Source organism: Microcaecilia unicolor, chromosome 1 (assembly GCF_901765095.1).
Source record: "Microcaecilia unicolor chromosome 1, aMicUni1.1, whole genome shotgun sequence".
NCBI classification, from domain to species: Eukaryota; Metazoa; Chordata; class Amphibia; order Gymnophiona; family Siphonopidae; genus Microcaecilia; species Microcaecilia unicolor.
In genome coordinates, this window is record NC_044031.1 from 517756539 (window position 1) to 518019799 (window position 263261).

The 263261-nt window shown below is 43.1% G+C and overlaps 3 protein-coding genes across 10 annotated transcripts; 1 reads left to right on the forward strand and 2 right to left on the reverse strand.

The window, feature by feature from the left end:
• Positions 1-4149: 4149 nt before the first annotated feature.
• Positions 4150-136341, reverse strand: UBE2W (ubiquitin conjugating enzyme E2 W). Of its 5 annotated transcripts, none has more exons than XM_030215598.1 (7): positions 136296-136341; positions 100971-101062; positions 93104-93206; positions 65121-65276; positions 37840-37915; positions 34362-34407; positions 4150-7129 (listed from the first exon to the last, which is right to left on the reverse strand). In XM_030215598.1, the coding sequence occupies exons 1-6, from the start codon at positions 136329-136331 to the stop codon at positions 34364-34366; spliced, it is 507 nt and encodes a 168-aa protein (XP_030071458.1). In that variant the 5' UTR covers positions 136332-136341; the 3' UTR covers positions 4150-7129; positions 34362-34363. The 5 variants fall into 5 exon arrangements, with proteins under 5 accessions (XP_030071458.1, XP_030071467.1, XP_030071481.1 ...); XM_030215607.1 differs by lacking the exon at positions 136296-136341 and adding an exon at positions 135832-136000; XM_030215621.1 differs by lacking the exon at positions 136296-136341 and adding an exon at positions 133518-133541.
• Positions 136342-179904: 43563 nt separating this feature from the next.
• ELOC (elongin C) lies at positions 179905-214185 on the reverse strand. 4 transcript variants are annotated; one of them, XM_030215629.1, is made up of 5 exons: positions 214012-214185; positions 209143-209206; positions 197625-197674; positions 189021-189164; positions 179905-180366 (listed from the first exon to the last, which is right to left on the reverse strand). In XM_030215629.1, the coding sequence occupies exons 3-5, from the start codon at positions 197626-197628 to the stop codon at positions 180176-180178; spliced, it is 339 nt and encodes a 112-aa protein (XP_030071489.1). In that variant the 5' UTR covers positions 197629-197674; positions 209143-209206; positions 214012-214185; the 3' UTR covers positions 179905-180175. The 4 variants fall into 4 exon arrangements, with proteins under 4 accessions (XP_030071489.1, XP_030071484.1, XP_030071496.1 ...); XM_030215624.1 differs by lacking the exon at positions 209143-209206 and having other exon boundaries at positions 214012-214184; XM_030215636.1 differs by lacking the exon at positions 209143-209206 and having other exon boundaries at positions 214083-214171.
• A 32062-nt stretch (positions 214186-246247) lies between these two features.
• TMEM70 (transmembrane protein 70) lies at positions 246248-256927 on the forward strand. Its single transcript, XM_030190173.1, has 3 exons — positions 246248-246529; positions 252421-252529; positions 255057-256927. The coding sequence occupies exons 1-3, from the start codon at positions 246302-246304 to the stop codon at positions 255515-255517; spliced, it is 798 nt and encodes a 265-aa protein (XP_030046033.1). The 5' UTR covers positions 246248-246301; the 3' UTR covers positions 255518-256927.
• The last annotated feature ends 6334 nt before the right edge of the window (positions 256928-263261 follow it).

The following is a 263261-nucleotide window of genomic DNA, read 5'->3' on the forward strand; positions in this document are numbered from 1 at the left end:
GGTGATAATGCTGTTATCCCCTGGAAAGCCTTCAGTTATGCACTGGAAAGTGATGGGGACTAGATTTGCATGTTGCCAGTTAAAGCTTTATGTGAACTCCTTGGACTGGTGACTGCTTACCCTCCACGTTGGTGCTAAGCTACGAGCTTTCCTTCACGACATAGCAGAGGAGGTGGTCTCAATCTCAGGTTTATATAAAGCACTCACCAAATTGACCAATACTAAAGACATGAGCGAGTTCAGAAGTAGATGGGAATGTGATCTTGGGAGCTACTGTGTAACATCAAAGGAATTCTGGGATTAACTTCTAACGCAGATATTAGAGAATGCTATTTTTGTACTGTACACAGGGCATATTTTATCCAGGTACAATTACATATATCTGGTTGTACACAATCACCAAAATGTGGAAAGTGTTTACTATTAGATTACACCTTATTTCATGCTTTCTGAGCCTGCCCAAAAATTAGGTGGTTTCGGATTGCTATAGTACACTATATATCTGACTTGACAGGTCAAGCTCTATTGAACTTGCCCGTCAGTCTTCTCCTGGATAAACCGGGGACTAAGAGGGATAGTACTACAGGAGATGCCCTTCTCATTCGTAAACTATGTCTAGCAGCCCAAAAATGCATTTTACAATCATGAACAGTAACTGAACTGTTCCCATATTGAAAGTGGCGGAATCAGGTTCACCAACTGCTCATTTGGGAGGCTTTGGAAGCACACAGTTCTTTTAAACATGAGAAGTGCTTCCTATTGGTTTGGGACAGTTATATTCAGCATATGACACCACAGGGTAGAAGTCTTCTTTTGAATGCTTTATAGTTTCATTAACATAGGATGCAATGGAACTCGATTTTAGACACTTTGTCCTCAGTCTTTTTTAATTTTACTCTCTTTGGGTCGTTGAATGCCGTAAGAACCCAGGCTGATGGTGACTTTGCTTTTCTTGGTTAGGGCTGGGTGGAAAGATGGAAAGGGCTATATAAAACCTGTGAAGCCTATTTGGATTGATGTTTTCTGCTGACATTGCTGGAATAAGTCATTTTTTTCTTTGCATCTTTTCCTGTTTAATTATTTGTATAGAGATATATTTACATGTTGACTAACCAATAGAACCGTTCAAACTAAAATATTTACACTTACTGATAACGAAAGGAATAAAAAGTTCATGTACTTGTGTTTCATGGCAAATAAAACATTTTATTGTTGAATGTACTCTTAATTAAAAAAAAACCAGCAAAAATATATGGCTTAAAAATATGAAAATAACCATAAGTGAGTCAACCAGGTACAAAAACTTAGACTGTGAGCCCACTAGGAACAGAGAAAGTACCTGCAAATAATCTGTAAAGTACGTACATTTAGCAGCGCTATAGAAATGATTAGTAGTAGAAGGAGTATTTCTGTAAATGTACCCAAATACTAGGGAACAATAAAAAAAGATAAAGTTAAAAAAAAAGGTTAAATTCATTGCTGTTGTATAGTTTTAAAAATTCTCAATCTTCCTTTGAAGCACATTATTCTCCTGGATCAAAGTAGTTTGAACTGCTTTAACAGAGGTTATTTCAGTAGTAACTTGTTCAAGTTTAGTACTAACTATTTGGGATTTCAAAGATTGACAAAGAGCTGAAATCTGTATGGTTGAAGTAAAAGAGCAACTACAGACGTTATGTAGAGCTTCACGTGCTAACTGGAGTCCAAAGTAATTTCAGCCAGTCGAATTAATGGCGGAATACTCACAGGCACTGTAACAGTTACCATCTCTTCTTTTTTCCAATCCACCAACAACAGGTACAGAAGACAACGTCATTCATTGGCCTGGAACACTCTTGACATCAGTGCCAATATTCCTCCAGATCTTTCACTCACTGGAGCCTGCAGGGGAGGTCTTTCCCTAGAGAATGCAGCAGAGGTCATCTTGCCTCCAGCAATTGGCACCGACTCACCCCGAGAGCTATGGCGGAGGGTGCATGGGACTGAGCAGGCTGAGTGAAGCATCACTCTTTAAGTAGGAGCCCTGCCTTTGCTTCTGTACTGTGAAAATGCCCACCTCTGTCCTCAGCTGAAAAAAAGCTATCACTATCAACAGTTGATTGCTGGAAACACATGGCAGGTTGGGTCAGGGGTGAGGGAAAACCCTTTACCTTTCTCTGCTAAACATCTAAGCGGGAGTCAAGTGACCATATGAAATAATAAATACAAAGTCTGAAAGCAATTTTTGGAAACAGCATGAGATGGCATCTAAGGCTTTGCCCTTACACCTGAAGGCAAACCTTCTCTATTTAAAGACAGAAGGCTCCTATACCCTACTGGAAAAATACCATAGCTCCAGCAACATTCAGGCTATGAGGACTAGACACAGGATTGACGTTAGTGCAAATATTCTTGGTTTTAAGCAATAAGAATGGGAAGGGTGGTGGAACAGGAAGGGAAGAGTGAGTAAACATTGCCAACTTGATTGCCTTCCTTGAGGATAGATCCTGGCGTGAACAGCAAAAATCTGTTTTGGCCAAAAAGATCACAACTTCTCGGTCCCTTCTGAATTATCAAGGTTTTAACCATCAGCAGTAATGGAAAATATTCATATAAAAGACAAGAGATGACATCCAATACTAATCTGTGTTCTGATCTTCTTCTGAAGCAGAAAGGTTATTACCTGCCTGTTCAGGGTTGATACAGATCTCAAATGTGTTCCCTGTTTTGTTCTGGCTACAAAGATAATCACTTTGGGGAGGGAAGCTAGTTGGTTCTACTAGGATGCTATCTTTTTGAGCTCAACCCTGTCAATAGCCTTGTGCAGCACCTCATTGTGTAGCAGAATCCTTATGAATTCCGACTGAGGTACTGGATTCAGTTTGGATTTGGGGAAGTTGATTATTCCTAGTAACTGCATCACTCAGTTGCTGATTTGCATAGATTTAACCTGTTCCAGACCAAATGAGCTCAACTAAATTCCCCATCTGTGTAGTTATACCATAAGTGCAAATTGTTTTGTGATCCTGAAATCCAAGTTACTCGCAGTGTAATCATCATTTTGAACCAGAACATACAGTTTCCTCTTGTTTAGAAGGGTAGTAACAGCCCAGAACAACTATCCTGAATTTTTCCTTTTTTAAAACAATTAGTTTGAGACACTTGGGTCTAGGTTATAAAAAATGTTTTCATTATTTTTAGGGACTAGGTCCTCTATCCTACACCACGCTAGATACAATGACTCTGGTTCACAAAAGGGAGATTTCCAGTCTGGTGTTTTGTGAACCAAAAACCACTCTTTTAGGAGGGTCATTTAGAGGAACTTCCAATAGTTGACACTGAATGTTGTTAAAACGAACAATTTATTTAAAAAAATCTCAATCTTCCTTCCAATGGTGAGAAATGCTCCAGAACAAAGACTAATATTCTGACTATTCCTTTTGGATCCAGACCTTAGTTTTCTCTGAATGTCAGAACGGGGCTTAAAAGAGAACATAAGTTTTGTTGCCTGGGGTGAGAAGGCTGTGGGATGTTTTTCTTGAGAAAGACTACTTCAAATGGACCACTGAAATCTTTGCAAGTGGTCCAGAGGTTACAGTGAAGTACAGAATAATCATCCTTTATAAGATCACTACTTTCTTATCGCAAAAAAGATTACCTTCACAGCATGGCAATGTGCAGTGGCAGCAGCCAAAAAAGCAAACAGGATGCTAGGAAATATTAGGAGAGGGATGCAGATAAGACCAAAAATATTATAATGACTCTGTATCACTCCATGATGCAACCTCACCTTGAGTATTATGTTCAATTCTGGTGGCTGTAACTCAAAAAAGATATAGCAGAATGACAGAAGGGATGGTATTGCTCCCATATGAGGAAAGGCTAAAGAGGTTAGGGCTCTTTAGCTTGGAAAAGAGACAGCTGAGGGGGGGATATGATTGAGGTCTTTAAAATCTTGAGTAGTGTTGAGCGGGTGAAAGTGAATTGATTTTTTACTCATTCAAAAAGTACAAAGACCATGGGACAATCAATGAAACTGCATGGAAATACTTTTAAAATAGAGGAAATATTTTTTTCCACTCAAAGAATAGTTAAGCTCTGGAACTCATTGTCGGAGGACGTGGTAATGGCAGTTAGTGTATCTGGGTTTAAAAAAATGTTTGGGCAAGTTCCTGGAGGAAAAGTCCATAGGCTGTTATTGAGATGAACATGGGGGAAGCCACTTTGGGTAGTGGCCCTGGTTAGCCTTTGTATGAAATTGGGAAATGAAAGGTCTTCAGATAGAGATCTTTTCCATGTTTATGGAGGAGTACGCCTTTCAGATACAGATTCCTCAAACTGGAAATAAGGGTCTAAGGAACCCTTAAACTCAGACTCCTATAGAACAATTCTTCACTGAAACGTCCATGGTCATGCTGACCCTGGAGCCAAATGAGAATGCAAGGCATTAAAGCGTTCTGTTTCGAATTCACTTTACTCAGCATGCCTAGCCCTAAAACAAACACAGTCCTGGACTGAGATTGATGCTGACACGATTAATCCCAAAGAGTGGGGGGAAGGGACATCCAAAGATAGATTGCTCAAGGCATCCAGCATGTTGAAATGTTTGATGATGAACCTTTAGCTCCAATATTATGTTGAGCTCCACAGTGGTGCTGTTGCTTATTTGCATCTTTAAAAATTGCAGATGAGAGCACCAAAATCAGCCTGAATGGCAGAGCTCATCATTAGATTTGGCTGCTTTGAAGTATATGGAATCCTATGCCTCTGAAGACTGACCATATATTATTAAACTTGCTATACTGTTTGGCTTATACAGGAACACAGCATAATTGCATCAGTGCTTTGAAGCCTCAACACAAGAGCTGGCACCAACTGGCACTGTTTTGGATGACACACAGCGACACAGATTTACAGTCAGGACTAGTATTTGCTGCTCACTTTATTCAGCACTTTGTTTCTATTGGCTCTATGCCCAGACTTCTGACAAAGGCATAGGCTGAAACACAGACATGTTGAGTCCACCTGTCGACAAAATCTGCTACATTTTGCTGTGCTGTCTTCAAGCAAATGCTATTTATTTTATACAATAAAACTTGTGCTGTTTCCTTGGCTCATTCTTGCTCATTGCATGTTTGTGTTGTCCCCTGTGGGATTACCTGGTTTTCTCTTTGTTTATAGCCTTGACTGAGACATTTTCAGTAAATCTCATGATGAACATTACATATCTTTTGTCTGCAACCAGAATAGAACCTTGAAGTTGCTGGCCTCCTTGGATGTGATAAGAAAAATAACCAATTTAAAACTTTTTCCTGCTCTCATAAGATGACCTGAAGTAGTAGTAAAAATAATTCAATGTAGTATCACTGAAAGAAAAGAAAAAGTGACGGGAATGGTGAAGCAATCAATCAAGAAAATAAAAAGCCTACATAACCCTTAAAAAAAACCCCCAAAAAACAAACAAAAAAACAACTAAGAGGTTTTCAGAAAAATGTTAAAATTAAGAGAAGGAGATTCCTCAAGCAGTACTGTATAGATATCTAACAGATATGACAGAGAGAAAAAAGTGAGAGGAGCCTTTTCAGAAAGCTCTAAGGTTCATGCTTGTTTGGTACTGATGCATTCATATGACCCACTTGAGATTTGTGAATCTGCTATTATTTAGAGAACAAATTCTGACTATCTCCCCCTCTCCCCACCAAAGGAAAACAAAGTGGAAACTTGATGCAGAAGTGCACTTATAGACTCAGTCGCAGAACTCTGTTTAAAGTGCATCAGTAAAATCAGCATTGGAACACAGATGTACTATAAAATAAAAGTGATATATTTATAAATATAATTGCAATATCTACAAAGATAACTGAAATATCCTAATACATTACATAACAGGAAGAACTACCCATTGGTTAAATATTACTTTAGTATTTGATTTTTAGAGGTTAAAAAAACAATTTTCATTAAAAGTTTATTTCAAATAAAGTTTGTAGAGAAGAAAAATTGCTATGGGAGTAGAGTGTATGCAGGTTAAGAAAATATACATTTACATTTTTCCTGAAGTGTAAAATAAAAGCTCCACACCTTCCTGTCAAAACATTCAACCTCTGTCATAAATGTATTTTCTTTGTTGTACAGGATTATAAGACAAGGTGATGACATAAATAATTTACAAGAAAATATTTTCCGACAAAGCTTTTCAATCAAAATATTTTGTATTTAAACATGACAGTATAACAATAAAACAAAAATGTGACTGCAAACAAACACAAAACAATAGTAAATGGATTCTTTTCAAACATAAATAAATGAACTTTTTAATAGGCAGTAGGGCTCATGCTGATGGCTAGCAGAAGTTACACTGCTTATTAGCTATCTGGCAAAAAGCTCTGAAGTACACAAATTTAGATAATCATTTCAAGACATCACCATAGCTTTTTCATGTCTTCTTGATTTGACCATGAATATCCCATATTGATCATACCTTTACTTCAGAGGTACAAAATAACTATATACATAAAGATATATTTCACCATGGGGATATGATATTCTACCTGTCTTCCAACATTACTTGAAAATCATCCACATCCCCAAAAAATAAAAATCTGACAGTATGGAAACAATTCAATAAATATGCAACGATCGAGTATTACAGTCCTTCAGCCAAACATGTTAAGTCATGCTGCTGATTTCATGATCACAGTGCATAGAATTTTAATAAAACAAGATTGGAGTGGCTTTCAAAGTAATGTTGTATCCCCTGTCCATAATCCCAGTAAGTTTTCAAAGCTCATATGACAGACCCTATCATGCATTAATAATTGTTATTGCACAATACATGGAGGTCCTGGAACTTAAAAAACAAAAAAAAGTCTTAAAATGAAAAATGGAATTATTATGACAAATTTCCTGACATCTGCATTAATACAGTATGACTAATAAAAAGCACGTCAACTGCATGGACTGAACCAGCAATCAACATGTGCCCCACAACGCACACTAGAAAAAATGCAGTAAAAAGGAAGTAGTCTTCCATGTCTTCCGGTCACTTCCAGTCAAAGGTTAAAGTTCAAAGACTGAATGATCAAAGTGCTCATTTATTCAGTAGGACTATCTTCTGCTAGTTCACAAAACTGTCATCATCAGCATGTGTCATCTTAAAGGAAAAAAAGAAAATGGATTAAAACTATTGTGAAGCTATCAAGAACAGAGGTATATTAATAAAGAACTGGACATTCAGTTTTCTGTATGTAGTGTTGTCGTAATATCAGAGGTTCCCAAACTGTGGATCAGGATCCCAAATTGGGTCACAACCTAGGTTGGCTCTCCATAGGTGCATCATTATTCTGCACCTCCAGGGGCTCACACTATTTTATATGGACACAATTATGGAGTCACAGCCACAAAAAGATTGGGAAGCACTGCTTGATACTTCAGAAGCTTTGATCATGTGTAACCATGGCTTTAAAAAAAAGTTGGAAACTTACTTATATTGCAAAAAAAAATGATTAATGATTATCCAATTGAAATCTATGTGCTTTAACTGCAGATCAGAAATTTACAAAAGAAATATTATTGGATTATTCTTCCCAATGTGCAACACTTTGCATTTGTCCACATTAAATTTCATCTGCCATTTCAATTCTCTGTCTTCCAGTTTCCTAAGGTCTTCCTGCAATTTTTCACAGTCCACATGTGTTTTGACAACTTGTGACATCTGCAAATTTAGGTAATGCTGACAACGCCCATTCACCTTCAATGGGCTTTGCCGGAATTGCCGCACGGCTTGATAAAAAAGAGGTCCCTAATCGCCTCACTTGTCATTCCAATTTCCAGATCATTTATAAATATGTTAAATAGCACTGGTCCCAGTATAGATCTCTGAGGCACTCCACTATTCACTCTCCTCCACTGAGAAAAATGGAAAATTAACCCTACCCTCTGTTTTCTGCGCCCCCAAAAGAATTTCTAATCCACAGAAGGATATTGCCTCCTATCCCATGACTTTTAATTTTCTCAGAAGTCTCTCATGAGGAACTTTGTTTAAAAGCTTGCTGAAATCTAGATACACTACATCTACTGGCTTACCTTTGTCCACATGTTTATTCATGTCTTTAAAGAAATGAAGCAAATTGGTGAGGCAAGACTTCCTTTAGCTAAACCCATGCGGACTCTGTCCCATTAAACCATGTTTGTCTGTGTGTTCCATAATTCTATTCTTTGTAATAGTTTCTACTGTTGCCTGGCACTGAAGTCTGGCATACCGGTCTGTAATTTCGCAGATCACCCTTAGAAGTGAATAGAACGATTTTTTACTCTTTCAAAAAATAAAAAGGCTAGGGGACACTCAATGAAGTTACATGGAAATACTTTTAAAAGAAACAGAAGAAAATATTTTTTCTCTCAATCAATAGTTAAGCTCTGGAACTCGTTGCTGGAGGATGTGGTAACACCGGTTAGTATGTCTGGGTTTAAAAAAAGGTTTCGAAATGTTCCTGGAGAAAAAAATCCATAGTTTGCTATTGAGACAGACATGGAGAAGCCACTGCTGGTCCTGGGATTGATAGCATGGAGTGTAGCTACTATTTAGGTTTCTGCCAGGTACTTGTGACCTTAATTGGTCACTGATGGAAACCAGATACTGGGCTAGATGGACCATTGGTCTTTCCCAATATGGCTATTCTTATGTCCACGCTACAATCTTCAGGTACTGTGAACCATTTTAATGACAGGTTACAGATCACTAACAGCAGATCAGGAATTTCTTTCAGTACCCTGGTAGTAGTGCAAGGTTAAAAAAAAAATGAAGTGAGAACTAGATCACTGCTTCACAAATAGTATCAAACGAAACAGACTTTGGGTAAGCCAAGGTAGCTGCAGTGGCTCTGATCTTAGATTTCACTTTCATGAATAAAGGGATCTTTGCTATGAGTGGAATGGGGGAATAAGCATGAAGTTGACACCAAGTTCAGGAAACTGCATGTGTATCCAGTAGATCAGAGGACACATAGAGGCAGATGCACTAAAGCTAAATGAGCCTTTAATGACCCTCCAACGAGGAAAATTTGATCCGTTGCATGCATCAAAGGGCTTTTACCGAGGAAGCCAGCAGCTAACGAAAACGGAATGGAGATGAGCAATTAGTGTGAAAACCCCATTGAAACGACATGCACTAACCTTTTCCGATTGCCTTTACGCAGGAAAAAGGCAGGAAATCTAACGAGAGGTCTGGACCTCTCGTTAGGACAGCTCTGTGCCAGGAAAAATCATTAAGTGAAAAAATAAACAAACTTTGAGCCAATCCCAGCGCATTAGCAGAGCTAAAAGCGCTGTGATTGGTCCAAAGGACGTCAGAAAACACATCAAATAAAAAAATAAAAAAAGGATCGGGAGGGGCAAGGGCGCTCATCAGGAGCGTCCTGTATGGACGGCCTTGCCCCCCCCCCGCTGCTCCCCACTTTCCGCCGCTCCCCCCCCCCCCAAAAAAGCAAAATGCTAGCTGCCCCGGTCCCCCTCCCTTCCTGTTCCTGTGTTCTGCAGAGCTAACTCCGCCTCCCGTCATTCTTTCGCCCCGTGCCCCGCCCCCGCTGCCCCCCTGAGGTCGACTACGCCGCTCCCCCCTCCACCGAGACCCCCTCCCTATTAACGACCCGAGCAGCGCCTCTCACCTCTTTCTGAAGCGCTGCACGGGCAGGAAGATCTATTGTGTTGGTTGTAGAGTCTCCATGACGTCTCTTCTTCCCTGGCCCAGGCCCCGCCTCCTTCTGACGTAGGTTTCTTACGTCAGAAGGAGGCGGGGCCTAGGCCAGGGAAGAAGAGACGTCATGGAGACTCTACAACCAACACAATAGATCTTCCTGCCCGTGCAGCGCTTCAGAAAGAGGTGAGAGGCGCTGCTCGGGTCGTTAATAGGGAGGGGGGTCTCGGTGGAGGGGGGGAGCGGCGTAGTCGACCTCAGGGGGGGCAGCGGGGGCGGGGCACGGGGCGAAAGAATGACGGGAGGCGGAGTTAGCTCTGCAGAACACAGGAACAGGAAGGGAGGGGGACCGGGGCAGCTAGCATTTTGCTTTTTCGGGGGGGGGGGGGGAGCGGCGGAAAGGGGGGAGCAGCGGGGGGGGGGGGGGGGGCAAGGCCGTCCATACAGGACACTCCTGATGAGCGCCCTTGCCCCCTCCCGATCCTTTGTTTTTGGATTTTGCTGACCGGGTAGCCACGTGTATGTGTTGTGGCTTTTTTTTTTGTTTGATTTTACGTTTGCAGCATGCGCAGAGCAGCCAGCAAAACGCTTGGCTGCTCTGCGCATGATTTAGGGGCCGATTACCGATGTGTATTGTGATTCTTTGATACATTGTACGTTTGAATACCGATCTGAGCATGTGTGACTTTTTTTTTTTGGTGCATTCTTCGTTTTTTAAAAATCGTTAGGGACTTTAACGATTTTGATTTTTTTACGTTTGGTTGCTGCATCTGCCTCATAGACAACAATAAAACAGAAGCTTTATGTTTTTGTTGTTGGCAGAGGCACCTATTTTTTTTTTTGGGGGGGGGGGGGGGCCCCAAGTCAACAATGCCTTGCTGGGTTCTTAAATCTAGAGACAACTTGTGATTTATTACTCAGCTGAGCTGCTTGGCTATTTGATATTGTAAGATCAGTTTGTATTTGGATGTGACTAGCTATGACTAAAGTTCCTAATCTTTGCTGCTTCCTGACAGAATTGGAGGACCCGATTCCTCTTTGCTCATCATACACTGCATGGTAATTTAGCTGTCCATTTACATTTCAACATTTTTACTGAACAAACAGACCATTATACAACAAGGAACACATCTAGTAAAAGTCATGTACAAGTGTGCTTATTAACCATCGTCCTTTTATCATAACCTAATACATTCTTCCTCTATACCCAAACAACCTCCCTCTCACCTTAAAGGAAGAAAATGGGTAGCTATGAAAATAGAGCAGTGAATAAAGAGTTCTTAACTGGTGAGGACAACCCAAAGCTAAAAGCAAAAGTTCCCAACAACTCTACTATATAAATGAACAATACCTCCCCTCCTATCCCCCATCCTACCCTACCACCCCTGAACAATACCATTACGAGATTATACTCTTATATCTCCCAATAGCATAATCATACCCCAATTCTCACAAATGTAATTTGTTCTAAGCAAGTGCTTTATGACGTAACGACTGAATATAACCATCCAGATAGATAAAAACAATTTTCTTCTTTTGAAGGAATGATTAGCATTTCTTAATTCCATTAACATTATATTATGTAGTTGAGTTCACCACTGCCAGGACGCTGGGGGGGCTAGTCCAATCCAGTGATGTAAAATACACTTTTCCCCATAATACATGCCTTATAAATGAATAAGCATTTACCCTTCCCCTGAAGGTGAAACGCTGTCCTTTATCTAGAAAAGTCACTTCCAAAAAAACCAATATAGGAGGGCAAATCCAAAAAGCTTGAAGGGGGTAACCTGGGAGCCCTGACACTTGAGACAGGTTGAAGAAGAAAAGACACCCTAAAGTACATAAGTATTGCCATACTGGGAAAGACCAAAGGTCCATCAAGCCCAGCATCCTGTTTCCAACAGTGGCCAATCCAGATCACATATACCTGGCAAGATCCCAAAAAAGTACAAAACATTTTATACTGCTTATCTCAGAAATAGTGGATTTTCCTCAAGTCCATTTAATAACGATCTATGGACTTTTCCTTTAGGAAGCCGTCCAAACCTTTTTTTAAACTCTGCTAAGCCAACCGCCTTTACCACATTCTCTGGTAATGAATTCCAGAGTTTAATTACATGTTGAGTGAAGAAACATTTTCTCCGATTCGTTTTAAATTTACTACATTGTAGCTTCATCGCATGCCCCCTAGTCCTAGTATTTTTTGGAAAGAGTGAACAGACGCTTCACATCTACCCATTCAACTTCACTCATTATTTTATAGACCTCTATCATATCTCCTCAGTTGTCTTTTCTCAAAGTTGAAGAGCCCTAGCCACTTCATCCTTTCCTCATAGGGAAGTTGTCCCATCCTCTATCATTTTCGTCAACCTTCTCTGTGCCTTTTCTAATTCCACTATTTCTTTTTTGAGATACGGTGACCAGAATTGCACACAGTATTCAAGATGCAGTTGCACCATGGAGCGATATAAGGGCATTATAGTGTCCTTATTTTTGTTTTACATTCCTTTCCTAATAATATCTAACATTCTACTTGCTTTCCTAGCCACCGCCACATATTGAGCAGAGGGTTTCAATGTTATCAATGATGACACTTAGATCTCTTTCCTGGTTGGTGACTCCTAATGTGGAATCTTGCATCACGTAACTATAGTTCGGGTTCCTCTTTCCCACATGCATCATTTTGCACTTGCTCACATTAAATGTCATCTGCCATTTGGATGCCCAGTCCTCCAGTCTCATAAGGTCCTCTTGCAATTTTTCACAATCCTCTTGCAATTTAACAACTTTGAATAACTTTGTGTTATTAGCAAATATAATTACCTCACTAGTTACGCCCATCTCTAGATCATTTATAAATATGTTAAAAAGCAGCGGTCCCAGCACAGAGCCCTGGGGAACCCCACTATCTACCCTTCTCCATTGAGAAAACTGACCATTTAACCCTACTCTCTGTTTTCTATCTTTTAACCAGTTTTTAATCCACAGTAGAACACTACCTCCTATCCCATGACTCTCCAATTTCCTCTGGAGTCTTTCATGATATACTTTGATAAATGTCTTTTGAAAATCCAGTATACAGTATCAACTGGCTCACCTTATCCACGTTTGTTCACCCCTTTAAGGAAATGTTCACTCCTTCAAAGAAATACCCACAATAAGCTTGTTGTTGAGTAATATAGCTTCGAAGGAGCAATCAAAATTGACATTCTTTCAGATCAGCCGCAAATGTGGTGGATGAAATGTGAGCAATCACACGTCCAAGGTCCACTAATATCTCAGCTCCCAATTCTTTTCCCCATTTATGTAAGTTATCCCCATAATCCACCTGACCATTTCGCTGAAGCAGTCGATTATGGAGCTCCGAGACTGACAATCTGTCTCCTGTAAGAGATTCAGGCCAGGTATACAGAGTCTTACTATAGTGTGATAGAAGCCCATCTTTAGGTATGGAAGTAATATAATTGTTCAGTTGCTGTGGGTTTAACAAATGAGGACTTGAGTAAGACAGGAAATCCCAGTAAGGTACCACTCACTGTTAACACATGGTGTAAATTGAGTGCCCTTTTTCCAACAGAGAAAAACTGTAGTCTCAACCTCTGGGAGAAATTCTAAATTACCCCTAAGAGGAAGACGATCAGAATTATGGGGATCCTGGTTCCACAGTCTTGCAACATCTCTCTAAAATGCCTGTAAGGGGACCAGGATCAAACCTTTTCCAATGTTTGGGAAGAGATTGAGTGGGAGCATGTAAAAGAAAGTGGAGACCAAGGGGGCCAAAAAATCATGTTCATAAGAGACTGGTGTATATTCATTTGTACTTTCCAACAAAGCTGTCAAAGAACTAGGGGATCAACTAAACGGACAAGTAAATCGTTGGCAAAATCAGCTATCTTGAAGGTAGAATGCCACAACTGAACCCCTTTGATATCCAGGTTGGACTGAATTTCTCTAATCAATGGGTCAAGTGTCAGGACAAACAGTAGAGGAGACAAGGGACAACCCTGTTGAGTGCCCCAGAAAATTGGAAAGGGGTCCGATTGTATTCCATTAACACACAATACTGCCTGAGGATTTGTATATAAGGTGTGAACTACCCTCTGAAAAAATCCTGTAATACAATAGACATCCAAAGTATCAAATAAATCCTATCGTACGTTATCAAAAGCTTTTTCAGCATCAAAGCTTACAAGTATAGATGGTATGTGACAATGGGCCACCACTTCATGAAGTCAAAATATGGCACATATTTTGAACAGTATATTGTCCTTGCACAAAATCTACTTAGGGATCTCAAACTAAATGGGGCAATACTCGGGAGAGTATGTTTGTCATATTTTTAGCTAGCAATTTGGTCTCATAGTTAATGAGGAAAATCGTCCAATATGAATATATTTTAGTGGGGGGGAGGGGGCGCTGGTGAGCCTCGAGAAGTGGGGGGGGGGGGGGGCTGGTGAGCCTCGAGAAGCATGGCAGCCTGATCTCACAGCTCCCTTCATCTCTCTACAAGAATCCTGAGTTTACCTTCTCTTAGGAGTCCTTTATCATCCTTAGCTATTAGAAATACATCTATCTCTGGCTCTTATGGCTGGTCGACATTCCAAGACAGACCTGTGCACAATTCCATTTTCATCGTTTAAACGACATAAACACGATTCTCACTCACCCACCAAGATGGCGATGGAACCGGAATCAGAAATTTCGCTAAACCTTATTATGGGAGAGCTCCTCTCTATTAAAAATCTCTTACAACACAATCAAATCTCTCTTTCAGATATAAAAGAAGAAATATCTGATATTAAAACTCATTTTACTGCGACAGAAGCTCGGACAGAAACTTTAGAAAACAAATATGAAGTCCACGAGAACCTGATCGTAAGTGTGCAAAAAAAAAAAAAACCCTAAAGAAACTGATATTTTGAAAAAAGACTTGGAAGATCTAAATAACAGATCCAGAAAAAATAATATTCGCTTAATTGGTCTGAATGAAGGATCTGAAGGTTCAGACCCAAGCGAGTACCTTGCACGACTGCTTACTAAGATTCTTGATCTTGATCCTGCTCAGCAAATTGAAACTGAACGGGCGCACAGGGTGCCATCTTTTAAGCCAGTAAACCAAAAATCTCCAAGACCAATGATTAACAAACTTTTGTGCTACTCATTAACTTTAACCATCCTGCAGAGAGCTAAATTAAAAACTCCTCTTGTTTTTGGAGGTATGAAGCTCTCCATTTTTCCAGATCTTAATAAACCTATAGTACAAAAAAGGAAAGCCATTCTCAACCTCAGAGATTGTCTGAAATATATGGGCGCTCAATATGGACTTTTCTATCCGGCCAGGATGCGGGTGACGATACACAACACGAGTCAAAACTTTGATGAGCCTGATCAACTGAGGAATTCTTTGGACTCCTTCAAAAAAATGAACCACCACCAAAGGTGTAAATCTCTTAATTCAGGTTTTTTTTGGTTACTGCTTAATCTAACATTTATTATCCCACAGTTGTTTGTGAATCTCTCATTGTTATACTTAATTTGCAATTTATTTTTTCTCTGATTTGTTGTAAACTCACAATATATTTTATGCTTGGGACAGTTGGCTGCCACGTGTCTTGACTTCTACTTCCCAGGTTACTTTTCACCTCAGCGGGTTAGCCTGCTAATATTAGTTGGTACTTTTGTGCTTGTTTTTCCAGTTTTTAATGTTGGCTTTTCTTCTCTGCTTACCATGCATCATTGTATATTTATTTACGTCCTTTCATTTGATGGTAGCTACTCTCAGTGGAAAGCTGCTCAGCTCTTTTTTTTATTAGAACCTTCTACTATAATCTCAATGAAAATGTGCTCTGTTAATGCAACCCTATAAATCGTAAAAAAAAACTTTCAGTATACTTTAAGCGTTTAAACACTGATATAATCCTTATTCAAGTAACTCATCTTAATAAATCAGACTGTATGAGATTGCAAGATAAATTTTATTCTATTGCTGGTTTCTCACCTGCTTCTCATAAACGTAATGGTGTAGCCATTTTAATCTGTAAATCCTTGCAATTTTCTGTTGAAAAACAACTCTGACATTGAAGGCAGGTGGGTAATACTTTACAAAATTCAAATCTCAGTTAACTTGTATGCTCCAAATGTTGATTCACCTATGTTTTTTCATAACATAATCTCAGAGATTATTTCATGTGGTTCTAGCAATATTGTGATAGGTGGTGATTTTAATCAAGTTCAATACCTTATCTTAGATAGAAAATCTAACTGTCCCCCTAGATCTACCAAATCTTTGGCAAAGATTCAAGATTTAAAATCTACTCTTGGATTAGGTGATCCGTGGCGCCTTTTTCACCCTAGGGAGCGTGATTACACTTTCTACTCAGGCCCACATGGTATCTATTATAGAATTATTTTCTCATTTCTTCCTCGCTTTTGTCTTTTACCAATAACGTTGAAATTCTCAGCAAAACCTTGTCTGACCATTCTCCTATATCTCTCCCTAGATGATATAATGGTCAATCACCATAAGCTATCATGGAGATTCAACTCCACAATGCTACAAGATGATAAATTTGTTCATTACAACAAAACCAAAATATTAGAGTACTTTGAATTTAACCCTATTGGAGAATACAACACTCTCACATGGAGCCAATATAAGAGGACACATTATTAGCTTTTCAGCTGGGAAAAATCGTGACCGGAAAAAGAATCAATCAGACAAAATCTCTAATATTAAAAATTTAGAAAATAGATTTCTAGTTGATAATAACCCAGCCACTCTTCTCACTTTACAAACAATGAAGTATGACCTTAATACTGCCCTCTCTAAAGAAGCTCTAGAACTGATAAATCTTCAAAGTTCTACCATATATGCAGAAAATAATAAAGCAAGTCACCTTTTAGCTCAATATCTTAAAGCTAAGCTGAATAGGACTAGAATATCTCAAATTATTGATACTACAGGTATCACACATGCTAGTGACAATGATATTGCCCAACAATTCCAAAATTATTATAAGCAACTTTAAGCTTCAGAAATCCAATTTTCCAAAGATTCCTTCCAACAGTTTGTAAAAGATTTTCAGCATCCTTTGGTCACCTCTTCTCAGAACTCTATACTGGATAAACCTCTCTCTCTACAAACAATATTGGATGCTATTAAATCTCTTCCCAAGTTGAATATTATTTACAAATCTTTAATCTCCGACGGTCATCAATCCGGTTCCTTTTTTCAATCCACTATAATTGTCATTCCAAAACCTGACAGATTCAACTAAAGTTGCCAATTATCGCTCTATTTCTTTAATTAATACAGATAACAAAAATATATGCAAAAATCCTGGCTCTATGCTTACAAAATGTTCTCCATGATATTATATATATAGATCAAAATGGTTTTACTCCTAATAGGCTTCCTAAGACTCTTCTGGAATATTCTCTCATATACAGAAAATATCAAGGACCCTTTTGATGCTGTTTCACTTGATGCAGAAAAAGCATTTGATAGAATAGAATGGCCTTATCTTTTCCATGTATTACATTGGTTCAATTTTAGCCCTCACTTCATTAAAATGGTTCAACTTCTCTATAGTAGTAATCCAGTAGCTTCAATTGTAGTAAATGGCACTCTATCTCAATTTTTTAATCTCAATAGAGGTACCAAACAGGGATGTCCATTATCTCCTCTGCTTTTTAATATTGCTTTGGAACCACTAACTCTCGCTATTAGAGCCAACTAAGTATATAAGCTCTCCATCTATGCTGATGACATACTAGTATATACTACACCAAATTCTCTCCCATCACTGTAGGAAGTAATAGATTCCTTTTCTCCACTTTCAGAATACAAAATCAACTGGACCACATCAGCAGTTATGCCTTTGAACTCCTATGTTCTAAAACATCAGCTATCACATTTACCATTCTCCTGGGAACCTAATAAAATTATATACCTTGGTATCTGGTATTCCAACTCAATTGACAAATCAATGTCTCAGATTAGGGGTCACATTGAGGGGCATAATCGAACGGGGCCAGCCATCTATAAGGGCGGCCATATCTAATGATGGCCCCGTTAAGCGGCGTAACCGACTGTATTATAGAAACAAGATGGCTGGCCATCTTTCGTTTCGATAATACAATTGGGGCCGGCCAAATCTCAACATTTGGGCCGCCCTTAGAGATTGCCGGCGTTGGTTTTCGCCGATAATGGAAACTAATGGCGGCCATCTCAAACCCGGCCAAATCCAAGCCATTTGGTCATGGAAGGAGCCAGCATTTGTAGTGCACTGGTCCCCCTGACATGCCAGGAAACCAACCGGGCACCCTAGGGAGCACTGCAGTGAACTTCACAAAATGATCCCAGGTGCATAGCTCCCTTACCTTGGGTGCTGAGCCCCCAAAACCCACTACCCACAACTGTACAACACTACCATAGCCCTTAGGGATGAAGGGGGGCACCTAGATGTGGGTACAGTGGGTTTTGAGTGGGTTTTGGAGGGCTCCCATTTACCACCACAAGTGTAACAGGTGTGGGGGGGATGGGCCTGGGTCCGCTTGCCTGAAGTGCACTGCAGTACCCACTAAAACTGCTCCAGGGACCTGCATACTGCTGTCATGGAACTGGGTATGACATTTGAGGCTGGCATAGAGGCTGCCAAAAAAATGTTTTGTAATTTTTTTGGGGGTGGGAAGGGGTTGGTGACCACTGGGGGAGTAAGGGGAGGTAACCCCCGATTCCCTCTGGAGGTCATCTGGTCAGTTTGGGCACCTTTTCAAGGCTTGGTTGTGAACAAAAAGAGACCAAATAAAGTCAGCCAAATGCTCGTCAGGGCCGGCCTTCTTTTTTCCATTATCGGCCAAGGCCAGCCATCTCTTAACCACGCCCCCCCCCGTCCCGCCTTCAGTACACTGCCGACACGCCCCCTTGAACTTTGGCTGGCCCTGCGACGGAAAGCAGTTGAAACCGGCCAAAATCAGCTTTCGATTATACCGATTTGGCCGGCTTTAGGAGAAGGCCGGCCATCTCCCGATTTGTGTCGGAAGATGGCCGCCCTTCTCCTTCGAAAATAAGCAGGATTGTCTCCTTAACCACATCGATTCTAAATACATGGTCCCCTATATATCTCACCTGGTGGGGCAAAAATGAAGCTATTAAGATGGTTCTAGCTCCCAAATTAAACTACATCTTTAGTATGACCCCCTTCCCTTTACAAACTCCTTATACAAAAGTATTGATTCCTTGTTAAACAAATTTCTGTGGAAGCAAAAACCTCCCCATATAGCTCTCAACAAACTCAAACTAGCTAAAGATAAGGGAGGTCTTAACATCTCTGATTTCAAAAAATATTGTACGGCCTTTAGATTGGTACAATCTCTGTTTTGTTTCCAAAAAGATACATCTCATGATACTCTTAGATGGCTCATTTGAAGCCTCTCTGATTCATCCTTGTCCACTTCATCTTCTCTCTTTTATGGATACATACCCTTATACTAGATCTCTCCATTTATTAAAGGCTATGGATTGTGTTATTAATGAGTTTACAACAGGTCTTAATCTTAAAACTGCTACTTTAGAAGATACGCCATTATAGTATAATTCAAGTTTTAACTCAACTACATTATCACACCATGAATATGAGTGGAAAAAGAAGGGTATATGGTCTGTCTCAATTATATTTATCTGGTAATTTGTTGTCTATGCAAGCTCTCTCTTTACTATACCACACCTTTATTATACACGCTGAGTTATGAAAATGTATCTCATCTTACATCTGCTCATTCCAAGCATCCAACTCCCTCTTTCCAACATCGTCTACATTTTTTTCCCTTTGTCACAGCATAATCTTGGGGGGGGGGGGGGGGGGGGGGGGCGAGCCTCAACAATCTACAAAAAACTACAAGAAAAGAATAATACAAATGAAACTCCAACAGAACAAGCCTGGGAATGTGAACTTGACATATCATCATCTAACTTTGATTGGTGTGCTTTCTGGACTAAAACTCTTCATCCTACAAAATCTGCAGTCATATCTCAATCCTTTTTTATTATGCATCATGCTTATTGGACCCATTCACGTTTGGCTAAGATTACCAGGAAATCAACTTACTCAAATTGCTGGTCATGTCTTGCTAATAATAGTGACTTGTCTCACATGATTTTCTACTGTAAAAATGTAAGAGCTTATTGGAATTTAATATGGTCTCATATTCCACTTACCTATGAACCTCACCATCACTTACAAAACTGTAATTCTGCGCTCTTCTCACCCTGATGCTGATCGCCCAGTTTCCGAACTGAAGCTATTTGATACGATGTTAGCCGTAGCCACTCATCTTATAATTTGTAATTGGAAAAATAACTCTAATTTATGCTTTAATGAATGGTGGAGCTATATATGCATAATCAGAAAATATGAAACCTCATTAGCCTATAAACATTATAGGGTTAAAACAGCCTCTAAGATCTGGGCTCCTCTGGATTCTTTTTGTCTTCAAACTCAAATTGAGTATCAAGGTTGAATTATGTACTTCTTACATAGTCTTCTCTTTTCCTAGATACTATACATGGTGATGCATTTGTATGTGCTGATTATTACTGAAGCCACTGTTAATTGTTATATTTTAAGTTGTGATCTCTTTTCTTTGTATTTGATAAATCTCTTAATAAAAATATGCAAACATAAAAAAAGAAAAGAATACACTTTAGTAGGATGTCTACTCGGTTTAGGCTGTGCCAAAATGTGAGCTGTCCATAGGCTATCAGTAAGCTCACTGCGAGCTCATTAAACGCTGCTGCCAAAGGGGTATAAAATTGGAGTATCAAGATGAGATTGGTTAAATATGGCAAAGTCAGCCCATTTTTGTTTTAGAAAGATATGAAACTGGGGGTCTGTGTATAATTCCATAGGAAACTCCCAGGGGACAGAAACACTAAGGTGCCAAGACAACCATAATTCCATCCACATCACAGCATGATCTGACACTTCATAAGGCCCTATTTCTGCATCTGACACTTCAGCCCAGAGATCACAAGAAGGTAAGATATAATCAATCAATTCAGGCTTCAGTATCATGGGCCCCAGAATGAGTGTAATCTTGCTCCCTTGGTCTTGTCAATCTGAGTGACATCAGAAGTCACAGACATGTCCATTGTGGGGTCAAACACCCCATTAAAATCACCCCCCCAGGATTTATTTGTACCCCACATTTTCCCACCTATTTGCAGGCTCAATGTGGCTTACATAGTACTATAGAGGCGTTTGCCAATTCAGTTGATAACAAATACAAGGTTATATTGTAGTCAAATGAGGTAGGTGTGAATTAGGGTCGAAGGGAATGAAGATTGTAAATAGTCCAGTACGATCATTGGTTGTGCTGTGTTGCTGGGTGTGGGGATTTACGTTGGATCGGTGGGATATGCCTTTTTGAAGAGGTTGGTTTTTAGTGATTTCCTGAAGTTTAGGTGGTCATGGATTATTTTCACTGCTTTTGGGAGTCCATTCCATAGTTGTGCGCTTATGTAGGAGAAGCTGGATGCGTAAGTTGTTTTGTATTTAAGTCCTTTGCAATTTGGGTAATGTAGGTTTAGGTATGATCGTGATGATCCGATTCTGTTTCTGGTTGGTAGATCTATCATGTATCCTGGGACTACGCTGTAGATAATTTTGTGGATCAAGGTGCAGATTTTGAAGATGATCCGTTCTTTGATTGGGAGCCAGTGCAGCTTTTCTCGAAGGGGTTTAGCACTTTCGAATCATGTTTTAAGATATATCAGTCTGGCTGCCGTGTTTTGGGCGGTCTGGAGGTTTTTTTTGCGAGTTGTTCTTTACATCCCGCATAGATTCTGTTGCAGTAGTCTGCATGGCTTAGGACCATTGATTGTATTAGGTTTCGAAAAGTTTCCCTCGGGGAAAAAAGGTTTTATTCATTTCAGTTTCCACAATGAGTAGCACATTTTCTTTATTACGGTGTTTACTTGGTTCTCGAGAGTAAGGTTGTGGTCGATTGTGACACCGAGTATTTTTAGGCTGTCTGAAATAGGGAGGGTGTGTCCTGGGATGTTTATGGTTGTGAGTTTGTACTTGTTACGTTGAGATGAGAGGATGAGGCAGTGTGTTTTTTCAGTGTTCAGTTTCAGTTGGAATGAGTTTGCCCGAGTCCATGATGTTCAGGCCATCATTGATTTCATTGGTTATTTCTGTCAAGGCGTGTCTGAAGGGAATGTAGATTGTAACATCATCTGCATAGATGAACAGGTTGAGGCCTCGATTGGATAAGGACTTTGCTAGTGGGATCATCAACATGTTGAAGAGTATTGGTGACAATGGTGATCCTTGAGGTACTCCGCAGGCTGCTTTCCATGGTGGTATGTTTGAATTTGATTTTACTTGGTATGTTCTGGTGGTTAGAAAGCCCTTGATCCAATTAAGTACACTTCCAACAATCCTGAAGTGGCCAAGAAGTCTTAGTAGTATATTGTGGTTTACCATGTCGAATGTGCTCGACATGTCGAATTGAAGGAGAAGTATGCTTTTACCTGTGGCTATTTCCTGCTTGAATTTGGCCAGAAGAGTGACTAGGCCAGTTTCAGTACTATGGTGGGAGCGGAATCCTGATTGTGATTCATGTAATATTGAGAACTTGTCCATGTATTCCGTAAGCTGTTTGGTCACCAAGCTCTCCATCAATTTTACTACTAGAGGGATGGATGCAACTGGGCGGTAGTTGGTGATATCGTTTGTGTTTTTCTTAGTGTCTTTTGGTATTGGGGTGAGTAGGATGAAAATGAGACCCTCAAACTCCTGGAGAGAAAGGAGAATCTGGGCATATTTTTTTTTCTTAAATCATAAACACTAGGTGCATATATGTTAGAAAAGACATATGTGTTTCTAGCCAATATCCGAGACAACATGGTTTTACCAAAGGTAAATCGTGCCAAACGAATCTCATTGAATTCTTTGACTGGGTGACCGGAGAATTGAATCATGGACGTGCTATAGACGTAATCTACTTAGATTTCAGCAAAGCTTTCGACACGGTTCCCCACAGGAGGCTCTTGAATAAACTTGACAGGCTGAAGATAGGACCCGACGTGGTGAACTGGATTAGAAACTGGTTGACAGACAGACACCAGAGGGTGGTATTTAATGGAATTCGCTCGGATGAGGGAAAGGTGAGTAGTGGAGTGCCTCAGGGATCGGTGCTGGGGCCGATTCTGTTCAATATATTTGTGAGTAACATTGCCAAAGGGTTGGAAGGTAAAGTTTGCCTTTTTGTGGATGATACTAAGATTTGTAACAGAGTGGACACCCAGGAGGGAGTGGAAAACATGAAAAAGGATCTGCAGAAGCTAGAAGAATGGTCTAAGGTTTGGCAATTAAAATTCAATGCAAAGAAATGCAAAGTGATGCACTTAGGGAGTATAAATCCACGGGAGACGTATGTGTTAGGCGGTGAGAGTCTGATAAGTACTGACGGGGAGAGGGATCTTGGGGTGATAGTATCTGAGGATCTGAAGGTGACGAAACAGTGTGACAAGACGGTGGCTGTCGCTAGAAGGTTGCTAGGATGTATAGAGAGAGGTGTGACCAGCAGAAGAAAGGAGGTGTTGATGCCCCTGTATAAGTCGTTGGTGAGGCCCCACCTGGAGTATTGTGTTCAGTTTTGGAGGCCGTATCTTGCTAAGGATGTAAAAAGAATTGAAGCGGTGTAAAGAAAAGCTACAAGAATGGTATTGGATTTGCGTTACAACACGTTTGAGGAGAGGCTTGCTGACCTGAACATGTATACCCTGGAGGAAAGGAGAAACAGGGGTGATATGATACAGATGTTCAAATTTTTGAAAGGTAGTAATCCGCAAATGAACCTTTTCCGTAGATGGGAAGGCGGTAGAACTAGAGGACATGAAATGAGATTGAAGGGGGGCAGACTCAAGAAAAAGCGGAGATTGGGTGGCAGAGCCGGTGGTGGGAGGCGGGGCAGACTTCTATGGTCTGTGGCCTGAAAATGGCAGATACAAATCAAGGTCAGGTATACACATAAAGTAGCACACATGAGTTTATCTTGTGGGCAGACTGGACCGTACAGATCTTTTTCTGCAGTCATCTACTATGTTACTATGTAAATAGAGTATATCTGTCTTCACGATCATTTATCACTCAATGGATGCTGTATACAAAATATTTGTTTCTAATACAGTCTCGGTAACAGCAACATAAACCCTGTCAACATATTGTGAAGTTAATACAAAACTGTACAAAAATGTACTCAGGACCTACAGCAAATCTATCATTCTGGTATAACTTTCAGAACTCACATAATGAGGACCATACCTAGGGAAAGGCAGCACCATAAACATACAATGGGCCCTAGACCCCTACACCAATTGGGAAATCTGAAACAAGTCAGACTACTACAGATCCTTACATAAAAACTCTATGCTAACAGAGCAACTGGTCTCTGTCACCCACAGAGAACACAGACCCTCAACCAAGTACAAACTGCATGACCATAAACTAATAGAAACATCTAGATAAAAAAAAATAGAAACCCTACTACTATTAATCATTTCTATAGCATTACTAGATATATGAAGCGCTGTACACATTATACACAAGTACTTTCTCTGACCCTAGTGGGCTCACAATCTAAGTTTTTGTAGCTGGGGCAATGAAGGGTTAAGTGACTTGCCCAGGGTCACAAGGCGGTACAGTGGGAATTGAACCCAGTTCCCCAGGATTTCAGGCTGCTACACTAACGATTGGGCTATTCCTTCACTCCTCACTGGGCTACTCCTCCACCCCACGAAACTAGACTCTTGCATGCCACACAGCACCAGAAAAACAAATATTTCCCCCTTGTATTGTAAAAATAAAAAAATAAAATAAAGATAGCAAATGTCAGGGCCAGCACTTTTGTGTGTGTGTGTGTGGGGGGGGGGGGGGGGGAGTTGCGACGAGCAATTGCTCTGGACTCCCAGGGCCCTGAAGCTGAAGGTGGCATGGCCTGTTAATGAGCTTTGTGGTTCCCTCCCAAATTTCTCCCATGGGCCCTGGCCATGTCTAACACTAGCTCTGTACATTCCAAAAAATGACATATTCCAATACTAAAAAGGAAATAAAATTCTTCTATCCTTTTCTCCCCCCCCCCCACCCCAATCCCCATTCCTTCCCTTATATCCAGCAGTCCTTCTCTATATCCTTTTCTCCCCACCCCACCCCAATCCAGCTGCTCATCTTTTTTTTTTTTTTGTTACATTTGTACCCCGCGCTTTCCCACTCATGGCAGGCTCAATGTGGCTTACATGGGGCAATGGAGGGTTAAGTGACTTGCCCAGAGTCACAAGGAGCTGCCTGTGCCTGAAGTGGGAATTGAACTCAGTTCTTCAGTTCCCCAGGACCAAAGTCCACCACCCTAACCACTAGGCCACTCCTCCACTCACTTTATTTCCCTGTCCTCTTTGGGTCCTTATTTCCTACCCACACACCTCCTTTTTGCTCTCATTCAAATCTTCCTGTCCCCTGTGGCAGCTCCCTTCCCTCTGGCTGCCACCGCATATAAGGAAGTTATTGTTTAGGATAAAAAGGAATACTATTCCACTATTGTGAGAGATATCTCTAACGTGAGTAAACTTTTTCAATTAGTAAATAAGTTGACTGATATCTCCCATATTTGTAAGACATCTCATGAGCTATTAACCTACTGCTAATCATTTAGCATATCATTTTCAAACAAAAATTAAGACTCTTTTTGAGGCATTGCACTCTCATAATGCAAATATTAATAGAACTTTTATGACCATATGCCAGTAGAAGGTTGGCCAATAGATGGGCACTGGAGTACCTTTTCTTGGGTCTCTTATGAAGAACTAGACTCTATATGCTTAAAGGTTGCAAAGTCACATTGCTATTTTGATAATTGCCCTACTTACTTAATGACATCGGCACCAAGAAAATTTAAGAAGGATCTATTTCATTGGACAGAGGATTGTTTTGATTGTGGTAACTTACCAAATGATATTTCTGAGATAGTTTTTACACCTATATTGAAAAACCCTTTAATAACTAAGGATAATGTAGCTAAATATAGATCGGTGACCTCAATACCTTTTGGAATAGGCTCCCCCTTTCCCAGAATGTTGCCCAGTTCCTAAGAAATCTAAAACCCTCCTCCCTGCACCATCGTCTCATACACACATTGAGACTCCGGAGCTCTGCCTGTCTCTTGGGCCCTGCACGTGGAACGGATAGCGTTTCAGAAAATGCTATCCTAGAGGTTCTGGATATGAGCTTTCTACCTAAGAGTCTAAATTTGGCTTCCAGAACTTCTCGCCCACATTTTCCTATGTCATTAGTACCCACATGTACCAACACAGCCGACTCCTCACCAGCACTATCTAAAAATCCTATCAAGGTGATGCGTGAGGTCCGCCACCTTCGCACCAGGCAGGAAAGTCACCAGGCGATCCTCACATCCACCAGCCACCCAGCTATCTATATGCCTAATGATCGAATCACCAACTACAACAGCTGTCCTAACCCTTCATTCCCGGGCAGCACTTTGAATTGAATTCCATTTAACCCATGGTATTAAATGATTTCATTGATGAACTGTCACTGTGTAGCTTTTTTTATAACGTTGTTGTTCTTCAGATGATGTCATCACGTTTTATGAAAGCTTGGTTTTCTACATTTATAGGATAAGCGCTGTCACGCTGAAGATATTTTGAATGATCTGTTGATGTTTTTAAAAATTTGGTTCCGGCGTCCCTGATGAAGGAATGAAATAGGGTGCTCTGTCGGATGGCTCAGAAAGCATTGACGGGTTAAAGTCATACAAATATTAAGATACGTTTGCCGCCTTTTGTTTTTCTTGCCTGGTGCCTTGACTTTGACTTGTGATTAGCTCCTTTTTTGACAGCTGTATCCAGCAGATTGAACTGTGCACTCATATACAGTTTTTTTGGGAATTTGTTTGGTAAAGTTATAACATATGAGTATTATTATTGCACTGAGTCGATGTGCTTAAAAATTATTCTTAAAAAAAAAAAAGGTGTTGGAAAATATAGAGATACATTATGATGTACAGAGCATTTAAGTGAGCTGAAGTTCAGCATTCTCACTAACAATTGGGCTCAGCTGTAAGAAAGTCTACACTGAAAGTTTCTTATTATTCCTTCACTCCTACAATGTATTAGAACTTTTTTCATTCCAAAAATAGCTGAGTGTTATTTATATTAAACTATAAAATAATATATACATTGGTATTGGGATTGATTTTAATTTGGAGTGATTTACCTTAAATAAGAACAGAAGAGTAGCCATACTGGGTCAGACCAATGGTCCATCTAGCCCAGTATCCTGTTTTCCAAACACTAGCCAAGCCAGGTCACAAGTACCTGGAAGAAACCCAAATCGTGGCAACACTCTATACTGCAAATCCCAGGGCAACCAGTTGCTTCCCATGTCTGTCTCAAGTAGACTATGGACTTTTCCTTCAGGAATTTGTCCAAACCTTTTTTAAACCCAGATACACTAACCAATGTTACCACATTCTCCAGCAAAGAGTTCCAGAGCTTAACTATTCGTTGAGTGAAAAAAATATTTCCTCTTATTTGTTTTAAAAGTATTTCCATGTAACTTCCTTGAGTGTCCCCTAGTCTCTGTATTTTTGGAACGAGTAAAAATTCAATTTACTTCTACTCGTTCTACCCCACTCAGGATTTTGTAGACCTCAATCACATCTCCCCTCATCTGTCTCTTTTCCAAGCTGAAGAGCCCTAACCTCTTTAGCCTTTCCTCATACGAGAGGCGTTCCATCCCCTTTATCATTTTAGTCGCCCTTCTTTGGGGTTTATAATTTCAACAACAACAAAAAAAAAGCTGCTGGTTTTCAGGTAAGCTGCAGCAGCAGTGGAGGAAGTTGGAGGTTGAGTGGGAGTGCAACCAGTTTCTAGTGGTCGGCAGAAAACCGACCCTCACAGTGGCTAGTTTTTTGTTCTGCTGGCCTCCTCTTCGTAAACTTGGTTAGGCTGGATGTAGTGGGGTAGATCTGGGGCAAAAGTGGACAGGCCCAGGCACAACTGTGGCTATGCCCTAACTGTTTCTTGCAATATGGGAGCCACAAATTCTACAGTTAAATCTTTCAGATACCTTGGGGTTATAATTGATTCTGCTCTGACTTTCGAGGAACAAATATCTGACGTAGTGAAAAAATCTTTTTTCCATCTTAGGAGACTTCGGTCAGTTAGGAATTCAATTAGTAAGGATTCCCTTAAAACGTTGACATCTGCTTATATTACCTCACGCTTAGACTATTGTAATATCATATATTCAGGGATCACCCAAGCTAGCTTGAAGCGATTACAAAGAATACAGAATACTGCAGCACGTATGATTTGTAGGGCCCGGAGGGATGACAGAGTAACACCTTTGCTACATCAACTGCATTGGCTTCCGGTTGAAGCAAGAGTTAAGTTTAAAGCCTTAGTTTTGACCCATAAGGCTTTTTATACACTAAATCCTGACTATCTGTCAAATCTAACTATTCCTTACACTGCCACACGAACCCTTAGATCCCTGACAGATAACAGGTTAGTGATTCCTCCTCTTGCTAGGGCTAGATGGGAATCTACACGGAATTCGGCTTTTTTCTATCTGTCTCCCTCTCTTTGGAATGGCCTTCCAAAAGAGATCAGACTTGAGAAATCTTACTTTCATTTTCGGAAACTTTTGAAAACCTTCTACTTTATCGAGTATGTAGATCAGAATTTAGAATAATGGAAGAAAGGTTATAAATGGGCATCTGTAATATATACTAAGTCAAAACTGTATTATCTGTCTGTGTATATTATATTATGTATTTAATTTAGTATCTGCGGTGTTCTCCTGTGTATTAATCATGAGTTATATTGTTTTCATCTTATGTAGCTAGTTTGTGGGTTTGCTGTGCTTTCCTGTAATGATTGGAGTTCTAATGTCTGTCTAATTTGTACTTATTGTATTGCTTCCTTTTATAAATTGTAAACCGTTCTGTCTTGCAGTAGCAATAAGATACGGTATATAAATTGATGTAAATAAAATAAATAAATAAATAAGAGAATAATGCCGAAAAGGAGAGAGATCTTGTTCTCTACAGCTCCAAAGGAGTTGCACACAGCCACGTTTTGTGCCAGGTCCAATTTAGTCACCATGGTGACCTGGCACCTGAGGTTTGTCGAGCTCTAGTCTAGGCTATAACCACTGAAGAAGTCTAAATGGTGTGGACAAAAGCATTAGAGAATGCAATCTGTCTATAGAAAAGGTTTTCCTTGTATTGTATCCAGAATCAAACCTATGAATGTTTGTAGGTTACAAGGCTGACTTCTGGAAGATCTAATAGAAGTTTTCAGGGATGAGACAACAGGCAAAGTTGTCTCATTGTCAAGGGTGACAGCTAGGTCAGGAAGTGTATGTAAGAATCCCTGAGATCCCAATATCTTTAAGAATACCCTGGAGGACAGACTACCCCAAACCTTACATTAATATGAAAAGCATGTTTGTAGGCCATAATGAGACATGTGTGTGGACTAAAATCAGTATCAAACAGTCTTGAATGTTTCTTCTATAGAGACTGAGCTGAAACAGATGTGGTTATGGCCTATGGCCCTGATATTATTGGGCTGGATATGTCCTACGGTCTAACTTCCTTATGTATAAGTGAGCAATATTAAAATTTTGGACAATGCAAAAAAAACAAACAAAACAAAAACAAAAATATGGATGCAATACATTTTTTTTCTGTCTTTCCAGAAAGATTATGACAAATATTTTGTAATTCAAAATATGTAAGTAACTTTTATTGGAATATGGCTTTAGGGACAATAGTAGAAGGAACACCAAGGTGAATATCCACCACAACCTTAGGCAGTAACTTAGGATGTGCTTGTTGTACCATTATGATGATGAAATGTACAGCTCACAGACTCAGTAAGAACCTAAAAAGCAACTTTCCAGGTCTGAAACTCTAAATTAGAAGAGGGCAGAGGCTCAGAGAGGACTTTCACCAGACGAGTTAAACCACAGTGAGGTTCCAGAACACAAAGTGACTTGATAGGAAACTTCAAATGAAGTAAAACTTGCAGTACTGTATAACTAAACAAGGGTTGCGCAATTAAGTGTCTTCCTTCTAACTAATTGAAGTGTCAACTGCATTAAGGTGTACCCCAACAGATGGTTTTGAGCCCAGACTCACATGTAGAATGTATTCAAACAGTTTTTGTATAGGAGAGGAAAGCAGTCAAGGGACCTGTCCTCACACCAGACAGCAAACCTCTTCCACATATAAATCATACAACTCTCCAATGGATTCCTCTGTAGAAGTCAAAATTACTTTAGGTACTGTATTAGAAAGACCATAATACTTCCCGCTCAAACTTTTAAGCCATGGGGTAAAGGACTGGGGTTGGGTAGTGGGAGACAAAGTTCTATGGTTCTTCATTACTAGGGGTGGTAAAATGTTCAACCTGATGTTTCCTAATGGTTAACTCCCAAACAAACTGGAAACCAAAGCAGTCTATGCCATGAGAGCTTTATGAAAATCAGAACACCTGTTCTCTTCCAATTTCTGAAGATATATTCATATCCTTTAGGGCATTTGGTGGCAATGTAGGAGTATTTTCCTGCTCTCTCACCTTTGCCAGTCTGTGGCCTGTCCATGCCGGAACCATCTTTTACCATCTAATATGGATTCTACAACCTGTGCCCAGAATACATCTGAAACCATCAGAAACCAGCTTTTCTAAAAAGGAAAATTACTGCTTGACAGACCCATGATGACTTCATCCAAAGACACGTTGTTTACTAAAAACTAGCCTCCACTTATCTCCTGGGAAGCATGGAGGAGCTTACCTCACAGAGACAGTCTCTGGGAGTATATGTGAATCAACAGGGAGGTTTGCTACCATAACTGATAAGACTTTCTTTGCTGCTATCACAAGGCCTTGAATTGTCCACCATAAATTCTGCTGGACAGAATTACACTGTTTGTGATTGGTCCATAGGTATCATCACCTGACTCAGAAAGATGCCAATGTTGGACTGAAGAGAGGGAGAGAAAGGAGAACAACAGAAGACTTGTTGGTGGATAGATTGCTCTGAAGAGTGCCAGAGAGTGAGAGAACGATTTTCAAAACACACCAGTGAACTGAATACCTTGTAACAAGCTGACAAGGTCAGCTCAGCTACAGTACTAGGCCTCACCCAAAAGACTGTGTTATCAGTATACAGAATACAGACCTTGGATTTTATTCCTGGGCTGAGAGACTCGCAGAGGATTCTGCTAGAGTCTCAAGGAGAAATCTGATTCTGCACCACTGGGAGCTGCAGTGATTTACTACCTACAGCTCCAGGGGTTTAGTTATTCTAAGGCTTTGTCTGTAAAAGACTGGTTTGTCTAAGTATTTGTGGCTCATTGTGGTATTAATAGCAGCTAAGTGTATTTGCACAAGTTATTTTAGTTGTGTAAGTTCTCAATTTCCTTATGATATCAGTGGTGTTGAGCAGGGACTGTCTCTTCATGTTCAAGTGTACAGCGCTGCGTACATCTAGTAGCGCTTTAGAAATGATAAGTAGTAGTAGTGGTGTGATTAATTATATTATCATTTATTCATATAGTTTACTTGGGATAATCTGTTCTTTACATATATATCTATCTCTTGGTGATAATCTATTTTTGTAGTATAAGTCTATTTTTGTAACCTGCTTTGCATTTTTCCATGTTTATTTTTATATTTCTAATAAATAATATAGTCCCATCTCTGGCATTGTTCCTTTCACTGGTACACAGCTAGTCAGAAGAGTCAAAGGACAAATAAGAGGTACACACATCCTCTAGAAAAATGTCCAGAATAATTGTTATTTAGTTGTTTTCTGCCAGCCCAAGTACCTCAGATTATATATTAGGAGTTTATCCTCTAATATACTTTCCTACAGCAATAAGAATCTCCCCAATTAAGGGAGAACTTATCTGGCACCAGCCTGTATTTTTAAAAATTCTTATTAAAAATTATTTACAAATCTTCATACTTAATTTAAAACATTAAAGAAGTGAAGGGAATAAAGAAACAAAATCAGAAGAAACAACAATATACAGACAAAAAGTAAAATAACATTAATTCACAATTTTAAAGGTGGTCCAAAAAAGTCTTTTAAGGATTAACAACACATAATATCAGAAAAATAACTTTGGAGTAAACTTGCAGCCATATTACAGCATTCAAATTTGTGGAGAAATACCCAAAGCCTTCATATCCTCTTTATTATTTATAAAATCTAAGACCTGTTTGTGGTCAAAAAACCAATAGGAATTACCCTTAAAAAGAACAGATAAATTACAAGGGAATTTTAATAGGCTAGTGCCAAGCGCCAGAGCTCTTGGTTTTAAAGCCAAAAACTCGTCTCTCACTTTGTTGCCTTTAATAAATCAGGAAATATACAAATACTAGTTCCCCAAAACTGCTCTTGCATATGCCTGAAGAATAAATGCAGAACCAAATTACAGTCCATCTCTAAAGCAAACAGTCATCAGAATTAACCTCTGAGTAATAACCTCAAGGAAGGATTCTAAAAAGTTTGTTAAATCCAAAGCCTTATACTCCTCAGCTCCTACATATGCTGACATCTCCTGTGCGGATAGATAAAAAGCCCACATACCAGTTCAGTAAATCTCAAAGTCTCCTTAAGATATTTCCATACGATATACAATGCTGTTAACAATGGAGATTTGGGAAAAAAATTAAAATCTCAAATTATTTCATCTCTGTTGATTTTCTAGATATTTCAATTTTCATTGTACCATGAGCTTCTCTTTAATCATCCTTATATTGGTCTCTTACACAGATGACTTCTGCTCCAAAGTAGTAACTTTAGCAGTCAGTTGTCCCAATTGTAGAGAATAGTTCACAATTATTTGAGATTTTTCATTCATTTCATCTACCAACTTGTCAGCTGAATATAAAGAAGGTTACCAGCTTGGACGGTGTCCCACAGTACCTCTAGGGTCACAACGGCTGTTTATAATTCCACCTGGGGTCCAGAAGGAAGCTTTTCCAAATGCCCACTCAACTCCCCAATTCATCCTGAAACCTCAGGCACATGATTATCCACTCTTCCTTCAGAGTCTATTGGGTAGGACTTTGTTGCAGGGGTTCCCTCAAGCATAGAAACTGGAATTTCATCCATTCCGAGATCCAGGCTCTGTGCCAAATCTTGGCAGTTTCCACTTCCAGGCAGTGGTGGAGCTGTCCTTTCAGAGCTATGGGAAACCCCTTCAATGCTGTGCTTGACCAGATCTCCCAGCATCACATTTGAGGTAGGAACAGCCAGAGAAGCTCGCTAAAGGGGTCCGGAATACCTCCAATGACGCCTAGTGAAGCGTTGGAGTTGAACCGGATTTAGAAGGAGATGTTCTGGTCTTTCCCCTTCTCTTCCCCATTTCAAGGAAAGAGTGCAGAATCGTCAGGTTAGCAGGAGAGCGCTCCAATCCTCACTGTGCAGCATTCTGATCAGCACTATTTTGGATCCTGTGCCGACCAACCTGTATTCTAAAGCAGAATGCTGACCTTCCTCGTTCTGAACTACAGCAGACCAACTTTGATTGCCTCTGATTGTTCACTAAAGAAACCACACACAAAAAAAAAAATAGTTACAATAGAACTAACTCAGGAACCATTTGTGAAGATCCAGCTGGCAACTATGTGGTCTGCCAGTTAAGTGTCTCACTTGTTTGTCTCATGTAAGGCAAACCAGGTTCACAGCCTGACAGCTTTCCCAACACAAAAATATATCCCATTGTACCCTGTTTGCCAAGATAGAACTTGACTATCTAGATCAGGATACTTAGGTATCTAACCAAACTTCTCAAAACCTTTTAGAACAGAATATTGCCCATAACTCCAGAATACTGGTCTGTAGTCTATTCCTGGAAGTAGAGCCCATTTAGGTGAGTTTGTTAACCCAGGCTAGATGCCATCTTTTAGATTAAATTGAGTTGCATTTAGAAGGATAAACCCTTTGGTATTAATATGAGGGAGTCAAAAAGACAAGGAATCTGGTAGACATATGAAGTCCTGAAGTCCTTGAATGCCTTGGCTTCATTGAGACTAAGGTTCATTCGGCACACCTCATATGGAGACAATGTGTTTGACTGTTTTAAACAGTGAATATTTCTGAAGTAATTCATTTGAGTTTTTAGTATTTTCCTTGATGATGTAAATAAAGTATTTGCCCATTTGGACTTTAGAAGGAAATAAATATTGTTTAAGTTCTGAAAATCTAATACTACAAAGTGATTTCATTTTATGATATTTCTTTTCCTTGATGTCATAGTAGACTTGGCAGCACATTTGAAATTTTTTTCATAGCTCACAAAACGTTGGGCAGACTGGATGGACTGTTCAGGTCTTTATATCTGCCATCACTTACTGCTACTATGTCACTCGATATATATATTTTTTAACTAACGAATATTCCCATTAGATGATATCTCATATGAAGATGGTAATGGGAACAGTGTGGACTGTGGAGGACGATTATTATTAACTTAATACACCGCTTTGCATAGCCAAGATTTTAAAGCGTTACAAATCTATACAAAATACAATAAAACAAACTAGTAATTAAACAAAACAGAATCAATAAAACATCTTTCTTACATTCAACTTGTAGCTTTTCTCAAATAAACCAAGTCTTCAAAGCTTTCTGAAAGGAGAAATAACCGGAAATATTACTCAACATCTTTTAGCAAGTTCCACAATGAAGATGCAGAATAACAAAATGTTCTATTCCTTATAGTAGTTAGCCAGACAAGATTTAAAGAGGGTAGTTGCATCCAGCATTTTTGAGAAGAATATAACGCATGTCGAGGCGTATTTTTCTATAGTTTACTAGAAAAACACTCTGGTACCCCTTCAAGAAAAGTCTTGTAGAGAAGGCACAATAGTTTACATGAAATCCACACCTCAACTAGTGAAAATCTGCCAGAATCTGTGTTACACTAGCAAGCTTCTTTTTCCATGGAACTAATCGAGCAGCTGTATTTGTTTTAAATCAATTGTTGTCTTTTTAGGATAGTCTGTGTCAGTCTGATACAGTGAATTGCAATCAATGTAACCTATTGGTTATCAGTGTATGAACTACCTTTATTAGATTTGGTCAAAATAGACCACAATTGCCAAATCATTTGAAAGAAATAAGAACATGCAAGAGTGCTAATCTGAGATGTAAATTGCAGGGAAGTATCACAACGAAATCCCAGAGTTAAAATTTCATCAGATAAGGAAAGTGTTTTCCCTTGTAACACTGGGCTTAACTTCAATGGCTTTTTTTTTATGAGAAAGCCACATGGCAGAAGATTCAGTGTTTATAACTAGATCATGTTTTAAAAGACAAATCATTTAAAGCACTCAACTTCAAATTAAAATCTTATATTACATCAAGTTGATCATCCTTCATAAAAAACAAAAATAGAATATCATCTGCAAAAAAAACCAAAACTCAATATTCCAACTAACTTCCTGGCTAGGGGTACTAAATATAAATTGAAAAGAACAAGTAAAAGAAGAGAACCCCAAGGTACTCCTCTCACTGATGTTTTAAAAGAGTAGATTGTATGATTCCTAAACATACTCAGAATGGTCCCAGCTGCCAGCTGATTCTGCCTTACTTTATCTATTATGGGCACAAGACCCAAAGTTCATTGGTACTGGTAGAGAGAAAAACCTGTGATTTTAGTTACGTCTAGCCTCTATGAATTCCAGGTAAGTTGACAGACTAGATTTCAGGAAATAGCTGGTGACAAACCAGATAGTGTTGTACATGGGTGTTGGAAAAAATGAACTGAGACAGCCGCTCTATAGGACCACAGAACCGCGAATGATCAAGGATGCTTTTTAAGATTTTCCCAAAAGCTCTGAAGTAACCACTGGCACTGAGCAGTGATGATGTAACTCACACATATTATAGATGAACAGGTGGTTATCCCATAACAACATAGTAGATGACGGCAGAAAAAGACCTGCACGGTCCATCCAGTCTGCCCAACAAGATAAACTCATATGTGCTACTTTATGTGTATACCTGACTCTGGGCAAGTCACTTAACCCTCCATTGCCCCTGGTACAAAATAAGTACCTGAATATATGTAAACCGCTTTGAATGTAGTTGCAAAAACCTCAGAAAGGCAGTATATCAAGTCCCATTTCCCTTTCCTGACCTTGATTTGTATCTGCCATTTTCAGGGCTCAGACCGTAGAAGTCTGCCCAGCACTAGCCCCGCCTCCCAACCACTAGCCCCGCCACCCAATCTCTGCTAAGCTTCTGAGGATCCATTCCTTCTGAATAGGATTCCATTATGTTTATCCCACGCATTTTTGAATTCTGTTACTGTTTTCATCTCCACCACCTCCCGCAGGAGGGCATTCCAAGTATCCACCACTCTCTGTGAAAAAATACTTTCTGACATTTTTCTTGAGTCTGCCCCCCTTCAATCTCATTTCATGTCCTCTAGTTCTACCGCCTTCCCATCTACGGAAAAGGTTCGTTTGCGGATTACTTCCTTTCAAATATTTGAACGTCTGTATCATATCACCCCTGTTTCTCCTTTCCTCCAGGGTATACATGTTCAGGTCAGCAAGCCTCTCCTCATACGTCTTGTAACGCAAATCCCATAGCATTCTTGTAGCTTTTCTTTGCACTGCTTCAATTCTTTTTACATCCTTAGCAAGATACAGCCTCCAAAACTGAACACAATACTCCAGGTGGGGCCTCACCAACGACTTATACAGGGGCATCAACACCTCCTTTCTTCTGCTGGTCACACCTCTCTCTATAGAGCCTAGCAACCTTCTAGCTACGACAACCGCCTTGTCACACTGTTTCGTCGCCTTCAGATCCTCAGATACTATCACCCCAAGATCCCTCTCCCCGTCAGTACTTATCAGACTCTCACCGCCTAACACATATGTCTCCCGTGGATTTCTACTCCCTAAGTGCATCACTTTGCATTGAATTTTAATTGCCAAACCTTAGACCATTCTTCTAGCTTCTGCAGATCCTTTTTCATGTTTTCCACTCCCTCCTGGGTGTCCACTCTGTTACAAATCTTAGTATCATCCGCAAAAAGGCAAACTTTAATTTCTAACCCTTCGGCAATGTCACTCACAAATATACTGAACAGAATCAGCCCCAGCACCGATCCCTGAGGCACTCCACTACTCACCTTTCCGGGCTGTATCAATGCTTCAACCCCTATGAAATAACCATATGTAGAATAAAACCACCACACCTAAAGTTCAGAAAAAATTCCTCAAAAAATTGAACAGGCCAGATGAAAATGTCTGCTAATTTAGTTGTGGACAAACTCCATAGCCCATTAGTGGCACAACAATCCCCACTTCAATTCCTAACTCAGAACCCTGCAATTAAGGCCAACAAGGTTTAACTTCAAAACAAGGGTTTACTGTAGCCTCCAATCTGTGGGATTGGGAACAAATGAAGATAATGCTATGAAACTGCAAGGAATTGTTTTAACAGTACTGTGCCAAAACCTAGAGCCTCAGAGCCTCTGGAATAGTTGTCTTATGACAATTATGGTAGTTATAACAGTGAGAATATTTTGTGGCAACCAACTCCCAGTCGAGCTGTGTGTAAACTGAATCAGGTTGCTAGTTTGAAGCGGGTTTCAGTTACAGCCAGATAATTAAGGAAAGTTCATTCATGAAAGAAAATAGAAGGGAGGAGTGGAGGAGTGGCCTAGTGGTTAGGGTGGTGGACTTTGGTCCTCGGGAACTGAGGAACTGAGTTCGATTCCCACTTCAGGCACAGGCAGCTCCTTGTGACTCTGGGCAAGTCACTTAACCCTCCATTGCCCCATGTAAGCCGCATTGAGCCTGCCATGAGTGGGAAAGCACGGGGTACAAATATAACAAAACAAAAAAAAAAAAAAAAAAGTAAAAGTTTTACAATTAACTGCCACTTGATAACAGCAACAATTTGGGACTTTCAGTTGGTCAGAACGCTTTCAGTTGGTCAGAGGCTTCTATTAAAAATCCTACATTAATACTGGAAAATAAGTATTCTCTCAGAAATGCAATAGCCAAGCCCTAAAGTGTTTTCTCCATGAAACATACATACCATGATACCACCATTTTGTTTTCTTTGGATTCTTGTTACATGTTCTTACATAAAAAGAATTATCTGGAGGCCGCCTCTGAAGGGGGAGAAAAGAAAACCACATATGAGTCAAGATTAAACAGCAGCCTAACCAATTACACATTTAAATCAACTTAAACTAACTAGTTGCATTTATTTTGTGCCCTCCCTTTGGACCGCCCTTCCTACTCAAGTTCACCAAGAGCTTTCCTATCCCAAATTTCAAACACACCTAAAAACTTACTTTTATTCAGGAAGGCATTTAGGGACCAGATGGTTCTCAGTGATTCAGTACCCTGAATTCACTGACCCGTAAGGTATAGTTTTGTTGTATCTTTTTTTTATTGCTTGTTTGTTTGTTCTTAGATGCCTTTTGCCTCTCCTCCTCTTGTGTTTACAAATGCTATATGAATGGTTCTTTCCTATCTTAATATGGAGTTTCTTTTCTATTTCTTTTTTTTCTTATTGATTTTATGTAAACTTCTCTGTGATGTTCGCAGTAAGGGAGCATATTAAATCAAAATAAACCATATCAATAAGAAAATAAGGCTCCATTTGTGTAACAATAATAGACCTATGACCTGAGTCTAATTGTTTTAAATTTCAATTAGTTTCTACATGAGAGCATTTACCCATCCCTATAAGGCAACAAATGACGGTATATAAAATGGCTTATTAGTGGTCTTTTTCACACATAAGTGAAAACCCTCCTCCCCACCTCTCCACCCACTTAAGATCAAGAACAAAGGGATGAAGAAGGGGGCAGGACTTGGCTGACAAGTTTAATCAATTATGTGTCAAAAGTGCATGTTTATAGTAAACTACAAAACAAGAACCATCTAGTGACATAAAAAGACTGAGACCAGCAGAAGAGACACTAAATACAAAAAAATATTTTAGAAATTAAGGTAGTATATAACTTTTAGTGGACATCATATAATGAAAATCAAACATCATCTTTGTGTGAAAAGTAAAGCTTTCAATTTCTCCCAAACACTCTAGAAATCTGTCTAAGTACAGTTCTGGTGGCCAGAAATTCCACTAGATTGGGCCTTGTGAGGGGGTGTATACAAACACACTGGTCCCTCTTAAGCATACTCCCAGGGCTGTCTTAAGAAGCACAGGCCTGGGAAGCTCAACCTGGAGGGTGTGGTTCAGTCAGGGGAAATAAAAGCCCAAGGACTACCAAAACACAGAGGCCCAGAGCAGGAAGAAGCAGACCTCCAGAGTACGCCCACATGATTTAAGTTTGAAAGATCAGAGTAGCCATGAGGTAGGTAAAGTTTTTACCTCACAAATTCTGTGTACACTGACTCTTCCGTAATACAGTAAGAACCAGACCTCTCTTTATCATTGAACTTTAAGTGACTTTATGTATAATCCCAATCTAACAGCCTGTGAGAGGAACAGGTTTCTGTGTGTTTTTCCTTATTCAACCACATAATTCAAGAGTTTTGTTGATTTTTAAACCAAGGTGTGGCAGTGTCTATAGAGGCAATGCTTGACTCTCTGTGAAAGGGGTGAACGAACAGGTGGATAAAGGTGAGCCGGTTGATATTGTGTATCTGGATTTTCAACGGCATTTGAAGAAGTACCTCACGAAAGATTCCAGGGGAAATTTGAAAGTCATGGGATAGGAGGTAGTGTTCTATTGTGGATTAAAAACTGGTTAAAGAATATAAAACAGAGACTAGGGGTTAACTGGTCAGTATTCTTAATGGGGGTCTGTGTTGGGACGGCTGCTTTTTAACATATTTAACATATTTATAAATGATCTAGATATGATATAACTAGGGAGGCAATTACATTTATCAACAATACAAAGTTATTCAAAGTTGTTAAATCGCAAGAGGATTGTGAAAAATTGCAAGACAACCAAACGAGACTGGGAGACTGCGCATCCAAATGGCAGATGATGTTTAATGTGAGCAAGTGCAAAGCGATGCATGTGGAAAAGAGGAACCCAAACTATAGCTACGTGATGCAAGTTTCCACGTTAGGAGCTACCGACCAGGAAAGGGATTTAGGTGTCATCACTGATGATACGTTGAAATCCTCTGCTCAGTATGTGGTGGTGGCTAGGAAAGCAAATAGAATGTTAGGTATTATTAGGAAAGGAATGGAAAATAAAAATGAGGATGTTATAATGCCTTTGTATCGCTCCATGGTGCGATCACACCCTGAATACTGTGTGCAATTCTGGTTACTGCATCTCAAAAAACATAATAGTGGAATTAGAAAAGGTACAGAGAAGGGTGACGAAAATGATAAAGGGGATGGGACAACTTCCATATGAGGAAAGGCTGAAACTGCTTGGGCTCTTCAGCTTGGAAAAAAGATGGCTGAGGGGAGATATGATAATGTATATAAAATATTGAGTGGAGTGGAACGGGTAGACGTGAATCACTTGTTTACTCTTTCCAAAAACACTAGGACTTGGGGGCAACGCAATAAAGCTACAAAATAGTAAATTTAAAATGAATTGGAGAAAAAATGTCTTCACTCAACATGTAATTAAACTCTGTTATTCGTTGCCAGGGAATGTGGTAAAAGCAGTTAACTTTTTAAAAAGATGTGGATGGTATCATAAAAGAAAAGTCCATAAGCCTTTATTAAAATGGACTTGGGAAAATCCACTTCCTATTTCTGCGATAAACAGCATAAAATGTATAGTACTGCTTTGGGATCTTGCCAGGTACTTGTGACCTGGACTGGACACTGTTGGAAACAGGATACTGGGCTTGATGGATCTTTGATCTGTCCCAGTATGGCAACACTTATGTACTTATGGCAACAGACGTTTACCCTACTGTGGCTTTGGGCCTCACCATAGTAAAAACCATACAGTTGAGCTAAAGGGAGTAGCCCTGTCCTAGAAGGATCAAAAAAACATAAGAAGATCCAAACAGGCTGTTTTTTTTTTCTTTGTTGTTTTGGTTTACAATGTGCACTAGTTGTGGGCAATGCTGCAGTTCAGCAGTGCTAGGCCACCACAGGCCAGAATAGAAAAGTTACTTTGGGTCATAGTGGAAGGGCAACAGCAGAGAACTGTGAAGGTACAATGCAAACAGTAGCAAGGTTTCCAAAAACTGCTACAGTTGCAGAGCTTCCTGGCTCAGGTGTTCTAAGCGGTAGATGTGTCCACATCTGAGGCAACCCCTCTAGCCCTGGGATGTACCAGTGACTCCGGAAGATTTTCTGGAATTATTTTTTTAATAAATTTTGAAAGGACTGTTTGAATGGCCAGTTGGCCCGACACATGGACTACTTATATAATCTATTACCTGGTGCCAAGCCACTTCCCATGATTCTAACCCTGGTGGGAGAGCCAACTACACAGAGGTCAAGGCTGCTAACTTGGAGTGGGCAGGGTGTACCCATGAAGTGTTGACAGCAGTTCAGGAAATGTGTCCTCCACTTTAGAGTCCCCCCAAGCTTCTTTGACACACTCATGGATGCAGGCTGAAGTGGCTGCAACCAGAAGGGAAGTCTGAAGCAGAAACAGTCAAGATTGTCTCTTGGAGTAGTTCCTACATGGTTTGAATCCACTCAAGAGGCAACTGGTGAAAAAGCATTCCAAACCGACACTAGAAAGCGCTTGGAAGTAGTCAACATTTTCGTCAGGCTCAATCCTTGACCGAGAGCCTCAGATGAAATAAGAAAAGCCACCTCAGAACCCCAGGAGTCATAAGTTGAAGAATGAATGCAACTGAGAACCCAAGCTGACCTGGAGATGACCCCTCTCAAGCTTTGATGGACTCAAACTTCAAGACTCTTATTTGGAAAAAAATCAGAGACACCAGATCAATTATGATCAGACAGTAACCTTAGCCTGTGTTCATGGAGATCAGTGGCAATACCCAACAGTTCAGGTCTCAATCAGAATTACAGTGGGGCAAGGCAAGCAGGAGTCTTATCCAGTTCCCCCACCTCCCAACCAGGGCGCCGGAGGGCAACTGCATCCCCCACCCGAGGGCCGCCTCGCTGGTGCCCGACAGAACCAGAGGGGAGCCCGGTGCGACATCGGAGACAAGGCGGGAGCCACTACGGGAGCGGACGCCAAGACATTCTGGGGCTCAGTTGATAGCGTTCACGACTCGGCTGTCTGCAGCGGCGGGGAGAAGCGGAGAAAAGGGAACAGCACGGCAACGGGCCGGAGCGCCCCGATCCGGATTACTGTTACAGCGGTGTGGAGCGGAGCAACAGGAGCACCCTAGTTGCCCTGATTACCTCTTGAGCAGGTTCATCTAGGCTGCTTTCCTTCCTTCTTCTATGGAATACAATTGACGGGAGCACCCTAGTAACCCGTGAGCAAACTCACCTGGGCTGCTTTTCTCTCCTCTTCTGTGGATACAGCATGAGAGAATGGTGCCCTTGAGCAGAGTCACCTAAGTTGCTTTTCTTCCTTCTTTCCGCGGAATGCAGCATGAGAGCTTTGTGGCAGGATCATCTGAATTTTACTTTTCTCTCTTCTTTCCGTGGAACGCAGCATGAGAATCTAGTGAGCAGGATCATCTGGATTTACTTTCCTCCTTCTTTCTATGGAGTGCTACCTCCTACTAGCAAATGCTAGCCAGAATTGCAGAACTCATCTAACAGGCAGTCAAATCGCACTGTACGCCCTCTCTGCCTCCAACCAGCAAAACGCTGACCAGAATTACAGGACTCTGCGCCCAGGACACCACCCTGAGCATCTGACTGTGAGTAACCTATCTATCCCAAACTGACATCAATATGAATGTAATCAAAATACTCCTAGCAATATGCTCACTTACACTGACCCACCTAACACTATCCATCCCACTTACAGAATATAATACTATACCCATCCTACAAAACCACCAAAAACTGATCAAACACTCTACACTCCATCAAACGGATACCCACCAAATCAAAGGAAAATTATCCAAACATGGTCAATACCAACAAAATGACAGGAATGATCACAACTAACATCTAACATCCAACGAACGACAACTTACACAAATCCATATAACACCAAACCTAACAGCCCAATACCAAAATATCCAAGTAGGCTACATTAATGCCAGATCTGTAGTTAACAAAACAACAACAATATCAGACTGGATCAATTCAGAAAACCTTGATCTTATCTTCCTCAGTGAAACCTGGATCCACAATCAAAAAGACCCCCATAATCCTCAAACTATGCCCTCCAGGATATAAAATCACCCACTGGACCAGATCGGAAAAGAGAGATAGAGGCATTGCACTAATATATAGAGAACAATTCACTACCGAAACCACGGCTGAGTCCATAACACCCCAACTAGAAATCGCCTCACTCAGAATCCAAAACAAATCTCTGACTGATCAGTTGAATTGCATCTTGTTCTACAGACCACCCGGCAATTGGAATGAAAGCCAACCATCTTCACGGACTTCATCTCAAACACTTGTGTTAATAACTCGAACACACTAATACTAGGCGACATAAACCTTCACCTAGAAGATCTCAACTCCGCCAATGCACGTGAATGTAAAGAATTCTTACAGTCCTGGGATCTCAAATGGCCTCAAATACAAACTACCCACACTAAGGGACACACACTGGACCTCCTAGCACACAAACTGCACACAGATCATAACCTAGCAATAACGAACATCAAATGGTCAGAAACACCTTGGACCGACCACTACAAATTGAACCTATCCCTAAACTGACGAAAGAAGGGATTAACTCGCACATCAGAACAAACAACTTGCACTACGAGAGGGCAAATAGATCCACAAATATTCTGGCAACAGATATATGACAACGGTTGGATAACAAGATCTGACTCCACACATTACCTCAATCAATGGGAGGATAGATGCAGAACCATACTAAACGAAATAGCACCTATAAAGACAAGAAAATCAAGAAGACAAAACTCAATACCTTGGTACAATGACGAATTAAAAAAACTCAAAACACAAACCAGAAAACTAGAACAACCATGGAAAAAAGCAAAAGACGAACACACACTAAATGCATGGAAACGAATACACAGAAAATACAAATATGCAATTAGACAAATCAAAAGGTCCTATTACAAACCCAAACTAGAACCGGACAACAAAGATCTCAAGAAACTATTTCAACTCGTAAATAAGCTATTAGACACCACCCCTGTCACCACATCCAACATAGACATCCCACCTGCAGACAAACTGACCACCTACCTTAAAGATAAAATAACAAAACTATGCAGCACCCTTCCTCATCATAACACCGAGATCGAAAACTTCTTCGACAACCTGGACATAATCCCGAGCGGATACCCAGCTGACCGAACCTGGACAACATTCAACTCACTCAAAACCGAATCAGTCACACAAGCGACCCATAGGTTCGCCAACACCCACTGCAAACTGGACACACGCCCCAGTCACCTACTTAAATACGCCCCCAACTGATTCATAGAAGACCTCACATCCTATCTAAACTTCATGCTACAACAAGGCTCCTTCCCTAAGGAATATAGCAACATCCTACTTACCCCAATACCTAAAGACACCAAGAAAAAAACCCAAATGATCTCATCAATTATCGACCAGTTGCGTCTATCCCTCTAGTAGTAAAATTGATGGAGAGCTTGGTAACTAAACAGCTTACGGAATATTTAGACAAGTTCTCAATACTGCACGACTCACAATCAGGATTCCGCTCCCACCATAGCACTGAAACCGTACTAGTTACTCTCCTGGCCAAATTCAAGTAGGAAATAGCTATAGGTAAAAGCATACTTCTCCAATTTGACATGTTGAGCGCATTCGACATGGTAAACCACAACATATTACTGAGACTCCTTGGCCACTTTGGGATTGATGGAAACGTACTTAACTGGATCAAGGGCTTTCTTACCACCAGAACATACCAAGTAAAATCAAACTCAAATATATCACCACCGTGGAAATCAGCCTGCGGAGTACCTCAAGGATCACCATTATCACCAATACTCTTCAACATAATTTATTTATTGCATTTGTATCCCACATTTTCCCACCTATTTGCAGGCTCAATGTGGCTTACATTATGCCGTAGTGGCGATCGCCATTATCGGAATGAGAAATACAAAGTGGTATTGCATTAAAGTTCATAAGTGACAGAGTAAATTAAGCAATCAAGTATCGAGGGTTCAGTTTTGTCCAGTTCTGGTATAAGTTTTGTTATCTGGAATTTAGGATAGATCATTGTGGTATGCCTTTTTGAACAGGTTGGTGTTTTAGTGATCAGACTGTTATGACTATTGGAAGGGGTTGGAGGAACGGGCAGGGGATAGGGAAGCCTTGTGGGGCCCTTATCCAGGTATGGGCAGCTCCTTGAAGTCACCTAGGTGCGCCAAAATTCAGTGGCAGTATCCAAATAACTAAGCAGATGCAGTTAAAACTACATTTTATGTGGTCCTTCTTGCCCAGCTGGTTACCTGGGTACCAGCATTAAATAATGATGATCCCACTGGCAAAGTCCTTGTCCAATCGAGGCCTCAACCCATTCATCTATGCAGATGACGTTACAATATACATTCCCTTCAGACAGAACTTGACAGAAATAACCAATGAAATTAATGACGGCCTTAACATCATGGACTCCTGGGCAAACTCATTCCAACTGAAACACAAACTGAACACTGAAAAAACACACTGCCTCATTCTCTCATCACAACACAACAAATACAAACCCGCAACTATAAGTGCCCCAAGACACACACTCCCTACTTCAGACAGCTTAAAAATACTTGGCTCTCGAGTGTGAGGTTGCGATCGAGTGTGACGCCAAGTAAATACCATAATAAAGAAAATGTTCTACGCAATGTGGAAACTCAAACGAATAAAACCTTTCTTCCCAAGGGAAACTTTCCGAAACCTAATACAATCAATGGTCCTAAGCCATGCAAGATTACTGTAACGGAATCTACGCGGGATGTAAAGCACAACTCACAAAAAAACTCCAGACCGCCCAAAATACAGCAGCCAGATTGATATATAGCAAAACACGATTCGAAAGTGCTAAACCCCTACGAGAAACGTTGCACTGGCTCCCAATCAAAGAACGGACCATCTTCAAAATCTGCACCTTGGTACAAACAAATCATCTACGGCATAGTACCAGGATACATGATAGACCTAATAGATCTACCAACCAGAAACAGAATCAGATCATCAAGATCATACCTAAACCTACATTATCCAAACTGTAAAGGTCTAAAATACAAAACAACTTACGCATCCAGCTTCTCCTACATAAGCGCACAACTATGAAACAGGCTCTCAAATGCTAAGAGAGCAATCCATGACCACTTACAAATCTCTCAAAACTCACCTCTTCAAAAAGGCCTATCCCACCAATCCAACATAAAATACCAGCACCCAGCAACACAGCATAACTAATGATCATACTGGACAATGTATAATCTTCACTTCTTTCGACCCCTTGATGCCTGATCCACACCTACCTCATCTGATCACAATATAACTTTGTATCTATTACCAACTGAATTGGCAACAGCCTCAATGGTACTATGTAAGCCACATTGAGCCTGCAAATAGGTGGAAAAATGTGGGGTACAAATGTAACAAATAATAAATAGATGGTGATATAGTGACTTTATTTCTCATTCCGGAAATGAACTCTCTATACCTGACTCTGTCACTTATGAACTTTAATGCAATACCACTTTGTATTTCTCATTCCGATAATGGCGATCGCCACTATGGCATAATGTAAGCCATATTAAGCCTGCAAATAGGTGAGAAAATGTGGGATACAAATGCAATAAATAAATCTTGAAGCAGTTATGTCCCCTTTCATATCAGACATTTTCTAAATTTAGATTGATTAAAACGGGAGGAGATTTTTAATCACTGATAACACTAATCTGGGGTAGTGCTGTCCAATTTGGTCAAAAGGTTTTCGATTTGATTCAGTCCTTATAGAGGCATATTTTCAAAGCACTTAGCTTTCCAAAGTTCCATAGAAACCTATGGAACTTTGGAAGGCTAAGTGCTTTGAAAATATGCCTCTAAGTCTACTATGGAAATGAGTAGATTAGATGGGTTATATTTATGTGAAGTTGTGATCTGAATATTGTGTGTACAGGCCTACTATGTAAAACTGAAAAGCTGACATACAAGACAACTACAAATTATTGACTCTCTCAACAACAAATTTCATCTTAGTCATAAGAACATAAAAATAGCCACACTGGGTCAGACCGATAGTCCATCTAGCCCAGTATCCTGCTTCCAACAGTGACCAATTCAGGTCACAAGTAACTGACAGAATCCCAAATAGCAGCAAGATTCATGCTACTCAGGGACAAGAAGTGGCTTTCCCCATGTCCTTGTTCAAATGCTGCTGACAAACTATAACTGTAATATGAACAACTCTTATAGAGAGCAGGCAGTCTTATATAATGTCAAAAGGTGAGTTAGGTCTGGTTCTAAACGTCCCATTTTTAAAGAGAAAAATCATTTCTCTACTTTGGCCAGCTTCAGACAACTGCGTCTTGCAACTATAATTTGTCCAGCAGCAGAAAAGATTCTTTCAGACAGCACAAGAGTTGCTGGCATATACAAACTTTTGTGCAAGCTGGTTCAGCAGCAGCAATTTCCCTTGCTTTTTTATGCCAGAAACTAAAATGTTACCGCCAGTTTCCAATGGATCTTCATATTTATAGCAGGCAAAATCCACACTGCATCCGATTTAAATATTGCTATCATAGTCCGATTGTGATGGAAGTCTGGCTTTCTTAGCTGCAACATTGATCTCTTCCACCTTTTCCCAGAAATTGTTTTTGTGTCTAGGCTTATCCACATTCTATATTCCAAGATCTTGAATGTGAAAGTGTAAATAAATAGTCAAAAAGTAATTAAAGAAGCTAAAAATGTTTTGCTTACATAAAGTATAGAATGCTATTTGCACTTTTTTTGTGTGTTTAGCAATCTACTCTAATTTATAGAATAGGTTACAGATAGGCACCTGTTTGGCACTTATAAACTTCAAAATGAAAAAACTATAAAAATTGACAACTTGATTTTCAAAAATGTACTTGGCATATATTCCATAGGTTGACCACTCAATTGCTCTAGAAAGGACATATAAATTGTCACCAGTTATGCTATAAAATATTTACTACTTAAAATAGCAACTGCTAGTACTCACTATATAACAACACAGCACAACAGTTTATTATTTGCTTCTCTCTCAGCATCACCAGCAGAACCACAGTATATATTGTAAGATGAACGTTTAAATAATGGAGCTAATAAAAAAAATATCTCTGGTAAATAAAGTTTTAATTTTTGGAGACAAGGTGCCACATAAGATCTCTTAGGTATTTGTCTAATTAACTAGGGACTTTTTAAGGATCTCTCTTCAAAGGCTGCTTCCCCCCCCCCCCCCTCCCGTTTCTCCATAAGGGCCTTATTTGCCCAGCATTTTTCCCCACAGACAGATAAAAAATTAAAGATTACTTTCATGCCTCTACAACAGAAAGCCTTGACAGTGTCCACAATAGGGGCCTACTACCCAGACAATGCCTGCTGATATTGACTCTCATTGCTTTGTGGCCCAAACCAGCCTTGCATGTATCCTCTAAGCACAGGGCAGTAGGATCCCAGAGCACTGCCCGTCACCTAACCACGTCCGCCAGGGTGCACCTCAGAGCAGGTTCCAAAACACTGTTGAAGGAATGGAAGAGAAGAGCATCATGGGGGAAGGCAGATGAGTTTCAGTATTATCGGAGGGAAGCATGTGAAAGTGGACGATGGGCCTTTCGCTCTGCAATAGAGTGCAGTTAGTTCGTTACTGGATTATTTCTGGGAAGGTGAACATTCTTTTAATTTATAGTTGTCCTGGGCACACTATTCAGATATGTCATCATTATTAAAAGCATTAGTTTCTCAAGATGTAAATCTAAGTTGAACAATTAGTTTGGGAGATTTTTAATTTTAATATAGATTTAGCTGAAAAAGATTCACGAATTTCATTGTTTTTAGATATACTTTTATCTTTGGGATGGAAGCAAGTTGTATCTGAACCTACTCATAGAGCAGGCCATATTTTATACTTAATTTCTCAGATGACTTTTGACAGGATTTGAAGATTAAATCACTAGTTGAACCTTTGCCATGGACTGACCATTATGTTATAAGTTTGCTGGGTCACATACATAAAAAAATGAGTTTGAAGGTGAAAGTTCCAAGAGCTGTACACATAAGTGGTACTATACATCAGAATCAATTAAATTTATTTGATTCCTGACTGAAGGATCTGAAAGAATTTACTTTGAGTTCAGCAGTAGAAAAAATGGTTTATATCATTATCGGATTGTTTGAATCGAATAGCTCCCTTGGAGGTGAGGAATTTGAGAAAACAATATGTAGATCCATAGTTTAATTCACAACTGTTTGGAATGAAACAATTATGTGAAAAGGAAAGTGATCGGAGAAAATATCCTCACTTCTATTTATTTTCAGATAATGAATTTTTAGCACTATACCGAAGTGCGATTGTCAGCAAAATATTCATATTCTGATCAGAAGATTCAAAAAGCGGTTCCAGAACCAACAGTTGTCTGTACCTAATACAAAGAATGACCTGACAGATAAAAATATCTCTAGCCAAACATATACAGGGGCCTTCAACAGGAAAGTTGAGAGTATCTTAACCTTATTTGATCAAATTTATCTCCTGGTAGATCTCATAGATGTGAAAATTTCAGACAGATGTGATTTTGCTTTAGTTACTGCTACTTAGGTAGAAAAAGTTTTTAGTAGTTTAAACAATTTGATTAATTCGTTGGATGTCTGGCCTTCATCACAAATCATTAAAACGAGGACAGTATCCTGACAGGTTTAAAGAAGTCGTAGTTAGTCAGATACACCCGTTTCTTCATCTTTATTTGGCTAAAATTCTTGAGAAAGTAGTATCAGCTTCAGGACTTTCTAGAATAATTTCACGTTATTAGATATTTTTTTAATTTGGTTTTCAACCAAAATATTCTATAGAAAATACTTTTGATTTGAGTTTGTGACAATATTGGAACAGGATTTGAAAGGAGAGTTAAATTCATTATGGTTACTTTAGACATCACTGCCACTTTTGATACAGGACATCACTATTTATTACTAGATCAATTAGTGGGAATAGATATGGGGGGAAAGTATTAGCTTGGATCAAATCATTTCTCTTAAGAGTATTTCGAGTAGAAACTTCTCATGATGTTTCAGATTGCATAAAGATAATTTTCACTGTTTCTCGAGGCTCAGCACATTACCCAGTACTGCTCAACATCTATATGTTGTCTCTGTAGGCTCCTTAGGGTGCTGGAGTTTCTTACAAGTTGTATGAAGAGGGCATACCATTTTTCTTTCCCAATACAGGAACCATCAAAAATACATTTGATTTTCTGTCTTTGTGCCTCTCATCAATTAAAAGTTGGATGCTAGCTAACAGAATGAGTTGAACATGAGGGGCATAATCGAACGCGAACGCCCATCTCCATGGGCGTCTAACTCCAAGGATGGGTCCGCGAAGGGGCGGACCAGACCATATTTTTGCAAAAGATGGGCGTCCATCTTTTGTTTCGATAATACGGTTGGTGCCGGGCAAATGCATCGGATTTGGGCGGATTTGAGCTGGGCGGTATCGGTTTTCAGCGATAATGGAAACCAAAGGTGGCCATCTCAAAAACGAACAACTCCAAGGCATTTGGTCGTGGGAGGGGCCAGGATTCGTAGTGCACTAGTCCCCCTCACATGCCAGGACACCAACCGGGCACCCTAGGGGCACTTGTAAAAATTAAAATACCTCCCAAGTCCATAGCTCCCTTACCTTGGGTGCTGAGCCCCCCAATCCCCCTCCCCACAACTCTGCACTATTACCATAGCACTTATGGCTGAAGTGGGGCACCTAGATGTAGGTACAGTGGGTTTTGGGGGCGGTTTGGAGGGCTCCCATTTACCAGCACAAGTCTAACAGGTGGGGGGGGGATGGGCCTGGGTCCACCTGCCTGAAGTCCACTGCACCCAGTAATAACTGCTCCAGGGACCTGCATACTGCTGTGATGGAGCTGGGTATGACATTTGAGGCTGGCATACAGGCTGGCAAAAAAAAAGTTTTTTAAGTCCTTTTTTTTTGGTGGGAGGGGTTTAGTGACCACTGGGGGAGTCAGGGGTGGTCATCCCCAATTCCCTCCGGTGGTCATCTGGGCAGTTGGGGCACTTTTTGGGGACTTGTTTGTGAAAAAAAAGGGTCCAAAAAAAAGTAGCCCAAATTCTCGCTTCTGCCGCCCTTCTTTTTTCCATTATCGGACGAGCGCGGCCATCTCTCCTCAGCCGATAAACACGCCCCAGTCCCGCCTTCACCACGCCTTCCAACACGCCCCCGTCAACTTTGTCCGTTCCCGCGACAGACTGCAGTTGGAGGCGCCCAAAATCGGCTTTCGATTATACCAATTTGGGCGCCCATGAAAGAAAGGCTCCCATCTCCCGATTTGGGTCGAAATATGGGCGTCTTTCTCTTTCGAAAATAAACATGCAAGTCTAAAAACACAAATTTTAATTCTTTCAGATCAGCCTATGTTTTTCCAACACAGTTTAAAATGGGAGAGACAAATATTCCTATACTGTGGGAAATAAATATCTTGGAATTATTTTAGACTGTCGTTTCAAGGTCATCTTAATGTCTTACTTTAAAAGATCTTTTCTAAGTTGAGGCTGCTAAGAAGATTAAAAAGACCATTATCGGAAGACAACTACAGGAAAGTGATACACGCATTGGTGATGCCTCTGTTTGATTATTGCAATTCTATATTAAGGTTAAAATCATTACAATTGGCACAGAATGCAATGGTTAGAATTTTGACCAGCATCTTAAGATCTGAACATATTCTGGTTTTAGAGAAATTACATTAGCTGTCAGTAAAATGGCGAATACAATTTAAGATTCTCTCATTTACAAATCTTTAAATAATGATGTTCCTATTGCATTGATGACCTGGGACTTGGAATAATTTATGACGAACTCCAGTAGCTCTAGCACCTGAACAGTCATTCGCATGGACTCCAGAGCACCCTCCTTCGAGGTGCTCTTCACTAGCCAATCGTTGAGATAAGGAAACACAATGCACTCCCAGTCTGCGTAGAGACGCTGCAACTACAGTTAGGCATTTGGTAAACACTCTGGGCGCAGACGCCAGGCCAAAAGGTAGTACACGGTACTGAAATTGCTGTGTTCCCAGCCGAAATCGAAGATACTTCTTGTGAGCTGGAAGTATCGAGATGCGTGTGTAAGCATCCTTTAAGTCCAGAGAGCATAGCCAATCGTTTTCCTGAATCATGGGAAGAAGGGTACCCAGGGAAACCATCCTGAACTTTTCTCGGACAAGAAATTTGTTCAGGGCCCTTAGGTCTAGGATGGGACGCAACCCCCCTGTTTTCTTTTGCACAAGGAAGTACCTGGAATAGAATCCTAGCCCTTCTTCCCCTGGTGGAACAGGCTCGACCGCTTGGACCTTCAGAAGGGCGGAGAGTTCCTCTGCAAGCACCTGATTGTGCTGGGAACTGTAAGAATGAGCTCCCGGTGGACAATTTGGAGGTTTGGATTCCAGATTGAGGGTGTATCCTGATCTGACTATTTGAAGAACCCAGTGGTCGGAGGTTATGAGAGGCCACCTATGATGAAAAAATATCAACCTCCCCCGGACCGGCAAGTCGTCCGGCAAGGACACTTTTACTGAGGCTATGCTGAACTGGAGCCAGTCAAAAGCTTGTCCCTTGCTTTTGCTGGGGAGCAGCAGAGGCCATGCTGAACTGGAGCCAGTCAAAAGCTCGTCCCTTGCTTTTGCTGGGGAGCAGCAGAGGCCATGCTGAACTGGAGCCAGTCAAAAGCTTGTCCCTTGCTTTTGCTGGGGAGCAGCAGAGGCCTTAGGCGCACGCTGTTGACAAGAACAAACGCGCTGGAACTCAGCCTGGACAGGCTGCTGAGAAGCAGGAGTGTACCTACGCCTAGCATAGGAATAGGGAGCACTCCTCTTCCCTCCAAAAAACCCTCCTAGATGAGGAGGTAGTAGCAGAAGACACCCGGCGGGAGAGAGAATCCATAGCATCATTGTGCTTCTTGAGCTGGTCAACCAGATCCTCTACTTTCTCACCAAAAAGGTTATCACCCCGGCAAGGAACATCCGTCATCCACTGCTGGACCAAATGATCCAGGTCAGAGACATGCAGCCATGAGAGTCTGCGCATCACTATACCTTGGGCAGCGATTCTGGATGTTACATCAAAAGTGTCGAACGTACCCCTGGCAAGGAATTTTCGACACGCCTTCTGCTGCCTGACCACCTGGCGAAAAGGCTCGGCCTGCTCCAGAGGGAGTGCATCAACCAAGCTAGACAGTTGCCTCACCGAGCTCCGCAAGTGGATGCTCGTGAAGAGCTGGTATGTCTGGATTTTGGCAGCGAGCATAGTGGCCTGATACGCCTTCCTCCCAAAAGAGTCCAAGGTTCTAGATTCTCTGCCCGGGGGCGCCAAGGCATAGTCCCTAATACTCTTTGCTCTCTTGAGAGCGGAGTCCACCACCATGGAATTGTGAGGTAGCTGAGACTTCATCAATCCAGGCTCCCCGTGGATCCGATATTGGATTCTGTCCTTTTCGGGATCACGGGATTAGACAGAGGGAACGACCAGTTTCGCATAAAGACTTCCTTCAGTACATTATGCAAAGGAGCCGTTGCAGCCTCTCTAGGTGGAGGAGGATAATCCAGGACCTCGAGCATCTCAGCCCTGGGCTCATCCTCAACCTCCATAGGGAAGGAAATAGCCGCAGCCATTTCCCGGACAAAGGAGGTAAAGGATAGACTCTCCGGTGGAGAAAGTCTCCTTTCTGGTGGAGGGGAAGGTTCACAAGGAATCCCATAGGACTCATCAGAAGAAAAGTACCTGGGATCCTCCTCTTCCTCCCACGAACGCTCATCCTCAGTATCGGACAATACATCTCTCAGAGCAGTCCGAAACTGAGCCTGCCTCGACGCCGAGGAACGACGTCCTCGATGGCAGTGCCGAGAAGTCAACGCCCGCCTGGAATCCGGTGAAGCTTCCTCCACTGACGTCGAAGGGGAGTCGACCTGGGTGGCAGCCAACACCGATGCCGCAGGTGGTACCGAGGTCGGGGACCTCACCACAGGCGAAGGGCCAGATACCGCTGCAGCAGATGGTACAGAAGGTGCAAGCACCCCCGACACCGAAGCAGACTGGCACAGTAACCCTTCCAGAAGTTCTGGAAGCAGGGCCCTGATGCGCTCATTGAGAGCTGCCGTCGGACAAGGCTGCGGGGTCGGTAAAGGAGCCGGTGGCAGAATCTGTCGAGGCTCGGGAGCAGGTACCGGGCTGCTAGACTGACGCATCAGCATCTCCTGAATAGAGGGAGAGCGATCTTCTCGGCGCCGACGCTTCTCGGGTGCTGAATCCCTCGACGCCCTGCAGCTCCCGGCATCGTGTGTCGAAGGAGAACAATGACGGTGCTTCTTCGCCTTCACTCGACGCCCGTCATCAAGACTCCTCGGTACTGATGAGGAAGACGTGGAATCCTCACGTCTCTTCGGGGCCGGATCCGATGAAGGTCGGTCCCGGGGGGCCTGCATAACAGGAGGCCTCAAGACTGGTGGAGACCCACTCGAAGCCTCACTGCTCCCAGCACGAGTTGGTCATTCCACAGTCATTACCTTCGCTTCCGACGTCGATGCGTCCCTCGATGTTGATGCCACCGACCTCGGTACCAATGTCGAAGGACCGGACCGAGCCCCAAAAAGTTTCTCTCGTTGGGCTTCGAGACGCTTGGGTTCGTGTCTTCATACGAAGACACAGACTACAAGCGGCTGGGCTATGGTCAGGCCCAAGGCACTGGATGGTCCGGTTGCACCGAGTACAACGTTTGAAGCCGTTGGGTGTCTTCGATGACATGGAAGGAAAAACTTCGGCGAAAAAGATGCAATCGTGTCTGTTAAAAGAAAAAAGGGCACAAAAAGAAGGGAACAACCCGGTCGCGTCGAAAAAGAAAGAAAACTTTAAAGAGCAAAAAATAAAGAAAACTATGGGGAATTTTTTTTTTCTAAATGGTAAATTGTACTAAACGAAAAGAAAAAACGGAAAAAGCCACAAAATGAAAAAGACTCTTTCCCCAGCATGAGAGGAGTGGGGAAAAAACTCGACCGCACCTCAACGTGGAGAAAAAAAATAACTGAGTGGGAACGCTCAAGCAACAGGCGGGAAATCGGCAGCGGTGCACGCTCGCCAGAAGATTTTTAAATATTTTGCTTGCAAAAATGACGGTTCCTGGGCCGATGCGGATGTCGACCCACATGTGAGAACAAGCAGCCTGCTTGTTCTCGGAGAAAACATGTTTCCAGCAGCTTTTCCAGAAACAAGGCAAAACTGCAGACCCCTCCAATACAGCTCAGTGCACATTGGTGCTATTGCTCTCCATTGTGCAGCCATGTGCACAACAGAAGCCTGCTACCATTATACTCCAGGCTACTTCCTTCCCAGTAACTTAAAAGCAAACGCTCCTTGTCACCCAATTTGGTATATCGATGATCACCAGTCATGTCAGTTCCCCCTCTCTTGGATCGGACTGATATAGTCGGCCCATTCACATGACAACAGCTTTCCCATCACCTCTAGGTCTAGTTTCTCTGGAAGCTATCGCTTGAAGAAAGCTGTAGCTCAGAGTCCTTCACAGTCCCTGGCAAACCTATGAAGCATACATTATTGTGCTGGTTCCTTTGGGTTTTTTTCCAGATCCTCAATTTGTTCAATCAATTTTGAAGTCTTTTGCTGGAGAACTTATTGCTGAGGCAACCAGCCTGTCATGCTCTTGGGTAGATATCCTTTGTTCCAAGTTCAGATAATTTTTCCTATTACTTCAAATGTTGGAATTATTTGAGCATATACAGTATCGATTTTCTAGGATTTCTAGATGGATGGCGAACGACTTAAGCTAAACACAGATAAAACTGTTTTGCTTTGGGTTAATGGTAAATCTTTAACTAGTTCTGTTTATTAATCTCATTTTAGAAAGCAAAACTATTTCATTTCAGAAAGCCGTCAAAAGTCTAGGTGTCTGGATTGATTCTGACTTGATTGGGGACCATCATGTTAAGAAATTAGTAACAGCTAACTTTTTAAACCTTTTTTTTTTTGTTACACTTATACCTCGCGCTTTCCCACTCATGGCAGGCTCAATGCGGCTTACATGAGGCAATGGAGGGATAAGTGACTTGCCCAGGGTCACAAGGAGCTGCCTGTGCCTGAAGTGGGAATCAAACTCAGTTCCCCAGGACCAGGGCTGTGCCAAGGGTCTCTGGCGCCCCCCCCCCCCCCCCCCCCCCCCCCCCCCGGTTTGGCACAAGATTTTAAGCACTGAACTGAGACTGAAACTGTGCTTCAGAGCACTATCAAGGATTTACAATTTGTGACATCCTTGTCATTACATTTACTCTGAGCCATCATTTTAAAGTCAATTACTTTGTTTTTTTTACAACATAGAAGTTGCTGGATCTTAAGTAGTACTAGTACTAGAACTGGAAATATGACTGTTATACTTTATGTCACACTCACAATCCATTTTATTAGTCATCAGCTTATCTTCCTTTCCTCGTGCCCTTAGTCTCCCCTTCCTTCCTCCCTGATTCTAGCTTGTTCTCTTCCCCCCCCCCCCCCCCCAACACGCAGAAATTTCCTTGCCTTGTTTTTCTTCCTCTGCCTTTCTGTTCCATCAGCTCTTATTTTCCTTTCCATCCTCCCTGATTCTAGCTTGTTCTCTCCCCCCACCCAGAAATTTCTTTACTTCCAATTTTCTTGATATCCTAGTTGGTTCCAGTTCCCCCACACAACCTGCAGCCTCAAATCATGTACTTTCTTTATGAAAGGTTTAAGGCAAAACGAAACCTTACCGATGATGTCCACCAGTCTCTCACTCTCAAAAACAAAATTAATGGAGGAGCGCTGCGGGAGCGGGCAACAGCGGATCAGCAGAGCTCTCCTCTCAGCACTACACTCCAAGACTCCAACGCGGCGGTGGGGGCGCTCGTGGCAACACCCCATCCCCAGGTCCTTTCGAGTGTCGGACTGCCTGCGAGGCTCCAGGAGCAGCGTCACGCCATGCGTCGAAGAGCTGGGGCGGAGCTAAACAGACCAATGAGCGCTGCGCATGGGAAGGCAGCAGCCAGAGCCAGCAGCGTATGCGCATATGCGCCGCGCCAACGCAAGAGAGGTTTGTTTTTATTTTTTAATTTTTAGAACACTGGCGTCTGACGGCGCCCTTGAAGATGAGGCGCCCCCCCTGCCGTGCTTACCCCGCTTACCGGGTTAGCACGGCCCTGCCCAGGACCAAAGTTCACCACCCTAACCACTAGGCCACTCCTCCACAAACTTAGATGTTTGGGAGAGGTCAGCTCTTATTTCTCAATACTCAAGCATTGATTTTCTCCAGTACTGACTGCTGAAATTCCCTCTATTTATGATTATCCTCTAAATCTCCACCTAAACTTCAGCTGCTCATTTATTATTTCATAAGACTAGATATGACATTATCACTCCTTTGTTTTTGACTTTTCATTGGCTGCCTGTCCAGGCCAGGACAAACTTTAAGGTCTTATGTCTTGTATTTAAAATAATGAATGGTCTTTGTTCAGCCTATCTTTCTGCATTTATCACAATTCAATATCCTAAAACTACCACTAAATCTCTGCATGTCAACAAACTTCAACAGCCACTTTTCTCTAGACACAGGTTGGCCGTTACTTTCAAAAGACTTTTTGGACATGCTGTAGTTCCACTTTGGAATATGTTACCTTTTGAGATCAGGACTGAAACTAATTACTTAAGGTTTAGGACATTACTGAAAGCTTGGCTTTTTTCCCATTCTTTTTTTTTTTGACTTGTAATCTTTTTTTGTAGTTAGTATTTTATGTATTAACTAGTAAAAAAGGCCCGTTTCTGACACAAATGAAACGGGCGCGAGCAAGGTTTTCCTCGGAGTGTGTATGTTTGAGAGAGAGTGTGTGTGAGAGTGACTGTGTGACAGAGAGAGAGAGTGAATGTGCGAGAGTGTGTGTGTGACAGAGAGAGTGAGACTGGGTGCGAGAGTGTGTTTGTGAGAGAGAGAGTGTGTGTGTGTGTATGTGAGAATGAGTGTGTGTGCCAGGCCCCCCTTCCCTCCCAGTTCCAGGGTCATCCCCTCCCTTCGAGTGCCAGGGTCGTTCCCTCCCTCCGAGTTCCAGGGTCGTCCCCTCCCTTCCTTCCGTCCGAGTTCCAGGGTCGTCCCCTCCCTTCCTTCCGTCTGAGTTCCAGGGTCGTCAACTCCCTCCCTCCGAGTTACAGGGTCGTCCCCTCCCTCTGTGTTCCAGAGTCGTCCCCTCCTGATTTATCCTTTATACGGAGGAGGAAACATTGTTGATTTAAACTTAGAATGAACTCTCTACTTATCTTATGGAGTGATTGTTGCGGTCATGAGAAGTTCGTCTTGCTGGGGTCCCAGTCGATAAAGTGAAGTAAAAGTGGCTGTGGTGTACAGTCCAACAATCCCTGTTGGAGGTTTTTGATGTCCAGCCGTTAGTGTCTCATGCTCAGTTGACCCCCCATGTTTCAGGGTCGTTCCCTCCCTCCCTCCGTGTTAGTCTCCGTAATCGGGATATTGGGCAGCGCTGGGATAGCTCTGCAGGGAGGGGTGGAGGCCAAGGGGGGGCTCCTGATTGCCAAGGCCTGGCTGCTGCCGGCCGCCCTGCTCTTTCCCATCGCCTTCTCCGGCGGCGCCATGATCCGCGTCCACGTCACGCACCCCGCCCCCTCCCAGGTCAGCCCCGCTCCAGGGTGTGGCCACAATGGCAACGGTGACGTCAGCCAGGGCTTCGGAGCCTAGCAGACCAACTCTGAAGAAAGCCACGGACACAGGCAGCCAGACACATAGAACGTTGGAGGTGAGAATTATTATATAGGATTTCCTTTTTATTGTTTTCCTTTTTTTGTTTTTAATCTGTTTGTACTCTTTTTTTTTAATATTGTAAACCATTCTGAACCTTTGAGTGTATACGGTATATAAGATCTTTTATGTTATGTTATGTTACATGCACCATTATTGCTTTTACTCTTTACTGAGAGCACTGTCTTGCTGCCCAGTCCCAGTTCTATGGCAGACTACAACAGGAATTTCTCTAGGACAATGTTTCACAATCTGGTCGGGTTGTTGAGGTATCTACACTACAACAAAAAAAAAAAAAAGGCAGTCCAAAACTCTACAAGACCACAAAAGAAACAACAAAAAAAAATGGGTGGAGATAAAAATACACAAAAAGGGTGTACAAATAAAATTGCCTTTATTTAAAAAGGCTCGACACAGTCACTGTGTTTCAGCTGAACAAGCCTGCGTCAGGAGTCAATATTTACTTGGACTGATAATGTGCGGGTGTTAAATTGCAAATAGATAAAAACACCTAGCACAACACTGTGCTCTAGCCTTTAACTCTGACAAACAGTTCAGCTAACAACGGCACAAGCAGTGAAGTTGCAGTTCAATCTACTCGGCATTAGTAACACAAAGTCTCGTCAAACGCTGTGCATGTGCTATTGTTAGCTGAGCAGTTTGTCAGAGTGCTAAAGGCAATAGCACATAGTGTTGTGCTAGATGTTTTATCTATTTGCACTTTAACACTCACATTTTACCAGTTCAAGTTAATATTGACTCCTGATGCAGGTTTGCTCAGCCAAAACATGGCGACCGTGTCTTTTTAAATAAAGGCAATTTTACTTGCACACCCTTTTATGTTTATTATAATCTCTGTTTTTTGTTTCTTTAGACAATGGAGGTAATGTGCAAAACTCTTGCATATATATCCATTATAGATATATCTTGAAAATTAGGCCAGCTGGGACCCTGATCCAGGATCTACCTCTACTCTCTATCCATCTTCCCCTCAATCTTTACAAGCCTCCCTGTCTCCCCACAAATAATATATACACCACCATGCTTTACTGTATGGATATTAGTATGGTGATATGCTTTGTTTACGGAACATATCTTGCCCTGCACAGAGACCAGAAAATTCCATTTTGGTCTCATACCATAAAAGCTTCTCTCACATGCATGTGGTATCTCCTAAAAATGTATTTGCAAACACTATAAGGCAAATCAAATTACTTTTCTTTAGCAGTAATGGCTTCTTTCTTGCTACTCCACAAAAATGGCCTGTATGGGAGGGTAATCTAGAATTGTTTACTGGTCAACATTCCCCCTCCCCCAATTTTCTACAATTCTTTTAAAATACACCCAGTATTAAATGGATCAATCATCACTCAAATATTGCAACTATTATCATAAATGATTATTGTATCAACATTAAAATGATGAAAAGATGTGCTCAGTGAAAACATTTATAGCCAACACAAAGTGAGGCTAAATGTTAAGAACCATAAATGCACATCAAAGTTCTTTCAATGCATAATACTGGCTCACTTTCTGTAATGACAATCTATATTCCTTATATTTTATCCTCAAAATATATAAATCAATGACCCCCTGGGGCACCCTACTGTCTCAGGGTGAGGATTGTTATTAGAGCTGCTATCTCAATATGTTGATTTTTATTTGAACCCTTTTATGTTTAAGGCTTTTTCTTATGAGCAGGATTCATCTCATTTCATTGAATTTTTGAATATGTTGCAAATTGCATCTTTAAGTTATTTTGTTAACTTTGGATGTTAACACACTATATACAAATATCCCGCAAGATCGAGCCTTAGAGATGGTTGATTATTATTTGTCTGAAGCTCATATTTCTGGGGATTGAATAGGATAACAGAACTGATTGTAAAAAAAAATTATTTTTCATTTGAACATGAGTTTTATTTTACAGGTGAAAGGTGTGGCAATGGAAGCCATTCTAGCCCCTTCTACAGCGTGTCTTTACAGGACCATATTTAAGGAATGTTTTATTCATACATCCATCTACGCCCCTTATATTTTGGCGTGGAAAAGATTCATTGACAACGTAGTCCTTATTGAGATGGTCCCGAGTATATATTACATGTGTTCTTTGAATAAGTGAATGGAGTGTATCCAAATATTCAGTTTACTCCACATACTGTTATGAACAAATTAATTTTGATATTACTGTTCAGTTATTGTCTTCAAAGCAAATGTTCTACAACCATTTATCAGAAAAATTCAGAGATGTGTTATTGCAATATACTAGTTACCATCCCAAAGCTTTAAGGAACAACATTCTGACTGGTTGTCTACTTCAATTTCTCAGTTTAAGCACCATGCTGGTTTCATGGTACAGAGGTTTCTGGACCGTGACTATCCTATACAGATTATTATACAGGCTTATAAGAAAGTGTATAATACTCAACCTGAATGGCTGTTAAAGCCACAATGGAAACAGGATGATGTGGTGGTTTGCGTGCTTCCATTCCCACCCCGTGGCTATTCAATTTGACAACTGATATGTAAATATTGGCACATATTAAGTGTACATTCTTCTTTGAATGACTTTCCCAGGTTTGCTTTTCAAAGGAATCACAACTTGGTAGAAATGTTATACAGTACTCTGAAAACTGATGATAATTCACAACAGGGTCATTTTTGGTGTGGCCAGTGCACATAATGTAGGTATGCGCTTGTAACTTCAAAAGTGCAGCTTCCACATAGTTCTAGACAATTTTATCTAAGATCATATACTGATTGTAATAGTACTTGAGTGGTATATTGCATTAGGTGCCCATCTGAATTATACTATATAGGTCAAAGTCATCAAAAAATTAGTTAATGCACAGCTGCAATATATCAGCAATATTAGAACAAACAAACAAGAAGTGCCTTTAACTTACCGTTGGCATACATATAAGCACATGATTGAGGAGCTGCGCTTTGTGGTTTTTCATAGCATCAACATGGAAAGGGGAGGTGACATATCAAGAACATTATTACAGAATGAACAGCAATTTATATATTTGCGGAACACTGTACATCCATTTGGTTTAAATAAAGTGGAATAGTTGACATAATGGACTGATCTTGGACTATTTTGATTTAAACAGTGATGGACACCAACCATATTATATCCGAGGCACACCATATCCCAGGCTGGTGCAAACCTGGGATATGTCGTCATGATGTTCCTTTGCGTCACATATAAATTACTTAATATTTTTGGATCATTTAGACTTATAGATGTTCCAGAAGCGGGGTACACGCTGCTGAACAGTCGTACGAATTGAGACGATTACACTATACCTACTACACACTGCAACGCAGCATAACCAAAGCTCGTAATGGACACTATTTAACCTTTCCTCTCCTCGTTCCCCATCATCCCTGAAACACATGTACCTTTAATCAACTACAATATCACCTTGTATATGTTTCTCTACCGGACTAGGCGAATGTACCTTGAATAGACCACAATATCACCTTGTATTTGTTTCTCTACCGGACTTGGCGAATGCCTTTACATTGAGCCTACAAATATGTGGGAAAATGTGGGATACAAATGCAAAAAATAAATATTATATTTAGTAGTTATATATCTGCTATGTCTGTGTGACAAAACACTGGGTTTTTAAGCCTGTAAACTGTATTGATAATTTCTTCAAGTGCATTTCTCTAGTTTGGCCAGCAGGTGGTGCATGTTTATGTTTAAAGCTGTTACAAAGAACTGACTGTTCCCTCTTTAGTTAACACAGATAAGAGGTTACCTGCAGTGATGTGACCCAGTGTTGCCAGGTGGGCGGTTTTACCGCCCAATTGGGCGGTTTTCCGCGACCCGCCGCGGGAAATTTTTGCCCGCGGCGGGTTGCGGTTTTTTGGGCTCCTTTTTGGCTTCGGGGCGGTTTTTTCGCAGGCTTTTTCGGCCGCGGTGGGCGGGGTTAATGACGTTTCTGGGCGGGGTTAGTGACGTGGGAGGCGGGGTTAGTGACGTGGGAGGCTGGGTTAGTGATGTGGGAGGCGGGGTTAGTGACGGGGGAGGCGGGGGCCGATGACGGGGGAGGCGGGGCCGATGACGGCGGGGGCGGGGTTGATGACGGCGGGGGCGGGGTTGATGACAGCGGGGGCGGGAGTGATGACGCGGGGGCGGGGGTGTCAGGGGCGAGGTTTGAGTTTGGGCGGGTTTTGGGCTGGATTTTGGGCTCCTTTGGGCTGGAAAAAAATTTTCCACCTGGCAACCCTGATGTGACCAGCTATTTTTGAAACTTGTTGTTCTGGGCTCTGATTAGCCCAGGAGCTCAAAATTCATCTAGGCTTTTTTTTCCAGTCTCTTTTTTTTTTTTTTATTTATAATTGAGTTATACATCTTATCCAAGAAGCATAAAAAGAAACTAATTCAATTTTTAATTTTTTTTTTCCAGTCTCAGCTTGGAAGAGAGAAAAAGACCTCTTTACTGAGACCATGTAAGCAGTTATATTCTATAATTTGTGAACAGTTACATTCCCTGTACTTCCCAGGTACTATTTAGATAGTAAACAAATGTTTAGGATAGTTTTATAAGTAATCCTATTTCAGTTACCTATTATTGTTTTGCTGATTACACCGTTTTTTGTTCATTGTTTAATTTTTCGTGACAAACTTTTTTTTTTAGTTTATTGCCTCTGCTTGTCTGACTGACTAAGAATCCTAGTAGTTTGTGTGTTGGGTCTGTGAGTGCTTTCTGGGAACTGTGGAACCACTGGGAGTGTGGCCCCCAGTAACCTAGAAATCATTGGGGATAATTTGAGAGCGGGAGAGTCGCCCAGAGGTGGTTGAGACCCAGTCGGTGGAAGAAGGGTGCTAGTATACAGCAAAAGCAGCAGGTGCAGGTGGACCTGAGCTGTGCTGGGCATAGACCATCTAAGTGGTCGCGGGGTAGCCCCAGGCAGGTGTCTAGGCATTTCGTGAGTCTGTATTTATGCTCGTGTTTATCAATGAGTTTGATTGATATGCAGTCCTCTGAGTTGACGAAGGATTTATGCATGGGGTTATGGTAATAATACAATAGATTTCACATTGATGTTACGTGAGAAGTTGAAATGTTTTTTGTCAGCTTTGAACCTATTGCAACTATGGGGCTCTGGTAATTTAGTTGGCCAAGATAAGTACTGTTTAGGATTCATTTTAGATTGTCATTATTGAAAGTGAGCTGGTATTATGCATCACTTGAAAGAACTTTGATGTGCAATGATGGATCTTTGCATTTAGTCTCACGTTGTGTTGGATGTAAGTGTTTTCACTAAGCACATTTTTTCATCATTTTAATATTTATATAATACGATATTTGATCGATAATCCATTTAATAGTGAGTTACTTGTGAGGAACAGCTTATATTGATTGGACTCCCTTTAATTTCCTATTCTTTTAAAATAACCTTAAGCCTCACAATAACCTTCCACAGCAGTTTCCTTAACCCCCAGTTAGTAATTGTAGACAATGTTCTGATCAAGGCAGTGTTTTGGTGGTACCAAACTGTTTCCACTTTCAATGATGGACTTGACAGTGTACAAAGGAATATTCAAACAAACTAAAATGTTCTTATTGCCTTTTCCCAATCTGTACCTTCATCAGAGTTCACTCAGCAGCTGTGTGTTTGGCATGTCTTACCTTTGCTTAAAATTCATTTTACATAAACAAACAACTTAGTTTTTCATCCAGGAATTTCAAATCAGCTCAACTGACTGGATATAGGTAAGTTCTAATGTAACTTTAACTTAAGGCAATTTTTGTAAACAATTTGGCTTTGTTATAACAGTATATAAAGATTTATGCAATTAAGGCTTTTGGATTCTTATTCTTACAATTCTTCTTTCACTTTGAAAGTGTATGTTGTCCTAAAACTCACTAGTACAGAAAAGGGGGACTCCAAAATACTAAAAAAAGGTGAAGAACTCAAAGAACATTTACCCAGGAGTAGTTCTGGTAGTAACAAAACTAACAAGAAAGCAAATTGCTTCAGTGTGCTGACTCGGGGGGAGGGGGGGGGGAACAAAAACAAAAAATTAGGGGACTCAAGAATATGCTTAAATTTCCATCTTCTGAGCTCATTTCATTTGTTTGTGTGTTTGAAGCATCCTTCTTATCAGACAAAGGTGCAGTTCATTGTTGTAAACTGATTTGTTTGTAAAATTTAAAGTAATTAGATTTGCAGATAAAAAGATGTAAAAAAAATGTGGTGAAGATATCAGTTTTTATAACCTCTTGTTTACTTCACTCTAAACATCTAATCCTACCTTCTCTTTGCAGCTGGAAAGCATGCTTATAATGCTAAGACATACTGATTGCACTGAGAGAGCTGGAGACCAGTCTTCTGTTAGAATGGATAAACAGATATGTCCATTGCTATAAACGTGAGGATGGATAGGGATATTTTCACCTGTGAACATGACCTAGAAAAGAAAGCATTTTTAGTACACATTTACTACTTACACCTATATCATTAAGAACATAAGCATTGCCATACTGGGTCCATCAAGCCCGATATCTTGTTTCCAACAGTGGACAATCCGGATCACATGTAACTGGCAAGATCCCAAAAGAGTAAACAGATTTTATGCTGCTTATCCCAGGAATAAGCAGTGGACTTTCCCAAGTCCATCTTAATAATGGCTTACGGACCTGGAATTTTTTTCAATAGATTTTTAAAGATGTGCACAGGCAAAAATCTGTGTAGAAACTTGGCTTTTTGGTTTTTTTACCTGTTTTCATTCATTTCTTTGGCTTCACATAATTGTTCTAATAAATTTTACCTGTGTTAAAAACTTAGTACACTAATCTCCCAGTTGGTGAGATGTCATATGTGTGTGCCCAATGCAAAGAGCTCCTAGCTCTTAGAGAACGTGTCATTTCTCTTGAGACTAGAGTAGCAGACTTCGTGGAGCTGAGAAAGACAGAGAGGTACATAGAGGAGACCTACAGGGATGTTGTAGAGAAGTCCCACCTCCAGTCTGGTAGCCCCTGTGCTACCTTGGAGGAGGGAGGTCTCCTAGAAGGAGAGCATCACCCTAGTGAAGTAGGAAGTACTCTTGTAGCCAGGACCTGCCCACCAGGGGATATACTATCCTCTCGCACCGAGGATATGTCTCCAAGTGCTGCCCGGGAGGGAAAGATTTGGACAGCCGTTGTAGTTGGTGATTCGATCATTAGGCATATAGATAGCTAGGTGGCTTGTGGACATGAAGATCGCCTGGTGACTTGCCTGCCTGGTACGAAGGTGGCGGACCTCACGCATCATCTAGATAGGATTTTAGATAGTGCTGGGGAGGAATCCGCTGTCTTGGTACATGTGGGTACCAATGACATAGGAAAATGTGGGAGAGAGGTTCTGGAAGCCAAATTTAGGCTCTTAGGTAGAAAGCTCAAATCCAGATCCTCTAGGGTAGCATTTTCTGAAATGCTACCCGTTCCAAGCGCAGGGCCAAAGAGACAGGCAGAGCTCCGGAGTCTCAATGCGTGGATGAGACGATGGTGCAGGGAGGAGGGTTTTAGATTTGTTAGGAACTGGGCAACATTCTGGGGAAGGGGGAGCCTATTCCGAAAGGATGGGCTCCACCTTAACCAGGGTGGGACCAGGCTGCTGGCATCGGCATTTAAAAAGGAGATAGAGCAGCTTTTAAACTAGAATGGTGGGAAGGCCGACAGTCGCTCAAAAGCACATGGTTCAGGATAAGGTATCTTGCAAGGATACCTCACAAACAGGGAAGATAGGGTTTCTAGATAGTGAGGTTGCACAACAGACCGTGGTAGGCTAGGTGCCCTTAAATACAACTAAAGATCAGACAAAAGATGGCAAATCAATAGTGTCAAGTACTAAGCATCATGCAAATAGGAACAACAAACATACTCTGGATTGTCTATATGCAAATGCTAGGAGTCTAAGAAATAAGATGGGAGAGTTGGAATATATTGCACTAAATGAAAAATTGGATATAATAGGCATTACTGAGACCTAGTGGAAAGAGGATAACCAGTGAGACACTGTCATACCGGGGTACAAAGTATATCGTAGTAATAGGGTGGACCGGACTGGTGGAGGGATAGCATTGTATATTAAGGAGAGCCTTGACTCAGATAGATTACAAATTCAGCAGGACACAAATCACACCTTTGAATCACTGTGGGTTGAAATTCCATGTATAAAAGGGAAAAGGACGGTGATAGGAGTGTACTACCGTCTGCCTCGCCAGGATGAGCAGGTAGAAGCAGAAATGATAAAAGAAATCAGAGACACAAAGAAAATGGGCAATGTGATAATAATGGGTGACTTCAATTATCCAAATATAGACTGGGTACATGTAACATCGGGACACGCTAGAGAGGTACAATTCCTTGATGAAATCAAGGACAGCTTTATGGAGCAGCTGGTGCAGGAGCAGACAAGAGAAGGAACAATTCTAGACTTGGTCCTTAGTGGAGCGCATGATCTGGTGAGGGCCATTATGGTACTGGGGCCACTTGATAACAGTGATCATAATATGATCAGTTTTGATATCAACCTTGAAGTAACTATACACAAGAAGTCAAATATGTTAGCGTTTAAAAAAGGAGACTATGATAAAATGAGAAGAACGTTTAAAAAAAAAAAAACTTAAGGGGGCAACTGAGAGGGTAAAAACTGTACAACAGGAATGGATGCTGTTCAAAAATACCATCCTGGAGGCCGAGGCCAAACATATTCCGCGAATTAGAAAAAAAAGACAGAAGTCCAAGAGACAGCCGGCATGGTTGAAAAGTGAGGCGAAGGAAGCTATTAGGGCTAAAAGAAACGCCTTCAGAAAATGGAAGAAGGAACCGTCTGAAAATAACAAGAAGCAGCATAAGGAGTGTTAAAGTAAATGCAAGGCACAGATAAAGAAGGCCAAGAGGGATTACGAAAAAAAGATAGCATTAGAGGCAAAGAAAACATAGCAAAAATATTTTTTCGGTATATTAAAAGCAGGAAGCCGGCAAAAGAATCGGTTGGGCTGCTGGATGACCGAGGGGTAAAAGGGGGATCAAGGAAGATAAAGACGTGGCGGAGAGATTGAATGAATTCTTTGCTTCGGTCTTCACCGAGGAAGATTTGGGTGGGATACAGGTGTCGGAAATGGTATTTCAAGCGGACGAGTCGGAGAAACTTACTGACTTCACGGTAAACCTGAAGGACGTAATGGGGCAGTTCAGCAAACTGAAGAGTAGCAAATCTCCTGGACCGGATGGTATTCATCCTTGAGTACTGATAGAACTGAAAAATGAGCTTGCGGAGCTACTGTTAGTGATATGCAATTTATCCTTAAAATCGAGCGTGGTACCGGAAGATTGGAGGGTGGCCAATGTAACGCCCATTTTTAAAAAGTGTTCCAGGGGAGATCCAGGAAATTATAGACCGGTGAGTCTGACATCGGTGCCGGGGAAAATGGTAGAGGCTATTATTAAATTCAAAATTACAGAGACCATCCAAGGACGTGGATTACTGAGACCAAGTCAGCACGGCTTTTGTGTGGGGAAATCTTGCCTGACCAATTTACTTCAATTCTTTGAAGGAGTAAACAAACATGTGGACAAAGGGGAACCGGTTGATATTGTGTATCTGGATTTTCAAAAGGCATACGACAAGGTACCTCATGAAAGGCTACAGAGGAAATTGGAGGGTCATGGGATAGGAGGAAATGTCCTATTGTGGATTAAAAACTGGTTGAAGGATAGGAAACAGAGTGGAGTTAAATGGGCAGTATTCACAAAGGAGAAGGGTAGTTAGTGGGGTTCCTCAGGGGTCTGTGCTAGGACCGCTGCTTTTTAATATATTTATAAATGATTTAGAGATGGGAGTAACTAGCGAGCTAATTAAATTTACTGATGACACAAAGTTATTCAAAGTTGTTAACTCGCGACAGGATTGTGAAAAATTACAGAAGGACCTTACGAGACTGGGAGACTGGGCGGCTAGATGGCAGATGACGTTTAATGTGAGCAAGTGCAAGGTGATGCATGTGGGAAAAAAGAACCCAAATTATAGCTAAGTCATGCAAGGTTCCACGTTAGGAGTTACGGACCAAGAAAGGGATCTGGGTGTCGTCGTCGATAATATACTGAAACCTTCTGGTCGCCGCATCTCAAGAAAGATATAGTAGAATTGGAAAAGGTGCAGCGAAGGGCGACTAAAATGATAGCGGGGATGGGACGACTTCCCTATGAAGAAAGACTAAGGAGGCTAGGGCTATTCAGCTTGGAGAAGAGACGGCTGAGGGGAGACATGATAGAGGTATATAAAATAATGAGTGGAGTGGAACAGGTGGATGTGAAGCGTCTGTTCACGCTTTCCAAAAATACTAGGACTAGGGGGCATGCGATTAAACTACAGTGTAGTAAATTTAAAACAAATCGGAGAAAATTTTTCTTCACCCAACGTGTAATTAAACTCTGGAATTCATTGCCGGAAAATGTGGTGAAGGCGGTTAGCTTAGCAGAGTTTAAAAAGGGGTTGGACAGTTTCCTAAAGGACAAGTCCATAAACCGCTACTAAACGGACTTGGAAAAATCCAAAATCCCAGGAATAACATGTATAGAATGTTTGTACGTTTGGGAAGCTTGCCAGGTGCCCTTGGCCTGGATTGGCCGCTGTCGTGGACAAGCTGCTGGGCTCGATGGACCCTTGGTCTTTTCCCAGTATGGCATTACTTATGTACTTCTGCTCGGTGTGCTGCTGCGGCTAGGAAAGCGAACAGAATGTTGGGTATTATTAAGAAAGGTATGGAAAACAGGTGTGAGGATGTTATAATGCCGTTGTATCACTCCATGGTGCAACCGCACCTTGAGTATTGTGTTCAATTCTGGTCGCCACATCTCATGAAAGATATAGTAGAATTGGAAAAGGTGCAGCGAAGGGCGACTTCCCTATGAAGAAAGACTAAGGAGGCTAGGGCTTTTCAGCTTGGAGAAGAGAAGGCTGAGGGGAGACATGATAGAGGTGAAGTAAATTTAAAACAATCGGAGAATATTTTTCTTCACCCAACGCATAATTAAACTCTGGAATTCGTTGCTGGAGAACATGGTGAAGGCGGTTAGCTTGGCAGAGTTTAAAAAGGGGTTAGATGGTTTCCTAAAGGACAAGTCCATAAACCACTACTAAAAGGACTTGGGAAAAATCCACTATTCCAGGAATAACATGTATAGAATGTTTGTACATTTGGGAAGCTTGCCAGGTGCCCTTGGCCTGGATTGGCCGCTGTCATGGACAGGATGCTGCACTCGATGGACCCTTGGTCTTTTCCCAGTGTGGCATTACTTATGTACTTATAATTGATTTTACATGTGTTAAGTTGTAGATTAATGCACACTAAATTGATTCTGGGTGCACTAAGGGACTTAGTGCTTTTGCACTTTCTGCATGTTACTGCGAGAAACTTCAGATGCAGTAAATTTTTTAAGGCTTCTGCAGTAAATGTTGGGGACATAACCAGCACCTGCTCTGGATTAACCACATGGTATAAACACCTGGCGCATGGGCCCACATTAAACAGTACTTTAGCAGACCATGCTGATGTAGTTGACTAGCAGTTGCATTTACTGCAGCCCCATACCTAGAACACCAAGCCCACCTGATCCCCCCCCTCTATGCCCAAAGAGACAAACAACCCTCCTTCCAAGACCTAGCAGGGGTTTCCCTGGCAGGAGCTAAAAGCGGGATCAATCCCCAGTCCCTCCTCCTCCCTCCAGTACCAGGTTCAAAAGGGTGCTGGTTGATTCCTAGCAGTAGTGTTGTGGTACTACCACTAGGGGTCAAGTTAACAAATAAGAGCTTTTGCTTCTTGGTTAGCAAATTGACCCTTTCGTGGTAGTATTGCCACAATACCACTAGAGGTCAATCAGCATCATTTTGAACCTGGCACCAGAAAACCCAGGAGCAACTATGGATCACCCCCCACCCTTGGCCTCTAGATGACAGGAAACCCCCTGGTAGGTCTGGAAAAGGATCAGATGGTGGAGAATTGCCACTAGAGGGAATAGGTGGGTTTAGTGATCTAGCTATGGTGCCATGTTAAACTGCTGCCAATATTGCAGTTAAATTAACTGTAAGCACTATTTACACAGTCTTTCATACCCTCAACCTGCCCAGTTCTTACCTTAAACCATACTAAACAGTTAATACAGGATTCTTACTGTTCTGGTAGTTTTAGCATATGTTAGCTGTTATTAGTGTGGCTATGTGGTAGCTACTACTGCACACTAAATCTCAAATCCGAGGTGAACTTAGTGCACATTCCACATGTAAGATGACATTTCTGCACTAACAACAAACCTCAAATATTCTGTGGAATATTGTATGCAGAATCACAAAATGTAAGAACGCTGAAGATGTAGGATCACTTCTTGTAGAACTGATGTTAAGGCTTAAATAAACCTACCCTGCCTCCCACAAAACGCGAACAAAATTAAGGAAGATTCATTCAAACAAACAAATGAAAGGTAAAAGGAAAAATTAAATATATGTATATACATGCACAAAGCTGCAGAATGTGTTATTTAAATATGGATGAACTTTTCTAGTTGCTCCAATTATGGTTACCCAGAGTGAGAGGATTTCCTGCCTAGTAATTCCTTTTATTTTTAGTCTCTAGATTAGAGTGCCACCTGACAAATCTAAGAACAAGACTTCTAAAAACAATGGGTGAATTTGAGATCTGTAATGCTCCTTCCTCTTTCCAAAATGATTGCTCAGAACATGAAAGAAATAACTGAGAAAAATTAAACCAAAAAACCACCATTAAAAAAAATCTAAAAATAAAGGCTGATGCAGAAGATTTCTATATCATTTTAATATTCTCCTCCTAAATCCACCTGTACTTTGATTCCGCTGATGTATCTTCAAGTAATTATCTGAAAGATTAACATCCTTTAAATTGGTTTGAGGCACATGGGTTACTTGTACTACCAAACTGTGAAAATTTTATTTTTATGTGAGCCAGTTGTTTCCATTGATTGGTCTCCACCAACGGAAAACAGACCAATATACTGAACCACACAGAAGATAGTCTCTAGAAGGCACAGAAGGGTCCAGTTCAGTTTCCATACTGCACAATCCCTTTTCCCTATACTTTTAAGATGAAAATTTCTCTAGAGGTAGAAACTAAACAGCCAAAAGTATAAAAGGACAGTAGCTACTCTTGAACTGATCTGAAAGATAATTAGGGCCAGATGCACTAAACAATCGTTAGAGCCCTTCCCTTACCTCTTCCCTTAGCAAATCGGTAAGGAACGGGCATGCATTAAGGAAAGGGAATGCAAATGAGCTGCTCGTTGTAGGTCGCTTGCATTCTCTATTCCATCGTTAAACAGTCAGCCAATCGGCCGCTCGAGCATGCGCAGAGCAGCCAAGCGTTATGCTGGCTGATCTGCGCATGCCAAATATGCCTCCCTGTACCGCCTGAAGACGCTGCACTGCTCACCCCCTCCGATGCGGCTCCATCCAGAGGACAGTGCAGTTGAGGCTGCTCATCCAAAAAAAAAAAAACGTCCATTTTGGCCGTCATTCCCCCCGCAATAATAAAAATGTCTTTTTTGGCAGTGTTTCACTCAGCTGAGAGGCCTGGAAGTCCCTGAGCCAATCACAGCGTGTTTAAGCTGAGCTAAACGCGTTGCGATTGGCTCAGGGACTTCCAGGTCTCTCAGCCGAGTGAAGCACTGCCAAAAAAGACATTTTTATTATTGCAGGGGGGAATGGTGGCCAAAATGGACGCCCATCCAAAAAAAAAAAAAACCACCCATCCCCCCCACCCCCCAGGATCGCCGCCGCCCATCCACCTCCCCCCTGCATTGAAATGACAGTTTCCCACAGCCCCGGCCTCCCTGCCATCCGAGGTACCCCAGATGAGGGCGGGCCAGTGAGGAAAGTCCGAAGGGAGGTGATCAGGTATTGCCTGCTGCAGCGCCTTCACACGGAGGTGAGAGGCGCTGTGAGGGCCCGGCCCGGTGGCAGACGGAGGGGGGCGGGTAGAGGGGGGAGCAGCGGCGGCGGCGACCTCAAGGAAGGCAGCGGGGGTGGTGCCTCAGACGGCGGGAAGGCCGGGGCTGCGGGAAGCTGTCATTTCAATGCAGGGGGGAGGTGGATGGGCAGCGATCTCGAGCGGCGGCGATTTCGAGGGGTGGGGGGCGAAGGACGTCCATAGGCACAGCTCGTCTTTTTTTTAATATATAGTGAAGGACGACCTTGGGGGGGGGGGGGGCTGAGCTAAAAGTGCTGTGAGATTTCCAGGTTGAGCACTTTTTTCCCCGATTTTTTTTTTTGTAACATTTCAATTCCGCGCAGCCCCAATGACAGGTACAGACCTCTCGTTAGATTTTCCAGCATTAAGGCAATCGGAAAAGGTTAGTGCATCTCATTACAATGGGGTTTCTACAGTGCATGCCAGGGTTTACTACTTGCTCGTTAATGGCTCGTTAAGTTTAGTGCATCTGGCCCTTATTCACAATTCTTGCCTGCTGGAGAGGTAGCACAGCAGTTGACCTGAATCAGGTGTGAATTAAGGTGTGAGGAAGTAGAACAGTTTCTAAGATTACTAAAGGCAATTTGATTACTGGGCCAGCTTCAAAGGGTTTGTTTGAAATAGTCTCCTTAGAATCAAACTATATAGAAAAGGAAGGAGGTCCCACAACTTTCTTTCTGAGAAGTGCGAGAAGAGGACATCTCTGGGTAAGTGACATTATTCTATTCTGAGCTTGGTAACTTACAGATTAGGGTTTAAAAGAGGAATTGTAGGGTATTGATAAACACAGAATAAAAATGTAAAAAAAGCAAGCAAACTTTATTAGCTAGTCTCCATAGCCTAATTCCCTGGTTTTAAAACTTGAAGTTTCTGACATAGCTTTAAGATTAGGTTTTAGAAAAATTGTAGGATATTGACAAACACAGAATTTTAGAATTAAAAAAAAGCAAACTTTAATAGCTAATCTCCATAGCCTTTTCCCCTAGTTTTAAAACGAAGTTTCTGCCGTAGCTTAAAGATTAGGGTTTAAAATAGGAATTGTAGGGTATTGACAAACACAGAATTAAAAAAAAAAAAAAAAGCTAACTATTAGCTAGTCTCCATAGCCTTTTCTCTGTAGTTTTAAAGCTTGAAGTTTCTGCCACAGCTTAAAGAGTTTAAAAGAGGAGTTCTGAGGTATTGATAAACACAGAATTTTTAAATTAAAAAAAAACAAAAAAAACAAGCAAACTTTTACTAGCTAGTCTCCATAGGTTTAAACTTGAAGTTTCTGCCACAGCATTAACCTTGTGACTCTGGGTAAGTCACTTAACCCTCCATTGCCCCAGGTACAAATAAGTACATGTATACAATATGTAAGCCGCATTGAGCTTGCCATGAGTGGGAAAGTGTGGGGTACAAATGTAACAAAAATAAAATAAAAATAATAACAGATAGTCTCTAGAAGGCACAGAAAGGCCCAGTTTAGTCCCCAAAACAGGGAAGATAGGGTATCCCGAAAGCGAGGTTGCAAAAGAGACCATAGTAGATCAGGTGTGCTTAAATAAAAATCAGACAAAAGATTGCAATTTAATACTGTCAAGTACTGAGCATGATGTAAATAGGAACAACAAACATAGTTTGAAATGTCTATATGCGAATGCCAGAAGCCTAAGATATAGTTCTGAGGGAAGAGGACATTTCTCTGGTAAGTGAACACTATTTTGTTTTGTGCTTTGGGAACTTAAAGACTTGGGTTTAAAAGAGGAATTGTAGGTTAGTGATAGGCAGAATAAAAATATAAAATAGCAAATTTTATCAACTAACCCCCATAGTCTTTTCCCTTTAGTTTTAAAAGTTGAACTTTATACAACAGCATTAACAGATAGGCTCTAGCAGGCACTGCAGGATCTAGTTTAGTCTTCCCGCCCACCCCTAGGACAACTCTTTATAGTCAGTTATTGTAATTAGGGTAACAAGCAAGGAGTGCTTTTACAGAGTTTTAAATACATTTCATTACCATCTAAGAAGGAAACACTAAATAAATCACACAATATACTATATAAACTAATAAAAGGCTAATATCCTTAATACTGTAGCAAGTTTTAAATTATTGAAAAACTCAAAAATACTAAGATGGAGTCAGCAGTCCAGCAGCGAGAGGGGTGCTATCCAGTCTTTTGCATTGAGTCACATGTATGATTATCTCCCAGTTGGTGAGATATATGTGTGTGCCCGATGCAAAGAGCGCCTAGCTCTCAGAGAACGTGTCCGTTCTCTTGAGGCTAGAGTAGCAGACTTGGTGGAGCTGAGAGAGACAGAGAGGTACATAGAGGAGACCCTACAGGGATGTTGTAGAGAAGTCCCACCTCCAGTCTGGTAGCCCTTGTGCTACCTTGGAGGAGGGAGATCTCCTAAAAGGAGAGCATCACCCTGGTGAAGTAGGAAGTACTCTTGTAGCCAGGACCTGCCCACCAGGTGATGTACTATCCTCTCGCACCGAGGATATGTCTCCAAGTGCTGCCCAGGAGGGAAGGGTTAGGACAGCTGTTGTAGTTGGTGATTCGATCATTAGGCATATAGATAGCTTCTACACGTGAGGATCACCTGGTGACTTGCCTGCCTGGTACGAAGGTGGCGGACCTCACGCATCACCTAGATAGGATTTTAGATAGTGCTGGGGAGGAGTCGGCTGTCTTGGTACATGTGGGTACCAATGACATAGGAAAATGTGGGAGAGAGGTTCTGGAAGTCAAATTTAGGCTCTTACGTAGAAAGCTCAAAACCAGAAACTCTAGGGTAGCGTTTTCTGAAGTGCTACCCGTTCCACACGCAGGGCCCAAGAGACAGGCAGAGCTCTGGCGTCTCAATGTGTAGATGAGATGATGGTGCAGGGAGGAAGGTTTTAGATTTGTTAGGAACTGGGCAACATTCTGGGGAAGGGGGAGCCTATTCTGAAAGGATGGGCTCCACCTTAACCAGGGTGGGACCAGGCTGCTGGCGTCGGCATTTAAAAAGGAGATAGAGCAGCTTTTAAACTAGAAACTGGGGGAAGGCCGACAATCGCTCAAAAGAGCATGGTTCGGGATAAGGTATCTTTCAAAGATATCACCAAAACAGGGAAGCTAGGGTATCCCGATAGTGAGGTTTCAAAAGAGACCGTAGATCAGGTGTCCTTAAATAAAATAAAAATCAGACAAAAGACTGCAAATTAATACTGTCAAGTACTGAGCATGATGTAAATAGGAACAACAAACATAGTTTGAAATGTCTATATGCGAATGCCAGAAGCCTAAGAAATAAGGTGGGAGAGATAGAATATATTGCACTAAATGAAAAATTAGATATAAAAGGAATCTCTGAGACCTGGTGGAAGGAGGATAACCAGTGGGACACTGACATACCGGGGTACAAATTAACTCATAGTGATAGGGTGGAACGAATTGGTGGCGGGGTAGCACTGTATGTTAAGGAAGGCCTTGAATCAAATAAATTGAAAACTCTACAGGAAACAAAACATATCATAGAATCCCTGTGGATTGAAATTCCATGTGTCAAGGGGAAAAGATAGTGATAGGAGTGTACTACTGTCCACCTGGCCAGGATGAACAGATGATGTAGAAATGTTTGCGGAAGGGCGGGACCAGAGGCACAGCTGAAACAGAAGCGAGAGCGAAGGCAGTCTGAAGCGGTGTCCTTGCATGCTGGACTTCACTGTTGCCGGCCGAGCAGGTAAAAACTTTTAAAGAACAGCCGGCACTTACAAAGGGCAGGAGCAGCAGCACACGTCCTGCTTGCACTTGGAGGCCACAGAGAGAAAGGGAGGGAGCCGCGGGGTTGTGGAACTCAGACGACAGTGGGTGCATGGAACTTGGAGGGCACGGGACGAGAGAGGGCGGGGGAGGGGGTCCTGGGCTGACAGGGGGGAAGGGTGTCATAGGACGACAGGGGGGTCTTGGGACGAGAGAGGGGGGAGGGGCGGTCTTGGAACACCAACAGGAGGTGGGGTCCTGAAACTCGAAGGGGAGGGGCGCCTGGAACGTGGAGAACAGGGAGGGAGGTAGGGGGTATGGAATTCCGAGGGGAAGGGGGCTCAAACTCAGAGGACAGAGAGGGACGGACGAACAGGAGTGTGGATCTCCAAAGATAGGGGTGCAGGGAACTCCCGGGGGGGAGGGGTTGAGGGGGAGGGAGCCCTTGCTAGCGCCCGTTTCACTTCACACAGAAACGGGCCTCTTTTACTTGTACATACATATATATATATATATATATATATATATAACAAAAGAATGGATCAAGATATCTAAAGCCTAGGGGGTATATCAAAGATTGATCTGATTTGTCAGAGACTAAAGAAGCATCTGTGAATCACAGCGTTAATCAGTAGTCAAAATGAGAGTCTCTCATCTAAGATTACTCCTAGGACCCTTACTGTAGAATGCTGAAGAATCAGGACTGAGGAGAGCATGACAGGGTGTGTCAAAACTGTATTAGAGGAGTTTGAAAATAGAATACACCTAGATTTATCAGGATTAAGCATAAGTCTGTTACTGTGAAGCCATCTGGCTATTTGTGTCAGTTTAGAGTTAGCATCCGAAATCGTTTCAGAACTATGGGGATCTAGAGGATAAAACAGTTGAATGTCGTCTGCGTACACATAAGTTATGAAGCCTAAGGATTGAGCCAAGGTGAGAAAAGGTACCATAAAGATATTGAACAACATAGGGGACAAAATAGAACCCTGTGGTACGTGAGTGCAGCAGAAAAGGTGTTGACATGTCATTCTGAAAATGAACAATGTAAAGTTCATCAGAAAGATATGACTGAAACCAAGCAAAAGCTGTATGACAAAATCCATAACAACTATAGATTCCCCTATAGGTAAAGATTCATCATCTCATCTGACCCCGTTCCTTTAATCCCAGCACATAGATCCTGAACTTTCTTCACAACAGCATCTGCCAAACAACCCATGGGGGGGGGGGGGGGGGCGCAGAACCTTTATAGGGGACAGGGGGGGGGGGGTGTTGGTGAGTAATGGAGCTCTGGAGGGACACCCCTTGCCACTGTATGTTGGAAGCAGGGGTGATGTTGTTATTAAAACCTGGGAAAGATCCCTCTTCTTGAGGGTCATACAGGCCCTATTTCACTCAAACATGGATGCTAACATTTTAGCTAAAGTTTTGGCTATTAGGTTGACTACAGTCTTGCTGGGAATTGTCCATACTGAGATTGAATTTGTTGTGGGAGGCTCAGCAACCCTGAGAGAAAATAGTCTTGTTGGCCGTTGATGTGGAGAAGGCTTTTGATTTGGTGACCTGGGCCTTTCTGGAGAGCGGTCATGTAGTGAAAATTTTGTGCATGTCTCCGATCTATCGTGCATACACTGAATTTTTCCCTATTGGATGGGGGACACACCAGGGGTGTCCCCTTTCCCCTTTACTTGCGTTTTCAATAAAGCCCTTTGCTGCTCAAGTTTGTGATCATCCAGATTTACGGGCATATATGTGGGGAATATGGATCACCATCCTAGACTGAGTCTCCTGATAGTCTTAAAGAGTTTATCGAGATTACAGTAGGGTCCCAGGATTCAAGGTTCATAAGGCCAAGTCCAAGCTTTTGGGTGTCACTATGCTGGTAGATAAGGATTGGTTATCCCGTTCTTTTGCTTTGCTCAATCAGATATACATTACTTGGGGATTAGACTTCCTAGAGATCTTTCACATTTGTATGATCTTAATTACTCAAGGCTTGTTCAACAAATTAGGGAGGGGGATCTAGGGGGGTTGGCAGGGCCTGTGGTTTTCTTAGTGGGGTAAAATTGCGGTTTTAAAATGAATGTTCTCTCTCAACTTATTTCTCTTCCAGACCCTTCCCTTCCCATACGCATTCCTAGATGGGTATTCCAACAATTACATTCCGTAGTTTTCCATTTTGTATGGGTATGGTGGTCCCCGCATTTGGCTAAATGGGTTCATGATCAAGGAAGGTAAACAGTTCCAAATCTTTTTTGATACTATTTAGCTGCGCAGCTACACCTAGTGTTGAACTGGATGACGGGGCTTTCTAAGCCAGCAGTTCAGTTGGAACAGTGTTATTTTAGTAAGATTCCATTAAAGCATCTTCTCTGAACATCTATAGCCTCCAAAGCTAAAAATACTTTGATGCGCAATTCATTCTTAAGACATTTAATAGAGGTGTGGGGGGCTATCCAGGGAAGATGGGGAGAGTTTGGGAGGTTATCTACCTTAGCTTGCCCTAACTGAAACTTGGCTTTACCCTGAAGACTCTGCTTCAGTCGCGGCCCTATGCAATGGAAGTTATCTTTTCTCCCATACTCCTTGCCCGGTTGGCTGCGGAGGTGGTGTCGGGCTACTACTTTCACCCTCTTGTAGATTTCAACCTCTTCTTCCACCTCAGTCTCACTGTTTTTCTTCCTTCGAAGTCCACTCCATCTGTCTATTTGCTCCTCTGCCTCTCCGAGTAGCAGTCATTTATCGACCCCCTGATAAGTCCCTTTCTTCCTTTCTCACTGACTTTGATGTCTGGCTTTCCTTCTTTCTTGAACCTTCATCTCTTTCCCTCATTCCTGGAGATTTGAACATTCATGCTAATGATCCCTCTGACTCTTATGCGTCTCAGTTTCTTGCTTTAACATCCTCTTTCAATCTTCAACTGTGCTCCACTGCCCCCACTCACCAGAATGGCCACTGTCTTGATCTTATCCTCTTCTCAAACTGCTCACTCTCCAGTTTCTGTGCCTCAACTCTTCCCCTCTCTGACCATCATCTGATAACTTTCACACTTAAACACCCTCCTCCCCAGTCCCGTCCAATCTTAACCAATACATTTAGGAATCTTCAGGCTATTGACCCTTCTACTCTGTCCTCCAGTGTTTCAAATCTCTTCTCTACCACTATGTTATCCAAGTATGTCAATGAGGCTGTCTCTTCCTATAATACTATTCTCTCCTCTGCTCTGGATACTCTCGCTCCTCCCATTCCCCGTTTTGTAAAACGTACCAAACCCCAGCCTTGGCTGACCTCTAAAATCCACTACCTTCATTCCTGTGCACACTCTGCTGAACGCCTTTGGCTGAAATCCCGTGCCCATGCTGACTTCATACATTTCAAATTCTTGCTGACTTCCTTCCAGTCTGCTCTTTTACTTGCCAAACAGGACTATTACATCCAGTTGACAAATTCTCTTGGCTCAAACCCTCGATGTCTCTTTGCCACACTGTCCTCAAAGTGCCTTCACCTCCAACTACCCCTTCACTTTCCCCCCAGACTCTGGCTGAGTACTTTCATGATAAGGTTCACAAGATTAAACTTTTATTCTCAACCAGGTCACCTCCACCTCTCCTTCCCTTAGTCCATTCTCTCAACCCTCCAACCCCTGCCTCCTTTTCTTCCTTTTCTGAAATCACTGAAGAGGAAACTACACATCTTATTTCCTTCTTGAAACTAACTACCCGTTCTTCTGATCCTATTCCCACCCATCTACTTAACACTATCTCTCCTACTGGCATCCCTTTTATCTGTCATATCCTCAATCTTTCACTTTCCACTGTTCAATTGTTCCTGATGCCTTCAAACATGCCATAGTCACACCACTCCTTAATAAACCTTCATTGGACCCTACCTGTCCTTCCAACTATCGCCCCATCTCCCTCCTCCCTTTCCTATCCAAGATACTTGAAAGTGCTGTTCACCACCATTGCCTTGACTTTCTTTCATCTCAAGCTATTCTTGATCCACTTCAATCTGGCTTTCGCCCCCTTCATTCAACTGAAACGGTGGCTTGCTAAAGTCTCCAATGATCTGTTCCTGGCCAGATACAAAAAGGTCTTTATTCTATCCTCATCCTTCTCGATCTATCTGCTGCTTTTGACACTGTTGATCACAGCCTACTCCTTGATACGCTGTCCTCACTTGGATTTCAGGGCTCTGTTCTTTCCTGGTTTTCTTCTTATCTCTCCCAGCATACCTTTAGTGTATACTCTAGTGGATCCTCCTCTACTTCTATCACACTGTCAGTTGGTGTACCTCAGGGATCTGTCCTGGGACCTCTTCTTTTCTCCATCTATACTTCTTCCCTTGGTACTCTGATCTCATCCCATGGTTTTCAGTATCACCTTTACGCTGATGACTCCCAGATCTACCTCTCCACACCAGAAATCTCAGCCAAAATCAAGGCCAAAGTATCAGCCTGCCTGTCTGACATTGCTGCCTGGATGTCTCAGCGCCATCTGAAACTAAGCTTCTTATCTTTCCCCCTAAACCAACCTCTCCTCCTCCCCCATTCTCTATTTCTGTGGATAACACTCTCATCCTTCCTGTCTCATAAGCTCGTAACCTTAGGGTCATCTTTGACTCCTCCCTCTCCTTCTCTGCAAATATTCAGCAGACGCTAAAACCTGTCGTTTCTCTCTCTATAATATCACCAAAATTCGCCCTTTCCTTTCTGAGCACACTACCAGAACCCTCATCCACACTCTTTATCACCTCTCGCTTAGACTATTACAACTTGCTTCTCACAGGTCTCCCACTTAGCCATCTCTCTCCTCTTCAATCTGTTCAAAATTCTGCTGCATGACTAATATTCCGCCAGTTTCGTTATGCTCATATTAGCCCTCTCCTCAAGTCACTTTACTGGCTTCCTATTCGTTTCTGCATACAGTTCAAACTCCTACTACTACTACTATAAATCATTTATATAGAGCTACCAGTCGTACGCAGCGCTTCACAATTGAACATGAAGAAAAGACAGTCCCTGCTCAAAAGAGCTTACAATCTAAATCAGGACAGACGGGACCAATAAGGGATAAGGGTAGGACAGAAAGAAGGACACATAGGGAAAGGGACTATTGAAGAGAGGAAGACAAGATAAAGGTTACGAGCAGGTGACAAGTTAGGAGTCAAAAGCAGCATCAAACAGGTAGGTCTTTAACCCGGATTTGAAGGCGGCCAGGGATGGAGCTAGAGGGATGGACCCATAAGTGCATTCACTATGCAGCTCCTCAGTACCTCTCCACTCTCATCTCTCCCTACATTCCTCCCCAGGAACTCCATTCACTGGGTAAATCTCTCTTATCTGCACCCTTCTCCTCCACTGCTAACTCCAGACTCCGTTCCTTTTATCTTGCTGCACCATATGCCTGGAATAGACTTCCTGAGCCGGTACGTCAAGCTCCATCTCTGGCCGTCTTCATATCTAAGCTAAAAGCCCTCCTTTTTGATGCTGCTTTTAACTCCTAACCCTTATTCACTTGTTCAGAACACTTATTTTATCATCCTCACTTTAATACTCCCTTATCTCTTGTCTGTCCTTTTTGTCTGTCCTAATTAGATTGTAAGCTCTGTCGAGCAGGGACTGTCTCTTCATGTTCAAGTGTACAGCGCGGTGTACGTCTAATATCGCTATAGAAATGATAAGTAGTAGTAGTAGCTTCCTTGAGATCAGAACCTCAGTTTACAGTGGGTAGTTTTAGGGGGGCATGTGTGTGCTGGGAGAAGGTGGGCTTGGTAACTTTTGAGATGTGTTAGATAGGGGGAGGATAGTCCCATTTGCTGTTTTGCAGAAGTGTCATGCTTTACCATCAGGGGACTTCCTCCCCTATATGCAATTACAACATTTTATGGCTTCTCAGGGGGTGGTTTTGAGAAGATCCAGTGGAGGAGCAGTATTTGGAAAACTCGTGAATTAAATTGGGGGAAGTGCCTAGACCTATTTCAGTGTTACACAGATATCTGCAAGGATTTGACCATGTGAAGAATAAATGTATGCTACACTGGGAGGCGGCTTTGGGTTGTGTATTCACCTTGTTTGAATGGAAACCTATGTGTTCAGAGGTTTGACAGGCTTCGGTGTGTGTTAGTGCAAGATGCATATAAAGTCCTCACCCAGTGGTATTACACACTGGTACGCTTGAAAAAATATGTTTTCTAATGTCTCTAATCTATGTTGGAGGTGTGAACCTCATGGGAACATTTTTGTATATTTGGTAGGACTGTACTTTGATGCACTCATTTTGGGTAGAAATTATGCAGGCTTTATCTGAGGCACTTTGGGAAGTGATGGCTATGCCTCAGTGCTGTTTACTGGGACTATATAATATCTAATGGGCAGACTTCTACGGTCTGTGCCCTGAGAATAGCAAGGACAAATCAAACTGAGGTATACATATAGTATCACATACCAAGTAAAATGAGTTTATCTTGTTGGGCAGACTGGATGGACCATACAGGTCTTTATCTGCTGTCAATTACTACCCTGTTTCCCCGAAAGTAAGACATCCCCCGAAAATAAGACCTAGTAGAGGTTTTCCTGAATTGGTAGATATAAGGCCTCCCCGAAAGTAAGACCTAGCAAATTTCTGTTTGAAAGCAGGGCTGCTGAGAGCCGGACAAGGCCGCCCCCCCACCCGAGGTCACCGGGCCCCCCCTCCACCCACCCTCCGTCGCTCCCGGAACTAACCTTAAACGCCTCCTTTCACCTTTGCAGCAAGCAGCAGCAGGGCAGACCTCTCCTTCCTTCCGTGCCCCCGCCCTCGCGGACGTTACATCAGGTGAGGGTGGGACGTGGAAGGAAGGAGTGGCCTGCCCTGCTGCTGTGAAGGTGAAAGGAGGCGTTTAAGGTTAGTTTCGGGAGTGAAGGAGGGCGGGCGGGCCAACCCCGATCAAACCCCGATGTTTCCCTGAAAAATAAGACAGCCCCTGAAAATAAGACCTAGCGCATTTTTGGGGGCAAAAATTAATATAAGACAGTGTCTTATTTTCGGGGAAACACGGTATGTTATGTTACTAATTGACAGCACCATCTCTCTAAGATTGGAAACATTGTCTTCATACCCTAATTAAGATGGAATGCCTTTCAGAGAAGAGAAAAGGGTGTTACGAACGCACAGATTGGACTAGATTAAAATTAACGAGTGGATGGAAAGCTTCATATGTTGGGGGGGGGGGGGGGGTTGATTTTTTTTTTTTTTTTTGGTAGGCAGGGGAGAGACATGGCAGGAGTTGCCATTGCTTGGAGTGCCTTGAAGGAACCATGAGGCACTCTTGAACTGATATGGATATTGGAGAGAGGGGTAGGGGGAGAAAGGGCAGGGCATGCATTATGACATCTTATGGAGAATTACAGTTTGACAATGTATAGTTGGTACGGGCTACATTTATGGCAGCTTGTGGAAGGGATTCAGAGTTATGGGTTATAGTTTTTCATGTATATTGAGATTCTTGTTTATGACTCTTCGCATCCTAATAAAAATGTATTTAAACAACAACAAAAATACTGAATGGCTTCAGACTGCAGCAGCCCTTATACCGGTGATGTCACTGGAAGAGTTCAGTATCTGTACCTCCATCTGCTGGTGGGGAAATACAACCTATTGGTCTGGACTGCTATAATGGGATGAAAAGGAAAATTTAATGCAAAAAGTGCAAAGTGATGCACATGGGATATAGAAATCCAAAGGAACTGAATGCAATAGGAACAAAAGGCTAACATGTACAGATCATGAGAAGGATTTGGGGATGAGGAGGGCTCGAAGAAATACTGTATGAGAATCTCAATGAGGTGAAACAACCTGACAAGGCGGAGAACACTGCCAGAAAGATACTAGGGCTGCATAGAGACATAACCAGCAGCAATGAGGCAATGATAATGCCTTTGTATATGTCACTGGTGAGGCCCCACTTGGAGTTCGGTGTTCAGTTTTGGAGGCCATATCTCACTAAAGATATAAAAAGACTTGAAGCTGTTCAAAAGGTGGTGACAAAAATGGTATGGGGATTGCACCAGAAGATGATACTTGATCCAAATAAGTAAACCCTAGAGAAAAGGAGGGAAAAAAGAGATATGATACCTTTGAAGTACTTAAACATCTGTATTAATTAATTTATTGGGATTTATTAACCACCTTTATGAAGAGATTCACCCAAGGCGGTGTACAGCAGGTACAGTTTAACATAAAACTTACAATTTTAACAGCATAACAATAGTAAAATAACCAAGAATAAACAAATACAATAAATGAGGTAAACTTGAAAACAGTAAATTGAAACCTAATAATAGAACTACCATGAAACAGTTATCAAAAATATACACATTTAACAGCACTAGAATTCAAATACCAGAGATATAATACAACGTTAGATTAATACTAATGATACACCTAATAAGCATGCATTAGAGCATTCAACTAATATAGATGCTAAATAGTTTCTACAATACGGCTTACCATATAGCTGAGGGACTAAGAGCAGATATATGATGGGAACAAGATGCTTGGTACAGAGTAAGCTGGGATAATTTGATGGTTAGCTAAAATCAAGGCACGTTCTTTGTATAGTTAAGCAAGAGATAAGGAACTGATCTAAGTTACAGAATGTGTATTATACATGCAAATCTTCTTCAGAGACAGGAAAGCAGAACCAGAGAATATGAAATTAAGTCGCAAGAATGTAAACTTAAAAGTAACATCAGGAAATTCTTTTTCATGGAAAGGGTGGTGCATGCTTGGAAATGCCCTCCCAGTGGAGGTGGTAGGATAACAGTGATACAACTCAAAAAAGCCTGGGAGAAATACAGAGAATCTCTAAATAGCAAGAGGATGCAATCTAAGCAAAACTTTTATGTATTTAAGCATTGCTATACTGGAACAGACCGTAAGTCCATCAAGTGCATTACCTTGTTTCCAATAGTGGCCAATCTAGGTCACAAGTACTTGGCAGGATCCCAAAAGAGTAAAACAGAATTAATGTCACTTATCACAATAATAAGCAGTGGATGTTCCCCCACCAGCACTTAATAATGGTCTATGGACTTTTCTTCAGGAACTTGTCCAAACCTTTTTAAAGCCCTGCTACGCTAATCACTTTTACCATATCCGATGGCAATGAATTCCACAGCTTAAAATATACACTGAGTGAAGAGATGTGTACTCCAATTTGTTTTAAATATACTACTTAGTAACTTCACTGTGTGTCCCGTAGTCCTTGTACTTGGAAAGAGTAAACAAGCGAGTCACATCTACCTGTTCCACTCCATTCGTGATTTTATAGACTGGACTTTCCTCCAAACTGAAGAGCCCTAACCTCTTCAGCCTTTCCTCCTAGGGGAGTCGTTCCATCCTCTTTATAATTTTGCTTGTCCTTTTCTGACATTTTCAAACTCTGTTATACCTTTTTGACATGTAGTGACAAGAACTGCACCCAATATAACATAAGACTAGCCATACTGGCTCAGGTTGATGGTCCATCTAGCCTAGTATCCTGCTTTCAAAAGTGGCCAGTCCAAGTCACAAGTACCTGGCAGAATCCCAAAGAGAGTAGCAAGATTCCATGCTACCAATCCAAGGGATAAGTAGTGGCTTTAATAGTAGACTATGGACTTTCCTTCAGGAACTTGTCCAAACCTGTTTTAAACCCAGATCGGCTAACTGCTGTTACCACATCGTCCAGCAACGAGTTCCAGAGCTATTGAGTGAAAAAATATGATCTTCTATTTGTTTTAAATGTGTTGCCATGTAACTTCATGGAGTGTCACCTAATCACTGTACTTTTTCTTATTTTCAAATACCTTTGGCACCGCCAAAAGGCATCACAAAATACAGCAATCCATAGACATCTGAAAATGAAACTGGCCATATATCACAATGAATAATCAATCATTAGAATCTGTTTTCCATTTTTTAGAAGATGCCCTGTTAAAAGCATGGAATATATTTTACCTGAGCTTCCGAAACAGTATTTTTAAGTAACGCTCATGACTTATGCAAACTGATTCTGACAACTATTTTCCTCACTTTATCACAGCCTCCCTTTTAAAGATTAAATGACAGGTATAGTTCTCTTTAGTGTCCTTGATAATGGCAAAATTGATCACATCATTATCACTACTGCCAAGTGGCCTAAGTAGTTACCTCTGCACCATACCTTGCATTCCAGTAAGTACTAGAACTAAAGAAGTTTCCTCTCTTTTTGGTTCTAGGATCAGCTGGACCTAGACCCAATTATTTATAGCACTTAGAAACTTTACCTAATATGCCATAATGAAATCCCTCATTACTGTGTTACCAAATTTGTTAGCTTTCCTAATTTCAGTTAGTATTTCACTGCTTCCTCATCCTGTCCAAAAGGACAGTATGTACCCCCACCACAGTACTTTTACCCATCACAAACAACTTTTCTTCATAAAGATTATATATCTGCATTTTGTTTCCTTCAGGACTTTCATCCTGTTTGACTATGCCATTCTCAACATATAATGCTATGCTATCCATCTACCAATCTTATGCACCCTTCAATTTCAATATAACAAAATTTGTAACCTAGTATCAGTTTACCATTGGTTGTCCTTCCACTAGGACTTAGAAATGCCTATTCATGTCTACACCTTCATTTAAATACCACACATTTCAACTCTTTTTTTTTTTTTTTGCAATTTAAAATATGCTGTATACAATTTAAAACCTGCATATAATCTGGAATCACTTCTCTTTATTCAAACTCATCTGGGCTACTTCAGTCTTACTATAACCTCTAATGAGATATTCTAACTTCTGCATAATACCAGTATCTTTTGAAACACCTTATTTTGAACCATGTGCTCCTGAGCAACTGTAACTTTTCCCCAAGGTCTAGTTTAAATGCTACTCTTTTTAAAACATTTGCACCAACACCCTGGCTAGGGTAAAAGCTCATCCTTCTGGAAAAGGCTTCATCTTTCCTACATTTCCTAGATCCTAACAAATCTAAACCTCTCTTTCCTACACCACTGTTTCATTCAGGCATTGGAACTCCAAAAACTGAGCTGCCTCTGGAGGCCTGTACTGAGCAGAACTACATGTATGAGAATGCTAGTTTAGAGGTTCTACATTTCAGCTTTCTAACAAAACACTGAAATTTGATTTACATAACCTCCTTCCCACACCTTCCAGTGTCACTGACACCCACATGCATCAAGAAAGCTGGTTTCTCATCAGCAGTACTCTAAACTCTTATCTAGGTATTACATCTATTGCACACACAACCTTTCCCCAGTCGCCAATATATTTTTGGTGGCAACTAGCCATTTTTTGTTTGTTTGGAAGGCAGCCTGAAACAGAAAAGTGGACCTACAGAAGGATAAAATGAGATTCTAATCCCTAAACAGATTCTGGAAGACTGACTGAGCAAACCTACTGTCAGGTTGGTACTCTTTTTCTAATCAGTAGTTGGATATAAATGTATAAGCAGATGTCCATGTTGTAGCCCTGCAAGTTTTGTCCATAGAAGTTGATCTCAAGTGGGCTGCCAGTGCTGCCAAAACTGACATTATGAGCTGACATCACTCTCAAGAGTCTAGCCTGCGTGGGTGCAAGTGAAGGAAATGTAGTCCACCAGCCATTTACAGTGTGTCTGCTGACAGGAGCCCATATCTTTTTAGGGTTGAAAAACAAAAAAGTTGCGTACTTAAGAGCTTTAATCCATTTAAATGCTAAAGCTCTCTCGCAATCCAATATATGCAATGCACTTTCACCACTGTGAGCACGAAGCCTAGGAAAAAATATTGGCAGGACAATAGACTGATGGAAATCCAACACTACCTTAGGAAGGAACTTAAGATTAATGTGCAGAACTGATCTTAGGATCCAAGATGGCGACGGTGTGAGTAGCGTCACCGGACACACTCCAGATTTTGTAGCAGCTATATCTGCTGTGAGCACCTTACCTATCAGTGCGATGGGAAAAAGGAGAGGCAAAGTCATGGAGGTTCCCTCTACCCCTGGCGGGACACATCAGCTCCAACAGACGACGCTGGAACAATTCGGAATTGCGCCCAGTCCTGAGTTGGTTTCTACTCCCACTGCCGGAGCTAGCATATCGACGCTTGCCAACAGTGTAGACGGGGTTTCTCTGAGCCCCGTCGACATGCGGTACTTCCCCAACCCGGACGAGATAGTCTACAAGCAAGTCCTGTCACTCAGCCCCAAAGTGGAGAGCAGAGCGAACAGGGAGGGAACTTGCTGGTGACTAGAATCAACGCCGACAGCTTGGGAGAACCGGAGTACACATCTACTCCTGTAGTTTTTTCAAAAACAGTGAGTATCCTGGAACAAGCTGTTAAGGCTCCTCTACCGGATATTTCAGTGGGTAAAGTAGGTAAAACCTGCCGTAGTGACCTCAGAGTCACTTTGGAACCCGACTTCTACCACTCACTCTACTTTACAATCTTTAATTCTTAAAAATACAGAGACAATTAAAACTTTGTCTGAGACTGCATTGAACCAGTTGCAAATTAATGAAGCCCAAGCCTCTGAAGTAAAACGATTGACTGAAAGAACTGACAAAATTGAATTTACAGAACAAACTTTAATTAAAGAAAAGAATTTTACTTTAAGATGCCTGGAATACTTAGAAAATCAATCAGAGACTTAATTTGCGTTTTATAAATTTTCCTAGATCTCCATTAATTTCTCCAATACAAATGGTTAAGAAATACTTAACAGAAATACTAGGGACGTCAAAGAATTCATTGCCACCAATAACTTGAGCTTTTTACTTGCAAACTGCTAAAAGGGCATCAGATAATTTACAAACTCAGAGAGGGCAAGCAATGAACCTCACAGCATTTCTTGAATCTTCACTTGAGGTAATAACACAAAGGACAACATTAGTAACCTTTGCCTTGGAAATGGATAGGGATGCAGTACTCAAACTTTCCTTGAGACATTTAGATTCTATATTTTTGGGTTCAAAAATAAGAGTTTTTCCGGATTTATCCAGAGAAACACAGAGAGATGTAAGGTGTTTCTGATGTTACGATCAAGAGCAGTAGCAATTGGGGCTGATTTCCTTTTGAAATTTCCCTGTATCTGTCGAGTAATGTTTCAATCTAAACAATATCAGTTTTTTGACCCAAAACAGTTGGAAGATTTTTTAGTAAGTAGAGAGGAGGTTAATGTACAAGTCTAGTCATATATGTAACAGATTAGAGTGAACCACCCGGGAATGATGCACTCTTTGATTTAATTATTATGTATAAATGCTTAATAACTAAGTAGTGATATTTCTTTTCTTGGATCATTTACCAAACATATGTGGACGATAGTAAGGGTTCTTGTTGATTAATGTAATCTTTTCTTTTAGAAATGTTTCATAATTTGTGTATCATCACTCATAAATGAATATTATGTTTGATTAAAAAGTAATAAAAAAATTTTAAATAAAGATTAATGTGTAGAACTAACCCTGCTGTAGAATTTATAGGGTGGATCAGTTACTAAAGTCTGGAGCTCATTTACACTGTATGCTGTTCTGGTGGCATGCTGAAGTAATTGCCACCACAATTAGGACCTTTTAGGTCAGATACTTAAGTTCAAAGGTGTTAAGTGGCTCAAAAGGAGCTTTCATGGGGAGGTCCCATAACACCATATGACGCTTTACAAGAGATTTTAATAGAAGCAAGCCCCATATGAACCAAAATAAAGGCTGTACAGAGATGGGTTTACCTTCTACTTGATAGTGGTATGAGCTAACTGCATTAAGATGTGACCTGAGTTAGTTTTCAAACCTGATTGGCAGATGAAGAAGATATTCAAGCAGTTTTTGTGTGGAACGGGAAAAGGTATCTAGGGCCTTTCTGCCTTACCAGAAGCAACCCTCTTTCATTTCAAACTAATTCCTTCTAGTAGAATCTCTCCTGGAAGCCAGAACTACCTGTGAAATAGTCAGGCAAATTCATTGAACCTAAGGTTCTCCTCTCAACATTCAAACCGGGATGCAAAGAGAGACCCCAGAGCTTGTGTGATCAGAACTGGAGAAAATACTCTTCTGTCTCTAACTTGACTGGAATGGCTTAAACTATTTCCTGTATAAAATCAATGGAGAATATTCCCTCAGATTAGAGCTTTCTCCTTTCACTTGGTGGAAATCAATCTTTTCATATGCCAGTTGAACACTACTGTTCAAAGAACACCTCTTGCTCATAATCAAAATCTGAGGAGTGCTCAGAATATGACTTGAAAAGAGCACTCCGATGGAGAAGTCTAGATCTCTGTTTGTCTCAAACTACTAACAAAGTTGTTGGACCATGGCCAAGAGCACTGAGATACCAAAAGTTTCTAATGTTCTGGTGAAGCTTCCTCTCTCAATGCACTGGAGATCAATAATGGTGCAGCCACCAAGAACTGAAGTCTCAAGTGTCAATGCTTCTCCTACAGGCAGTGCAAGAGTCTCAAGGATTGGCTAGATCTCTCTTCATCAACATGGATGATGCTGAAGCAGCAGCAGCATTGCATAGAACATTGAAGCACTTCACCTATTCATTGAAAGCTGCCACTAACAAAGGTGTGGGGAACACAGTAAAGGGTACCCACATCCCTTTGAGTCACTTGAGTATGGGATGCTAGGTCTTGAGTCCGTGGAGGCTGTTGCGCCCCCTCAGATATTGATGAAGATGAGCGATCCTCACGTTAAGACACCAAGACCTTGGTGCTCTCTCAGTGCCATGCTCCAACTGAGACCATGTCTATGAGCCCCAGCCTCCATCTGACTCTTGGCATCAGAAGCCAAGACAAGGTTGAATCCTTCCCCTTCTTTGAACAGGATTTGGAGGATGACCAGTCCTGATGGCCTCCATCAATGCTCCAATGTCAAAGGTGATCACTACACTCTCGATGTCTCTACAGTAGTTGGTAGAGCTCTGGGTCTTATAGAAACCAATTCTTCCAATGTCAATGTTGATGGACCAGACTTACTGTCACCAAATATGTGCTTGTACTGCTTCTCATGACCAATACTACCTCTCTTGGGCATCTCTGAACATAATTTACAGTAAGAGTAACCAAGGTCAGGACCCAGGCACCAATTATAATAATCAGTAATGGATACAGTCCTGCTGCAAAAGGTGCACTTCCTAAGCTGCTGGGGGTTCTTTTCTGGGACATGTCATCCAGAAAAATAGCCACACTGAAATCAAATAATGATCTTTGAAAGATCACAACTGAGTGCCCAAGATCTTCAATCAAGGCCTGCACCAGGCTGCTGTGGGAACAAACAAAACTTAAAAACATCAAAAAACCTAACTAAAGATGCTACAGGGAAATCTGCACCACACAACAGTGACAGAACTAAACAAGAATGTATATATATGTGAGCTCCAGTAATGTGCGAAAAACTGATTCTGCAGAAAGTTGAAGACTGAGGTGGTCCTGCATGATCGCAGCAGGCAGAAAGTGATAAGCATGTGTGGTAAGGCAGTTCAGAAGCTTTTAATTACTACGAGACTGGAGTAACTTTCCACACATGGGCACCAATGATGTCATCCAAACTCCGAGGACTTGCTACTTGCTTGTCCTTGGAGAAATCTAATTTGCAGTGAAATTTAAAAATAAGGCTTGAGTACATTATACTCTTCATACACTAACATACACTCCCTGGATATATTTCACTCTTAAATAAACTTCCAAAGTTACAAAGCAAGTCCTATTGCTCTGCTATACAGATAGGGCTGAAATACATCATGCAGACTGGAAAGAAAAGAAGTAACAACAGAGATTAAAATCCAATGGTAGTGTCTCCTTAAATTCATTGATTCAAAAAGGTCCATTTACAAACTCTAAAGCAGAATTATTAGTTTTGACAAAACATAGGTACAATTCCTAAATAAACTAAATAGACCTCAGTCTGGGGTGGCTTATCTTGGTCTTAGAATAAAGGATTTAAGGGGGAATTCATCAAGCAGCATTAGAGCCTTTGTGCGGGAGTCAGGGAATGAACGTGCGCTAAATGCTATGAAGCTCATTTTATACCTACGTACTACTTAGCATTTAGTGCACATTATTCCCTTAACGTGTGTTGGGGTCCTCACGCCCGCATGATGGCTCTAATGCTGCTTGATGAATTCCCCCCTTAGAAGGAAAGGATATGGAATTTGATAAACGCCTTTCTGTGGTTACACTCAAAGCAATTTAAATGTTATATACAGGTACTTATTTTGTACCTGGGGCAATGGAGGGTTAATTGATTTGCCAAGAGTCACAAGGAGCTGCAGTGGCAATTGAACCCAGTTCCCCTGGTTCTCAAGCCACTGAACTAACCATTAATCTACTCCTCTACTCCTACAGCTAGACGTTTGTAAATGTGCACAGAGGGAAGATAGAAGGTGGGTTAAGATCTGAGGATGTTGTTCCAGTTAAATTAATACTACTTCTGATGTAATACTGGTTGTATTGGAGTGAAAGTTTTGTACTGAAACACATTGAACAAAAAGCTACCAGAAATACTTACCTGAGGAGAGTCAAAAGGATATCGTCCACTGAACTTAAATAAAAGCTGAAACTTTTCCCCTTCATATAATGTGCCAGTAGCTCCTTCCATATCTACAATCCACCTAGGAAAATCAAGAGATACCAGGAATATAAAGAACATTTTTTATATTTGCACATGCCTCAATATTTAGGTTAGAGCAGAATTACAGAATATTCTGGAGAAAATAAAAAATCTGAATTTTTCTTAAATTGCAGATGAGAAGGGGAGAAAATCTCTCTTTTGCTGGTTTATGCTATTTTTTTACTCTGTGCTTAATGGAGGGAGGGTGTGAGTACTGGGGGTGGGGTTGAGTCATAGTTTATATCTTAGTTTGCTATATGTTAATGTTTTTATGGTGCTGAATATTTTTGTACAATGGGATATAATGAAGTATACTCACCTGTAGCAGACGTTCTCTAAGGACTGCAGGTCTAGTATACTCACTGATAGGTAACTTTTCCTGACTGAGTCCTGTGTGGATGCTACCCAGCATTCCTCTAACTTCAAGAAGCCTTTGGTAGGCCCACATCACGCATGTGTGCCTTCCCTCCAGTCCAAGTTGTGCGGGACCCTCAGTCTGATCAAAAAGCATAGAAAAGGAATGCAATTCTCAAGGGAGGTGGGAGGGTATTGAGATTAGTCCTGCTGTTCTCAGAGAACACTTGCTACAGGTGAGTAACTTGTTTCTCCGAGGGCAAGCAGGACGTAGAATCTTAAAGATGGGAATCCGTAGGTGAGCCTGGTAGCTAGGGATTCCCATACTAGGACAATAGCGACTTGCAACAGCAAGCCCCCCCCCCCCCCCCCCCAAAAAAAAAAATCTGAAACCAAAACCAACCGAATGTGACGGTGCAGCCTAGGAGGGTAGAACTGGATTCTAGACACCAAAACAGATTATGCAGTAGTTTCTGACCAAACCGGCTGACTCACTGAGTATCTTGCTCGAAGCAGTAGTGAGATGTGAATGTGTGAACTGAAGACCACATTGCTGCCCTTGCAGATCTCTTTGATAGAGGCTGACATCGGGTGGGCTACCGATGCAGCCATAGCTCTGATGTTCTGAGCTGTGACATGACCCTCCAGAGTCAGCCCAGGTCAGGCATAAGTGAACATAGATGCAGTCTGCTAGTCAACTGGACAAAGTTTGTTAATGTCTACCCCCATTCTGTTGGGATCAAAAGAAACAAAAGGATGGATGGACTCTCCATGGGCTTTAGTCCGCTCCAGATAGAAGGCTAAGGCTCACTTGCAGTCCAAGGTGTGCAGTGCACTTTTGCCAGGATGGGCGTGCAGTCCTCACATGGATTTTAGGGCTCTGTTCTATCTGGTTTTCTTTTCATCTCTGCCATCGCACTTTTAGTGTATACTCTGGTGGATCCTCCTCCACTTCTATCCCACTATCAGTTGGTGTACCTCAGGGCTCTGTCTTGGGACTTCTTCTTTTCTCCATCTATACTTCTTCCCTTAGTGCTCTGATCTCATCCCATAGATTTTCAGTATCACCTTTACTCCCAGATCTACCTCTCCACACCAGAAATTTCAGCAGGAATCCAGGCCCAAGTCTCAGTCTGCCTGTCTGGCATTGTTACCTGGATGTCTCACCGCTATCTGAAACTTGAACAAGACTGAGCTTCCTGTCTTATCCCCTAAACCCACCTCGCCTCTTCCCCCATTCTCTATCTCTGTGAATAACATTCTCATACTCCCTGTCTCATCAGCTCATCTTTGACTCCTCTCTTTCTCTGCACATATTCAAAAAACTGCAAAAATCTATTGTTTCCGTCTCTATATCACCACCAAAATTCATCCCTTCCTTTCTGAGCACACTACAGAAACCCTTATCCACACTCTTATCACCTCTCGCTCACAGTACTGCAACTTGCTTTTCACAGGTCTCCCACTAAATCATCTTTCTTCCCTTCAATCTATTCACAATTTTGCTGCACGACTTTTATTCTGCCAGTGTTATGCTCATAGTAGCCCTCTCCTCAAGTCACTTCACTGGCCCCCTATCCATTTTCGCATATAGTTCAAACTCCTCTTATTGACTTACAAGTGCATTCATCTGTAGCTCCTCAGTACCTCTCCACTCTTGTCTCCCCTGACACTCCGCCACGGGAACTCAGTTCATTGGATAAATGTGTCTTATCTGTACCCATCTCCTCCATTCCCAACTCCAGACTCCTTTTATCTTGCTACAGAGAAGGGTGATGAAAATGATAAACAGGGTGGGATGACTTCCCTATGAGGAAAGGCTGAAATAGCTAGAGCTCTTCAGACTGGAGAAGAGACAGCTGAGGGTAGTCATGATTGATTGTTTACTCTTTCCAAAAATACTAAGACTAGGGGGGCACGCAATAAAGCTATAAAACAGTAAATTTAAAATGAATTGGAGAAAATATTTCTTCACTCAATGTGTAATTAAACTCTGGAATTTGTTGCCAGAGAATGTAGTAAAAGCAGCTAGCTTAGTGGGTTTTAAAAAAGGTTTTGATAGCTTCCTAAAAGAAAAGTCCATAAGCCATTATTAAAATGGACTTGGGAAAATCCACTGCTTATTTCTAGGATAAGAAGCGTTTTGTACTGTTTTGGAATCTTGCCAGGTACTTGTGACCTGGATTGGTCACCTTTGGAAACAGGATACTGGGTTTGATGGACCTTCAGTGTGTCCTAGTATGGCAACACTTATGTATACCATATGCCTGGAATAGACTTCCTGAGACAGTAGGTCAAGCACCATCTCTAATCTTCTTCAAATCTAGGCTAAAAGTCCACCTTTTTGAGACTGCTTTTAACTCCTAACCCCTACTCACTTGTTAAGTACCATGTCTGTTTTATCATTCCCACCTTAAGTAATTCCCTCATCTCTTATTTGTACAGTTTGCCTGTCCTGATTAGATTGTAAGCTCTGTCGAGCATTCATGTTCAAGTGTACAGCATTGCATACGTCTAGTAGCGTTATATAAATGATAAGAAATAGTAGTAGTAGTAGTAGTCTGGGGAATAATGTTGGTAGAATGATCAACTGGTTAAGTTGGGACTCTGACATCACCTTACGGAGGAATTTAGGGCTAGTGCAGAGAACTACACTGGGGGGGGGGGGGGGGGGTTTATTATAATTTTTCAAAATAATATACAATATCCAAATAATATCACAGTACCAGGATACAACAGAAATTCAGAAAAAATACAAGAACTTAATAATAATTCAAGAATAAATTCTACTTTTTTTGTCCACAATAAGAAGTAACCGGATCCGAAATAAAGGAAAAAGAAAAATTAATTAAATACTTATAGGAGATATGTCCCTCCCATCTGTTTACTTCAGCCACCTACTAACAGTGAACACAGGAACTACATTTTAACATGCACTTCTTCCCTGGGATTCAAAAATTCTTCCCAGTTTTTGGGTTAAAAAAATTGAAATTGTTTACCCTTAATCAATATTATACAATTACAAGGAAAATGTAACACATAACTAGTGCCAACAGCCTCTACCCTGGGCCACAGAGCCCAAAAGGCCTTACGCCTTACTGGGTTCCTCTTGCCAAATCAAGAAACACCCTTATTTTTGATGACGTTGGAGGTCCCATGACACAGCTGGAGGTCTGATAGGGGGCTTCGTGAACAGCAAATCTCTCATGAAAAAAAACAACTGTACAGAGATGGGCTTACCTCCTGGCGATAAGTACTGACTGCACTGAGATGAACCTTTACAGAGCTGGTTTTCAAACCAGACTCAGAGAGGTAAAGAAGTATTCAGGCAGGTTTTGTGTAGGGCAAGTGAGTATATCTAAGACCTTGCCCTCACACCAGACGCAAAGCCTCCTCCATTTAAGAGTTTAACACCTCTTGGTAGAATCATTTCTGGAAACCAACCATAATTCTGGGAGGTACCCTCAGGCGGCTGCAGAGATGTAAATTCTATACTCTCAACATCCAGACCATGAGAACCAGGGACTGGAGGTTGGGGTGCAGACCCCTTGTTCTGCATGATGAGGGTCAGAAAGCAGTCCAGTCTCCATGGTTCTTCGGAGGACAACTCCAGAAGAAGAGGGAACTACACCTGCCTCAGCCAGTACAGAACAATTAGAATCATGGATCCCTGGTCCTGCTTCAACTTCAGCAAAAACATTTTCCCTTTCAGAGGTATTGGAGGATATGCCCTTCACCCAATCCAGGAGAAAGACTAAGACTCTAGCCTGTCATGGTACCCAAGTCTGGAGTAGTACTAAGAGACCTCGTTATTGAAAGGCAAGGTGATCTACCAAGTGGGGGTGCCCCACACATAGCAATATAGTAGATGACAGCAGACAAACACCTATATGGTCCATCCAGTTTGTCCAACTCGGAGTCAAAGCAGAATATCTTATAGGCAACACCCATACTGAGCCTACTCATGTGGTTGCATCACCCTGCTCAGCCTGTCCATCAGACTCTTGTCTTTCTCCGCCAGGTACGTGGCCCAGAGCACTATGCCATGGCTGGTGGCCCAGCACTGCATCCTGACTGCTTCCCGACACAAGGGGTAGGATCCCGTTCCCCCGTTTGTTGACATAGTACATGGCAACCTGACTGTCTGATTGAATTAGATCAATTTGGTTCATCAGCCAATCTCCGAAAGCCTTTCTGGCATTCCAGATTGCCCGTAGCTCTAGGAGGTTAATTTGCAGCTCAGTTTTCTGTAAGTCCTCTGGGACGTAGGCCCACTCAGCCCAGGGTGGATGCATGTGTAGTCAGAATCTTCTGGGGCGGAGGACATTAGAATGGGAGTCCAAATCAAATTGGGTCGAATCATCCACCAGAAAAGTGTCTGAACCAACTCTGGGGTGAATGATGAGATTTGCAAGGTTCCCAGTGATCTGACAGCACTGAGAAGCAAATGTCCATTGGACACTTTATGTGGAGGAATGACATGGGAGTGATATGCACTGTGGAAGCCACATGGCCCATCAACCTCAACATCTGCCTTGACCTGCTGGCTGCTCTGAACCTGAGTGGCGATGGCAATGAGGGCATCCGCCCATGCTGGGAAGCAGATAGACCCGAGTTTGAACCGTGTCTAGCAAGATTCCATTGTTGAACTGGAAACAGGTGGGACGTGGTAGTTGATAACGAATTCCAGTAGTTCCAACACCCAAACAGTTCTGTGCATTGACTCCTGAGCACCTGCCTTTGATGTGGTCTTGACCAGACAATCATCCAAGTAGGGAAATACATGAACTCTCAATCTGTGTAGCGATGCTGTGACTACAGCAAGGCATTTAGTGACTACCCTGGGAGTGGACAAGAGAACTGATGTGGTCTTGACCAGACAATCATCCAAGCAGGGAAATACATGAACTCTCAATCTGTGTAGCGATGCTGTGACTACAGCAAGGCATTTAGTGACTACCCTGGGAGTCGACAAAAGACCAAACAGCAGGGCACAATACTGGTAGTGGCATCTCCCCACTCAAAATCTGAGATAGTGACTGCAACTTGGAAGTATCTGAATGTGGGAATAAGCACCATTTAAGACCAGAGAGAATAGCCCATCTTTTTCTGAATTATGGGGAAAAGGATGCTCAGAGAAATCATCCAGAACTTTTCTCTGGCCAGATATTTGTTCAGGGCCCTCAGGTCTAGAATGAGACATAATCTCCTCATCTTTTTGGGCATGAGGAAGTACTCGGAATAGAATCTCTTTCTTCCCATGGTAGAACAAGTCTGCCTCCCTTCTCAAGACCTGTGCGGTCGAGTTTCTTTGCGAACATGTCCCAGTGCTGAGAGCTCTAAGTTGAGGCCCTCGGTGGGTAATTTGGAGGTCTGTATTGCCAACTGAAGGAATAACAGACCTAAACTGCTTGGAGAACCCACTGGTCTGAGGTTACAAGGGGCCACCTTTCTTGGAAAAAAATTCAGAATCCCTCCTACTGGGGTAGCTAGCTGGCTGAAAAAATGATTTGATCCTTAAGGTGGAAAAGACAAACATACTAGGTTACAGATCATACTCCCTCACCATCAGTACCCCCACTGTTTTTTGGGAAACCATTCATTCCATTATTTTGATGTTGTCCTCGATTCACATACTGATGGCTCTTCATACTCTGTATCATTATATTAAGTCATTACTGAAATGCGGTCTATGCAGGTATCTCTCAATCAAATCTTAAAAAGCTACAATCTTTGCAGAACACTACTACCTGTTTTAAGCTTTGGAACTAACTGTGTTGCTGAGACCACTGTGCATGGAAAGGCTGAGCATACTCAACTTTACACTCAAGTTCTGAGCTATGGAACAGCAGTTTCAGCCTGGCACTGCCAGATGTCACACACTTGTGTACCTTATCAATCCTGTCTATGGAAAACACCTGTTACAGATGAGCAGTTTTTATTAAAATATACATTTACCTTAATGGGGGAAAAACAATTAACCAGCTTAACTCGCTGCTTCAAATTCTGAAGGTACTGCTTACAGTTGAAACTCAGTTCAGTTTAGTAATTTGATATACTGCTTTACAAATAATATATCTAAGTAAACTACAATTTTAAAAAACATACACACAAACCAATCTATAGCGAACTATTCTACAATGCAAGGCCCACAAACTAAAGGTGGCTTCCGTGGACCTCTTGAATGACCCTGCTGACCCCCCACACACATCCCTCTGGACATCATCCCAACACTTCTGCAATCCACCACCTTAGACTTCCTCCCAGACCCTCCTCTGAACTTCCCACCTGCTTCTAAAAGCAAGAGTGATGCTCAATTGCTCCTGCTGCCAGTATTATCTTTCAACATGGTGCCTGACCCCTGGCAATGTATTCCACTAGGGACACCGTCAAAATGAAGATGGCCACTCGGTAGACAGAAGAGATTGGACACTGCTCCTGCCTTTAGAGATGGGCTGGGGTCAGGATCTGGTAGGGGGTTTGTCTTGTGGGGGGGGGGGGGGAAAGAAGAGCAGCTGAAGCTAGAAAAGAGAGAGGAAGAGAGAGCAAGAGGTGCGACATTAGCCTAGGCAAAGGGAGCCATTCAAGAGACACAGAATAAAGGGAATGGTTGTCATGGACACACATTGCTTGGTGGCATAGACCTGTGTGGGAACAGGGCCCGCAGAACACAGTGAGCCATGTAAGTGTGGCAGGAGTACGCCAGTGCTTGGAGGTGCGATAGTTACCCTGCTTACTGCAGCACCAGGCCAGTGCTCCAGTACTGCCTGTCCTGCCCCTTCTGACAGGGATTGTCAGAGGTGACAGGACAGGGCAACACTGGATTGTGTGCCTATGGACGAAACCCTCATGTCAGCGCTGCGGTGGTGGCAGTGGACCCAGGGGTGATGGTAGAGCAGAAGGAGTGGTGTCAGTAAACTTAGTTCCATCTCTGCACTGGAAGATACCTACTGGCTCTCTTTCAGCCCTTTTGGACAAAGAGGCCCTGACTTAATTAGCCAAGACCACTACTACACAGTGACTTGTGAAAGTCACAAATTTGCTAGACATAAAATCAGCACAATTAAAGCAAGCAATTGAATCATTTTGCAATGTACTGGCATTCTACTTCGATACATACTAAAAATTATATATATAAAAAAAAAAATTAAGAGGATTAATCACAGGTGATTTTATACCTTATCCATCATTGCTACATCAGAACTAATGAATGAAGAGCCACCAGCTGAATATAGTAATGCTTAGTTTATAACCCTCACTAGTTATAAGCAACTAAAGTTGCTTTCCATAAATTAAATCTCACACTGTATTTAACACAGTCAAATTATGATTTTAAAAAGAATCTTTTTAATTGAAGAACCACACTACTGTATTTAAAAATCAACCAAATCTATACCATCAATTTACTTACTGCGTTATAGAATTCTGAACACTCTTTTCATTCAGTGTCATTCCAGGAGGAGGATCATTCTGAAGTGCCAACAATTCTTTTTGTAGTCTTTTCTGCAAAATCATGCACAAATATTCAATACACTAAGTGTTTCATGAATCAAATCTCTCAAGAAAACTGAAACTAGATGTTCAAGTACAAATCTATGATTTTAAATATATTCACAAAACATAGATATTATTCCATTTTCCTGCCTTTGAGAATGCTGAATGCCAAAATTAGATAACATTCACAATGTAAGATTAATTTCACAATATAAACACTCTAATAGACCATGTTCCAGAATTTGAAAGAAAGAAAAATAGAACTTCACAGACATGACCAATTACAATGTAGTTACTGCAAGATTTACAGAAATGTAATCACTGATCTTTTTTATTACTAGCAAGTAGACCAAAGTGTTGGTTTTCTAGCATGTTGATGGAAAACAAATTTACAAATTAAAGGCAGTACAAGAAGACAAATTCTATGCACCAAGTTATTCAGATAATTAGAATTTGACATCTGTTGCTTGAACCCAAGAAAGGAGCTTTGTATTGGCAACCAGAAGATTAGTCAGAAGAACTGGCAAACTGATCAATGAAACAGAAAAGCTGGACAGAACAGAAAGCAAAGGAGGAAGTAGGACTGAGTAAGAGTTTGTTATATATATATATATATATACATATACACATAGCAAGCTCAATGTGGCTTACATATAACCGTTAACGGCGTTAGCCGATTCCAGTCTGAACAAATACATGGTATGAATGAATACAAAGTGATTTTGTGGTAGAATGAAGTACATGTATGGTAGGTACAATTGGGGGGAACTTAAGAGAGGGAAAGGGGGAAGAAGAGTCAGGTAATGTCCGTTACGGTCTTTGGTTACATTGTGTCGCAAGTGTCCAGGTATTTTTATGTTGGGTCGGTGGGGTATGTTCTTCTGAACAGGTCTGTCTTTAGTGCTTTCTGAAAATTTAGGTGGTTGAGCGTAGTTTTTACTGCTTTTGGCAATGCGTTCCATAGTTGTGCGCTTAGGTAGGAAAAGCTGGATGCATAGGTGGATTTGTATTTGAGTCCTTTGCTGCTTGGGTAGTGGAGGTTTAGGTATGATCGTGCAGATTTTGTGGTGTTTCTGGTAGGCAGGTCGATGAGGTCCGTCATGTATCTCGGTGCCTCGCCGTAAATAATTTTATGAACAGTCGTGCAGATTTTGAAAGTGATATGTTCTTTGATTGGTAGCCAATGCAATTTTTCTCGAAGTGGTTTGGCGCTATCAAAACGTGTTTTTCCAAATATAAGCCTGGCTGCTGTGTTTTGGGCAGTCTGAAGTTTCTTTATGATTTGGCCCTTGCATCCCGCATAGATTCCATTACAGTAATCTGCGTGGCTTAGTACCATTGACTGTACCAGGTTACGAAATATTTCCCTCGGGAAGAATGGTTTCACGTGTTTGAGTTTCCACATTGAGAAAAACATTTTCTTTATGGTGGATTTCGCTTGGGTCTCTAGTGATAGGTTACGGTCGATTGTTACTCCGAGAATTTTCAGGCTGTGAGATAGGGAGGGTGTATCCTGGGGTGTTAATGTTTGAGGGGTTTGTATGTATTGTATTGGGATGAGATGATGAGACAGTGTGTTTTTTCTGTATTGAGTTTTAGTTGAACTCATGGGCAAATGTATTCCATGACGTTTAAGCTTAGCTTGATTTCGTTGGTGATTTCCACCAGATCCTGTTTGTACGGGATGTATAATGTAACGTCATCAGCGTAGATAAATGGGTTAAGGCCTTGGGTGGATAAGGTCTTGGCTAGTGGAGTCATCATGAGGTTGAAAAGGATCAGTGATAGTGGCAATCCTTGCGGTACTCCGCAGCCTGGTTTCCACGGTGACAATGTGTTTGTTTTTTATTTCACTTGATATGTTCTTGTGGTTAGAAAACCCTTAATCCAATTGAGAGTGCCACCACTGATTCCGAAGTATTCTAGGAGTCTTAGCAATATGTTATGGCTAGCCATGTCGAACGCACTTGACATGTCAAATTGGAGGAGGAGAGTGCTCTTGCCTATTGCTATTTCCTGCTTGAATTTGGTTAGGAGCGTGAGTAGTACTGTTTCGGTGCTGTGTAGGGGTCGAAATCCTGATTGTGACTCATGTAGTATAGTGAATTTGTTTATGTAGTCATTGAGTTGTTTGGTCACCAGTCCTTCCATTAGTTTGACTACTAATGGGATAGATGCTACTGGGCGGTAGTTGGTAATGTCGTTTGTTTTTTTCTTGGTGTCTTTTCAAGTTTTCAAGTCCATACATGGCATTTAGAGAGACATCTCCCAAAAGATCTCCATATTGGACACATGGCAACATATACAAAGTTGAGTTTGCACAGTTTTGTGAGCAACTGATCAAAGCTTCAACCCTGACCATTCACATAGCTTTCATAAATATAATTCATTCACCCTTAAAAATACTGTTTTGACTCGTTATGCTTGTAAAGAGTTTTTATTCATAAAAATCAAAATATTAGCTCTAAAATTTCAACAATACAGTAGATCTGTGGCAATATCCAATTCTCTAACTTATTAATATGACCCAACAAGTATACTAAGCTTAGTAAATGGGGGGGGGGGGGGGAGGGGTGTTAGTAACTTGTCAGCTCTTCAATTAATCATGCGATGACAATTCCATGGTAGAACTAAATACTCTGACCCTTTTCATCTCTCGTGTGTTTTCTGTCTACTTTCAACAACTATGTGAGCCTCCAAGCAGTTGTCTGAGCATATACAGTGGGGGAAATAAGTATTTGATCCCTTGCTGATTTTGTAAGTTTGCCCACTGACAAAGACATGAGCAGCCCATAATTGAAGGGTAGGTTATTGGTAACAGTGAGAGATAGCACATCACAAATTAAATCCGGAAAATCACATTGTGGAAAGTATATGAATTTATTTGCATTCTGCAGAGGGAAATAAGTATTTGATCCCCCACCAACCAGTAAGAGATCTGGCCCCTACAGACCAGGTAGATGCTCCAAATCAACTCGTTACCTGCATGACAGACAGCTGTCGGCAATGGTCACCTGTATGAAAGACACCTGTCCACAGACTCAGTGAATCAGTCAGACTCTAACCTCTACAAAATGGCCAAGAGCAAGGAGCTGTCTAAGGATGTCAGGGACAAGATCATACACCTGCACAAGGCTGGAATGGGCTACAAAACCATCAGTCAGACGCTGGGCGAGAAGGAGACAACTGTTGGTGCCATAGTAAGAAAATGGAAGAAGTACAAAATGACTGTCAATCGACAAAGATCTGGGGCTCCACGCAAAATCTCACCTCGTAGGGTATCCTTGATCATGAGGAAGGTTAGAAATCAGCCTACAACTACAAGGGGGGAACTTGTCAATGATCTCAAGGCAGCTGGGACCACTGTCACCACGAAAACCATTGGTAACACATTACGACATAACGGATTGCAATCCTGCAGTGCCCGCAAGGTCCCCCTGCTCCGGAAGGCACATGTGACGGCCCGTCTGAAGTTTGCCAGTGAACACCTGGATGATGCCGAGAGTGATTGGGAGAAGGTGCTGTGGTCAGATGAGACAAAAATTGAGCTCTTTGGCATGAACTCAACTCGCCGTGTTTGGAGGAAGAGAAATGCTGCCTATGACCCAAAGAACACCGTCCCTACTGTCAAGCATGGAGGTGGAAATGTTATGTTTTGGGGGTGTTTCTCTGCTAAGGGCACAGGACTACTTCACCGCATCAATGGGAGAATGGATGGGGCCATGTACCGTACAATTCTGAGTGACAACCTCCTTCCCTCCGCCAGGGCCTTAAAAATGGGTCGTGGCTGGGTCTTCCAGCACGACAATGACCCAAAACATACAGCCAAGGCAACAAAGGAGTGGCTCAGGAAGAAGCACATTAGGGTCATGGAGTGGCCTAGCCAGTCACCAGACCTTAATCCCATTGAAAACTTATGGAGGGAGCTGAAGCTGCGAGTTGCCAAGCGACAGCCCAGAACTCTTAATGATTTAGAGATGATCTGCAAAGAGGAGTGGACCAAAATTCCTCCTGACATGTGTGCAAACCTCATCATCAACTACAGAAGACGTCTGACCGCTGTGCTTGCCAACAAGGGTTTTGCCACCAAGTATTAGGTCTTGTTTGCCAGAGGGATTAAATACTTATTTCCCTCTGCAGAATGCAAATAAATTCATATACTTTCCACAATGTGATTTTCCGGATTTAATTTGTGATGTGCTATCTCTCACTGTTACCAATAACCTACCCTTCAATTATGGGCTGCTCATGTCTTTGTCAGTGGGCAAACTTACAAAATCAGCAAGGGATCAAATACTTATTTCCCCCACTGTAAATAATTAAGATAATTCACTCTTACAAAGCTGGGGAAAAGTTGTAAAAAGTCTCAAAAATTACCAGATACCAATTTCAACTATCAAAAACATTAAGCTATGGAAGTTACATGAAATCAGTTCTTGAAGGCAAGGCAAGATCTGGATGAACAAGAAAAATCCGAGATTACCAAAAACTGTCTAGATTTGCAAAAAAGAACCCACAGATCACTGCAAATGACCTAATGAAAAATGTTTTGCCAACAGTTCAGTTGATGCTTATGTACTTAGAAACAAACATCCAGTCTGTCCATCCTCTGTAACCCTAACTCTTCCTTTTCCTAAGCGATCCCACATGCTTATCCCATGCCTTTTAAAATTCTGACACACTCCTAGACTCCACAACCTCCACCGGGAGGCCATTCCATGCCTCCACCACCCTTTCTGTGAAATAATACTTTCTTAGATTACTGCTTAGCCTATTCCCTCTTAACGTCATCGTAGGCCCCCTCGTTCCAGAGCTCTCCCTTCAGTTGAAAAAGGCTCACTTCCTGTACATAAATGCCCTTGATATATTTAAACGTCTCTATCATGTCTCCTCTCTCCCGCCTCTCTTCCAGCATATACATGTTGAGGTTCATAAGCATGTCCCTATATTTTTTGTGTTCAAGACCGCTCACTAATTTTGTAGCCACCCTCTGGACCAACTCCATCCTGTTTATATCTTTTCGTAGGTGCGGTCTCCAAAACTGCTGAGATTTTTAAACATGCAGTTCCTTTCAAGGAGACCTTAGAATATTTCTGGGCTAAAAGAGTTCTGCAAGAAAAGGAGTGGAGGAAAAATTCCAAAAGCAAAAATAGAAAGAATCGTAGCTAGCTATAGGAAACCTTTGGAAGCTGTTATTTCTGCCAAATAAGTTACAAAATAACAACTCGGTGTTTAAATTTTGTTCCAGCCAGATCCAGTTCTCATTTTAAGGGGCCTATTTACAAAGCTACATTAAGCACTACCATGTACTTACCACAGCACAAAAATGGCATACTGCGGGATGCACCGAGGCATCCTGCGGTAATTTTGCCATGTGCACATGCTACAAATTAACATGTATTTTTTTGGCGCAGGGGGCACGTCTAGGGCACAGAGTGGGCATGTTCTTCACTAATCAGTTAGTGCAGCTACACTGCCATGTGCTAACCAGTTAGCGCATGCTTAGCACATGAGCCCTAACTGCCTAAATAATAGATGCCGGTAAGGGCTCATGCACTAATTTGTTTTAATGACCACACACTGAGAAAATTAGCACATGGCCATTAATACAAAAACAAAACAAAAAAACAAAAAAAAGGAAATTGGTCCATTTCACCCCAGCAGTAAAAATGGCCTTAGCACGCGGGAAAGATCCGCGTAAGGGCACACTAAGGTCACTTTTTACCAAAAGGGCCCCTAAATCTATTAAACTGTAAATAGTAATTATGGATTCAAAATTGCAGAAAGATGTTTTGTTAAATTTTGTACTATGTAAAAGCTTGTGTCAGTTTCTGTTTACTACTACTACTACTTATTTCTATAGCGCTACTAGACGTACACAGCGCTGTACACTTGAACATGAAGAGAGAGAGAGTCCCTGCTCGACAATCATATACAATCTAAAGGTACATTTAAGAGAGAAAAAAAGATAGCGAAACAATTAACTTTACAGAAACAAAAAAGGTCTTAAGTTTCCTACAAAACGATAATTATTATCAGTTCTGATAGAGTAAAAGATATTTTGAATATGGAATCTAGAAAAGACAGACTTAGCTATTTTTTTTTAATCCCGCACTTTCCCACTCATGGCAGGCTCAATGCGGCTTAGGTACTTATTTGTACCTGGGGCAATGGAGGGTTAAGTGACTTGCTCAGAGTCAACAAGGAGCTGCCTGTGCCTGCAGTAGGAATCGAACCCAGTTCCCCAGAACCAAAGTCCACCACTCTAACCACTAGGTCACTCCTCCACTACCAAGGTACCAAACCCCTTTTAGGGCTATAGACCATAATATAAGTATATTATGTAATCATAAGGGAAATCTACCCATAGAGGAACTAATTAGGTCAGTGCCTAGATTTGTTTTTTTTTTTTGTTACATTTGTACCCCGCGCTTTCCCACTCATGGCAGGCTCAAAGCGGCTTACATGGGACAATGGAGGGTTAAGTGACTTGCCCAGAGTCACAAGGCTGCCTGTGCCTGAAGTGGGAATCAAACTCAGTTCCTCAGTTCCCCAGGACCAAAGTCCACCACCCTAACCACTAGGCCACTCCTCCACTGAAGCTCATAAATGGCCTGAAAATCTACATACAGATTTGAATAAGATTATTTGAGGCACTGGAGCCATTGTAAGGATAGACGATAAAGTAAAATATATTTCTTCAGATTAAAAATCAGTCTGATAGAAGTATTTTGAATAAACTGAATTTTTTAAAAGCAGTTTAGCTGATACACCTAAGTAAAGAACACTGCAATAATCCAGGCATGGAAGCACTAGCATCTGAACTAGTAGAACATAACCAAGTATTTCAAAAAATGATCTTATGATTCTTAGTTGCCAAGTAATAAACATTCCTCTTCCAGAGATGATTAATCTGAGGTTGAAATGTGAACGAAGAACCAAGTATTACTCCCAGGACTCTTGCTTGCTCGCTCCTCTACCATAAAGATCTTAATTTGCGTCTGTTTGGACACGATCACTCTAAGGTTAGAAAACCAAAGAATTTTAGTTTTTCTAGAGTTGAGCTTCAGTTTGTTGTTAAGAGTTATAAGATCATTGTCTACGAGTTTTAGAATTATCGCTAACAGAAATAAATCAAATCATAGAAAAGAAAATCAGATGATACTTGAACTAAATACATTTTTTGATTAGTTTTCAAAGGTAACCCATCTTCAGATCAGAAATAAGCAAATGTTGACAAATATTGAAATACATAAGTGAAACACAAAAGCATTCCAATGACAGTCTCACAGGAAGACGGTGGGGTGGGTTAGGTGAGAAACAGGGAGAGACGGATGACTGATAAAAGTGACAAAGCAGTATAATTTCATGGTTTATAGTGGGATAGAAAGCCCAGATCTTTTGTTAAGTCCTGTCTGGTGGATGTCAAAATAGTTCATCATTTTGACTTCAAAGGTATTACATTCACGGATTGTCTTAAAATTTCCTTTTAGTATGCAGCTAGGTATATTGCAGGGACATGTGCCACTCTTCTTTTTGAGTTTGTATTGGGAGTTTGCTTTTCACTAATTTCTATTTCAAATTAGGTGGCTGTCAGAAGGCTAGCACTGATGGGGCTGGGAATCTCTTTCAGTAATTCATCCTTCTGGAGTAATGGCTGTAGATTTTATGACTCGTCTCAATTTTTCTAGCTCTGAATTGTATGTCACTACAAGGGGGATTCTCTCTGTGGCTTTCCTCTCTTTGTACTGCAGTAGGCTTTTTCTAGGCATTTTAAGGGAAGAAGTAATATTCTTAGAGATATTCTTGAGGGTTGTAGCCTTTTTGTTTGAAGGATTCATCAGGATATTGAGGTGTTTATCTCTGTATTTCACCCCACATGATGGACAAAACAATAAATTAGACAAGCGCATAGAAATTTTCAGATACAGAATGTAATATAACTTTCTAGCAAACAAAAGAAAATTATGTACAACCTGTCTCCACCAGAAAGAGCCGCCATAAAACAAGAACTACAAAAAACCAAAACATTGTCATCAAACCTGCAGACAAAGGAGGCTCTGTAATGATTATGGACAAAAAAAATACATTGAAGGAGGACACAGACAGCTCTCAGACAACACATACTATAGGAAACTAACTGAAGAACCCACACAGGGTTATACAAAACAGCTGAAACACCTAAACACTTCCAAAGCAAGTACAGATACATCTTAAAAAAAAAAAAAAAACCCCAAAAAACCTCATTCCAAACCATCCTTCTGTGGACACATTCTACACGCTACCTAAAATCCATAAGCCTGGAAACCATGGCAGACCAATTATATCTGGTATTGGCAAACTCAGAGGAAATATCAGGACTTATAGAGGGAATTCCTAAACCCTTTCTGCACAAGACAAACGGCTTCATAAAACACGCCACAGACTTTCTGAACAAACTAAAAAACATCAAGCAGCTACCACTGGATACTCTTCTGGTCACAATGGATGTAGTTCTATTATACAGCAACATTCCCCATGCAGACAGCATAGCTGCATGTGATAAATTCCTAAAAACATCATAAACCATTACAAAATTAATCAACTTCATTCTAACTCACAACTACTTCCATTTTAACAGTGATATCTATCTGCAAATCATGGGCACTGGTATGGGCACCAGGATGGCACCACAATATGCTAATCTCTTCATGGCAGTGGTGGAAGAGATGTTTTGAATACGTTATCAGACTAAACCCTTAAAATACTACCGGTACACTGATGACATTTTCATGATTTGGACTCTCGAACAATTTTACAGTTCTTTCAATAAATACCATCCTACAATTTCAAATTCAAAATTGAATAATCCGCAGTGAAAGCCAACTTTCTAGACACCACAGTTTACATCAGAAGGCTATATACAAACATCTTTATACAGGAAACCTGCTGAAAGATGCAGCTACCTCCACAACTCCACCTTCTACCATTCATATACAAAAAATACAGAGGAGGAAATGATAAAATGTTTAGGAGATGGTTGCCTGAAGAAAGAGCGCCATCAGGACTAAAGTGAATATACTCCAATCCTTAGCCCATGCTAGTAATTTGAAGTAGAGACCTGCATGGGAACAGGACAGAAGTAGGCTTGCAGGGTTCCCGTGGGGATGGAAAAAGTTCCTGTGGTGTTCTCGTGGGGACAGGCATACCTTTAATCCTGCAGCTTCTAGCGGTCTGTGCCTAGCACTGTCAATGAGCTCCAATGCATGTAATCGTTGACCCTTCGCCTCAACTCTGAACTGGAACAAGAAAGAGGAAGCGAATGCATGCATGTGGGCATGCCTGCAACTAAGAACACACTTGATTGGTAAAGAGGAGGTCCGGCGTTCTCTAAGGTCTCTAATAGGAAAGTAGCAATGGAAATGAGTCATGCTGCTGCGTGAGTGCAGCAGGCTCCAGACAGATCAGCTACCAGTGCATATATACGGGCTCAAAGGCAGTGAGATCAACATCAGCTGATTCAGCTTCAGTGCCAGTGGACTCAGAAGAAGACGCAGCTGTGGCACTGGAGGAGGAGAGAGAGAGGCAGCAGGAGTCAAGTAGCTGTGTGGTGGCACCAGACTAGATCTGGTGCGGGAGGTAATGGCGATGGGGCCGAGTGATCATAATATGATCAGATCTAATATTAGCTTTGGAGTAAGTATACACAGGAATTCCTGTTAGCATTTAACTTTCAAAAAGGAGATGATGATAAAATGAGAAGAACAGTGAAAAAAAAAAAAAAACTTAGAGGAGCAGATGCGAGGGTCAAAAATTTACCTCAGGCATGGATGCTGTTCAAAAATACCATCCTGGAAGCTGAGGCCAAATATATTCAGCGTATTAAAAAAGGAGGAAGGAAGACCAAACGACAGCCGACATGGTTAAAAAGTGAGGTGAAGGAAGCTATTAGAGCTAAAAAAAGATCCTTCAGAAAATGGAAGAAGGAACTGACTGAAAATAAAAAAAGAAACGGCATAAGGAATGGCAAGTCAAATGCAAAGTGCTCATAAGGAAGGGAAAGAGGGACTTTGAAAAGAAGATTGCACTGGAGGCAAAAACACATAGTGAAAACATAGTTAAAACTTTTTGAGGTATATTAAAAGCAAGAAGCCGGCAAAAGAATCAGTTGGACCGCTAGATGACCGAGGGGTAAAAGAGGCAATCAGGGAAGACAAAGTCATAGCGGAGAGATTAAATTAATTCTTTACTTCGGTCTTCACCGAGGAAAATTTGAGAGAGATACTGGTGCCAGAAATGGTATTCAAAGCTGAGTCAGAGAAACTGAATGAAATCTCTATAAGCCTGGAGGATGTAATGAGGCAATCTGCCAAACTGAAGAGTAGCAAATCTCCTGGACTAGATGGTATTCATCCCAGAGTACTGATAGAATTGAAAAATGAACTTGTGGAACTATTGTTAGTAATATGTAATTTATCTTTAAAATCGAGCGTGGTACCAGAAGATTGGAGGTGGCCAATGTAACGCTGATTTTTAAAAAAAGATTCCAGAGGAGATCCAGGAAATTATATACCAGTGAACATGACGTCAGTGCCGGGCAAAATAGTAGAGACTATTATAAAGAGCAAAATTACAGAGCACATTCAAAAGCATGGATTAATGAGACAACGCCAACATGGATTTAGTGAAGGGAAATCTTCCCTCACCAATCTATTACATTTCTGTGAAAGGCTGAACAAACATGTGGATAAAGGTGAGCCGGTTGATATTGTGTATCTGGATTTTCAAAAGGCGTTTGACAAAGTACCTCACGACTCCAGAGGGAATTGGAAAGAGTCATGGGGTAGGAGGTAGTGTCCCTACTGGGGATTAAAAACTGGTTAAAGGATAGAAAACAGAGAGTAGGGTTAAATAGTCAGTATTCTCAATGGAGAAGGGTAGACAGTGAGGTTCCCCAGGGGTCTGTGCTGGGACTGCTGCTTTTTAACATATTTATAAATGATCTAGAGATGGGCGTAACTAGTGAGGTAATTAAATTTACTGACGACACAAAGTTATTCAAAGTTGTTAAATCGCAAAAGAATTGTGAAAAATTACAAGAGGACCTTAAGAGACCGGGAGACTGGCTATCTAAATGGCAGATAACGTTTAATGAAAGAGGAACCCAAATTATAGCTATGTGATGCAAGGTTCCACATTAAGAGTCACTGACCAAGAAAGGGATCTAGGCGTCATCAGTGTGCTGCGGCTGCTAAGAAAGCAAATAGAATGTTAGGTATTATTAGGAAAGGAATGGAAAAAAAATGAGGATGTTACAATGCCTTTGTATCGCTCCATGGTGCGAAGGCACCTCAAATATTGTGTTCAATTCTGGTCACTGCATCACAAAAAAGATAGTGGAATTAGAAAAGGTGCAGAGAAGAGCGACAAACATGATAAAGGGGATGGGACAACTTCCCTATGAGGAAAGGCTAAAGCGGCTAGGGCTCTTTAGCTTCGAGAAGAGATGGCTGAGGAAGATATGATAGAGGTCTATAAAATGAGTGGAGTGGACCGGGTAGATGTGAATCGTTTGTTTACTCTTTCCAAAAATACTAGGACTAGGGGGCATGCAATGAAGTTACAAAGTAGTACATTTAAAACAAATCGGAGAAAATTTTTCTTCACGCGATGTGTAATTAAACTCTGGAATTCGTTGAAAGAGAATGTGGTAAAGGCGGTTAGCTTAGCGGGGTTTTAAAATAGTTTGGCTGTCTTCCTAAAGGAAAAGTCCATAGACCATTATTAAATGGACTTGGGGAAAATCCACTGCTTATTTCTGGGATAAGCAGCATAAAATGTATTGAGCTTTTCTGAGATCTTGCCAGTTATTTGTGACCTAGAGTGGCCACTGTTGGAAACAGGATGCTGGGCTTGATGGACCTTTGATCTGTCCCAGTGTGGCAATACTTATGTACTTATGTAGATCAGAGAAGAGGCAGTGAGTAGCGACCGAGTCCTGCCCTGACCTGCAGAAGAGAACTGCTGATTATTATTTTTTTTTTTATTTGCAGTGTGTACACAGGCAGTTTTTTTTCTCTCTCTCTAGAGTTGTGGAAAGTGGGGAACTGGGAAGTGGTTTTGCTTCTCTTGATTAACTGTCTGTTTGTATCAGAGCTGCAGCTAAAGCTTTTGTTCAGAGTTTTAGTGTCTTTCCATTGTTGGCATTTTGCTCAGTACAGTAGGAAATAAATTTTACAATTTTATTTCTCCTGTGCTGTATTGTTTTACAGAGACTGATTCAGTACTTCAGTCCTGTGTAATTTTGTTACGGCAATGGAAAAGAAACCCAACATTCAAAAATATATTGATTCAAACAGCGACCGGGTTTCATATACGAAAAATAAGGGTAAGAGTGAAGTACGGAATTTCTTTAAATCAGTATTGGTCGATGACAAACAAGTACCTTTTGTGCTTTGCTTGATATACAAGACAATTCTCTTTTGGAGATCACCTAATGGGATAAATGTCTTAAGGTCTCATAAGGACTACTGTGAAAACTATATGCCAGCAACAAGGATTACAGTTATACCAGGCTTCTTTCTATCTAGTAATACCAACAATGTACCTGTGAACATCGAATCTGAAGTGGCAGACTTTGTGGTCACCCTATGAGGCCTTTATCTATTGTTGAAGAGGATTCAGAAACTTTGCATCATAGCTCATCTCCATTGGAGCTAAATATGGGAATGTTGACCCAGACCAAATCATGCTCTGTGGGTCAACTGTCCCTCATCATCATGATGGTTCTGTGGAGAAAGAAAAGACTGCACTCATCAACAAGCTAACTTGAGTGCCACACTTCAGAGTAACAACTGACCTCTGGACATACAAACAAAGCAACCACAACTACTTAACTGTGACTATACAGTAAATTGATAACTGGAAACTGAATCGTGTATCTTGGCTACTCGATTACTGGATGAAAATCATACCACGGAAAATATAAAGCTGACAGTGAAAATCGATTCTGGATGAGTTTTGTTTACAACATCAAGACATCACTGCGGGCAATGCCAGTAATATGAAGGCTGTCTTTTGAGAAAGCACGCGGATTGGATGTTGTTGTCATAATCTAAATCTTGTTTTGTCGCATGAACTGCAGCAGACAAGTTCGTATGGCGCTGGTTTGCCTCCTGGAGGTAGCCCAATTTATTGGCACCTCGAAAGAAATCATGACATTGGCAAAAAGAACAAAAATTAACAATCAGCTGGTAACAACACTTAAACAATGTATAGGTAACACGATGGAACAGTGTGCAAACACATCACTGGCAACAAATTTTTCAGATCGCCATACACTGAGTACTGAGCCAGGTTTTAATAGAAATTTAATTTTAATAGAAATATAGACTTGTTGGCTGATGTCATTCAAGTTTTGGAACCAGTTGATGTGGCCACAAAATGCCTCTCTACTATTGACAAAAGCTACCTACCAAAATAAAGCTACAAAAACACTTCACTGAAAAGGCTGACAGTAGCATTATCTTACAACCAGGGGCGTATCTGAACTGCGGCGGTAGGGGGGGCCAGGGCTAGAGTGAGGGGGCACATTATAGCCCCCCCCCGCCACCGCCGCCACCGCCATTGCCGATCCCCCTCCCCCCAGCCGCTGCCATTGCCAACCCTCCCCCTCCGTTGCTCGCCTACCTTCGCTGGCGGGGGACCCCAACCCCCGCCAGCCGAGGTCCGCGTCCTCCTGCCGCTGCCGGCTGCCTTTAAAGAATTCCGTCAGCTGGCGGGGGACCCCCAACCCCCACCAGCCAAGCCGAGGTCCTTTCATTTTTCCACTGAAGCTGGCGCCGACGAAAGTTTCTTTTGAGTCTGACGTCGCTGCACATTGTACGTGCAGAACGTCAGACTCAGAAACAGCTTCATTCTGTTTCTGAGTCTGACCTCGGCTTGGCTGGCGGGGGTTGGGGGTCCCCCGCCAGCTGACGGAATTCTTTAAAGGCAGCCGGCAGCGGCAGGAGGACGCGGACCTCGGCAGGCGGGGGTTGGGGTCCCCCGCCAGCGAAGGTAGGCGAGCAACGGAGGGGGAGGATTGGTAGGGGGTCTAGGGTGAAATCTGCGGGGGCCCAGGCCCCTGAGGCCCCATGCAGATACGCCCCTGCTTACAACTAAGAAACCATCTACTTAACATGCTGAATAAATACTTCACAATTCATCAGTTGCATTATATAAGAACATAACATAAGAACATAAGAGTAGTCAAACTGGGTCAGACCAATGGTCCATCTAGCCCAGTATTCCGTTTCCAATAGTGGCCAAGCAAGGTCACAAGTACCTGGCAGAAACTCAAATTGCGGCAGCATTCCATGCTACAAATCCCAGGGCAAGCAGTTGCTTCCCCATGTCTGTCTCAATAGTAGACTATGGACTTTTCCTTCAGGAACTTGTCCAAACCATTGTACCGCTGCTTTGCAGGATCCACGGTTTAAAAACAACTTTGGAACATTAGCACCAACTGAATATGCACAAGCACTGTCCAACTTAAAAGAGATGGTGGATAGACTGCCAACAGCAGACATTCCAGGTGACTCGTCTGTCCTGCAGCAAGAAGATGATGAAACTAGAGGAAAACTTCTTGGGAGACCTCTACTCTTCTTCATCTTTAAATATACCTGACATATATACAGTGGTGGAAATAAGTATTTGATCCCTTGCTGATTTTGTAAGTTTGCCCACTGACAAAGACATGAGCAGCCCATAATTGAAGGGTAGGTTATTGGTAACAGTGAGAGATAGCACATCACAAATTAAATCCGGAAAATCACATTGTGGAAAGTATATGAATTTATTTGCATTCTGCAGAGGGAAATAAGTATTTAATCCCTCTGGCAAACAAGACCTAATACTTGGTGGCAAAACCCTTGTTGGCAAGCACAGCGGTCAGACGTCTTCTGTAGTTGATGATGAGGTTTGCACACATGTCAGGAGGAATTTTGGTCCACTCCTCTTTGCAGATCATCTCTAAATCATTAAGAGTTCTGGGCTGTCGCTTGGCAACTCGCAGCTTCAGCTCCCTCCATAAGTTTTCAATGGGATTAAGGTCTGGTGACTGGCTAGGCCACTCCATGACCCTAATGTGCTTCTTCCTGAGCCACTCCTTTGTTGCCTTGGCTGTATGTTTTGGGTCATTGTCGTGCTGGAAGACCCAGCCACGACCCATTTTAAGGCCCTGGCGGAGGGAAGGAGGTTGTCACTCAGAATTGTACGGTACATGGCCCCATCCATTCTCCCATTGATGCGGTGAAGTAGTCCTGTGCCCTTAGCAGAGAAACACCCCCAAAACATAATATTTCCACCTCCATGCTTGACAGTGGGGACGGTGTTCTTTGGGTCATAGGCAGCATTTCTCTTCCTCCAAACACGGCGAGTTGAGTTCATGCCAAAGAGCTCAATTTTTGTCTCATCTGACCACAGCACCTTCTCCCAATCACTCTCGGCATCATCCAGGTGTTCACTGGCAAACTTCAGACGGGCCGTCACATGTGCCTTCCGGAGCAGGGGGACCTTGCGGGCACTGCAGGATTGCAATCCGTTATGTCGTAATGTGTTACCAATGGTTTTCGTGGTGACAGTGGTCCCAGCTGCCTTGAGATCATTGACAAGTTCCCCCCTTGTAGTTGTAGGCTGATTTCTAACCTTCCTCATGATCAAGGATACCCCACGAGGTGAGATTTTGCGTGGAGCCCCAGATCTTGTCGATTGACAGTCATTTTGTACTTCTTCCATTTTCTTACTATGGCACCAACAGTTGTCTCCTTCTCGCCCAGCGTCTGACTGATGGTTTTGTAGCCCATTCCAGCCTTGTGCAGGTGTATGATCTTGTCCCTGACATCCTTAGACAGCTCCTTGCTCTTGGCCATTTTGTAGAGGTTAGAGTCTGACTGATTCACTGAGTCTGTGGACAGGTGTCTTTCATACAGGTGACCATTGCCGACAGCTGTCTGTCATGCAGGTAACGAGTTGATTTGGAGCATCTACCTGGTCTGTAGGGGCCAGATCTCTTACTGGTTGGTGGGGGATCAAATACTTATTTCCCTCTGCAGAATGCAAATAAATTCATATACTTTCCACAATGTGATTTTCCGGATTTAATTTGTGATGTGCTATCTCTCACTGTTACCAATAACCTACCCTTCAATTATGGGCTGCTCATGTCTTTGTCAGTGGGCAAACTTACAAAATCAGCAAGGGATCAAATACTTATTTCCACCACTGTATCTATTTTTATTATCGTCAGCTATTACAGTATGTTATATCTATTTGTAATGACAATGCTACTTGCAAAATATACCTTCACATTCAAAATGATACCATCTGTTTTTTCTCAGGTGGATGCATACATGACTACCACTGACGAAATTACTGACGACATCTTGTCTTACTGGAAGTCAAAATCAACTAAGTAGAAAAATCTTTCTGGAGTTGCCAGAAGAGTTCTTGAAGTGCCTGATGTCAGCACATCATTGGAATGGTCATTTTCATCGGCTGGGCGTGTTCTCGAGAATAGCCGATCACAGCTAGGACCACATACTGTGGATGGACTTCTGTTTCTGAACAGAATAAAGAAATAACTCCCACTATTTCTGACTGGTTATGGTCCTGTTACTTGTTGGATGTTTGTGTTTTGTATTTTCATTAAAACTCAATAAAAATTCATCAACTTTCAGAAGTAGACACTTTTTCTTTTGTGGGAATGGGCGGAGACGGAGGCAATTACTCACTGGGATGGGCAGGAACAGAGGAGATTACTCATGGGGACAGATTAGATTCTCTCTAATTTGGAGCCTATACAGGCACTAACGTCTTCCTACACGATGCCCACCTGAAAAAAAGTTGGAGAAGTATCTCTATGCAGGATAATCTGGAGAGCATGCTGGCAGGTCCAAACGGTAAGGCCAGCATGGTGACCAACAGCTCTGATTAGGAGGTGGAAGATTCGGGACCTCTAGGAGATGATGGCCCTGATATTTCAAAATGAGAGGTAGCAAACTGGTTTAAAGAGCTGAAAAAAAGAAATGGGAGAAGTTGGTGAAGATTTGGTGAGCATGCTATCTGGTGGTGTAGCTGCAGTGAAAGCAGACTTCAAGCGAGAAGTCAATACTATACATAAGATGAGGGAGCAAACTGAGGACCTGGAAAATCGGTCCCATCGGAGCAATCTCCAGTTTAAGGGCATCCTGGAGTCAGAAGTTTATAGAGACTGGAAGGTGGTGGTGACAGAGTTACGTAGAAACCATTCTTCAGGGAGACCCAGAGCTGAACTTGATTTTCATCTAGCAAGGGCTCAGAGGACTGGGCCAGCCGAGTGAAAGTGTCCCCAGAGATATAGCTGCCTGATTATGATACTAAAGAGAAAGTTTGGGGGAATGCCCGTCAGCAGCGAGAAGTGGTCTGAAAAGACCTTAATGTCATGGTTTTTCAGGATCTGGCTTAGACCATGTTGCAGAAGAGGGGCTCCTTTCATGAGGAGGCCTTATTTTTGTGTAATGGTGGATACAACTACTGCTGGATGTTTCCCTTTGTGTTGTGGATTACAGTGGGAGGAAAATCCCGAAGGGTTAAGACAGCAGAAGAAGCTTGGGGAGCTTCGTGCGATTTGGATTGTAATAATTTACCATCTCAAGAGCAGCCCTGAGCAGTGGAACCTTGGCCAGACTCAGTCTGGCAACAGGTGGTGAGCACTTACAAGAAGAAACTGTGACTTATTGGTTCTGTATTTTGTCCTGAACCGGTACCTCACTTGAAACTGGTATCTGCACAGGATGCTATGAACACTTTGGGCAGATTCCCAGACTTGAGGACAGGAGGGATAGGGAGATATGATACAGACACTTAAATACTTGAAAAGTATTAATATAGAAACAAAGATTTTCCAGAGATGGGAAAATGGTAAGACTAGAGAGAGGTTGTGTGGTGGTAAACTTATGAGCAATGTCAGAAAATTCTTTTCCACAGAGAGGGTAGGTGGTGCCTGGAATGGCCTCCCGAGGAAGGAGGTGGGGCAAAAAAACAGTAGCTGAATGCAAAAAGACGTGGGATGAACACAGAGGATCTCTAATTAGAAAATGAATGGTATGTCAAGTAGTGCTTAGATGATAACACTGGCTGTAAAAACTAAGGCTGGTGCTGGGCTGGCTTATACAGTCTATGTCCTGCATATAGCAATCCAGTTTAGGATGGGCTGGAGAGGGCTTTGAACCTGAGGACAGTGTTGAGCAGACTTTTATGGTCTGTGTCCCATGAATGACATGACAGATTTGGATAGGCTGGAGTGGGCTTTGATGGCAACTCCAGTAGTTGGAACATAAGGACAAAGCCAGGTGGACTTTTACTCTATGCCTCAGAAACACCAAGATCAAGTATATGATCTCACATTCACTGCTGATTTTAATCTTGAATTGATAATGAATGTGACTGTTGGGCAAACTGGATGGACCATTCAGGTCTTTATCTGCCATCACTTACTATGTTACATTTTGGAATTATTAAGTCACAAGAGTCACTGTGTGACTGGCTAATTCTCTGAATAAGCTCAGTTTACATAACAAAAATGTTTATATAAACACGTATGTATAAAAAAAATGTACTGTTTTATTTTCTCCTCTTTTGTCTCAGTACGGAACACTCCTGCAAAGAATGGTTCTATGATAGAGGGCTAAGTACCCAAGGGGATGGGAGTAAGAGGGAGGGTAAGGATGGGGATGATAGGTTCTTTATTCACAAAAACTGTATTTAACTGTACAGTTGTTTGCTTGTTGAAGTTTAGGAACAAAGACAGGAGTGGGAACCGAACCAGGCTCTTCAAGAAGCAAATGGGAGACCCATTCTTTGCTTCTTGAAGAGCCTGGTTCAGTTCCCACTTCTGTCTTTGTTTCTGAGATTCTCCGTGGGACACCGGTGTTCTTTTCCACCTTCTGGTGGTTTTGTTGCTCCTGCTTGTTGAAGTTTGCCTTTAATAAAAATTTTACATAAAAATGTACTGTTTTAGCAAAGAAAATGTTTACAATTAAATACAAGTGCAGCAGATTTTATGTTGTTACCATTCATGGATGTCAGCTTTATTAAAGAAAGATCACATTAATTGTTCTAGGATAGAAACAGAGAAAATGATGGCAGATAAAGATCATATGGCCTATTCAGTCTGCCCATCCATATTATTAATACTACAATCATTTCTTCTCCCTTAGAGATCCTGTTTGCTTGTACCACACTTTCTTGAATTTAGATAACTTGTCTTCCTAACCTTCCTGGAAGGCTGTTCCACACATTCACCACACTTCATAAAGAAATATTTCCTCAAATGGAGTATATCCCCTTTTATCTTCATCCTAGACACCTACAACATTCCAGAGCTTCCTTCAATTTAAAGCAGCCAGTTCCTGTGAATTTATACCACAGAGGTATTTGAATGTCTCTGATCTCTGCTCCCACCCCTCCCCACCTTTCTTCTAAAGTGTACATATTGAGATTTAAGTTTGCCTTCATATGCTTCACAACCCAGCCCACTGACCATTTTAGTAGCTGCCCTCTAGACTGACTCCACCTATTTATATCTTTTTCAAGGTGCGGCCTCACTAGAGACTTATACAAAGGCTGTATCACCTCCTTTTTTCCTGCTCAGTATTCCTCTCACTATGCAACCAAGCATCCTTTTCGCTTTTGCTGTCACCACTTCTATCTGTTTGGCCACTTTAAGATCATCTGATACGATCACCCACGGATCTGCTCTTCTTTCATGCACAGGATTACTTTATCTTCTATACAGTACCACTCTCTTGGGTTTTTGCAGCCCAAATGCACAACCCAGCATTTTTTTACATTACATTTCAGCTGCCAAATTCTAGACCATTCTTCTAGTTTGTACCCCGCGCTTTCCCACTCATGGCAGGCTCAATGCGGCTTACATATTGTATACAGGTACTTATTTGTACCTGGGGCAATGGAGGGTTAAGTGACTTGCCCAGAGTCACAAGGAGCTGCCTGTGCCTGAAGTGGGAATCAAACTCAGTTCCCCATGACCAAAGTCCACCACCCTAACCACTAGGCCACAATTTAACTAAAAGAATAACAACCACCAACAATAACGAAAAATTCACTAAAGAATGCTTTCAACAATTTACAAAATTTCAAGTAGTCAACATATCTGAATGACTTTGGTAGGGAAATCCATTTCCTAGTAGCTTGGTATGTGAAGCTTGCATTATGAATAGATCTGTAATAAAGATTTTTACAACACAGAAAAAGAAGAAGATAGTCCCTCAACGTCGCATGAGCATTACGTAAAGGTAATTCTAACAAGTATTGCATATAGTCAGGTAAAAGACCAAATAAAATTTGTTAAAACAAGTACACATAGTTTAAAGGTATTTATTGGAAGCCAATGCAGTTTGAGTAAAAAGAGGAGCAGAATTGGTGAATCGAGGAGCTCTACATTCGAGATGAGCCGCAGTATTCTGAGCCATTTGAAGTTCTTTGATAAGACAGACTTTTAGGCCTGAGTAAACAGCATTACAGTAGTCAAATCTGGATAGCACTGAAGATTGAACTAAAGAGCAAAAAAGCGAGTTTGAAAAGACTGAGGCTTTTCTTTTCTATCTCCACAGAGAATTAAAGGCACTAGAAATCACCACAGAAACTGCAAAGAAGCAAACCTTATCCAACAACCCTTCTGTGTTCACAAAAAAAGAACAACCAGGAACTGATCCCTGTGGCATATTGGTAACCTTTTTTTTTCTCTTTAAACTTTACCTTTATGTATTTTCATAATGAGCAATGGAATAAAGCAGGAAAAGAAAACATACAACCTTTAGTTCTCAAAGTGAACTAACTCCATTTACCATTACCTTCTATTGCCTCTCAGTTAACCACTTTCTAACCCAGTCACATTAGGGCCCATAACAAGGGTGCTCAATTAATAAGTTGCCTATGTGGAACCATGTCAGTGCTTTCCCAAAATATACCATATCCAACACTTTCGCTCAATCCAACTCTCTGGTCATCCAGTCAAAGAAATTAATCAGATTCATCTCATAGCTTAAGATCTTATAACTCTGATGCATAGAAGAGAGAGTTAAAGAGAACTGTGCTAGTGATGGCCACACTCCATTTCAAACTTGTAGAACGTGACTACGTAACAGAACAGAAAACCAAGAACTAGAAACAATTTGCAATTTTTGTAACATTATTATTTTACCTAAAATTTCTCCAGCAGCTCTCAAGAACTGTATAATCACTGTGCTTTTAATGGTAACATTTTCTTAGAATGCCAGTTAATACAAGGGGAAAAAAAAGACACAATGCTACAGCTATAAAAGGTACTAAAAATACTGTTTACATATTGCAGGCACTTTCAACACGGATGCCAATTTCATTATAAATTTACTGTAAATAATTTAAAAGTACCCTCTTTAATACTCCAATCAACACTGCCAATTTTGAAATACTAAATGTGACATCACCTGCTGCATGTGTACAGTTTACAAAAGGTTGAGTCATAGGAAAACAAACAGTTTTAAACATCAGCGTCATTTAAAAAGTAAATATGCAAGTTTAATGGGGAAATGAGTCTTAATTCTCAGAACCCAGTATATTAGCAGTAAAGCACTACATAAGGAAACATGTTAGTTACACACCATCAAGGCCCCCAGTGCTCTGTGGCAAGGGTTGGAAAATTCTGCAGTGATTGTGCTACATAAAATAGGTAGAAAAGTCATTTTTCAAAAATGTTTCATTTAAGTGTTAATATTAAAGTCTACCAAGGAGTAGCTTGTGACTGGGCAAGTCACTTAACCCTCCACTGCCCCAGGTACAAAATACGTACCTGTATATAAATATGTAAAACGCTTTGATTGTAACGACAGAAAGGCATTATATAAGGGAAAATTACCGTATTTTTCAGACTATAAGACGCACTTTTTCCCCCCAAATTTGGGAGGAAAATGGGGGGTGCATCTTATAGTCCGAAGGTAGAGATTTGGCTGGCTGGCTGGCCAGCAGGCCGACCGCCCTCCCTCCCTCCGAGTTCGGGATCGCCCTCCCCCCCCCCCCCCCAGCCCTGTCATCAATTATCCCCTTACTCACGCTATCTTCCCTGGTGGTCTAGTGACGTTGGGGCAGGAAAGAGCCCCCTCTTTCCTGCCCAGCGCGCTGCTTTCCATCCTCCTGTATGCATTGCTGCCTGACAGTCTCGGCGAGATTCAAAATGGCCGCCGAGAATTCTTTCCTGCCCCGACGTCACTAGACCACCAGGGAAGATCACGTAAGTAAGGGGAGAGGTGGTGACAGGGCCGGGAGGGCGATCCCGAACTTGGAGGGAGGGATTCGGACAAGACGCACCGGAGCACCTAGGTTTTAGAGGAGGGAAAAAGCAAATTTTTTTTTTTCCTATTTCCCTCCTCTAAAACCTAGGTGCGTCTTATGGTCCGGTGCGTCTTATAGTCCGAAAAATACGGTAGGTTCTTACCTTGGTAATTTTCTTTCCTTTAGTCATAGCAGATTAATCCATTACGAATGGGTTGTGTCCACCTACCAGCAGGGGGAGATAGAGAGCACTGAAAACCATAGTGCCTCTTGGCCAGCTAGCGCCATCTGCCTCTCAGTATTTGAAGCTTCCAAAGCAGTGTTACACTGCAAAGTAGAATAGCATGAACTTTCCTCACAGCAAACGAACGCCCCAGAACAGGAGCAGAAATTCAAAGGAGGGACGAACTCAACCTCCTGTAACAGAACAGAAATCCTGAAGACTGTTTTCCAACTTCTTCCAATGAGGGAACATATCTACAGGAAAAACTGAACCCAAAACAGCATTAATCAATCAATCAATCAATTAATCAATCAGGGAGGGCTCATGGATTCATCTGCTATGACTAAAGGAAAGAAAATTACCAAGGTAAGAACCTAATTTTCCCTTCCTTGTCATCAAGCAGATGAATCCATTACGAATGGGAAGTATCAAAGCAATCCCCAGATAGGGTGGGAACAGGCCACACCACGCGCCAGCACTTGTGCTCCAAAATGTGCATCCCTCCTGGCAGCCACATCCAGCCTGTAATGTCAGGCAAAAGAGAGCTTAGAAGTCCATGTCACTGCACTGCATATCTCTTGAAGAGAGAGTGCTCCAGTTTCAGCCCAAGAAGAGGAAATCGCTCTTGTGGAATGTGCCTTAAAGGCTTCAGGCGGAGGCCGGCCAGACAACAGATATGCTGAAAAGATAGCTTTAGACGCTGGAGACCTTCTGCGAGGACCTGACAACAAAACAAAAAGGTGATCAGAGGTCCTGAAAGCATTTGACATGCGCAGATACTGCAACAGAGCCCTTCGCACATCTAGAAGATGCAATTGCAGAAATGGGTCTCGACAGGACAGCGCCTGGAGCTCAGACACCCGTCTCGTCGATGTAATGGCCACCAAAAAGACCGTCTTTAGGGTCACATCCTTCTCCGAAGCTCGCCTAAGTGGCTCAAAGGGTGAACACTGAAGGGCCTTTAAAACTAACCCCAGGTTCCAGGCCAGACACGGAGCCCGCATGGGAGGACGGAGCCGAAGCACCCCTCTAAGAAACCATGCCACCTCCAGATAAGCAGCCAGGGAGAGGTCAGCCACCTTCCCCCGAAAACATGCTAAGGCTGCAACTTGAACACATAGGGAATTATAGGCCAAGCCTTTTTGTAAACCATCCTGCAAAAAGTCAAGTATCGGCGAGACCGAAGCCCGCATGGGTGTAATTGCTTTAGCAGCACACCAAGCCTCAAACTGGCGCCAAATCCGAGCATAGGCAACGGAAGTGGAACGCTTGCGGGCCTGAAGGAGAGTGGAGATGACCTTGTTGGCATAGCCCTTGTCTCTCAATTGCGCCCTCTCAATAGCCATGCCGTAAGACCAAAGCAGCAGGTGTCCTCCATGGTCACAGGCCCCTGTGACAACAGGTTCGGTACCAGAGGCAAAGGAAGGGGAGCCTCCATCAGCATCCGCCGGAGGTCCGCATACCATGGCCGCCTGGGCCAATCCGTGGAAATGAGAACCACCTCTCCTTGATATAGCCGAATCCGCAGGAGTACTCGCCCTATCAAGGGCCCAGGAGGGAACACATACAGGAGGCCAAGGCATCCAACCCTGCCGAGCGAGGATCTCTCTCGCCGTCTGCTGTAAAGCACGGGACTTTGGCATTTGCGCTTGCCGCCATAAGATCCGCTACGGGCGTCCACCATTTGGCACAGATCTGAAGGAACACTTCGTCTGCCAGTTCCCACTCCGCTGGGTCGATTTGATGCCTGCTTAATCGGCTTCCACGTTGCTCTGACCTGTAATGTGAGCTGCTAACAGAAACTGCAGATGTAGCTCGGCCCAGTGGCAAATCTGCGCAGCCAGTGCCCTGCACTGAGTGCCGCCTTGTCGATTTATGTAGGCTACTGCTGTCGTATTGTCCGACAGAACTCTGACAGCCAGTCCCTCCAGGGTCGTGTGAAAGGCCAGAAGCGCCTGGAATATCGCTTTCAACTCAAAGCGATTGATGGACCACTCTGACTCCTCGGGTGTCCAGAGACCCTGGGCATGCCTTCCCTGGCAAAGTGCCCCAGCCCTGCAGGCTGGCATCTGTTACCACCAGGCACCAATCGGGAAGCGCTAGCAGCATTCCTCGCCGCAGCATGCTGAGAGCCACCACTCAATACTGAGCCAGGCCGCAGGGAGCCATGTGAGTCTGCGCTGGTAATCCTGAGATATTGTTCCCTGCTTCAACACTGCAGAGGTCTCAGGTGCGCTCTAGCCCATGGCACCACTTCCAAGGTGGCCGTCATTGACCCCAACTGCTGTCCCAAGCTCACGGGTGAGGCATCCTCAGGAGCAAACGAACCTGGTTCTGAAGCTTGCACCACCTTTGCTCGGGTAGAAAGACAAACCCCAAGGTTGTGTCGAACCGGACCCCCAAATATAGTGATTGAGGGGGGGGGGGGGGGTCAGGTGACTTTTGGGTATATTGACGACCCAGCCCAGAGATTGAAGTACTGAGACCACTCTGGCTGTTACATGATGACTCTCTTCTGCAGAGTCCGCTCCGATGAGCCAGTCGTCGAGGTACGGGAGAACCCGGATACCCTCTCGCCTGAGAAAGGCAGCTACTACCACCATTACCTTGGAAAAGGTTCGGGGAGCTGTGGCGAGGCCAAAAGGCAAGGCCCGAAACTGGAAATGTTTTTCCAACATTGCAAATTGGAGAAACCGGTGGTACGGGGGCCAAATAGGAATGTGCAAGTAAGCTTCTTTCAGGTCCAGAGACGTGAGAAACTCTCCTGGCTATACCGCTGCAATGACGGAGTACAGGGTTTCCATGCAAAAATGCCGCACTCTTAGTGACTTGTTGACTTCCTTTAAGTCGAGTATGGGCCTAAAAGACCCTCCTTTTCGCGGAACCACAAAGTAAATGGAGTAACGACCGTAGCCGATCTCGGCGGGAGGCACAGGGACCACCGCCCCGAGGTGCAACAAGCCTTGCAAGGTCTCCTCTACCGCCGCCCATTTGACGGCAGAGCCGCATCGGGACTCCACAAACACGTCTCTCACCGGGGCATTGAATTCTAATCTGTAGCCATCTCTGATCAGGTTCAAAACCCACTGATCTGAGGTAATCTTGACCCATTCCTCGAGAAAGAGGGAAAGATGTCCTCCAACTGCAGGAATCAAGGAGTGGTCCGGCGCACCATCATTTAGAGGGTCGCCCATGAACTCCAGACTTTGAATCGGCCACTGCGGAACGTTTGCCCGAGTGAAAGGAGTTCCTCTGCTGAAAGTGGGCACATGAAGTAAACCCAGCAGAACGCCCCAGGCGGTACCTTCTAGCTTCACGGAAGCGAGGTCTGGAAGAGGAGGGAACCGCCTGACCCTTGGAAGAAGGCCGCGGCCTATCCTCGGGTAAGCGCTGGGGTATAGTTTCCCCCAGGCCTTTAACAATTTTCTCCAACTCCTCACCAAATAGGAGAAGGCCCTGGAAGGGCAACTTCACCAACCTTTACTTGGAGGCCATGTCAGCCGCCCAATGCCTTAGCCATAGAAGGCGGCGAGCGGCCACCGCCACAGCCATCTGTTTAGCTGAAGCTCAGACCAGATCATAGAGGGCGTCAGACAAAAATTTCAAGGCCGACTCCATCCGCAGTGCCGTCTCCGCAAGGGGCTCCGCACCATCCCCGGGCTGTTCCACTGCCTGTTGCAACCAAGCGAGGCAGGCTCGAGCAGCATAACAACTGCACACAGATGCCCGTAAGGCTAGGCCTGAAATCTCAAAGGACCGTTTGATTGCTGATTCCAGGCATCGATCCTGCATGTCCTTCAGGGCGACCCCTCCCTCTACTGGGAGGGTAGTCTTTTTCGTCACAGCCGTGACTAGGGCATCCACTTTAGGCAGGCCAAGCGTGCCAAGTGCTCCTCACAGAGAGGGTATAAGTGCCCCTCACAGAGAGGGTATAAGTGCCCCATTGCCCTGGCAACTTTCAAAGGCCCCTCAGGGTCAGCCCAGTGAGCCGAAATAAGCTCTTGGATGGAGTCATGAAAAGAAAAGGCTCGAGCAGGCTTCTTAGTACTTGCCATCCTCGGATAACCAGAGGAGGCTTCGCCCATCACAGGATCTTCAATACAGAGGGCCTGTAAGGCATCAGAAATAAGCGCTGGCAGCTCCTCGCGGTGGAAAATCCTAACCGCAGTGGGATCAACTGGATCCAGTGGCAATCCTACACCTTCATCTGGCTCTTCGGACCACGAAGGCCTGCCAGACCCCTCAGAATCCCCACAGCCTGACCACGGGGGGGGGGGGGGGGGGTGCGCCACTCTCTGAAGGGGAATTTACCCTTCTGCGCTTGTCTTGCGGCCAACTGCCTGGGGAAAAAAATACCTGACGGCAATCCTGGGCCGGTCTCCACCGGAGGGGAACCAGGTAGCAACGCAGAGTCAGACATCTGCGGCAGAGCCCTTTTAACATGAACGCTTTATGTAAAAGCAACACAAACTCAGGGGAGAAAGACTCACCCTGGCCTCCCGGTTCCAATCCGGGGTAAGCAGCTCCTCTGGTAGCCTCCATTCGAGGCTCCCCTCTGGCCTCAGACCCCTCTGCTCCTGCGGGGGTCAAGCCCTGCGGCGCATCCAAGATGGCGCCCGCTGCCAGCTCCACCGAGCGGGAAGAAACCTCGCTCGCCATGCTCGAGCCGGCCCTGACGTTTGAAGAGCACGATTTACAGAGCCCCGCTGCAGATCTGCACTTGCCACAACATGAACAGCGCTTAACAACCTCTGCAGCCATCGCCGAAAACGGCGGAAAATTTCAAAATGGCAGATTCGCGCCAAAAACGTCCCGATCGCGGGCCCTCCCCAGAGGAGCTAAAAGACTCTCTTACCTCACCAGACCGAGTCACAGAGCTCCGGTCACACTACACAGACAGAAGGAAGCCTCAGAATCGCAGCGCTAACAAGTGCGTCACGTTTTCTTTTTTTACGCTGTGAGGAAAGTTAGAGGCAACAGCTGCAGAGGCACTCCGGAGGTCCAGGAGAGTGGGAAAGGCAGGGAAAGGACGAACCAATGTGCCTGCATCCACATAGAAGAGTGTGGGAAAGGCAGGGAAAGGACATACCAATGTGCCTGCATCCACATAGAAGAATATGGGAAAAGCAGGGACAGGGGAAACCTATATGCCTGCATCCACATAGGGGGAAGGGTAAGGCAGGGAAAGGGCGAACCTATATGCCTTTAAAGTGAAGCAGCAAAAGCCACAACACCCCTGCTACAACTGGCAAAAGCCCAGGAGCCACCCCAGGCAGATTTTGAAGGAGCTGAATAAGCTGCGTCCAACCCTGCTGGGGAGATAAAGAATACTGAGAGGCAGATGGAGCTAGCTGGCCAAGAGGCACTATGGTTTTCAGTGCTCTCTATCTCCCCCTGCTGGTAGGTGGACACAACCCATTCATAATGGATTCATCTGCTTGATGACAAGGAAGGAAAAGTTTCCTCTTTGCAGATGACACAAAGATCACAAACAGAGTAGATACTCTGGAGGGAGTATAAACCATGAGATCTCCAAAAATTAAAAGAACGGTTAAAGGTCTGGCAGTTAAAATTTAATGCAAAGAAGTGCAGAGTGATGCACTTGGGATGCAGAAATCCATAGGAGATGTACCAGATAGGTGACTGATAAGCACAGCTTAGGAGAGGGACCTTGTGGTGATAGTGTCTAAGGATCTCAATGTGACAAAACAATGTGACAAGGCAGTGGCCACGGCCAGAAGGATGCTGAGCTACACAGAGAAGAGTATAACCAGCAGAAGAAAGGAGGTGTCGATTGGTGAAGCCCTACTTGGAGTATTGTGTTCAGTTTTGGAGGTCATATCTTGCTAAGGATGTACAAAGACTTGAAGCGGTTAAGAGAAAAGAGATGAAAATGGTATGTGGTTTGTGCCATAAGACAAACTAGGAGAGATTTGTTGACCTGAAGATGTATACCCTGCAGGAAAGGAAAAACAGGGATGATATGATACAGAAATTCAAATATTTGAAAGGTATTAATTTACCAACAAACCTTTTCCAGAGACAGGAAGGTGGTAAAACTAAATTAGGTCATGAATTTAGGTTGGGGGGGGGGGGGGGGGGGCAACTGAGGAATAATGTTAGGAAGTACTTTTTCACAGAGAGGGTGGTAGATACCTGGAATGCCTTCCTACGGGAGGTGTGGAGACAAACACAGTAACAGAATTCAAAAATGCATGGGATAAACACAAAGGAATCCCGTATGGAAAGAATGGAAGCAAACAAACTTAGCAGTGCTTAGATAGCAACTCCAGTAATTTGGAGTAATGTGCCCTGATCGCGATTAGACAGATTTGGATGTACTGGAGTGGAGCTTTGATGATAGCTTCAGTAGCTAGAGTACAAGGCCAGTACTGGGCAGACTTCTATGGTTTGTGCCCTGAAAACAACAAAGATATTTCAAGATCAAGTATGTTTATGTAGTATATCATATCATACCTTATGCAAAGAATTTATCTTGTGGGGCAGACCAGATGAACTGTACAGGTCTTTACCTGCCATTATCTACTATGTTACTGCCACCAAGAGCTCACGGGTAGCCATTTTGAAAGTAGAGCTGACATGGGCAAGAGCGACTGGGGAATCACTCCTGCCCCTGAATAGACGACTAGTGATTTTAAGGTAGTCCGGGGGGGGGGGGGGGGGGGAGGCGCTACTCTTTGCATCAGCTGTCACTCCAAATGTGGCACAAAGCCGCCACTGTAAAAGCACTGTGGCTTTTGTTTTCGTTATCTGAGGTCCATGTAAGCCACATTGAGCCTGCAAATAGGTGGGAAAATGTGGGGTACAAATGTAGCAAATAAATAAATAAATGTGTGTGGAGCTGGTAAATATGGCCTTTGCTTTAAATTATTATATATACTCCAGCTTGGATACTATTTGGGCAATTCTAAAGAATTTCCAGGCTCTGTTGGGTATGAAAAAGATGCAGAGTTTTAATCAAACTTGTGGCTTACAGAACCTAAATTCTATGAGAAAGGAACCTGCAGTGATTGTTTTCAAGTACAAGTACTGGTTAGCTTATGAAGTGTTAGTAGGGAAATTATATTACAATGAAATGAAGTTTATATATTAGAAAATAATTTAAGAAATGTATTATTATTGATTGTAATTTTTCAGAGCATATAGTCCTTGCATCAAGTAATATCAATATACTTTTTTTTACTCTGGATTATGCATCAGGATGGTATAATCTCCGCAGTGTAGATGACAGCACTCCTTTACCCTATTTTTGTAAGAATCTATATCATGCTTGTTCTTAATCAGTTTTATAATTAAATACAAAATGGGAAAACATCCAATGCTACTTTCTCTTGTTACTTGTGCACAGTTTGGGTAAGCATAAAAGGCTGGTAATCGTGATTTTTTTTTTTAACATGTTCTTGCAAAGTTCCTGTCTCAGAGGATATTTAACTACATCTGCATTGACTCAAATTGCCAGACTTATTGAGAAGTCCTTGTTAAAATGGCTCTCCCAATTGTCAGCCTGTGCTTGCGGGTTTAGCAGAGGGCTGCCAACTGCAAGCTCTGACAATCCACAGCAGGTCTGACTGGTTCACATTCATGCAACCAATCTGTAGTTTTTGGTTTCGGTTTCTGCTTTGGCCGAAACCAGGTAAGTTTTGCCTACAGTTTCGATAGCAGTTTCTGTTTCAGTAGGAAATGAAAAAGGCAGCTGTGGTCGGCTTCTAATCTAAATGGTATTCCATGTTAACCCAGGGCTTCTTTTACAAAGTCACGCTAGTGATTCCTGCACGGCAAATGAGAGGAAGCCCATTCAATTCCTATGGGCTTCCTCTCATTTGCCGGAGACTCGCTAGCATGGCTTTGTAAAAGAAGCCCCTAGTTAGGAGGGAAGTTATTATCTCTGATGGTCTGATAAAACTACAGAAATATATTCTTTGATGGAAGTAACTGTTATGTTGGCTTTTAAAAATAAAACACTTGTCAGTCTTTATGCACACTTGGTTAATTTCTTGTTCTAAATTTACTTTCACTATTTCAGTTCTTTTTTGGGGAAGAGGGGAGGGCAGATTTTCATTCTTTCCTCTTCTCTCATATCTTCTTTTCACCTCCCTCTGTCTTTTTTTTTTTTTTTATGTCCACTCACTATCCTCCATGGGTTTGTGTTGGCAGTAGCTACTGGCTCCATGAAGACCCTTCTAAACACAAAGTGGAACAGGTCCTGCTAAGACGACCACAGGAGGTAAAGCCCCAGAACAGCTGAGAAAACCTAGTACCTCACAGGCTACCCAAGAACCTGGAGGTCCCATAGAAGCTACTGAACAAACTGACTTGAAAAGGAAACAACAGTCCCAAGTTCTACAGTTCTAGGACAAAGACTCAGATTATGCAGCCACATGGAAAACCCAGGGAGGAGTGGGAAAAAGGGACACTGCCTACCAAGATGCAATTCCTGTAGTGAAAAGCCCATTTTATTCTTGCATGTTCCTTCTTTTCTTCCATTTAATTATCAATATGGTATGGACAGTAATATAACATAGTAAATATCGGCAGCTAAAGACCTACATGGTCCATCCAGTCTGCCCAACAAGGTGGACAGAGTTCTATCTAGCACTGCACAGGTTCCAATTCAAGACTGCATAGTAATAAACACTGAAAGACATACCACAGTAGTCCTGAAAATGTGTATCATTATTTGAGTCTTGTACATGCAAGAGAAGAATACCTCTATTTTAACTGTGTTCTCTCAATTGTATTTTTCACAGGCTAATACATACTTTCCTTTCAACTTTCAAAGAAAACTGCGCACTGTACTATCCAATTTTGCTCTCTTCTCTGTTTTGCTTTCTCTTCTCACACTAACAATCGTATACATCTGCTATTCTGAACACTGTTGAAGCTGAGATTAGTTCACACTCAAATCAGATTTCTTTCTTTGTGGCAGAAAAAGAAGAACACCAGCCAACAAGACCTAAGATAGCACAGTAAGCAGGTATAAATGGGAAAAAAATATGAACCAATACTGCTAATAGTTTTCCATGTCTAGAAATAGAAGCATGGTTCCCCATCAGTATTCCCTTTAAGCTATGCAAATGCACACGGATCAGAAAAGGAGCACACACAGCAATTGTGCACACAAGGTTTGCTGGCTTTCTTCATTGTGAGTATATGCTGTACCACACACACAGAGTCAAGGCTAAAACCTTGAGCACAAAGGACTAAATTCAATAAAATGGCACCTAAAAAAAATCAGCGCAAAAATAGCACTTAGCACTATTCTGTAAATGGCGCTCAAAGTTGGGCACCATTTATAGAATAGCATTAGCACCGAACTGCGACTATTTTTAGGTAGTATCATTTACACCAATAAAACAATGCGCCTAAATTAGGTATGGATCACTTTTACTTTACAGCATGCATAAATTGTGAAAATGCCCTGGATCTGCCCATGGCCCTCCCATGGCCACACCCTCTATTTGGATCTGGCCACATAAATGTACATTCGTAAATTTCAATTAATGCCAAATAGCACCAATGATTGTTAGCATTCAATTATTGGCATTATTTGGCTCATTATTCAATTAAATAGCGCGAGCCCAAATTTGAACACACAATGTTTAGCGGCTTTTATAGAATTTGAGGGGAAATGATTCTCATGTGCACATGGGCCAACAAAAATTAGAGAGAACACTGGTCCCCAGCAATACAATGCTCAGAGTAACTAAAGTCATGCAAAGTTCTTAAGTACCATCAGCAGAAACACCACATATTAACAGTACCAAACACAGTAAGTTGGTCTTGAAGACAGTCTAATGATAAGAAGCAAAGCTATCCCTAAAACGTCAGTGGGATGGCAACAAGAATAGGATATTTTGGAACTTTAAAAAAAATGCCCATAATCACACTTACATAAAACAAAAACTCTCCATCAGTAATCCTACTCTTATGTAAAGTCCCCAGGAGCAGTGACTCAGCCTGGAACATCCAAGGGACCTACCATGAATATAATGGATTCTCTTGAGATGAATAACTAAAAAGAAAATACCACAATATGGTAAAGTTTTCCACCACTATTTGCCAGGTATCACACTGATTTATGCATAACTGTTCATAAGAAACTTCTATATTGTAACTTTCATCAGTACTTTCACTATTTCAGCCTACTCAAAATTTCTCTAAATGCAAAATATATTATTTTGCATTTACAGCATGTTGCAACAAACAATACAGATTGCAAATAAAAATTGCCCCAAAACTTCAAGAACTAGGCTGCTTCAAGCAGGTCATGTTTGTCAATGTAAAACCTACAAGCAGTACCTCCATCCTGTAAAACACCACTAGTTTTGACATTGATCACCTCAGGATTTAGTAGGTGCGAAAATTCAAAACTGTAGCATGCACAAGCGCTAACATTTCAAAGTGACAAATAGTAGGGGTACCAAACTATGCAAATTACTCCTCCCTGGCCACAAGAGGTTAACTCAATACTGGGGGTGGTCAGCACCTATACAGATGGCTCCTATAGTTACAAACAATTCCACTGAGGTGAAGGAGTAGTAGCCTAGTGGTTAGTGCAGTGGACTTTGATCCTGGGAAACTGAATTCAATTCCCACTGCAGCTCCTTGTGACTCTGGGCAAGTCACTTAACCCTCCATTGCCCCTAGTACAAAATAAGTACCTGAATATATGTAAACCGCTTTGAATGTAGTTGCAAAAACCTCAGAAAGGCGGTATATCAAGTTCCCTTTCCCTTAATTAAAACCAATGTCACTGAGGCTAAGCATGAGGAAGAATTCTGTGCAATATGGCAAAAGATATAACAACTCAGTTTCTGATGCTACTCGGGTAAGAAAAACATAAATTGTGGGAAGGAATGGAGTCGCTGCCTTTGTACCAATGCAATATTTACTGGCTAGAGTGCATTCATATAGAACAGTGTGTCCATGACAAATGGGTGAAGCAGAAGAGGTATAAATATCAGGTAGCTGAACGTTAATTTGTACACATTGCCAATCAAAATAGTGTAGTCATAAATATCATTTTGCAATGCCAAGGAAAAAGTATATAAAATTTTATTTAAAAAAATTATCTCCTGCAGGACCCATTCTATTCCTATAGCCTTGTGGCAAACAGCATGTGCTAATCCTTTAGTAAATGGCCCCAAAAATCTCATGGTGCTATGGCCCATTAAGGGTGAGCTTTGAGTGAGGTGGAAGCACAAATGCGAGGGAAAAAAACAAAAGGCCTACACATGATTATTTAAATAAATCAAGAGTAGCAAAGGCTATTAAAAGTTAACTGAAGCCTCTTCTTTAAGAATGTACATCTATATATAAACTTCTTTTATATAAAAAAAAAAAAAAAGACAACAATCACAATTTTAAAGGCATGTATATTTGTAGAGGTCGAAGCACTACTTTACAGGCTATCAGACCTATGATTTCTAAGAAAAAGAGCACCTTATACCCACTGGTGTATGCTGGAGAGGTGTCTTGAAGCATATTATGCGCCAGGTTCTATAAATGGCACTCAGAATTAGGCACTAGAAAAAAAAACCTGTGCTAAGCATTACTCTGTATATGGCACTTACCCTTTATAGAATAGAGCTTATATACAGACCTTGCACCTAACTTTGGGTGCTAAACGTACACCTGCTGAAACCTGGTGTAAATGTTGGCCCATAAGTTAGGCACACCTACACCGTATTCTACAACTATGTGTGCACATTTTTGGAATGCCCCTGACATGCCCATGTTGCTCTCATGCCGTGCCCCATTTAAAGATACACACTATGGGAGTTTGGCACACTGCCTTGTAGAATAGCATGCAGTCAGATGCACATGCAAACACTGAGTGCCAATTAACAATAATTGGTAGCACCCAATTAGTGATATCACTGAGCTCGTTAAGCAATTAGTTTGCACCAAATCTAGGTTATGTTTATATATATATATATATATATATATAATCCCTTGGGGGGGGGGGGGGCTAAGTGTCCATATGTCTGTGGGAGTGTGTACTTCATGGAAGTCTATGGCCAGACAAAAAAGGGCAGCCTCTGGAAAGTCTGCAGACAGCGATGCAAGTCTCTCTCCCCCACCCCACCCCACCCCACGGGAGCCTGCAAAACGGGGAAACGGTACGTCTCTTGGGAGTCAGCAGGTAAGAATGCGTCCCTGGAAGGCTGCAAAACGAAATCGAGAGGGGCTGCAGACGACTCACCTGTGGGGAGCCAGGAAAGGGAATCATCAGAGAAGAGGAGGGAGGGGGAGAGAGAGAGAGAGGTGTGTCCCTGTGGTATCAATAAAAATAGAAATAGAAGGGACAATAATCTTGCGGTTTCTACGGATGACTCGGGCAGGTGCGCTACTCTCCCCACGCTGGTTCCTCTGGTATAATATCACCGGAGATTCCGAGCGCTCACGCTGGATTTGAACAACGTCACAACACGTCCGCAGCCTGTCGCCACGGAAACAACTCAGCACAATGCAGGCACAGTTACTTGGCCCCCTCCACCAAGCACCGGTCCCTTCCGTATCTACACATATACACACGCCCAGGACAGCCACTGCTGTTAGTAGTCCCAAGCGCAGTGCTCAAACCCCAGATATTCCCTGTCACTGTCCATCATTTTTTTCCTTTCCTATCCCGGTGGAGTGACACAAGAGACGACCGTCACGACTCACCTGCATTGACGCCATGATAGAACCCCCCCTCCCCATCCCCCTGAGCCACCGGCCGCAGAGCGGAAAAGACGTCACCCGATCACGTGAGTATCGATGTCACGTGCAGCAATCCCAATACCTTCTCTACCAAGGAGGTTAGATGAAAACAGGTGCGGGGTGACGTCAAGACGTTGAAGCCAGTTAGTTTAATCTCCATTTCACAGCCGTCATCCCCATTCACTCAACACAAAGCAAGGAAATCGATAAGCTGCTGTATCCACGTTGTCGCCCTTTATTGTTGGTAGCATTTTTATTTGAAATCACTTATATTTTTAAACATGCTGGCTCTTGCAGTATATGGATGGCATGTACACAGAGGAAGTATTGGTTTCATCGGTTAGAGTACTAATTAGTTCAAAATTTTAAATCATTGTGTCATTTGGAAGGGCTGGTTATAGGGACTCCCTGTATTCCTGCAGAAATGTTTTCACCTAGTAAAGGGCCACCAAAGCAGACATCATGTTATGAGAATCAGGTGTTTAACAATAAGTCTTACTGTTTATAAGTACAATTAAAAAAAAAAAACAATTAGGTTGAAACCTGAAGGAATTTAACATCTTTTTTTCCTGTACCTACATCAAAAGAAAAAGATGACAAGTAGGAACTTGCTCCTTTTCTTTTGTGGATTGCACATGTAACCCGATCCTGCTACACCTGGTTAGAAGGGCATAGCCGCCAAGGGGGGGGGGGGGGGGAGCAGGGGGGACAAAATTCCCCGGGCCTGGGCCTCCAAGGGGGGCCCAGCGCCGGAGTCTCACCCACCCTCCATCATCGACCGTCTGCCCCCTGCATTGAAATTGCAGTCTCACCTCCATGAAAGCAGCGCTGCAGGCAGCAGAACGCCTCCCTTCAGCCCTCCTTCCCTCCCTGTGTCCCACCCTCATCTGATGTAACTTCCGCGAGGGCGGGACGGAAGGAGGGCCGAAGGGAGGCGTTCTGCTGCCTGCAGCGCTGCTTTCACGGAGGTGAGACTGCGATTTCAATGCAGGGGGCCCGGCCTGGTGGCGGACAGAGGGGGGAGCGGCGGCTGTGGTGACCTCGGGGGGGGGTGGAGGGGGAGCAGTGGCTGCGGCAACCTCAGGGGGGTGGCGGCAGCAGCGACCTCAGGGGGCAGGGTGGTGAGGGCGGCAGGGGTGGGGGCCCGGGGGAGGTCTTGTCCCAGGCCCAGCCCAGTCTCTCGGCAGCCCTGTAGAAGGGGCTCAAGAGGCACTACATGTTTTATTACATACTCACTTTTGTCCAGTCAGTTCATCCACTCATGAACCACAGAACACTCAGAGGATTAAAAGAACTGGAACATTTATTAACTTCTTAATTGATGGTTTCCAATGCATTGGTCTTCATACAGTCAATTATACTTCACATTGCTTTCCAGGTGATCATAAGCAACAATACATTTCTGCAGCTCAGTCAGAACCCAGAGCAGAGTTCACACTCCTGATGTACTTTAATACCATCCAGGCTGGACTTCCAGTAACTGCGTACTCCCTCCGGGCTGCCACCCCGAATGTCTCACTATCAGCCAGGGGTAGACTGCAATTCTACCTGAGCCCCAGTTACAGCCGGACTCCACAATCCACCGAGCTTCTGGCTCCTATAATGGATGATGCAATATAACAACTTACTTTCCAGGTAATCAGTCCACTGGCTACACTGCTATAAGACTTCCCCTTCTCTTGCAATGAGTCATCTGGCAGGGGAACTAACAGCAACACCTAACTCCCACACCCAGAGCTGGTTACTTTATCAAGAGACGGAACCAGAGACAAAATCCTTCCCACAAGTTTCCTCCTCCCAGGTCCCCCAGTCACAAACCATGGGTTACACACAGGTATATTATTTTTAAATCATTTTTATTGATGGTAACAGATGTATATAAATTCACCAAACAGAGTATACAAGTTCACCAAACAGAACAAAACAAATTCTCAACTTATCATCTGAGCAAGTGTCACCGTACCATTTTACATTTTCTCCCCACCTCCTAACCCCCAGGTCACAAGCATTCCATAATCTCATCACTTTATGCTTCTGTATTATATGCATGTGGTAGCAATACGTAATGCAGTGAAGGGCATTGCATACTGTCCAACAGAGCATCCTCCGCTGCATGTCCGTCTTCCCACTGCATGTAGCTGTATACTTTTCGATGTCATAGATTGCCAAGGGCCCTGGTTCTGGTGGCCCTAGGCCTTATATCCAGAAACACACACAGGTATATTATAAAAATGCACTTGCTTTTTTTATTACTACTATTTTACAGAAAGGTATTAAATAATGAGAGATGGGCATCCTTCTTGCAGACGTTCTGTCTAGTCAGTCTAAATGTGCCTACATTGCCAGTTTAGCACACTATTAGCCACCAAGTTCATACAAAGTTAATTATGTTCAATGGAAAATAAATCTGTTGGCTCAGGCTGCTTGCTATGTGAATATTCCATCAACATCTACTGTCTGGAATTTTGAATGTACTCTGTAGAAGTTGTTGTTTATTTTTGCAATGTGTGTATGGATGCCTGTTCCGGTGGGTGCATGTGATAATGTTTGAATAACTGTCTATACATATGGCTATGCTTTCTGAATATGTGGCATCATTAAAGGACAGACTTTTAAATGCTTAGTTGGATATATATGCTAATCTCAACTTTGTTAAACATGTCAGACATATCCATCTATATGCTCCCTTGATATAACTGAATTCTATTATTCTGTCTCATTGTATTTTCATATGTAATCAACATTGAACCCGACTTTGCTTGGGATAATGTGTAATATAAATGTAAAAAAAAATCCTTTATCCTCCACCTTTTAAGACACTGCCTATCCAGCTGGATGGTGATGGCACAAGAAGCAAGTTTGGTCTGGTGAAGACTAAGGGCACACTAATGCTAGAAGATACCCATAGGAATATAATGGATGTCTCTATCGTTAGCACGTACTAAAAAGTTAGCTCCCCTACTTCTACTACTACTTATCATTTCTGTAGCGCTACTAGGCATATGCAGCACTGTACACTTGAACCTGAAGAGACAGTCCCTGCTCGACAGAGCTCACAATCTAATTAGGACAGACAAACAGGACAAATAAGAGATAAGGAAATTACCAAGGTGAGAATGATAAAATATGGGTACTGAACAAGTAAATAGGGGTTAGGAGTTAAAAGCAGCACCAAAAAGGTGGGCTTTTAGCCTAGATTTAAAGACGGTCAGAGACGGAGCTTGACATACCAGCTCAGGAAGTCTATTCTAGGCATATGGTGCAGCAAGATAAAAGGAATGGATTCTGGAGTTAGTGGTGGAGGAGAAGGGTGCAGATAACAGAGATTTACCCAGTGAATGGAGTTCCAGGGGAAAATTGTAGGGAGATATAAGAGTGGAGAAGTACTGAGAAGCTGTAGAGTGAATGCACTTGTAAGTCAATAAGGAGTTTGAACTGTATGCAGAAACGGATAGGGAGCCAGTGAAGTGACTTGAGGAGAGGGCTATTATGAGCATAGCGTCACTGGCGGAATATAAGCTGTGCAGCAGGATTTTGAACAGATTGAAGAGGAGAGAGATGGCTAAGTGGGAGACCTGTGAGAAGCAAGTTGCAATATTCTAAGCGAGAGATGATAAAGAGTGTGGATAAGGGTTCTGGTAGTGTGCTCAGAAAGGAAAGGGCGAATTTTGGAGAGAAAGAAATTACAGGTTTTAGCAGTCTGTTAAATATGTGCAGAGAAGGAGAGAGAGGAGTCGAAGATGACCCCCATGGTTACGAGCTGATGAGAGTGTTATCCACAGAAATAGAGAATGGGGGAGGAGGAGAGGTTGGTTTAGGGGGAAAGATAAGAAGCTCAATCTTGGTCATGTTTAGTTTCAGATAGCGGTGAGACATCCAGGCAGCAATGTCAGACAGGCAGGCTGATTCTTTGACCTGGATTCCTGCTGAGATTTCTGATGTGGAGAGGGAATCATCAGCATTAAGGTGATACTGAAAACCATGGAATGAGATCAGAGTACCAAGGGAAGAAGTATAGATGGAGAAAAGAAGAGGTCCCAGGATAGATCCCTGAGGAACATCAGCTGATAGTGGGATAGAAGTGGAGGAGGATCCACCAGAGTAAACACTAAAAGTGCGATGGGAGAGATCAGAAGAAAACCAGGAAAGAACACAGCCCTGAAATCCAAGTGAGGACAGTGTATCAAGGCGTAGGCTGTGATCAACAGTGTCAAAAGCAGCAAATATTTATTTACTAGTAAAACAGGCCCATTTCAGACACAAATGAAAGGGACGCTAGCAAGGTTTTTGTCGGAGTGTGTATGTTTGAGAGAGTGTGTGTGAGAGTGACTGTGTGTGTGAGAGAGAGAGTGAATGTGCGAGTGTGTGTTTGTGACAGAGAGAGAGAGTGAGACCCTCCAGCCACCCAGTGATTCTCCTTTGTCCTCTGCCCCCCCTCCAGGCACCCAGCGATTCTTCTCTCTCCCATGCCCCCCCTCCAGCCACCCAGTGATTGTCCTATCTCCCTTGCCTCCCCCTCCAGCCACCCAGTGATTCTTCTCTCTCCCCTGCCCCCCCAGCCACCCAGCGATTTTCCTTTGTCCTCTGCCCCCCTCCAGCCACCCAGTGATTCTCCATTTTCCCTTGCCCCCCCTCCAGCCGCCCACCGATGCTCTTCTCTCCCTTGCCCCCCCCTCCAGCCACCCAGCGAATCTCCTGTCTCCATGTGTGTGTGTGTGTGTGTGTGTGTGTGTGTAAGTGAGAGAGGGTGGGGCGCACTGGGAGGGTGGGGGCGAGTGTCTGAGTTTTTGTGATATTTTGTGTGTGTCTCACAATGAAAGGGGGAGGTGGGGCGAGGGGTTGGTGAACTGAGAGGGTTTTGGTTTAAGAGGGGGAGGGGGTTTGGGGGGATGTCCCGTGCTGGCAAAGTGGCCCCCAAGGCCCTTTGTGGCTATGCCATAGTTTTACATTTTCTGCTGCTCTATCTTCCCCATGCCCAGACATCACTCGCCAGGATTGTATAATTCAATACCTGACCAATGTTTCCATGCATTGTTCGAATCTACTCATACTAGGAGATTTTAACATTCATTTTGATATCCTGCTTTGACCATTTGATAAACACCTCTGTTCTCTCTTTTCTGATCATAGTCTTGTCCAGCATATCTCTGCCCCTACCCACTTTGCAGGTCACATATTCAACTTTGTTCTTACCCATCATCTTGACCCCATAACCCTCTCAGATATTTCTTTTATTCCATTTCCATAGTTTAACCACTTTTTACTTTTGTTCACACTGTGTTATTCCAAACTCAGTCTTCCCCTCCCCACCTCTAGCATCTCTTTCCCAGATTTCAAGTCTTTTGACCTAAAAAAAACTTTCCCCCATTTTTCCCCCTGACTTCGGTTCGCTTTTACTTCCTACCTAGGCATCTGTTTGGAATGACACTCTACAGTTGACAATTACTCATTCTGTCCTCATCTGTACAGTTCCTAATTATTTCCACAGGAAACCATGGTATGAAAGTAACCTTCACATACTTAAAAACCAACTAGATAGAACAGCATGGTTGTGGAAATTGTCCAACCCCCCTTCTGACCTTCAATCCTACCAGCAACTATTTTCCCAGTACTGTTCTCAACTTAACAGTCTCCGCTGCTCGTATTTTTCTAAACTTATCAACAAAGCCACTGATCATCTGAAGAAGCTTTGTTTTTCGGTTTCTCACCTCTCTTTAGTGGCGCCATAACCATCACAACCACTTAATCTATCAGCTACAGACTTGCAAGCTACTTTGTCTCTAAGACTGTTTCTCCTTGTTCTTCTTTTCCGACTTCTCCAACGTCCTCTACTTTTCCCACTTCTCCAACATCCTCTACTCCTAGTGACCTGACAATGAACAGCCCTAGTTCTACTTCCCCTCCAATTTTTCCTCTCCCATCAAGGCCATTTCTTTCATCTGTTTCTCTTCTTCCTACTTGGTCACAATTCAACATCCCTTCCCTGACTTCATTCTCAAAGATTTTGAACTCATCTAAGAAGACTACTTCTCCTTTTGATCTAATTCTATCTAATTGTCTACCCATTACTTCACATGAACTTGTACTCTAACCACTAGGCCACTTCCCTCCTCTTGCTGCTGCAGGAAACAAGAAGTCAGCAGCGTGCCTCCAGCTGCTGATGCTGGGACTCCACACATGCTCAGGAGAACTGGTGGTGACTACATATAGCAGTGCATATATGTAATAAAAGAGCAAGTTTAAAGCATTATTTTTGTTTTTTATTCATTACAATGTCTTCAGTTAAACAAAAATTATGGAGGTGGCGGTATTACTTTTAATTTAACCCTTGTAATATTATACTCCACTGAGAACCAGATCTAAGTCAGCTCCCCTTCTTGTCAATTCCACGACCATCTGATCCAACCAGCAGTCATTTATGCCATCTAAAAGCTTTCCTTCCATGGCATATCCTAAGGAAGCATTCACTCTGTGGGTATCAGGATATTCAAAATCTCCCTTTTAGAAAATATTAGATTTAAATACTAAATATTATAAAATCTTTCTTCACAGAAGGAGTGCTTGGTTTCTCCAAGGACAAGCAGGACAGTCATATCCTTACTTCTGGGTGATGTCATCCCAACAAAGCCTGGTGCAGGAAACTACACAGCGCTCTGTAATTTTAAGAGGCCTCTGGCAGTAGCCCCACCGCACAAGTGCAAATGCCTTCCCACCCAATGTGCGAGCGCAGGGCCCTCAGTTTTCTTTTTTTTCCATGGAGCTAGGACATTGCATTTTGTGTCTCTACTCAGTACGTCTCCTTTTCTTTTTTGTGCCTTCCTGTGTGGAGATTTTTGGCTAGTTTTGCTGTTTTTCCTCATAAAAGTTTAGTCTCTTCTTTCCCTTTTATTTTCTTTGTGTTTTTGGCATTTTTAAATTTTCTTTGTTTTCGCAGTTCCAGCGGCCCTCTTAGGCTGGAGCACTGAGCTCAGTTTGAGGTAAGCACCTTTTTGGCCTCATCATTGAGCCTTTTGATTTGGACACAGTGCTTTTTGAAATGCCCCAGAAGGCCCCCAGTGGCTTCAAGAGATGCACCCAGTGTAATCGGGTGATATCGTACCCTTATCCAAACAATTGGTGTGTGGGGTGCTTGGGGCCTGACCATGACACATCTAACTCTGTTCTTTGCTTTGTGAAGATCCTCCCCTCCGCCTGAGGGTCCTCGGGATCTCCCCTTCACCCTTGCTGCCCAACCTCCTGGTGTCGGGTCTGGGTAGTGGTGAGCCCTTAGGTTCCCTGAGGCCCGGAGGACCTCAGAGGACTGCCGCGCACCCCGGTTCTTCACCCGCGGCGACCGCCGTTCACCGAGGGTTGAGCCCCCAGCTGCAGGCGGCCAGCGGGACTGCTGGAACCGCGGGGTGACGGTCGGCCTGGCTGGACGCCAGCAACACAGTCTCTAGAGGTGGCTAGCAAGGACGGCTAGCTGAAGGGAACACAGTCTCTGGAGGTGGCTAGCAAGGACGGCTAGCTGAAGGGAACACAGTCTCTGGAGGTGGCTAGCAAGGACGGCTAGCTGAAGGGAACACAGTCTCTGGAGGTGGCTAGCAAGGACGGCTAGCTGAAGACAGTCACTGGAGGTGGCTAGCAAGGACGGCTAGCTGAAGGGAACACAGTCTCTGCACTCCATGACGTCGGCTTCTGACACACGAAACGGAAGCGCTGGGCCCTTCTTGCTTCGGGGTTTAAATCCCCCGCCCATCTCTCCTCTTCCGGGAAAGGAGCCAATCCCGCCGGCCCTGATAGGCAAGGAGCGCCCGGATTGGCGGTCCTGCCTACCAGGCGGAGACTCTCCTACCACGCGCCAATCCGGCGTGAGTGGGCGGAACTTGTCTGCTGCTGCTCGGCCCGGGGAGACGACGACGCCGGCGCCGCCATCTTGGCCGGCGTCTCCCCTTCCCCGAGGTCGGCGTCCGCTCCCGCCGGTCGCCGGCCTCGGAGCGACCCGCGGTAGCGCTGGTGCCGTCAGCGGCTGGTCCCTGCCGCCCTGGAGCCCGCGGCCCCCGGCGACCCCCGCTCCCCGCCGCGGGAGCACCGGTAAGGGCCCTAAACGGGACAGTATCCTCCCCGGATGCCCCCTTTTCCCCGGGCCCGGGTTTGGACGGATGCCGGGTGTGGAAGGCTTTGATCAGCTCCGGAGCGTGTACATTCGCAGCGGGCTCCCAGGAGTTGTCCTCGGGACCAAAATTCGTCCAGGACAATAAATAATATAGCTTTCCCCGCCGTTTCTTGGAGTCCAGAACCTCGTCCACTTCATACTCCGGGTCGGGGTCAGCTTCTAGATCTTCGGTCTCCTGCTGTTGAGAATGCCATCGCGACCCTCGGAACTTCTTCAATAAGGAAATATGGAAGGCGTTGTGCACCCGCAGGGTCCTAGGTAATCGCAATCGATAGGTCACAGCTCCAAGTCGAGATTGGATTGCAAACGGTCCAATATACCGAGGTCCTAATCTACGAGAGGGCACCCGGAGTCGGAGGTATTTTGTGCTTAACCATACCTTCTGCCCTGGTTGCAAGACGGGGGCAGCTCTCCGGTGACGATCTGCGAAGACCTTGTATCTGGCAGCTGCCTTCTGCAGTTGCTCTCGGGCCATCTCCCAGACTCTTTGCAGGTCCGCCAACATTACATTCACCATGGGGGTCGTAGATCCAGACGGGAAAGGTGCTGGTAGTGGAGGATGTCGTCCATATACCAAGAAAATGGGGAGTCTCCCGAGGCCGAGTGGACACTGTGATTATATGCGAACTCGGCCCATGGAAGTAGGGAGACCCAGTTATCTTGGCGCTTGTTGACAAACGCTCGTAGGAACCCTTTTAAGGTTTGGTTCGCCCTCTCGACCATGCCATTGGTTTGGGGATGGTATGCTGAGGAAAAATGGGTCTTCACCCCCAAAGCGGAGCACAAGGCCCTCCAGAAACGTGAGGTAAATTGGGGACCTCGGTCACTAATAATCCGAAGCGGCAGCCCATGGAGTCGAAAAATGTGTTGGATGAAGAGTCGGGCCAACACGGCCGCTGACGGAAGGCCCGGCAGGGGAACGAAATGGGCCATCTGGGAAAAACGGTCAATCACCACCCAGATCACCGTGTGTCCGTGGGAGCTGGGGAGGTCGGTGATAAAATCCATGGAAAGCTCCGTCCAGGGGCCTGTCGGTACGGACAGTGGTTGCAACTCGCCCATGGGTGCCCCGATCGTCGGTTTAGTTCAGGCGCACACAGGACAGGTGGTGACGAAGTGAAGAATGTCTCGCCTCATCTGAGGCCATCGATACTGTCTGGCAATGAGACGCAGGGTTTTGTGATACCCAAAATGACCCGCCCACCTGGACGAATGCCCCCATTGCATTACCTTCGCTCGATCAGCGGCCGGCACTAGGGTTTTCACAGCCGCGACTTCCCCTACAGCCGCGCTGAGGCATGCCGGGTCCAACATGGACTGGATCTCCCTTGTCTCCTCTGGAACCTCAAATGCTCTGGAGAGAGAATCCGCAGGGGTATTCTGAGCGGCAGCCCAAAAGACCAGTTGAAAATGAAATCTGGCGAAAAACAATGACCACCGGGCTTGTCGGGGATTGAGCCGCTGGGCCTCCTGCAGATACAGTAGATTCTTGTGGTCGGTGATCACCGTGAACCGATGTTCCGTTCCCTCCAGCAGGTGTCTCCATTCCTGCAGGGCTAATTTCAGTGCTAAGAGCTCTCTATCCCCCACGGTATAATTACACTCAGCCGGGGAGAATCTACGGGAGAAGAACGAACAAGGCTGGCGCCGGCCCTGGAGGTTCACCTGAGAGAGGACCGCCCCGGCCCCCAACGCGGACGCGTCCACCTCCACAATAAAGGGTTTCTCAGGATCCGGGGCTAGCAAAATAGATGCTGATTTGAAGGCCTCTTTCACCTGGCGAAAGGCCACTTGCGCCTCAGGCGGCCAGTCCCGGACATTTGCGTTTTTTCTTGTAAGAGCTGTCAGCGGTGCCGTCAGTTGTGAATATTGAGGAATAAACTGGCGATAGTAGTTCGCAAATCCCAAAAAACGTTGTAGTGCCTTCAATCCCAGCGGCTGTGGCCACTCTCGAATGGCCCGAAGTTTGTCCGGCTCCATCTGTAGGCCCCCGGGTAACAGAATATGTCCCAAAAATGGTAGCGACCTCTGATGAAAGGCGCACTTACTGAGCTTAGCGAACAGGCGGTATTGCCGTAACCGTTGCAGTACTGCGCGAACATGGCCCACATGGTCCGTGGGGTTTTGGGAAAACACCAAGATATCGTCCAGGTACACAATCACTGTGGAGTTCAAAAAATCCTCAAGCACAAAGTTGATAAGTCGCTGAAACACCGCAGGGGCATTACACAGGCCAAAACGCATCACCCGATACTCGAAATGTCCCTCGTGGGTGTTAAAGGCCGTCTTCCACTCGTCCCCTCGCCGAATTCGAACTAAGTTATAGGCCCCCCCGCAAATCCAACTTGGTAAACATTTGGGCTCCTTGTAACCTGCCGAAGAGTTCGGGGATGAGCGGTAGAGGAAAACGATCCTTTACGGTGATGGCATTTAGGCCCCGATAGTCAATACAGGGCCTCAAGGAGCCGTCCTTCTTAGTGACAAAAAAGAATCCTGCCCCGGCCGGGGACGTAGAGGGCCAGATGAATCCTTTCCGCAGATTCTCCCGGATGTAATCCTGCATTACCTTGGACTCTCCTCGGGACAGGGTATATAGGCGACCCCGCGGCGGCACGGTGTCTGCCATCAAGTTAATGGCACAGTCAAACGACCGATGGGGCGGTAGAACCTCCGCCTCCATGGGACTAAACACATCTGCAAAGTCTCTATAGTCCATAGGCAGGGAGCCCAGCTCTACCCGTACCCCCCCGGGCACCACCGCCAGGGCAGGGCAGCTGCTGGTCCGGCCCTTACAACAGTTCCCCTGACAGGCACTACCCCAAGCCTGGATGCTTCCCCGGGTCCAGTCAATAACAGGGCAATGTCTCCGTAACCATGGCAGTCCTAAGACCACTGGATGAATGGTCCGGGATAGAATCAGGAATTGGACCTCCTCCCGGTGGTCCTCCCCCACCTGTAGCCCCAAATAGGGGGTGATCTCCGTGACCGGCTGCGGTAACGTCGTTCCCTGGATGGAGGTTATTTGCAGTGCCGGCTGCCGCGGAAGCGTGGGCCAGCCCATCTGTTGCAGCAGCTCGTGCCCGATGAAGTTGCCCCCCGACCCCGAGTCCACCAGGGCCCGGGTCTGGATCATGGTCTCGTGCCATCGTAGGGTTACTGGCAGAGTGATCAAGGCATCCGGTAGGGGAGCGGAATGCCCCAAGACCCCTCCCCTCAAGTGCCTTGGGGGAGACGTTTCACGCCCGCGAGGGACAGGCTCGGATAAAATGTCCAGCCTCACCACTATAGAGGCACAGTCCGTCCCACAGGCGTTTCTTCCTAGCGGAGGGAGCCAGCCGTTGCCGGCCCATCACCATCGGCTCCTCCCCACTCTCCTTGGAGTCCCGGTTCCCACGGCGAGGAGACAGCCCCTTAGCAGTTCGGGACGTTCCCCGCGTCCACTTCTGCCGTTCTGCCCGGGCTCTGGCTCGCTCCTGGAACCGGGTATCTACTCGAATACAGAGCGAGATCAGGGCATCCAACTGGCCTGGGACCTCTCGTCCTGCCAATTCGTCCTTGATTCGTTCTTGTAACCCTTCCATAAAATTGCCATCAAGGACTCTGGGTTCCAACGGAGCTCCGTGTCTAAAGTCCGGAAACGAATGGCATAATCGGCCACCGTCCCCTCCCCCTGATGAATTCGCAATAGTTCCGACGCCACGGAAGATGGTCTCCCAGGAAGGTCGAACACCATACGGAACCGGCGCTGAAATTCACTATAGTCATCCAGGATGGGATCCTGTTGTTCATTCAGTGGGGCCACCCAGGCCAGGGCCTTCCCTTCACATAGGCCCATGATATATCCCACTTTACTCTGGTCTGAAGCAAATGTGTCCGGTTGCATCCGGAAGGCCAGGTTGCACTGATTGAGGAACCCCCGGCAACCTCCGGGGGCCCCATCATATCGTGCCGGCTCAGGGAACCGAGGTCCCGTGCGGAACCCTCCCGAACGGGGAGCTGCTGCGGCCCCCGGGACCGCAGCGGCCTGGTTCTGTACCTGAAGCGTTGAAAGTTGAGAGCAGACGTTCTGAAGCGCCCCTGACAGGGCGTTCAACTGCTCCTGCTGCTGCTGAAGTACCTTGGCCAGGTCCCGTAGATCAGGCTGCGTCGGCGAGCTCATGGCTTCCGTTTCCTGTCGGGTCTGGGTAGTGGTGAGCCCTTAGGTTCCCTGAGGCCCGGAGGACCTCAGAGGACTGCCGCGCACCCAGGTTCTTCACCCGCGGCGACCGCCGTTCACCGAGGGTTGAGCCCCCAGCTGCAGGCGGCCAGCAGGACTGCTGGAACCGCGGGGTGACGGTCGGCCTGGCTGGACGCCAGCAACACAGTCTCTAGAGGTGGCTAGCAAGGACGGCTAGCTGAAGGGAACACAGTCTCTGGAGGTGGCTAGCAAGGACGGCTAGCTGAAGACAGTCACTGGAGGTGGCTAGCAAGGATGGCTAGCTGAAGACAGTCACTGGAGGTGGCTAGCAAGGACGGCTAGCTGAAGGGAACACAGTCTCTGCACTCCACGACGTCGGCTTCTGACACACGAAACGGAAGCGCTGGGCCCTTCTTGCTTCGGGGTTTAAATCCCCCGCCCATCTCTCCTCTTCCGGGAAAGGAGCCAATCCCGCCGGCCCTGATAGGCAATGAGCGCCCGGATTGGCGGTCCTGCCTACCAGGCGGAGACTCTCCTACCACGCGCCAATCCGGCGCGAGTGGGCGGAACTTGTCTGCTGCTGCTCGGCCCGGGGAGACGATGACGCCGGCGCCGCCATCTTGGCCGGCGTCTCCCCTTCCCCGAGGTCGGCGTCCGCTCCCGCCGGTCGCCGGCCTCGGAGCGACCCGTGGTAGCGCTGGTCCCGTCAGCGGCTGGTCCCTGCCGCCCTGGAGCCCGCAGCCCCCGGCGACCCCCGCTCCCCGCCGCGGGAGCACCGGTAAGGGCCCGAAACGGGACACCTGGTTCACTGCAGTCCAACAGGGCAGGGCTCAAAGAAATCAACTTCAAAGCAAACTAACAAGTTCTTTATTTTGCTTGGGATCCAACAGTCCAGCAGTACAAAAAGACACAATACTTGAATCAACAAAAAACCTCACAATTCCCCCCTGTTGCTCCTGTCAGGGGTACAAACACAGCAAGAAAAAACAACAACTTTTAACTCCCAGGCTTCCAGCACCCAGCTGGGTTCCTTTCAGACAGTTTTATAGCCCTGGGTCTTCTTTCTCCCCCCCTCTCCATTGGAAGGGGGCAACACACTGCAGGCAGTTCCAAAAAAAAGAAACAAACACAGTTCTTGAGGCTTCAGTACATAGCTCAAACCCCTTCAGCTTCTTTTAGGCATTTTAGCCACAGTTCACACTCCACCTTCTTTCTGCTGGGCTCAGCCCACTCCGAGAAAATCTCTCATCCCTCTTCAACCAGAACTCTTTAACCTCACAGTTCAATCACAGCCTGAGCTCTGGAAAATGAAAAGGCCCCACCCATCTGGGTCACTCTCTCTAAGCACTGACCCATTCTCCCACATGACCTTTCCTCTTTCCTCTCTTAGCCCAGTTACCATACCATGAAGTTACCTGGTCTCTTATTTTGTTACCTAATGAGTGAGCTCAGGCTGAGAGGTCCATAGGTTCTTCCTCGCCCTCCTCTCTTTCTCCCTGCCCAGCTTCTTGATACTCCATGGGCTCCCTGTCCCACCCACTTTGCAGCTGTTCCTCTTTCCCTTGATTACCCTGCAGGGGCACCACCCTTTCCTTGTTAGAGTTCTCCCCCTGTTCCTGCTGGGGAAGGTAATCTCTGTTCCAGGCTTTGCCCCGAGGTTGCTGGGAAATGTAGTCTCTTCCTCTCCTCCATTTTACAGGGGTCATGACCCTTTCTCTGCTCTCTCTCGGGGGATGCTGGGTAATGTAGTCCTTTTCTCTCCACCCTTTTCTAGGGGGCATTACTACTTCTCTCGCTCTCTGGGGATGGACTGGAGGCAAGGCTCTGTTCTGCCTATGTCTGTTCGTGAGCCGCCTCCCTTCTTCCTCTTCCACTTCCATCTTATCTACCCCCAGGTCCTCTCCTTCACAGCTTGCACATGCAGAAAAGAACACAAAAGACATATCAGGCCTGCCAGAGGGAACTTTCTGGATCCTCAAAATCTGGTCCATTGACATTGGCATTGGAAGCATCAACCTTGATGGTTGCCAGGGCTTTGTGCAACACTGGGGGTAAACCAGCATTGAGGAGGTCTCCACCTTCCTCAACATTGGGCACCAGTAGCAAGCCCACAGACCCATCGGCATTGGACCTGACACCAAAAACACGAATGGATTCAACGTCATCCTTGTTGTCACTGAGGGACACCAATGCCTGGCATCGGGTGAAGACCAAGAAGTATCGGCATTGTTCCCCTTTGATGCACAGTGCCAGGAGCTCCAGGGCATTGGTATTGCCGGCATTCAAGAAGCATCAGCACCTTCGCTGCAGCCCCTGTGCAGCTGGAACCACACTTCCGATAAAGCACAGACAGCAATATCCCTACCAGCACTGGTTCCAGCCTTGACCAGTTCTGGGCCATGCTGAGAGAGGAGTTGGCAGGTTTGCTACAGCTTCCAAGTGCTCAGGCATCGAGGGCGCTTGTGCCAGCTGCAGCACTCAGCCACTCTGACCCCAAGATTCATGACACCCCTGTGGAGTGGTTCCCAACCCCTATGTCTTCAGAGACATTGGTGTTGGATCCTCCCCGTGCACAGCACCACTCAACATTGGGGGAGGAAGCTCCCTCAAGGTTGAGGTGTGAGCAGACACCTCAGTGCCTGACCCCAAGGCCTGGACATACCTCCAGTCAGCTGAGACAGTCCCATTAAGACTTTTTTGTTGAGTCTGACATGGTGCAGTCATGGGTGTCTGAGGAACAGCTAGACTACCTCTTGGAGGAGAGGTCTTATACCATACTCTCAGATCCCTCTCCACATGATAAGAGAAGAAAGTCTCCATCGTTTTGTTAAGGAAATGGTGGAGGCCATTGTCTTTAAGTTGGAGACAGAGGACGAACCTAGATCCGAGTTATTTCAGGTCCTGGAGTTTGATTCTCTGCCCAGAGATGCTGTGACAGTTCTGCTGACAAGGTTTTCTGGAATGCATGGACGAACAACTGGATGTGCATTAAAACTTCTGTCAGCTGAAAAGCCAAAAGAAAAAAAAAGTTTTCATGCATGTCCATTGACTCTGGACCAACTTTATTCATTTTAGGTTATATTTGACCTTGGAAATAGTGCCTACCTCTGCACAACACTGCGAGACTCCTGAAGCAGGCGTTTTGACACTGAAACACAGTAGCTGTGTTGTGTTTTTTTAGTTGTTTCAATAAAGATCACCTTTTTGAACGAGTGTCTCCCTTGGTTTTTTGGAAGAGCTAATCTACCCTAGTCCTTGGACTCTCTCATTCTCTGCCCATGACATGCTCCCTCTAAAATATATACTGTATATATATAAAACACTGTTAGTCATGGAAAAAGGGATATTACTGCAAAACGCTTTAATGACCTTTAGTAAAAGGGCTCTACATCTTTTACATCTTTAATAATGGGGAAAATGTTGGGGTATTAGTTTACTGGTCACTAGTTGTGCTCAGGAAAATAGTTTCAACTAATGATTATTCAAAAAAGTACAAACTCTTGTTGCATGTTCTTTCTTTTCTTTTGAGTTCTAACTGTTCTCCAGTATCCTAGATAAAGAATTTAGAGCATTTTTGTTTGTTTTTAGATGCATGTATGTTTGTCCTATTTATGGTCCTGTGCCTCTCTCGTTTTGAATTCAGCACCACAGGTACCAGAATTTAATTACAAATTTATTTGAAATAATTTTTATTGAAACATGACAGCCAGAGAACAATTGCACAGATTATTTATTTATTTATTTGTTGCATTTGTATCCCACATTTTCCCACCTATTTGCAGGCTCAATGTGGCTTACTTTATGACGTAGTGGCGATCGCCATTATCGGAATGAGAAATACAGAGTGGTATTGCATTAAAGTTCATAAGTGACAGAGTACTTTAAGCAGTCAGGTATAGACAGTTCATTTCCGGACTGAACAATAAAGTGGTATTGCGTTAAAGTTCAATGGTGACAGAGTAAATTAAGCACTCAAGTAGAGGGTTCAGTTTTGTCCAGTTCTGGTATAAGTTTCGTATCTGGAATTTAGGCTAGATCATTGTGGTATGCCTTTTTGAACAGGTTGGTTTTTAGTGATCAGACTGTTATGACTGTTGGAAGGGGTTGGGGGAACGGGCAGCTCCTTTAAGTCACCTAGGTATGCCAAAATTCAGTGGCAGTATCCAAATAACCCACATTTTAAGTGGTCCTTCTTGCCCAGCTGGTTATCTGGGTACCAGCATTAAAACTTGGCAGCACCCAGATACTTTCCGGGTCCACCCTAACTCTGCCCCTGGACAGCCTCATCACAAGCCACAGTGTCACTGATATCCAGATCTTGCCCAGTAAGTAACTTGATAAGACCCTTTTCTATTCAGATATGTCCTGCTAAATATCGGATCCAAATATTTTCAGAACAAGCCCATTTAGACAGAAGCAGAGATGGCCAAGGGTGAACCATACTTAAGGCCTAAAGCATTAGATTTTTCCACAGTGTGTCTAGGACATAGTCTAGAAAGGCTCAAGTGGAGGAGTAGCCAAGTGGTTAGAGCTCCAGGCTTGACACCCAGGGGTGCCTGCTCCTTCTGATCTTAAGCCACTTAACACTCCATCGCTTCAAGTACAGATTGTGAGCCCTGCAAGGAGAGGGATATACTTTCTATACCCAAATGTAACTTAGCTTGAGCTAGTACTGAAAAAGTGTATTATTGCTTTGCAAATTAACAAAGCAGAATAAAGTATTTGTTTTTTCTTTAGAACCTCTGAAAGGATACAGAGTGGAAGCAATATGGGAAAGTTTTCTGGACTGAAAATTACCTTCTATTCAGTAGCTAAAAATATGATCATGGATTTCAGAGTAAGGAGAGCAACGGGAGGCCAAGAACACAGGAAACTGTGCTCAGATTTTTTCCTACTGGTCCTCTTAAGGTTTGTCTCTCCTGAAAGCAGTTATGGGGATCAGTGCACTAGAACTAATTTTTGGATTTAGATTTGCTCCAAACTTTTTTTTTTCAGTTAGTAGCGGAAAGTGAGTTACATTCAGGTACACTGGGCATCTCTCTGTTTTTGGAGGGCTCATAATCTTAAGTTTGTAACTGAGGCAATGGAGGGTTGTGACTTATGCAGGATCACAAGGAGTGGCAGTGGGATTTGAACTGGCCACCTCTGGATGTGTATATATATGGCCACCCTTGCTCTCAGTAAAATATAGGTCAATGGCTCAGGCTAAAGAGCTAGGCCTCTACAAGCAAATGGCTCATAATAAGAGCTGGGCTTCTCTTAAAAATCCAAAGTCATCTCTGATACAAAATACATTTTTCTGCAGCACAAGCTGAACTGAGTTCTCAGGGAGCTGGCACGGGAGGGGGTCCTTTGCTCTTATAAACATGCCTGGGACTGGCATCAGTGAAGAGTCATGAAAGATGTTTTGGGCTAATGAAAGTAGATAAGGGGGTAGATGTACGTAGTTAGAGAGTACTCAGAGGGAGGGGGAGCTGAGAAGAGCTGAGAAGAGCAGAATGACTGATGAAGTCATCTCGCCACCTGTGCTTTTGTGTATAGTTGGAACCTGGGACCTAATGAAGTCACCCTTATCGGTTCCTTATCAACTGATAAGGGATAGCAAGTTCTGCTGACAAAGCTGGATCCCATTGGAATCCATTGGGTTGAGACAGTATAAAGGAAGGACCCCGAGAAGTGTAAGACGCAGAAGGAGAGACAGAGAGAGAGAAAGAGACAGACGCAGATACAGAGGCAGATGCAGATGCTGATGGAGGAGAGAGACAGAGTACCACCGAGAGCTGATGTGTCGTGTGATTCTGTTCCACTGTATGATTGACTGAATTGCTGGTATCCTCATTATTGGGTAATGTATCAATGCTAATTAATACTAATAAACTATATCTCTTTAACTAATTAAAACTGGGTTCCTCTTTAATTACAGACTTAGCTACGGCTGAGCCTGTACTGAACTGCCATGAGCAGATTCAAGGTTGGGAAAGCTAGATATTTGGAGGGCATATGTAACTTTGCCCAGAGAGAGATGAGACGGGCCACTGCTTCCGCTGCTTGATTAGCAAAGGCAGATTCTGAGAAAATAAACAGATGTCAAGACTGGTGCTGTAACCACTCCACTAATGAGAGAAAAGGCTCAAAAGTGCAATAAAACAGGAAAGGAGTGGGCTGACTGATCTAGGCCCCTTATCACCCATCTGATGTTTATTACTGGTTAGGGGAGGGTGTGCTGTACGCCCCTGGGCACTGCCCTATTGATAGGCTGGTCAGTCCACCCTGCCTTCAAACAAATGTGACACACTCCTGATAAGTGACACCATATCTCTTGAGAATCAGTGCAGGAACAGTGGTATGCCACCTGTCTACAACACAACCAGTGTGCGAGTGGGCCCACACACAAGTGGCTAAAGGCCACTCAAATATGCCAAAGCTGAAGCACTGTTACAACTGCATGCTTCTAAAAAAAAAAAAAAACTTAGGAAAAGCTTGCCTCTTTTTTAGTTATATTTAACAGAATGTGCAGGCTGCTAAATAGGTAGAATCTACTAGTCTTAGGGCAGAACAGCCCCTGCAACACATGGAGAAGCCACTTTAAAAATGGGGGAGCAAAAAAGTTGTTTATATAAAGCTGCAGTTCTTAGCTCCCAAGTCAGAAATCCTTAGCGTTTATCTCCCTGTTATATTTGTCTTTGTCACAATCTGCCTGTCTCTTTTCTTCATTGTCACAATCTGCCTGTCTCTTTCCTTCATTGCGCAGGTCATAAGTACCTTCTGACCCCCGCTGTCCATAATGAGAGATTTCAAAAATGACTACAAACATTTTCTCCCTTAATCCCACCCCTTTAATTACAAATTTAGAAGGTAGCAGTATGCTAACGTCCCCGTCAGGAAACAGTCCACCTGGCAGTTGTGATATAATTACCTCTGCATTGTTCTCTCTCTAGCTATTTATAACTAGTTATTTTAGATATTTGTTCCATACAACTCAGTAACTATCAAGTGCATATATTCATTGAGCACCCATTAAATTGTGCTGGGGTTTTTTTTTCTGTCAATAGCTACTATGTTATGTTATTGTGCTTCCAGGAAGCATTGCATAAACACATGTATTTAAAGAACTTTCATAACAACTCAGGAATTGGAATGCAGGGGTACAGAAGTTCCTTTTTTGGCCAATCAGATGTGATTGATGCCATGGGGCAGCTGCTTTAATGACAGGGCTGCTAAGTGACCCAGATTCTAGGGGAAGGCTTTCGACTAGTCCTGGTTTCTGAACTTGCAGCCTAATGAAATGTGATACTCATACTTCTGCTTTCTTTGAAATCTGATAAATTAAACTCTCCAGAAATGAGGTCACTTGGCAGCTATGGTGCTGTGGTTTATTGTATTAAGGAGGTATATCTATAAGGAGCTTCTTACAGTTAGGCATTAAATACAAATATAAATGCCAGTATACTAGTCATTTACATGCTTATGTGAACACATACGTATGTAAATAACCATAATCTGGTAGATTGTGAGCCCACTAGGGACAAAGAAAGTACCTGCATATAATAATTGTAAATCGCTTTGGTTGTACCACAGAAAGGCAGTATATCAAACACATGACCCTTTCATAAGAACATAAGAATAGCCATACTGCATCAGATAATTGGTCCATCTAACTCAGTATCCTGCTTCCAACAGTGGCCAATCCAGGTCACAAGTATCTGGCTGAAACCCAATTAATAGCAACATTCCATGCTACCAATCCTGGGGCAAGCAGTGGCTTCCCCCATGTGCATCTCAATAACAGACTATGGACCTTTCCTCCAGGAACTTGCCCAAACCTTTTTTAAACCCAGATACGTTAACTGCTATTACCACATCCTCCAGCAGCAAGTTCCAGAGCTTAACTATTTAAGTGAAAAAATATTTCCTCCTATTTGTGTTGAAAGTATTTCTATGTAATTTCATTGTGTCCCCTGGTCTGTACTTTTTGAAAGACTGAAAAATTGATTAACTTCTACACTACTCAGGATTTTATAGACGCAATCATATCAAGCCTTAGCCATCTTTTTTCAAAGCTGAACAGCCCTAACCTCTTTATCCTTTCCTCATATGGGAGGATTTCCATCCCCTTTATCATTTTGAGATATAGCGACCAGAATTGAACACAATATTCAAAGTGAGGTCACACCATTTAGCAATACAGAGGTATTACAATATTTTTGGTCTTATTTTGTATCCCTTTCCTAATAATTCCTAATATCCTGTTTGCTTTTGGCCACCGCCACACACTGGGCAGAAAATTTCAATGTATTGTCTACAACGTCACCTCTAGGATTTGGACTGTTCTTCCCAATGTGCATCACTTTGCATTTGTCCACACTAAACTTCATCTGCCATTCCGATGCCCAGTCTTCCAGTTTCCTAAGGTCTTCCTGCAATTTTTCATAATCCACATGCATTTTGACAACTTTGAAAAGTTTTGTGTCATTTGCAAATTTAATCACTTCACTCATCATTCCGTTTTCCAGATCATTTAATAAATATGTTAAAAAGCACAAGTTCCAGAACAGCTTCCTGTGGCACTCTACTATTCACCCTCCTTCATTGAGAAAAATGGCTGTTTAACCCTACTCTCTGTTTTCTGTCCAATAACCAATTTCTAATCCACAGAAGGACATTGCCTCCTACCCTTTGGCTTCTTAATTTTCTCAGGAGTCTCTCATGAGGAACTTTGTCAAAAGCTTTCTGAAAATCCAGATACACAAGATCAACCAGCTCACCTTTTTCCACATTTACGCCTTCAAAGAAATGAAACAAATTGGTGAGGCAAGACTTCCCTTGGATGAACCCATGCTAACTCTGTCCCATTACACCATGGGGGTCTGTTTACGAAGCAGCGCTAGCGCCGATATGGCCCATTCAAAGTGAATGGGCCGTGTCGGTACTAGCGCATGGACAGCCAGTAGCACTTCTTAGTAGACTGGAGCACATGCTCGTCTACATGTTCGTAACTCTTTATAATAGTTTCCACTATTTTCCCTAGCATTGAAGTCAGGCTTACTGGTCTGCAATTTCCCAGATCACCCCGGAACCCTTTTTAAAAAATCAGCGTTACATTGGTCACCCTTCAATCTTAAGGTATTACGGATGATTTTATGACTGGTTACAGATCACTAACAACAGATCAGCAATTCCATGTTTGAGTTGTTTCAGTACCCTGGGGTGTATACTATCCGGGCCAGGTGATTTATTACTCTTTAACTTGTCAATTTGGCTCAGTATGTCTTCCAGGTTCTACGAGATTTCTTTCAGTTCCTCCTCATTGTCACCCTTGAAAGCCATTTCCGGTATAGGTAGATCTCTTACATTTTCTACCATAAAGAACAAAGCAAAGAATTCATTCAATCTCTCTGGTATGGCCTTGTCCTCCCTGAGTACCCCTTTTGTTCCTTCATAATCTAACAGACCCAAGGATTCCCTCACAGGCTTTCTGCTTCTGACGTACTTGAAAAAGGTGTTACTATAAGTTTTGTCTCTATGGCAAGTTTTTCTTCATATTTGCTTTATCCTTCTTTATCATTGCTTTGCATCTAGCTCGACACTGCATATGTTGCTTCTTATTTTCTTCATTTGGATCCTTTTTTTAATTCTTTGAAGGATGGTTTTTTGGCTCTAATAGCCTCTTTTACTTTACCTTTTAACCATGCTGGCTATCATTTGCTCTTCTTTCCACCTTTGTTAATACATGTAATACATCTGGTCTGAGCTTCCACAATGGTATTATTAAACAACATCCACGCCTGATTTTTTTTTAATCATTTATTTATAATTTTTTTCATTTTACAAGGTTTCACTTGCAAAACAGTAAAACAGAGATGATTGTACATTAAAACAATATTAGAAGAAAACAATCTCAACAAGATAAATGGATTTTATACAATCTTTCTCTTTCTTAGACCACAAAATAAATAGGGAGAGTGAAACAAAACAAGGAGATCAATTTAAACAACAGCAAACAAAGAAAACGTGGTATTAACCCGATTATCCCCAGTTATTATTTATCTAAATCATTATTCCACATTGATCATCTGGTTGGTTTCTTCAAGACCATAACGGTGCATAGTCCATCAATTTCATTGGAAACATACTTATTGTCCAATATTAGTGAAAGTAATACACCTGATTTCATTTTTTTTCCATTTTAAAACCAGAAATTGTTTAACAATACAAACCCTTGAATCTCCAATCCAATTCCCGCTGATTAAAGTAATCCCAGTTTCACAGGCTTCACTCCTTTTGAATTAATATATTAAGAGGAATCATTTCAGAGGAAAAAAAACATTAGGAGTCATACCCAGAACTCTGGGAAAACAACAATCTCGATATTAATCATCTGTAACAATATTCATTTTGTTCAAATTTTTCTGGTCTTTTATCATTTTCAAATCTTAACCGATTCCTACTTCAGTAGAACTTAATTTGCTGTATGTTCTCAAAGGATTCGATTAGATTATCCATGTGGCTCATTAACAAGACTATATCTGAAGCAAAGTCATTCTCTACCACCGTCAGGTCCTGGAGCACCCTCCAGATGACATTCAATGCAACCTCCACGGGAGCCAAAAACTCCAAGCTGATAACTCTTAAGGGTTTAGGAGTAGCACCGCCGACACGGGTTCAGCTGTAAACGACTTCCGTTTCAGCATACACTCATGACTCACTCCTCCACTCCTTTGGGCATGGTGGTTAAATGATTTTTGAGCGATGAAGTTGTTTCCAGGTCCAAGAGCATCGACGCTCCTTCGTCGGCGCTAATCAAGGGACTCATCAACCCAGTCATCTATGAGCAGCTCGTCACACAGCGGTCCCACACTTGCTGCACAGGGGACAAAACGCTGGTCATCGGCGGCTGACCCCCCATTGTCCCCTTCCTCTGTTAAGGCAACTGCAATGCAGAGAGGAAATTTCAAGTGAACAAAAACTGAACTTCAGAGGACAGCTGGGCCGTTGAGTGTACGAGCTTCAGGTCAGCATCTTTCCCCTCTCCCTAATTTGGGACACTCTTTGTCTGGTTTCTCCTCAGAGGCCTGTCTGATATGGGTAACCCTTCAGCATAGCCCTCTGAGTCATTGAAACACGGAAGCCCCTCCACCACATACAAGGTGGTGTCCCTTCAGAGGGGCATCCACGCCTGATTTAAAGTCCTAACCTTTGCGGTCGACCCTTTCAGCTTCTTTTTAACCATTTTCCTCATTATGTCATAGTCACCATTTCGTGAAACAACAAAGAGAGGGTTCAAAGCACAGAGCAAGATCCAAGAAACAAAAAAGTACTAGGAGCCTTCAGAAGCTGGACAAATCCTTTAATTGCACAGCATGTGTCTTGTGTGTCAATCTTGTACCATTGACCCGACACGGGCCGTGTTTCGGAGCAAAGCACTTGCATCAGGGGTCATTCAATCTCTGTTATTTAAAATGGAGAAACTCGTTGAAAGCTGAATGCACAACAAACTGGACTTAAGTTCACACACAGTGTATGCAAAACTTTTCTACTTACTCCATACTGTAGGAGTAAGAGGGACACCGTGCTCCTACTGTGTGGAGTAAGCAGGAACATTTTGCGAACACTGTGTGTGGACTTAAGTCCTGTTTGTTGAGCATTCAGCTTTCAGTGGGTTTCTCCATTTTAAATAACAGAGATTGAATGACCCCTGAAGCAGGCACTTTGCTCCGAAACACGGCCCATGTCAGGTCAGTGGTATAAGATTGATGATGTACAAGACACATGTTGTGCAATTAAAGGATCTGTCCCGCTTGTGAAGGCTCCTAGTACTTTTTTGTTTCTTGGATAGTCACCCTTCGGAATGCTGTTACAGTTGATTTCTTTAGTGACTTCACTAAGGACTAGATCTAAAATAACTCTCTTTCTTGTCGGTTCTTGGACCAGTTGCTCCAAGAAGCAGTCATTAATTGCATCTAAGAATTTCACCTCCCCATTGCTCCCTGATGTCGCATTTATCCAGTCAATATTGGGGTAACTGAAATTACCCATTATTATACTATTGCCCAATTTGTCAACTGTCCTAATTTCTGTAAAATGTGTTCATCTGTCTGTCTGTTCATTCTGTCCTGGCAGATGGTAGTATAGCTCTACCAGTATACTCTTTCTCTTCACACATGGAGTTTCTATCCACAAGGATTCCACGCTACTATCTGTTTTATGTAGAATATTAATTTTGTTTGATTCAATTCCCTCTTTAACATATAGCACAACCCTGATCCACTCTATCATTGTGATATGATTTGCACCCTGAGAACACAGTGTCCCATTGATTGACCTCCTTCCACTAAGTCTTTGAGATGCCTATTATATCCACCTTTTCATTTAGTGCCTTCACATTCCTTCTCTTTTATGAATTCTTTTAGTCTTCCTCTAATTTGTTTCATTTCTCTTTCCCCCATGTGTTTGTCTCTCTACCTTCTCTCATCTCACTTCTCTCTAGTCTTACCCACTCATGCCCCTTGTCATCCTTTCCTCCACACTCATGTCTCTTCTCTAGTGCCGTCTCTAAATAGAAATATTTGGGGGGGGGGGGGTGGCAACAGGGGGGCAAGCTAGATATAGAGAGGGCTAGCCAAAGTGACATTTCCTCATATTTTGCCTACCACCACATCACACACCCCTTCCCCAACCCCATTTTTAAAATTAGCAGTACAAGACAGCATAAACTTCTATGCATAAAGAAGCCCTCCTCCTTCAGGTAGTTTCAGCTAGCAGGTAAAACTGCCTATATAATTGATAGCACCATTCCATAAATTCTGTGTGGCATGGTCTGAGTTCTCTAAAGGATTGGACAGAATCTCAATATAAACTATCAAGCTTCAGTTCTGCATCACAAACTTCATAATCCCCAACTACAGAGCTATCCCTCTTATAACACATCACACAAAAAAAAAATGAAAAGTGTGATTATCACCTCAGGACCAGCACACGCTCCTTCCAATGCCAGACAGATGGGATTTTATTTGTGTGACAACTCTACAGGATGGGGAGACCATTAGTACTAAACATTTTTATTCTAGGTGCCAAGGGCTTACTTTCAAATATGACACTTAGCAAAATAACACAGAACCCTCAAAGACACATTCAAAACCTATACATCAAACTTACCAAATCATAACAGCCCTAGCCCATTGTTATGGCCCACTGCCAATGAAAAGGCAGTGCTATAAATGTTGTACTGGACCCCAGAGCACCAATATATCTAGTACTGGGAAACTAGTACAAACTGTACTGTTACAGATTCCTACACAGACACGACATGCTAGCAGAATCCTTCACCTCAGTTATACATATAGAACATGGACAGACCCTGATCTGATAAAGAATAAGGAACCACAAAAAAAAAAAACCATGCAGACAAAAATTCAAGAGGAGACCCCTCTCCCCTTCACCCAAGAAATCCAGACTCTATAAGCAGGGCAATATTGGTAACAGAGAAACAGAAATGCATTTTATTCTGTGCAAAATACAAAAATAGAGAAAACGTACATTTCCCACAGTGAACACATTCCAATCCTTAAGAGCATTAAATCATATATTTTTTTTCTACTTTTGTTGTCTGAGCATTTCATTTCTTATTGGGCTGGTCTCAGTCAGTCTTTTTCTCTACTTTCCTTGGATCAGTCTTCTAAATTCTTTTCCAGGTTTGCCTTTCCATTTCTTCTCTCGCCACTTGTCTTCTTCATTTCCTTCTCTACATCTGTCTGGCACTGATCTTTCTTTTTATGTTGTTTTTTTTCTACTTTCCTCTTCTCTGCATTTATATCCGCTCATTTGACTTTACCCTCATTCTCACTTTCTCTCACATTCTTCTTAGTCTCCTTCTTTTCACCTCTCATCTACTTACTGGCTTTCTCATCTCCCTCTCATCCCTTCTCCAGCATCTCCATTGTCCCTTCTGTCTCTCTCTTTCCCCAATCTCCTATTTCCCCTCCCCCTCGGGACAGATAGGGATGCAGCGGGAATGATAGTAGGCTAGACCCTCTCAGCCCTCACCTACTGCCTCATCCCCTCACCAGCCCCAGCTCCATCCCCGTCTCTCCTTCCTTCCCTTAGCTTCAGGACATTCTTCTATTACCCACTACCCCCATCTACTATTGCCTCTCCTTCACCATCTTTGCAACCCCTTAGAGACTCCCCTTCCTCTCAAACCCCTCTCCTAAGTACCCCATCCCTTTTCAGTGCCTCTCATTCTCTCTTCAGTCTTCCAGGTCATTCATATTATGTTCAGCTTTTCTCTACACTTCATCCCCTTTCTCTTACCCCTAATTTCACTCTCTCACTCATTCTCTCAAACTGTCAACACACCTCCACTCATTCCTACCAATTGCCAGGTCCCTCTACATCTCTCCTGTCCATAATTCCCTGCTCTGCCCCCCAACACGCTCATACTCAGTCACTAAGTCCCTGTCATCTTCTGCTCTGTTCCCCCACCCCTGAGTCCCATCCATGTTCTGCCCTTTCCAGACATTTCTTCTCTGTCCATGTCCACTATCATCCCCTCTGCATCCCTATCTGGCCTGGTTAGTATTCCCCTTTCTGTATCCCTATCCCTTCTCTATGTTCAGAACCTGTCATCTTTGTTCCCATTCCTCTCGTTGTGTCTCGCATTACCCTTCTGTCTCCCTGTCCCTCTGAGTCCAATATCTTCCTCTTTCCCTTTTTCCTGCACCCAACCCCAGGGTCAGTATCTCTCCATCTCTCTCCCCTGCTCCCTTTCCCACAGTCCAGCAGCTTTCTCTGTATCTCTCTCCTTCTCTGGGTCCAGGTCTCTTGCATTTTTCCTTCCTCCATCCAGGCTCTTTTTCCTCTGCTCACACCCGCACCCCTATCATAGCACCTTTCTTTCTCACCCCCCCCCCCCAGTGGCTCCACCCCCCAAGTCCAGCATTTTGCTCCCTCCCTGCCACCCCTGTAGTCAGGTCTCTATTTCCCTTTCCTAGTGCCAGTGGCATTCCTAGCCTGCGATGCGCCCCCCCCCCCCTCCCTGTGAAATGACACCTCCCCCCCCCCCCCGGCGAAATGACACCCTCCCGGGTGCACGCCACTGGGGGGGTGCCGCGGCGTGCGCCTGTCAGCTCCGAGTTCGCTAACTTCGCTCATGCGCTGCAGCTCCCTCTGCCCCGGAACAAACCTGTTCCGGGGCAGAGGGAGCTGCAGCGAACGAGCAAAGTTAGTGAACTCAGAGCCGACAGGCGCACGCCACAGCACCCCTCAGCTGTGTGCACCCGGGGCGGACCGGGTCCACCGCCCCCCCCCCCCCCTTGGTACGACACTGCCTAGTGCATCTTTCCCTCTTCACCCATCGCAGACTGGAACCTCTTCTTGTTTCCCCCCTCCAGTTCATCATGAGCAGTGTCAGTGATTACCAGCCAACTCCCGGAAGTCTTGTCTCTGCTGTATCCCACCTATGCGGGAACAGGAAGTAGCATCAGCACAGACGGGATGAGGCAGAGACAAAGCAATGAGCTGGAAGGGTGGAGGACCAATTGGGGGAGGGGGGAGGAAGGGATATGAGAGGAGGTACTGGTCTGCTCCGAGGGGAAGGGAGGGAGAGGACAAGATTCCCAACTTTGAGGGAGGTGGGTAGGTGAAAGATGCCTGGAAAAACTGGGGTAGCATTTGCACCCTGTGCCACCTCATAGCAACACCTATGCTCTTTGCTCCTTTATGATCTCTCCCTCACCTCTCACCTCACAGAAACAGAACCAAGCCTTGCAGATCAGCCAGCGGCCGCGTTGCTGGCTGATCTGCAAGGTTTCGTTCTGTTTCTGTGAGTCTGATGTCCTGTACGTACAACGTGCAGGACGTCAGACTCACAGAAACAGAACGAAGCCTTGCGCCGGAAGAAGAGGACCTTGGCTGGCGAGAGTTGGGATCCCCCACCAGCAAAGGTAGCCGACGTCGACGAAAGGGTTGGCGGAGGGAGGGGAGGTCGAGAGGGTCGTCGGCAGGAGGGGGGGTCGAGAGGGTCGTCGGCAGGAGGGGGGGTCGAGAGGGTCGTCGGCAGGGGGGGGGTCAAATTTGTTGGTGGTGGCGGCTGCACCGGGGGGGGGGGGGGGGAAAATGTGCCCCCTCACCTCAGGCTCTGGACCCCCCCTCCCGCCGAAGTCTGGCTACACCCGTGTTCCACAGACATGACACTTTCTGGGAATGTGGAGGATCATGCATTGTTGATGTTGACAGGGCCGGTCTTAGGCCAAGGCGACCAAGGCGGCAGCATAGGGCCTTCCGCTTAAAGGGGCCCCGCGCGGCCCGCCCATCCAAGCCTGTCACTGCCTTTTCTCCCGCCATCCGGGAGGCAGCAATCAGCGTTGCCTGCCAGTGCCTCTGTGTTTGCCCTGAAATTGTGCTTCTCCCCAGGCTCCGCCCTGCTCTTTTTTCACTCGTCGCACAGCGCTGCCATTCACACAGGCAGCTCCGCTTCCCTCCCCTCTGCCGCATCCATCTGGCCCTACTAAACAGGAAGTGCATCAGAGAGGGACGCGGCAGAAGGGAGAGGAGCTGCCTGTGTGAATGGCAGCGCTGCGCGACTACCTGCCCAACTCAATTTCGCAGGTGAGTGAAGCGAAAATTAGGAAAGACACTTGATTGATTGCGGATCGCATTGTCAGGTCTGCGGAGACGGCCCCTGTCTTTTGCACTCCCCGCCCGGGATCCGACCTGTTGGAGGCTGGGTTGTTGTCGGCTCGGCCCGGGAGGATACATTTGGGAGAGCTCTACGCTCAGGAGATTGCCTTCTGGAAGCTCCGCGTTCTGCACTCCATGCCTCGAGGCCAAGCCCGGCCTGAGAGGAGCTCACCAGGTTTGGAGAGTTGCGGTCGCGGAGGCTCGGTTCTGGGCGCGCAGGGCCTGCGGCGTGGTGGTCTTGCCTGCTTCCACGCCATAGCGCCCGACGAGCGGTGAGCCAGAACGTGATCCGCGACGGGTTCGGTGATAACATCCACCCTGGGATTACCCGCTGTTGACCATCTCCCACGTGCAAGTCACCCGCGCTTGCCCTCACCCCTCTACTAATGGCACCCACAGTTTTCTTCTCTATAAGCAGCTGTTTGATCCATCACTGCTGCGCTTTAAAAATCTAATCTAACAGGCAATCAAATCGCTCTGATAACCCTCGCTGAATTTTGCTCTGTCCCAAAATTCAACATCCAGTACTGTTTTTGTCCTATCAGAGAAATCTTTGTTCTTATACCTGTTTCTCCTGCACTCTGGTTCCTGCACTACTACTACTAGAGGAATCTCTGCTTCCTGATTCGGAATATTACCTTCTCCTAACATCCAGCTCTGTATTTGCCCGGCCAGACAAATCTTTGCTCCCGTACCTGTTTCTCCTGCACTCTGATTCCTGCACTACCATCAGAGGAATCTCTGTTTCGTGATTCTGAATATTACTTTCTCCTATCATCCAGCACTGTATTGTCTTGCCAAAGGAATCTCTGTCTCCTGCACTTGAATATTGCATTCTGTTCCTGTACTGTTACCTGCTGAAACTTTGTTCCCTGCACCTGAATACTGCATTCTCCAATTATTCAAAACTGTATTACCTTACCAGAGGAATTCACTTGAATTATTGCTGACTGTTATTTAACTGATATTTGCTTTAATTGCAGACAATTGTGCTTAGTAGTTGCTATTGAGATCCATTTGAAACCTCCATTTGATTATAACTGCATTAAAAATTATCTAATCATAACTAGGACCAACCACCATAACACACCTATCAATTAACCTCACATAAATCCTGACTGATACCAAAATGGAAATAACTAAACTGATTCTTATATTCTACTCCGACCTTATCCATGATACATCACGTATTAACCACACCCCTTACTGTCTCCAAGAGCATACCTACATTACTCAATACTAATACCTCACCTACCAATATTTTATCTTACCAAAATAAATGTAACCAGACTAATGGAAGATCCACTACATGAAGACAAAATCAATGTAAAGGAAAGAAAGTACCAAACATATCTAAAATACAAGATAATACATACAATTTTAATACCTTGGGGTGGAGCTAGGGTGGGGGGGGGGGGGGGCTAGGGTAGGTGGAGCTAGGTGGGGTGGGGCTAGAATGGGGCCCCACCAACTTGGTCTGCACAGGGCCCTGCACTTGCTAAGACCGGCCCTGGATGTTGATGAACTCAAGTCTTCCATTTCAATCTGGTTTTGGCATAACCTTTGCAAAGATTCAGTTGCCTGTGTTTTTACATCATCTGGTAAGATAATTGGATTGTCTTTCAGATGTGTATAGAAGAGAACCAACACTGTGTAGTGGATGAACAGGAAAATAAGTGTCAGTTAAGTGTTAGAAATGCTCCTTGATACCAACAACAAAGGATGAACTCTGTTAGAGCAACAGTAGGATGCTTGAGCAACTGGGCATGTGATGGATGGACATTGTAGATGATACGAGACTGAGTAGCAGACAAGACTCTTGTTGCCATACCAAAGGCAGACAAGATACAAATGAAATCAACTAACAGTGCTTCATTTAAATCCAAAAGCAGTTTCTGCATTTTTTTAAATATCACTGGATTCAGTTGCCAGTTATCTAAGCTGTGTAGCATTTTTATATATTGATAGTAGCATTTTATAGATGCTGTTTCATAGCAGTTTCAAGCTTTTAGAGAATAACAAAGGGATAAAGTTTGTCCCTATGTTATTCTCTGCTCTTGAAAACTAAACCTGTTCATTTCAGGTCCTACCACAGCATTTCTATTGAACTCCTGTTAGGACTTTTAACTAGACCTATCCAAAACTTTAATGCTTGCACTCAAGTAATTTCAGCTTGTTTTTAAAAATGTAATCATATTTCTCCAATGTTATTTGAATTGCATTGGTTAGCAATAGACGAAAGAATAAAATACAAAATTGTGCTTGTGATAGTCAACGATTTGAATGAGAATGTTCCCCTGATCATTGCTGCAATTAAAATGTTCATCAATCACCACCATCACTAAGATTAACCAATAAAAACTTCTAATAAATTCAAATAGTGAAATTAGAGGAATATAGGTTCTCCATTTTTAATGTTGCAAGTCCAAAGATATGGAATACATTTCCAGGTCTAGATGCAATCAACTGCTATTTAAACAAGCTTATGTAATTGAGTCTTTTTTTTATTTTAATTGAGAAACCATAATATACCCAGAACCAAGATTTGATTGTTAATTACATGCAATATTGTTTTTGTATTCAAAGGTGTTTTATTGAGTGTTCTATGTTTTGAATTTTGGCATATTATTTATTTTTTTAAAAATGTATAAGTAGGGCTTCTCAACCCAGTCTTCAGGACACACCTACCCAGTAAATTTTTCAGGATACCCACAATGACGATGCACAAGATAAATTTGCATGCATTACCTCAATTGTTTGTAAATTTATTTCATACATGTTCGGTGTGGCTATCCAGAAAACTTGACTGGCTGAGGTTGCCCCAGGATAGGGTTGGGAACCACTGCACAGCACAAGAACACAAACACCAGTACTACAGGCTGCACCTTTTGAAAAAAAACAGGTGGTTAGGACATGGAGTAGACCCCATACAGGTACCACCAATACAAGATGGAGTTTACCCTCCTTCAGCCATGGGTATCAAACTGCAACCCTGGAAAGCCACAAACCAGGCAGGCTTTCAAATTAGGCCTAATGCACATGCATATAATATCTGCATGCCCTACCCCTACTATCTACAAATATATTTAAAGTATATTCATTACTAATATACTGAAAACTGAGCGCCTTCCATGAAGAGGTCCTATTTTTCAGTTCACTGAGATCAGCTCAGAGGCTTTGTCATTTCCTACCTATGCAGGACCCTGGTGGTCATCATCTAAATCACTGTGTTCCATCAAAAACATCACTAACAAGGGCAGGATCTAGGACTGGCTCACTGGTTCCACTCTTAATGCTAATCTAACTGAAACAGTTCAAGGTGAAATTATTTCCACTTGCTAATTTCCTTTCCTTGAGTGCTACTAGGCCAGTTCAAACCAATGGGTTGTTTCCCCCATATTAGCACATGGGAGGTTGAAAAATGTAAATACGCCAGTGACTTCAGTGTTATAAGGAGTGGTGCAACCTAGAATACTTCTATATACTGTCAAAGTTTCTGAATGACAGATACAACTGTAACATAAAACACAGAATTAGAACTAACATTAATAAATAACCCAGCCTGGGATCAACCCTGGGGATTTTTTTTTTTAAGTATATAGTCTTTGCTCTTGCTATGCATATTTCCCCAGTCCAATTGCAGATGTCTTCTGGGGAAGCTGTTATAGCTTCTGTCCTCAATGCCACTTGAGATCTTGTTGAATGTACCCCTGAGGTCCACTGCTACCATCTAACAGTTACAAATGTAAGCAGACTCAATTGTAGCCTTGATCCAATGAGCAATGGTAGACTTAGCTGCCACTTGCCCTGTACACAATGTTCCAAAGAGCATGCACAAAAGGTTGAAGGTTATAAAGCTGTTAGTCATTTCCAGATGGTTCAGGAGAGCCATAAGTATATGTCCAGCTTATGGAGCACTTTATCTATCTTGCCTTTTCACTCAAATATGAGGGCTCGAAACGTAACAAATTGATTCAAATGAAAGGCAGATATCACCTTTGGCCAAAAGAACAAAAAACACCCCCAACAGTGCAAATAACCACTGCATTTAGAAAACTACTACTACTACTAATTTCTAGAGTGCTACTAGATGTACATAGTGCTGTACACATTGGATGCAGTTACTTTCTCTGTCCCTAGAGGGCTCACAATCTAAATTTTTGTACCTGGGACAACGGAGGGTTAAGTGACTTGTCCAAGGTCACAAGGAGCTGCAGTAGGAATTGAACCCAGGTTGCCAGGACCAATGCCCGCTGCACTAACCATAAGGCCACTCTTGTGGAAAGGGTCTCAATCCAAAAAAGCCTACAACGCAGAGATCCTGTGGGCAGTATAAATTGGTACTAAGAAGACCACCTTGCTAGAAAGGTCCCAGAACATGGCCCTTTTTAAAGGCTCAAAGGGTGGCTTTATTATGTTTCAACATTTTTATTGAGAAATTTGCAGTTCCAGTATACTTTGCATCCAACCTTAGAATATATACATCTCTGTCAAACAAGTATAACTTCAATTCCAATCAACAGTATTTTGCACATTTTCTCCCTCCCTTCCCACCCATCCCCTCTTTGTTTTTAGCATGTTTATGTTAAATGTTGTTGTTAAAGAATTTAAGAGTTGTATAATAAAGTGATAACATCTACCAGTTTTCCAAGTTTCATATTGTGTCTAATTATTCTGACCACATTAGGGTGGCTTTATTACTGCTTTCAGGACCAAACTGAGATCTCACACAGGGAGTGCTGGACACTGCAAGGGGCAGATATGCTTAATCCTTCAAAGAAATTGTGACACAGCAAAGTGGGAGACAAAAAGGGACCCCACTCACCTTGCATAAAAGCAGACTAAGGCTGTTACCTGCATATTCAATGAAGTAAGAAACAGACCTTTGTACAAGTCCTTCTGCAAAAAAGACAAGCTTAGTTTCACAGGGCTGAGACCCAATCTTGACAAAAAGTTTCAAAAAGCCTCCAGAATTACACATTAACTAAGAAGGTGTAAGGCCTACAACACTCTGAGCAGAGTTAACACTACTGCAGAATTAACACCCCTGCAAGCTAACTGGTACATTTCAAACACCAAGTCGCAAGCCAAAATTAATCAAGATTCTCGTGAAACATAGGAGGCCTGGTGTTCTGGGAAAAGGGGTGGGGGGTCTCAATCAGAAATTTGGCCATATCCACATATCAGGGACCACACAAGTCAATCCGGGGCAAGTAAGATCACCAGAGAGGTGTTTTGTGATTTAAGAACTCACCTAATCATCAGCCAACCACATCTAAATCAAGTGGTAGATTGTATTTATCTGTGTTTAGTTTTGTGTGAATGTAACCACATTTCTTGTCTTCAGTCACACCCAGGTACTTGTTCTGCCCAGCCCAATTATGATGTCATAGAGGTAACATTAGACAGCACTTTGTCTTTCATAAACAACATAAAAACTGGTTTTAACTTCAAACTTTGCATGATTTATCTCACCCTCCGTCTCTTCTCCACTTCCACACTTCATTCATTATCCATTCACTCATTATATCTGGACTATATTATTGTAATACACTTCTTCAAGGGATTAGAGTTCAGGATAGGCTGCCTATAATTGTACAAAACTGATATATCTATTAACAAAATCTCAGAAATATGACCACATCGCATCTCTCCTTCATCCACCAATCACTTATAAATTCATACTTCTGTTTAAATACCACACGCTGGTCATCCTCTCTATCTCACTCTATAACACTACATAGACCATCTAGAACTCTTTGCTGCTCTGCTGGTAATTTACAATCAATACCTTCAATGCAGCACATCTACTTTTATACCATTCACACAAAAATTTACAATGTAAATGGATCACAACTCAAACTCGTTATCACTTAATTTTCACCTGGAGAATTATCTTGATAGATTTAAATTGGGCCTGAAGACATTTTTATTCCAGTATGCCTTTGAGCTAGAACCCTCCTGAATCTCAAGTTATCCTTTGAGCTGTGTGTGTATAAGTTTGGTGGGGCCTGCTGCTCCTGCATTGTTCTCTGTGTATGGTCCTTAGTAGAGTGCTCCAAGCTCTTTTCTCTACATTACTGTACTTTTCTGACAGTGTAGTTTTGATGACTGTAAACCACTCCATTGGCATTGCTTATGACACAGTATAATCAAGTAAAGAAAAAAAACTTGAAAGATATAGAGCAGACGTCTAAGGAGGTGAAAGTTGAACCAGGGCATCAATCCCTGCTGCTGCTTCTTTGTCTGTGGTTGAATATAGGACACTTGGCCTTCTACCCTGATGCCATTAGATCACAACTGGGCTCCACCCAGTGTTTCAGCACTAGCTGGAAGGCTTTGGGATTCAATTCCCAGTCACTGGGTTTCAATTGCATGTTTTGAACTCTAGCAACATATACCACAGAAAGCATGAGAAAGTGGGATTCTGCCCAGCTATGCACATTAGAGCCAGCAAATGGGCTGCTGCTGTGGTTATGGTACACCCCTGCTTGTTGATATATGCTACCACTGTGGGACAGAGAAAGTACCTGCATATAAAGTGTACATCTAGTAGTGCTATAAAAATGATTAGTAGTAGTAGTGGGCCCACCAGGACCGCTCAGCTCATCCGGCACAATGATCTGTTGAAGTTGCCTGAACAAAGTTAAAGGATCAGCATAGAAGACTGTTAAAAACCTTTAAAAAAAAATTCCTGATGAGGTTTTTAACAATCAATAATACATGATTTGAAAATCTGTGACACTGTGTAAATTCCCTGATATACCTAGCTTCTTTACCTGTGAACCCCACAGAACTCTTACTAGGAAAGTGCAGAATAGGTGTTCATTGTATTGTGTGTGTGTGTGTGTGTATATATATATATATATATATATATATATATATATATATATACACACACAGTGCACTCCATTTAAGTGCATGTCGGATAAGCGCATGCTCTATTTAACTGCATGAAGTACTTCGGTCCCATTTTTGATGCCATCAGTTTCTAAGAGGACAAACTTCAGTTTAGTGCACCACTGATAAGTGCAAGATTCGCTTATATAAATGGTTTAACACCACTCCTCTGCAGGAAAGACTCCGCATAAGCGCACACACGGCATATGAAAGTCAATTGGCACGTGACAAAGGGGTGATACATTTGAAATCTCATTGGTTAACTGCCACAGGCAGAAGTGAAAGAATGTTGTTAGAGTGTACACTGGAGTCATCGTCGCACAACTGTAAGACTTTAACACTGGCTGAACGAGTAGAAGTTCGTAAAAAATTAGAAAACAAAGTCAAGCATCTATTGCTAAAGAATATGGTGTCAATCCCAGTCAAATTTCACGTATCTTGAAACAGAAAGACCAGCTTCTGGAAGACTGGCAAAACAATACAAATCCACAATGGAAATGAAAACGGGCGGGAAAAGCTGAGGAGGTAGAAGATGTTCTTCTTCGGTGGTTTTCTCAAGTCAGGAGCAGACAATTTCCTGTCAGTGGTCCACTGCTTATAAAGAAAGCTAATCAGCTAGCTGGAAGTCTTGGACTAACTGAATTCAAAGCCACTGTTGGATGGTTGGCAAGATGGAAGGAGAGGAACAACATAAAATTCAAGAAACAGCATGGCGAAAAACAAGACGCTGATGACTTTGGCGCTGAAAATTGGGTTGTTTCAGGTCTTCCTACCATCTTGAACAAGTTTGCACCTCATGACATTTTCAATGCTGACGAAAATGGTCTCTACTGGCGAGTGATTCCTGATGGAACACTTGCATTTAAACAAGCCAAAACTACAGGAGGTAAAACGTCGAAGGACCAACTGACAATCCTCCTTTGCTGCAATATGGATGGGAATGAGAAGTTGGAACCCCTCGTCACTGGAAAGGGCAAACAGCCCTGTTGCTTCAAGAATGTTAAGCGACTTCCTGTGTCATACAAGGCTAACGCAAATTCATGGATGACTGGGGAAATTTGGAAGCAGTAGCTAAAGAAGTTAGACACTAGAATGCGGGCACAAAAGTGTCAGATTTTGTTGCTTTGTGATAATTGTGCTGCACACAGGGATGATGTCAGGCTGTCTAACGTCAAGGTGGTCTTCCTGCCACCAAACACTACCTCTCTGATCCAACCTATGGATCAGGGCATAATAGCCAATTTCAAACAACATTATCAGGCTCTTGTGCTACGTCGTCTGATGAGTGTTATGGATGACCAGACTGGCAAGGATAAATGTGCTGTTGAACTGGCTTGTAATCTATCACTGTTGGATTCCCTACATATGCAGAAAGAAGCCTGGAATCATGTTACACAGGCAACCATTGTGAACTGCTACAAGCGGGCAAGCTTTGTTAGGGATGTGGAGAGGGATGAAACAAATGCAGCTGTTGCAAATGCGTCAGATGAACAGGCTATTGACATCCCAGCTGGTGTCACTGAAGAGGAGTTTCATCACTACATAGCTGTTGATTACAATCTACAAACAGCTGATGACAGCACTGATGTCCAGATATGTGCCTACATGCAGGCAACGGCTGATGATGAAATGAGCAGCGAGGCACATGCTGACAAAATTCTGACAACCTCCTGTCATTTTTGCAAGAGCGCTGGAGAGTCTCAACACTATGTGGGCCTATCTGGAGGCCACTGGATGTCAGTGCTATGAGTTTTTACTGTCTGGCAGACATAGGTTATGGAACTCACAGACACTAGAGTACACAGAAGACTATGACTGATTGCTTCAAGTAAGCCTAACATCAGTTAACGGAGACTGTATACTGTACATATAATAAACAGTACTGTACATGTTTATCAGATGTCAAGCTTCTTTGGGTCACAACGGTTAAGTGCACACTCCGGTTAACTACATGTATTTCTTTGGTCCCAGACCCTTGCACTTAAGCCAATTGCACTGTGTGTATATGTATATATATATATATATATATACACACATATATATGTATGTCTCCAAGGGGAGGAGGAAGGGGGTCACCACACATACACATGCATGCAATGAAACTCACCACATCACCGGGTGGGGGGGGGGGGGGAGTTCCTATAAAGATATAGAATTAGAAAACATTTAAAGAAGGGTGACCAAAATGATTAAAGGGATGCAACTCCTCTCCTCTAAGGAAAGGGCTTAAGAGGTTAGGACTCTTCAGCTTGAAAAAGATGGCTGAGGGGGGGGAATATGATAGAGGTCTACAAAATACTGAATGGTATAGAACGGGTAAACATAAATCAATTTTTTACTCTTTCAAAGAGTACAAAGACTAGGGGACACTCAAGGGTGCCACACGGTACTACTTTTAAAATGAACAGAAGGTCCTTAGCACTCCTTTCCTCTCTGGAATCCAAGGTACTGTAGGATCAGCACCAGTGGAGTACTTACTTCTTTCTTCATGTTCTCAGACTACAAAATGGACAGAGCTTAGCAGGCACCTCTATTAACTCCTTTGTTAAATCCTCTACTTCCTTGAACATCACTTCTCTTAGGATTTATAACCCAGGGCAGGGTCCTTCCTTGCTGGCTCCTTAGGAAACAAGCAAATTGAATTTATGCCTTCTTCCAAGAGAACCAGGTCCAGGAGCTGAGAAAATGCCTCTGGTTTACTCTCACCCAATAACTTTCTCTACTACTGCCTCACATTCAAGAGTACTTCCCTTATAACATTACTCCTTGAGTGGAGACCCTTCCAGTAGCTCAGGCCAGAATCCACTCAGGCTTCATGGTCCTTGCACAGACCTGTGAGGAAGCACAGGTCTCTCTCTACCCATAAACCCATAGATTTGGTTTATTATTTTGACATACTGCATATGCTACTCAGATGGTTGGAAGAATTTACCTATGATACTTCCCTTGAGAAAGCCGGTGGGCGAACTGGGTCCCCATCAGGAGTTATGAGAGCAGATGTTCAGCAGCTTGACCTACAAAGAAGCTAAAGTTAAGTTAATTTAAATTTTTTTCTGGCATTTACATGCTGATTCTTGAATAAAGGGTTTGAAATATTAAAAGCAGGAAAAAAAATATATTCAAGGAGGTTTTTTGGCCAATGATTAGTAATAGCCTGGCGAGTGCTTTGAAGATATTGGTGGGAAGTGCACCTTAGCAGCCGGAAAGTTTGAGGTCTTTTCCTCCTTTGTGTGGTTTTTATGATAATACCAGAGCATTAAGGGAACAGTTTCTACAGTGTACTTGTGGAAGTGTTTTTTGAGCTGCTGTAGAGTTTGTCTATGTGAAAGTGATATTGCTTAATAACACCAGGATTTCAAGTGGTTCACAATAAAACCATTGCACAGTACAATAGTGTATCACATACATCAAAAAATAAAACTGATAGATTTTAAGATGTATGCAGTGTTAATTTATCAATAAGCATTTTGCCCAAAACTATTTTTTAAAGATGTTTTTAATGCTTTTCAAAAAAAAAAAAAAGAAAAAAACCAAAGTAACTTGAAATATTGCTTAATTTTCCTGGCAAAAAATTCCAAAGTATGGAACCTGCATAGCAAAACATTCCGTTTCTAGTTTAATAGCATGCAAAGAAGGTAATTGAAGTAACCCTTTCTGAGATAATATATGCCTTCGCGTACATTATGTTTAATATAGCTGTTCAGACAGGTATGTTAAAGTACCTTGTAGACTAGACATAACAGCTTAAACTAAATATTCTTTCATCTAGTAACCAATGTAGATCAAAATTGGTACTGTGATCAAATAGTTTTGCACAAGCAATTAATTTGGGCACAGTATTTTAAATTAACTGCAGTCTTCTAATACTTGCTTTTGTTAGTCCTTGATAAGAGTGAATTGTAGTAGTCAAGTCTGTTTGTAATCAATATATGACTATTTTGACCAAAGTCTGATTTACTAAGAAGTGGCTTTATCTGACAAATTGTTTTGCAATTGAGGAAAGAAAAAAAAAAAGAAGACTGTACAATGGTTCCTATCTGTGCAGTGAATTGTAAAGAATTATCATAAAGGATTCTCCAGGTCTTAACAGAAAAAAAAACCCATTTCCTCTTATTTCTGTTTTTATCAGTTACAGCTTTTATATTCAGCTTTAACCAACTATAGTTGAAATGTTCGATCACCAATCTAAGTCACAAAAAAAAGTACATAGAATTACTTTGTTGTACTATAAGTTTTATAAACAATCTACATAAAACATATTTGCAAAATAAAAGGTTGTGGATCATTTTATAAAAAATATCAGTGCTTGTTAAGAAGCAAGTTTCTTTAGGCAAAATAGCCCAGATGTTTGCTGCTAAAAAACACTCTCTTAGATTAAGTGTCTTTTGGATTTGGAAATGACAATAGTGTTACATTTCAACAGATGTAATGCGGATTAATAGTTGGTCTGTATATCAGCGAGAGCATATACAGAGGTATTATTCCATATAGGGTCTTAAATGTTAAACAACGTAACTTCAAAGTAACTATATGGTGGATGATTTCTCTATATTTAGAATCAAATCTTTAGGATAGCTATTCACACAACATATTCAATTTTTGATTACATTCTAACATTGCTTTAATTTTATTATCTTTTACAAAAACAACTGAGGGCCCTGTTTACTACAGTGCACTAGCATTTTTAGCGTACGCTAAATGCTAGAGCCACCCATATATTCCTATGGCCATCTCTAGTGATAGCATAAACTAATTTTTAGCATGTGCTAAAAATGGTAGCACACCTATAGCGCAGCTTAATAAAAAGGGCCCTGAATGTCAGTAAAAAAATTAAATTCAACATCCCAGTTAGCAAAGTCTAGCTAAAAGTGCTAGATGTAAACTAAAAAGGCACTGGTGACAAAGAACTTTGAGGAAATCCTCTAAGCAGTTCCTTCTTTGAAGAAACTGATTCCAATGCACTGTGTTAAAGGAGAAAGATACGACTCAGACCATTCCAGAACTGTAGATGCAATACTGATATTCGCAAGGTGGCAAGTAAGCAAGAGTGAGACACTATCAAAAGCTGCAGTTAATATAGCTGCATCCAAAATGCATCATAACCTTGATCTGCCTTTAGCCATACACGGTCAACAACTGCCAAGAGATTCGGTGCTATGATGTCTATAGCAGGACCGATGATCATGTAAGTAAGACCTTATGATGTTCTATGAGATCAGCCAGTTGCACCACTACAGTCTTTTCCAAAACAAATTAGAGAGAGGGCAAAAAAAAAATCAGCAAAGCCACCATCTAAGTTTTTCCTTCCTTTTAAATAAATATATTTTAAAAATCGGGGTAACCACTGCTTCATGCCTAGTTGGAACATTTCCTGTCTTAAGAGAAAACTTGATAAGATACGCTAATTAATCACTATATTGAGATAAACAGTGATATGGAATCCAATCTACCAAAAACACAGGATATTACTGAGTGTAACTGTTTTTGAACTTCAGAATTGGGAAACAATCTAGAAATTCCTCCAGATAGTCTGACTCAATATTTCCAATGTCTGAGAATGAACCTCTTCTATTTTTCCACTAAAAAGGTCGATAGTGATCAAGGACAAATATGACTAGTTTGCCTAGGTCAGCTCCTGTACCAGTTTAAATAACTGATGAGGGTTATTACCAAGTGAACCGACTATTTTTGTAAACCGCTTTAAAAATTTGCAGCGATAAGCGGTATATTAAATTAATAAATCAAAAACAAACTGCACGCCTTTTCTAAAATTTAAGGCATATCCTATACAAAAACAAGAACAGATAGTGGAAGAAGATAACTTTCAGGTCCCTTTACAAAGGTGTGCTGAAAAATGGCTTGCTGTAGTGTAGGCGCAGGTTTTGGGCACACTCCAGTCCATTTTTTTAGCATGCCTGTAAAAAAAAGGCCTTTTTTTTCCCAAAAATGGACATATGGCAAAATGAAAATTGCCGTGTGCCTATTTTGGGTCTCAGACCTTACTGACTGCCATTGACCTAGCAGTACAGACTCGGGCAGTAATTACCTACGCATGCCCAAAAATAATAAATATTTTTCACACGACCGTTATCGAACACACGCTAAAAATGAAATTACTGCAAGGGCCACCCGGTAACTGGGCGGTAAACTCCATTTTGGCGCACGTTGGGTGCCTACGCGGCTTAGTAAAAGGGTCCCTTTGTAATTTTATGGAACCAACCAGCACGAGAACAATTTTACCTGGATAAAGGTAAGTGCATATGTACTATATAAGTACTCTTTTGTGATAATGGCGCTTTATCCCTGGTGAAAGGGCTAGATGATAAAATTTCCTTGGTTAGGATACCTTTCATAGGATGTGCATATGGAAAAAATGAATGTGCTATGATGGTTCCATGGATAGTTTTCACAGTTTTTTTGGCAACTACTTTGGTGAACTGAGCATATATTTTATTTATAACTTCATTTAATTATCTTAGGGCCCTGTTTACTAAGCTGTGCAGTAAGTGTGCTAACGGTTTTAGCATGCACTAAAAACTAGCACACACTAATGCTAAAGACACTCATAGGAATATATGGGTGCCTAGCATTAGCACACACTAAAAAGCCTAAGTAGTGACAGCACCGAGATTATTTTGATTTTATAGCAGGTACCATATTTTTCTTATTGTTTCTCCCTAGCATTTATATTTCAATATCATATACACAACATCATTGTTACCAAAAACCTAGCAACACATTAAAGCACTACAGTATGCTTTGAAGTCTAAAGGGAACCAGGAGAATTAATGTAGAGAAATGTTTTGGTCAGTGGCTATGTAATATAAATATTTTATAAAGATACTTCTTTCTCTAGAACAGAAGTAGTATATACATTAAGGGGAGAAAGTCATTAATATGGGCTACTAAGTTGGGTTATTTTACCACAGTATCACATGTTAAATTCCTCTCTGTCATCCCTTCTGTGTTTGTGTTATGTATTTTGTCCCTTGTCTCAACTACAAATGGCGCAGGTAAATAGCGATAGCTATGCAAAAGGATCTTGTGGTTAAGTTTAGACAGAGGAAGACTAAAGCAAACAGTTTCAATCTAGTCTGTTAACAAATGTGTGAAGAGAAATCATACCAGGTCAAGAATGAACATTTCAGAGAAAGAAATCAGATGCGACTGTACATCCTGCAGGTTAATGAAAAGTATATTCCATCCTTTAACACTCAGATAAAACAGCAATAATACTGACTGCCTCAGTGTAATAAAACCAATGAGTGTGTTGGCCTACTTATTTGAAACTCGAGTACAGAGGAGCAGCCAATGATCCAGAAAAAACATTGGATCTCTGGTAAGGGATACCTTGCTTTTGTTACAATATTAGTACAAAAAGACTTGCTACATTTAACTTTCACAAATACTAAAAAAAAAAAAAATACTGCTAGTCAATATAAGCCATGACATTGGCTCCTCAACATTTATATATTGGAAAATTTACTAATAGCATACACCAATACTGCTATCGCACATATGCCAAAGGCCTGCTTCATAAAACAGGCCTTGAGCAAAAATTCACATCTAATTTGCAAAGGTAACATTTATCACCAGCTGATATGAGGAAAATGAAACCAAAATACAAAACAGAATGCGACTGGAAAGAAAGCATACGCATATGCTAATTGTCACACTGGTTTATTAGTCTGTGAAAATGTTCTTTATTTTTCTAGCCACCAAAAAAAAATAAAAATAAAAATAAAGAAGTCAACCTGAATGGAATAAATTGGAGGAAGGGTTGAAAAACAATTGTTTTACTCCCCTACAGTGAACACTATATACAACATGCAATGTGAAAAAATAAAGACTGCTAAACAAGCTAAACATATTAAATACAAGCAAAAAAAAAAATCTTGTTTAAGATACTTTTTCATTATAATTTATTTTTATTTTTTAACAGTCTAAGAAATTTGCAGCCATCAGCAGTTCCAGTGCAATTTCAGGGGCGATGGGGAATTCAGGAATTTCTGTGGAACTGTTAGTGTAGCGAACCTTGTATGTAAAATACATGCACACTTTGGATAGCACATGGGATGGGATCTCTCGAAAATTCACTTCATTGGTTTCATTCTCTGCAAACTGTCCTGCAAAACACAAAATAAAATCTACATATCATCTTTGAACAAATTGATTTATAAACTTAAATACATATTTTAGTAAGAGAATTAGAAATGGTAATTTTTTAAAATTTATTTTCTATTCAAAGACAACCCAATTACTAGACACAGAAATGGAATTATTGTACTATAAACTATCAATGAAATTAGATTTTAAGGAAAAACCCTATTAAAATGGAGAGTGAAATAAAAATAAGGCCCCTGCAGGGAGGAACTATAAAGTATACTACAGTGCTTTTTAAGAGTCCTAACACCCTTCTACACTTTTCATATTTCGATGTGTAAAAAAGAAAAATACAATTCAAAAGGCATTAAAAATTACACTGATCTACACAGCATACTTTAAGGGCCCAGTTATATGTATTTTGAGTTGCCTTCCTTATTATGTTCTTTGGCCGAAATTGATGGACTGGATTACTCAGGTCCAAAAATGGTTTGGTGCCGCTCTCAACTCTTCAAGAGTCCTTTTGGCCATGTGCTGACAGATGAGCGAGAGCTTCAAGAGTCTGCCCTAGGCATGGCAACACCAATTGAGGGTCCATCCTTGAAAAGGTATTGTCATATCTAGAGCACTGATTAAACCACTGGGAGTTTTCCGAGACATATTGGGGAAAAATAGGCAAAGCAAAATAGGCTGGCTCAATGATGGAAAAAAGTAAGAAAAAACCCAAAACAAAACCCTGTACCTTGATCAGAATGCTCAATGGGCCAAGGAGCAAAAGGGGAAAAAAAGGGAAACAAAGTGCTAACAAAACTAAGGGAAAACGAAAAAGAAGAATAAAGAGGGCAAATCTGGTCCTGCACAGCACTTACAAGCAGAAAAAAAAAACCACAGATACAAATTGTGACAGAAGAGGCTCTCGAGAATGTCTTTTCAACTCTGTGGAAAAGAAAAGACTGTCTGGTCCTGCATGGTCCTGGAAAGCACATGTGTGGTAGAACCACCAAAAGTTTTAGAAAAAGAAGACAAGGATGCTCCTGTGCCAGGCTCCATTGGATGATGTCACCCATTCACGTTAATATGCTGCCCTGCTTGTCCTCAGAGAATTTCTATTAATTTGACATAGAAGGAAAATCAATAATAAAACCGAAGATCAGACCGATACAAATACTCTATACAAAACAAAGTTTAAAAGGGACCTTACATAAAATAAATTAAATTATCCTAAACTACTACTACTACTATTTATCATTTCTTTAGCGCTACAAGGCATTCGCAGCGCTGTACACCACACATAAAAACACAGTCCCTACTCAAAGAGCTTACAATCTAGATAAGACAGGTAGACAGAACAATTAAGGGTAAGGGAATAAATAGGTGAGGTTAAAAGAGAGGGCAAGTGAGTAGTGGTTAGGAGTCAAAAGCTGTGGTAAAGAGGTGGGCTTTAAGTTTGGACTTGAAAACGGCCAAAGACGGGGCTAGACGCACAGGCTCGGGAAGTATTTCCAGGTGTGGGGTGCAGCAAGACAAAAGGAACGGAGTCTAGAATTAGCAGTAGAGAAGAAGGGGACGGATAAGAGAGATTTATCTACAGAACGGAGTACTCGAGGGGGGGCGTAGGGAGAGACGAGAGTGGAGAGGTACTGGGGAGCAGCAGAGTGAATACACTTATAGGTCAATAAGAGAAGCTTGAACTGAATATGGAAACGGATAGAGAGCCAGTGAAGTAACTTAAGGAGGGGGCTAATGTGAGTGTAGCGACTTTGGCGGAAAATGAACCGCGCAGCTGAATGAAGAGGAGAGAGATGGCTAAGAGGGAGGCCGGTGAGAAGCAGGTTACAATAATCAAGACGAGAGATGATAAGAGTGTGGATAAGGGTTCTGGTAGAGTGCTCAGAGATGAAGGGACGGATTTTGCTAATGTTATAGAGAAAGAAACGACAGGTTTTGGCAATCTGTTGAATATGAGCAGAGAAGGAGAGGGAGGAGTCAAAGATGACCCCAAGGTTACGAGCTGATGAGACAGGGAGAATGAAAGTGCCATCCACAGAAATAGAGAAAGGGGGGAGAGGAGATGTAGGCTTAGGGGGAAAGATGAGAAGCTCAGTTTTGGCCATGTTAAGTTTTAGATGACATTGGGACATCCAGGCAGCTATGTCAGATAGGCAGGCTGAAACCTTGGACTGGATGTTGGTTGAGATTTCAGGGGTAGAGAGGTAAATTTGGGTCATCAGCATAGAGATGGTAATGAAAGCCATAAGATGATATCAGAGAGCCAAGGGAAGAAGTGTAGATGGAGAACAGGAGAGGACCGAGAACAGAACCCTGAGGTACACCCATTAGTAGAGGGATAGAAGTAGAAGAGGAACCACCAGAGTGTACACTAAAGGTGCGAAGCGAAAGGTAGTAGGAGAACCAGGAAAGAACAGAGCCCTGAAATCCAAGTGAGGACAGCGTATCAAGAAGTAGGCTATGATCGACAGTGTCAAAAGCAGCGGATAGATCGAGAAGGATGAGGCTAGAATAGAGACCATTGGATTTGGCCAAGAACAGGTCGTTGGAAACTTTTGCAAGTGCAATTTCAGTTGAATGAAGAGGGCGAAAGCCAGATTGGAGTGGGTCAAGAACAGCATGAGATGAGAGAAAGTCAAGACAGCGGCGGTGAAGCGCGTTCAAGTAACTTCGAAAGGAAGGGGATGAGGGAGATGGGTTGATAGTTGGAAGGACAGGTAGGGTCAAGCGAAGGCTTCTTCAGGAGCGGTGTGACCACAGCATGTTTGAAGGCATCAGGAAAGGTCGCAGTGGAAAGAGAGAGATTGAGGATATGACAGATAAAAGGGGTGAGAGTAGGAGAGATAGTGTTAAGAAGGTGGGTAGGAATGGGATCAGAGGAGCAGGTAGTTCGTTTTGAGGAGGAGAGAAGATGAGATCTTTCTTCATCAGTGACCTCAGGAAAGGAGGAAAAGGACAGAGGGGTTGAGGAAATAGGGGAACGGACAAGGGGAAGGAGAGGCAGGGGTGGTTTTTGGTAGAGAATTCAAGATTTATCTTCTGAACCTTGTCATGGAAGAACTCAGCTAGGGTCTGGGGAGATAGTGAGGGGGGAGTTGGGGGTGGAGGTACCTTGAGGAGAGAGTTTAGTGTGACGAAGAGAAGTTGAAGGTTTGAGCCGAGAGAATTAGTCAGCTGGATGTAGTAGTCCTTGTTTGGCAAGCAAGAGAGCAGATTGGAAGGAGGTCAACATGAACTTGAAGTGTGAGAAGTCAGCAAGGGCACAAGATTTCAGCCAGAGGCGTTCGATGGAACGGGTACAGGAACATAGGTAGCGGATTTTAGGGGTAAGCCAGGGCTGAGATTTGGTACGTCTTAAAGGACGGGGCATGAGAGGTTCAAGAGTGTCTAAGGCAGAGGATAGAATAGTATTGTAGGAAGAGACAGCGTCATTGACAGATTTGGATGGCGTAGTGGTAGAGAAGAGATTCAAGACATTGGAGGATAGGGTGGTAGGGTCGATGGCCTGGAGATTCCTAGATAAGTTGGTTAAGATAGGACGCGATTGGGCGGGAGGAAGTGAAGGTTATTAGATGACGGTCAGAGAGGGGAAGATTTGAAGTAAGGGAATTGGAGGGAGAGCAGTTATAGGAGAAGATGAGATCAAGACAGTGACCAATTTGGTGGGTAGGGGAAGTGGAGCATAGTTTAAGATTGAAGGAGGATGTTAAAGTGAGGAACTGGGAGACAAAAGAGTTGGAGGGATCATTGGCATGAATGTTAAAGTCGCCAAGGATGAGGGAGGGGGAGGAAGGATCATGAAAGAAGGAAAGCCACTGAGAAAGGATGAAAGGGATTTATCAGGGGGACGATAAATAACTGCTATTCGAAGAGGCAAAGGAGTGAATAGGCAGACAGAGTGGACTTCAAAGGAAGAGAAGCAGAGAGACTGAGGTGGCAGAAGAGACTGAAATTTGGAAGAGTATAATAGACCAACACCACCACCACGGCCAATAGGGCGAGGAGTATGGGAGAAGAGATAACCACCATGGCAGAGGGCTGCAACTGAAGCAGAGTCTTCAGGGGAGAACAAAGTTTCAGTTATGGCGAGCAGATGGAGGCTACGAGAGATAAAAAGGTCATAGATATAAGAAAGTTTGTTGCAGATGGAGCGGGCATTCCATAGGGCGCCATGAGAAGGGCAGAGAAGAGGGAGGGAGGAGAGGAATAGAGATGATATTGGAAGGGTCTAGTTGCCAAGTTTCTACAAACCCAGCAACGCTGTTGCATTGGCTATTACCTCATGGTAATCCTGAGGTGGCAATCCTGCACCTTCCTCTGGCTCTTCAGACCATGAAGGCCTGCCAGACCCCTCAGAATCCTCACATCCCGACCACGGGGGGGGGGGGGGGGGGGAAGGAGGGTGCGCCACTCTCTGAAGGGGAATTAACCCTTCTGCGCTTGTCTTGCGGCCAGCTGTGAGGGGAAAACGCGCCTGACGGCAATCCGAGGCCAGGCTCCACTGGAGGGGGGAACAGTTAGCAGGGCAGAATGAGACCCCTGCGGGAGAGCTCTTTTTAACATGAATGCTTTATGCAGCAGCAACACAAACAGGTGAGAAGGGCTCACCCTGGCCTCCCGGTTCCAGTCCAGGGATAGAAGCTCCCCTGTTAGCCTCCACACGAGGCTCCCCTTCAGTTTCAAACCCCTCCGCTTCTGCGGGGTTGGCGCCCGCTGCCAGCTCCACTGAGCGGGAAGAAACCTCGCTCGCAATGCTCGTGCCGGCCCTGACGTCTGAAGAGCACGACTTACAGAGCCCTGCTGCGGATCTGCGCTTGCCACAACAGGAACAGCACTTAACAACCTCTGCAGCCATCGCCGAAAACGGCGGAAAATTCAAAATGACGGATTTGCACCAAAAACGTTCTGATCGCGGGCCCTCCCCGGAGGAGCTACAAAATACTCTTACCTAACCAGACTGAGTCCCAGAGCTCCGGTCACGCTGCACAATCAGAAGAAAACCTCTTTTCTGGAATCGCAGAGCAAAAGTGCGACACAACTTTTTTTTTAAATGCTGTGAGGAAAGTTAGAGGCAACAGCAATAGAGGCAAATTTCCAACTCCGGAGGATCAGTAGAGTAGGAAAGGCAGGGAAAGGGCTAACCAATGTGCCTGCATCCACAAAGGAGAGTGTGGGAAAAGATAGGGACAGGGCAAACCTATGTGTCTACATCCACATCGGGGGCCGGGTAAGGCAGGGAAAGGGCGAACCTATGTGCCTTTAAAGTGGAGCTGCAATAGCCCCCAACACCCCTGCTACCACTGGCCAAAGCACAGGAGCAGATTTTTTGGAAGGAGCTGAATAAGCTGCGTCCACCCTGCTGTATGAGCTGTTTTTTTCGTCTATTATGCACTACAAGTGAGTAACCTCTTCATTGCATATGATAATTGGGTATTTTATTTTTATTATTTTTATTCTTCATCACTTTTGGTTTTTGTGTTTTTATTATTTTTCTGGTACCACATATTTTTAATGTAATTGGTACAACATTTTTGATTGTGTTCATTTATATATTCATTATTTCTTATTTTTTATAGTTGTTCCTTTCAGAAGGTTTCAAATTAGGTATGTGTCCTCCCACTATTCCATTCTGTAATTTTATTTGCTAGTTTGTTATATTGAATGATATATATATATTCTGTATTTTTCTAAATATATATTTTTACATATTTATATATGTTCAAGTTGTTATGCTTACATCAGTGCCCTTGCTTTGTTGTTTTTTTTATATATATTTTTTATATGTATATATTTATTTTTTATGTATATGTTGATATTTTTAAGTAGTTAATTTAACTGTCATATTACATATCACATATAATAATTTTTTATATACATATTTTTGATATTTTATAGTGTGTTTTGTGATATGCTTATTTATGTGCATCAAGTGCCTTTTCTGGTACACTATCAGGCATATTTTCAAAGCACTTAGCCTTCCAAAGTTCCATAGGTTTCTATGGAACTTTGGAAGGCTAAGTGCTTTGAAAATATGCCTCTATGTACACTAAATAACTATTTATTTATGTTTTATATTCTATTATGGACGTATATTGTTTTATACCTTATATATAATTTGTTTATTCATAGATATATGTGACAATATGGTTGTATGGTGTTTTATATTTCATGTTTTATCTATTAAAATTTGATTTATTGTAGCCCCTGACGCAGCCCTTGGTGGGTGAAACACGGCATTGTGCCAGGCAATTTGTTTATATACGGTATCTTCAATAAAATCTTTCTGATGTTATATTGATCTGCTGGCTTTCTTTCCCATATTGGATTTTGCAGATCGTTTGCCTTGTTGTTTTTTGGGACCCTTTTTTGGATCTTGCCAGGTACTTGCGACCTGGATTGCCACTGTTGGAAACAGGATGCTGAGCTTGATGGACCTTCGGTCTGTCCCAGTATGGCAATACTTATGTACTTATGACAGTATGGAGTATTGCTGGCAGGGATGTAGAAGACCCACCAGCTGAAGAGGTCCACTACCTGAGACCCGAGCTCCACAGCAAATTGGAGGCATGCTTCAGTCATTGACTTCAGCATTACCACACACGCCCTCCTCCACTCCCCCTCCAATCCAGCATCTACCCTCCTCCTCCCATTGACCACCATCTCTCTCTCCCCCCCCTCCCTTGTGCCCCAGGTCTAACATCTCATGTAGCATCTTTCCCTTCCACCCCTCCATCATGTCCAACATTTCTCTCTCCCCTCCACCCACATATACAAGATTTTTTCCTTTCATCCCTCACCACCTTTCTTCTGTACCTCTCCCTTCCTCCCCCCTTCACCCCCCACATGCAGCATCTCTCCTTCCCTCTCTACCCCACCCACAACTCTCCCTCTTGCTTCAGCGGGTCCATGGCAGTGTTTCCTACACACTACCAGCCACTAGCCTGGAAGTCTGTCAGCCACAGTCCCCGGGTTAGCAGAAGGCAGCTTTAGGGAATTTCTACTGCTGCCCCTCATCATCTGGTGGGGGGGTGGTTGAGTGGAAAGATTCACTGCACCCTTACAGTACATCCTCCACCTCCAGTGTGGCGGGGCTCAGAATTCACTGCAACCATGCAAGCATCTCCCAGCTGCGACTTCACTATGGTGCAGTTTGGGAAACGTCATTATATGCGGATACTTTCTCTGTCCCTAGTGGGCTCACAATCTAAGGGGTCCTTTCACAAAGCTAACCGCAGCAAAAAAATGGCATACCATGGGCGCACCGAGACATCCTGTGGTAATTTTGGCATGTGCGCACACTACCCACACACTAAAAAAATTTATTTTTTTTTTGTGGTGGGGATATGTCTGGGGGCAGAGTGGGCATGTTCTGTGCTAATTGGTTAGCGAAGCTACATTGCCACACACTAACCAGTTACTGCACTTACCACCTACATAATGGGTGGCAGTAATGGCTCATGTATTAATCTGTTTTAAATGGCCATGTGATAACGGCAAAAGTAGCAAGAGGTCATTAAATACCAAAAAATAAAAATTCAGCCATTTTACCCCAGCGGTAAAAATAGTCTTAGCATGCGGGAAAGACCTAGGTAAGGGTGCACTAAGGCCACTTTTTATATTCAACAAACAAACCCAAAAAACCCACACCACACCCCAGTCTCTTAGCGAAGGAGTCCCAAGTGTTTGATAACTGGAAATTGCTCATCGTCAGAGAAAGCTCTGTTGCTTAAAAACAGGTGTTTATTGGAAGACAGCAATTCACTGGTTACACAAACCCTCTTCTCCGCCCCTCGGCAGGTCTCTTCATTTTCTTCTTTGCTACCAGGAACTGAAAGCAACTGCAGTACCAGTCATGACCTCTAAGTAGCTAGAAGGGAACTCTAAAATACATTCCTATTCAATGCAATGCTCAATCATGTGATTCTGTGAATAGTGAACTGCTGTCTTCAAAGACCTATCTGCTCAGCATATCTGTTAAAATTCATGTTTTCCAAACTCAGGCATAGTAAAATGGCAATACAGCACAGAACACACAATTCTTTCTGTAGCTGTTGTCAGATAAATACCAAAGCAGATGGTGCAATGAACTCCATTACAGAAACTGATCAGATTCTTGTATACGGGTCTTACTGGGTAAGAGCTAGTATGCACCAATATGCAGATTCACACCAGTGCCATATGAAGGCAATCCAAAGATCTTATTCTCTCTCAATTGTAACAAGAGACATTTTCAGTCATTTATTTAGATTTTGCTCACACCTTTTCCAGTAGTAGTTCAAAGTGAGTTACAATCAGGTTCACTAGGTATTTCTCTGTCCCTGGAGGGCTCACAATCTAATTTTATACCTGAGACAATGGAGGATTAAGTGACTGCCCAAGATCAAAAGCAGCAGCAGTGGGATTTGAACCAGGCATCCCTGGTTATCAAGCTCAGTGCTCTAACCACTACACTACTCCTCCACTCCATGAGGTCACAAGTAAAAGCAGGTATTAGCAGAGCAATTAAAAGAATGGCAGATAAACGGCAGACCAAAGAGCTTTGGATAACACAAAACCCCATCGCCTGGAATGGCACTATCTCAACCAGCTTTCAAAACTGGCCTCTTTTTTTGGCTCGACCAGATATGACATTTTGAAAGTTAAGAGGCAGTTTAAAGACAGACCTTACCTGGACCACTCAACATTGCTTTTATTGTCCCTGATGTTAGTGCATGCTCCCGCTTAACGATGAACTCATGCCCATCCGATGAAATCAACTTAACATACATAGCATCAGGGCCCTCACAGCCGCCATATGTCCTCTCTTCTCCATCTACAGGAAAGGATATTCACAGTAATGTCATTGTACTTGGAAAATGCAATGCAGTCTTCAGACATTAGGAAAGACAAGCTCGCTCAAAAGGGCATGAAGTTTTCAGTAATCAGTTTGTGACTTGAGAGTGTAAATACAAAGTTAGTGAATGTCTTTTCGGTATTGTGCTAACATTTCCAGTAAGTGGCCACAGTGGGAGATAGTGAGTACTTTCCTCAGGTATTGCTGTTCCTGCCTACTCTGGAAGAAGCATACTGGTTATTAGCATGACTGCATCCAACCAATAGGCCATAGGGGCACTACTGCCCAAGAGAAGAGCTGTCTCCCTTCTGTTGTGGCCAAGGCTGAAATTGTGCAATATGTACTATATACAGCAGAAAAAGGAAGGAGAAAGAAGAGAGAATGAGGTTTGGGAGAATGGACACAAAGCTGAGCAGGGGTAAAAGAAAGAAAGCAAGATAGGAATAAAGGAGGGAGAATGGAAATCAGTAGTAGTACTACGTAGATCCCAAGGTATGTTAGAGAAACTGAAGAGAAAAGAGCAAGTGGAAGGGAAGAAATATCAGATTGAGATGGGGGAGACAAAACAGAGTGGACCAAAACTTTTGGTGAGAAATAAATGCAGGGAATCACTCAGCACACTCAGATGAGTGTCCAATCAGTTCTGTGTAAGCTATATCTGAAGAGGATGTTAAGGCCAAAATCCTTACAAAAGGATGCAAAGTAAATAACATATGAGCTATATAACTGCAATGAATGAGAACATTAAAATCACTTTCTGCATGGTTTCTCTTCAAAACATCAAACCTTGTAGTTAGAAACCACAAAAAGTTTTTGTTAAAATAGTCTTGTTGCTAAAGCTGTAATTATAATTATTTTAAGAAAGAAGAAAAGTTGTCCAAACTTAGGTAAGATCAGACTCCTTAATCTTCTTCTTCTGGTAGTTGTGCTTACCACAGTTGAACATTCATTGACTGATACATTATTTTATGACAGAACAAATTGTGAGGGCATCTTCCTGTACAGCCACCCAGCCCTCATGCCAGTGTAAAGATGGTGGGAAGAAGTGGGGGGGGGGGGGGGGGGGGGAGAGAGAGAAAGCAGAAAGAGATGAACTAGTAAGGGACACATGCCAAACCAGAGGTATAATGTCTGAAGGCATCAACATGCATTTCACAATACCAACTTCACATAATGGGTACCCCAAATTAAAAAAAAAGTGCAAAACAAGAGTAGGTCTTTCAAGAAGTGTTCACCCAGTTTTATGTGGCCTACATAAAATGGAAAATACAGTACATGACTCCCTGATTTTCATCCTTCGCTTCATTTGGAAAAAAATTCCTGTTGGGACAGAACAGTTTAGCATCTCATCCTACAGGACAAGTCTGTACTGTTTCACATTTGGCAGAGCAGGTCATGTCTGTTATCTATAGCGAAACAGAAGTCTTGTGCACCATCAAAGCAGTTTACAACATTATTTCTCAGCAGACAGCTACATATTGTACACATAATAAAATATGGCAGATAAAGAACAGCAGACCCATCTAGCCTATCTAGTAAAGTGGTTAGGGTTGTACCTGTCACTCCACTACTGATCTGTAGAGAGCAACACCCAGCCAATCAATTATGAATATGCATGAGTCAGGTCTGCACGCACTGCTTCCACCACATGCAAATATCTCTTGTGCTTATTAATTGTGGAGATCTAGAAAAGCCAACTGCCTGGGTGTGTCCCGAGGACCAGGTTGAGAACCTTGGTATAGAAGACATATCACCTCTTCCTTTCTGTTGGCTATATCCTTTATGTAGCCTAACATCTTCTGGATTTGGTCACTGCCTTGTCACATTACTTTACAAACTTGAGATCCTCAGACAAGATAAAATCATCCAACACACTGTACTGTAGCTTAGAAACACCCATTTAAATTTCCAAATCAGCAAGTTTAGTAATGAATATGTAAAAATATTGATCCTTGACAGAGGGCACCATAATTAGCAGACAGTTGTATGCCTCAAGGGCAAGGGAAATATTGCTTCAGCTGGCTGCCATGACGGGGCAGATTTAGATCATTTTTGCTTTGGTGCAAAAAAAAAAAAGGTGCTCCCATTTTTATCAGTTTAAAATATCCCAGTATAACAAGTGTTGAGACAAAACTCAAAGGTTTTTTTTTTTTTTTTTTACTTCAGTGTAAACACTGATCTGCCTTAAAGCTCATTCTGAAAGACAATGATAAAAAGTACCTGGAAGCCTGCCATACTAACCACTGCCTTTTTTCTTCTTCCAGAAAATAATTCTTTTGTTTTCAGTTAGATGACCTTTGCTCAGCAAAATGGGAAAATTAGGTTCTTACCATGATAATTTTCTTTCATTTAGTCATAGCAGATGAAGCCATTACGTATGGGTTGTGTCCATCAACCAGCAGGGGGAGATAGAGAGCACTCAACTTTTCACAGTGCCTCATGGCCAGCTAGCTCCACTGCCTCTTCAGTATTTGAAGCTTCCAAAGCAGTATGGCAAACCGCAATGGGAATAACATGAACTTTCCTCACAGCGAACGATGGCCCCTTAACAAGGGCATAAACTCAAAAAAGGAGGGAATGAACTCATCCTCCTGGAGGGAATAAACTCGTCCTCCACTTTGTATAAACGGAGGGAATACTTGCATCCTCCTGGAGGGAATAAACTCATCCTCCCAAAACATGAACTGGAGGGAATGAACTCATCCTCCTATAACTGTAACAAGAATCCTGAAGACTGTTTTCCGACTCCCCAAGGAAGGAATATAACTTCAGGAAACAAGAACAGCACCTAAAATCAGTATCACTACAATACAGACAATCATACAGGGAGGGCTCATGGCTTCATCCGCTATGACTAAAGGAAAGAAAATTATCATGGTAAGAACCTAATTTGGGATGTAACAAAGCAATCCCTAAATAGGGTGGGAACAAGCCACACCACGCGCTAGCACCTGTGCTCCAAAACGCGCATCCCTCCTGGCAGCCACATCCAGCCTGTAATGTCGAGCGAAAGAGAGCTTAGAAGCCCATGTTGCAGCACTGCAAATCTCATGAAGAGATAGTGCTCCAGTTTCCGCCCAGGAAGAGGAAATCGCTCTTGTGGAATGTGCCTTAAAGGCTTCAGGCGGAGCCCGGCCAGACAGCAGATATGCTGAAAAGATAGCTTCTTTGAGCCAACGGGCAATAGTGGCTTTAGATGCTGAAGACCCTCTGCTAGGACCTGCAAACAGCACAAAAAGATGATCAGAGGTCCTGAAAGAATTTGTAATTCGCAGATACTGCAACAGAGTCCTGCGCACATCCAAAAGGTGCAACTGCCCAAATGAATCTGGAAACTCCTCCTCAACAAAGGAGGAAAGAAAAACAGGCTGGTTTAGGTGAAACACTGAAACCACCTTAGGCATGAAGGAAGGCACGGTCCGAACCGTGACCCCTGACTCTGAGAATTGCAGAAAAGGGTCTCTACAGGACAGCGCCTGGAGCTCTGACACCCGTCTCGCCGAGGTAATGGCCGCTAAAAAGACGGCCTTCAGTGTCAAATCTTTCTCTGAAGCACGCCAAAGCGGTTCAAAGGGAGCCCCCTGAAGGGCCTTCAATACTAACCCCAGGTTCCAAGCTGGACAAGGTGCCCGCACGGGAGGACAGAGCCGAACCACCCCTCTAAGAAACCATGTCACATCTGGATAAGCAGCTAAGGACACGCCTTCAACCTTGCCACGCAGGGAGGCCAATGCTGCCACTTGCACCCGCAGGGAATTATAGGCCAAGCCTTTGTGTACACCATCCTGCAAAAAATCCAGAATCGGCGAGACAGGAGCCCGCAACGGAGAAAGCGCTCTTGAAACACACCAGACTTCAAACTGGCGCCAAATCCTGGCATAAGCCACGGAAGTGGAGCGCTTACGGGCCTGCAGGAGAGTGGAAATTACCTTATTTGAGTAGCCTTTATCTCTCAATTGCCATGCCATAACACCAAAGCGGCAGGCGTCCTCCATGGCCACTGTGACAACAGGTGCGGAACCAGAGGTAACGGAAAGGGAGCCTCCAACAGCATCTGTCGGAGGTCCGCATACCAAGGCCTCCGGGGCGATGAGCACCACTTCTCCTGGATGCAGCCGAATCCGCAGGAGCACTCGCCCTATCAAGGGCCATGGAGGGAAGACGTACAGCAAGCCCAGGGGCCAGGGTTGAGCCAAGGCATCCAACCTGGCAGAGCGAGGATCCCTCAGTCTGCTGAAGAAGCACAGGACTTTGGCATTGGAACTGGTCGCCATAAAATCCATCACTGGCTTGCCCCATTTGGTACACATCTGCAGGAATACATCGTCTGCTAGTTCCCACTCCGCTGGATCGATCTGATGCCTGCTTAGATAGTCGGCTTGCACGTTGCTCTGACCTGCAATGTGAGCTGCTGACAGGGACTGTAGATGCAGCTTGGCCCAGTGGCAAATTTGTTCGGCCTCCGCAGCTAGAGCTCTGCACTGAGTGCCGCCTTGTCGATTTATGTAGGACACTGCTGTCGTGTTGTCCGACATCACTCGGACAGCCAATCCTTCCAGGGTCACTTGAAAGGCCAGAAGAGCCAGAAACACCGCTTTCAACTCCAGGCAACTCGTCGGGTGTCCACAGACCCTGGGCATGCTTCCCCTGGCAATGTGCGCCCCAGCCCTTCAGGCACCAATCGGCACCACTAGGCACCAATCGGGGAGCGCCAGCGGCATTCCCAGCCGCAACATGCTGTCCGAGAGCCACCACTCCATACTGAGGCGGGCCGCAGGGAGCCAAGAAAGTCTGCACTGATAATCCTGAGACACTGGAGACCATCGTTGAAGTAGAGAATATTGTAGAGGTCTCAGGTGCACTCTCGCCCATGGCACCACTTCCAAGGTGGCCGTCATCGATCTCAACAGCTGGACAATGTCCCAAGCTTGCGGGCGGGGCATCCTCAGGAGCAGACGGACCTGATTCTGAAGCTTGCATCGCCTTTGCTCGGGAAGAAACACATAGCCCGAGGCTGTGTCGAACCTGGCCCCCAAATATTCTAGAGATTGCGAGGGGGTCAGGTAACTTTTGGCCATATTGACGACCCAGCCCAGAGATTGAAGGACTGAAACCACTCTGGCTGTAGCTAGATGACTCTCTTTTTCTGGGTCTGCTCTGATGAGCCAGTCGTCTAGGTACGGGTGAACCCAGATACTCTCTCGCCTGAGAAAGGCAGCTACTACCACCATTACCTTGGAGAAGGTTCGGGGAGCTGTGGCGAGGCCAAAAGGCAAGGCCCGAAACTGGAAATGTTTTCCCAACACCGCAAACCGCAGAAACTTCTGGTGCGGGGGCCAAATTGGTATGTGCAAGTAAGCTTCTTTCAGGTCCAGAGACGTGAGAAACTCTCCTGGCTGTACCGCCACAATGACGGAGCGCAGGGTTTCCATGTGAAAATGCCGCACTCTTAAGGACTTGTTTAACTCTTTTAAGTCCAGGATCGGGCGAAAAGACCCGCCTTTTCGTGGCACCACAAAGTAAATGGAGTAGCGGCCTAAACCTTGATCGGCGGGAGGCACCGGGGTCACATCCCCTATCTGGCACAGACTGTGCAAAGTCTCCTCTACCGCCACCCGTTTGGCGGCAGAACCGCATCGGGACTCCATAAACACGTCTCTCACCGGGGCATCGAATTCTATTCGGTATCCGTCTCTGATCATGTCCAAGACCCACTGATCTGCGGAGATTTTGGCCCACTCCTCGAAAAAGAGGGAAAGTCTTCCTCCAATGACAGGAAACGAGGAGGGGGCCGGCGCACCATCATTGAGAGGGTCGCCCCTGAATTCCAGGCCTTGAACCGGCAGCTGCGGAACGTTTGTCCGAGCGAAAGGAGTTTCTCTGCTGAAAGCGGGCACGCGAAGTGAACCCAGCAGCACGTCCCGGGCGGTACCTTCTAGCTTCACAGAAGCGAGGTCTGTAAGAGGAGCGGATCGCCTGACCCTTAGAGGAAGGCTTCAGCCTATCTTCGGGCAAGCGCTGAGGTTTGGAATCCCCCAGGCCTTTAACAATGTTTTCCAGCTCCTCATCAAACAGGAGAAGGCCTTGAAAGGGCAACTTCACCAACCTTTGCTTAGAGGCCATGTCCGCCGCCCAATGTCGTAGCCAAAGAGTGCGGCGAGCCGCCACTGCTACAGCCATTTGTTTAGCCGAAGCTCTGACCATATCATAAAGGGCGTCAGCCAAAAAGGACAAGGCCGACTCCATCCGCGGAGCCACTTCAGTTAAGGTCTCCGCTCCATCACCGGGCTGTTCTATTGCCTGCTGTAACCAAGCCAGGCAGGCTCTAGCAGCATAACAACTGCATGCAGAAGCCCGAACAGTGAGACCTGCCAAATCAAAGGACCGCTTCAGAGCTGAATCAAGCCTGCGGTCTTGAATATCCTTCAGGGCAACACCTCCTTCAACAGGGAGGGTAGTTCTCTGTCACAGCCGTGACCAGGGCATCCACTTTAGGCATTGCAAAGCGAGCCAAATGTTCCTCACTCAGAGGGTATAATTGCCCCATAGCCCTGGCAACCTTCAAAGGTCCCTCGGGGTCAGCCCACTGAGCCGAAATAAGCTCTTGGATGGAGTCATGCAAAGGAAAGGCTCGAGCAGGCTTTCTGGTACTAGCCATCCTTGGATTAACTGAGGAGGCTGAGCCACTCCTAGGATCTTCAATCGAGAGGGCTTGTAAGGCATCTGAAATAAGCGCTGGCAGCTCCTCGCAGTGGAAAATCCTCACCGCAGACGGATCATCAAGCTCCTGTGGCAATTCTGCACCCGACTCTGGCTCCTCAGCCCAAGAAGTTCTGCCAGACCCCTCAGAATCCTCATAGCCCGACCACGGGGGGGAAAAGGGGGGTGCGCCACACTCAAAAGGGGAATTAGCCCGTCTGCGTTTATCGGGAGGATAAGAAACAGGCAAAGCCAACTCCAAAAGGCCAGGATCCACTGGGGGAGGGGGGGGGGCAGGCAGAGGGTCCGAAGATCCCTGTGGAAGAGCTCTTTTAAGCATGTACGCCCTATGCAGCATTAAAACAAAATCAGGGGAGAAAACCGCTCCCTGACCACCTGGATCCTGCCCAGGGCTATCAGCTCTATTATTAGCCTCACTCAAAGGACCCCCCGGATTCAGGGCTCTCCGTCGCAACGGAGGCCGCGCCATGTGGAAAATCCAAAATGGCGTCCGCTGCCAGGTCAGAGCGCAAAAGATCGCCGCTCGCCATGCTCGGGCCGGCTCTACCGTCTGTACAGCACGAATTACAGAGCCCCGCTGCTGATTTGCGCTTGCCACATTTAGAACAGCGCTTTACAGTCTCCGCAGCCATCGCCGAAAACGGCGGTAAAATTCAAAAAATGGCGGTTCGCGCCAAAAACGTCCCAATCGCGGGCCCACCCCAGAGGAGTCATTAAACACTCTTACCTCACTAGACCGAATATCACAGCTCCAGTCCTGCAGAAGAATCTCAAGAAAATAACCTCTTTTCCAAGATCGCTGCGCTAAAGCGTGACGCAACTTTAATTATTATTATTATTATTTTTTTTAACGCTGTGAGGAAAGCAGAGGCAAAAAGAGGTAAATAAAAACACTCCGGAGGCTCAGATAAGTGGGAAAGGCAGGGAAAGGCGATCCAATGTGCCTGCATCCACTGAGTGGGAAAGGACAGGGAAAAGCAAGCTAATATGTCCACATCCACGGGGGCATGGGTAACGCAGGGAAAGGGCTGGCCTATGTACCTTCAAAGTGAAGCTGCTATAGCCTCTAACACCCCGGCTAATAACTGGCAAGCCAGGATGGAGCTCGAAGAAGCTGCAGCCACCCTGCTTGGGGAGAGAGAGAATACTGAAGAGGCAGTGGAGCTAGCTGGCCATGAGGCACTGTGAAAAGTTGAGTGCTCTCTATCTCCCCCTGCTGGTTGATGGACACAACCCATACGTAATGGCTTCATCTGCTTGATGACAAGGAAGAAGTCCGATTACAAATCTAAGGGCCCTGTTTACTAAGGTGTGCTACCTTTTTTAGCAAGTGCTAACCGTGTAGATGTTCACAGTAATATTATGGGCATCTACATGGTTAGCACATGCTAAAAACGCTAGCATGCCTCTAGCAGGGTTTAGTAAACAGGGTCCTAAGATTTCATAAACATTTTTGCACCTATAGGTAAAATATACTTTTCTAAAGCATTCTCAGGTTCTGTATCTGCAGAGTGACAATACTGGGGTGTCAGATTGCCTGTGTAGAGGAGATAATGGGATGACAGCCCTCAGAGCTTAATCTCAGTTGGGACAGGAGAGTACTGAAATTTCCATTCTAAAAAATTTGCTGGTCAAATGCTAATGGACAAACTGATCAAACAAAAAACAGGAAGTTTACAAACTAATTTAAAAGTGTAAAATGAAACAGATAACACTTACCCATTATTTAAGAAATGTCTAGCTTCAGCACAAGTTTTCACAGAAAGATTCTGTAAGCAAAATAAACAAATGTTTACAGCAGTTCTTTCATTTGTAAAATGTACAGATGCAGTATTAGATTTTGTGTACCACATGCTAAGGAAAGAATTTAATGAAAGTCACACTCCTAGCATTCTTGTGGTTTATATTTCAAATGATTCTTCATTTTAACACTGCCATCTTTCAAGTATGCGTCATTCTCTGAGGGCCCCTTTTACCAAGGGGGCCTGCCCTGGCATGTGTTTTTGATGTGCCGAGGCCCCCTTTTACCACAGCTGGTAAAAGGTAGGTCCTTTTTTTAAAGAAATGGCAATGGGACAAGTGAAGCACTTGCTGCATGACCATTTCGGGGGGGGGGGGGGGGGGGGGCCCTTACTGCCACCAACTGAGGTGGCGGTAAGAGCTCCAGCACTAACCTGGTTAGTACATAAGTACATAAGCATCGCCATGCCAGGACAGACCAAGGGTCCATCGAGCCCAGCACTCTGCCTCTGAGAGCGGCCAAAAGAACAAACAATTTGTCCCGCCCATCCCAGAAAAAGTGGATTATTCCCACATCCATTCAATAACATTCTACGGCCTTTTCCTCCAGGAAGCCGTCCAACCCTTTTTTAAAGTCCAATAAGTCAACCGCCTTAACCACTTTTTCCGGCAACGAATTCCAGAGTCTAACTACGCGTTGAGTGAAGAAAAATTTCCTCCGATTCGTTTTAAATTTACTACACTGCAGCTTCATCGCATGGTTTGCTTCCTTTTTAGCTGAAAAGGCACAATAAGTGTGTTCGGGAGATTTCAAAATGCATGTTCTGCCCTTGGATATTAATTGAGGTGTATCACAAGGTTCTATACTCTCCCCATTCTTGTTCAACCTTTATCTTTGCCCAACTGTGGAAGTCAACTGGAGTTTCAACACTGATTTTATTGACAGATATTCAGTACTGAGGTGGGCCAGGGTTAGATTGTATCTGCTGCTAATGAAGCTGACTGGTTAGAAGAATGTACGCTGAAATAAAAATCAGTTGCTTTGGTTAGTAGCAGTGTTGTTCAAAGTACTAGGTCAAATGTATATTTTAACATTTATGTAAAAAGTGCAGTGAACACATTAAAAAATTTAGTTAAGTAAAAATAAAAAAGTTATTGCCTAATAAAATATTTTTGAAAGTAAAAGTACCACAACTACAATGAATGCAACTACTGTTAATGTTTTTATCCCAAAAATGTTACTGCTCTACAATTCAATCCACTTTGCTTTTAGTAAAAAAAAAACAAATTTTTTTAAACGACTGTCACTCATGCAAGTGTGCTTGTAAATCATTAATCCAGCACAGATTAAAAAAAAAAAAATCAACAACTGCAATAGCAGAAAGTGGATTGTTGATAAAAAGTTCCTTCAAATCAGGCCAGGTTGCAATATTACTTCTGACTGGGTCTGCAGGTTATGATCAAGGGATTCTCTGAAACACTTGACTTCCATATAGCAAAGAGTACTTTATCATCAACGTCATTATCTGCATTTGAAGTAATGTCTAATTCAACACTCGCATCTTCATTATCATCGTCATGCTGTCCAATTACAAAAGGCAGCTTTCACAAAGTTGGAATCATTCTGTTGTTGTTCTAACAATTTTTCATCTGATGGCAAACTGTTTGAATACCTTCGAGAATTTATTTGTGACATTTATACCACACATTAACCCGAAATAGACAAGTTCAATGTGGTTTACAAACAATAAGTGAACATAATAATGTACAAATATAACACAAATTACAATAACTTCAAGAAGCAAATTAATAGATGTGCAGTAAGTAACCAGGGATTTAGACTATCTCAAAGACAAACAAATAAGAGTGAATAGGTAAGAGTATAATTATGGAGGACTAGATGGGGAAAAAGGATGAAACAAGATTAAGAAAAGGATGTGAGTAAAGTTCAAACAGAGTTCTTTGTATTCAGAAAGGCCAGACTGAAGAAATGTGTTTTTAGAAGCGTTCTTAAAATTAGGTAATCATCTGTAAACTTGATTGATTTAGGAACAGAATTCCAAATTTTGGTGCCTTGATATGAGAAATTAGAGTGAATTGTGTTTTTCATCACATTCGAAATGTAAGACAAGATATTCCCTAAAAGATGAAAGAATTACGAGGGGGTAATTCAATAAGATTATTCACAAATAATGGGGCTTGACCAAACAGAATTTGGTGAATGAAAATATACTCTCTTACTGGTAACCAATGTAGCTCATATAAAAAAAAAGGCGTGGCTTTGGCGAAACAAGATCTATATACAAGACGAGCAGCAGTATTCTGAGCTGTTTGCAATTTTTTTGAGAAGATCACCTTTAAGTCCAGCATAGCTGGAACTGCAATAGTCGAATTTGGAGAGGACAAGGGAATGAACCAAAGTACAAAAGACAGATTTAGAGAAAAATTGCCTCAATCTCTTTAGCTTCCAAAATGAGTAAGACACTTGAGGTTTTGATCTTAATAGTAAAGTTATTAAGATTCATAGGATTGTGAGGGTTAGTTATTATTACAAACTTAGTTTTATCCGTGTTAAAGTTTTAGTTTGAAATTAGAAGCCCATGATTCCATAAGTTTTATAAGTAGACTAATCATGCGAGTTATGTTAAGTAATATCTTTGAGAATGGGATATAAATGGTGACATCATCAGCATATATGTATATCAAAAGACTATGTTTTTCTAAAAGATGACCAAGAGGAATCCTCATAATGTTAAACAAGATGGGGGAAAGAAGGGAACCCTGAGGAACCTCACAGCCAGGAGACCAAGTGGAAAAAATTACCCCTGATTGTTTGACTTGATATGACCTAGATCTTAAGCCAGAAAACCATTTCATGACAACTCCACAGATTCCGTAATAGTCAAGACTATTATAGCAACAGTATCAAAGGCACTGGACAGATCAAATTGAAGTATCAATATTTTGTTGCCAAAACTTAATTCTCTCCTAACGTTAGCTAAGAGGGTGAGAAGCACAGTTTCTGTACTGTAAGAGGGCCTAAAACCAGATTGTGAACTATGCAAAATGGCAGGAAGCTGGAGATGCTCCATAAGTTGGCGCATGACAAGTCCTTCCATTACTTTAACAAGAAGATGAAATGAGGCTACTGGTCTATAGTTGGAAGCTAAATTTTGGCTAGTTTGGGTATTTTTAGGTAGGAGTCAAAATAATATTGCCATTGTCAGAGGGAAAGAAACCTTTAGACAACATCAAAGTAAGATTCGAGTGTAAATGATGTAAGAATAAATCAGGAGCTGACTTGAGGAGATAAGTAGGGTACGTATCAAACAGACAATGTGAATTTGCGTATTTGTGTAATACATAATTGACCTGATGATTTGTGACTGGATGAAAAACAGACTAGATTCTATCTGCTTGAGAATCAGGCAGTAAAGAATCATGTAGGATCCAAGATGGCGACGGACTAAGTAGCATCAACGAACGCACTTAGACTCGATCCCTGCGAACGCTGCTGTGAGCGCCTTACCAGTTTGGAAATGGGTAAGAGACAAGGCAAGGTTCGGGAGGTTCCCTCCGTCCCGAGCGGAACTCCTCTGCTGCAACAGACGACGATGGATCGATATGCAGTAGTGCCCGGTCCCGAGATGGTGTCTACTCCAACTGTGGGAGCCTGCGCTTTGGAGCAGGACAACAGCGTAGACGGGGCTTCCCTCAACCCTGTCGAGCGTGTGGCGCCCCCATAGCCCGGAAGGGAGAATCTTCAAGCAAGCCCTGCCGATATGGAGAGAAACCAGGCTGAGCAGGGAGGGAGCCTGCAGGAGAGGAGAGCTGGAGCTGCAAACTTGGAGGAACCAGTTTTTTCATCTATGCCTGTCCATTCAGCAATGGCAGTGAGTACTCTGGAACAAGTTTCAAAAGCCCCCTTTCCGGATTGTATTATGGGAGAGATAGAGAAACCAGCCGTAGTGACTTTGGAGTCACTTTGGGACTTGACTTCTAAGACCCAATCTGCACTGCAAATAGTAATTCTAAAAAATATGGGGACAATTAAAGTTTTGTCAGAGACTGCGTTAATTCAGTTAAAATCTAATGAAAGCCAAGCCTCTGAAGTTAAAAGACTGTCTGAAAAAATTGAAAAGATTGGACTTGTGGAGCAAACCCTTATAAAAGACAAGAATTTTACCCTAAGATGCTTGGAATATTTAGAAAATCAAGCTAAGAGACTAACATTGCGATTTATTAATTTTCCGAGATCACCACTTATTACTCCAATGCAAATGGTTAAAAAATATTTGACGGACACTCTGGGCATGCTTGAAAATTCAATGCCCCCAATAACTAGAGCTTATTATCTGCAGACTGATGTTACTACATCAGTAAATTTACCTGGGCAAGGGGCAATGAATCTCACAGTGTTCCTAGAGTCATCCCTTGAGGTGATAATACAGAGAATTACATTGCTCGTAACCTTTGCGCTGGAAATAGATAGGGACGCAGTTCTTAGACTTTCTTTAAGGCATTTGGATTCCTTATTTTTTGGGATCGAAAGTGAGCTTTCCCGGATTTATCCAGGGAACCCAAAAGAGACGCAAGATGTTTCTGTCGTTGCGCCCAAGAGCACTGGCGATTGGGGCAAAATTCCTTTTGAGATATCCATGTGTATGTAGATTAATCTTGCAGTCTAAGCAATATCAGTTTTTTGACCCAAAACAGTTAGATGATTTCCTAAAAAGCAGAGAAGAGGTCAATGTGCAAGTCTAGTCACTTATGCAACGCTGTATGCAGGATTTGAGTAACCCATTTGGGAATGTAGCTACTTTTTTTATTTAAACTTATGTGATTTTGCTTCTTAAGCGGAGATATTTCTATATCTTTCTTGGATTATTTCAATTATTGTGGTCGTTAGAAAATATTATTTTGTGTGGAATAATTCATCTTGTATTGAACGAAAAATTTTATTTCAATTTGTGTAATATCACTCATAATTATTATGTTTGGTAAAAATCTAAAATAAAGATTAAAAAAAAAGTCATGTAAACAGAGGAAATAGTCTATAGATGAAGGGGTATTGTTAAGTACTATTCTGATTCAACTGCGTTGCAGTTTTGCAGCTGTTTGAATGCTGTTTCAATATAAGGAGGTTTTTTCATGCCAATGATGAAGCAGCCGTGCTCTATGTGCTGATAGCACTTGTGAGCTTCTTGAGGCTTTTTCCCCCTGTAAGAATCAGTGTTCTTTGGAAGTCAGACTAAGAGAACTCCTACTGTAGTTTGCATATTTGTATTGACTTTTAGGGTTCTTGCCCCTATTTGTTTTATTTAGTTCATGGTCTAAATTATATATCTAAACCATAAATCACATCCTCCATACATAACACATGCCTCAATGTGCTTCAGCATTAATCTAAACATACATTCTTCAAAATGGCGCCTGAGGAAAAAAAGGATGCCAACTAATAAAGGTGTGTCATAACTTATCCAACCAATCCAACTCCTACTGTAATTTAGATATATAATTTTGACATACTTTAACTATGTTTTTAGTGATGTTTTAGGACCTATGCCCTGATGCAGGTCTCCAAAACATGGACCATGTTGGTGACGGGTCTGATTCAAAGTTGTAACATCTCAAGCAAGTTGAATTGAAAGGACATTTTTGTATGAAGAATAAAGTATTGTATGAGAAAATATCAATTCCCCATCATTATTGCTCATCATATGTCCCTCCATATTTTGTGTTTGTGGAGTATTGGGCTCTTGGATTTACAATGTAGCATACCAACATAGTAGTCACATAAGGATATTTTGATCTACTAAGGGGCTCATTTTCAAAGAACTTAGACTTACTAAGTTCCACAGGTTATTATAGAACTTTGTAAGTCTAAGTGCTTTAAAAGAATGCCTCTAAGTTCCACAGGTTATTATAGAACTTTGTAAGTCTAAGTGCTTTAAAAGAATGCCTCTAAGTCTTACTGGTTATTCCTACCTACTTACTGCATCATTGTAGAACCTACTCAATCTTTGGTTACCATGCTTCCTTATTGTGCTTTGTAGCTGCAGTTTGTCTAGCACTTTAAACCATTTTTATTGATGAAAAATCAATATGATACAGTCAAAAATCACAAAAACAAATCAAATGGAATTGCTTTGAATGGTAACAAAGAACAGAATCGCAACAGTATATCACCATTTTTATGTATATAACATCCCCCAAAACTAGTGTATTCCCACCCCGCCTTCTTAAATCCTTTCAATTAAGCCCAAAGCAAAACAGAGTGGAAAGCCTGTGTTCTTACTACCTTTCGCTCCTTCACAGAATAAGAGTCCTACTCTCCCCCACCCCCCACTGCTCCCAAGTGGGTTATCTAATAATAGTCCACCTTTTCTTCCATCCAATGTGTACAGGATCAAACTATACAATCTACAAGGCAGAGAATTCAGGTAAAGGCTCCAAATTGACAAAAATGCCTTACAATGTTTGAGAATAAAACCAGCATCCCCGGCCTCTATAAATAATAAACTATTAAAGGTACTGTGCCATTGCCAGTACATAGGGGTTTCTTCCCTCAACCAAGTCCGTAAAATACATTTTCCCCGCCATACAAGCTTTAGTAAATATGATCTTTGCTTCTTTATCTCTTAACCCACCGTGTCCAAATGCCCCAATAAAATACCCATTGGTGATGTCCTAATGAGATAGCCCAACAACTTTTCCAAATAGTGAACTATTCCCAGCCAATAGGTACGAATTTTGGAACGTTTCCAGACTGCATGATCCATGTATTCTTAGCTGTTCCTTATTTAAGACCGCATAGTTTGTCTTATATGCTTGGTTTTAAAACAAAAGCCCTATATAAAGTCCTAAATTGACATTCACGTAAATTGGCACTATTAAAGAGGGGATGGCTTTTAAATGTCGTAAAAGTTATACAGTTTTCTCCCCCCTCCAGCCTTAACTTCATTTATCAACAAGAGACTATGTTATTTTAGATGGACCATGAATAACACTCGAAGAGCATCCTACTAGTTTTCAAAAGCCACAGAAAGAGAAACAGTGAAGGATTGCAGAGACATGGTTAGAGGAGGAATGAGAATGTGGCTAAAGGCCAAAAGACTTAAAAAAAAAATGCATGAAACAAGAATTAGGGAGGGGGTAAAAAAATGTCAGTGACAAAAAAATTACTAATTTTTCTTGAGAAATAGAATTTATTTTGTCATACAGAAGCTAAGACATTTAAAAAAATTAAATCAGAAACAACAACATAGGCAACTTTGTGCCTTTATAAAATAGGCACCCAGAATCAGCCCAGGTAGTGTACAAATCATCACACAAGTTACATTTTCTCTGAGGCGGATATGAACATGTACAAATACTCTTTATGGAATGGAGTGAGCCGCCAAAGCCATGGCCCAGCACAGCATCAGCAACTAGAGAACTTGGGGTGGGGTAATTGAGTTCTTTGGTCCCTCTAATCAAAAAGATTACTTATTGTTTTAAATTATGTATGTTGATTCGGATTCCATCTATACTTGAAAATAGGATACAAAAATTGTTTAAAGATATTCCACTGCCCCTTCTTTATATGTGCATTATAAAATGCTTAAAGGGGAGGGAGTCACATGAGATGATGCCCTGCTTCCTCCACTCAGCACATTTGCTTCATTCCGAGGCTTCCCCTCACTTATCAGCATCAGACCTCCCCAAAGATGTTCTTAATTTGAACTTAGAAAAGTAAGGTAGCGTCATGAATTTTATATATTGTCTTTCTGTGGTACAACCAAAAGTGGTTTATAATTGTTATATGCAGCTACTTAAATACTGGAGGTTGTAAATAGCCAAATATTTGCAAAACTGACAGAGCATGGCAGCAAAATTCAGAAAAACAAATAAGGAGAAATCACCCACAGCAGAACCTAAGATGGTGGAGGGGCCAGGTGAGTCTAGTGGATTTTAGATGAGAATGGAGCAGATGTCATGGATGCCCAAATTAAGACTTTGCAAACAGCCCTGCTGAAATGTGAAGAGAAGTTGGAAGACCTGGAAAATAGATCCTGCAGGAGCAATCTGCTGTTCATAGGTTTCCCACAGTCAATTGTGGAGTGAGAACTATGTTCCTTTCTTGAAAACTGGTTGTCAAAAGAGCTGCTGCATGCTGCACAACTGGGGCCACTGAGGATCGAGTGGGCCTGCTGCCTCGGGAGGAGAGATCATGATAGCAAAAAATTTTGAACTTTGCCCATGCACCAGCCTATATGGAGAAACAGAAGTTCCAATATCAGAATCACAGCGTTATTATTCATGTTTCTGGCAAAGAGGAAAGAATGTTCCTGATGTCCTCTCAGCTGGCAGAGAGAGTTAGATTCAGGTTTCAGTATCCAGCCACTCTGCAAATACACAATGGCTGTAAACAGCACACAATTGACTCATCAAATGGAGCAATGATATGGATACAGTCTTTGGAGGGTGCAAATGAGGTACAGCAGTGGAACTGAATTCTTACATAAGACAGCGACTTAAAGAACAATTCAGTTTTGCTTGGTTTTTTTTTTTTTTGTCTATATGACAGCTGTTCAGCAACAGGAATTCAAAAGACACTGGTCTGGCAAACTGCTGTCAGGTTGTATTATAAGAACATAAGTGTTGCCATACTGAGACAGACCAAAAGTCCATTAAGCCCAGTATCCTATTTCCAACAGTGGCCAATGCAGGTCACAAGTACCTGACAAGATCCCAGAACAGTAAAACAGATTTTAAGCTGATTATCCTAGAAATAAGTAGTGGCTTATGGATTTTTCTTTTAGGAAATTATCCAAACCTTTTTTAAACCCTGCTAACTGCTTTTACCACATTCTCTGGCAATGAATTCCAGAATTCAATTACAAGTTGAAAAGACTAATATGGATAGCTACAGTTTAGGGCTTGATGAGGAGTATTTTATGTGACATAAGTGAGGCGAGACTGGGATATGAAAAGGGGGAGAACTCAACTGAGACTTGTTTGGTAGTCCATTTAATATATTAAGGGTGCTCAAGGGAATGTGTGGATGTTTTGGAGTGATGGTTAGTGCAGAGCGGACTGAGCGCTGCAAGACAAGGGATGTTCAGAAAGTTAATGTGATGACAAAGATGATGTATGTGTGTTTTGAGTGGGAGACAAAGGGGCATGTTTGAGAATTGAGAGGGGATTGGGTAGCCGCATGAGGGATCCAAAATTTGCTGAACAAATTAATTTATGACAGAACAAGTCGACGGCTCATCATACATTCTGTATATGGACACAAGGCAAGGAGAATATTAGTAAATTTAAGTAAGCTGTGGACGAACCCCAGATCTTTCTTTATCCTGTATAAGCAGGATGGTGTTATTTTACACAAGGCCAGAAATATAGTTCAAGAGTTTAAAGGGTGTTCTCAGTTTGAAAGGACTTGGGCCAGGATCTCACCTAAACGCAGGAAAGCTTTTCTCTCCATTTGAGAAGTAAACATATAAGCTTTGTCACAGAGTCCGTAGCAGTACCCCTTGCTAGTCAGGTTTTCAGGCTATCCACAGTGAATATGCATGAACCTGATTTGCATACACTGCCTCCATTATATGCAAATTTCGCATGCATATTCACTGAAAACTTGACTGGCAATGGATACTTCAGGACTGGACTTGGGAAACACTGTTTTAGAACACTTTGGCACGCAACAGTATTTCTTGAAGGTACTGAAGGCTCTTGGCGTTCGCCACCGAGTCATCCAGACTGGAGCAGGGTACCAAACAAGGCTGCCCTCTGCCTCCCTTACTTATGTGTTATATTAAGAGCCCTTGTGAGTAAGGCTCATGCTGAAAGAGGGGGCAAAGGGATCCACATGGCGAACAGAGCAGTTAAGTCCTTGGTCTTTAAAGACATTAATGACACTAACAAAACTCAGCAAGTCATTATCCAAGATCCTAGAAGAGTTTGAGGAACCTGGACAAATTTCAGGTTTAAAACTGAATCGAAGCCAGAGGCCTTACTGTCTCACCCAGCTCTTAAACAGAATCAGGATGGGGCTTTCCTTCGATTTGGGTTGCAGGACCTGGGGGGTCCAGATTGCATATGCAAACTACACAACTCACCAATATCAGTTACAACCTTTAATGCTAGAGACTGGAAGGGTGTTGTGCAAAAACCTGAGTCTACTTTAGGGACAAACTGAAATTTTCTTACTAAAGTATTCTTTCATAGGGCTGTTCGTTATCTATTTATTTTTGATGAAAAAAACATGTCAAAGTCCTCATATTAGCTGCTGCAAAATTTTCTGATGTCCTTGGCTTTGTGCAAAATCCTGTTAAGTCCACAAGAAGTAGTCCCACAGGAAAAGAAATTTAAAAAGACTAATGATCACTTCACATGTACAATATTTTTGTACCTGCTAACTAGTGCTATAATTAAAGTTAATTTAGGTCAATTTAATTTGTAGTGATAGTTTCAAGTAGCAATACGTTTTTGTGTACATGCAGGTCCTAGCCTAGCTGATCATTCAGCTGCCCAGAATCTGCATCTACAAAGAACAGTGACAAATTAGATGTCAAAAAACATGGACATAAATGAAAATGGGAAACCAAGAAGCTGCAGTTGACTGTTTAAGGTAAGTGCAGAGATTCTTGTACAAACAAGTTGTCATGTACTACTTTTGTGATATGGAATAAAGATGACATGGCTATGAAATGTTTTACATTTTTCTAAAGTGTGATGTAATATAACAACTTCTAGACCACACAAATTTCATCCTCTTTTAGTAGGACTATTATTAATCGGACATTAACATTTAGATAAAAAAACTGTTAAGAAACTCGACATTCATATTATTTGATATACTGACATTGCTTTGATGATATGAAACAAACAATATAACCTGTGACTGATGTATTTTGATTTTTTTTCCTGTGAAAGCCAAGAACTGCTTTTGTCAAAAATTTGATTTTTGTGCAATGCCCTTCTGCTGACATTGATGGGGCAAATAAACTTATATAAAATGATTATAATCCTTAAGTGGCTTTACATTCTACAGGGGTTGCCACACCAGTTCACAGCATGGGAGGCAGCTCAATTGGCAAAGCTGGTTGTTCAATTTTTGTGGCAAGGCAAAAGGTCCAGGCTATCTTTTCGTAAGCTACTAAAACCAACTGCTGAAGCTCTGCAGATTACGAGGCTCATTTTCAAAGAATATAGACTTACAAAGCTACATAGATTACTAAGTAACTTTGTAAATCTATGTGCTTTGAAAATGAGCACCATAGCAAAGCATATGCCATCAGGTATACTCATAATTAATGACTAGTACCCTTCACCCATTCAGCATGGGGTGCGGGAAAGTGAGTGTGGGACTCCATGCATCTGAGCAGTGTACTGCACATGTCCTCAAGGGCATTACCTGGGGAAATCAGGGTGCATGTCTTGGTAAAGTACTCACGTTGGGCTTGGCAACAATTAGCCAGGATTACTGAAGGAAACTCAGAGGTAATACCTTTATTGTCAATCCTCAGTAACTGAGTTTTTCCTCCTTGACTGCAATGATCCATTCACAGGGACTGGGAACAAAAGCATGTTGGTAATTAGGGAGCAATATTAGATGAGGATGGGATTATGAAAGCTCTCATTATTACAGGAGGACTACTTGATTTCTCAATCTCGCTTCTTTGCATACCTCCAGCTGAGGCACTATGTGCAAAATCTGCCTATGGCACGGCTACAAAAGGAGATAGATTAGTGGTTAGTTGTCACTTTACAGTCAGCACGGCTAGACCCTGCATGGTTGGATTTAATGAAGCAATCACTGGACTACAAGTTGAATGTAATTTTGTGGCAGTGGCTGAGAAGTGGACTAAAGACCTGGGAGAGCAGGTAACACAGGATAAAATTAAAGAGGTGATAAAAGAATATGAATGCTCCTGTTGAATGTCCCCCTTGAGGGAGGTGCAATATGTTTTTGTTACATATAGTGCCCTTTAGGGCCTATAGAGCTCAAATAGGTGCAGCTCTGGAGTGTATAAAGAATGGAATGTCATGGGCTGGCTACATGGGAAATCAATTTTGGGGCTGACCTAATGTACAGGAATTCTGGAGTCAGGTAATAAGGTATCTAGGAGATTTGTTGGAAATTGATTGACACACATCAGGGGCTGTTGCTCTTGGAGGACTTAACCTTTGGCTTGGAGTGGAAGCTGGGAAACAAGATTATTACTTTGTAAAGTAGGCTTAGGAGCCTGAAAATGTTGTTTTATTTTTTATTTTTTTTTGGTTAATTGGAGAAAAGCAGTGGTTCTAATTTGGTACAGTAGCAAATGCAATTCTTTCAACTGACCATGATAGACAAAATGGTGGTGGATGTAAGACTGTGGAAAAATTGGAGTGCATTTCAGACTTCACTCCCACCAAATGCTCAGAACACACTGTTGAATGTGTGGTCTCAAAGGTGAAGAGAGCGGCTGGCAATATATTGTACTCTGGAAATTAAAGGGGGAGGGTAAGGCTTTATTCCTAAACAAGGAGAAAGGTGACCTGTGACCACTCTTACGTGTGGACAAAAGCAAATCTATTTCACTTAGGAAGGCAGGAGATGAGTTACTATGGAATGTTCCTAAGGTTTGGGGACAAATGCACACATGTAACAAAGCAGGGGTAGGGGAAGGTGGGAAAGTTGTTTTTGTTTATTGTGTTAAAGGAAAATTGTATTATGGTTAAAAAGTCTGCTGTAATATAAATCTGTTTTACTGTTCTGGGATCTTGCAAGGTACTTGTGACCTGGATAGGCCAATGTCGGAAACAGGATACTGGGCTTGACGGACCGTCTGTCAGTCCCAGTATGACAAACGGTTATGTTCTATGCTAGCAGTGATTCATGTTGCATTGATAAAATGTATAAAATGCTTAAGCACACAATTCTATCCCACTGCCCACATTATATGCCTGGGAACATCAACACGTAGTCCACAAAAAAAGGCACACATTTTGTGTGACTATTTTTTTAACGTGTGTATACCTATGCTTGTTTAGAAGAGCTCTTTTCCATGTGTGAAGAATGCTTTACATATGGAATGTAAAGTACCACTTAAGCACTTGAGAGAACAGAGAAGTTTTCTGCGACTCAAATCATCATCAAATGTTTCCTCAAAACTAAGTTAAGGTGGATGCCATAGACAACAGAATAGGTAGGTGACAAGGGCCCCACCAAAATTTTGCCTAAGACTATCAGTAGAAAGAGAGAGGTTCTGGCGGGTCCTCTTAAAGATTTGTTTAATAAATCATTGGAAACGGGAGAGGTTCCGTGGGATTGGAGAACGGCAGATGTGGTCCCTCTTCACAAAAGTGGTGATAGGGAAGAAGCTGGAAACTACAGGCCGGTAAGCCTCACTTCGATTATTGGAAAAGTAATGGAAGCCATGCTGAAGGAAAGGATAGTGAATTTCCTGGAAGCCAATAAGTTGCAAGATCCGAGACAACATGGTTTTACCAAAGGGAAATCGTGCCAAACGAATCTCATTGAATTCTTTGACTGGAGAATTAAATCATGGATGTGATATAGACGTAATCTACCTAGATTTCAGCAAGGCTTTTGACACGGCTCCCCACGGGAGGCTCTTGAACAAACTGGACGGGCTGAAGATAGGACCCGAAGTGGTGAAATGGATTAGGAACTGGTTGACGGACAGATGACAGAGGGTGGTGGTAAATGGAATTTGCTCGGAGGGAAAGGTGAGTAGTTGAGTGCCTAGGGATCGGTGCTGGGACCGATTCTGTTCAATATATTTGTGAGTGACATTGCTGAAGGGTTAGAAGGTAAAGTTTGCCTTTTTGCGGATGATACTAAGATTTGTAACAGAGTGGACACCCAGGAGGGAGTGGAAAACATGAAAAAGGATCTGCGGAAGCTAGAAGAATGGTCTAAGGTTTGGCAATTAAAATTCAATGCGAAGAAATGCAAAGTGATGCACTTAGGGAGTAGAAATCCACGGGAGATGTATGTGTTAGGCGGAGAGAGTCTGAAAGGTACCGATGGGGAGAGGGATCTTGGGGTGATAGTATCTGAGGATCTGAAGGCGACAAAACAGTACCGGCTCTGCTATCCAATCTCGGTTAAGCTCCTGAGGATCCATTCCTTCTGAACAGGATTCCTTTATGTGGGATAAACATAAAGGAATCCTGTTCAGAAGGAATGGATCCTCAGGAGCTTAACCAAGATTGGATAGCAGAGCCAGTAGTGGGAGACGGGGCTAGAGGTTGGGAGGCGGGGATAGTGCTGGGCAGACTTATACGATCTGTGCCAGAGCCGGTGGTGGGAGGCAGGGATAGTGCTGGGCAGACTTATACGGTCTGTGCCCTGAAGAGCACAGGTACAAATCAAAGTAGGGTATACACAAAAAGTAGCACACATGAGTTGTCTTGTTGGGCAGACTGGATGGACCATGCAGGTCTTTTTTCTGCCGTCATCTACTATGTTACCATGTTACTATGACAAGGCGGTGGCCGTAATTAGAAGGTTGCTAGGCTGTATAGAGAGGGGAGTGACCAGCAGAAGAAAAGAGGTTTTAATGCCCCTGTTTAAGTCGTTGGTGAGGCCCCACCTGGAGTATTGTGTTCAGTTTTGGAGGCCGTATCTTGCTAAGGATGTAAAAAGAATTGAAGTGATGCAAAGAAAATATACGAGAATGGTATGGGATTTGCGTTACAAGACGTATGAGGAGAGACTTGCTGACCTGAACATGTATACCCTGGAGGAAAGGAGAAACAGGGGTGATGAGATACAGACGTTCAAATATTTGAAAGGTATTAATCCGCAAACGAACCTTTTCCGGAGATGGGAAGGCGGTAGAACTAGAGGGCACGATACGAGATTGAAGGGGGGCAGATTCAAGAAAAATGTCAGGAAGTATTTTTTCACGGAGAGAGTGGTGGATGCTTGGAATGCTCTCCCGCGGGAGGTGGTGGAGAGGAAAACAGTAATGGAATTCAAACATGCGTGGGATAAACATAAAGGAATCCTGTTCCGAGGGAATGGATCCTCAGAAGCTTAGCTGAGATTAGCTGGCAGAGCCGGTGGTAGGAGGCGGGGCTGGTGGTTGGGAGGCGAGGATGTTGCTGGGTAGACTTATATGGTCTGTGCCCTGAAAATGACAGATACAAATCAAGGTAAGGTATACACAAAAAGTAGCATATATGAGTTTATCTTGTTGGGCAGACTGGATGGACCATGCAGGTCTTTTTCTGCTTCATGTACTATGTTACTATGTTAAGAGAGCTTGGGGGCACAGCTAGAAATTGTGTTTTCTAACCTCACCACCAAAAGGGAAATGGGTCTTGATATACTGCCGTTCTGTTTGCAACTATATTCAAAGTGGTTTACATAGTATATGGTGGTGGGAGGCGAGGATATTGCTCGGTCTGTCCCAGAGCCGGTGGTTGGGAGGCAGGGATAGTGCTGGGCAGACTTATACGGTCTGTGTGCCCTGAAAATGACAGATACAAATCAAGGTAAGGTATACACAAAAAGTAGCACATATGAGTTTATCTTGTTGGGCAGACTGGATGGACCTTGCTGGTCTTTTTCTGCCGTCATCTACTATGTTACTATGTATATACAGGTACTTATTTGTACCGGGGGCAATGGAGGATAAAGTGACATGCCCAGAGTACCCAGCTGCAGTGGGAACTGAGCCCAGTTCCCCAGGATCAAAGCCTGCTGCACTAACCACTAGGCTACTCCTCCACTCCAAAAAAAAAAAAAAATATTACACTGCACCAGATGGTTGCTCATAACTTAGTTACAAAAGTAGGGTTGTATGTTAAACTGTAGCCAATTTAAGAAGAAGAAAAATGTCCCATCCCTTGTTGTGTAATGCAGGATTAAAGTCCCATCCCCCCTTTATACCAGCTTATAGTGTAATGCAGAATTTCTACTTTTTTTTTTTAATTAACATTCCTTAAAAGCTTGGTTGATAATTGTGTTTTCTAAAAGGAAAAAAAAAAAACAGCTGTCCTGAAAGATCTGTAAGACCGCTGGGGGTGGGAAGAGAAAAAAGTTACTGGGGCGGGGGATAAGGAAAGTATGAAGCAGCATAAAGAACCAGAACCTCAAACAAAGCAAGAAGGCCAACCACAACCTGACTACCAACTGAAATAAGATCCCCCTCTCGAGCGGATCGGCTAGAGAACATACATAGTTCCCAGATCCTACCACCCTTCGCAACACGAACACCCCCGATCGAGAGATTCTCATACACTGACAGGAAAGCATCCCGGCTCCAACGAAGAGATCCACACCAACCCAGAGAATCAAAATACAGCTTTCTAGCTCATGATAAGACGCAGTAAACCCCACCACTTGCGTACAACTCACCGGGACCTGACACCGCGCTGCCACTAGCCGCCTCCTCCAGGACTGTTACACCACCCACCAGCTCAACTCACGCTGATTATTACATCCGGCGGTCAAGGCGGCTGCGAAAGGCTGAGAAAAGCTCCACAAAAGGACGGCGTGACGCCAACAAATTCGCAACCGGAAGTACACAAACAGCGACCGCCTCTTCCCGGACGGACTGACCCAAGGACGTAAGATTGAGAACATAAGACGGTACCAAGCTAAGGAGGTTAGAAAAACCAGGAGGCGAAGTGACGTCAACACGTTGAAGTCAATTCGGTCAATCTCTGTTTCCCCTTCCCCGCGCAGCCGCCATCGCTGTACACTCAAAACAAAGCAAACAAACCTATGAGCTGCTGCATCCACATTGTCGTTCTTTATTATTGTTGTTGGTAGCATTTTTATTTAATCTCACTTATATTTTCAAACATGCCGGTTACAGGAAGTATAATAGAATATTCCATATCATCAAGCTGATCAATCCATAGACTGGTGGGTTGTGTCCATCTACCAGCAGGTGGAGATAGAGAGCAAACTTTTGCCTCCCTATATGTGGTCATGTGCTGCCGGAAACTCCCCAGTATGTTCTCTATCTCAGCAGGTGGTGGTCACACACAGCAGCAGCTCTGGCTAGGCCTCCAAGCCTAATTTTTAGGTTTTGTTGAGTGCCTGGGGTTGAGGGCTCTTTTGAGCAAGTGCAAACCTGGTGGTGCCAGGTCCCTCCTTTTCTCCCCCCTCCCGCTGGCTCCGTTAAAAAAAAAAAAAAAAAAAAATTTTAAACGTCTTTAAAGGCGTTTATTTCGACGTTTATTTAAGCGTCTATTGCAGCTACTCACTGGGACACCAGGTCGTTACAACTCGGAGCGGACAGCAGGTAATTTTTACCTTTTTATAGCGGGCGGGGGTTCCCCGATTCTTCTCCTCGTGGCACATGGCGTCGGAGGGCGAGGGCGCAAAGGGTCGCTCCCCGGGTCGCTTGAGCGCTTCTAGAGGGGATGCGGGGGTCTTAAAGCCTGATTCGCCCTTGTTGGGTGACAGTTTCGTGACCGATGAATGTCCCGGTCCTTCCTCAGGCGTGGCGGTTTTTCCCGCCATAAACGCCCATCCCCCGCTCCTCGCCTCCGCCATCTTGGCCGGCCACGCGGCTCGGACGGCTTCTTCTTGGGCCGCCCTTGAGGTTGGAGACATTAATGCCATGAACGCCCTTAATTTGGGCGACGGCACAGAAGCGGCTAAAGTTAAGAGCAGTTCTTCCCGCGCGGCTCCTTCGCGGAGTTTCGCGCCGGACGCCATTTTGGATGCACAGCATGTCTCTCCCCCGCTGTTGCGAGCGCCGGTTGAGAGCGCGCCTAGGGCTGTTGCCCAGGCTGCGGGAGTGCACAGTCTGGGGGGTTTCTCCCCCGAGTTTGTTTTGCTGCTGCATCAGGCCTTCCTCATGCACAACGCTGCCCCCGCTCCCTCGTCTGGTAAAGAGGTTGAGGTTCCCAGAGGTAAACGCCCTCGGGTTGATTCCCAGGCCTTGGAGGAATTAGTCTCCTCCGATGTAGATGAGGGCAGCGTGTCTGAGGTCTCCCAACGGTCCTTTGCGGATTCCTTGGAGGAGACGGATCCCCGCTCGGATGGAGCGGATGACCCCTCTGCAGCGCGGCTTTTTCGCCCAGAGGATTTGCCCAACCTGTTGTTACAGGCCATGGACACTTTGAAGATATCCTCTCCGGAGGACGTCTCTCCCTCAGCCCCTGTTGGCTCTGCCATTATGCTGGGGACGAAGCGCCCGCCTAGAACCTTCCACGTGCATGATGCCATGCACACCTTAATTTCGGCTCAATGGGATGTCCCAGAAGCGAGCCTTAAAGTGGCTAGGGCTATGTCCCGCCTCTATCATTTGGCTGTGAGTGAACGTGAGGCCTATCTGTGGCCTACCGTGGATTCTTTAATCACTGCGGTGACTAAGAAAACGGCATTGCCGGTGGAAGGTGGCACGGCCCTAAAGGACGCCCAAGACAGGAGATTGGAGGCGGCCTTAAGGTCGTCCTTTGAGGCGGCTGCTTTAAGTTTGCAGGCCTCAGTTTGCGGCTCCTATGTGGCCAGGGCGTGCCTGACTATGGTGCAGCGGGCTTCCCCCTCGGATCATTCCTTGAGGGCTGATTGGCCAGCCCTGGAATCGGGCTTAGCCTATTTGGCAGACTTGCTGTATGATGTCTTGAGAGCCTCAGCTAAAGGCATGGCTCAGACAGTCTCTGCGCGGCGGTGGCTTTGGCTGAAACATTGGTCTGCTGACCACGCCTCTAAATCCCGCCTGGCTAGATTGCCTTTTAAAGGCAAGCTGCTCTTTGGGGTCGAGCTGGACAGAATCGTGACCGATCTCGGCACGTCTAAGGGCAAGAAGTTACCAGAGGTCAGGGCTCAGGCTAGTGCTCGTCCCGGTACCTCCAGAGGACGTTTTCAGGAAGCCCGTCGGTACCGCCCGGGCAGGTCGGGTTCTTCTGCCCCCTCTTCCTTTAAGAGAATTTCTCCCCCAAGCAGCATTCCTTTCGCAGAGACCGCCGTCCCGGAGGTGCTCCCTCCGGTCCTCCCCCAGGGTCTCGTACCCAATGACGGGGTCTTGGTCCACGCCCCAGTGCAGATTGGAGGACGGCTGTCCTCGTTTCTGGGCGAGTGGACCACAATAACTTCAGACGCTTGGGTGCTGGAAGTCATCAGAGACGGCTACAAGCTAGAGTTCTGCCGACCCTTAAGAGACGGGTTTGTACTCTCTCCCTGCAAGTCTCCGGTCAAAGCTGTGGCAGTGCAGCAGACTTTGGACAATATGATCCGCCTGGGTGCGGTCGTTCCGGTGCCAGAAAGTCAGCTTGGCAAGGGGCGTTACTCCATTTACTTTGTGGTACCAAAGAAAGGAGGTTCTGTCCGGCCTATCCTCGACCTCAAAGGGGTCAATCGGGCCTTGAAAGTGCGGCACTTTTGCATGGAGACTCTCCGCTCTGTTATAGCGGCAGTGAAGGCAGGGGAGTACCTGGCATCCTTGGACATCAAGGAAGCGTACCTGCATATTCCCATCTGGCCTCCTCATCAACGCTTTCTGCGTTTTGCAGTCCTGGGCCGACACTTCCAGTTCAGAGCCCTCCCGTTCGGGTTGGCTACTGCTCCGCGGACCTTTTCCAAAGTAATGGTGGTCATAGCGGCCTTCCTGCGAAAGGAAGGAGTACAAGTCCATCCTTATCTGGACGACTGGTTGATCCGAGCCCCCTCTTATGCAGAGTGCGGCAAAGCTGTGGACCGGGTAGTTGCTCTTTTGAGCTCCCTGGGATGGATCATCAACTGGGAGAAGAGCCAGCTGCGCCCGACTCAGTCCCTGGAGTATCTGGGAGTTCGATTCGACACCCAAGTGGGCAGAGTGTTCCTGCCAGACAATCGGATTGTCAAACTTCAGGCTCAGGTGGACCAGTTCCTAGTAGCCTCTCCTCTTCGGGCTTGGGACTATGTGCAGCTGTTGGGCTCTATGACGGCCACGATGGAAGTAGTGCCCTGGGCCAGGGCTCATATGAGACCACTACAACACTCCCTGCTGCAGCGCTGGACTCCGATGTCGGAGGATTATGCTGTGCGCCTTCCCTTGGATCCAGCAGTGCGCAAGGCGCTGAGCTGGTGGATGCAGACAGACAAGTTGTCTGCGGGAATGCCTCTGGTGACCCCAGAGTGGATTGTCGTCACGACGGACGCCTCGTTGTCGGGCTGGGGAGCCCACTGCTTGGGAAGGACAGCGCAGGGGCTCTGGTCTCCTGCAGCAGCAAAGTGGTCTATCAACCTCCTGGAACTCAGAGCCATTCGGTTGGCGCTTTTGGAGTTCATCCCGGTACTGGTGTTGAAGCCTGTACGGGCCCTGTCGGACAATGCCACGGCTGTGGCCTATGTCAACCGCCAGGGAGGTACCAAGAGCGCCCCTCTAGCCAAGGAGGCTATGAATCTTTGCCAGTGGGCGGAAGCGAACCTGGAGCAGCTTTCAGCGGCCCACATTGCCGGAGTCATGAATGTCAAGGCGGACTTTCTCAGTCGCCATACCTTGGAGCCCGGAGAGTGGCAGCTATCTGCTCAGGCGTTCTTGGACATCACGAAGCGCTGGGGCCAGCCGAGCCTAGATCTGATGGCGTCATCGGCCAATTGCCAAGTGCCGCGCTTTTTCAGCAGAGGACGGGACCCTCGATCCCTGGGAGTAGATGCTCTCCTCCAACAGTGGCCGACGCAAGAGCTCCTCTATGTGTTCCCGCCCTGGCCCATGTTGGGCAGGGTGCTAGACCGGGTGGCAAGGCATCCCGGCAGAGTAATCCTGGTGGGTCCGGATTGGCCCAGACGTCCCTGGTATGCGGACTTGATCAGGCTCTCAATCGACGATCCTCTGCGGCTGACAGTGGAGCAGGGCCTGTTACATCAGGGTCCCGTGGTGATGGAGGATCCCTCCCCCTTTGGTCTTACGGCCTGGCTATTGAGCGGCAGCGTCTGAGGAAGAAGGGCTTCTCAGACAAGGTTATCGCCACTATGCTAAGAGCGAGGAAGCGCTCTACTTCTACTGCTTACGCCAGGGTTTGGCGTATCTTTGCAGCGTGGTGTGAAGCAGGCTCTCTTTCTCCCTTCACGGCTCCAATTTCTTCAGTGTTGGCGTTCCTGCAAGAAGGTCTGGAGAAAGGCCTGTCGCTCAGTTCCCTTAAAGTCCAGGTAGCGGCTCTGGCTTGCTTCAGGGGCCGCCTGAAGGGTGCTTCCCTGGCTTCGCAGCCAGATGTGGTGCGCTTTCTCAAGGGAGTTAATCACCTGCGCCCTCCTCTGCACTCAGTGGTGCCTGCGTGGAATCTCAACCTGGTGCTAAGAGCATTGCAGAAGCCGCCGTTTGAACCCTTGTCGAGGGCATCTCTGAAAGACCTGACGTTGAAAGCAGTCTTTTTGGTGGCTATCACTTCAGCCAGAAGAGTTTCCGAGCTCCAGGCGCTCTCATGTCGAGAGCCTTTTCTGCAGTTCACTGAGGCAGGAGTGACTATTCGCACAGTGCCTTCCTTTCTGCCCAAGATTGTTTCTCGCTTCCATGTGAATCAGCAGCTCTGTCTCCCTTCCTTTCGTAGGGAGGACTACCCAGAGGAGTACTCTGCTCTTAAATATCTGGATGTGAGACGAGTCATCATCAGATACTTGGAAGTGACCAATGATTTCCGGAAGTCGGATCATCTGTTTGTTCTGTTTGCAGGTCCTCGTAAGGGTCTGCAGGCTGCTAAGCCTACAGTGGCAAGATGGGTCAAGGAAGCCATTGCAGCGGCTTATGTGGCCGCGGGGAAGGTGCCGCCTATCCAGCTGAAGGCTCACTCCACAAGAGCTCAGGCGGCCTCGATGGCAGAGGCCGGTTCCGTCTCCTTGGAAGAGATATGCAAGGCGGCAACTTGGGCTTCGGCCCATACATTCTCCAAGCATTACCGCTTGACTGTGGCTGCTCGGGCGGAGGCCCGGTTTGGAGCTTCAGTGTTGCGGTCAGGGATTTCTAGGTCCCGCCCTGGGTGAGTACTGCTTCGGTACATCCCACCAGTCTATGGATTGATCAGCTTGATGATATGGAAGGTAAAATTATGTATAATCATACCTGATAATTTTCTTTCCATTAATCATAGCTGATCAATCCATAGCCCCTCCCAGATATCTGTACTGTTTTTATTCTGGTTGCATTTCAGGTTCAAGTTTAGTCTTCAGTTACTTCAGAAAGACTTCGTGTTCAAGTTTTTTCACTTGGATTCTTCAAGAGTTAAGACGAGTTTGTGTTACAGTGAGCTGCTGCATTCCTCTCCCCTCCGTTTTACGGGGCTGGATTGAGACTTAAATTCTGCCGGCACTCCCTCCCGCTTCGTGCGGCTGTAGGGCAGCTTTGTACCCCTCCCGCTTCGGCGGTGTTAGGGTCAGTCAGCTCCTCCCGCGGTTGCGGTTGCAGGATAAGCCAGATCCCCCCGCATCGGCGGGTGTGGTGTCCCTCCCCCGCTCCGCGGGGATGAGCTGGACGGATTCCCCTCCCCCACTTGTGTGGGGATGAGCTGGGTTAATTCCCCTCCCCCGTTTCGGCGGTGGTGAGCTGGGCAGAGTGTCCCTTCGTGGGTGTAATTCTCTAAGTGCTGAGTCCTGCGGATGGAGCTTTGATATCGACATACTGAGGAGTTTCCGGCAGCACATGACCACATATAGGGAGGCAAAAGTTTGCTCTCTATCTCCACCTGCTGGTAGATGGACACAACCCACCAGTCTATGGATTGATCAGCTATGATTAATGGAAAGAAAATTATCAGGTATGATTATACATAATTTTACCACTTTTCATAGGTAGAGTAGTAATTTGTGTGTGTTGGGTCCTGCAGATCTGTACATCTGCAGTCTGGAATTTTGGAAGTTGGAAATAACAAAATAAAAATTACATTTTGGATGCACTCTGTAGAAGCTGTTGTTTACTTTTGCAATGTGATGGATGCCTGTTCTGGTGTATGCACGTGATAATCTTTGAATAACTGCCTATACTTATGGTTATGATTTGATTTCTGAACATGTGGCATCATTAAAGGACATACTTTTAAATGCCCAGTTGGGTATATATATGCTAATCTCAACTTTGTTAAATGTTTCAGCCATATCCATCTATTTGCTCCCATGATATAATTGAATTCTATTATTCTGTCTCACTATATTTTCAAATGTAAGCCACATTGAACCCAACTTTGCTTGGGATAATGTGTGATATAAATGTTTTTAAAAATCCTTTATCATTCACTTAAGACACTGTCTACCCGCTGGATAGTGATGGCACAAGGAAAACAAGTCTAGCTAGTGAAGACTAACTCAAAATGTGACCATAACATGCCTCTGTGGTTATGTTCCACTAATAAGTTAAACGATTAACTAGATTTCTTAAAAGGATTACATAAACTTTGGATGCATGACTAGGGACATAAACATACACTTATTTATTCATATCACAATTCCTCATGTACAGTGACAAAACAACCTTTTATCATCAACCAGGTAGAGATGAGTTTTCAGTTTTGGCACAGTACAAATCATCACAAGAATAAACTATAACAAAACCAATGGACTGCATTGGGGGCTTATAGCCCATTTAGTTATGTTTAAATAAAAGAGATCTGCATGAAACAAAATATTTATTTTGACTTATAAAACCACTTGCTCCTGAAACACGTTCAAAACAGAATAATCCATTTGTGTATCTAAAAGGTAAACCTCTACAAAAAAGATGAAGATCTGATTCCATGTGCCCCAGTGAAAGGAGAGTTTCATTTTACTTCCATTTAATGTCAATATATTCATTTTTAAAAATCATCTTTATTGAGTTTTTGTACAAAAACTGTGTAATAAGGTAAGCCAAATTGTAATCAATTAAATAGCATAGGTATGATATGCTTCAAAATGTCTGAGCAGAATGTTTTAGCATCAATTACAAACAATCATTAATGGGTAAAGAAACAGATAAATAACAATCTAATTTATCCCACTTGCGTTTACATGTAGCATGAAGAAATTGTAATGAAATATCCTATTTCTTAAATAATAAAACAGTGTTCCACCACATGAAAATGGATAAAATGGAATTCTCTTTCCAATGTTGAATGATCAACTTACGAGCAATGGAAATGTAAAAAAAAATCAAATAAAAAAGCATCTACATCAGAAAGAGAGTTTGAAAGGGTAATAGATTTATGCTTAAATGATATAGATAACGAATTAGAAAGTTGCAAGATATCTAATATTTTAGGCCAAATATCCAGCCAAAATGTATAGACGTTACTGCAGGGCCGTGCCAACACAGTAAGCGAGGTAAGCACGGCAGGAGGGCGCTGTCCTCTGGGGGGCGCCCCGCCGCACCATGCTTACCTCGCCCTCCCGCTCCCATGTCCCAACTGCCCGCCCTCTTCTCCCCCCCAACAAGATCCCTTTTAAATTTACCTCCGTCCGGCAGTGAAGGCGCAGTGTCAGTGAAGGAGGCGGCGCTCCCGACGTCTCTACTAGTCTTCCCTTTGCTCAGTGTTCCGCCTTCTTCTGATGTCAAGGAAATGACATCAGAAGAAGGCGGGACATTGAGCGAAGGGAAGACTAGTAGAGACGTCGGGAGCGCCGCCTCCTTCACTGACGCTGCGCCTTCGCTGTCGGATGGAGGTAAATTTAACAGGGATCTTGTGGGGAAAGAAGAGGGCGGGCAGTTGGGACATGGGAGCGGGAGGGCAGGGGAGAGAGGAGCGTGGATGGCAGGGCAGCGATTATTTTCACGGGGGGGAGGGGGCGCACGGGCGCCAACTGTTCGTCTGCGGGGGGGGGGGGGGGCGCTGGGGGCGCCAACTGATCTTCTGCAGGGGGGCACCACAGACCCTTGGCACGGCCCTGCGTTACTGCATTCAAACATTATGTTTAAGTGTGCCCTTCTGATTGGAGTAAGACCAACATAATCATTGGGAGATAATTTACATTTAAAGGATGACATGCCTATTTGGAGCAATCCTTAATTTCAATATATTCCATCATCTTTATAACACAAGGCTTCCCAAGGCAGATTACAACAGAACCCATCAGAAAACAGGATATCCTCACTTTCCTGAAAGTTGGCCATCTGTATTGTATAGAAAGAACAGTGTAGAAAAATGGAAAAAAAATACAGCCTTTATTAGTGCTGTTTCCACCAGCTACAATAATTTTTGAAGCTGTTTTTTTTAGCTACATATGGGAAACTTTCAAATAAATTAAAAATCTGTCAAATAAGCAAAAAAAAAAAGAACTTTTCTCCTTCACTTTTTAAGGCACTGCCTATCCAACTGAAACAGCTTTAGACTTGTTACAGATGAACCATGCATAGGCAGTCCCTTATATCTAAGAATCTTTTACTATTGTTCTGAATAGCGCCGTTTGCTATTGTTTTGGGTGTACTAAAACTGCGGCAAACTCTGCCTACTGCCGGCAAGCTCTGCCTATTGGCTTCAGCTCATACAATGGACTAGATAGGCTCACTTCATCTCCTGTTTTATCCAACTTCCTTGTACGAGGCTATCTCAAGGAGGTTAGATTGAGAATTGGAGACAGAACGAGGCTATCTAGCCCATTATATGGCTTGAAACACACTGGCTCACCCAAAACAATAGCAAATACTATTGGAAACAACTGTAAAAGATTATTAGAAATAATGGACTGCCTAATGGGCTTTTCGGCATTACCGCACTGGGAGCCGCTAGTGCAGCTTGATAAAACAGGCCCTAAGTAAATTAAGCACATGCATTGGGCACCAAGGGAAGGAGGCACCACAGAATTTTTTCCCCTAGCTATCATGCCCTTAACTCTTTCACTGTTATCTGCCACACCCATTATCTAACATGAATTTCAGTGTTTCTAATCATTATAAATGTTTTTTTTGTACTATAATGATATTTCTCAGTACTTGCCCCTCTGTTTACTAAGCCACACTAGCAGCATTTTGAATGGGCTGTGTCGGCAAGCAGGGGCGTAGCCACGGGTGGGCCTGGGTGGGCCCGGGCCCACCCACTTTGGGCTCAGGCCCACCCAGCGACGATGCAGAGCGACGACAAAAGAATTGATCCCCCGCTGGCACGCTGCAGGCCTTCTTTCCCCTCCCTCCCCCCCCTTCGGGCAGCGCCGCAGTCTATCGCTACAGCTGAGCAAAGCTGCAACGCACCTGGTTCGTCTCCGTCCTGCCACTACTTCTGCCCTCTGGCTCCGTGATCTTTGTTTGCTCTTCTGCAGCGGTTCTGGATCTGTGCGCTCCCAGGGCTGTCTGTGTATGCTGCCTGCGACTGCTTCCTCTACGCTGGGCCCCGCCTCTTCAGAAGAGTAGGCGGGGCCAGCGCAGAGGAAGCAGTCGCAGGCAGCATACAGACAGGCCTGGGAGCATGCGGATCCGGAACCGCTGCAGATAAGCACTGGCAGCAGAAGAGAGCAAACAAAGATCACAACGGAGCCGAAGGGCAGAAGTAGCGGCAGGACGGAGACGGACCCGGTGCGGTGCAGCTTTTCTCAGCTGTTGCGATAGACTGCGGCGCTGCCCGAAGGGGAGGGGAAAGAAGGCCTGCAGCCAGGTGCCAGACTGTCGCTGGGGAAAGGGAGGGAAAAACGTGTGTTTGTGGTGGTGGTGTGTGGGTGGGGGGTCGGGGAGAGACAGGAGCACTGTTGGGATGAGGGAGTGAGACAGGGTAGAGCTGGGGAGGGACGGAGAGATGCTGCAAGGGGAAAGAGAGGGAGAATTGTTGGATATGGGTGGGATGGGGAGAGGGAGAGAAAGGGCATGAGAGAAAAAAATATTTTGGACATAGAAGTGGAAGGGAGAGGTGAGAGGGGAAATGTTGAACATGGCAGTGAGGGAAAGGAAGGATGGAGAGATGATGATGGTGGTGGTGGTGGGGGGGGGGCAAAGAGAGATGTCAAACCAGGGGCTCAAGGCAGGGAGTGGGAGAAAAGTTGGACATGAAGGTGGAGAAGAGGAGAGGAAAGGAGAGATGCACAAGCGGGGGAGGGGAGAAAGAAGGAAGATGGATCCAGGGAGAGAAGATAGACAATGAATGGTAGGGAAGAGAAAGGGAAAGGGAAAAATGCTGGACAATGGGGGAGGGGAGAGAGATGGGACAGGAAGATGCTGGTGGTGGGAGGTAAAAGGGATAGTGAAATATCAGGCTACGAGGGTGTGGAGGGTAGAAAGAGGGAACAGATGCTGGGCTGGAAGGGTGGAGGGAGGGAGACACTGGGAATGGTGGAAAGCATGGGGGAGAGGCCCAGGGAGTGGAGAGATGGCAAGGAAAAAATGAGAGAATAGTGATTACAGGGGGTAGAAATATGGTAATGGTGCGTAGATCGAAGATAGAAGGGAATGGAAGGCTGAGAAGGAGAGAGATGGGGAATGGGAGAGCTAGTGGGTGAAAGGAGATGGAAATGTGATAGATATCTGAAAAGTAAAAAGAAGGAAAAGATTTAGGAAGCGGATGAAATTTGAGTGTACAGAGGCAGAAAAGAAAAAAAGGAAGGAAAGAGCTAAAATGGAAGGATCAAAATTTCAGAGGTAGGTGTAGTGAGGAAATGAAACGACAGGAGAAAAATGACAAATGGACAACCGCTTGAAGAATTAGCAGAATACAGACAGAAATTGGAACCAACATGATGGAAAAATAAAATGTCCAGACAATAAAGTAGGAAAATCATTTTACTTTGAATATTTTAAATGGAATATGTTAACTTTGGGAAATGTGCATAGCGGATGTCTTTTTATTGTGTTAAGTAGAAAAGGAAATGCGCTTTTGTTTTGATTTGGGGGTTTTTTTCTCCAGTGTTGCAGTACATGCTGAGGTTCCCAGTTCAATTTTGTCTATATATTTTTATTTCTAATTTGAGGGTCTGTCAGTGTGACTTTAGCGGGAGATGAGGAGATTGGAGAGGAGAGGGAATTGGGGGAGGGGCTTTATTTTCTGCCCTGGTCACCAGCATGGCTAACGGCAGCCTTGACCCTTGCTGTAGCTAGTGGGGATTGCCAAGCCCTACTAGCTGGGGTCTCTTCTGAAGCTGGCCAGAGATGCCTTCTACTGAGCTTGGCAGATGGGAGCAGCATCCTGGAGTCACTGACAACTAAGAATGTATGGGGTGCTGGCATCAGTGGCTCAAGGAGTTGCTGCTGCCTACTGGGCTTGGTGGAGAGGAGTTCTGGCCATCTTTACTGGAGGCCTTCAGCTGACAGAGATTGGGGATCCTCATCTGCTAAAGGATTTATATTTTGAATTGGAAAGTGTTGGGGAAGAGAGAAAATTTTGTGCCCACCCACTTTGTGCTCAGGCCCACCCAAAATTGGCTGTCTGGCTACACCACTGTCGGCAAGGGGCCGCACGACTTACTAAACAGGGGGGTTAATGTCTTGTCAGGTAAGCAATGGAAGGGCTGAGGGTCACCATTATTGGGCTGTCCTTAGGGCATTAATTGACCTTAATCCAACCCTGATACAATTAACAAGATCAAATGGTACAGACCTCAGATTAAAGCAGCCATATGCTCTACTACATTAAATAAAAATTCACACTAGAGGGTCATTTCTGCCTCAGTGTAAACTTCCCCTAGGCATCTGTGCCTGTAATTTGCATATTAGCACAAAGTAAAAATAAAAGTGAAAATGAGCCCGATTCAAAATGCTAAAATTAAGAGCCACCAAAGGCTACAAAATTAGTATGAAATAAAAGAGGTGCCCCAAGAATATATAACATGATTAAAGTGGTTTTGAATGAAAAAAATAATAAAACACAAGAAATTAAACTGACCAGATCTGACCAGATAAAAATCACTAAAAATAGAAGCAGCCAAACAGTAAAACAAATATGATACTCACTGTAATCTTGGACTGTTATCTTTCAATGAAAGAACAAATTATGCGTGTAGTTAAATCAGCTTTCCATCAATTATGGATGTTTAAAACCCATGTTATGTATAGTGGATTTTAGGAGTGCTATTCAGGCTATGATTCTGTCAAAAACTGATTATTGCAATTCTGTTTGTTTGAGTGTTCCAGAGTACAGGATCAAAGCTTTACAAATAGTTCAAAATGCAGCTGCTAGGTTGGTTTTTGGTGTTTCCAGATTTGAAAATATAACTCCATTTTTTAAACAACTTAATTGGTTACCTCTAAAATATTGAGAGCATCATAAAGTTTTGAGTATAATTCAACAAGTAATATATGGCAAAATGCCTTGGTATTTTGGCCAGGTTTTCACTCTGTCTACATCAGGAAAGTTTTTAAGATCAGATTTCTCAAAATGTCTGAGTTTGTCTTCAGTACATTATCGGGCTAATTTTCGAAAGAGAAGGACGTCCATCTTTCAACATAAATTGGAAGATGGACGTCCTTCTGCCAGGGACGTCCAAATCGGTATAATTGAAGCTCGATTTAGGACATCTTCAACTGCACTCCGTCGCAAGGACGGCCAAAGTTGAAGGGGGCGTGCCGGAGGCGTAGCAAAGGCGGGACTTGGGCGTGCCTAACACTTGGATGTCCTTGACCCATAATCGAAAAAAAAACAAGGACGTCCCTGACGAGCACATGGACGTTTTCACCTGGACCTGTTTTTATTACAACTAAGGCACAAAAAGGTGCCCGAAATGACCAGATGACCACCGGAGGGAATCGGGGATGACTTCCCCTTACTCCCCCAGTGGTCACCAACCCCCTCCCACCCTCGTCGGGGAGGAAATTACTGTGGATATGCTTGCAAATTATTTTACAGGGGCATTCAAAGCAACCACTAGTGCAAATCTGCAAGAGATGCAGTTTAAGTTATTACATGGTGCTTTTATAACACGAGAAAGAGGGAAGCAGATGGGGCTTTGGGATGATGATACTTGTATGAGATGTAAACATAGGGTAGGCACGCTAATTCATACTTTTTTGGAATGTACCAAATTAGGTGAGTTTTGGGGGGGAGTGTTGAAAGTATTGGAGCGTATGTTGGCAATGAAAGTAGAGTGGTCCTACAGGATTCTGCTATTTGGGGATGAATCTCGAATGCGTGAGCAGGGGCTCCATCAATCGCAGATTAGGTTTGTGTGTGTAGCGCTTCTCTTAGCACGAAAAGTGGTGTTGGCCCAATGGATTTTGGAAGAACCACCGGCTACCCATCACTGGCAGAATAAAATGACGCAAATGGCCAGGTGGGAAAAGGAACGGTGTAAGTCTGCTGGAAGGAGAGGACAGGCATGTGGATCCCTATGGCAGCTGTATGAGGCGTTGTATTCATTACCCCAAACGTCTCCAGGAGCAGAGGGGGGTGGAGGGGGGGGAGAGGGACGGGGGTAGGGTGGGGGAGGGTAGGTGGTTGGGGTGGAAGGTTATGTGGGGAGGGGGGAAGGGAGAAAAAAAAAATTAGAAGGAATGGTAGATTGTGTTATTACTTGCTTGTGGGTAACGAGTTGTATATTTGGTTATCAATTTTGTTACTCATTCCTTGTGTGAATCAACAGTAGAGCGGTGATCTTGTAGTTATTGGAAAGGTACGAGTCAGTTGGCTCACTGTGTTGGCATGTGATGTAACATTTCCTTCAATACAAATATTTAAAAAAAAAAAAAAAAACCCTCCCACCCTCAAAAAACATCTTTCAAAATATTTTGTGCTAGCCTCTATGCCAGTTTCAGATGTCATACTCAGGTCCATGACAGCAGTATGCAGGTCCCTGGAGCAGTTTTAGTGGGTGCAGTACACTTCAGACAGGCGGACTCAGGCCCATCCCCCTACCTGTTCTGTTTGTGGAAGAAAGAGCGAGCCCTCCAAAACCCATCACAAACCCACTGTACCTACATCTAGGTTCCCCCCCTTCACCCGTAAGGGCTATGGCAGTGGTGTACAGTTGTGGGTAGGGGGTTTTGGTGGGCTCAGCACACAAGGTAAGGGAGCTATGTTCCTGGGAGCAATTTATTAAGTCCACTGCAGTGCCCCCCCTAGGGTGCCCGGTTGGTGTCATGGCATGTCAGGGGGACCAGTGCACTACAAATGCTGGCTCCTCCCATGACCAAATGGCTTGCATTTGGTCGTTTTTGACATGGACGTCTTTGGTTTCGAAAATCGCCGAGAATCAGAAACGTCCAAATCTAGGAACAGCGAAATTCAAGGATTTGGACATCCCTGACGGTATTTTCGAAACGAAAGATGGATGTCCATCTTGTTTCAAAAATACGGGTTTCCCCGCCCCTGGATTTGGATGTTTTGCGAGGACGTCCAAATCGCAGCTTGGACATTCCTTTCGAAAATGCCCTTCCACGTCTTTACTTGGGTTTCTGCTTTTTCTATAGCAGGAACATTAATGTGGACTGCCTTGCCAGGTCAGCTTCGCTTAACTACCAGCTTCCAGCAATTTAAGAAATTATTAAAAACACAGCTTTTTGTTCAAGCATACTATTGATATAGTGCAGTTTTGGAAGTTATGACAGCAGCACCTTATGTTTTGGATTATGTTAGTAGTATTTTATGTTATATTTCTGCTAATTGACAATGTTTTTGTTTTACATTGGTATGCATGCCTTTATGGGAACTGCCTAGTTTATGGGTGGGTTAGATGTGTTTAAATAAAATAAATAAATAAAAGAGGTCCCCAGAAGGTAAACAAAATATATTAGCAGTTAAAATGGTGTAATTTTGACCCTGCTCAATTTGGCTTATTTAAATCACGATTTTGGCGCTAAAACATGATGATATCACATGGAGTCAAAAAGATAAAAATGGAAAAAAGTGCTCGAAATATTTGTCACATCCATCACCTAGCCCTACATGTCTTGGTCTTGACTTGGGTTCATGAATTCCTATTTGCTAAGCAAAACAGAAAAGAATCTGATTCTATTTTTCTAACAGTCTCTGTTCTACAAATTAACCTTTTATGAAAACTGAAGTCCAGATTTCCACAGGGCTGGTGTGAGACATAGAGGGACCTAGGGCAGAAATTAGGGAGAAGGTCCCAAAGCCTACCTTCAGGCTGTATCTCCTTCAGACTGAGGAGGGATAGAAGCCACCTTTTGCACAGGGTCCAAGGCAATTGCCTGGTTGCCACCCCCTAATACCAGCCCTGGATTTACATTCACAACCCCCCAGCTCAGGACCAGCATCAGTCAATTTCCAACCTCTACCCCCTAGCCCTAACAACATCACTCTTGCAATTCTTGCCATAGCATCATCCACAGCCCCTACCTGGATTAGTCCCTTTTCAGGCCCAGTCCCAGGCTCAGTTCCTTCTAGTCCCAATCCCCCCAGCCCTAGCATCAGTCTCTGTTCCCTTGCAATCTCGCCCCTTCCCCAGCATCAGTCACCTTCCAGTCCTAGTCCCCCCCCCCCCCCCCCAGCACTCTTAACTCTATCAGCCTTGTGAGAAACAAGAAGTGCCTCTCTTTGCATTTTAAAAATATAGTGGGGCTAGTGGGAGCAGCACAGTACAGTAACAGGAGTGAAGTTTCTTAAGATGGCCCTGGGTGGAATTTGCTGTTTGCTGGAAGAACGCAGATGTCTGAACACTATTTGCCAACAATATGGGGCAGACAAGTAAGTTAAACAGGAAACACTGGTGCAGATTTTATCTTCAAGAGTTAAATTTTTCCATTTTGAAAACAGAATGTTTTGGACAAGAGGAGGTCCACATCTCTTGTGGCTTGTGTTATGTTTGTTGTAGCAGTGAGCCCTTAGTTCGTAGAAACCTATGATAGACTGATCTCCGGTCAGCAGGCCAACGTGAACAGCAAAGTTGAAAGCACAAGGAGCGGTGACCTGAAGGCTGGCATTCACAGGAATGGGGTGAGAAGAAAGGCTCCTACTGTGATACGGACAGACACTGGAGGATACTCGGGTTCAGTCTCACACACAGAAGCTGGTGGCTCAATAGGAACCCACTCAGACACTGGAGCTAAAGGCTTTAATGGGATCTACTCACACACTGAAGCCAAAGGCTTCACTGGAACCCATTCACACACACTGAAGCTGAAGGCTTCACCAGAACCCACTCATACACTGAAGCTGTAGGCTTCACTGGAACCCACTCAATGCAGAAGTGACTCACACCAAAGCTGAAAGCTTACTGGAACCCAAACACACAGAAGATGGGTAGCATAGCTGAAACCAACTCACATAGAAGCTAAACACTTACTAGAACCCACACACATGGACAGCGGGCAGCATAGCTAGAACTGACTCACACAGAAGGCGGGCAACATAGCTGGAACCAACTCACACAGAAGGTGAAAGCCTACTGGAAACCCCCCCCCCCCCCACACACACACAAAAGGCGAGCAGCATAGCTGGAACCGACTCACCCAAAGGGCGGGCAACTTAGCTGGAACCGACTCGCACAGAAGCTAAAAGCTTACTGGAACCCACATACACAAAAGGCAAACAAGGTAGCTGGAACTGACTCACACAGAAGCTAAACACTTATTGGAACCCACACACGCAGAAGGCAGGCAGTGTAGCTGGAACCCACTCACAAAGGCACTGCTGTAAGAAAATTCAGGGTTGGCGGGGAGGCTTCTCAGAACTCACAGACTTGGAGAAGCACAAAGGGCGGCTAATGACGCAAAAGCGCAGGTCTGGAGCAGAGGGGTTAAATCCCTTAGCGTTGGTCCGCGTCTGACATCACCACTGCTGTGCATGCTGGATGCTCACCCACACAGCGCTAGCCGATGCTCCTGGGATGGTGTAATAGAAGTGAATTTTAAAGATTGTTTTTCACCTCTGTCTTGACCAGCCAGTGCACTCGGAGTCTGTATTGTTGATTAGAAGTAATTCTGTTTAAAAATGATTGTTTAAACTTTGATTGTATGAAAATAAGTTGGAATGCAGAAGATAAGACACAGACAGCTCTAACTAATTTGGTATGTGAAGAGGGGGATGGTACTTGCTTTCCGGGTGCAGCCTGGCCACCTGGACTTGGGAAAGCATGTGACCACGTTCCCACAGTATGGCCTGTTTACCTAAACAGAGAAGCATTCTGTAATTTTCCTTAGCAGCATTCTGTAACTTTCCCTAGCTCTGAACATGAGCTCAGAGCCTAATAAAAAGGGAAGGCTTGTCACAGCAGAGTGGGAGCTCATCTGTGAGTAACGTATGTTCTGCGCAGAGGATATGTTCCTGGTCTAAAAAGCTCCTGGCTTTCGCTGTAACGCCCCCCCCCCCCAGCTGATGATAAGAGCCTGGATGACGTAAAGACCAGTGATGATTGTATGTATAGTGTATGTATTGCTTCTTTTCCTGGTCTAAGAACTCTTTGCATTGCTTAGATGTAGAGACCAGTGATGTAATGATTGTTTATACAGCTAATCATTGTGTTTATATAGCTAATCATTGTATATACCTTAATCATTGTAGAATTTAGCTCCTCTAATAAAGGTTTAATTTACTCAATATGAATCCAAAAGAATCCACAGTAATTACTGAGTAGTCTGTGTCAGTGAAGCAGGCTGTAAATTCATAGCAGTTCAGATGGTCTTCCTCTCTCCACCAGACAACCGCAGTGGGCGCTGGCCCGAGTCATGGTAAGACCATGACAGCTTGCATCTAAGAGATGAATTTATAGGAATGTAATACAATTTGTGCTGCATGGAATAAAAATCATTGCACACAGGTTGCATTGTAGGAAAATACCAGCCTGGGGGAGGGGGAAAGGTTTCATACCAACCCAATGAATATCAAATTACACTAAAGTAAAAACTATGGGCTCCTTTTACAAAACTGCACTACTGATCAGTGTGCACAGAATGGGAAGTAGTACATGGGAATTGAATGGGCTTTTTCTCATCCAGTGCGCTACTAATCGGTAGTGCTGCTTTGTAAAAGGAGCCCTAATTATTTTAACAAATTTCAGCCATGCATTTTACAGATGTTAATTTATCTTATAGCCACAAATACTGTAGCTTGCAGCTAAACTGAGATAACACTGTATTCCAGCATGCACAACAATTTAAAGTAATTCTCCAGTATAGTTCAAATTAATAAGTTGTCTCACATCAAGGGGTAAGTTCTATAACTGTGTGCCTCCAGTTACGCATGCTGATGCTGTGCACTGAGTGCCAATTCTACAACTGATTTCAAGGTCTGCGCCTTAACTCATAAGATCATTTATGGAGAAGCACCAGTTTACATGTGTGATTTGCTTGATTTACCTCCTAGAAATTCATTGGCATCATCTTGAACTTATCTAAATCTGCACTATCCTTCCTGCAGGAATCTAAAATACAAGACGATATACGCATCTTCCTTTTCGTTCATCAGCCCGCGAACCTGGAATGCTTTGCCAAAACTCCTGAAAGAGACACCGGATCATCAAACATTAAAAAAATTACTAAAAACTTATTTGTTCAATAAAGCCTACCCCGCAGTCCACAATGCTCTTTAAACCCTTTTTTCCCGTTTTGTTTGTTTTCCCGCTTTTTACCTTCTTTCTGCTTCCCTTTGTTGCTCCTGTATTCCCATCCATATTCTCTTATTTCAGCTGCTTCTGTACTTGTATTTGACACTTTTTTCTGGAACAATTTTATTTTCTAGTAACTTTGTTAGCCACATTGAGCCCGCAAAAGCTGAGAAAATGTGGGATACAAGTGAACCAAATAAATAATAACATCTCTCTGCCACGAGCTGTTATCCTAGCATAAGTTGGCATTGCTGTGCTTAAAGTCGTTTACATCAGGTCAATGACAAGTGTAAAGAATTCTATACTGTGCATATAATTGATAGTATTCTATAGCTTATAGGCCAAATTCTATAAATGGCGCCTTAAAATCACTTAGCGTGATTTTATAAACTACACCTAAAGTTAGGCATAGTTTATAGAATATGCTCACGTGCCATTCTTGTGACTAAAATTTAGGTGCACCCATTTAGGCCACCTAAAACCAGGCTTAAATACCTGCATCTAACTTAGGCGCAGATTGAGTGTATTCCATAATACACTGTGCACAGTTTTTGGAAACGCCCACAACCCGCCCATGGCCACACCCCTTTTCAGTTGCATGCAGTAGAATTTATGTACACCATGTTGTAGAATACACTTAGAAAGTTGTGTGTGTAAATTCTAATTAAAGCCAGTTAGTGCCGCTAATTACTTTACTTTAACAGGTGCTTATATTCTGCTCACACCTCGAGAGCTTTACAGAGTAGAGAGAATCAGCAAGATTACATTAGGAAGACAAGTTTCATAGCAGATTTTAGAGCGGATTAGCAGGTAGATAAGTCAGTCTAATGCACAGATGCAGAGAAAGGGACTTCAGTTTGATGTTAGACGTATTAAAAATGTCATGTTGGGGAACCAGATTTAAGAGGCGTTTGGTAAGATGTATTTCTTTAATGGAATGGATTTTAAGGCTTTATGGAATTGAGTGTAACTGTTGATGTGAGCATTGGTGTTGGTAGGGCATTTCAGAATTTGGTGGCTTGGTAAGAGAATAGGCTTGAGAAAATCTCAAGTCGAAATTCTTTAAAGGATGGAAGGATACTTTTAGAGAGTTTCTTGTCCTGTAGTTTGAGTGCAGAATTTTGATTAGAGAGAACATGTATTGAGGAGCATAGCTCTGAAAGATTTTAAAGACAAAATAACAGAGTTTAAAGATAATTCTGGCCTCTACCGATAGCCAGTGTAGCTAGGCATATAGGTGAAAGAACCTGTCGAATTTTTTCAGACCGTAGATTAATCTTATGGCTGTGTTTTGTGTTGTCTGTAGTTTGTGTATTAGGTTTTTAGGGCATAACATAAGAACATAAGAGTAGCCATATACAGGGTCAGACCAATGGTCCATCTAGCCCAGTATCCTGTTTTCAAACAGTGGCCAAGCCAGGTCACAGGTACCTGGCAAGCAACACTCCATACTACAAATCCCATGCTTCCTATGCCTTTCTCAATAGCAGACTATGGACTTTTCCTCCAGGAATTTGTCTAAACCTTTTTTAAACCCAGATACGTTAACCGCTATTACCACATCCTCCGGCAAAGAGTTGCAGAGCTTAACTATCCATTGAGTGAAAAAATATTTCCTCCTGTTTGTTTTAAAAGTATTTCCATGTAAAGGCAGTTTAAGTAGATTATATTGCAGTAGCTTACTTTAGTTAGAATTAGAGCCTGTACCACGAGTCTCAAGTGTTCTTGTGTAAAGTATTTCAGTATTCATCTGAGGTTATGCAGTTGGAAGAAGCAAGACTTGACTGTCCTATTCACCTGTGTTTCCCATGATAGGTTTTGGTCTATTGTAATGTCCAAGATTTTGAGGGCGGGCTCTAGTTTGTAGGATAAACCATTCACTATGAAGGAACTGTTTTGTTCTATGGCTGTGTTATGACCTGTCAATAGGAATTTTGTTTTATCACAGTTTAGTTTTAATTGGTTCATTTCCATCCAGTTTGTGATTAGGGTAATGCACTCCTCTATGTATTGTTTTATTGATTCAATGCTGTCATTTGTTGGAATTAGTATGGTGATATTGTCTGCGTATATAAATGCTCTGAAGCCTACTGCTTCGAGGGTATATCCCAGGGAGGCCACAAGGATGTTGAATAGAATAGGAGAAAGTGGCGAGTCCTGGGGGACACCGCTATCTGCAGACCATCCTTCTGAGTATGTTCCACTCATCTTAACTAGGTAAAATCTGCTTGTTAGGAAGCCACAAAACCACTTAAGTACGTGACCTGTTATGATAATATTGTTTAGGGTTGTTAGGAGTAATTTGTGATCTACCACATTGTAGGCTCTTGAGAGGTCAAACTTCATGATGAGTGCTTTCTTCCCCTTGGCCCGTAGGGTGGTTATATCATATATCAGAGTACATAGGGTGATCTCGGTGCTGAAATTTGCTCGGAATCCTGATTGTGAGTGTAGTATATTGAATCTCTCCACGTATTCAGTTAGTTGTATGGTGACTATTCCTTCCATTATCTTTATCAGGAATGGTATGGGTGCTACAGGTCTGTAGTTGTTAAGTACCAATTATCAGCGCTGACTGAACTAGGGGGTATGTGCGTAAATTGGAGACACACTCATGCCCCTCCTATATGTAAACCCCTTGCAGTTATGCACTAAGGGGGTCTTTTACAAAGGCGCGGTAGCATTTTTAGCATGTGCTAATGATTAGTATACGCTAAATGCTAGAGACGCCCATAGGAATATGATGCCCATAGGTCTTTTACACCTTTGTAAAAGACCCCTAAAGTACTTATACACTACCTTATAGAATAGTGTGTAGTGTACTTATGTGCATAAGTGATGCTATTCTGTACACTTACATGTGTATGATGCACATAACTACACATGCCCAGTCATAGAATTGCCCTTCACATATTTTTGTAGCACAGGAAGCAATTAGATTTTATTGACAATCAAAAAAATCATTAATACACGGATAGCATTTTCTTTTTGAGTCTTAAGCAGGGGTGGTCAAACTTTTTAATTCGGGGCCAATTGATAGCTTTCCCCCACAGAACACCATTCTGACTCTAGAACCCCTGTATGCCTCCTGTTGAATACAAAAGCAAAGCTGGAATTACAAGTTTTAGCTCATTATTTTACTTTTTGAAAACGTTTAAAAACTTTCTCAGCCGAACATTTATCAAACCCAGCTATTTCTAGAAGTCAAAGCTACAACGTCTCCCCTCAGGACACGGTCACTCAGCAGCACCCTTCTCTCACAGATGCTGGTCCCCATCTGCCAACAAAGGCTTTCAGACTCAGTGTAAACAACTCAAGTCATAGCTCCCACGTGCCTGCGGCCACGCAGCTGCTCTGAGCACCTGGTGCTTTGTTCTAAAAAAGCACCTTAGAACTGGGTTCCTTTTCCCTTAAAAATGCTGTGCCCAAGTTTTAAAACAGTTCCCCACACCCATTCACACTGTGCTTTTCATCACGTGCAGTGTTCTTCCCCGACAGCATAGTACATTCTATTTACCTTGCCAGGGTCCCCTGTTGAATGCACACCCCGTACCATAATATCTCCCACACACTTGAGCCCAATAATGTTGCCTTACTCTTCATTTAGTCAGCCTAACACCACTACAAACTCACAGAACCTTGTTACCCTGTCAATTCTTTGCAACCTCTTCCTATGTTACCCGTCACTACAGTCTTCAACCTCCCAGAGTCTCCAGAGCCCTCCCTTATACTTCCAGGGCCCCACTTGCCACCAGCAGTGACTAGCTTTCCTCCTCCTGCACTCACCCGGGACTGGGACAACAGCCAGCAACCCCGGGTAAGTTTTTTAACTTGTTTTGAGCATTATTGCACATTTCTGCTGTATACTGGGATTATGTTTGCTTTCTTTTTTCTCTGTCACCAGTAAAATTGTTAAAGCTTAAAACTTTTTTTTTAACCTGTTTACATAAGGAGTGGAGAGATGTGGTAGCTGTGTTAGTCCACTTTATGTTTGTTATTCATCCTTTCCTTTAAACACGTCTTAAATACCTAGACTGAAGAGTTAAATATGCCTCTACGAGAACTATGTAATTATACATAATCTCTCTATATAAAAGGCAACCCCAACGTTCTGAAGCCTCCACGGAAGTTGAGGCGCCCGAGATATCCAGTGTGCACTGGAGTGTCTGCACCGCCCTCACGTCAAAACATCATGACGTTGAAGGCGGAGCTATGACACTCAACGAGGGCCGAAACGGAAACGCCACAGTGAACAAGGCAAGTAGCTCCGAGGGACAGAGGGAGGGGGCCCCTTGCTAGCGCCCGTTTCATTCCGCTCAGAAACGGGCATTTTTTCCTAGTATAATTATAATTATCGAAGAGGCGTATTTAACTCTTCCAGTCTAAGTATTTAAGATTTGTTTAAAGGAAAGGATTAATAACAAACATGGAGTGGAGGAATAGTCTGATATTTAGAACAGGTACAAACTTAAGGGCCTGTGAGGGGGTTTATAGAACACTGTTCATCACCCTTAAGAAAAATCCCTCTCTAACTAGCCTGGGCCACTTTAAGAGCACCGATCCTGCCTGAGGAAGAAGTGAGCCGAGAGGGGCGGAGTTAAGACCTGGGAGTTTAAAAGACAGGGCCAGGCTGAGGTTAAGGAGGAGCAGTGTTGCCAGATGGGTGGGTTTCCCACCCAATTGGGCTGGTTTTTAAGCCAGGATGCTGGAAATTTTCGAAGGCTGCGGGCTGCGGGAAATTGGGCTTCTTTTTCGTTGCAGCTGTGCAGGGTTTGCGCTTTTTTCGGGGGCTTCTATTGGTCCAATTTGGTCCAATAGAAGCTTTTCCAGGGCTTCTATTGGTCCAATTTGGTCCAATAGAAGCTTTTCCGGGGTAGGGTTGACATCAGGGGCGGGGTTAATGACATCAGAGGTGACATCAGGGGAGGGGCTAAAGACGTCAAAGGTGCCGTCAGGGGCGGGGTCGGTGATGTTGGGGGCGGGGTCGGTGATGTTGGAGGCGGGGTTTGACTTTGGGTGGGTTTTGGGCTGGTTTAGGGCCGATTTGGGGTGGGGAAAATTTTTCCCATCTGCCCACGATGAGGAGGAGTGAAGCCCAAGTCTACGCCTTTACAGAATATGTTTAGCTGCTGTAACCTGGCTGATGTAAGCCATCTTTTGTTCCTTGTTAAGATGTACAAGTCTTGCCGAGGTCTGGCTGGGGCCAGACCTGAGTCTCAGAAGACCAGAGAATTTACAGACTATGTTTGGGGTGGGGCAGCCCCCACCAGCCACAAACTGCTTGGCCTGCTAGCCAGAGGCCTACTCAAAGACTGTTACTAAACCAGAGAAACTGTTGCTTCTGAGGTTCCTGGCCTGTGAGGTAACAGGTCCCAGAGCTCAGGTGAATTAAGACATTTATTTTCACGTTTATATACCTTGTCTGGCTGAGTTATTCCCAGGGCCACCCCCATAACCCTCGCCCGGGGTCTCACAGTGCTTTTATAATAAAGGAGCTTAGCACATGGGAAAACACTTACCGCAAAACATGTTAAAACATTTTGCGGTAATATGCCATGCACATTATTTAATTTTCAAAAATATTTTTTGGAGGGGTTGTGCCATGGGTGGGGAGTAGGCATGGAAGTGTTATTCAGGTAGCGCATGATGATTACTGCATGCGACCTGAATAACAAACTTAAGTGCTCCTGCATTACTTGCAGTTGCCGCATGCTAATGACATTAGCGCACAACTGAAAATAAGACCAAAAAAAGCCTTATTTTAGTGATGCATTAAATGTGGGCTTAATTTTTATTTTATTTATTTATTGCATTTATATCCCAGATTTTCCCACCTCTTTGCAGGCTCAATGTAGCTTACAATGTGTCGTTATTAGTAGACAGTAGATTAGGAGAAAGTTAGTGTTACATGGAAAGTAGCATGATTGAAAATTAAACAAGTTAAGTAGAAATATTATATTAGCTTTGGAGTAAGTATACACAGGAATTCCTGTTAGCATTTAACTTTCAAAAAGGAGACTATGATAAAATGAGAACAACAGTGAAAAAAAAAAACCTAGAGGAGCAGATGCGAGGGTCAAAAATTTACATCAGGCATGGATGCTGTTCAAAAAATACCATCCTGGAAGCCCAGGCCAAATATATTCAGCATATTAAAAAAGGAGGAAGGAAGACCAAACGACAGCTGACATGGTTAAAAAGTGAGGTGAAGGAAGCTATTAGAGCTAAAAAAAGATCCTTCAGAAAATGGAAGAAGGAACTGACTGAAAATAAAAAAAGAAGAAACAGCTGCATGGAAAAATCCCATGTTAAAACATGCTAAGCCCATTTTTAAACCTACCAGGAATGCAAAGAGATCAGCACGCACATTCCTCAATCTTCATTACCCTAACTGCAAAGGACTAAAATATAAATCCACATACGCGACCAGTTTCTCATACATCTGCGCGCAGCTATGGAACGCACTACCGAAGGCCATAAAAATAACACAAGACCTAACTAACTTCCGAAAGCTACAGAAAACAGATCTGTTCAAGAAGGCATACCATAAACACCCATCTTAAACACAAAAAAATAAGAATTTACACGACATAAGCATAATTGAAATCTTATCACTTGACTGATCAACCTCCTTACCACTAACGAATAAGCATAACCACTTCAATCTCTATGTCGAATATGGTCTCTCCATAGTCGATGACCTAAAGAATGATACAACCCAATTTCGTACTCAGGAACGTTCATGTATTACCATAATTTATTCTTCCTTAACATATATATGCACATGATATATATCTATACCATGGAGTGGAGGAGTGGCCTGGTGGTTAGGGTGGTGGACTTTGGTCCTGGGGAAGTGAGGAACTGAGTTCAATTTCCACCTCCAGCACAGGCAGCTCCTTGTGACTCTGGGCAAGTCACTTAACCCTCCATTGCCCCATGTAAGCTGCATTGAGCCGCCATGAGTGGGAAAGCGCGGGGTACAAATGTAACTAAAATAAATTAAATCTGTTCACGTATGTTATGTTACATGTATGTAAGCAACTTAACACATTACCATTTGTAATTCTGTTACCCGGAAATGGCAACTGCCATTACGGCAAATGTAAGCCACATTGAGCCTACAAATTGTTGGGAAAATGTGGGATACAAATACTACAAATAAATAAATTTTAGTAAAAGAAATGGGTTTAGTGCATGAGAGTCCCATGTTAGGATGCACTAAGACCATTTACTACAGCAACTTAGTAAAAGGGTCCCTTATTTATTTATTGTAAAACTTTATATACCCCCTATAACTAGGTGTTTCCAAGAAAACATTCATAATAAAACAATATACAAAATAAAACAAAAACATCATAACATCACTCAACAATAAAAAGTTCCAATCCATCGACTATGCTTAAAGAAGATGTTAAAAAATTGCAAGATTTATCGTCAGGAATGATAAAAGATAAAATAATGATTAAAAGAAGGATTGAGCAAATAGAGAATTACAATCGGAGACTAAACTTGTGTATTCTGAATTTCCCGAGGGAATTGGGAACACCACCTTTAGAAGTCTTTAAAAATATCTGATTGACATTTTAAAATATTCTCCTGAATCTTTACCTCCAGTAAATAAAATCTATTATATACGAAATAAAACTCAATCGGAAGGAATACTACCACCTGCCAAACCAATACATAATAATGGGGAAACAACTCTAAATATATCAGAAATTCTGGAAACATCCATATCAGAACATTCTGAAAGAATGACTTTGTTAGTTCAATTTGTCTTTCAACAGGATGTGGAAGCAGTAAAACGATTATATTTTCGTAGAATGAATGAGTTATTTTTTGGAAAAACAGTTTGTATTTTTCAAGATGTTACTAAACAGACACAGGAGACCAGAAAGCTTTTCTTGAGTATGAGAAAGGAGACCCAGGAAATTACCCATGTAGATGTGTCTTAAAATATGAAGGACTAAAATATATTTTTTCAGCCAGAACAGCTGAGAGTGTTCATAGACATTTAAAATATTGTGTTTTATTATATCTTCTGAGGATGATGTAATCTTAAACAATTTTCTTTTGTATTTTTTTTCCTGTCTGTATTTCTGTAACAAGAATTTCATGTAATCTTTATACTTGAAATTATAAATAAAGAATTAAAAAAAAGTTCCAATCCACATTGACCCTTAGATTGTAAACACTCCAGAGATAGGGAAATATCTACTGTATCTGAATGTAACTCACCCTGAACTACTACCAAAAGGGTGTAAGCTAAATTTTTATTATTATGATACAAAGCACATAATACAAAGAAAGATTTGTCTAGTATCACCAGAGAATTCCAGCTTCACCCAGATGCTCACAAAATGTAGCTTGAATCCAGCAAAACTGTTTTTTTGTAGTTCACTGTTATAGAAATTTGCCCTGCCTCGGTGTAATTTAGCCCAAGGCTCCTATAACAATGGCTGTGACTAATATTATTATTACAGTAATTGAAACTAATACACCCTGTCAACTCTTGCTGTAGCATTCTAATTATGTGGACAAGTTCTGCCAGTCCTAGGTTAAAAAAAGCAGCTTTACAGGCTCATTTTCAAAGCACTTAGCCTCCCAAAGTTCCATAGAAACCTATGGAACTTAGCCTCCCAAAGTGCTTTGAAAATATGCCTCTTAGTCTCCCAAGTGGTTTTAAATTTGAATTTTACATTGATGAAACTGCTATAATTATTGGAAATATTTAGATTTCAAAAAGGAAAGTTATATTATAGCTGAATTTGATTGTTGGATCAAACTGAATTTAGCAAACTGTATCATTGCTGGCCACACCTACAGAACATTTTTTGATATAGCACTTGGCTGACTCACTGTGAGGCAATAACTGCACAGCAGGAGGGGGTTGGGCTCTGAGTTGGGAAACAGACCACTTTGTTTGTAGCATTCCATGTGCTGGACCTGAACCAAAATACTGCTAAATGATTTCTGATTATTTTATTCTAATTCCTCAGCTTTCTGGCTACAGGTTTAGCTACCTGATATATCTATTCTCTAGAATTTATTGCTTAATTAATTTGTTCTGTGAATCTGTATAGTGGTGTACTTCTCTGTCGTCTACCTTTGCCCCCCAAAAAGACAAAAACAACAAAAAAAAACTCTCTCCCACCCCCACCCCCCCAAAAAGACAAAAACAACTAAAAACTCTCTTTTCTCTTCCTGCCTAGCTCTGATAGTAGAGAAGATAGGTTTTTCTGCTTCTTGTCTAGACCCTGCCAACTCTTGCTGTAACAGCATTCTAACGTTGTGGACAGGTTCTGCCAGTCCTAGGTAAAAAAAAAAAAAGTATTTTTAGTCACCCAACTGGTTTTAAATTTTAATTTTACATTGATGAAACTGCTATAATTACTGGAAATATTTAGATTTACAAAAGAAAAGTTATATTGTAGCCGAATTTGATTGCTGGGTTAAACTGAATTTGTTTAATCAAACTGTATCATTGCTGGCCACACCTAGAGAACATTTTTTGATACAGCTCTTGGCCAACTCACTGGGACTTAGTCCCAACTACCCTTTCCACACCCCACAGTCCCACCTACCCTTTCCACACCCCACCCTTTATAGACAAACCAAAAATCATTAACTTTACTCCTCAGTCATACACAGCCAATCTTGCAGACTGTTAACCCTATCATAATACATCTATGTTCATATCCATTCCGACCAATCAAGATTACTTTTATTCTCTGTAATAATTGTGGTGCTTTAGTTCCAAGGCAAACCATCTGGAGACTTAAGGCTTGTCCTATCTGTCTTCAGCTTGCTAGTATAAAACAGGAGCTCAACAAACTAAAGCAGGAATTGGATGCACTAAAAGCAGCTTCTATCAGTGCACAGACTCAAACCAACTTCTCACCACTGCCTCAAAGGATAAAGCCACCTAAGAACAGATGGTTTACAGTAGGCTCAGGCAGACTATGACATGTGGCACAGAAGCATCCGCCCTCACAAGTGTTGCTCCTACAGAATTCTTTTGTTCTATTACAGCACTGTGATGCCCCTAAAAACAGAACTGAGGTGGAACAAAAAGCAATCAAGGTGAAACAAAAAGCAATCAAGGTGCCCAAAAAGAGAAGACACCCCCAAACCACTAACATTGAAACTCATACCAGGAAACTGTTGCTACTAGGGGATTCCATTATCAGAGGCATTAACTTTGAAACACAGTTCAAGGGATCATGCAAAGTTGTTTATTGAATTGTTTAATTTCAAAGTACATTTTTCATATTTAATTACAATTTTTTTATGTTTAATTTGTTTATTGATTTTCAACTTTTCAAGTTTACAAACTTGTTTAGAAAAATTGGATATATTGAGGTTACAATATAAGAAAATATATCATACATGAAAATTCCCTCAAACCAATACAAGTCCACTAGTGGGGAGTTCAAAATACAAACATCATTGAAGGTATATTAATAGGAAATAAACAATTTCAAAAAGAGTGGCAGAAGTGTACAGAGGACACTATATTCCAATTTCAAACAACATCATTAGTTGGAATTACTATTCCAACAGTCTTCCTAGATGTAATAAATGTCTCGAGTTGGGATGGATCATAGAACACAAACTTTTCAGAGTGGTATGTGACCAGACACTTGCACGGAAATTTTAAAAAGAAAGTCGCTCCCAGCTGAATCGTTTCCTGCTTTTTTTGAAGAAATCTTTTCCGGCGCACTTGTGTATCCTTTGATATATCAGGATATACACTAATTTTTAACCCTTTGAAAATTTTTTCACGATTTTTGTAAAACAATTTTAATATCCATAGTTTGTCAGAAGACAAAACAACTGTAGCCAATAACGTGGCTGGTATTACTTGTTCAGAGTCTGAGGTTTCTAAGAAAGCTGTAACATCCAAAGGTTGATTTTGTAATATTTGTTGTTGTCTAGATGGAAGATAAAAAACTTGCGCTAGAGGAGGTATATTTTCTTCACTGATCTGTAAGATATCTTTAAAGTATGTTTTCAGCATCTCTCTAGGAGCCACATTATCCAACAAAGGAAAATTTATAAATCGCAAGTTATTACTTTTTGAAAAATTTTCCATTGTCTCTGCCTTTCTTCTTAAATTAATTAAGTCTTTCACCATATTATTTTGAACTTCTTGCAGTCGTTGTACTTCTTTATCTTGTTTCTCAACTTTAACATTCAATTGCTTACCTTCTCCTCTATACAGACAACTTCCTGTTTCACTTTTTGAATCTGAGGAATTAGTGCTTTGCCCAAATCTGCAATAAGTGTCCACAAACAGTCTAACGTAACTTCGGGAGGTTTAACTTGAAAAACTGCAAGTGAAAAGTCACCTACCCCCGTTTGTTGTAAGGAAATTCCTTCCATAGTCGAGGCATTTTGCTCCTCGATTGATGTTTCAGCCTGTGAGTTCAATTCAGCTCTTTGGTGATCTTCATGTGTCTCCCGTCGTCCGTCGTCTATCCCCCGATCTAGGGTAAGACTCGGAGATGCCATATCTAGAGCTTCAATCTCACACGGCATTGGAGGGGGAGGGGGTGTTCGAGCGTCGGGGCTTAGAGAAACTTCCAGCTCTAAGGTCTCCTGCGCTCCTTCAACCAGCACAGGAGACAACAACGAGCCGCTCACCGGCGTTCTGGCGTCCAAAACTCGCTGCAAAAAAGAATCTATCGGACCGCTTCGAGTTGGGGTACTAAGCCGCTGGGAGGCTGTAGCAGCAGCTTTCCCCCTTCTCTTAGGCATTTTTAAGGTATGGCTAACACAAGAAGCCTTTAGAAAGAAAAAAAATCGCAGGAGCGTCTGTAACACGTCTGCTCTACTCGGCGGCCATTTTGAACTCCTTAATTACAATTTAACTAAAATTCAACATATTTACCTAAAAACATATGGGACCCTGTTTACCGTGCTAGAGGCTAGTGTTTTTAGTGTGCACTAACCCTTGGCGTGTGCTGTGTAGGCGTCCACAATATTCCTATGGGTGCATACACAGCATGCGCTCATTTTGTGCACATGCTAAAAACAGTAGCGCAGCTTAGTAAACAGGGCTCATGGTATTTGATAAAAAATTAATTATAAATCAAGACAGAGTGACCACTGGGGGAGTAAAGCAGTTCATCCCTGATTCTTTTTTCTGCCTTGTTCATTCTAAAAACAGGTCTTGACTAAACCGTTTAGATTTTTGCCCTGGACATTTTGGTTTTGTTCCATTATGGTTTTGTTTCAATACGTGTTAGGCATGGCCTAATCCCGTTTTTGAAATGCCCCCCCAACCCAACACGCTCCTTTGTGATATGGACACACTGCAGACAAATTGCATAGCTGTTTGCAAAACAGGTTTTCGAAAGTACTGATTTGGATGTCTTGAGAAGAAATTCATCCAAATGGTGCTTTACAACACTTTTTGGACGTTTTTCTCTTACAAAAATAAGCCCCCCACCCAGTAATATATTGAACTTTGTAAGTCTAAGTGCTTTGAAAATGAGCCTCTTGGTGTATTAAAGGGCAAAATCTCATCATAATAAGCCCAGTTGTGCACTCATTGGCAACGGCAAATCATATCTGTAAAAAAAAGGAAAAAAATCTGTGAGTGTGCCAGGAAAAGGAAAAAAAAAACCAACAATTTTATTCGTTAGGCATTAGGATTGATCCAGCCAGGGTTGCTATCTCTAGGGATCACCCTCCCCTCACCTATCCACACCCACCCTGTTAGAATATCAATGATATGCTTTGATATCCCCATGCATACTTCCTACCCACCCCCCTCCTCCCACCCTGTCAGACTGTCACAGTAATGCTTGAATGTTTTCACTTATATACACTGTCAGCTAGCACATTTGCTTATTTCCGATCTGAGGAAGAAGGGAGACCTTCGAAAGCTAATCAAGAAATGTATTAAGTTATGTCCAATAAAAAAGGTATCATCTTATTTTCTTTTCCATGTTTTATTTTGTTTGATTTCTATTGATAACCTTAAGAGTGGACTAACACGGCTACCACACTCCTCTATCTCTAGTTAGAACTTTTAGCGTTAATTGCCGAGACTACGGGAAAAATCTTTGGAAAAGCAGGACAGTTGACGAAGGAAAGGGATTTGTCGGGCGTCAGCTACTTCAGCCACACAAAAAAAGTCACACTGTTGGCAGGGCCGGCCCAGTATCTTCAGCCATGGGAACTATGGAAGAAGGGGGATGTGTTGGAACACGGAACCATTTCGTCCTTGAAATTCCTCTACTAAGAAAAGTTGATTTGCAGTTCCGGGAAGTGCATCGGATCTGGAGGCTAGAGGCGTGGGTGTGCGGAGGGTTCTGTAGCCAACATGCTGCTTTCAGTTTTAGGAAGCTGTAGGTTTCTTAGTTTGGGTTTTCTTGTGCGGAGCAGTAGGGGCGGCGGTATAGCTGGGACCGCGCCTCCGGTTCTGTCTGGTTGGCGCACATTCTCGCGCTGTAACAAAGCCGCAGTTTTGAACAGGGCTTGCGACCTTTCGACCCCGGAACTGAGGCTCGCGCGTGGCTACGAGACATCAACATCGGAGACGCGCAACAAGGTGAGGAAGAAAGGCGCTTGCGAAGCACAACGTACCTGAATAGATTCTGCAGAAGAAACGAATAGCATGCACGTGTTTTGGTTGTGCTGCATTTTAGAGCTTGTTCCTATTGTCCTATATAAGTTGCTTTTTTTGTCTTTACGTATTTTATAAATTCCACGAGTCATTGATTTTTTTCTTCTCAAGTCTGGCTCTTCCGTGGTTTCACTATAGTAGTGCTTATCAATCTTCTTTTTTTGTGGGCATGATACCATGATGTCGACCAAATAAAATTGTCTCCTTCCCCCCCCCCCCCCCCCCCCCCCCCCACACACACACACACACACAGAATAGTGATGCACCTATGGAGATCCCATAGGCAACTTTAGATGTGGATTTTGTTACCCCATTAGATTGGGAAGCTCGGTGGTATAGAATCCAAACTGTTCTGTACCCTGTAGTTTCATTGGACAGACTGGTAAGTTAATTTTTTCATGTTGAAGCTGGCAGATGAGAAAAAGCAAATAATAAACTATCTTGTCTGGATCAGTGGTGTACCATGGAGGGCCAATGTTTACGTTTTTTTGGGCCTACCCCATCACCTGTGACCCTCTGCCTTCCATTCAGGTAGTCAAATCTCAGCTGATAGCAGGAATGCAGATCATCTCTTGACTCTTGCCTGCAGTACCCAGCAGTGACAGTGCTGAAAACAAAACTAAGCAGAAGGCCTCTGATTAATTCATACAGTCATGCCCTTGCCCTCTCCAAAACAAGCATCAGGTTTCGGAGGGGTGATGATATGGCAGAGCCTTTGCCTTGTACTTATTTTTGTTTTACATAAGTACATAAGTAGTGCCATACTGGGAAAGACCAAAGGTCCATCTAGCCCAGCATCCTGTCACCGACAGTGGCCAATCCAGGTCAAGGGCACCTGGCACGCTCCCCAAACGTAAAAACATTCCAGCCAAGTTATACCTAAAAATGCGGAATTTTTCCAAGTCCATTTAATAGCGGTCTATGGACTTGTCCTTTAGGAATCTATCTAACCCCTTTTTAAACTCCGTCAAGCTAACCGCCCGTACCACGTTCTCCGGCAACGAATTCCAGAGTCTAATTACACGTTGGGTGAAGAAAACTTTTCTCCGATTCGTTTTAAATTTACCACACTGTAGCTTCAACTCATGCCCTCTAGTCCTAGTATTTTTGGATAGCGTGAACAGTCGCTTCACATCCACCCGATCCATTCCAAACATTATTTTATACACTTCTATCATATCTCCCCTCAGCCGTCTCTTCTCCAAGCTGAAAAGCCCTAGCCCTAGCCTTCTGACTGCTCCTTCAGATCCTCATTAGGCCAGTACCTGCCTCCCTCCTCTTGTGTACCACTGGCCTGTAGTTTTATGGCCTCCCTGAAGCATGGGGCCAGTGCAAGGGTAGGCAAAACGTCAGCTCTATGTTTCCTTAAATCTTTCAGGACTTTTAGCCCCTTCCCCCTCCTACTAAGATTTTGATAATTAAACTCAATAGTTATAATCACCATAACACCATCTCTCACAAAGCCATCCTATAAAGCAGTGTTTCCCAAGTCCGGTCCTAGAGTACCCATTGCCAGTCAGGTTTTCAGAATATCCACAATGAATACGCATGGAAGAGATTTGCATATAATGGAGGCAGTGTATGCAAATCATGTTCAATTCACACTGCAGTTCCTTGTGACTCTGGGCAAGTTACTTAACCCTCCATTGACCCAGGTACAAATAAGTACCTGTATATAAGGTGTAAACCGCTTTGAATGTAGTTGAAATCAAGTCCCATTTCTTTTTCCCTTTACTCCAAAACTGGACTTGGGGAAACACTCCTATAAAGCTTCTTATTGGACATCATTTATATTCTAATATCAAATTTGGCTAACATTATAACAGATGCCATAATCCATCAAACAGATAAAACATAACACAATAAAACACTAAAATTAACTCTTGGGGCCCAGATGCACTAAACTTTAACGACCCTTTAACGAAGAAATTTTTAACCGTAGCATGCATTAAAGGCCATTACTTACGTCAGATGAGGGCGGGCCCAGGTCAGGAAAGGAGAGACGTCCTGAAGACTCTGCGGCGATCAGATGTTCTTCTTGCCCGTGCAGCGCCTTCACATAGAGGTGAGAGGTGCTGCGCAGACCCGGTAAGGCGGAGGGGGGGAGCGTTGTCGTCGTCGACCTTAGGGGGCGGGGCATGGGGGCGGAGGATAGTGGGAGGCGGAGCTGTGGGAGAAAGAGTAGAGAGAGGAAGGGAGGGGGGTCGAGCAGCTAAAATTTTGATTTTTCATGCAGGGGGAAGCGGGGAGCAGCGGGGACCTTGGGCGGGGGGGGGGGCAAGGCCATCCATAGAGGATGCTCCTGACGAGCGCCTTTGCCCCCTCCCAATCCTTTTTTTGATTTTTGTTTTGATTTTCTATTTAATGTAGGGGGAAGCGGGGAGCCACGTGTTTGTGTTGGGTTTTTTTTGTTGTTGTTTTGACGTTTGTGGCATGCGCAGAGCAGCCAGCATAACGCTTGGCTGCTCCTGCGCATGCTTTAGGGGCCGATTACCGGTGGGGATTACACCAGTTTAACGAATCTTTAATGCATTGTACTTTACAATACCGCACCGAACATGTGCGACTTGTTTTTTTGGTGCATTCTTCGTTTTTTTCAAATTCGTTAAGGACTTTTACGTTTTAGATTCTTTCACGTTTGGTTGATGCATCTGGGCCTGAATTAGTTAATATAATATCTTTCCGTCTCCCCAAACATTGATACCCTAGAGCAGAGGTTCTTAACACTTTCCTGGAGGCATACCTAGCCAGTCAGGTTTTCAATAGTACCCCAATGAATATGCATGAGATAGATTTGCACACAATGAGGCATATTTTCAAAGCACTTAGCCTTCCAAAGTTCCATAGAAACCTATGGAACTTTGGAAGGCTAAGTGCTTTGAAAATATGCCTCAATGGGTCTCAAGTCAAATCTATCTTGTGCATATTTATTGTGGTAAACCTAAAACCTGATTAGGTATGCTTTTGGGAGAGGGTTGAGAAGCACTGCCCTAGAGCAGTGGTTCTTGACCGTTAGGTGGGTTGTCATAGAAAACTGGTCAACACTTGAGTATCATATACTGGATCATCACAGGAGGAAAAAAAATCCCTCTTATGACTTGGCTGACTGGCTTTTCTTACATGCTCTTTCAGTATTTTGTACACATATTCAGGCATATTCTCTCTCATGCCCCCCACCCCCCAGCTCACCCCTCGTGTCAGTCTCTTTTCTTTTCCCTTTTGTTCCTCTCTCTCCCTACCAGTCCCTCTTAAGTTACTCCCTCTGCCTAGCAGGAGATTGCCTTAGGCAATCTCTTCCTCCTTTGTAGCCAGCAAGTGGTGATGATTGCAACCATGGAGAGAAGGAGCAGGATCCAGATTTCTGGTCCAGGCTGACAGAGAAGCAGTGATACAAATTTGAAGTACAGGATTTAATGCTCTGTTATCTTCTCATTCAGCAGACATATGGTTTTTATACAAATCTACAGGGTTGCTATATTTGTCAGATTTTTAGTGATGCACCTCTCAACTTCTGTTGACACATAAATTTCTTGTTTCTCTCTTCTGTTAATATCATTTTTGTACCTATATAAATGTCTGAGTCCTGCTGTATCAGGGAACAAAACCAAACCTGTTTTTCACATCTTCTCTGGCACTAAGTGTTGAAATTTGAATGCACTTGCCACAGGAAAAATGGCGAATGGAAAGCAGGACCCATCTGACGCAGAAGCTTTAATGATAGAACAGAAGAGCTTAAAAGATCTCATAGCAACGCATTTTGAGAAATTATATTAATTCAAAGATCACCGAATTGATGTCTGTTACTTAATATCTACAAAAGGTTACAGCTCTGTAGTACAAACTGCACAATAAAAAGAAGATATCCAGCAGCTGGAAATTAAAACACACAAAATTGAAGTGCTGGAACGTGATGTTTATTTTTTTTAATTTTATTTGTCATCTCTTGATATACGATTAGTCGCTCCATAAAAGTGCCACTAGGTGATATACATGCTTAAAAAAATAAAGATAAAAACCAAATTAAAAATAAAAACAGTACACAAAAAAGTTGTTAAGATGAGTACAAGAGGCGTGAAGGAGTATAAGGAGTCAGAAGTTTAGAAATGTACTCTGGAATACTCTGTAGTCTGCCTTTGAACACAATAGTAAAGTAATTTAAATGTTGTGTGTTGAAACTGGGAGCCAGTGTTCTTTGAAGAGGTGTGACATGATCAAATCAGGCGGAGTTGTGAAGTAATTTCCCAGTCGTAAATTGGATCAGTTTAAGATATTTCAAACGGGAATGAAGAAGACCAGAATAGGGTGCATCTTTCAAGCAGGAACACCATGATAACTAGAGCATGACTGAACCCAGGATCTTCAGTTTTTGCTGAAACCAAATCTGTGACCAAAATTGGCTGCTTGGCTTTGGCAGAAACCGTAAGCAAAACTGCCTCTCCCACCAAATCGGCCCCTTTTCTCGTCCCACCCCATCACCCGTAGGCCTTCCCCGGGCCTACCTTTGGAAGCCCTGGTGGTTTAGTGGCCTCTTTGGGGGCAGGAACAAACCCCATTCGTTCCTGCCCCCAACGCAATGACTGCTGAGACTGCCTCTAATAATAGCCTTTTCATTTTGGAATTAAATGAAGGCATAGAGGGGAAAAGTTATTGGTAATGTCATGGTGGGATATGAGGGGAAATATGTTAGCAGATGAAACAAAACTATGTATTTTGGGAAAAAAAATAGGAGTGAAAAAAATTATAGGCTCCCTCGTTGGAAAAATCTCAGGAGCCAGGTCACCTTTTAATTGTAAAAACATTGATCATCTCTATCAAAACCTTTGAAACAATTCATATCATCAGTAGCGTCATCCAACCTACATATTTCCCATAAAGAAAGCAATTCCTATTGTATTCCCTATCCTGGAGACATTTAAATACCTACAGGTTATAAATGCACAGAAGGCAGAACTCTTTCAGTTGAAAGGAAGCTGTGGAATTAAGGTGAAAGGTGACAGCCTCGAGAATAATCTAAGGAAATACTTCTTTATGGATAATGTGGTGGATATGTGGTATCGTCTCCAAGTGGAGGTGGTGTGGACGAGGAATTTGAATTCAGGAAAGCATGGGACAAGCATAGAGGATCTCTAAGGGAGAGGAATGGGTAGTAGGTAGTATGGATGGGCAGGCTGGATAGGCCATTTTATCTGCTGCTGTTTTCTATCTTTTTATGTAAGACTGCAAGAACAGCATGGGAGTTTGGGCACTGTGTTGCTCAAACTTAACCGGGAGCTGTGTGGTACTAGAAAAAAATCAAAGGAGCTGTTTCAGAAGCTCTTGAGAAGATGTTGGGAGTATTAACAAATGGGGGAATGCTGACTTGGAGGTGGTGGGGATGAGAGTGGGTACAGAATGGTTGGACACTGACTGTTGGGTGTTGACACTGGCTGGGATTGAGTTGGGGCAGTATATAGGGGAGAGGAGCTGGGGAGATAGATTCAGGGAGAGTGAGTGTGCAGGAGCAGATTTCATTTTAGTTGTGAGTCGCTTTTGAATGTTGCAGCAGGGTAATCTGCGTCATTGGAGTGGGGAGGCTGGCCATTTTTTTTTTTTAAGAGGTCAGACTGGTGACACTCGATGCCTTTACTGCTTGAATCAGATTCCTAGACCATCAAAGCACAGCTGCTTCTAGGGATTTAAGGACATTGCAGAAATTCAGCTTATTGAATTTACAAAATATTGTCATGCCAATTGATTGTAATTGATATGATTTGTTAATTTTACTATCCTTTATTTTATGAGTTGTATGTTAATGGCATGCTAATGTTATTCTGCAGAAAACAGTTCCTTATGTGAAATATGTCCACTACTTCAGTACATCCTCTTCTGGAAATGCAGGTGATGGAAGACTAATTTACACCGGGAACTTGGCAAAGGCAGTGCTTGGTATGTAACTGAAGTTCTATTTATTTTCAAACAATCATCTCTTCTGTAAAGATACCTTTGGTTTTCATAAAGCGTGTCCGATATTATCTCTTTGTTAAGATTCATACAGAAATATCACTAATTTATGCTAGATCTGTGGTCCCATAGCACATAGCTGAACGCCAACGTGGTGTTCAACTGGCTTAGGCTGATGCAGATGGATAGTAGGCCTTGCAATTCCAGAGTACATGAGAGGCAGCTTGTGGGATTTGGTGGAGACTGCAGATAATAGCAGGACTAGCACAGACGAGAAGTGTAGCAGAGCTAGTGGCTGGAATTGGTGGAGGAGGTGAGGGATAAGAAGCAGGGAGTTTTTCCTGCCATCTCCCTAGTTGCCAGTATGAGCTTATTCGGTAACAAAAGAGAGGGTAAAACAGCATACAAACACAAACAATAGCACGAAAAAGCACAGCTGGGCCTTCAGGATTGAGATAAATAAAGTCCTTTAATTCTGAAAAAAGACCCGGCATAGGCCGTGTTTCGGCTCAAGAACACCTGCTTCAGGGGTCCTGATATTCTTATGGTTAAAATAATACAAGAGTGGAAAAACCAACCAGTCAAGGTAAGGTCACCCAAGACGAAGTAGTGATTCATGCTATCATGCAGAACGAAATCACTTCTTCTGGATATAAAGAGTTTAATACATTAGAAACTTTACTAACAAAAATTGATTAAAATCAGAGGGAACAAAAATATCAAATACTGGAGGGAGGACATTTGTCTCTAGTCAAAAAAAAACAATTTTTTGCAACAATTCTCGTGGATGATTAATAGCCTTAGCAATTTTCTGTGGAAAATACGCATTCCTAACAAAACAGTTTGTCTATATTCATCCAGTTATAGTTCAAAAGGTTCTTGAGTACTTACGAGATTTGCTCAATTCATGTCTCGGTGCTGTCAATGTAGTGTTTTGTGATGGACAATTCTGAGGATATGCTTGTCACACCACTTCTTGCACTAGTGCAGTTCTTTCAAGAGTCTCACACAGAGAAGAATTCCCCAGCAGCACAACATCTGGAATTGGCAAACTACTTACGGACTCCCATTGCGGTATCTATAATGCTGCAAGCAGAAAAATATCATATGGCGGTTGCACCCATTTAATAAAGCTACATTCGGTTTCATTTTTAGGGGCTCTACAACAGTATAATGAGAAACTAGTACATGCATGGTCAGAGCATTTTAATTACAGAAACTGTATTAGTCACAAAGTTGTTTGTTTTTTTTTTAAGTAAAAAAAAATTTAAATCTAAAACATGACCATCTATATTTGTAGATTCACTAACAATCTGTTTAAAACCTAGTGCACTAATGGACTTAAACCCGGATTCTATATATAGCACGGATCCAAGATGTGCACCTAACTTAATTGACTAACAAGCCAATTGGTGCCAATAATTGGGTGCTGATTGGCACTTATTTGAATTTGGGTGCACATCTTGCTAGGCACTATTCTTAAACAATTGGCACCCAAATCCTGTAGCGCATGACTCAAAAAGGGGCATAACCATGGGAGGCCCATGGGCGAGTCAGGGGGTTTCTTAAAATTTGCATGCAGAATTATAGACTACTGGGGATGTGTGTTCAGATTGGGTGCTGGGAATCACACCTAGTTTCAGCAAGTTTAACTCCTGGCGCCAAAATCGGCACTCAATGCTATTCTGTAGTGGGTGCTCATCTTTGTGTGCCCATTATAGAATAGCATTGAGCGCTGATTTTTTTTTCTACACCCAATTTTGGGTGCTTTGTACTGAATCTAGCCCTTAATGAGCGCTAATTAGCATGCTAAAGCCATTAGTGTGCCTTAATAAAAGGAGCACTTAGTGTAGCTAGAAAAACATGGTCATCTTCTACAAATGATGAAGACAAAAGAAGAAAAGGTAAATTAAAATCCCCTGAAATGTTTTTCTTAAATTCATAGGAAGAGACAATAAAACCTCTTATAAAAAGGAATAATCTGTCTGTAAAATAGAGGACAATAAACTAAGCAAAGTGCTAAAAACGGGCTGTCAAATAAAATATCAATAGGCCCATTACACTGAATATGTATTTTAATAAATTTAAACAACATTTGATAAATAATGAAAACTCTCTCATCTCATTTAAATCCCAAGTATAATTTCTTGACAAAATTGATTTACAAAGTTGATTTACATTGGAAACTTTTTAAAGTTAAGAATTCTTGAGAACTTCCTAAGGTGGGCTTCTTTTTGGCCTTTTCCCCTGCACCTGCATTTCTGGTACCTTTTCTGAGGACTTAACACGTCTGTTCTGTTCACGTGGCCAGTTTACACCAACTCTCTTTCCTTCATATTCTTTGGGATCTCAACTACCTTCAACCTTTTTCTAATTTCTTCATCCATTACCTTATCATATTGTCATCCCAATCATCTCTCTCTGATGTTCAGTACTGCTCCATAGACTAGTACAGGTAACTGCATGTAATTTTTTACTGCTGTTACATTTTTTGTTGTTTTTTTTTTTACAGGTGTGAAGTTTTTTTCCTATTCCACAAGCATGTTTAACCTCTGTGTGATGCCTCACATTGTTTTCAAGTCTGGAATTGGTGTGGACAGTTTGACCTTACAGATTGCATTCTGTAGCATTATTGGATTCTTTACCTTTGTAACACCGGTTATTCTGCATCTGTTCACAAAGGGCTATGTGGTACGCTTGTATCATAAGGCTGAGACGGACACCTACACTGCTATTACCTACAGTGTTCTTCTTACTGAAAAAAGAACAGTTTTCCACCAGAAGGATGTGAAGGTTCCAGAAGTCAACAAGATGCTCACAACATTCTATGCACAGACAAAGTCTATGCTAGTTAACCCAATGATGTTTTCAAATCCAGTTGACTACAATCACCTAATGGGCTATGACAAACCCTTTACTTTTGACTTAGAAGAACTGAAAGAACCCACTGAAAGGAAGGTTCCACAACAGTGAATATAAATTATACATCACAAAATACATGTTTTTGTTGAGTGTGTTTGTATGCTTTTATGTAAAATGAAATTTAGTACATTGTCATATATTTGGGTTTCTGCCAGGCACTTGTGACCTGGCTTGGCCACTGTTGGAAACAGGATACTGGGCTAGATGGACTATCGGTCTGACCCAGTATGACTATTCTTATGTTCTTATTTTAAATGAAGAGAACCAGAATGAAATTTTAAGGATTTGTTTTCCAGTTTAATGCCAGAACACAGGTTAGAAATCCTGTGTGCCCTAATTTCGTGCTGTTGTCTTGACTTGTACTCATTCATTCAAGTCTTGTACATACAGTGATGAATTATTCCAGGATATGCTGAAGGTGGTATTGATGAACAAGTGTATTGATTTAGGATAGCTGACTGAGTTAGATATTCTGCAGCAAAAAGGATTATAGGAAACTTGTGATAAATATTTATTACCAAAACTTTAGAAAGAGGAGAGGGCAGTAAAATCCAGACTTGTCTGATAGGTTTCACATTGAATTTTATTATTATTATTATTTTTGGATTAGCAGTAGTGCTGTCTATGAAGTTAAGCTTAGTCCTGAGCAGAGGACATGCCTGCTTTACCTAGCGAAGACCAGCAGCAAAGGTACTGAAGGCTGAGGGACTCGGCTCCTACTTTCCAATAAAGCTATTCAACTGGAAGAGGAAATTGTATATTACTTTTTTGGGCATTTATGGCCTGGTTGTTTTTCTTTTCTACTTTTTTTTTCCTTCAGTCAGAATCAGTGCTGGGCCATGAGCCTTCGTTCACAACTGTCTAGGTTTTTTTTTTTCACTACACTTATAGACCTGATATAACACAGGATTACTTATAATGTATTCAAGGTTTATACCTTTTTTTTTTAAACTAGATATAATCAAGTGTAATGTGAATTAACTCATAATCTGGTTAAATATCTTGGACCCTATCATCCATGTTATATGAGGTCTATACTATATTTTAATAGACTCTTCCTCCTACGGTTACTGGTCATATCATTGCAGCAGTGATTCTAAGAGCTCTACATCTTATCATTAGCTGCCACCCTTAGTAATGATCTTGACTCACCTGGTCCCTTAGGGTCTGTAAACACTACCTGCATAGCATTCACAGCTGGCCCAGTAGTTGAACCAGGGATGTTCTGCATGGCCTCACACCACACTTCTGCTGAGCCACCAAGCCAGCCTTCATATTTCAGTTTTAGTTGGAAGGGATGGGGCTATGAATGACCAGTGGGATATGGTGTCCTACTTAATTATTTCTTAGCTTCATCATTCCCCTCCCTTTTGTCACTAATTACAGCTCCTAAACACAGTTGATAAGGCATTTTAACTAGATGAAGATCAGAAGTGGAAGAAAGATACAGCGGCTATGCCAGATAACTATATTAAATAAAAACTGAATAAAAATGTTCTCTACCTCCACCTCCTGGTAGGAAGGGATAATACCCATTGGTTCAGAACAGTGTCGCTAACTAAAGAAAATAAAATTATCAGGTAAGACGTCCTTTCTCCATATGTTTGACATAGAAGAAGAAGAGAGATCACCAGTAGGAAAAGGAAAATAAAATTGCTGTTGTGCAGATCACTAGTGCACTGACATCTGGAGGACTGGGGAAAGGGGGAGCTGAAAACTGATTTGACCACTGCTACTGTAGAAAAAAAAAAAAAGAAACAGGTGTGACAGAAACATTCAGATATTTGGCAGGTTGTCATTGTGTGCCAGATGGTAGCATGACCAATAGAAGAAAGTTAAGGAGTAGGGCTCATGACATGAAGTTGGAAAGACATGATAAGAAACAGTACTTTGTTGAGAGAGTAATGGAAGCCTGGAACTGACTATCCTTAGAGGTGATGGTGACCATTTTCAAGCATGTTTTGGACAGATGCAGAGAACAATAGTAGGTGCTGCAAGGGTCAGCAAACTTTTTTTTTTTTGACGTGGGAGCACATTAGTGAACAAAAATGAAGCTGTGGAAGGGCTTTGTTTTCAAACATAATTGCAGGCCACAATATAAAAAAAAAGAAGAAAAAGCTTTGCATTAGTAGTTTAAAAATATAAACATCAACATCAACAAAAAAAGTCTGCTGCTTCACTTTTGCTCAGTATTGATAGGAAGTAAACAACTGCAAATTGAGATGTATGAAGTAAGGGAGCTATAGAGGCTCATTTTCAAAGAAAAGAATGTTTATAAAGTGGCACAAGGGGCAGATAGATGTGTTTGTACTACAAAAACATTCAAACCTCCAAAATCTTGCAAAACTCCCTCATGGTGCAGTGACCCCCCCCCCCCCCCCCCCCCCCCCGTTTGCAAACAAAAAAATCCCTGGCAGTTCAGTTGACCCCTCCTGAGATCCCCACTACCCCTGCAAGCAAAAAGTTCTTGGTGGTCCAGTGGACCCCCCTCTTGAGCCCTCTGCTACCAAAAAACCTCCATGATGATCAAGTGTCCCCCACTCTTCCACATACCTTGACAGTTGGAGGCAAGAGGGCAGGAGCAACACCTACACCTACTCCCTCATGCCTTTGGGCCTGCCCTTGTGAAAATGGCAGCTCCCAGCCTTTGCCCGGTGAATCCTGGGAGGGGATTTATACCATATAATGAGCTTTTGTTTCCCTTATATGGTATTTAGCCTCTCTCAGTGCATCCCATGATACACCGGGCAGGGGCTGGGTGCCACCATTTTGACAAGGGAGGACCCAGAGGCAGCCGAGAGCAGCCGTTGCTCCTGCCCTCTATAAGTTTTAGCTATAATGTTCTACTTCAGGTATGCTGCACTATGCCCATCCCCCATCTTTCTTTACTGTCAGCCACATGAAGGAATTTCTGGCAGGTCACAAACTCTGATGGGATTTCCTGTTGCTAGGGCAACTCAGCTACCTGGTATAGAGTAGTTACTTACCTGTAACAGGTGTTCTCCGAAGACAGCAGGCTGCATATTCTCACAAGTGGGGTGACGCCACGTCGGCCCCGGAGGATTTTAAAGCAAAATCTAAAAATCTCTTTTACAGCGTTCCGTCGCGCGAGTGATCGCACTGCGCATGTGCGCACACCTCTTCCCGCTCGCTGTACGGACACGCCCCTCAGTTAAATCCAAAAGATGGAGGAGACAACTCCAAAAGGGGAGGTGGGAGAGTTTGTGAGAATATGCAGCCTGCTGTCTTCGGAGAACACCTGTTACAGGTAAGTAACTACTCTTTCTCCAAAGACAAGCAGGCTGATATTCTCACAAGTGGGGTATCCCTAGCTTCCAGGCTTACACAACACAACAAACAGTGGTCAATTGAGTCTCGCAACGGCGAGGCCAGAATAAAAATTGACCTGAAAAGAAGAAACATCCAAATGAGTGTAGCCTGGAACAGAATAAAAATGGGCCTAGGAGGGTTGGAGTTGGATTCTAAACCCCAAATAAGTTCTGCAGCCCCGACTGTCCAAACCGACTGTCGTGTCGGCTATCCTGCTGAAGGCAGTAGTGAAATGTGAATGTGTGGACTGATGACCACACCGCAGCCTTGCAGATCTCTTCAATAGTGACTGATCTTAGATGAGCCACCGACTCAGCCATGGCTCTAATTTTTTGAGCCGTGACATGGCCCTCTAGAGTCAGTCCAGCTTGGACAAAAACAAAGGAGATGCAATCTGCTAGCCAAGAAGAAATGGTGCGGTTTCCGACAGCAACTGGCATTAAAAGAAATAAACAACTGGGCGGACTGTCTGAGGGAGCTCGTCCGCTCCACGTAAAAAGTGCGCAGCTTGCTTTCGCCAGGGCTTGTAAGATGAGGGAGAAAGAATGTTGGCAAGACAATTGACTGGATCAGTTGGTACTCTGATACCAGCGCCAGTAAGAACTTTGTCTGCATGCGGAGAACTACTCTGTTAAGATGAGAAGGTAAGGCGCTAGAGCTACTAGAGTCTGAAGCTCACCGACCTTACGATTTGAAGGAACAGCCACCAAGGAAAACGACCTTCCAGGTCCAATACTTCAGATGGCAGGAATCCAGTGGCCCGAATTGAGCTTGCAGCAGCTGAATGAAAACGACATTGAGACCCCAAGATACTGGATAAGGAGTGATAGGGGCTTTGACCGATGCATAAGAGCCAACTTTCAAAATTATTGGGGGTGCTAAGCCCAACAGAAATAACCCCCCCTAGACACATACAAGGAATTATCTCACTATTGGGGGAGAAGTAAACCTCTCATGAAGTGGACAGCTAAAGGCTAACCTTCCACACGTTGATGATAAGCTCTTATTGCACGAAGATGAACACTGACAGAGTTGGTCTTGAGACCAGACTCAGACAGGTGTAGAAAGAACTCAAGCAAGGTCTGTATAAGACAAGAGGCAGGATCTAGGGCCTTGCTGTCACACCAGACAGCTAACCTCTTCCATGAAAAAGAATAACACCTCTTTGTGGAATCTTTTCTGGAAGCAAGCAAGAGTCGGGAGACACTCTCTCGAAGACTCGACGAAACCCACACTCTCAACATCCAGACCGTGTGAGCCAGAGATTGGAGGTTGGGATGTAGAAGTGCCCCCTCGTTCTGCGTAATGAGAGCTGGAAAACATTCCAACTCCAGAAGAAGAGGGAATCATATCTGACGCAGCTAGAAGGGAGCAATCAGAATCATGGCTCCACAATCTTGCTTGAGAATCAGCAAAGTCTTTTCCACCAGATGTATGGGAGGATACGCATACAGAAAGCCTGTCCCCCAATGAAGGAGAAAGGCATCCGATGCTAGCCTGCCGTGAACCTGCAGCCTGGAACAGAACTGAGGGACTTTGTGATTGGACTAAGTAGCAAAAAGATCCACTGAGGGGGTATCTCACTTCCGGAAGATCTTTCGAGCTACAGCCATGCTCAACAACCATGACTGTAGCATTATCCTGCTCAGCCTGTCGGCCAGACTGCTGTTTACGCCAACTAGATAAGTGGCTTGGAGAAAACATGCCGCGTGGCGGGCCCACCGCTACATCTGCATGGCATCCTGACTCAGAGGGCTAGATCCAGTACTCCTTTGTTATCGAGTACATCACAACTCGATTGTTTGGTTGAATTAAAATAATCTGGTTGGATAGCCAGGAAGGATGCAACCTTCGTCAGCAGCTTTTGTGACTGAGTAAGTTGGACGGGTCGCCTCAGAATCAAAATGGAGAGAATTGACCACCTCTGAAGGGAATTCCGAAAACTGGTGAACAGTTGGGTCACATCCTCTAGATACCCTGAACTTGATACCACTGGGAAGCTAGGATGCACTGAGCGGATGTCATGTGTAAAAGTGCCATGGGAGTTACGTGAACTGTGGAAGCCATGTGCCTAGAAGTCTCAATATTTACTGTGCTGTAATCTGTTGAGACGGGCAGTCATCGTGTTAAGGGAACACATGCACTCCCAGTCCATGAAGATACGCTGCAGCAACAGCCAGGCACTAGGAAAAACATACTCTGGACGCAAAGTGTATCCTGTAAGTCCAGAGAGCATAACCAATTGTTTTCCTGAAGTATGAGAAGAAGGATGCCCAGGGAAAGCATCCTGAACCAAATATCTGTTTAGGCCCCTTATGTCTATGATGGGACGCAACTCACAAGGAAGCACCTGGAATAGAATCTCAACCCTTCTTGCCCTGGTGGAACGGGCTCGACTGCATCTGCGCTGAGAAAGGCAGAGAGTTCCTCTGCAAGTACCCACTTGTGATGGAAGCTAAAGGATTAAGCTCCCAATGAGCAATGTGGAGGGTTTGATTCCAGATTGAGAATGTATCCTAACTGGACTATTTGAAAAACCCACCGGTTGGAGGTTAAAAGAAGTTACCTTTGGTGGAGAAAATTTAAACTTCCCCCCGACAGGCAGATTGGCCGGTACGTTTTTTTTAATTTTTATTTTTTATAGTGGCTATGCTGAATTGGAGCCAGTCAAAAACCCCTCCCTGGTTTCTGCGGAATAGCTGCAGGGGCTTGATTAGGTGCACGCCGTTGACTAGAACGAGCGTGCTGAGGCATAGCCTGAACCGGCTGTCGAGAAGTAGGAGTATATGTACGATCCCTTAAGGCACAAGGAAAACTACTCTTCTCTTTAAAGAACTTCCGAGATGAGGAAGTGTATGCACAGAATATCTACAATTTTCTGCTGAGTCCCCTCCTCGAGGTGAGAGGCACACAGTCATGAGAGTCTGCGCATCACTGTACCTAGAGCAGAAATCTAGATGTTACGTTACAAGTGTCGAAAATGCCCTTGGACAGGAACCTGCAACACACCGTGTGCTACCTGACCACCTGGTGAAAGGTTTAGCCTACTCCGGTGGGAATGCTCGTAAAGATCTGGCAGGACTTGATTTTAGGCTAAGGATGTATGCTCTGGCCCCGGGGGCGCCGAAGCAAGTTCTTAGAACTCCTATCTGTTCTGAGAGCAGAATCCACTGGCAGAAGACTCAGGTGAAGATGGATAGTCCAGGACCTCGAGCATCTGGGGCCTTGGGCTGATTCACAATCTCCACTGTAATGTGTCGAGACAGATAGAAGATCTAGAGAATTCTCAGCAGAGAAAACCCCATGACTTTCATGTTCATCAGATGAGCCATCATTGAATTGAGCTAACTACTCAAACAGAGCAGCTCAGATTCAAACCCGTCCGACATGGAGGCGTGGTTACCTCTACGACGAGGTCGAGAAATTGACTCTCCAGACGACTCCAGTGAAGGAGAATCGACCCAGTAGGCTGCGAACACCAATACCGGAGGCAGCATCGGCGAAAGAGATCTAATGCCAGGTGAAAAGCTAGATGCCGCAGGAGGCGCTAGCACCAATGGCATCCGAAGGTACCCATGGTATCAAAGCCGAGGGCAGAATCTGGAAATGCTGCCAGATGACTTGCGTGTCCATACAAAGAGAGGACCGATGGTACCGATAATACCCATGGTACACATGGTCCCGGCACCAACGGTACCCATGGCATCGATGGTACCCGGTATCGATGGTACCCATGATACCTGGTACCGATGGTACCGATACCTGGTACCGATGTGATACTCGGTACCGATGGCACCGACGGTACCGATGGTAGCCATGATACCCGGTACCGCCATGGTACCGATGATACCTGGTACCGATGGTACCCATGGTACCGATGATATCCATGATACCCGGTACCGATGGTGCCCATGATGCCTGGTACCGATGGTACCCATGACATCTGGTACCGATGATATCCATGATACCCGGTACCGATGGAACACATGGTACCGATGGTACCCATGATACCCGGTACCGCCATGGTACCGAAGATACCTGGTACCGATGGTACCCATGATACCCGGTACCGATGATGCTCATGATGCCTGGTACCGATGGTACCCATGACATCTGGTACCGATGGTATCCATGATACCGATGGTACCCATGATACCCGGTACCGCCATGGTACCGAAGATACCTGGTACTGATGGTACCCATGGCACCGATGGTACCCATGAAACCCGGTACCGATGGTGCCCATGATACCTGGTACCGATGGGACCTATGGTACCGATGATAGCCGGCACCGATGGTACGCATGGTACCGATGATACCTGGTACCGATGGCACCGATGATACCTGGTACCGATGGTACCGACGTCCGATGCCAGGATATCTCCATAACAGAGGGAACAACGCTCTCGGCACCGACTGATGTCTGATGCCCGGATACCTCCATAACAGAGGGAGCAAAGCTCTG

Excerpts from the sequence above, each read along its gene's own strand:
- UBE2W (XM_030215598.1), bottom strand. The coding sequence starts at position 136,331 with ATGGGGAGGGGGGGTTCTATCATGGCGTCAATGCAG. Across the intron at positions 101,063-136,295 it reads CTATCATGGCGTCAATGCAG|AAAAGACTACAAAAAGAATT; the intron begins GTGAGTCGTGAC and ends ATGATTTTGCAG. Across the intron at positions 37,916-65,120 it reads TTTCCAGCTGCAAAGAGAAG|AGGCGGCCTCCAGATAATTC; the intron begins GTAGGATTAGAT and ends CTCCCCCTTCAG.
- ELOC (XM_030215629.1), bottom strand. Across the intron at positions 180,367-189,020 it reads AGCAATGTTGAGTGGTCCAG|GACAGTTTGCAGAGAATGAA; the intron begins GTAAGGTCTGTC and ends TGTGTTTTGCAG.
- TMEM70 (XM_030190173.1), top strand. The coding sequence starts at position 246,302 with ATGCTGCTTTCAGTTTTAGGAAGCTGTAGGTTTCTTAGTTTGGGTTTT. Across the intron at positions 246,530-252,420 it reads CATCGGAGACGCGCAACAAG|AAAACAGTTCCTTATGTGAA; the intron begins GTGAGGAAGAAA and ends GTTATTCTGCAG. Across the intron at positions 252,530-255,056 it reads CTTGGCAAAGGCAGTGCTTG|GTGTGAAGTTTTTTTCCTAT; the intron begins GTATGTAACTGA and ends TTTTTTTTACAG.